This window comes from Ceratotherium simum, chromosome 24 (assembly GCF_057802395.1).
Source record: "Ceratotherium simum simum isolate JZ-2026a chromosome 24, ASM5780239v1, whole genome shotgun sequence".
Classification (NCBI taxonomy): Eukaryota; Metazoa; Chordata; class Mammalia; order Perissodactyla; family Rhinocerotidae; genus Ceratotherium; species Ceratotherium simum.
The window spans coordinates 4,119,055-4,399,891 of NC_141923.1; the positions used below are offsets into that span (position 1 = coordinate 4,119,055).

The following is a 280,837-nucleotide window of genomic DNA, read 5'->3' on the forward strand; positions in this document are numbered from 1 at the left end:
GAAACGCGGACTGGATCCCGTCCTTCCCAGCTTTCAACTCCCCAGGGCCTTCCTGCTGCCCTGAGGATAAAAATCAGAGCCCAGCCAAAGCTGGCTCCAGCCCTCTGGGATGGGGCCCACCTCTCTCCCTTACCTCCGCTCCCGGCCTCTCCCTCACCTCCTGCCTCCGAGACTTTGCATGGGCTGTTCCTCGCCTAGATCACCTTTCCCCTGATCTTCACAAGCTGCCTCCACCTTATTCAGATGTCACCTCCTCAAGGAGCCTTCCCAACCACCCCACCTCCAGCACGCCCCCCGTGGCCTCCTCCCTGCTGCGCCCCATTTTCAGCCTTATCTCAATGACAGTTATGGCACCCTACGTTCTTGTCTGTTATCGCTCCCTCACTGGCCTCCACCCTGGCACTGGCCCTGCCGTTTGTCTGTCCTGCTCATGGAGTGCTCCACCCTGGGCCGGTGCCTGGCCTAGAGAAGAGGACATCTCAGTGTCCTCCTTGCAGTGCCCACGTTGGGGGGCTGCTGGGGGTGACACAGGTGAAGGTGAGGCCTGGTGAAGGCCTCTCTGGCTGCTTGTGCAGGAAGGACTGTCATGGCCCAAGCCACAGGGCTCAGCCGAAGGCCCTCCTCAGCCCTCCGGCTATCTCGCTGGCCTCCCTCCCTTACGGCCCTGGCATCTGACTTGCTGACATCTGTCCCCCACTGGCCTAGCACACAGTGGGCTTTGGTAAAGGTTTGGGGTTCTTGATTGGTGGACCAGGAAGGAGGCATCCTTTTAGGTGGGGGGACAACACGAATAACGTCGGGGCCCTTTTACCAAATGCACGACATTTTCAGAGCAGATGGAGGAATCAGACAGACCTGGGCAGCCTGCTCCATCTCCTGGGTGTGGCCCTCTGCCTGCTCAGGCCTCTCTGCCCTGCTCCCCCTCTGAGGAGGGGGTAAGGCCTGTCCCAAAGCGCTGCTTTGGAAATCTCAGAAATTCTTAGAAGGAACAGAAAGATGGAGGGTGGAGTCCATTCATTTACCTTCGGTCCTGCCCCAAGCCCCACCAAAATGAAAACAGAGGGACTAAGACAACAGAAGGACGGACAACAGCAACAAAACCTTGGAAGCCGAAAGTCAGATGGGTGAGTGGTTGCTGACTTTGCCAACCAGCACAGCTGGCTCCGAATCCGGCAGCGGGGAAAGCAGAGAAGTGATCCCTGACTGCACGGACCCCCAAAGTACTCAGGAATCCCTGCTCACTGTTCCTGGTCACATGGCGGGCACCAGCCCTGCCCCCTCGGCCCAGTGAGAAGTGGACTCACCACTTCCTGGTGTATTAGGCGTCCTCGTGACAACTCGATGAAGTAGGGTGGGAGACTGTGCAACTGGAGGTCACAGAGCTGGCCACGAAGGGAGGAACCAAGCCATAGACAGGAATGAACTATGTAAGGACACGTGCTGCCACGTGGATGAACCTTGAAAACATGCTGAGTGAAAGAAACCAGCCACAAAAGGTCACATAGCGTATGTTTTCATGTATACAAAATGTCCGGAATAGGCAAGTCCTTAGAGACAGAAAGTAGATTTGTGGTTATCAGGCACTGGGGGAGGGGAGAATAGGAGAGACTGTTTGATAGGTACGGGGTTTCCTGTTGAGTTGACGAAAAAGTTCTACAACTAGGTAGTCAAGATGGTTGCACAACACTGAATGTACTTAATGCCACTGAATTGTACATTTCAAAATGGTTAAAATGATAAATTTATGTTATACGTATTTTACCACACGCACACACACAAAAGAATTGAGGGACCAAAGTTGGAGCCCAGCCTTCAAATTCAAGGCCAGGGCCCACCTACAGGGCCAGAGGGGACAGCGGGGCAGGTGATAGGCTGCTTAGGGTGACCCTGCGTCTAGACAGAGCTGCACGCCCTGCACTCGGTCCCTCGGCATCCCGACCCCAGCTCTTGTCTGAAAGACAAGCCCAGGACCCTCGGGCTGTGACCCAAGGTCCCAGAGGAGAAAATGGACAGTGATGGAGAGGCCTGAGCGTCGGACATGACAGTTATAATAATAGTGAGATGAACACCCACAGGTGCCAGGCCCTGCGCTCAGGCACCTCGGCTGCCCTGCGAGGGAGACGCTGCTATTATTGTCTCAGCCCTGGGCCTCTTCTCTCGCTCACCGCTTGCTGAGCTCAGGCAGGCTCATAGCTTTAAATAACCCCTCTACTCCAATGGCTCCCGAATCTGTGTCTCCAGCTGGAACTCGCTGCTCAGCTCCAGCCACCTGCTCCAGTCTGCCCGGGGTTGTCCACTAGGCACCACACATGTCACAACCTCGAGGACATGTCACCTCTTCTCCCATGTGCTCATGTCAAAACCTTGGAGACACCTTGACTCCTCTCCTCCTCAAACTCCACATCCAACATCTGCTGTGCCCCCAGATACATGCAGAATCAACCCTGGTGCGGCCCATCACCTCTTGCCTGGATTGTTGCGACTGGCGTCTCTGCTTCTGCCACTGACCCATGGGCACCAGAGGAATACGTTTAAAACAGAAACCAGATCATGTCATTCCCCTGCTGTAAACCCACCAATGGCTCCCACTTTACTCAGAATGAAAACAAAGGCTTTCCTGTGGTTTACAAGGCCCTACACAAGCAGGCCCCCAGTGACCTCTTGGACCCTGTCTTGTCATCTTGCCCTCTTGCCTTCTCTGTGTCACCACTCAGCTCTAGCCCCACTGGCCTTCCTGCTGATCCTTGAACAAACTAAGCATGCCCAGACCTCAGGGCCTTTGCATCTGCTGTTCTGTGTGCCAAGAATGCTCTTCCCCAGAGATCCCCTTGGCTCACTCCTCACCTCCTTCAGATCCTGACTCAGCTCTCACCTTCTCAGTGAGCTATCCCTGACCACCCTCTTGAAAAGGCCACCCCACACACACCCAACGTGCTTTATCTTCTCCTTTGCACATGTCACCCGCTAGCACACTTTATTGATTGGTGCTGTCTGGCTTCCCTGTAGGATGGCACCCCCTTGAGTGCAGGGATTCCTGTCTGTCTTGTTCACAGACAGAGCCTAGAGCAGTGCATGGCGCACAGTGGGCTTCCATAATACCTGAGAACTGAATGAGCCATTTCAGGGTAGGGTACCGAGGCGCTGAGGGGCAGAGTGGTGGGGCTGTGGCCAGCAGCACTGGGGTTTCCTCCAGGGCTCTCTCCCAAGCTCCCAGATCCTTCCAGCTCACAGTGCTTGTTATTTTTGTTAGTATCCACTTGTATGGAAGACAGAGTGTTCTCACAGCATCTTCTTGCTGAGAAGGCAAATATTCAAAAATACTTTGACAATGACATTCTCCAATTCCCCGAGGCTGTGTGAGATGCCAAAAATGACGTGACTAATTAGCGGCACCAACTCCCCACACATCCTGGCATCTGTGTCTCCTGGGGAGAGGGCACGGCGACCGAGACTCTCCGGGCGCTGCCGGGGAGTGTCCAGGTGGAACCCCCAGGGGAGAGGGCAGTGGAGCCCTGAGCCTGGGCCAGGACTGGCTCAGCCTCTGGCTGCTGAGAGCCCCTGAGGCTGTCCCTAGACCTCTCTGGTCTCAGTTTCTCCATTTGTAAAGTGAGAGGGCTTCCGGCTCACATTCAGGTCCAGATGTTATCTGCCGCAGGAAGCTTCAACGCCCAGGTCCTAGAGGATGGGGGCGACGCAGCATGTGCGGGTGCTGCTGGGGTCAAGGTGGTTCTTTAGGAACCATCTGAGAGACCTGAGCCACTTGCATTCAGACCCCTCTCAGGCCTCCTCCGTTCTTCACGTCAGCTCCACATGCCTCGCGTGCCCACGTTGCACCAGGTGCTGGGGGCACGGCCACAGGATTTTGCATCAAGGTCGCTCTCTGCTTGTCACAGTCCCTTTGAGACCAGGCTTTATTTGACCCTCAGAGCAACCCCAGGCGGCCTCCAGCACAAGAGTTATTGCTCTCATTTGACAGATGTGGAAATTGAGGCCCCAAGAGGGGAAGTGACTTGTTCAAGATCCTGCAGGAAGTTGGATGGGCAGAACCAGAACTCAAACCTGGACCTTCTGACTGCTGGTTCAGGACTCTCATCTGGACACCTCTGAGAAGTGCCAGGATGGGGCCTCGACAGCTGGGAAGGGCCCTCTATTTTCTCATAGACCCCACCGGTCTAAGGGTCAGTGGAGAAGGGCTGGAAGGGCTGGACCTGACCAGGACAGAGGTGGGAGCTATGTCCCTGCAAGGGACCTCACCCCAAACATCAAACTCATTAAGCCACTCCTCTACTCAAGACCCCCCCCATGGCTCCTTACTGCTGAACTGCACCAAGTCTCCCTTCCCTAGCATCACCCTAAAACTCGACGTGTGTCTCATGTCACCCTGCCGTTCAGACCCCTCTGCAACCCAGCTGCAGCAGGCTGGTCTCCAGCTCCCTCCAGCATTCCAAAGTCATCCCCACCTTGGCACCATCGCCCAGGTGGGGTCCCCCTGTGAAGCACCCCTCTGACCTAGGCCCGTTTCCTGCACTCTTCAGCGGCCTTCCTCCATGCCAGGTCTCCCTCCCTTGGGCTTGGAGATCAGAAGTCAGGAGGACAAAGTCCCCATCCTCCAGAAGCTCGTGGCCTAGTTGAGGAAAGACAAATACATCGATAAAAAATCAGAATACAACGAAGCAAGGGCACCTTTGGAGTGAAGGAGCCAACAGTGATAGAAGCTTCTCATTCTACCCAGGTCAAGAGAGGCCTCAGGTTCCCAAACTGAGAAGAGCTGGAAGGACATCCCCAGCAGGAGGAACAGCCTGTGCAAAGGCCCCGGGGACTGAAAGAATGTGGTTTGTTCCTGGAAAACCATCCACCATGGCCCGAGCCCGGGTTCTGTGTGGAGATGTGGTGACAGATGAGGCTCAGGAACATGAAGGAGCTTGAGTGCCAGGTGAAGGGGTCAGGGCTTTATCCTCTAGGATAAGGATGAGCAAGCTACTGCCCAGCAGCCAAATCTGGCCCACCACCAGTTTTTGTACAGCCCGTGAACTAAGAATGGTGTTACATTTTTTTTTTTAATAGAATTTTTTTTTGAGGAAGATTGGCCCTGCTCTAATGCCTGTTGCCAATTTTTCCACTTTTTTTCTTTTTTCTCCCCAAAGCCCCAGTACATAGTGTGTATCATAGTTGTAGAGTTGTAGGTCTTCTGTGTGGGACGCTGCCTCAGCATGGCTTGATGAGCAGTGAGTAGGTCCGCGCCCAGGATTCCAACCAGCGAACCCCAGGCTGCCGAAGCAGAACGTGCGAACTTAACTGCTGCGTCACCAGGCCGGCCCCAGTGTTACATTTTTAAATGTTGAAAAAAATCAAAAGAAGAAGACTATTTTGTGACACAGGAAAACTATATGGAATTCAAGTTTCAGTGTCTATTGTTGACATGTTACGTGTGGCTGCTTTTGCGCTACAGCAGCAGAAGTGAGTAGTTGGTTCTTATGGCTTGAAAAGCCTATAATATTTACTATCTGGCATTTTCCAAAAAGTTTGCCCACCTCTGCTCCAGGAAGTGGCCACCAGCCAAGGCAGTGGTTCCCAGAGGGGATTCCAGGGACACTCACCCTGTGATATGCTCTAGGAGAAAAGGACTCCTCGGTCAGGTAAGTCTGGGCTGCTCTGCCTGCTGCATCCCTCTCCCTCCAGAGAGGGACAGTAGACGACAGTGCAGTAAAGGCACTGAGAAGTCCTGCAGGAAGGAACCTTATTTAACTCCTGTGAGTCATTAAGAGTGTCACAAATAGTCACATCCTCTCCTTCCAGGCACATGGGAGGACTGCATGTCTCCTTGGAGTTAGGCAAGGCTGGTGACTCACTTTGCCCCTGAAATGTGAGTGGATGTGACATGTATTATCTCTGGGTGAAGCTGTAAGAGCCAGCAGGTGACTTAACACTTCTTCTTCCTCTTCTCCCACCATGGCGACCAGTGAAGCTCCATCAGCCTGGGTCCTGGAGTGAGGACACTTGGAGCAGAGCCCCTGCCGGCCCATGAAGCAACAGCAAGAAAATGACCCTTGTTGTGTTGTGCCATTAAAGAAATGGACGGGGCTGGGAGATATGGGAAATCTCTACCTTTCACTCAATTTTGTTGTGAACCTAAAAGATAAAGTCTACCTTTTAAAAAATAGGCAGAGGATCTGAATAGACATTTCTCCAAAGAAGATATGTAAATGGCCAATCAACACATCAAAAGATGCTTACCATCATTAGTCATGAGGGAAATGCAAATCAAAACCACAGGGAGAAGGGGCCCCTGTGGGCGGTGCAAGCAGTTAAGTGCGCACGCTAGGATTTGGAGGCCTGGGGTTCGCTGGTTCAGATCCCAGGCGTGCACCGACACACCACTTGTCACGCCATGCTGTGGCGGCGAACCATATAAAGTAGAGAAAGATGGGCACAGATCTTAGCTCAGGGCCAATCTTCCTCAGCAAAAAAAGAGGAGGATCAGCATCGGATGTTAGCTCAGGGCTGATCTTCCTCACAAAAAAAACCCACAGGGAGATACCACTTCACACCCAGTAGGATAGGATGGCTATTATCAAAAAGACAGATAATAACAAGCATTGGTAAGGATGCAGAGAAACGGGAACCCTCATATACTGCTGGTGGGAATGTAAAATGGTACAGCCATTTTGAAAAGCATCTGGCAGTTCCTCAAAAAGTTAAACATGGAGTCACCATAAGACCCAGAAGTCCCACTTCTAGGTGTACACCAAGAGAAATGAAAACGTGTCCACACAAAAACCTGTACACAAATGATCATAACAGCATTATTCATAATAGCTAAAAAGAAGAAACAACTTAATGCCCATCAACCGATGAATGAATAAACAAAATGTGGTCTATCCATATGATGGAATATTATTCAACCATAAAAAGCGATGAAGTATAATGTGGATGAACCTTGAAAACATTATGCTCAGTGAAAGAAATTAGTCACAAAAGGCCACGTATTATGATTCCATTTAGATGAAATATCCAGGATAGACAAATCTATAGAGACAGAAAGATTAGTGGTTTCCAGTGGCTGAGGGGCGTGGGGAAACAGTGATTTCTAATGGGTAAAATGTTTCTTTTTGGGGTGATGAAAATGTTCTAAAACTGCCATGGTTGCACAACTTTGTGAATATACTAACAATCACTGAATCGTACATTCTAAATGGGTGAATTTTACAGTGTGTAAATTATATCTCAATAAAGCTATTATATAAAAAAAATCTGAAGCAATAAAAAAAAAAGATTCTGGGGTTGTTTGTTACCATCACATACCCTAGCCCGTCCTGTATGATACAACCCAGAAAGAGGAAGTGACTTGCCCCGACCTCACAGCCCACGGCAGCAGGGCTGGCCACCCACCCTGGCCTCAGTCCCCCACTCCCGGGAGTGGGGACTCTGACCATCGTGGGTCCCGGGCCCTGGGCCACCCAGTGGTCTGAGAGGTCCTGAGTGAGTGCAGGGGCGGCCCCCCCTGCTCCACCTGTCCCGCCCAGGAGGACAGCTGAGGCTTCCCCGAGAGACTGCCTGGTCGCTGCTGTGCAGGGGCAGCTGAGTCCCCAAATATAATTGCGGCCATGACATGACAGAACTTCGGTGATTTCCCAGTTCGGCCAAGGACACAGCTCCACCCTTCCCCCAGGCTCCACCTGGGGCTGAGGGAATCATGGCCATGGGCAGAGCCCATCCCAAGGCAGTTTCTCCAGGGCTGCAGCGCACACAGCACAGGTGGGCCCACCACTTGGGTGGCTCCATCCCAGGACATGTCTCATCCATCCATTCATTCCTTCATTCATTCATCAAGGCCTGCTCTGTGCAGTCCTGAGCCAGGTGCTGGGGCCAGCCCGACGCCCACCCTCGCCCCGGAGGCCACTGCACCGCTTGCTCAGCCTCCACTAGACCCTCCAGTCCAGCTCCCAAGTTATGTGACCACGGCCCTTCCCAGCTCCACACCTTCAACCATTCCCAGCCACTTCCAGGCGAAAGGCAAGCTCCTCAGCCTGGCATTGGAGGCCCTTTGTGGTCTGGTCCTGGCCGGCCACTCCTACCACGTGCGTGCCTGGGGCTCCTGAAGAAGGAACCTGACCCCTACTTGTTCCCAGAACGTCTCCAAACGGTCCCTGCACGATCCCATCCCTCCTCTGCTTCACTGCGTTCCCTCACTGGGAATGCCTTCTCCAACTTGTCTAGTTGGTCCCAGTCCCTGCTGCTGGACCACAGACAGGAGAGGAGGGAGGGGGGCAGAGAGGCCCCTGGCTCTGCCTCTGGCTGCGGGAGGGGGTGAGGTCAAGGAGGCAGTAACCAAAGCTGTACTAGTCAGAGTTAACCCAGCTGAGCACTTGCCAAGTGCTTCCATGGATTGACCCGTTGACTCCCAGGGAGCCATCATCCCGTCATTGTCCCCTTTGTGCACAGGAGTAATCTGAAGTCCAGAGGGAGAAGTGACACGCTCAGGACCACAAGGTGAGAAAGTGCAGAGCAGGGACTCGAACCCAAGGAGGCAGACCCTAGAGCTGCCCTCTAAACCTCAGTGCCACTTTCCCACCCAAGGGAACTACTCTGGCTGCAGGCCCAGCTCTGGCTTCACGGGCAGCCTCGGGCCCCATCATTTACCATCGCAGGGCCGCAGTTTCCCCATCTGCACGATGGGGATGATGAACCTAAGGCTTTTTCCTACTCAGAGAGGACACTCTCTATTAGACTGTTCTGCAAACACGCCAGGCCCAGCTCACTCAGTGCCAGCCCAACCTGATTGGGACCTAGAGGGACAGAGACACTGTCCCCACCCTAGGAGTGTCCTTTTACGGGGCTGTCAGGGGAGACAGACCAGTAAAGGGACAGTACCAACTGGATGCAGCAAGGATGCCGTCAGGGTCAACACATGGGCTGGAGGAGGAGATCTGTGAACTGAGAGGTAAAGAACAATGAGACGTTTGCCGGGCAGACAAGGGTGGGCAGGGCATTCCAGGCACTGGGAAGAGCATGTGCAAAGGCCCAAGAGGGCCCAGGCTGCGCACAGCCTCTGCCCTCAGACCCCCTGCAGTGTGGAGAGGCAAGCCCACTCCTGCTCCTCCAGGGGCCGACTTGGGAAGCAGGGGCGGGGGTGCCATGTGAGCCAGCGTGTGGCTCCAGGGCAGCATTCCTGCTGACCTGCCGTGGGGGTCTTGAGCGCCTGATACCCGGAACAGCAGAGGTGGGGTAGCCTTGGCCCAGGGTCCACAGAGGACAAAACACCCTGGGACCACACAGCAGTTGGGACTCCAAATGTGCCTGCCCAGCTCACAGCTGTTTCTGGTCTGTTCCCAGAGGCCCTCCCATGGAAAACATCTGCTGTCCGAGGTTTGGGGTATAAGTTTATTGGAGAGCTGCTTTCTGGGAATAAGTATGGGTCTCCTAACTGCCTGATATGCTCCCCTTGATCAAATCATGAGGTTCCTTCAGCCCATTCTCATTCCCTTTATGCCTTGCCTGCCAGGAAACTCATAGCTACATTTGATTCTCAGTTACCCATTATTAATGCCCTGGAATTGGGTAAATGCATGTCTCCTCACGTTCCTGATTGTTCAACATTATCTATTCCTATTGTTATGAGTTGATTGTTTCTGACTTTCTGTAGTCTGTTGCTAATTCTTTCTGGAAGACTGAATCACAAATTATACACAAGGAAAACCCAGCATATACATTTGACCCCTATGAACAAATTCTGGGACTGGATGGCTGAGCAGGCAGGAGGGGCTGCTTGAGACCCCCATTCCCACCACCGTCCTGTGGACTGGAGGCTGTCCTGCAGCCTCGGCCCTGACTCTACCCAACTTGAAGTCTCTGTTTCAGGCAGGCCCATCTCTCTGCTGCTGCCAACAGGTCAGGGCACCTTTGCTCAGGCTGTACCCCCTGCCTGAATGCCCTTCCTGCTCCTTCTAACGTATCTCAGTCTAGGCTTCAGGCTCAGTCGGAGGGCACTGTCAGCCACAGAGCCCACCTTGACCATGCAGGCCTGGGTGACCCAGGTTGCTCTCTCCATTCCAGCATGAATAAGGTAGGCAGGGCCACATCGTGGGTATTTCCTGAGTCTCCATAGAAGCGATGCGACGGTGAGATCTTCCTCTTCGCAGTTGGGACCAGAGCGCTTGGAGATATTATGCTCAGGGAGGCTGGCCTTAGTGGTGGAGTGGGGAATGGGGGCCCAGGGCTGCCCCCGATGTGGGGAGGGGTTGGCTGGAGGACAGGGCAGGGCCCTCCCATCCTCCCATCATCTGTGTGGCCCTCCCTGCCTCCCCACACTCACCCCGTGCGCTGGGTGATGCTGCAGCTTGTTGATTGGCTGACCAGTCCATGGCAGGGCTGCCCCCCAAAGCCCCTTCAAAGACTCCTGCCCCTGGGGTGGGCAGGGGCTGCTAGGGCCCACAGGGGCCCCCATGATATCACAGGCAGCTCCTAGACACTCCAAGCAGGGTTCAGGGGGCCAGAGTGTGAAGGGAAAAGGAGCCCGCCAGCCTAGGAACCGGGATCCAGGGAGCCTGAGGGCTGTGGTGGGTGGGGGGAATTGCAGGGCAGAGGACACTCGCTGTCTGACGCTGTTTATCTACACCACGGGCTGCTACAGTCGGCCAGATCCTGCTTCCTAGTGAGAGAACATGGGCAGGACCTGCCTCAGGCCACCTGCAGGGATGAGGTCACACCTGGCAGAGGGTCCTGGTGCCCTCAGTGGGCCCATCTGTCCTGTGGGTGGGCTGGACCAGCAGGCTGGCTGGGCCTCTTTGATGCCCCCCCAGAGTGACCTGTCACTCTTCCCTGCCCCATTAGGAATGCCCTCTCCACTCCATCCTCATCCCCACTGGTCAGAATCACCCCCGGGGTGTCAGGTGAGGAAATCAAGCCCAGAGCCCCACAGGCGGGGAGCTTGTTGACACCGAACCTTGCCTTCTCTGCCTGTCCTGGCTCCATGGGCTCTGGGGGGCTGGGACCAGGCCCCACCCTCACTGATCTGTCCTCTGACTTAGAGTCTAGCGCAAGCAGGCTGGGATTGGAAGGAGACCACCAGCTACCTGCAGACACTCCTCAGGTGCCCAGGGTGGCACACAGGCCCAGAGAGGCCCAGGGCCCTCTGCACCTCAGACCAGCCGACGGTGACTGGAACAAGACCCTGGAGATCCTAGGCATGTGAGAGGCTGGAGTCTAAAACTCTGCTCACCCCCTTTTACAGATGGGGAAACTGAGGCCGAGCTTGGGGCAAAGGAGATGACCAGTGTCCCCCAGCATGACTGCAGACTAACAGGGCTCTTGGGAAGGAGCCAGGGGGCCCAGCAGAGGGTCTTGCCTACTCACCAGAAGGGCACACGTGTGCCCTCAGAAGTGGGGTGACTTGGGCCTCTGCCAGCAGGCAACAGTGCCTAGTCCTGTCGGGCCCCTTGGGTGGTGGCAGGTGCTGAGGCAGGGCCAGGCCAAGAGAGAAGGATCACCCGTGTCACTCCCCCTGCCCCCACAGCCTGGCCCCGAGCTGGGAGGGGCTGCCTTGGGCCTCAACAGGTGCCCGGTGACGCTCCCGTCCCCCTGCCAGGCCTCAGTCTCCTCCTCTTACGGTGGAGGGAGGAGGCTGGGCCGCTCAGAACTCAGCACACTCTCCCCAGCCTTCCCTTAGGAGCACCTTCCAGACTGATTTATTTTTGCCGAGAAAGAGGCGAAAGGAAAGAAAAGAACAGCCAAACCCAGCGAGAAGCCGGAGGAGCCGCTGGGACCCCGCCCCCGTTGTCCAGACAAGGAAACTGAGGCCCAGAGAGAGCGAGACAGGCCCAGGGCCACCCGAAGGCCAGGGCTCACCGCGGCCGGGCCACGAGGCCTCCACGGGGGTCTCCGCTAGGCCTCGGGGGTCTCCTCCCGCCGCCCCCACCGCCGCGCCGCCGGGTCTTTGTCTCTCGCGGTCACCATGACTACGCGTCCCGGCTGTCCGGGCCCTCCTCCTCCTCCGGCCGCCGGCGGGATTTCTCCTCCGCGTGGGCAGCGAGGACCCAGCCGGGGGTGGGCGGCAGGTGGGAAGCGGCCCGACGGTGGCCTGGGCGCCGCCATCGGAGTGCAGGAGGCCGGCGAGAGGCCGCGGCTGGTCCGGGGCCACACAGCGCGGGACCGGCGAGCGGGGCGCGGCCCGGGCAGGCTGCCCGTCCCGACCCGGGGGGCGCCCGCGGGCCCCGGCGCTCCGGGGGCTCAGACTCGCCCTGTCACCCAGGCCGGGCCTCAGTCTCCCCACCAGGCAAATGGGCGCACTGGAGAGGAAAAGCCCTGCCAGCGCCCCTGAAGGCGGAGACTCTGGGGGGGGTGAGGGCGGCCCCCGAAAGCCCCGCAGGCCTCCAGCCCGTGCCCATGGCTCCTGCGGGTCCCCGCGTGCCCGCTGGCAGGTGTCCGCGGGCTTGTGCCTCGCCTTTCTGCGCCCCTTCCCGCCCTTGTCACATGGGTGCGACTCCTCGTGTTTGCAGAAAGGCCACAGGAGCCTTGGGATGCAGCAGGTGCCGACTACTTGGTGGCGACTGTCATTATTCTGAATAAAACGTGGTGACTTGAGTTGAGTTGACTCAGTCATCTAAAGCCCAAGGAGCCGCTGTATGGGCAGACCGCGGCTGGTGCTGGGCTGCGCAGGACATGACTGAGTGGCCCCACCCAAGCTGAGCAGCCTACATTGACTACCGCGTTCCGGATTAAGTAGGGCTTAGCCGGGAGCTGAAAATGTGGGAAACTGCTGGGAAGGGCATTTCGTGCTGAAGGAACAGCATAGACAAAGTCCCAGAGGCCAGAAGTCTGGGGCCCTTCAGCAATCTGAAAGAAAGTCCCTCACAGGAGGACCCCAGAAGAGCAGCTTCAGAGGAGGACGGGGCCTAGGGCCTGGGGGAAGGCCTGCTGCTTGGGCTGGGACCTGTGATTCCAAGGGGTCCTTCACCCAGAAGAGAACCACGTTTAGTTTAATGCTCTGCTGTTGTCATCTTGAAATTCTTAATTTTTGAACAAGGGGCTCCACGGTTTCATTTTACACTGGGCTCCTCAAATTATGTGGCTAGTCCTGCTGTGGGGGCAATGCAGAGCCAAGGGACCCCTTGTTGTTTGATTATTTTTTTTAATTGTGGTAAAAATAATACATAAAATTTACCTTTTTGTGTGTGTGTGAGGAAGATCAGCCCTGAGCTAACATCCATGCTAATCCTCCTCTTCTCGCTGAGGAAGACTGGCCCTGAGCTAACATCTGTTGCCAATCCTCCTCCTTTTTTTCCCCTTTTTTTCCCCAAAGCCACAGTAGATAGTTGTATGTCATAGTTGCACGTCCTTCTAGTTGCTGTATGTGGGACGCGGCCTCAGCATGGCCAGAGAAGTGGTGCATCAGTGCGCGCCTGGGATCTGAACCTGGGCCGCCAGTAGCGGAGCACGGGCACTTAACCGCTAAGCCACGGGCCGGCCCTAAAATTTACCATTTTAAAGTGTGCAGTTCAGTGGCATTAAGTAATACATATTGTTGTGTAACCATCACCACCACCCATCCACAGAACTCTTTCATCTTGCAAAACTAAACTCGATACCCATAAACAATAACTTCCATTCTCCCCTTCCTCAGCCCCTGGTAACCACCATTCCACTTTCTGTCTCTAAGAATTTAACTACTCTAGGTACCTCACATAAGAAGGATCATAGAGGCTTTGTCCTTTCGTGACTGGTTTATTTCTCTTAGCATACCCATGTTGTAGCATCAGTCAGAATTTCCTTCCTTTTTAAGGCTGAATATATTCCATCGTATGAATATACCACGTTGTTTATCCATTCTTCTGTCAATGAACATTTGGGTTTTTTCCACCTTTTGGTTGTTGTGAACAATGCTGCTGTGAAAATGGGTGTGCAAATACCTGTTCGTGTCCCTGCTTTCAACTCTTTTGGGTGTATGTCTAGAAGTGGAATTGCTGAATCACACGGTATTTCTAACCAAGGGAGCGTTTCCAACAGAGAGTGTTGTGGTCAGATGGGGCCGTCAAGACACTCATTGGCTGGGTGGCAAATGGACAGTAGGAGGCTGACAGCCCAGTGGTTGGAGCAGGGACTGGGGACTGGACTCTAGGTGTGAATTCAGCCCTGCCACAGGTTGGCTCTCGACTGAGGAGTCGTCACTCCCTACTCCATGTCCTCACGTGTAAACAGGGATGACTGTACTAAAACCTGCTGTTTTAGGGGATAAATGAGTTCCGTGTGTCCAAACTTGGAGCAGTGCATGGCAGGCACAATGGTCGCTATTGTTATTCCTGGAGAGGGGCCTTTGGGAGAGAAGCTGCAGGCTTGCGGAGCTGGGGAAACAGGGAAAGAAGCAGCTGCTGGGTGGGTCCTCCCCTGAGAGGGGGCTGGGCATGGTGGCAGCTCTCCACACGGCAGGAGGGTGGAGGTCCCCCCCCAGGCTCACCTGGTGCAGTGTGGGGAGCTCTCTCCCTGGCCTACATGGGCACCCAGTGTTCATAACTGGGGATACCTGAGAGCAACCCCCACCCTGGGGCCAGATTCGGGAGTGAAAAGCTGTTAGGGACATGGCTGATGCAAAAGCAGGTGGCAGATGGAGGGTACAGCATGGGCCCATTTTGCAGAACCAGAAAGCAAAGCTGTGGGTGCAGAGTAACAGGTCTGGGGAGCGGATGGGTGCTGTGCAGGCAGCAGTGGCTGCTAAAAGCTGGGCTGGTGAGTTTTCTTTGCTTCACTCTGCTTTCTGCATATGGAGGACCTCACAGCTTTTTACCATGTCCACTCCACTTAAGGTGGGAAGCAGCAGGAGAAGGCAGCTGCCCAGGTCGGGGTTGGAGTGACCCTGGCTCCAGGGTGCGTGTGTCTTCCCCGAATTAATCAGGAACCAGATCTCAGCCAATCAATGTGAGGCATTTCTGAGCACAGTGATTGGATCAGGAGGAGCACGTGACTTCCCAGAGCTCTTCCAGTGCAGCTGGGGTCCTGCCAGGCTCGCTGAGGAGCCGGTTCCCAGCGCTCTGGGAGTAACGCCAGTGGACTCCCCATGGCCTCAAGCCCCTCACAGTCTTGGCTGCCCAGCCCCAGCCTCGCCTGACACTACCCTCCCTTATTCTCAGCGCTCGCTATTCTCTCATTCATTCATTCACTGAAAGTCTACTACGTGTCATGCACTGGGGGTCCATCACAGAACAGAATCGACAGAGACCCCGCCCCAGAGGCACCTGGGCCACAAGGGCCCCCAGTCCCACCTCAGGGTCTTCCTCCTGCAACTCCCCTGCCTGCACCCATCTCTCCCCTCACCTCTTTTGATTAACTTCTCTCATGCTCCCCCCAAACTTCATTTCCCAAAGCAATCTCTCCATGTTGCCAGTATAGTCAGGTCCCCTTCATGCACATCTGTGTTTTCCTGCCCCTCTTCTCTACAGGTGTCAGCACAGTCCAAATGGTGGGCCACTGATTCGTGAGTTGGTCATGAAATCAATTTATGGAACAACCAGCATTTTCTTCCTTTTATGAAAAATTGTCATCCAGTGCAATGCACCCATTTTTAGTATCTGATTCTATAAGCTTTGACCCATGTACCCATCAATCATGATACAGGACATTTCCATCACCTCCAAATGTTCCTTAGTGCCCCTTCCGCATCAACCCTCCTGCCCCAGGCAACCACTGATCCGCTTCCTGTCACCACAGATTCACTTTGCCTGTCCTAGAACTTCACATAAATGGAATCATACAGTGTGTACCCGTTGTATGAGGATTCTTTGACTCACCGTAACGTCTGTGAAATTCACCCATGGTGTTGTATGTATTTGTGGTTTGTTCATTTTCACTGCAAAGCAGGATTCCTTTTTACAAATAGACCGCATTTGTTTATCCATTCACCAGTTGACAGATAATTGGGTTGTTTCCAGTTTGGAGCAATTATGAATAAAGAAACCAGCATTTAAAAAAAATGAAATAAGATAGACTAGACCACAGTATTTTGTAAGGGTAAGCTCTGTTCCATAAGCTTTGTTTCACTTCTGTAATTGAAGATGTGCATGCAGGGTGGTGGATAGAATATAATCCTCCCCGCAGCTGTGGTGGAACAGCTGGCTCAGGAACATATGCTCCTGGAGGCCACGAGCACCCTGTGCCCCTGGTCCAGGGCTAGTGGGGCTCTGAGTTAGAATGCAGCAGGCCTTGCTCTGGGCAAGGGTAGGAGCAGGGAGGGTGGTCCGTGCCTAGAAAGAGATATCCACCTTGCCCTCGAGACCTGGGACCTCCCAAAGGTCCCTGGGTGGGTGTCTGTGCTGTCACTGCTCCCAGGCCCCCACACTCCCTCTGACCCTGCCCTCCTTCTAGGGCCGGGGAGAGCCTGGTGGCCAGCCCGGCCTTTGCTGTTCAGCAGCCCTTCCTCCAGGACCCCTGGCCCCATGGTCAGAAATTCCTCCCCTGCTAGGTCCCAAGCAGTGACTGGGGGAGGCCAGTGGGCTCCAGGAAGGAGCCAAGACACCCCCCAAGGCCTTGGACTTGGTGACACTCCTTGTCTCTGGAAATACACCTGTGCCAAAATCAGGCTCCCCAACAGAACAGGAAGTGGGACTTGGCTAAACCGTCCCCAGGAAGAGGAGAGGGCAACTTGGCTTGGCCCATCCCAGGGCAGGGGCTCATGAGTGTGCTGGGGAGGGGGAGGGGGGCAGGGAGTTGAGTCAAGTTATTAGTTCACAACTGTGTCCCTCCAAGGCGGGGGCTGCCATGCCCATTATTTGGTTGAGGAAACTGAGGCTTGGAGGCCAGGTGTGCCGGCCCCACCACAGGAGGGCCTGGAGCCGCAGGGGCAGGCAGTTCAGACCAAGATTCTGACACACATCCCCTTCCAGTTCAATTCATGTGGACTTTCAATTCTAGTTACCCCTCCTCCGGGAGGGCCCCCACTTCCTCTCTCTGCCCTCCTCAGATGTCTCCTGCCTCCCCTCCTATGAGGAAACTGAGGCCTAGAGAGGGTAAGCAAGTTGCCTGAGGCCACTTTAAAGTACACGTGGGGAGTAACTGGTAAAGCCAGAGTTGCCCTAGGACCACCATGCTCTGTGCAGAAAGTGTCTCAGCCAGTGCCCAGCCCCATGGTGGCAGCTGGGCAGCCCCAGATGTGGCCCTGTGCCCTTACTGGTTTCCAGGCACTGAGGCAGCCCCAGAAATTCCTTTCTCCCCCAACCCCTCACTACCATTCCTCTCCCCCAACCTCCTTTCCACCAAACCCTCCTCAAATGTTCAGGCCACACTGCTCCTGGGCCTGGGACTCTGGCCTGCGACAAGTGTTCCTGGCCAGACCTCAACTCCAGGGCGGGTTTCTCCCCCAGAGGGGGCAAAAGGAGGCCTGGCAGGGTGTGCAGAGATGTTGCCTCGGCAGCTGAGTCAGTGAGAGCAAAATCCTTCTCCCAACCTGAACACCCACCACTGGGGACTGGGCGCACAAGTGGGGGTCTCCCGGCTCAGGGGCCTGGAAAAGGAGTAGGACCCCTCTCTCTGGGGGTGTGGACACGGAAAGAGCACCTAGACAGGTGGCTAAGTGAGCAGAGCAGGGTGCGGACCGTATTGCGGGGTGACAGACCATTGTGTGTGAGGGAGAGAGAGACTGACATCAGTAGGAACTGGAAGGACATTTGGGACACCAGACAGCCTAACAGAGGTTGCCACTGTCAGGCGGTGCTTTTCCAAAACATCTTGTGCCTTCTCAATGTTTTAACCAGAAACATTTATTACTTAGACAAAAATAAGTTATACAAAATCTACTGAATTTCAAAACAAAACCAAACCTCATGGGAGCCTTCAGAATCTTCCCAAGAAATGTCTATGGAGAAGGGACTCTCCGGGGTGGGGGGGCATCTGGCGCTGGGTCTGTGGTTCCTCCCCCTTCCTATGGGAGGGACCCTGATCTGTCCCCCATCTTCCCAAATCCTCCCAGACCTTCACTCTGGGCTTCCCAGTCCCCAGGCAGTTACCGTATTCTCCCTGTGGAAGCTCTGGTTACCATATTCTCTCGTATATGTCAGTCGAGTGTCCCAGAGCACCCCTCCTCCCCTGGATCCTCAGGGCCCCTCCCCCCAGGGTAAGAAGAAGCTGTGATGGTTCAGGATCACTGGGGACTTCCCTGTTCACTCCTGGGGGTGTTTCTCCTCCCCTTACCTCTTTCTCTATTAATTAATGTGTATTTTTATCCAAGTACTACAATAGTCTAAAGTATATGCACACGATATGCACAGAATTTAGAAAGATAAGTAGGCCTCTAACAAAAGGCAGTGGCCCCTCCCCAACTGCCCCACCCCCCTCCACCCAGAAACAGCCACATTCAACTCTTTTGGCCTCTTCTTCTGGATTTTATCTCCATGTTTATAAATAACATGCTTGTGCTGCTGTTACTTGATTTACCAATTGGAGCCATTCTCTATTGACTTCCTGTCCCGGAAAATGAGGGTTTAGCTTTCTCACCCCCCTCCCGCAGCACACCCACACAACACACTCTCTCTGTGTCACCGCTCGTTACCAATGCGTAACAATTTTTGGTTAAACCAATATTCAGTTGTTTCATCATAATGATTCTATAAACACTGTTTGCTACTGAGCCAAGTAATGCACTATGGTTATATTTCCTTTTGGGTTTAATTTTTAGTTTTTCATGAAGTTAATAATTGGCTTTGTTTATGCTGCTGTAAAAATGGCTCCCAAAGATCCCCACCCCCTTTTGTAGGGTGTTCACCCCCTTTTGTAGCCCCTCCCTTCTAGTGCTGGCATGACCTGCAACTGGCTCTAACCAATAGAACCTGGCACAGGATCTACATGATTCTGGTTACAAGATGGCAGTGCCCATATTGCTGGAGTCTCTTGCTCCCCCATTGGCTTTGAAGAAGCAAGGTGCCGTGTTAACAGTTTTCCTCTGTTGAGAGGCCCACATGGCAAGGAACTACTGGCGCACCTAGGAGCTGAGGGCAGCCGCTGGTCAGCAGTCAGCAAGAAAGCGAAGCCCTCAGTCCTGCACATCAAGGACCTGAATTTCAGCCACAACTTCAGTGAGCTTGGAAGTGGATCCTTCCCCAGCCGAGCCTCAGATGAGATGGCATTCCCACAGGCACCTTGAGTGCAGCTTTGTGAGATCCCAAGCAGAGGACTCAGCTAAGTCATGCCCAGACTCCTAACCCATAGGGACTGTAAGATATATTTGCAGCAATTTGTTATGCAACAGTAGATAACTCATAGCTTAGCTAAGTCCTCCCAAGGTTCCAACAATCTCTCAGTACTGTTTCCTACTCATCACAGAGTCTGTCCTCACCACTGTCCTGCAACTTCCCTCCCAGAGCCCCGTCCTGCCATCATCCACGCGGCTGCTCTCTGGGCCTGCAGCACGGCTACTGTTGCCCTGGGTTCCGCTTTGCCTCTCACTCGGGTTGGATCCCTGCTTCCTGGATCCCAAGTCTTCCTCTTTCTTGGTTTCCTCCCTCATTTTGCTAGAAAACATCCTCCAGCATCTTCCTGAGAAAAGGTGCACAGGAGATAATGACTATAATCCTTGCACATCTCATGCTTGATGATTGCTCTGCTAGGGATAGAATTTCAAGTTGAAAACCATTTTCACTAGCATTTTGAAGGCATTTCTCGATTGCCTTCTAGCGCATTCCAGTGCCACTGTGGAGAAGCCCACAGCCTTTCTGACCCTCAATCCATATATGAGACGTGCTTTTCCTCTCTGGAAGTGTTTAGGATCTTTGATTTATCCCTGGTGCTCTGGAAAAGGCTCCATCAAAGCGCAATGCTGTGCCTGAGGTGGGTCTTTCTGAGACTGCTGTGCCCGGCACAGCGGGCCCCTACACCCTGGGGATTCACGTCCTTCAGGCCTCTCCCAGGACTCCTGGACTTGGACTTGAGCATTCCTGTGCTCATCCTCTAATTTTGTTGTTATTTCCTTTCCTATTTTCTATTTCTTTGTCATTTAGGTCTACTCTTTAGGAGATTTCCCTAACTTTTTCTCCTATCCTTTATTTTGACTATCATCTTTTAAACTTCTACAAGCTCTTTGCTCCATTAAAACAAATAATATCATTCTGGTTTAATGTCCTTGCTGAGGAATTGGGATTTGTTTTGACATTTTCTTCCACTCCCTGAATCATCTCTTTTCATCCCAGTTCCTTTTCTCTCTTTGTTTTGGCCTCTGTCCTTCTTATTGGAGGATTATCTCTAACGTCTGGCGAGCCTTGGCTGCCACGCACACTAGAGTGGAGTACAGACAAGCCAGTTGGAATCTCTGTGTGTGGAAGAATTCCTTGTTGGGTGACCAGGCATCAAGACAGCTTTTCTGTTGGGTGTATTGGTCAGCTTTGCTAGGTTATGCTGCAGTAACAAACAGCCCCCAAATCTTGGGCATACAACAGCAAAGGTTTATTTCTCACTCATGGTACATGGTTTCTGCAGGTCACTGCTGCTCTGCTCCGTGTGTCCTTTTCATTGCAGGACCTAGGCTCCATGTAGGACATGTTCTTCTGTGGCAGAGGGAAGAGAGCAATGGTGGGACGATGGGATGACTCTTCAAGCTTTCACTCAGAAAATGCAACATGTCACTTCCACTCTGTTTCATTCACCAAAGCAATCACATGGCCTTTACAGCAAGGGGCAGTGAGTAATCAGGAAACTCCCAGGGGTGGTGCTATGGGGTCTCCACAGAGGACCCCTCCAGTCTTCTGCCCAGGGATACATTCTTGGTTCCTGATGTTCCAGGAGAAAGGCAGGGAAGGGTTGGGAAGCTGCCGTCACTCAAGCACCTTTTTCAGCCCCGCACCCATCCCTGCCTCTGCCATGTCTGATGCCTGTGATTGTGGAATCTCTCTCCAGAGATTATGCATCTTGTCTCCTGCAGGGGGTGGGTGGAAACAGGGAAGTAGATAAACCAGCTGAGGGAGGACTTGGGAGTATATTAGTTTTCTGTGCTGTGTAGCAAATTACCGCAGACTTAGCAGCTTAAAACAACACACATTTATTAGTTCCCAGTTCCCAGGGCTTAGAAGTCTGGCTGAGCTCAGGGTCTCATGTGGCTGCAATCAAGGTGTTGCCTGCTATGTGCTCATCTGGAGGGTCAGGTGGGGAAAACATCTGCTTCCAAGCTCGTTTAGTTGCTGGCAGGATTTGTGTCCTTGTGGCTGCGTGACCGAGGGCCCTGGCTTCTTGCTGGCTGCCCCCTGAAGGCTGCTTGAAATCCCTTGCCACATGGGCTTCCTCAAGATGGCTGCTTACTTCATCCACCCTGCGGGGAGAATCTCTCCCTCCAGTCTGCTTAGTTGAGGCGTGACAGCCCATCCTCTGTGCTGTATTCTATCAGCTAGAAGCAAGTCACAGGTCCCGCCTGCACTCAAGGGGCAAGATTATGTGGTGTGTGAACATCAGGGGCAGGAGATCACCAAGGTCACCTTAGGGTCTATCCACCACAGGGGCTGTCATCTGACCCCACCCCTGTCTCCCACAGTGCCCCAGCCCCACTAGTTTCTGCTGGTACATGGGTGCTTTTCTTGGGCACCCCAGGGAGGCACAACTGCAGCTGCTCCCTCTTCTCTGCTGAGTCTCGTCAGTTGCTCTCTTCCCAAAATATGGTGGACCCCTCATCCATGGTCGTCTCCTCTCTTGTGTTTATGCCTTTTTTAATTCTTTGCCATTATTTTTTATGAAGTTTACAGAGGAAGCAGATATCAGCACAAGGTTTATTCTCCATTTTTAACCTCTCCGCCTCTGTCCACCAGCAAACCCTCCCCCATCTGACAGCCACATCTTTGATGTGGTCTTCCCTGCCCCCTCCCCTGCCACCCTCCACCACCCACCTCCTGCAACCACCAAGGTCACCAAACAAGGGGCCTCTCTCTGCTCCTTGCCTGCACCTTAGCAGCCTCAGCAAGAGACACTGACAGATAGGCAGACAGACTCCAAATTGTACACTCCAGTTCTGATTCAAGAGTTTTCTGGCCACATTGTGTTCTTTCCTGCCTCTGTGCCTTTGCACGTGCTGTTCCCTCTCTCTGGAACTCCTCCTCCCACTCCTCCCACCCCCTTCCCTCCTCCCCTCCTCCCAGCTCCTGGCTTATCTCCCTGTGATTCCTGCTCATCTGCAGCCTGGGGGCCCTCTCCTGGGAAGCCATCTCTAAGTGGTACAGGCAGAATTGGTGCTCTTTGTCCTGTCCAACCCATCACAGCCAGGATCCTACTGCAGTCTTACAGACACCTGCAAAACGGGCATCTCCCTCGTCTCCCTCGTCCTCCCACTAAGCCACACCAGGGTGAGGGGGCATCCGTGCAGTGTTGCATGATGAAGCAAGGAATTCTTTTCTTTACAAGCTGGCAGACCAGGGAAGGCACTGAGGCCAGGGGGATCCACTAAAATCCTAATGGCCGCACTACACCCCTGCTTAAAACCCGTCCCTGGCTCCTCAGTGCTGCTGGGCTACAATCCAAAGGGGTGCATGTGGCCCACAATGCTCCGCGGGGCCCAGTGTCTGCTCCACACACTCCACTCCCCGCCACCACCTCATTGTTCTTTGAAGGGAGCCCAGCAGTCCTTTCCAGTCTCAGGACCAAGTGCTTTCTTTCCCTCCCCCTCCAGCCCCTTTGCTAGTCCTGTGCAAACTCACCTGCAGGTCTCTCATGCCTCCTCCTCAGGGAGTCTCCAGGTCCCCGCCCTGTGCCATACCTCATCCCCATAGTCCTGGGGCACAGGTCACCCTTGTAACGCACTCACTTGGGTGTGTCCCCAGGTGTAAGCCCCTTGGGCAGGGCTGTGTCTGGGTCATTCAGGACATGCCCCCAGGCTAGCTCAGAGAGTAGGTGGTGAATGAATGAAGGGATATGGAACACAGGACAGCAATACCCACTTTGCCATTTAGAGTAAACAGAAAAACCGGGTCCAGAGGGTAGTCAGAGTCAGGTGGGGACTTGAAGACTCTAAGCTAAAAGCCAGCCAGCCCAGTGTGGACCCAGCCTCAGACCCAGCTGAGCCCAGGGCTCTGTGACACCAGGACTGTGCTCTTTGCCTCTTGTCCTTGCTTTTCCTCCCCCTTGGAAGAGTCCTCGCCTGAGGTGACCCTGGCAGCACCAGGTCACCGGCCCCCCTCCCCACCTGCTGGGCTGAGTGCCCATCTCCACATCAGTGGGGAAATATGCCGATTGCCAGGCTCAGAGCTGGGAGGGTGGGGATCCCCCCAGAAAACCAGGGTCTCTTATCTGAAGAAGGAGGGGGTAGAAGCCAAGCAGAGGACCCCTCAGGGTGAACCCAGAGGACTGGGAACAGCCCTCAGGCCCCAGGAGATCCAGCCCCAGAGAGCTCTCGGGGGTCACTGAGCCCAGCACCTTGTGTGCAAGTGGGGAAATTGGGGCAGCAGGATGGCCTTGCTCCAGGCGCCATGGTGGTCCGGCCCAGGCAGCGAAGCTGGGGAGTTGCAGAAGGCAGCAGTCACGTGTGTGCCCTCCCCAGCGGGGGCCCAGGGCATAGAACAAAGGACCCACTCCCGGCTGGGTGGTGAGTCACTAAGTGGAGAGAAGGCTTCCAGGATAAGGTGGGCCTCCGGAGCGGCTACTCCAAGGGAGGGGTGTCCACACGCACAGGAAAGAGCACTGGAAGAGTCAGGCACCTGGTCACGGCACTGCCTGACCCCATTTGCCGCCTGTAAAATGGGTCAACAATCCACCTCCCCACAGGGCCAGGGGAGCGGTTGGAGGGAAGAGATGGAGACCAGCCCGAGAGGGGGGATGGGTAGTGCGGCTGCGGGGGCAGTTTGCAAGGAGAAGCCAGGATTTGAAAAGCAATCGGATTAATTCTCCCTGATCAGGGCTCGGGGACAGGGTTCAAAGTTCCCACTTAATCTCCTCGGGTGGGAAGAGGAGGGGCGCACGCGCAGTGGGCTGGGGGGGCCGCTCCCCCGCCGGTCCCCAGAGGCGCGGAGCCTCAGGTTCACAGCATGCGCGCCCACAGACGACACCCCCGCCCACACGCTCTGGAGGAGTCGAAACCCGCTGCTCGGTCCCCGAGCTGTGCAGTGGCACGCAGTGTTGTCCCCCAGCCCGACCTGGGGCAGGTGGCGCGTCCTTACCGAGGAACATGGCACAGACCTTGATGGGGCGGGGGCTGAACGACCGTCAGGTCTGGGTTTCAATCTCGACTACTCCCCACCCTCTTGAGATCTTGGAGGCCACTGAGCCCCTCTGTGCCTCCCTTTCCTCACCTGACCGTGGGATAATAATAATAATAATAATAATACCTGCCTCGCGAGGTCGCGGGGAAGATTACACGCCCCGCGCCCAGCCCCGCGCTCTCCAACAGGCTCCGGGCAGCAGCAAGGCCATCTCTGGAGGTGGAGTCCAGAAATCTTTTTTTTTTTTTTTTTGGAATTTTCTGAGTTTTTTCCAGTGACTGTGCGTTAGTTAGTCCTGGACAATAAAGCGCCCTCCAGGAAGCCCTCAGTACCGGCAGGGCTTGGAGGCGGCGCCATCACCCCATTTTACAGACGCGGAAGCCGAGGCGGGGGCGGGGGCGGGTCTTCCCCGGGGCCAGATGCCGTGGGGCCACGGACCGCAGGGGCTAAGAGGTGGAAACAGTCACCCCCAGCCAGCCCCGGCACAGGCTATGCTCCCCTCTTCCCCGCGTGCCCACTGGGGAGTGGGGCGGGGGGAGCCCCGGGCCTCTCGGATTTCACCCCGCCCCCTGTTCCCAGCAGCTCCGCACAGATGTTCTCCCGCGGGGCCTCCCAGGCCGCGTTTCAGGGGCCCTTGGCTGGTTCCGAGGGAGCAGGAATGGGCCGCCCGCGGCGCCGTCGGCACCTGGCAAAGCTTAGGCAGCACCTGGCCAGGATGAGGAGCACAGTGGGCTGGGAGCGCCGCGAGGCTCGGGGGGGGGGGGGGCCCTCCTGTGTGCCCGGCGTCCTACAGGCCGAGGCTTCTTCCCTCCTCCCAGCTCCTCCCGTTACAGCCGGGGAAACTGAGGCCCAGAGAGGTTAGGTCGCTTTTTCAAACTCAGCAAGCAGGCTTTGAGCTGAGCCTTGAAGGCTAGGAAAGATCCGGACATTTGGAGAAGGGAGGGTTGCATGTTAGGCAGGGGAACAGCTTGGGCAAAGGCGTGGAGGTGGGCCAGGAGGCAGGGGGCTACAAAGGGAAGTGGAGGCCTGCAGCGAGCAAGCGCGGGCCAGATGGCGAGGGCTCAGCACACCGGATTCTGTCTGCTCGAGGGTCAGTGGAGGCTTAGCTGGCATTTGGGGAGCTGCGTAGTCAGGTGGAATCAAGGGGAGCAGCGAGGAGGTTGTCCGTTGTTTGCTGGAGGACTTTAAGGCTGGTCAGGAGGGGCTGGGAATGCCACTGGGGAGGAGGATAGGCCTTGCAGGGCTTGTGGCGCCTGGTGAATGCCGGGAAGCTGGTTCTGGGGAGAAACCAAATATCCGCATTTGTTGGGGGCAGGCGGTTTGGAGTCTTGCAACTCACTCTGCACAAATCCCTAATCTGCACCCTCAAAAGGTCTGGGAATGGTTAGGAGGCGTGGTGGGCTCCCTGGAGGAGGGGGCATCTGGCAGCGTGACAGCCGGATCTGAGCGGGGGGGGGGGGGGGGGACGACATGCTGTCCCGTGAAAGCCAGGAGCTCCCAGGGCAGCAGGGGCAGCGGCGGTGAGGGCAGAGGACAGTCAGCAGGGCGTTGGGCAAGCGGGTTGGACCGGCTGGGGAGGGGGCACAGCCTCTGGGTGGGGCACCCGTGACAAGCTCCTGACTCGCAGCCTCGGGTTTGGTGACCTGGGAGGCCACATCCGGGCGTCAGCCTGGGCGGGGTCTGGGGCAGCACCAGCCCGCTGAAACGACAGAGGGTGTGGCCACAGCCAGGACCCGGCCCCCCCCTTCCCCCTCCCCCGCGCAAACAGAAACCTTAACCCCCTCCCCAGCCCTCTTCCCCACACCCCCTCAACTGTCCTGTCCTCTGTGCCTCTCCACAGACAGGCTGCTCCTTGGAGATGTCCCCCCTCCCCACTGCAGCCTCCCTTGGTGGCCTCCCTCGCCCTTACTCTGCCTTGTGCACCCTCCCCCGCCCCCCACTGCTCCAATGAGGCAGAGGCCACGGCGGCCACCTCCTCAGCCTTCCTGGGCCGCCCTTGGACAATTTTCTGCCGGTCTGCACCCACTTTTCCTGAGGGTGAGCGCCCCTCCCTGGGATTCATCACTCCCCACCCCCGGCTGAGGGCGCCCACACTGCCGGTTCCTACCCCGCCTCTTCCTGAACTTCAGACCCAAATATCGGCACCCCCGGGGAGGGGCGTGGGAATGATCGCCCCCGTCTTGCAGGCTCCCCGGACACACCATGCCCAACCCAACTTCCTCCTTGGGCTCAAACTCGTGAGGATTCGAATCCAGCCAGCTCCAGCTCTAGCTCTTAGAGGCTGTGAGATTTGAGAACAGGCTGCTTCCCTCTCTGTGCCCAGTAAATGGGGATAATGATAGTGCCAGCCTCACAGGGTGGGAGTGAGGGGTCAACGTAAAGTTCTTGGGACAGCGCCTGGCACAGAGTAAGTGTTCAGTTAGGAGTGGCTTTGGTTCTAAGAAGACTCCTTTTCCCACTCGGTTGGGAGTCATGGGAGATGGTGGCAGGCAGCCTCCAGGAAGGCCCCCAGGAGGCGGTGTTCTCACGGGGGTAATCCCCACCCCTCGAGTGTGGAGTAGGGGCGGGAAGTAATGACTGCTTCTAGTGAATAGAAAGGGGCAGAAGTGACGGGACTGTCACTTCTGAGATTAGGTTATAAAAAGACTGACTTCTGTTTGGGGCTGCTCTCCCTCTCTCGCCCTCTCGCGGGCGTGGGGGTTGGGGGGTGCAGCTGCAGCGCCCTGAGCAGCGGTGGAGAGGCCACGCGGCAGGACCTGAGGCACCAGGGCCAGGAGGGTGAGCTTGGAAGCAGACCTATGCTCAGGATCCTTCTAGGATTTACATTTCGCCTGGTCTTTACAATGGTCTCCTCTATACCTAATTCAAGAGCAGTTTTTAAAATTAAGTTACTTTTAACGAGTCTTTCCACATCATCGACTTAGTGTTCACAGACACTGACAGTCTTAGTGACACACAGTCACAGACACAGTGACTGTCTTTTTGCACTTATATTTGGGCAGTTTGTGTACTATTCAGTTGAAGCACACATTCATGTTTGATGGGTATGAAGACTTTGGAGAAGAAGACTGTGACTCTCAGTGCGTGGGGCAGCCCCTCTCAGAAGTTCCTAACTTAGGGTGGGTTGGGAGGATGGGCTTAAAGTTTCCAGGAGCTCCTTGAACACGTACCCATTTTATTGGCATGGATGGGTATGTATGGGTTTTGGAAAGGGTCAGTAGCATCCGTCAGCTTTTTACCCATGTGCTTTACAAAGGGTGTGGGGTGGCTCAGTGCAATGAGCTGGTTAAATGCAACTGGGTTAAGAAAGCTTCTGCTGCATTGTTGTTGTTTGATTACCTACAGGTGCTGTGGTCTTTCTAGCTTCTGGGGCCTCTAAAGGCTTAAATCTAGGGAACATCTCTGTCAACCCCTCCATTTACCTCCATATCTCATCAGTCACCACATCTCAGTGGTTATGCCTCCCAGATATCTCCTGGGCCCCCTTTTCTCCCTCCCAGTGACTCTCCCCCACACCCCTCAGTTCAGCTCCTTCCAGAAGGCTGCAGTGGTCTCTTCCTGCTCCCTCCCCTGCTTACACCATCCTTCCACTCCCCTTCATCTACCCCGCCCCTCACTGCTCCCCCCTGCCCTTTGAACTCCAACCTTCCCTCCTCACCTGAGGCTTCCCCCTCCAGGTATGTTTCCAAGGCCTGCTCCCCCAGACTGCAGACAGAGGATGAGCAAGGACCTGGGGCTCTGGTCCTCCCAGCTGAGATCACTTGTTGTCCTCTGTGTCCTAGTTGTCCCTGCTGTAAAAGAGGGATAACAATGGCTGTCCTTGCCCTTCCCTGCGTTGTTGGGGGATCAGATAACAGAGATGAAAGGGCTCGAAAAGTGTCAAGGGCTTTGTGAAGGACTATCATCATCATTATTATGTTGTTGTTATAAGAAATCAGAGACAAGACTTCAAAGCCATAGGATGGCTATTAAGAAATGCCTAAAATCAGCAAAAATTCGCCTGGCCCTTCCCTAGAGTGGCAGGCGGGGGCGGGGGGTGTGTGTGTGTATGTGTGATGGGAGAAGACTTGAGTTCAAGGCCTAGTTAGCCAGCTTCCAATGGGAGGAGCCTGCTGGGCAGACTCCCTCCTCAGACACAGGGGCCACAATGCCTGGGGCCACCATACTTTGAGGGACCCTTGAAATGTTTCAATTTCTTTAAAATCAGAAAGAAAAAACAAACTTTTAGGGTGAAGAAGATGTTTTCATATATTTTATGAATATATTCATCTTTATACCAATGCAGTCATAAAACAGAGCTTCCATATTTTTTATGGGGGAAGGAACGAGGATGGTGCGGTGCCACGGGTGCATGAAAGTCCAGTGGGGCCCTGGCCTGGGTTCTCGCCTCGTGAGCCTCAGTTTCCTCCCCTCCAGAGTGGGCGTGGTTATATGAGCCACGTGAGAACGAGGGAGCCACACAGGCCGGGTGCTGGGCTTGGGCCTCTCCGTCACCCAACCGCCGGGACCTCTGATTGCTGGTCTGGCACTTGGGACACAGCTTCGGGGAGGCAGACAAGGTCCAGGCCTGAGGCAGTTTAAAGGGATTGAGTAAGAAGGCACAAAAGGAAAGAGAAGAGAGAACAGAAGGAACCATATACAAGGAAACCTTTGGAGAGGACAAACTGGCTGAAGAAACTCTTCCCCTCTTCCTCTAGCTGCTGAAACAGAGGCACGGGGAGCTGGCGCTGGCTGGACAGACCTCCACTGTCCCCTGCTGGGGAGGGCACCTGACCGGGCACAGGTGCCTGAGAGCTGGGGGCTCACCTCTCGAGGAAGGAGCAGAGCAGGGTGAGATAGGAGCCTCCCCAAATCATATTGACAGCCCCAGCGTCCTGGGGCCGCCAGCTGAGGCTCTCCACACATCAGCTGCACTGCATCCCTGTGCGGTGGAGCAGAGAACTCACTGCCTTACAGGTGAGAAGCTGCTACTCAGAGAAGCGCAGCGGAGAACATGGGGCTCTGTCCAGGGAGCTGTTTCCAGGCAGGGCCCCTCCATCTTAGGGAATGCATTGCTCTACCCAGAAGATGCTCAAATGGAGGAATTTCAGACAAGCTGGTGGAGGGGCAGGGGGATGTTTGGGACAGGAAGTCTGCCCTGGATATCCCAATAACCAACACAGATTTATCTCCTGGGGGAACATCCCCAGCCCACACCCCCACCACATACACACAAATACGCCCCTATGCAATCATCACTTAACACACTCAGCCCACGTGCAGCTGTACACTTAGACATTGTCGGTGACACACACACACGACCTGTGGGCAAATCCATAGCAGGCGGGACAAAATGCTCCAGCCCTCTCAATTTTGGGCTCCTTCCTTCTGAATTCAGACACCGCCCTGCAGAGCTCCCTGGGACGAAGCCGCAGGGAGGTGCTTACCCTTCCTGAGAGGCACAGCTTGGCCGGCTGCCCCCAGCCCTGAGGCCCTTTGGGACCCTCCCCCAGTGCAGTCTGGGCGTGTGTGCGGTGGAGAGGGCCTCCTAAGGGCCCCAGGGCCCCTCCTGGCCTGCTGGGAAGCCTGCTGAGAGAACGCTGGGTGTGGATGGGGAGGCTGAGGAGTGGGTGAGGGGGCATCGGGAGGGAGCACCAAGAGGGGCCCTGGTCTCTCTCCCAGCTGGGCCTCCTGCTGGGATCCCTGCCAACTCCCCCTTCCACCCCCCACCCCATGGCTCCAGGCCTGGCAGCCTCCCCTTCACCACTCTCACGGTTGAAAAGAAGGTGGGGGCGGGGGGACCCTGCTGAAGCACAGCCTCCAAAGTATGTCTGGAAACTCCGGCAGGCCCTCAGGGGCCTGGGAGGTGCCCTGAATCCCCCTGGGCCTCAGTTTCTCTCCAGAAGACAGGCCCAGAACCAAGAGGAACCTTTGAGGTTGGGGGTGGGGTCAGGCATGTGCGGGCTCCCCTACCCTGCCTGGCAGGCTGTGGGCGTTCTTGGCAGGAGCCAGCCAGTCCGGGCTCCAGAGGAGGAGACCGGATGGGGGTGGGAAGCAGTGAGCTCTGGGGGAAGGCGCAGAACAGCCTCCGGCTCCCCAGGAAGGGCCTCCATCCTCCCCACCCAGAGAGGCTGGACCCAAAGGGCAGTGGCCTCCTAGGAGGAGCAGACTCGCCTCTGATGGAGGGGGGGTTGTCTTGGGTCATGGGTGGTCGTCCCCCCAAGCCCCCTGGCCCAAAGGAGCTCTGGAACAGATCCCTGGCCACCCCAAAGGTCTGGGCCTCAGTCTCCACTTCTGAGAACTGAGGGGCGTCTGACTCCCACCTGCCGGCTGCCTGGGCAGGCTCGGGGCTCTGAGCGCTGGGGTCCACTGGATTCGGAGGCTCTCCCTCTGCCCCACCACTTTTACCCCCTTCCCAGGTTGTCACCCCAGACACTAGAAGCCAGGCCCTCAAAACCCAGTTCCTGGGATCCCGGACTTCAGAACCCCAGAGCAGGGAACCCTGGACCAAGACTGTTCACCAGCGCTTGGGCTCTTGGGGGTCATGTGAGATCTGTCAGTGTTTGACCTTCAGCCTAGACGCTTTGCATTGTCTCCCAGCACGTGGCCCGAGAAGCAAGGTTGGGGGGCGTGGAGCATCTTCACGCAGAACCTTGGGCTCCTTCCCCGGAATCTGCCAGTCTCCAGCTCTGGGTGAGTGAACCTGCCGCCTGTGGGGGCGGAACCCCATCCTGGAGGCTCCTTTCATTGCCCTGCGGGGTCACCGGGAGGGAGCAATGTCCCCATTTATGGATGAGGAAACTGGGGCCACCCGGAGCTCACCCACCACCCACCCAGCCTTTTCAGACCGGGCTGCCATCTCCTTGGGGATGCCTTGCTGGCCCTGGCCCAAGAGTCTGCTCAGGGCGGGCGGGACCCTGGCGACCTGGAGGCGGGGCCTCTGGAGCCAGGGTATGTCTGCCATTCCCAGTTTGCTCTCCACTCCAGGCCTCTCAGGCTCAGCGGCTGCCGAGGGCTGATGCAATGAGACACGGGGCTGTGTGAGAAGCCAGGCCAGGAGGCCCGGACACCCCTGCTTGGGCAGCCGGGCTGGAGGCTGGCGTTTAACATCTGGAACCTTCTACAAAATTCAGGTCCACTGTGGGGGCGGGTGTTTGGGAGTCAGATGCCCCTCCCACCCCCAGTCTTGGAAGGCCCAGGGGATGTGGAGGTGGGTGGGTAGGGGTGCAGTGCCGGCAACTGGAGGGCGGTGGCTGGATTCAAGTGCAGATTCTGCCTGTGGCCTGTTTATATGTATCCCCAGGGGCGGCGCCCTGGCCTGGGTGGCCCTCAGGTCTCCCTCACCCACCTGACCACAGCTCATCCCTGCGGATGGCACCTCCCTCCATGCCCAGGCTCCTCCTGTCTCCCCCACTGTCCTGCATACTGCGTGGTCACCCTGGTGCCTGCCGGCCCTGTTCACACCTCACGCTCCGTTCATGCTGTGCCCTCTGCCAGCCAGGCTCTTCCTTCCTCCCCCGTCTGTCCATCCCTCAGATATTCTTCCCGTACCTCCTCGGTTAGAATAACTTCCCCTCTCCCACAGCATCATAGCTCCTGGAATTTATATCAGCCAGGGCTGTGGGCCCTGCCTGCCTGTATACCTGCTGTCTCCTCCACTGAAGCAGTCACCCCAGAGGGCAGGGCCCTGCATCTCCCTCTCTGGGAGCCAAGGACGTGGTATAGAGGGCTGCCTAGCAAGTGCTTGTGGAAAGGAGGAAAGTCTGAATGGACAGAAACATAAAAGCAACACATGCCATTCACAGCCTCACAAGAATCTCATATTATTTCCATTTTACCAATGAAGTGGGCTCAGAGAGGTTAAGTGACTTGCCTGAACCCACTCAGCCTGGAAGTGGCAGAGCTGATTTGAAGCCAGGTCAGTGGGCCTTGAGCACCGGGCCTCTCCCTGGGCCTCTTGGGGCCCTGACGGGACACAGGTGAAGACTGTGGCCCTCACAGCCAGGCTGACAGATACAGGAACAGAGAGACTCCAGGTCTTCCCTGGGAGGAGGAGGAGCTGGTCCTGCTTTCTCCTGCCTGAGGAAGGAAGTTGTCCACATCAGAGACCCATGGAGAGAGAGGCTCAGCTGCCAAGAGAGCGGGTTCATCCTGGGCCTGGGACCCCTGAGGCCATGGAGCCCCTGAGGGCCTCAGTCAGGGGGCCTGGGTGGGGACAGGATGAGGCTCCTGGTTCCAGGCCTTGCAGCCCCAAGGGGACGACTATGTGGAGCATCCCTGATGCTCATGCCCCAACCAGCACCCTGGGTGCCCATTGAGGTCACCTCTCCACAGCAGTGAGGTTCGCGGGATCAAGGGACCCCAGAAGCCCTCCGAGTTTCTGTGTGGGAACTGCCCAGGAGCTTGTCACAATGGAGAGTGTAGGTGGGGTGCAGGCGCAGGAAGGCTGGCGTTTGCCTTTTCAACAAGCCTCCCCTGCACACCATCTCCTGTCTCTGACTTGCCTGGAGAAGCAGGCGGGCCAGTATGCACTTGGCTTATCTGCAAGGTGTGCTGTGGCTAGTGCTCTCTGCTCTTGTCAGGGCCAGGTCAGCGGCCATATAAAAATCCCTGACATGTCCTATCATTGTCGCTGACCATGCTCAGTGCTGATCATTCTAATAGCTTTTGCTAAGCACTTACTTAGGCTGCTCTGAGGACAGTTATAGAGCATCTCAACCTCACAACTCCTGATTTTGCAAATGAGGAAAGCGAGGCACAGAGAGGTTATGTAACTTGTCTGGGGTCACACAGCTGGTGTGTGTAGGACTCAGGATTTGAATCCAGGTAGTCTGGCCCAGAATCCTTCCTCTTTTTTTTTTTTTTTTTTTGTGAGGAAGATCAGCCCTGAGCTAACATCCATGCCAATCCTCCTCTTTTTTGCTGAGGAAGACCGGCCCTGAGCTAACATCTATTGCCAATCCTCCTCCCTTTTTTCCCTTGTTCTCCCCAAAGCCCCAGTAGATAGTTGTATGTCATAGTTGCACATCCTTCTAGTTGCTGTATGTGGGACGTGGCCTCAGCATGGCCGGAGAAGTGGTGCGTCGGTGCGCGCCCGGAGTCCAAACCCGGGCCGCCAGTAGTGGAGCGTGTGCACTTAACCGCTAAGCCACGGGGCCGGCCCCCATAGAACCCTTGCTCTTAACCACCAAGGTTATATGTCTTTTGTATTAAACAGCTTGAGTCTCCATCTCGAAACAGGAAGAATGTTCTTCTTGCCTCCCTGGGCCCCTCACCCCATCCTACAGTAAGTCCAGGCCCTCCTGGGGCTTGCTCAGGCCTGGAGAAAGACTAGGAAATTGGCCCTGTCACAGGGACATGCTTTCCTGCTGCCTGACTGCTGGGGCCACCCCACAGAGGTGGGGGCTAAGGGGACAGGAGGGGAGGAGGGAGGAGCCACTCCCAGTGCCTGGCTGCCAGGTGTCACCTTCCGGTTACACATACCTCGCGTGCCACCACTCCAGGCCTGGGTCATAGCCAGACCCCTATAGTTCCGGAGGGCCCCTGCCCCTTCCTGCCAGCACATCAGTCTCCCCTTCCAGCTCCTCAGCCGCCTGAGAACAGCAAGTGGCGTCTCCAGGCGCCCGGCTCTGTTCACTCCCCACGGGCAGCCTGGCCTCCTGATCCCAGCAGGCCAGACAACTTTTCATGACTTCAGGTTTCAGAGCTCTCTACTATCTGTAATGCGTGGGATGAGGTTTGGAAAAGAGAAAGCCATAGAAGGGCTTCTGAAGAAAAGCGTCCCCTGCCCTGTCCCCAGAGAGCCCTCTCGGCTGCTGATGGTGACCTCCCCTCCCTGCCCATGGTCCCTCTTCCCCAGGCCCCCGGGGCCCTCCCCCTGGCATTCATCCCCAGTTTTGGTCCTCTCTCCCTGCGGCCTCTGTGACCCTAAGAGAGATACTCAGCCGTCGCGTCTGTCCTGTCAGCTCCCTCCTCCCTCCTGTCTCCACAGGACCTAGGCCGCCCCCCCAGCCCCCTCCCACCCCCTCCTCCTACCCCCCAATCTGTCTCCAGGACTGTGGCTCTTCCTTGTTGGTTAGATTCCAGACACATTCCAGCTTGCCCCCCTAACGGTCTTCCAGGCTGCATTAATCAGTTTGCAGGTTGAAAATCAATCATCAAGTTGTATGCTTTTGCGAATCTGTAAACCTGGGAATAGGCAACTTTTAAACAAGAGCAGTTTCTATCCTTGGTTTCACCTCCCTGGCCTCCCTGCTGCAGGGTCACGAAATGTCAGGGCAGGGAGAGGCCTTGGAGACAGTCTTCCTACAGCCCCATTTCACAGAGACAGACAGGAGCTCAGAGAGGTGAAGGGACTTGCCCAAGGGCACACAGCTTGTCAGTGGTTGGGGCAGAGACCACTCACCGTCATTCAGGTTCCTGTCCTCACCCCCACCACCTCCAGTGGTCCAAGGGAATAGAACCCCTGACAGTTTATTTGAGCATTTGCTGCCTGGAAGTAAGATGCTTCCCAGCCTCCTTTACACTTAGGTGTGGCCATGTGACTAAGTGTTGGTCTAGATGTAAATAGAGTGTTTAATTTCAGGAAGCGTCCTTAAAGGGCAAAGCATACCCTACTTCCCTTTCTCCTTCCTACTTCCTGAATGCAGATATAATGGCAGGAGCTTCAGCAGCCATCTTGGACTACAAGGTGATCTTGGAAATATAAACTGTGCATGGCAGGAACCCAGGTTCCTGTGCAGAGCAGGCCCTGGGGTTCATAACTTGATGCCTCATGGGGCCCCAAATATTTGTTAGTAGCTTAACCTCTTTTCACTGGAAGTCTTACTCAGAAGCCCAACAACAGCAGCAACAACAAAATCCCTTCTTAAAGTAGAGAAGCTCCAGTTGAAAGGAAGCGAGTGGGAACCCCACCTGCTCAGCCTCCCCTCACGGGTCCCTAAGCCCCTGAGCACACAGAGCATCTGCCAGGGCTACGTTCTCAGAAGCACCTTCCTGCCCACCTTGCCCCAGAGTGGCCGGGTGCAGGCCCCTGGGTGTCAGACAGACAGACTGATGGAAGGCTGCAGCGACTCAGCCTGGGAGGCCAAACAACCATTCCCCCCGGGGCCAGGGTGGTGGCTCTGTCACCCCCTGGGTATCCCAGGCTCCAGGGACTCAGGGTGTAGCTGCCCCCCTTCCTGAGCCCTCCTTACCCCGCAGGGGCAGGTGATAGAAGCAGCAGGTCCCACCTCTCTCCAAGACGCTGCCTGGCAATGGCTGGGCTGCTGGAGTCAAGGTCAAGCCCAGAGGGGCACGAGGGGCTGGGGCCACGGTCCCCTGCCAGACACCTCCCCCACCTTTCCACCCCTCCTCCTGGGCTGTACGAGCCCCTGGCCTCTCTGGGCTAAGGTTCTTCTGTCAGGCAGGCACAGGGCGCCCTGCCCTGTCTGCCTCCCTCCCACACTGCTCTGTGACTCAGATGTAACCAATGAACAGGACCCTGGGGCAGGGGGCTGGCATTCATGTTGCCAGCCTGGGGGGCTGGGTGGCAGCCACAAACGACACCCCTGCTGACCCTTTCCAGGGGACCCATCCTTCCTTCGGTGGTGAGTCATCACCAAGCATGTCGTGAGACAGGGTGTGCTTTCTCCCCAAAGCAGCAGATGAAACACAACCTTCTTGAACTTTTCCACCAACGTGTCTTTAATTGTGGAGGCCAGTGAACTTGGAGGACGGACCTGCTGCTGGCACAAAATCCCTTGGTTTATCGAAAAATCCATGTGGGTGTTGTGCTCTGCCCCTTTAATAGGGGACTGCTTGAGTAACACAAAAGTTGGGTTTTATGCATTACTCAATTCCCCACCTCCCAGCCCAAATGTCTGAGTAAACCTGATGCTCTAGAAGCTGACCGTGTGGATCCTGAGGCTCTCCCCAACCCCCGCCCTGCCACCCTCCCCTCCACCCCACTTATACGCACACTCACACTCCTAGTCGAGAAGCAGAGTTTTAGGAGAGCCTGAGTTTTGGGAGACTGGAAAAGCAGAGTGACCGAGGCCAGCGTGAGCAGGGCCATCCTCCACTCACTGCTCCCAGGAAGAGGAGCTCAGTGAGGCTGCTGGGGGGGTTCTCTGCCCTGCTGTGAGGCTTCTCTCCGGGGGGCTATGGGGAGTTCCTTTTCCCCATCATTCAGGTCCTTTCCACACCTCCTGTTGCCCTGACTTCCAGGCCCCTAAGGCCCCCCACTTCGGGCTGATGGGGCCCAGCAGGAGAGCCTGCCCAGCACTCGGATCCTGGGTTTTCCCACTGGCCACTATGACGTCTCCTCGAAGGTGAGTGGAGGGCCCAGATTGCAGTCAGCAGTCTCCAGGCCTGGCTAGGTGAGGCCATTCTGACTGGGTACCTCTGCCCCGGCCGGTCCACGGCCGGCCCGCCCAGGAGACGAGTGCGTGTTGCGCAGCACAGAGGCCCTCCAGGTTGGCTGGGTATGTGGATCCCAGGGCAGGATGAGTTCTTGTGTGTGTGGAGGAATTTCATTTTTTTAAATTGTGGTGAAATACACATAACATAAAATTTACCATCTTAGCCATTTCTAAGTGTACAATTCAGTGGTATTAAACACATTCACATTGTTGTGAAATCATCACCATCCTCATCTCCAGAACTTTTTTCATCTTGCAAAACTGAAACTCTGTCCCCATTAAACAACAGCTTCCCTCTCTCCCTCCCTCCAGCCCCTGGACCACCATTCTGCTCTCTGTCTCTATGAATTTGACTACTCTTGGTACCTCAAATAAGTCGAATCATACAGTATTTGGCCTTTTGTGGCTGGCTTATTTCATTTAGCATAATGTCCTCAAGGTCCATCCATGTTGTAGCGTATGACAGAATTTCCTTTCTTTTCAAGGCTGAATAACACTCCATTGTATGGCTATACCACATGTTGTCTATCTATTCATCCATCCGTGGACACTGGGGTTGTTTGCACCTTTGTGAATAAGGCTACTGTGAATAATGCTGCTGTGAACGTGGGTGAGCAAACAAGGAACATGATTTTAACGGTGGGGAATTCACTTTAACACATATTGGAGCAAAGAACAAGTGCACCACATGTCACAGACACGAATGCTCAGCGCACGCTGAAGCGATATGGGTGATATAACCACAAACTTTCAGGACTGACAGTGGTGGGGTGTGCAGATGGGGTGAAAGTCACCACGGGCTGAGGGTACGACTTGGGTTTGAGAAAGTGTGAGCTGGTTAAGCGGAGGTGAGCCCAGGCCTCTCTTCCTGAGTCTCCCTTTCTGAGGCCCTCAGCCTCCGACCCTGCTTGCTCTCCTCACCTTAGCCCGGACCTAGGGCAGCCAGAGGCCACACAAGGCCCCACGTGTCCCTCTGCGCTATTTTGGCTCCAGGTCCCAGAGAGGCATCTGACTGGCTCTGCTCTCACCAGGCTACCTCTGATGGGTCACTGGCTAGCCTGTGGATGGGCTCTCCTTGGTCAGGTGTCCATCCCTGGTCCAATCAGCATGGAGAGAGCAGGCTCACGTGGGGCCGCCAGGGGGCCTGCAGTTCTCCCAGTGGTCCACACTGCCTTCAGATTCCTGGCTCCTGTGGCTCTTCCAGGGTGGGACGTGGGCATCTGGTCTGAGGGGGGGTTGCGGGGAAGGGGGCTGGAGGACCGTAGGCAGGCTGGAGGGTGAAGGTCCAGGTCTGAGCTGACTGCCCTCTGAACCCCAAGCTTGAGGATAACCAAAGGCAGGGGGCAGGGTCGGGGAGCAGTCCTGCCCCCAGGCTGAGACCCACGAGCACCCCTTCTCTTAACGAGGCACCTGGGTTTTAGTGTTTGGGGAGTTGGTTGGTACAGGGTGTGTGTGTGGGGGGGTCCCAGGAGCCCCCCGGACGCTGCTCTTCTCTCCTGCGCAGCCTGTGCCCTCCTGCCAGCGCCCCTTTCTCACTCAGGGAGCCCTGACAGTGAGGACTCCAGCTCCCGTACTTCTTCTGACCTCGCCTCAAGTCCTAGGGTGTCCTGTTGGGAATCTGGGACCCTCTGCACCGGCTCTTCAGTGAGTCTCTGAGCACGGGGCTCTGCGGGCACCCCTGCCCTTTGGCTCCAGGCTCAGGTCAGTGCAGCTGTCCCCACCAGGTGTGGGGGGCAAGGGGTGGTGTGCGCCGCTCTTCCCGCCAGGCACACACTCCGTCGACTCCCAATGGAGCTGCCCTCCCTGAAACGTCTGCCAGGGCGCCAGGCCCCCGCCCCAACAGAGGAGCGCCCCTAATTGCCCTGAACTAATTGCCTGCCTCACCTGTGCAGCTGGGCGGGACCACCACCACCACCACCCCCGCCCCGGGCCCGGAGCGTGTTATTGGAAGGAAACTGATTTCCCCCGTTTGGGAGAATTCAGACTTGAGGGTTGAACTTCTCGTGGTTTGGAGCATTTATCATTCAAAATAGGCTTCATTCCCTCACGGAGGGTTTTGGTAAACAACTCAGAAGTCACCCCACATGCCCCGGGGTGCCAGGCGGGGCACCGAAACACCACAGAGGCCCCAAGGGTTTGGGGTCTGAAACCGGGAAGGCTCAGGCTACCCCGCCCCGGCCCTCGCTCCTTTCTTTTTCTTTTTAAGAGTTTTATTGATGTATAATTTATATGCCATAAAATTCCCCTAGTTGTCAGGGCACAACTCAATGATTTTTAGAAAATGTACAGAGTTGTGCAACCATCACCACAATCCAGTTGTAGATCATTTTCATCGCTCCTCCCTCAGAATTCCTTGTGCCTCTGTGCAGTCATCGCAGCTCCCACCCTCAGCCCCCGGCAACCACCGACCTGCTCTCCTCATCTCTAGATTTGCCTTTTCTATACACATCATGTAAATGGAATAGCACAATCTGTAGTCTTTTGTGTTCGGTCTCTTTCTTTTACTTAAATTTTATTGTGATAAGAACACTTATCATGAGATCTACCGTTTTAACACAATTTTAACTGTACAATACATTCTTGTTGATTGTAGGTGTGTTTGGTTTCTTTCACTTAGCATCATCTTTTTGAGGTTCCTCCATGTTGTGGCATGTATCAGTAATTCATTCCTTTTTAGTGCTGAATAATTTTCCATTGTATGGGCATACCACAATTTATTGATCTATTGACCAGTTAAATGGAGATGTGGACTTGTGTTTCCATTTTTACGCTATTATGAATAATGCTGCTATGAACGCTCACGGACAGGTCTTTGTGTGGACATGTTTTCATTTCTCTTGGGTACATACCTAGGAGTGCAATTGCTGGGTCATACAGTAAGTGCAAGAGACTGCCCAACTCTTCTCCAAAGTGGCCACACCATTTTACATTCCCACCCGCCACGTATGAGAGTTCCAGTTGCTCCACATCCTTGTCAACAGTTGGCATGGTCAGACTTTTTAATTTTAGACATTCTAATAGGTGTGTAGTGGTATTTCATTGTGGCTTTAATTTGCATTTCCCTAATGACTAATGATGTTAAACATCTTTTCATGTGCTTATTGGCCATCTGTATATCGTCTTTGGTGAAGTGTCTGTTCAAATCTTTTGCCTCTTTTAAAAATTGGGTTGTGTGTCTTTATTATTAAGTTCTAAGAATTCTTGATATAGTCTGGATATATGATTTGCAAACATTTTATCTCAGTCTGTGGCTTATCTTTTCATTTTATTACTGGTATCTTTTTTTTTTTTTTTGTGAGGAAGATCAGCCCTGAGCTAACATCCATGCTAATCCTCCTCTTTTTGCTGAGGAAGACTGGCTCTGAGCTAACATCTATTGCCAATCCTCCTCCTTTTTTTTCCCCCAAAGCCCCAGTAGATAGTTGTATGTCACAGTTGCACATCCTTCTAGTTGCTGTATGTGGGACGTGGCCTCAGCATGGCCGGAGAAGTGGTGCGTCGGTGTGCGCCCGGGATCCGAACCCGGGCCGCCAGTAGCAGAGTGCGTGCACTTAACCGCTAAGCCACGGGGCCAGCCCCACTGGTATCTTTTGAAGTGCAAATGTTTTTAATTTTGACAAAGTTCAATTTATCAGTTCTTCCAGTATAGATATTTTGCCTAACCCAAGATCATGAAGATTATCTCCCAGGCCAATTCTTGAATTTACCTTCTTTTTCCTCACCCCCTACTTCCTAGGCCTGACAGTTCCACCTCCTCAGTTTTTTCTCCTCCCACTCAGGCACCCCACTTTTGTCCCCTTTCAGCAATGTTGTTTTTTGGTTTTTGTTTTTTAATTCCTAAATCAGATCACACCCAACGAGGGCAGGGATGTCTCTCTGTTTTGTTCACTGATGAGTCCCAAGTGTCTAGAACACTGCCTGGCATACAGTTGATGCTCAGTAGATATACGCTGGATTCAGTCATATTGTTCCTCAGGTGGCGCTGCATTGCACTTGGAGAAAAGTCCAACTTCACTGTCCAGGCCCACAAGACCCAACATGATCTGGCCCTGCCCAACCTGCCCCCTTGTCAATGCCTCTCCTGCCACCCTGGTCTTCTCTCCAATCCTCAAAAGTGCCAAGCCCATTCCCATCTCAGGGCCTTTGCTTTAGCTGTTCCCTCTGCCTGGAATTAACTCCCCCCTGCACTCCTCAAGCCCAACTCCTTCTCTGGATCAGAGCTCAGCCTAAATGTCACCTCCTCTGAGAAGCCTTCCATGATCACCTCATCTAAAGCAACTGCCCCATCCCCCTTATCACATCACACTATCACATCACCCTGTTTTCATTGTCCACAGGGCAATTATCTCCAATCAGATGTTGTCCCAGTCTATTACTTCGTAGTTGGTTATCTTCCTGCCTCCACAGGCCCCAGGACGGGAGCAGGGAGAACAGAGCTCCTGGGCCCACTTCGGCCAAGCCCTTCCTCCTGCAGGATCTGTCCGTGGTTCTTCTGGCCCCCGAAGGTCTACTGTCCCCTGTGGTAAGCTGTAACGCTGGTGGCCCCCAATGAACCAGGCTTCCTGGTATTCATGCCCTCGTGAGGTGTCAATCTACACTGACTCTGGGCTTGGCTGTGTCACTTGTTCTGGCCAATGAAATATTAGCAGGGGTAGTGGAAACAGAGGTTTGATAAGCTCTAGCTGCTATTTTGTGAGGAAGCCCGTTAGCCATGTGGAGAGGTCAACGAGAGGAGACCAAAGTCCCTGGAGTGACAGCCCAAGCTGGCAGCCAGCTGAGCTCCAGCTGACAGCTAACACCAACCACAGCCGCGAGGGTGAAGCCGCCTTGGATGTTTTGCCCCAGTGGAGCCTCCAACTAACTGCAGCTGTATGAATGATCTCAGCTGACACAACACGAAGTGGAATTCAATCCAGAGAGTTGTGAGAAATAAAAACTCACTGCTGTTTCAAGCCACTCTTGCAGGATTGTTTGTTACACAGCAGTAGATAGCTGATATACCTGTGAAGTCTGGTTTGTCTCAGGGTTCATTGGCATAATAACTACCGGCCATCTACCCTTCCACCCTCCTTCCCCACTTCCTGTCCATTGCTCTCGGAGGTGGGCAGTTCTCCCAAATCATCCCCCTCCTTGCAGCCAGGAAGCCCCTCCTCACTGACCTGTCTCCTCACCAGTCCAGTCCTGTGCTCCCTCCACAGTGGGCATCAAGGAAAGCTTAGGACTTTAGCGACACCTGGCAGGGCCCTCCCGGCCCCTCCAGGGCCTCAGCGCCCTATTGGATGAGGGGTGGCAGAGTGAGGAGTGGCTCCTGGGGATCCCTGATCCCCCATCCAGTCAGCACTGGACCCTCAGTGGCTCTGCCAGCAGTGTCCTGGGGGCGGGGGGGCATCCCTGGAGTGGGAGCAGAGGACAGGCTTGGGACCCAGTGACACTGAAGGGTGGCCCAGCAGTGGGTCATAATGGACCGATAGGTTCCCATTCGGCCACCTCCCAGCTGGGTGTCCTGTGTCTGGCTCCTCAGACCACTCTGGTCTCAGTGTCTGCATCTGTGAAATGGGCTGCAGTACATTGAACCCTCTGCCCCGCAGGCGCTTGGGAGCCTCAGCAATGTGCACCTGGGGAGGCTGAGGGAAGGGACCGGCGACAGCGGTCATGGAAGCCACTGGGGAGGTGCAATTAAGCCACTTACATGAGCAGGCTCGGCGGGGTGGACTGCATTCCAGGCGGAGGGAACAGCTAGTGTGGAGGTCTGTTCCCGGGGGGAGAGGTGGGGCTGTGCAGAGGGCTCTGGCAGTGCGGGTCGCTGGACACCACTGTGGCCTGCAGGCCACCGCAGGCCCGTGGCGGGGCAGAGGCGGCGTTAGGGGCCTTGGGGCAGTCTCCAGATGGGGGCAGGGGGGCAGCCATCGTCCCCTCTTCGAAGAACGGGAAACTGAAGCGTCTCTCGCCTCTTCCGCTCTGGGAGAGCTGCCCTTCCCACCCTGCGCCCGGTCCGGATTCGGGGACTCCCGAGAGAGGGAGGCGCGGGGAGGGGAGTGGAACCCAGCGCGGGGCCCGACCGCGCGCTTCTCACGCCCTCGCTGTCCGGCAATCCGCCCCGCCCTGCCGCGCCCCGGGACTTCTGATTGGCCAATCGGGGCCGCGGCTGGCCCGGGTCCCGCCCACGAGAGAAGGGGTCGCTAACACTGAGGGGGCAGGGTGTGGGGGCGGAAAGCCGGGTGCTAGCAGCTTGAGGGGGAGGCCAAGTGGCCGCAGGCGTGGGGTAGGCAGGATTGTGGCTATTTCACGGCGGAGATGAGACCCAGAGTGGGAAGGGGTATGCGGAGGCCACACGGCGAGTGGCGAGCCGGGCGGGATGTTCGGGGTGGAGACCCAAGCCCGCGGACCCCGCCGCCGGGGCAAGGGCACTCAGACGTCCCCTGGCCCCTGGCGACCTGGGCTTTCTCACCCCGCACCCTCGCTGGGATCCGTGACTGGCTGCGGGCTGCGATGGCGCGCGCGGCCGCCAGGGGGCGGTGTCGGCTCGCGCTGGGCGGTGGGGGTACCGGTCCCGGCCGGACGGGACACCACTTCCCGCTCTGGTTCCCTGCGCGGGTGGGGAAACTGACGCCGGGCCCACGCTGGCTCCAGCCAGTGCCTCTCGCCTCCTCCCCAGGGCCGCGCGGTGGGGTCAGAGAAGGGGACCCCTCTCCCCCTCCGAGCCCTGAGCCCGGCAGACCCAATAAGCCGAGTCCACGTCCCCGCCCCTCCCTACCCCTGCTCAGGGCCTTAGCCAAGTGCCTCCGCCTCCTCTAACCTCAGTTTCCCCTAGTGTCACCCAAGAGAAAGTGATTGTGAGGACGCAGGGATCCAGGCCCCTTGGGCTAGAGGGTCTTGGGAAGGGGGAGTGTTTCTGTGCGCGGCTGGCACACAGGGGCTGCTGTTATTATTAGGACTCGTCTGAGCTGTGTGACCTGGGCCAGGCCCGGCTCTCCAGCCTCAGTTTCCCGTTCTGACTCACTTCACTGCAAACCACAACTATTTTTTTTTAAAGATTTTTATTTATTTATTTATTTTTCCCCCAAAGCTCCAGTAGATAGTTGTATGTCATAGTTCACATCCTTCTAGTTGCTGTATGTGGGACGCGGCCTCAGATGGCCGGAGAAGCGGTGCGTCGGTGCGCGCCCAGGATCCGAACCTGGGCCGTCAGCAGCGGAGCGCGCACGGCCGGCCCAACCACAACTATTTACTGAAGGGGACAGTGGAAATTAAGTGGGAGGCGCAGACGAAGTAGGGGCTGCCCTTGGCCCGCCCACCTGGGCTGTGCATATCCCTCTTGCCCTGGGTGTTCGTCGTCCAGGGCGGGGTTCCTGCCGCTTCCCAGGGCAGCCCAGAGGCCTGAGCGCAGAGGGGCTCGTGCCTGGCTCAGGGCGGCTCAGCCAGGCTCCAAAAGTTGTTCCTGACCCTGAGGGGGCAGCTACACGCTCAAGGCAGGAATGCAGCCCGAATGTGCTAGGAGGGTCAGGGAGAGGGCAAGCTGGATCTTCCTCACCCTGCTCCCTGCTCCTGCCAACTTCCCTTCCCACCGCCCCGGCCCCAGGCGGCCAGAGCTGGCTCCACCGGGAGGAGCCAGGTCAGTGTCCCGCAGGCTCCTGCGCTGCTGCCGGCCGGGACCTGGGTTGGGCCTCCACTGAGTCTCTGCGTTGTGCTCAGGGCTCCCTAGTGGCTGGGACCGTGGTGCAGCTGGGATGAATCATGTGCTTCCTGCTCCCAGTCCTCCCTGCCATCAGGGCCAGTCCACACTCCCCATGGGCTGACCAGGCCTGCCAGGCTCCCACCCCTGCCTGCTCCCCCACCCCCAGCAGGCCCTGACCCCACCCACCCAGCCTGATTAACTCCTTCTCCACTTAGTCATCAGCATTTATGGGGCCCCTACTATCCTCCCACAGGGACTGGCTGGCCCCACCCTTTGGGCTGACAGAGGTGAGACCCCCAGAAGTGCAGGCCTCTGTGTTAGGGGCCCAGTGTGGCTGGTGAGCTCCTTTAGCCAGGTGACACCTGAAATAAGGCCATGCAGACTTCTGGAGACTGGAGGTCCAGGCAGAGGGAACAGCATGTGCAAGGGCCCTGAGGCCCTGAGGGCTGAAGGCCAAGGTTTCCAGTGGATGGAAGGGGTCTGGCCTTGAGGCAGAGCAGGGGTTTTAGTCTGAGATGGGCAGACTGGGAGGGCTCTGAGCAGAAGAGGGGCCGAGCTGACTTGGTTTTGACAGGATCCCTCAGGCTGCGGGAGGCTGGGGCTGAGGCTGAAGCTGGAGCTAGGAGAGTCCAGGGCAGTCTGGACCCGGGAGGTGGGATGGAATAGTGGCGGGGTGGGAGTGGGGGGTCAAGGTGTTTGAATACAGAGCCCTCGGGACTTGACTGATGGTGTAGGGGTGCAGGTGACCCCTCTTCCTCCAGGAAGTCTCTCCTGCCCACTGGTCTTCAGAACAGGCTCCAAGGGCCTGTTTGTTGAGTAAAGTAATGAGAGAGGCTGACTACCTGACTCCCCTGGCCAGGGATGGAGGGGACCCAGCCCACCATCCCAAACTCCATGTGAGGCCCCCTCATCTTGTGAGTGGGAAAGACTTCTAGGAGGAGGGACCACAGCTTCTACCAGCTTTCTCAAATCTGACACCCCAAGGTGTCAAGACAAGCCAAGGGGCTTAGGAACTCATGAATCCAGAGCTTTCCCTTCTTGGGACAGGATGAAACTTATAGGTTCCACCTATGCGGGCAAAGCCCTGTCCCTTCTCTGAGCCTCAGTTTCTCTACCTGTAAAGTGGGCTGACAATCCAACCTACCTTACTGGGCAAGTCAGTGAGATAATGGCCGTGAGACAGCATTTTACCAATGGGACCTGCCTCTTTAAAAACTTACCTTCATGACACAACATTTGAGCAAATGCCCCTTGTGAAAGATTCAAACCACACAGACCGTACAGAGAAAAAAAACGAAAGAGTTCCCTCCCCTTTCTTGCTGATTGTCTCCCTGGGGGGCACCGCAGTTCACAGATCAGTGTGTGGCTTCCAGGGTTTTTAAAACAATACCTATGATTTTTCTTTTAACATTTTATATCGAAATATTTAAAAATTCATCCTAGCAGCTCAGTTATTGAGGCTGGCTCTGTGCCAGGAACGGCTGTGTCCTGCGAGCACTCAGTCACCTCTCCAGATGGCTCCCTGTGTGCTTGGCTCATTCTCATCTTCACTTGTCGGAGGAAACTCAGGCTTTTTGTTCTCGCCTGTGGCTGCACAGTACCTGGTGTGGGCATTAGTCATACAACAGGCATATGAGTTATCTTCTACACCAGGGCCTGTCGAGGGTGAAGGGGACGCTAGTATAATGAGGCTGGGATGACAGGGACTGTCCCAGGCAAAATCACACATTACGACTCCTTCAGGAGTTCCCTTTTGGATGGTCACCTAGGTGGTTTCCAGTTCTTCATTATTAAAAATGCTACAGTGACCCAGCCTCCTTGGTCCTTGGTAATCACCTGTATTCTCTTCAAAGGTTTAATTATGAAACAATTAGAAATAAAATATAAAATTCAGGCTGAATTCTTTTATAAAAGTTTAAAGAATTAAGTGAACAAAAACCACATCAGTGAGCATCATACATGAAACTTGGCACGTGGGCAAGTATTCATCTGGGATAAGATGCCTACAGAGGAAATTGCTGGACCCAAGGGCATGAGTGTTTTCCTTGCTGGTGGGGCCTTCCGAGGTGCCCTCCCCTCCTCTGCGGGAGAGTGAGGGCCTGGTTCCCAACCTCGCCAGCACAGGCTGTTAGGGATCTCCTTGGTTTTTGCTAAAAGTCAATACAAGAGGTTGCACATTTGCTGATTTCCTACGAAGCTGAATATCTTCCTGTGTTTATTGGCCAGCGTGTGTCTTGCCTGTTCATACCCTTCCCCATTTTCCTTCTGGGTTAATCTTTCTAATTCGGTTGCAGGAGCTCTTTACACATTCTGAATGCCATTCCTTTGCTATGTCCAACATACATACATACATCCTTTGGCTCCCAGGATGTCACTTGTCTTCACCTAGTTTTATCCTGTCTTCGGTCTGTACTGGCATCTCAAGCTGAGCCTTGAAGCACCAGTTGGATGGGATGGAGAGTTTGGTGGGAGAACTTGGGCCCAAGTGCAGGTGGGGACGAGCACAGCCCCCAGGAGGGGAAGCTAGAGGAGCAGAGGAGCAAGCGCCCGTGGTGCAGACCCTTGAAGGCCAGGTGGGCTTGGCCCGGTCCAGTCAGGTGGTGGAAGGGCAGGAGCCAGGTGAGCTGGGGGTAGGTGGTGGATGTCCCCACCCTCTCTCCTGGTCCTGGCCATTTCCCATACTGACTCTGCTCAATCCTGCCCTTGGAACAGCTTCCGTTCAAGATCTGAAAATCTGCCTGACTCATTTCACAGATAAGAGACTGCAGCTCAGGCAGGTGGAGTCAGCCTAAGTTCCACAGCTGCTGAGGAGCTGATTAGAACCCAGCAGGTCTGACACCAGCCTCCTCCCCCAGGAAGCTCCCCACCCTCCTCCCTCTACCTGTAGTGCACACCCTGAACTGTGCTCCCAGGCCCAGGCCATCTGCCAGCCCCGCTGCTCTGATGACAGGCTCTGCAGGCCTTGCTGGGGACAGCTGGGGCTCAGGCCAGGAAGGATGTCCATGTGGTGAGTCAACACACACAGTGCACAGATGCACACACATGTGCCTGCGTGCACACACTCTCGCATGTGCACACACACGTGTTATTCCCATCCCTTCATCCTTGAACCCACCTGCCCTCCAGCTCCCCCTTTCCGCTGCTCAGGACCCTCTCCCCACTCGCTCCTGCGCCCTCTCCAAATAGGCTGCTCCTGCCACTCATGGCCTTTTGTAAAGGCCCTGTGACCTACAAGTAGCCATGTCCTCTTGACCTGCTGGTGGCACTTGTCCCAGCTGACTACGCCCTCCTCCTTGGGACACCTGGGCTTCCAGGAACCTGGTGTCTGTCTGACTTCCCAGGGCCTCTCCCCTCCTCCTTGCCCCACCCCCTTCCCCACCCCTACGTGCAGGAAGTCCTGGCTCTGGCCTTTGCGCCTCCATTTCTCTGTTTCCCTGGTATCTTCTCTCCACCGTGACCCCCAGTTGTTTATCACCAGCCAGGGCCTCTCCCCCAACCTCCAGTTGCCATGGACGCCCCAACGCAGCTGACAGGTGTATTCCTGAATGCCCCCCCGCCCCCCGCTCCTCCCCATCCTTCCAGGTGCTCAGCCTAACCTGGGAGGCATTCTGGACTGTTCTCTCCCTCACACCCACCCTAGTCGGTCAGAATCCACATAGAATTCGACTGCTTCTTCTCTCCAGAGACCTCCATGCCACCCCTTGGCCCCACCACCCCCTCTCAGAACAGTTGGCTACTGGTGGGCTTCCACCCTCTCCCCCTGCGGCACGTTCTCAGCAGCAAGAAGGAGCCTGAGAAGACCTAAGCCAGCCCATGTGGCTCCTCTGCTCAGAGCCCTCCCTCCCCAGAGTCCTCCCACTGACCGGCAGCATCTTTCTATATCTGCTGCCCCCCATCTCTCTGACCTCACTGGCTGCACCTCCCTACTGGGCACACACACACAGATGCCTGCCCTGCTGGGACAAGCTCTCCCAGGAGGGGAGTATGTCTTCAGTTGGGTCCCAGAGGGAGCATGACAGGGTCAAAGGTCAAACGCATACCTAGAAGGCTGTGCTGGTGAGCAGCCCCTGCCCATGCGGGCCTCAGGGGCCCCCTGCAGGCCTCCTTACTTTTTCTGGGAATTGAGCCACCCTCTCCATCCTCTGCCCAGTCCCTCCCTGCCCTACAACCCTTCACCTCCCCCCCAGGTCCATCCCCCTCCCTGAGGGGAGCTGCCCCTTCCCTCCCTGTTCACACTGTCCCCTGAGCAGCCTCAGACAGCAGCAACCTGGCATATGAAGTGGCTGTGGAGGAGTACGCCCTGCCTGGGCACTGCACAGACTCCACCACGGCCCTCAGGGGACAGGGATGTCACAGCAGCACTGGGAGACCACACGTGCCGGGCACAGGGGAAGACTCCTCAGTGGAGACGACCCGTGACCTAGAGCAGCACGTACCCAGGGGATGAGTCTAAAAGTGACCTTGGGAGGAAAAGGCCGCCTGCTGAGAGTGCCAGCCCACTGGTGCCATGATGGAGAATGTTACAATGTCAGCCGCCACCGTGGGAAAGGCCCAGGGCTGGGTTGGGGGGCAGGACAGACACAGGCCTTCAGATTTTTCCACGTGTTATTTCAACTGGACGGTGGGCTCCCAGGAGTTCACGATTATTATTATTCTTTTGTATGCCTGAAATACAGTAATTCACTAACTTCCAAACCCCCTCCGCCTCTACCTCCAGGTCCTCAGGCCAAACCCAAGGTTCTTGCCTCAGCATTCAAAGCCCTAGGTGACCCGGCCCTTCCCGACTGACCTCTGCAGCCTCCCTCTGCTACTTCCAGACCTTTGCTCCAGCTGTGCCCCAGCCAGGAATGCCTTTCCCCTGCCCCACCTGGTCTTTCTGGCTATGTCCATGTCCACAGGAAGCTTCTAAGCAGTGGAGAAACGATTTGACTTTTAGAAAGAGGCCTTTGGGAAATCCAGCGAGGAGGGAGGAGGGCAAGTGAAGGGGGGGGCAAGGAAGGCATCAAGGGGTAGGGAGAGACCTGCCCACCCTGGCATCTACAGCCGATGCCCTTTCACCCTCATTCCACTGGTAGCCATGGAGACGGCGTGAGGTTGCACTTCCAGCCCTTGAAGAGTAGAAGGGGACAAGAGAGCAGAGTGGCTAGAGCCTTGAGCCACAGGTGGTTCACCTGGGGCACCACCTCCCTAGGATGTCACCCAGAGTCTGGGGGCTCCCAAAGGCCAAATGTCAACACTAGGACCTCCATTCAGTTGGCCCCCCATCATACCCAGAGACATCCAGAACGGGAAAGCTGGGAGAAACTGTGGGGAAACTGAGGCCTAGAGAGGGGAGGAGAGGAAAGCTGAGGTGGGGCAGAGGCAGAGCCTGGATCCCCAGCACAGTGCTCCCTGTACCCCCACCCTGGGGTACCGAGTTGCTGTAAATTTGCCGGTCTCCAGCAGTCCCCCGAGAGGTGTGGTATGGACCTGCAAGGCCACCCTGCACTGACGAGGGGTCTCAGCGTGACCTCTGGAGCTTGCATGTGTGGTGCCCCAAACTTTGGACCCCTTGTGGGGAGGCTGGGGAGACTGGGGCCCAATCCACCACAAATGTCTGAAGAAAAGCAGCAGAAGCACCTGGCCTCCCTCCTGGCTCCTCCGCATTTGGAGGCCACCTCCCTGCGATTTCCCCTCCCGGCGGCCTCCTCATTGGAGACCCCAATTTCCTGGACGGCGAATTGGGGGTCATAATTCCCAGCACTTCGGGTTGAGAAAGTGAAGTGACATCAAGTATGTTTAGCAAAGAGATTGGCACACAGTAGGTGATCATAGATAGCTGTCTGCATCCGTTCATCTATTCCCCGGGAAAGGCAGCCTAGAACAAACACCCCGACCCTGGCCGGGCAGAACGCGGTCGGGATCCGTAGGGGTCACAGGTCATACCCCTTGACCCCACCATGTACAGAAGGGAAAAAGTCCCGGAGGTCTTTCCCAAGGTCACAGACAGTCAGTGCAAAGGGGACCTGAAATACGACGCGTGGGGTGACGACGAAAGTCACGCTCGGCGGGGCCCAGACTCACTGAGCGGCGGCACCGCAGGCGGGGCCCAGACCCCGCTTCCCGGCCCAGGACCCCCGCCGCCCGCCGCCCGGAGGCGGGAGCCTGTCCTCGCCGGCGGCTCAGGTTTCCGGGAGCCCCGCCCCCCGCGCGCCCTCAAGTTTCTCCCAACTTTTCCGCGGGTCCCGCTGGGCGCCCCGCCCGCCGGCGGGTGACGTAACAATGGTGCAGCGCGGCAGCCAATGGGCGGCGGCGGGGGCCGGCAGCGCGGGCCAATGGCGGCGGCGGACGCTCCCGCTGTCCTGCCCGGCCCGGGCCGCACTGCGCCGCCCGCCGCCCGCCCGCCCGCCGCCGGCGCCGGCACCGCCGCCCAGCGACCCGGCCGCGGCGGCTCAGAGCGCGGCTGCGGCGGGCGCGGGCGGCGGCGGCTCCCTCCCGTTCGTCCGCTTTGGGACCTTCGCCTGCGCGCCTACCCGCGGGGGACAGCGCGCGCTCCGGCCTGCAGCGGGGGCGGGGACACCAGGCCCGCGGCCCCGCCGCCCCCCACGGTGAGTCCTCCTTCCTCGGCCGGCCCCGCGCGCAGTCCCCGCCCCAGGCGCTGCCCTCCTGGCTGCCGGGCCCCCTGGGCACACGCACAGGCAGGTGCAGCCCTCGCTGCGCCGGCCACCGGCCCGCAGACACCCTGGCCGCGCCTCCCGTGACCCGCGGCCGCCCATGATCCGGCCGTGCCGCCGGAGGAGAGGAGGGAGCTGGCGGGCGGCCCCGGGCGCGCGGCCCTGCCCTCGGTGGTCCAACCCCGTTCACGGAGCCGCGGCCGTGACTCGTTGCCCAGTGACGTGGGGCGGCCCAACTTTACGTAACCCGCCCGGCGCCCCACGGTGTTCACACAGGGTACACCTGGGGCGCGGAGGCCCAGGCGTGGGGGGTTGCTCCAGCCATGCTGTCCCCCCAAAAGGGCGCTGTGGCTGCAGCCCACCCCTGCCGCGCCCATCTCTGTAACTTAGTTACCCAGTGTGTGTGGACGCAGCCTGTGACCAAGGGCTTACCCTTGCGAGAAAGCTGTGGGGAGCTTGGGCCGGGGCCAGGGGTCAGAGGCCAGGGCTCAGGTTGGGGCTGGGGGCTCAGAGGGCAAAGTCAGGGCTCAAGATGGGCTCCCCGTGGGTTGGGGGTCCACTCACGTCTGGAATGAGCCCCAAATGCGAGGCAGGAGATCTGGGTTCTGGGCCTGGCTCTACCATGACTCGCTGACTGACCTTGGACAAGCTTGTCCCTTGCTGAAAAATGGGATGACAGTACCTACTTCCTCTAATAGTTGGGAAGATCAAGAGAGGTAGCAGACCTGAGGGGATCGGCAGACTGTAAAGTGTTGTCAACACCAGTCTCTAGGTTGACTTTGCCCTCCTGCCTCGTCCCCGGAGCTAGGGATGCTGACATCCAGCAAACGCCATGTGTGGGTGCAAGGCTAGAGCCCCACCCCCAGACTCGCCCTGCTGAGGTCATAGCCTGCATCCCCCGCCCTTTCTTACAGATGAGGAAGCCGAGGCACAGAGAAGGAAAGTGATACACCTCTTTCCTCAGAACCGCGGGATCGCGGTGCAGGAACCAGGTAGGTCTGAGTCTAGAGCTCTGGCCGGCCTGGGGGGAGGCTCTAGGGGCCCCCATGCGAGGTCGGGGGTCAGAGGACAGGATCAAGGTTAGGTGGGGCTGGGGACAGGGAGCTTGAGCTACAGAGAGGATTGAGATGTGGGCCACAGCTTTCCAACCCCACTACCTGGCCTCTTCTCTATTTGGGGTTCGATGCACTTACCGCAGGTGGGAGCAGGAACTCTTCAGGGGTCCCCGGGCTGGAGGGGGTAGAGGGTGGGGTTTCAGTGTGGCCTTGCCAGTGGGTGGAGCTGTGAGGGCAGGGGCAGGGAAGGGCATCTCTAACAGAGGTCTCAGAACAAGACAGTTTCAGGGTGGGAGATCAGGTCCAGCTAGATCAAGGATGTGGGAGGTGTTTCAGGGCCTAGGACAGAAGTGAGCCGTGAGGAGTGACTGGAAGGGCCAGTCGGAGACTGGAGGCAGGTACGAGAATCCTGGACGGGTGGGGCTGGGTGAGGGAGGACGGGAGTCCCCTCTCAGAGCCTCCGTTTCCCAGGTAGAGCCCGGCGAGGGGCGGGGCCGAGGCCTCACTGGGATCCCCTCTGTCCGCAGGTGGTTGGCCACCAGGCCCATGCCCTGAGCCGGGGAGGCGCCCCTCCGCCAGCATGCCGTGGGGCCTTGGGCGGCCGAAGCGGCGCGCGGGTGGAGTCGAGCGCTGGCGCCCGGCGCCAGTGAGCGCAGAAGCAGTGCCGCAAGTCGTCGTTCGCCTTCTACCAGGCGGTGCGGGACCTGCTGCCCGTGTGGCTGCTCGAGGACATGCGCGCCAGCGAGGCCTTCCACTGGGACGAGCGCGGGCGCGCCGCCGCCTACTCGCCGTCCGAGGCGCTGCTCTACGCGCTCGTGCACGATCACCAGGCGTACGCGCACTACCTGCTGGCCACGTTCCCGCGGCGCGCGCTCGCGCCGCCCAGCGCCGGCTTCCGCTGCTGCGCGGCGCCTGGGCGCCGCGTGGCGCTGGCCGTGCGCTACAACCGCGTGGGCATCCTGCGCCGCATCCTGCGCACCGGCGCGACTTCCGGCTGAGGAGCGCGCGTGCTGGACGGCGCGGCTGCAGCCGCGTGGAGGAGGCGGCGGCACGTCGCTGCACGTGGCCTGCGAGCTGGCGCGCCCGAGTGCCTCTTCCTGCTGCTCGGCCACGGCGCCTCGCCCGGCCTGCGCGACGGCGGCGGCGGCCTCACGCCGCTCGAGCTGCTGCTGCGCCAGCTGGGCCGCGACGCCGCGCGGCCCCGCCACCACACCGCTGTCGCTGCCGCTGGGCGCCCGTGGAGCAGCGCCAGCGCCGCCTGCTGCTGCTCGACCTGCTGGCGCTGTACACGCCCGCGGGCGCCGCCGGCCCGGCCCGCCGCGAGCTGCTGGGTGACCGGCCGCGCTGGCAGCGGCTGCTGGGCGAGGACAAGTTCCAGTGGCTGGCGGGCCTGGCGCCGCCCTCGCTCTTCGCGCGCGCCATGCAGGTGCTGGTCACCGCCATCTCGCCTGGCCGCTTCCCCGAGGCCCTGGACGAGCTGCCGCTGCCTCCCTTCCTGCAGCCGCTGGACCTCACGGGCAAGGGCTAGACCACGGGGACACCCTGGGCGCTGGATTTTTGGAGAATACTATTTTTCAGGGCGTTGTACTCAGCACTTTACATATATTGGTCTCTCTACAGCAGAATGTGCCTTGTCTGTCGCCTGCATTGGGGGCTGCAGCAGGGCGGGCATGCGGGCTCCACGCTGCAGGTTTTCTGGGACCGGCTGTGTCGCCTGCATTGGGTGCTGCAGCAGGGCGGGCATGCGGGCTCCACGCTGCAGGTTTTCTGGGACCGGCTGGGCTCAGCGCCCCACCTTCGTGCACCCGAGTGGGGTTCACGGTCAAGCGACTCCTGAGAGCCGGGCCCTGCCCTCAGCTCACTGCCTAGCCCCTGAGAGGAGTGACGACCGGCCTCCCACCTTGATCTAGAGCCTCGGGGAAGGGGTCCCAGAGCACGTGACAGTTAAGCAGGAGTTGGGCCGGTGCAGGGGGTGTGGACTGTCGTGTTCAAGCAGAGGAAGGGCATGTGCAAAGGCTCAGAGGCCAAGAGAAGGCGCCGTGAGGTTCTAGGAGGAGTTCCTCTGCACAGTCAGCATGTAGGCTGGTGTCAGCTCCCCTGTGGGGTTTGGACTGGATCCTGAGGGCCGAGGAGGGCAGGAAGGCCTGCTGTGCTGGATGACCCAGGCTGTGTCTCCTCGCCCGTCCTCCCCTGTCCTCTGCCATCCCAAACTGGCCAGCTGCCCCTCCTTATGTATCACTGTGACTGCCCCCACCAAAGCTAGTCTGGACTTGTCCCTGTGCCCCTTTTGCTCCCCCGCGACGATTAGCAGGCCCATGGTCGGCAGCTCCTACTTCTCTCACCTCTGCCATTGCAGCTGCTGCTGCCTCAGGTCCCTGGCCCCCAGCACTGTTTCCTCCTTGGGTGGGGTTAGATGCACCTTCCTCCAGACCTGCTCTCTGTGCAGCCCCAGGCCTGGGCTCCTCCGTGTGCCTTGGCCTAGCCCCCAGTGGGTGTTAGGTGGTGCCCATGGTGATGGGGCAGCTGCGTCACCCCGTAGGCAAGCCTTCTTGCCCCAGTCAGTAGAGCTGGTTTCGGCAGGAAGGTTCTGAAGGTGGAGGCTTGTTAACAGATGCACCATGGCCCTTCAGGACAAGGGGAGCCTGGCTGACAAGCTGGGTTAGTGCCCTGAGGAGCCTTGGGACCAGGGAGGACTGCCAGGCTGCCCCGCCTGGGAATTCTGCAAGGCCGTGAAATTGAACCCTCGCAGACATGGGCAGCAGGGCTACGATGTACTGCCAGGAGCAGAGGGCTAAAGGTCTGCCCAATGAAGAGTGACTTGCCTGGGTGGCGGCACCCGCTGCCCACCTTGCCCCCAGCGTCCCTGAGGGGAGCATGCCTGGGGGCCAAAGAGGCTTTGGGTGGGGACAGCAGAGTCAGGGGTGGTGGGCCACAGCAGGGGGAGTGGGGGAGGGGCTAGGCAGCAGAAGGTCTTGCCTGGGGGTCCTGGTTCTGGTCTTCACCTGCCACCCACTCTCGGAGTGACTTGGACAAACCCCTGACTTGGGCTTCAGTGTCCCCATCTGTTTTGAAGGGATTTGGGACCATTTCTGAGCTCCCTACCTGCCCTGAAAAGAATGTGACCCCTGTTCCTGGAAAGTGTGGGGTGGGTGGACACAGCCCTGGTGGGGAGGAGGGGAGAATGGAGGGGTGCCCAGTGACTGATCCTAGATTCCAGGCAGAAGTGAGGGCTGCACTTTTCTCCTGCTGTGTCCTTGGCCAGTTAAATAGCCTGTTTGAATCTTGACCCCTGGAGGTGATGGATACTAACATCTCTCCCAGCTCAAAACTTGGGGCATCAGGAGCCCCTGGGTCCTCTAGGAGGTCCCAGGTCCTCATACCAGGGATGCCATTGTGGGGAGAGGGCACATCTCCTTTGGAGGAGATGAAAAGTAGAGACTAGCGTGGCCCCCAGAGCAGCAGGTCGCCGTGGCTCCTGAGAATTGGGCTGGGGAGGTGTCAGGGAACTCTTGGGGCTCAGGTGCCCCCGCAGCTTCTGCCTGGAAAGCCCGGGCACGTAATGGGGGACCTGGGCATGCGGTTCCCTTCATTTCTCCCCAGCCCCAGCTCTGTCCTCCCTGTGGGGTTAGCCCTCCTGGCACAAGGCCCCCTTCACTTCCCCTCTAGACCTACAGCTGCCTCTGGTGACAGAAGCACCTTTGAGCCCCCTGGGCTGGGGATGGGGTGATGCAGGGGTGAGGGAGCTGTCCTGCTTCGGGGCTCCCTGGCAGGCCTTGGAAGGGGGACCCCAAAGAAGTCATTGTCAGACAAGCAGGAGGGTCCAGCCTGGGCACAGGTTCAGGGGAAGGTCTGGGGCCCAAGTGGGTGGCTTGTTTCGGGGGAGAACTAGGAAGCTGCTCTCGGTGGGACTGAACCAAAGCTGTAAGGACTACTATATCATTCACTGGGTGACTTTGGGGCTCATCTGGAGGCCCCCTCGGCCCCTCTGCCTTAGAGGGGTGGGAGGGCAGGAGGAGGGTGGCCAGGGCATTAGCCCCTGATGTCCTCGCTGTGGGTGGGTGGGAGGGGGTCAGGGAGGGTAATGGAGTTCACACTGCTTGGAGCTGCAGGGAAGGCTGAGGAAGCTGAGGCCAGCGTCAGCCCGGTGGGGGCAGAGTGGGGCCTGATTCCTGTCACATCTCCCACTAAGTCTCTGGGTCAGGGCACCCTAGGCGTCAGTGAGGCAGAGGACCTACAGAACCTGTGCAGGGCAGATAAGCAGATCCTCCGTGTTATCTGGTGGCCACTGCCGGCCAGAGTGAGGGTGGGGCCCAGCATTTGTCTTATCGTCTTCTGGGCCCTTCAGCCCCAGGAAGGGCAGTGAGGGCGTGGGGCTGCCCCATTACCATCGTCAGCCTGGCAATGAGCACGGAGGACTGGGGAGGGCTGGAGCCACCAGCCCAGCCTGGGCATCCCCATCCCTTTGCAGACAGCGACTCAGCTCTCGGCCATGGGCAGATGGCCTTGATGGCTTCTCAAAGGCAGCTGTTCTCAAAGGCCTGCCCGGAGGAAGGCCCACTTTTCTCTGGGGTGAACTATGTTGGTTCATTTGTTCAGTTCATTCATTCCACCAATCTAAGGAAACCCTGACTCCGGCCAGTACAGCCCCCCACGCCCACGCAGGGGCTCAGTGAACCCCAACCTGTTAGAGCTTGGGGGCCAGAATCTCTGTAGCCCCGACACCTGTTGGGGACAGTGAGGGATGGGCCACACCTCCCCAAGGTATTGTGACCTCATGCCCAGAGCCTGAGAGGGACACTATAGGACAGCACTTGCTGTCGGGTGGCCTGGGAAAGGTGGCCATGAGGGCAGGGGAGCAAGGGCCCCACTCTGCCCCTCCTCTGGCCATGGTGACATGACCCTGAGCTGGCCTCGCTGGCCTCCTCAAGTGCTAACCTCATCCCAGTGGTACCTCAATTTCCCTGCTCTGATTTTCCCCGTCCTCCTGATTGCTTTACCAACTTTAAAATACTGTATTGGGAGCAGTTTCCTAAGTTACCCCAAATCCTGTTCAGAGCAAGGATGCTTCCTGGAAGTGGGGAAGGAAGGAAACCAGCGTAGTCAGGAAGGCTGTGCAGTATTTGAGCCTCTGCTTCCGGAGATGTGAGTGGCAACAGAGCCCGGCCCCCAAGGTGCCTGGTTTGGGCCTGCCGCATTTGGCACTTGAGGCATAACCGACACACAGTAAATGCACAGGCTGTAAGTGTGTAGTTTGAAGAGTTATGACAAATGTCTACACATGTGTAACCACCACCTCAATCAAGAGAGAAGTGAAAACAGAGATTTCTGTCTTCCATGATTTTTAGAAAGAATTTCTGTGTATAGAATTCATGCCTGTGGGAGAACCCTCGGATTGTGCAGGGAAAGCCAGGGCAGGGTGGGCAGGCCCTGCCACGGACACACTAACCATCCTGCTCGTCCCCCACTTGCGGCTCCCACATAAAGGGGCCAGCTACCTGCCGTCACCCCACCACCCAGACAACCACTGTGAGCATTTTGGTGTATTTTTTTTCCAGTTTTTTCTATGCACATAATATGTATTAATTTTTTTTTCTATGCACATTTCTTACATACATGAAATCAAATCACACAATTTAGTATTTTTAAACTTACTGTAGTGAAACATTTTCCTACATTGTAAAACCCTTTGTAAGTATGATTTCTAAGCAGTCTTTGGCATTTATTTTGTGAGCTTTGATTCAGCTAGTGTTGATACCATAAAGAGTTAACGTTAGAGAGGACTGAATTTTTAAAATGTGAATTTTATTTATTTTTGGAATAAATAGTACATTTACGTGGCTCAAAATTCAGAAGCTACAAAAAGGTATATACTACAGGGAACCACTGACGCGCTGCTTGTGTAGTGAACTTGTTTCTTTCTGCCCCTCCTGTGCCCCCTGGAATTAGGAAAAATTTCAAACCCACCAAAAGGTAGACGAGTACAATGAATACATTTGCATTACCTTCCTCTCCCTCTCTCTCCCATATACGATCTGCTACCAAACCACATTAACAATATCACACACACCCAGGAAATTTCACACTGACACAGTAAGATGATGTGACAGACTGCCCAGAGCACATTTCCTCCAGGAGTACACATGCTTTTTGACAGCTGCATACTATTTTATCCGAGAATGTCCCCAAATGCCAGTTGTTTTTAGTGTTTCACAATTACAAACGAGGTTTTTCCCTCATTTAGGATTTGTTCTTGAGGACAGGTCTCTGGAAGTGGATGCTGGGTTTGAAGGCTTTAGGGCTGCTGCTGGACTGCCAGAGGCTTTCCCAGAGGGGCTGTGCCAACAGGAGGCTCCCCCTGCTGCCTCAGCACCCCTGCCCTGGGTACTGGGGTGTTCATTACGTGGTGCCCTTCCACGTCCTCTGTCCATACACGTGTCTTAGCTGTTCCTCCTACTGGGGTGCACATGTTCTAAGGTATATATTCAACATCAGCATCACATTTGTTGCAATTATTTCCCCCTTTTAATTTTATGTGGGGTTTTTAATTTACAGCATTTTTACATTTTGAAGAAATCAAATCTATATACTTATTCTCCTCTGTGGCTTTTCTCATCGCTTTTAAATTTAGAAACCCCTTGCCATCCAGAAATCAGTTTTCCCACCCAGTTTTAAGATTCTTCAATCCATTTAATATTTATTTTGCCCAAATAACTAAGCAGTTGTGCACGTCAGTTGTGAAATCACCCTGCGACGCCTTCCTCACGCTACCTCCTCGTGGGCCTTGTTGGGCTGCTCGACGTCACTGGCCCTTCCACCCACGCCATACTTCCTTCGCTGGCCGTCATCACTCTTGGCGCTTCTCATCTGTTTCTCCTTACCGGGACAGTGAGGCGGCATCAGACAGCGCAGGTCTGGAGTTCCAAAGAGCTGAGTTCCAGTCCTAGCGCTCCCTGTGTGACCTTGAGCAAGTTACTTAACATCTCTGAGTCTCCCCAGGGGCTAACAGTACTCACCTCGAGGGGCGCTAACGAGGATGTGAAGCTGTACGTGTGTGACCCTAGGAGCACGTCTGGCACAGTCAAGGGGCGTTCGTGGGCACGAACATTGTTTTGTGAATTCCTCCCTGCCTCCCCCCAACAAAAAAAATCCCAGTGGGGATTCTGACAAACTGAGTTAAACCCATCAATTCCTTTGGGAAGGACCGGTGTCTCTGCATGATGTATTTAGTCTTCCATCAGGAATGTCGAACCTGTCTTCCCTGATTCCAACGTTCTCTGCTGTCTTCTGTAAAGCTCGGCCATTTCTTGCTCAGGCCGCTTCCTGGTACATGACATGTCCCACTGCTGTGAGGAACGTGGTCTCTTCCCACGTGTTGGTTTCAGTAGCACAATTCCGGTGTCTGGTTTTGTTTCTTGGACGGAGACTTAGACGCAGGGGTTTGAACCCATCCAGAGCCGGGCCTCCATAAGGAGACAGCCCTCCCTGCGCTCCGCCTGACATTAGGGTGTCCTTCCCAGGGGCTACCGGGAGGTCCGTCTACCTCTGGAGTGACCATTCCCCCAGGACGGCCACCCTGGGCAACCTGGTGCAGATTTACACAGTGACCAGGTCACAGGTCACGTCCGCCTGCACGCTCCTAGCAGTAGGCTGGGTTGGTGAACACCGTCAGCAGTTTTCTAGCACAGGCAGGAACACTGGCCTCCACAAGTGCCCCCTAAGGGCACCTTCTCACGTCAAACATCAGACTCCACGAGGTTTGGAAAAGTCTAGTTTATTGCACTGTCTCAAAGCACAACTAAAAATGAAACCAGAAAGTAAACTGTACAAAGCACTGAAGCTAAAAGTCATTTAAAAGTATCAAACTAGACTTGGGTTTAATTGCACTAAAGTCCCATGGGATTAGGAGAGCTTTGCCATCGAGGGGGGCCGGGCAAGGCACAACAGACGAGGGAGAGGAGCCACGGCCAGCCTGGGGCGGCCTCTGCTGTCACCAAACTTTTAAAAAAAGGATTCTATAAAAGTGAAGTGTGAAGTAAGATCCGGGATTTCAGCATCTCGTCCTCATTTAGACCTGGAAAACCTCCATCTTCATGGCTGGCTGGGTCCTATCAGAGAACATATTTTATCGCTCTTCACCTGTAGCCTGGGGGCTCCCGGACACTCACTCAGTAGAAAACAGGCCTCCAGTACCGGGCCCAGGGCCAAAAGCAGGCTAAAAAAAGCATCGGGGCTGGAGTCCTGCCTCGTGCAGCCCCCAGGAGGGAGGGGCGGGCTCAGGGTGGGATGCGTGGCTGGGCTGCTGAGTCCTAGAGCTCAGATGCCAGCGAGCAGAGTGGGCACTGCAGGCTGACCCCAAGGGCTGACATCTGATGTGGCCACAGCAACTGACCACAGCAGGCACCAGGTCCAACCTTCTGGGGGTATCAACCCAAACACCCCACTGACAGTGCCGGGCTCTGTCTTGGAGCCAGCCGGCAGTTCCCATGACTGCCCTGCACGTCGAGGACATGCAGGGGGCTGCCCGCCCTCTCTGAAGCTGCAGCCGAGGACAGTGCAGGCTCAGGATGAACCATGCAAGGAGTGTAAGGCCTTCCACTGATTTCAGAAAATACACTTCTCTTTTAAATTTGTAAGATTCGATTTCAAATGAGGTATCTTATGCAGGTTTATAATACAACAAACAAAAAAGGCAATAATTAGTAGATTCATCCTCTGAGGATGCTTCTGGTTTTTCTGATGTCCACCAGCATGAGTTAATATCCCTCTAAAGACACATCTCAGCTGGCTAACGCGGCTACGCTCCCCCACATCTGACCGCGCCTTCCTGTGCCGTCCTGGCCTCGATACACGCGCACACTTCCATAGCCTTTCATCCACTGGCCTTTATTATTTGGGCTGACGTGTGCCAGCGAGCGTGCCCCGGCCTATGAGTGGGCAGGGAGGGCACAGTGTGGCCTGTGTGTTGTATGCGTGTGTGTTCTCTGTCCTGGCACAGCCCAGTGCCTCACCTCTTAAACACGGCCTCGGTTTCCCATCTGGGCTGTCTAGCATGGAATGTGTGCTGGAACCTGCGTCTCTGAGAGAGGGGGTGGAGAGACGCTGTGATGGAGATGAAGCCATCATGGAAGACGTTCAGTGGTTGGAAGGCACTGACCTTCAGCTCCATTTGGCCTTGGGGCTACTAACGGGGCTGCCTGCGGGAGCTCACAGGCATGTCCCCGACCTGGCTGTGACTCGTCCTGCCCACAGGAGGCTCCCCGCGTCATCCTCCACAACAGGACCTGGAGGGGTCAGTGATGAGAACATGAGCACAGCACAGGGGTAACTGTAGTGCATGCAACTGGCAGCAGCCACTGTCCCCACTTGGAGATGACCTCATAAGAGTTCAGAGGCACTGCTGCTACAGCAACGGATCACTCGGTAAGGCTGTGAGTTCGGGAATGAGACGGAAACAAATATGGATTAAAGCAAGTGTGGGTGTCCAACCTGGCCAGACGTGTCTGGACAAGAGTTGATGAGGCATGTCTAGGAGCGAGCGACTCAGAAACCGACTGTGTCCACCACATAAGTCTCCGCTTCCTCCTTCCTGGGCGACTCCACCCAAGAGCTCTTTCAGATGACCTCCCACTCATCCTCCAGGTCCTCGGGGTGGGGGGTGGTGGCGTGGCCGCTTTGGGCACCGTGCGAGTGGCTGAAAGTCCTTGTCAGCCGCTGGAGGAGGTAGCCGGGGGGGCCCACGGCCCACAGCTCATCTGACGAGGTCACTGCAGGGACAACAGCCAGCCACACTTGTTAATCACCCAGCTCAGGGTGGGGCACAGGTGGAGTCAGGAGCCTGGGTCCACATCTGGATGAGCACTTTCTAGCTGTGGGGCCCTGGACACACCACCCCCACTCTGTGCCTGTTTCCTCTGCTTTAAAGTGGGCTCCCCAGCACCCTGTCTTCTTCCTGGGAGCTGAGTTCCCTCCCTCAGGTGTGACCCTGGGATGGGCTCCTCCAGGGAGGGCCTTGCCCTCGCTCTCATTTGGGAGAGGGAGCCCAGTGGGAGCAGCCTCATGTGAGAGCCCCTTTAACGTGGTCCTCGGGAGCCCTGAGAACCCCAAGGAGAGCCACGCAGCCTCGAGCTGCGGCACCTGCCTGTGAAACACGTCACGTTTCCGGGAATTTTCTTCCAGTAGTCTCCGGCGGGGTTTTTGTCAGTGACGCCATACCGTCGGGCGAGATCACCGTTGGGGCAGCGGGCCCATATGGTCCTGGTGCTCAGTGCCAGCTGGCAGGCCTGCAACCCTGCAGGCAAACAGGGCGTCCATCTGTCCTCAGACCCCAGCTGTAGACAGGACAGACTACCCCTTCCTACAAGCCTGCTCTCTCCTGACACTGCCCGTCAACCAGAGCGTCCCTGCAGTGACAGTGCCCTGCACTGGCTGGGCTTGGAGTGGGAGCTGAGGGAAGAGATGCCCCATTGGCAGGGCTGACAGAGACGCCAAGAGCCCAAGGCCAAAGAACAGGAGGGTCCGGGCAGCATGGAAACAATCATCCCACAAAACCCCAAGGACAGGGGCTGGCTGTCATTATACAATCCTGGGTCCCTCAGACAAGGATTGCTTAGTTAGACACTTGCTTGTCACCTCCCTCATAGAGCAGCAGACAGAAGACAGCCCTGGGTGGGACAGCCGTGGCTGCTGTGTGGAAGACACGCTGCTTGGCAGACAGTGCCCCTGTGATCACGGCGCCCGGCCAGCCCGTGGGAGTGGACGGCCACGATGTGCTTGCTCATCTCTACCTGGCACGTGCTCCCAGTCGGTCCCCACTGGCATCTCCTCAGTGATTCCAGTTCGGACGTGCACATTCCACCTGCTGTCGAGCGCCCACAGCATCTGGTCGTTGGGGCTGGAATGGACGCTGACCAAGGTGACCCCGGCAGGCTGGAAGCAGGAAGGGACTTTCCTCAGGGAAGGAGGTGGGGGGGCCGTTATTTTTGGAGAGGAAGGACGGGAGGTTTGGAGAACTGAGGACGTGTCAGCTACCACGCACAGCAGCCCACAGCAGCCTGACGTGGGACGGGAGGCACAGCAGGTGCGGGGGGCCCAGGGGGAAGCGGAGGGGACCCTCCTGCCCTCCAAGCACAGTCTCACAGGGAGAAGGACGCCAGTCAGACCATCCTGCAGCATCAGGCAAACCCACACTGAGCAACCTCCCACCACACAAGGAGCCCCGACTAGACTCTTCGGCGGCCGCACGTCCTGAGGGACAGAGGCGGAGATGGGTCAGATTACAGGAGGAGGAAGGGATGGGAGAAGCACATGGGATCCAGGGCTGGGACGGGCGCACTGCTGTAAAGGGCAATAACAGAGGAGTGTCATGTCACCGTCCATGTCCCCCCGACGGCAGCAGCTCAGGAAGGGAAGGCCGGCTCTGGGGCAACACTGGCTGAAGGATCCAGGGCGGAGGGTCTGGCCTCTGAGGGTCTCAGAAGTACGAACACAGGCATGTGCTCACAGCAGGTGAATCTGGGTGAAGGGTCTGCAGGAGGTTATTGAAATATGCCTGCAAGTTTTCTGTTAGTCTCAAGTTTTTTCTAATAAAAAGCTTAATTTTGAAAATTACAGAAATAAAAATTGTTGTTGCTGTTGTGAGTGTTGTGACAGAGGGTGAGGGGGGAGAAGGCATGTCGACTGGCTACGAGCTCAGTCAGAGGAGGGTGGGTGGCAGAGGCCTATTCAAAGGCCCAGGGAGAGGGCGAGGCGAGAGTCAGGGGAGGTCACTCTGCTGCTCTAAGACAGGAGGATGACTCCCTTCTTTCTGGGTCCCTCAACAGTCACACTAGATCCTACGGCCAATAAACAGGCAGAAGCCTGGCCCTCAGTGGCCTCATGACCAACAACAGCTCTGAGAACAAGGGCAACATTTAACTCCTGCGATGTCCTTGTCCCTCTGTAGGCCCCGTGCCCGTGAGGGGAACATCCAGAGGCACCCACCTGGACTGGCCCAGGCCCACCCCTGGGCCCTGACACCCAGTGGGAGGACTCCTGCTCAAGCGGTCCTCCTGTCTGTCCCCTTGGGCAGGTGATGGCCCCTGCTGAGTCAGTCTCCTGCCCCCGGGTGGGGCTAACACTGGCTGCCCAGGCCATGTGAGAATCAAATGAAACCCAGGCCGGAGCAGCCTCGCGGGGGTGGGCACAATGCTGGCTCGCCCTGCCCTACTCCTTGGTCAGCCCTTGTCCACACTTGACGTTTCCTGGTCCCCTGTCCACTTTTCATAGGACAAGAGTAAGCCCCTTCAATGTCCTATATGCCATCCACTAACCAGCTCTGGTTTGTCCCAAGTCTGCTGCCCCTCAGCCAGACGAGGCCTCCGTGCCTGCAGGGGCAGAGCTGGCTGGAGGGTCTGAGCCTCTGGTCACTGACAGTGCTGAGGAGCGACCAAAACCCTAGCGTCTGGCTGTCCGCTCCCTATGGACCGATGCTGCCCATTTTTCTGAACCTCACAGTGGTCCCTTTTATATTTCTGGGTCTCCGGGCCCTGCCTTCTTGGTCTGCCTCAACTGGACCCGATGTCAGTCACCCAGTGGACACTGGGTGGCTCCCTCACAGCCGACATGCCTCTCTTGCTCTGTGCTTCCCTCTTCTTGGCTGTGGTGAACGCGGTCACATTAGATGCCTCACACCCAGGCCGCATCCACATGGTGAGCTTCCTGGTACGATGCTGACCTCACACACCTGTGGGGACCAGCTACCAGGCACTCTTGGGGCACCTCGGGCAGAGGGGGCTCACCTTGCTCCCCCTGCCCCATCGAGGTGGTCGGGAACTCCAGACCTTCATGAGCACTCACCACCCCGCCCACACTTCTCATTCACCAGCAGCTCTGGGCAGGGGCTTCCTAACTGTTGGCTGAATTAATGAATGGATAAAAGACCCTCCTGGGAGGGAGGGGGCACCAAGGCCCCAGCACCACAGCTGGAGGTCAATCAATCAGATGCTCTTGGCTGAAGGGAGGGCAGGGGACACAGAGGATAGCAAGGAGGAAGGGCAGCAGCCACCCTTGAGAGCATGGTCACCGGCTAGTTATCACCGCTGGGAGACCCAGACCAGCGTCTGCCTCGTCTAAACAATTTCCAGTGTTTTCAGAGCTGGAGAAACCTAAGACCACTGCTGGCATGCTTCCAGGGATGGGAACTTACTGTCTCCCCTCCAAACCTGGGCCTTACTCTGGCTGCTAGAAATTTCTCCTTACACTGAGCTTACAGTGCAATTTGAGCAGCCACATGCTCTTGGCCTTGCAGCAGGGGCCGTCTGTCCATTTGTAATGTTTCAAGAGAGATACAGAGAACAAGCGTCCCTCAAAGGTCCTGTTAGCAGCAAAGGGCTCTTTCCTCAGCTGCATGTGAGAGGGAACCCTGCTCTGCTCATCAGGCCTGCAGTCACCCATCCAGATGCCAGGCACGGGGGAATCTTGGGGAGCTGGGCAGACGAGGCCTGACTCCTGCAGTACTGCTGAAGGATAATTTCAGATAATCACAGGTGCTATCAAGAAATAAGACAATGTTCATCACAGCATTATTCACAATAGCCAAGACTTGGAAGCAACCTATGTGCCCAGGGACAGATGAAGGGATAAAGAAGATGTGGTATATATGTAAAATGGAATACTACTCAGCCATAAAAAAGAGAAAATCATGCCATTTGTGACAACATGGATGGACCTTGAGGGTATTATGCTAAGCGCAATAAGTCAGATGGAGAAAGAAAATACTGTATGACTTCACTCATATGTAGAAGATTAACAAACAAACAAACACACAATATGCAGAACAGATTGGTGGTTACCAGAGGGGAATGGGGTTGGGGGAGAGCAAAAGGGGTAAAGGGACTCATGTGTACAGTGACAGATGGCCACAAAAGTAGACTTTTGGTGGTGAACACGATGCAGCCTATACAGAAGTCAAAATATAATGATGTACACCAGAAATTTATACAATGTTATAAACCAATGTTACTTCAATAAAAAATACATATATATTTTAAAAAATAATAAATAAGATGAGCAACCATGATGGGGGAGGTGGGTGGTGAGGTGGCTAGTGACAGCGGACGGCCAGGTGAGGAGACGGCACTAGGGCTGAGGCCTGAAGGACACAGGGCAGCTGAGGGGTGAGGGGCCAGGCATGCGTGAGGCTCAGCAGGAAGTGAGTGTGCTGGGGACTGGGGAGGATTTATTCTACGAGCTGTTAGTGGCCATGCTACCAAATCAGCCCCAGTGGAGGGCCAGGCGGCCAAGATGCCAGGCTTGGCAGAAGCCCGGACAACGGTCACAGGCATAAATCATAGCAGCATTTGAAACCCCGAGTCACCTCCAAGAGTCAACCACCAGACGTGCAGGTGAGCTCAGAGGGAGCACTGCAGCCCTACCCATTCCACATCGTCTGGGTGGCCGGGTGGGCGGCTGCAGGGCTATGGGCGGGGAGTGCACTCAGGAGGGACCACACATAGAGCCACAGAGGGTGTCTGGGCCTCCCCCGTGTTTGGGGATTTATATTTACCTCATTCCCCTCTGGGCAATAAACACACCTGTTTAGTTTTAATCCAAACTTATTTGGCACAGAACCTCCTTTACATGTATTACACCTATTTCCATCCCATGGGCCAGGGGTTCCAAGGTGCACATTTTGGCAAGTGCTGCTTTAGGCCAAGCAGAGAGCACAGGGCTGTGTCCTCAAAGCACTGGGAGAGGCCCCTCATGCCCCCATGCATGCCTGAGCCCCACTGTGTGTCGGCACCATGCCCGGGACGCCGCGGTGCGTGTCTGAGAGAGATGCAGCCAGAACTCACAGGCTCTCTCAACTAAGGAGCATCCTAAATCCTTCTCAAGTAATAAGATAAATACCAAAAGTGTCCTTTGCTTACAAATGACTCGTGTGACTGCGAATTCTTCAGCCTCATTGAGACACGGGGTCTGTGGCCTTCCCCTGGAGTCTGGCCTGTGACTTCTTTGACCAATAGAACATGGCAGAAGCAAATGGTTGGCAGGGCCGAGCCTGGTCTTCAGAGCAGGGCAGTACCGGCTCCTGCTCTCAGAGCCTGAGCCGTGTGAAAAGTCTGCAGATGTGCAGGCCACATGGAGGGGAGAGGCGTGCACAGGCCCGCCGAGGCCCCAGACATGGTGGAGCAGAGAGGTGCCGTCCATGCTGGACTCTGTCCGCATTCCTAACCCACAGTCCTGAGATGTAACAATAACGAACTGCTGTTTGAAGCCACTAACTTTGGGGCAGTGTGTTGTGAACAAGCAGAACAACGGAAAAACAGAGAAAGCTGTAATGGGGCTGGAGGATGGAGAAGAAAGAAGTGGAGAACATGACGCAGAGAGAGCGAGAGACGGTGGATGGAGGAACCCTTGGAGGAAGGGGCGGGCAGCAGAGGAGGGCAAGGAGGAAGAGAATGGCCTCCCACGGCCAGGGCAGGAGACAGGTGCTGTGCCCCTTCTCTCTCCTCTCCATCCTTGGGCTTCTATGATCTCCTAGATGTCTCTGAACTTAGGAAACCCTCGGCTCCCCTGCCCCACTGCCTGGTTTGGGCACGTCCCAGCCTGCCGACATCGCCCTCCCCTAGTCTCCAACCTTGCCGTGTCCACCTCCTCATCAGCCCTTCTCAGGATGAGGTGGGACCCACCTTCCTGCCTGCAGCACTCCCACGTCTCCCTCCTGCCAACAGAATACGTGGAAATTCCTCAGTGTGGCCCAGCTCAGCCCCAGGGTCCATGTCTCCTCTGTGCCTTGGTCCACCATTCTCTTCCTAGCATGCACTCCTTCGTTCACCTGGCCAGCTTTGACTCAGCCTGCATGACCCCAGTCAGGTCACCTCCTCACAAAGCTCCCGGCCCGGTGAGGGCCCCGATGCCCGGGGACACCTGCTTGGTCTGAGTTCCCTGAAGGCAGAGGCCATGTCTGTTCATTTCTGGGGATGCTAAGAAGCGCTGGATGAACACATGGCTCCTGCTTCCCTCTGAAATGTCGCCCTAGCCCAGCTCTTCACTTGCTCTCGTCCAATAAAAGGAGAACTTTTTATTGAAGGATCACATATATTCAAAAAGGTACACAAATCCTAAGTGTACAGCTGGCTGGGTCTTTGTAATCTGAGCACACCTGTGAACTGCACCCAGAGCAGGAAACAGACCATGGGCAGCAGCCCAGGCCCTCCTGTGCACCCCCTTACCACACTCCCTGCTCTCCAGACCCCACACTAGAGACTGCAATATCCGGACTTGAACCTCACTTGGACGGAGCACACGGCACAGAGGCTTCATTCTGAAAGAGGAAATGGCACTCCCCACCTGGAGCCCTCCCAGAGGCTAGAGGCCTGCCTGCAGGGCAGCCCAGGGAAGGCCACGGGGAGAAAAGGACGAAAGCCAGCTCTCAAAGGACAGAAGAGCAGAAGTGGCCAGAATAAAAGCATACAGGGATACTGATAACTGCACATCCTTATACACATATCTTACAAAGTATATCATCTTGCCACATTTCCCAGACTGGGTTACTTGGAACACTATGCTACCCCCACTGGCAGTGTTCATGCCGAGCTCTCTGATCAGCTGTCTCCTGAACACCTCCATCTGGAGCCTCAAAATCATTTGTTCCACAAACACTGAGCACCTTCCATCCCCCAGGCCCGGTGCTGGGCGCGGGGGAAACCTCCACTGCAAACAAACCACACATCTACACCCTCAGGAGCATCCATTCCACTGGGAGGGCTGGGCTGGGTACAAACACACCAATGCTGTATTGTGTAACAGGGAGAGGGGCTAGGAGAACACTGGGGGGCGGCGAGAGGGATGGGGGGCTGGGCCGGTTCCCTGACCCTGACACCCAGGGAAGGCACACCAGGCAGGTCCAGCAAGTGCAGAGCTGGAGGCTGGCGCAGGTTTGGGAGCAGCAGGGAGGCAGGGGAGGCGGCAGCCCAGTGAGCAGGCGGGGAGAGGTCAGAGGGCTGCAGGGCCATAGTGTCGCTGCAGGCTGAGGTTAGAAGTGGGATTTCATGCTGAGTGAGTTGGGAAGCCATTAGAAGACTTTGCAAACAGGAATGACACGAACTGACACTGGCTGCTGTGCGGACAGACCTCAGGAAGGCCTGGGCAGAACAGGAGCCCCATTCTGGAGGCTGGTGCAGTAATCCAGGTGAGAGACGGTGGGGGTGGGGTGGGGGGTGAAGGACCTAAGAGGAGGTTTGGAACGTGGAGCCCACGGGATCCGCGGAAGGATGGGCAAAGTCAGGCCGGGGCAGGGCTGCTCTGCTTGACTCTGGATCCCTTCACGGGGGCGCCAGGCCTCCGGGAGTGCTCAGCACACTGTGGTTGATAAACAGAAACACGAGCACAAGGAACAGCTGAACCAGAGACAGGAAAGACAGGGATATGCCTTGGGTGAAATAAACTGCTGTTCTCTTCAAGAGAACAACAAATGCTTGAAAAGCTAGCAAAATGGGGGGTTGCACTGCTAACTGCCCTCTTGGCTGAGTGGGTGGGTAATGAGGAGGCCTGGTCTGCCGCCAGCCTGGCCTGCCAGGGCCCTGGGCACGCCACGTGAGGGTCATGAGAGATGCCTGCAGGGACGGACAGACCAGGCAGGGCTGGACATCTGCCAGCAATTATCTTTTGTTAGGTCAGAAACAACGAAAATCACTGAAACTAAAAGCAAATGACTTCATCATCTTTCTCTAGAGAAGACGGCTTATTACAGGTCTCAGGGTAATTCCCAGCGGGAAGCAGTACAGGATCCTGGGGGCAGGGAATTCCGCTCTGCGTGTTTACTTAAAATAAGCAGTACCAGGTCCTGCTGTGCGTAACCCACGGCAAGGCTGCGCTCCGTCTTGTCACTGTGACTCGACTGATTAGCAGACTCAGCAGACCTGTGCCATATTTATTTATGAATTCAGGGTTTTTTGTAACCGTCACCTTAGGATTACTTTTTTGTTCAGTGACTACCATTTATTGTTTTGAAAATCACTGATGTAAGTAGAGATGCCGCCACTAAAACAGACTGCATTCCTCTCGGGCCTTCTTCTGAAGGCGAAGGAGAGCTTCTGCCCGAGCCCCGGGCCATGTAAGAGGGGCTCACTCATCTCCCTGTCGGCACCAGGAGTCGGGGGCTGAGCGTGCCCTCATTAAATGACAAACCCCAGCCTGCCAGAGGCTTTCAGACAGAGCGGGCGTTGCTTGGGTCCTAGCAACCTGATGGTGAACAAACAAGCTCCCACCCAAAATGCCCTATCTTTCCACAGGCTCGTCAGGGAAACGGGAAACAAAACAACTAAGAAGGAACTGTAAAAAGCGATTTTAAGGGCACTTACTGTTAATACTTTTATTTATTTCTACCTTGCTTCCAATATAAACTTCTTTACTTAAAAAACATCTGGCTTATATCATTTTGTGCTCTGCTCAGTTCACAACATCCAAGGCCTGTCACCACCCGTCACAGCTGTGATTCCCACACGGGTTGCTCACGCCACCACCCAGAGGGCTTTGCAAAACAAAGCCCCGGGCCTGCATCAGGTGTTCTCATGAGGGCCCAGGCCTCAGCAGCTGAAATGCCCTGTCGGTCAATCTGATGTACAGTCATGGCTGGGTCGGGTAGGGGGGGTGGGAGGGGGGCAGTTTGAAAACATCTAACTGATCGGGTAATAGAGAAGTGGTAAGCAGGATGGATGGACAGTGGTATCAAATGTTACCCAGAGGTCAGGAGGAATACAAAATGAGGTCATTAGCACCCCCTGGAGACCTGGGGAGGGGAGAGGCAGCCGGGGCCAGGGAAACCAGACTGCAAAGGGCTAAGAGGTGAGAAGAGAACAAAGCTGCTATGGGTCTATGGGTCTGCTCTGACAAGTCCGCAGGCTCCGGGAGAGGGACAGGATGGCACAGGAGGAAGTAGAAGGCCAGGGGCAAGGGTTGTTAAGTCTCCAAGAGAGCAAGAGGGACAAGTGATGCCCTGGTGCCACTGGGGAGAGGGCAGGGAGGGGAGCGGAGGCCTCGGGGCCTGGGCCCAGCTCCACCTAAAGGAGTAGAGGGCTTTTTCTTTAGAGACAGTCTTGTCACAGGAAGGGGAGGAGACAGCACAGAAGAGTTGTAGGCACCCCCTCCCCACGAGCCCCACATGCTCCCACCATCCTCTGGGACACTGGAGTCATGGCCCTGAGGATAGCACTGTGTCTTCCCCAGGTGTCTTAGTCACCTTTGTTTCCTGAAGGACAATCAAACAGGAGGCCCCGAAGAATGTTTGTGAGGTGGGAAAGGAAGTTTCAGAAACTCTCACTGACTGGTACTTGCCAACCTGCCACTCAGCTGCCTACCCATTCATTCATCCATCATCCACCTACCATCACTCATCCCAGCCACCCGTCACCTCCTCATCACCCATCCACACACCATCCACCCACCTACCCACTCACACCTCCACCATCCTCCTATCAACCACCGACCCACCATCCATCCACCCACCCAACAGATATTTACTTGAGCATCCACCAGATGCCAGACGCTGTACCAGGTGCTAGGAATCAATTTTGCTGGCTCCTGGATTTTAAAGTGGTGAGAGATACGATGTTAATAAAACAGTCACACAAAGAAATGTAAGACTCAGCAGGTAAGAGCTACAAAGGTGAAGAACAAGGTGCTCTGAGAGCGTATAACCAGGAGATCACACCACAAGGTCAGGGAAGGCTGCCTTAGGAACTGACGGCTAAACCGAGACCAAAGAATGGACAAGAACGAACCAGGAGAAGACGACAGGGAAGAGTGTGCCAGATGGAGTAAGAGCACACGCAAAGGAGGGAGCATGGTGGCACGAGGGGATGACAGGACACCAGGCGGCTGGAGTGGGAAGGGCAGGGCAGTGCTACACAAGGTTTGTCTCCCCAGGAAATTGCAGGAAGGTCTGCTGGGGTCCAGGGCTCTGAGATGGAAGGTGTTCAGAGAGAGAGGTTTGGAAAGCTACTCAATGGAAGATGGTAAGAAACAAAATGCAGTGTACAAAAGGCTCCCCAGCCGAACTGAGGACTTGGTAGAGGTCAGACAGGCACACCATGCTGGCCTCTGGGAGGAAAGGGGTTAAGTTGGAGGCAGTGTGGAAAAGACAGGCACCTGCCTAGGATGATAAGGCAGCAAAGGGCTCCACAGGTGTCACCCACTCTCTGCCACCCACCCCAAGAGCTCCTGAACATGGCCCAAGCAACACTGCTTTACAAATGTCAACTGGAACAAGTCCCAATGACCTTACTGCCAGCGGCAAGCAGGGCCAAAATGCCAAGAGGGGGGAAAACAGGAAGAGGTCTGTGAAGATGCTCCACACGTGCACAGGCCATTTTCAAACTAGGAAACCTGCTCTTGCTGAATCCAGATCCCTCCAGAGGGAAGGTGAGTAAGACCAGGTCCCGCGGTTCTTAAACCTTAGAGTCCCCAGGGCTCATGATGTGGAAGACTTGTTAAAATAGAATGTTCCTGAGCTCAGGGCCAGCCCTTCTGCATCAGACTTTGAGGCTGGGGCCCAGAAATGACATTTTAAACAAGCACCCCAGGGCCGGCCCCATGGCTTAGCGGTTAAGTGCACACGCTCCACTGCTGGCGGCCCGGGTTTGGATCCCGGGCGCGCACCAACGCACCACTTCTCCGGCCATGCTGAGGCCGCGTCCCACATTCAGCAACTAGAAGGATGTGCAACTATGACATACAACTATCTACTGGGGCTTTGGGGGAAAAAATAAATAAAATTAAAAAAAAAAAAAAAATGAACAAGCACCCCAGGTGATTCTGATTCAGGAGGTCTGTGGGCTACCTTTTGAGAAACAATGGCCTACCCTTCGGCCAAGAAGTAAGCAAGGCAATACCACTCAAAGGGGCCTACAGATTTCAGTGCAATCTCTATCAAAATTCCAGCTGGTCTTTTTGTGGAAATGAAAAAGCTGATCCTAAACTCACATGGAATTGCAAGGGACCCTGAATGGCCAAAACAATCTTGAAAAAGAACAAATTTGGAAGACCTACACTTCCTGATTTCAAAACCACTACGAAGCTACAGTGTGATACTGGCATAAGGACAGACATATAAATCAGTGGAATAGAATTGAGGGTCCAGAAATAAATCCATACAGTCAAGTGATTTTTCAACAAGGCTGCCAAGATCATTCAATGAGAAAAGAACAGTCTTTTCAACAAATGGTGCTGGAAAAACTCAACAGCACACATGCAAAACAATGAAGTTGGACCCTTACCTTATACCATATACAAAATTAACTCGAAATGGATCAAAAATAAATGTAAGAGCTAAATCTGGCAATGGTTTCTTAGGTATGACACCAAAGGCACAAGCAACAAAAAGAGAAAATATAAATTGGATTTCATAAAAATTAAAAACTTTTGCACATAAAAGGACACTATAAAGAAAATAAAAAGACAACCCACAGAATGGGAGAAAATATTTGCAAATCACATATCTGATAAGGGTCTACTATCCAGAATAAATAAAGAACTCTTACCAGAATAAATAAAGAACTCTTACAACTCAACAACAAAAGGACAAACAACCCAATTAAAAAATGGGCAAAGGACTTGAACAGACATTTCTCCAAAGAAGATATACAAATGGCCAGCAAGCATATGGAAAGATGTTCAATATCAATAGTTATTAGGGAAGTGCAAATCAAAACCACAATGCAATACCACTTCACTAGGATGACGACAAAAAAGAAAATGGAAAATAACAAGTCATTGGAGAGGATGTAGAGAAATAGGAACTTGCCTACATTGCTGACAGGAATGTAAAATGGTGCAGCCTCTGTGGAAAACAGTTTGGCAGTTTCCCAAAAGGTTAAATACAGAATTACGGTATGACTCAGAAATCCCACTCCTAGATATACACCAAAAGAAATGGAAAAGATTTTCAAACAAAACTACACGAATGTTCATAGCAACACTCTTCACAATACACAAAAGGTGGAAACAACCCAAATGTCCATCAACTGAGGAATGGATAAACAAAATGTGGTAAAGAATATCACTCAGAATAAAAAGGAAAGAAGTACTGATACTGAAACAATATGGAGGAACCTTGAAAACATGATGCTGAGTGAAAGAAGCCAGTCACAAAAGGCCACATATTGTATGAGTCCATTCATGTGAAGTGTCCAGAAGAGGACAATTCCTATAGAGAGAAAGCAGACTAGAGGCTGCCAGGGACTGGGGGAGGGAGCAATGGAGAGTGACTGCTCCCGGGTACAGCGTTTCCCTAAAACCTGATGAAAATGTTCTGGAACTAGACAGTGATGAAGGTCGCACAACACTATGAATGTACTAAATGCCACTAACGGTAAATTTTATGTTATGTGTATTTTACCACAATTTTTTTAAAAAGAAAAAATTGACAAGCCTTGGTTGTGACAATGTACAGTTGTTTTGCAAGATGTTATCATTGGGGGAAATTGGGTAAAGGGTACAGAGGATCTCTATTATTTCTTACAAATGCATGTGAATCTGCAATTATCTCAATAAAAATTTCAATTAAAAAAAAGAAGTAGACAGCCTAAAAATTTGGCTTATCCTATTTAAAACTATAAAAATGAAAAAAAAGAATGAAGGTTGCAACTGTAAAATGGAGTAAATAAGGAATTTAAGATTTAAAAATCATTTGGAAATACTAAAAAATTATGTATAGTCTTGGTGTGCCTCCAAAGATCGTGAGTGTGTGTGTGCGCGCACACGCGTGTGCCTGCTCCTGCTTATTTTTAAGCGTCCTTTAAAGTTGAGTTACAAGGTGAGTTATGGGAAGGAAGCCACACCCCCTTTCTGGAAGCACCCAGTGATTTAATTACAGCCATCAACATGCTTTGATATTTACAAATCAAAGGGGCTGCTCAGGGCTGTTAAGTTTCCCTTAAACAAGACCTCACGGGGTGGGGGTGGTGCTGGGGGGAATCAAGCTGCTATCCCATGTTCTCAAAAGTCAAACACTCATTACCAATTATTATGAACAAGTTAAGACCACATTTTATTTATTCTAAGCCACCCATATTATAGAATAAACCATTACTCTTTCTCATTAATCAAGAGATTCTCCAGACAGAATTTATTTTATGCACTGAGATCTTGACTAGACATAAAGTTCAAGCTAAGGAGTGAAGTTTTCACGTGATGGACTAGTCCCAAACTGCCATTCAAAGGCCCTGCTGCTGGGTCCAGTGCCCACCCGGGGCCACAATGACTGTCCTCAGGTTAGGGATTCACCTTAGTTGTCAGGTGTACTGAAAAGACTGCTTAGCTTAGATAACATGAGCCAGAAACGGGACAGGTTCTGGGTTTCCTGGAATCCAGACAAGCTTGTTTTTTGAGTTATATACAGTACTTGTTAACTCTGGCTCCAATTTTCTCATCTAGTACATTCCCCCAAGAAGTTGGACTACAGCCACTAGGTGAGTTGTGGTAGGACCACACACTCCTAGGAGAAATGATTCTGGTAACTACAAACAACGGAGAGCCTGCCGCAGGTGGTTCCCGCTGCCCGTTACCCACACGTCCAGTGGTGAAAGCCACAGGCAGAGAAAAGTGTGCCACCCAGAAGTTGTCCACCCCTCACCCAGCGATTTTCACTGGAGTCTGTTTTTGATCTGGTTTTACAAGACTGCACACTCCACGAGGGCAGGACTCTGCCTGCCTCGTCCAGTGCCTCGCACGGCCCCTGATACACAGTAGGTTCTTTATGTCTAGTCATTCAGTGTGCAAAGACATGAATGTCAGGACTCAGCCACTTGGGGTGTGCTGCCTAGACCACTTCAGGGGCCTCCTAATTGGTCTCCCCATGGCAAACCATCCTACCGGGGGCTGCAGAATAATCTGTGCTGGACATGTGACTGCCTTGCACCACTGGCCGCGGTCCCCACTATCTGCAGGGTAACTCCCGTTCCTGTGGCACTCCACCCTCCACCAGCGGGCGTCACCCCCCACTTTCTGGCCTCATGGTTGGCTCGGTCCCACAGCACTGGGCTTGGGCTCTAAGCAAACAGGGCTTCTCACCTTCCCAGCTTATTTACATTACTCTGCCTGGACACCCCCTTGTGAGACTGCTGACGACACCCTCCCTGCTCTGCAAAGCCCAGCTCATGAACTGCCTGCTTCCTCAGTTTTCTGAAGGACCCCTGTCCCCATCTACCAGTCCAAAGGAGCCCCTATTCAGGATCATCCCACTGGGCCTTCTCCAGTGCACCCTCCTCACCTCACTCCCTTCTAGCCCAGGCAGACTTGGAGGGAATCGGAAATGCTTTTCATTTTCACAACCCGTTGAGCTCCAAGGGTGGCGGGGTTTCACAGAGCCCTTGCTCAAGAAATGTCCATGAAATTGGCATTCCAGGGGACAGCAAGGCCCAGGTAAGTCCGAACAATAATTTGGAGAGGGAGGGCAGTACAACTAACTCCAGGCTCAAGAGAAAACAGTGCCTCCTACTAACAAAAACGCTGGCTTTTCTGTTTCAAGAGCTCTCCAAAAACGATTTGGGGCTGAAAGGGATCCTGGAGACCAGCTAAACCCAACTCCCTCATATTCTGGGTGAGCAAACCGACACCGAGAAGTGAGGGGACCTGCCCATGGCAGAGCTGAGTCTAGAACTGAGGTGTCCGGGGGCTCAGACCAGAGTTCTCCAAGCCTCCTTCCAGCAAGCTGAGCCTTTACCTAAGGAACGAACACACACACAGATACACACACACACACACACACCCCTCAGCCAGAATGTGAATAAATCCAGTCTATAAGAAAAAAAATTTGAAAATTTTACAGCCAATGGACATGTTTATCTAGACAGATCATTTTGGAATGGACCTTATGTGAACCTGGATGAAATTCAGCAGGAACATTTCAGGAACACCGAGGTGGATTAATCAGAGAGCCTGCAAAGCAGCACAAATCACACTGGAAAGACACCTTCTGGAAACAAGCCCTAACCCAAAGGCGCTGTGGTCATCAAAGTGGCCAGCTGCGCTTTCTACATGCCTTTGCTTCCCCTCCAGGTTGTCTCCCTCTCTGTTTTAATTAACCTTTAATCCACCTAACATTTGTGAGACATTGCAAACTTTATTTTCCCTCGAGGATTTGCAGTGTGCACCGAGTACCCCAATGTTGTAGTAAAGCTCGCAGGGGCCACTGAGGCACGGCGTTGTTTGGTCCTTTGTCACACAGCCCCCACAGTTGTTGTACTCTCTGACTGGTGTTTGGTTTTTTGAGTTCTTCTGTGTTTTCCCCTGTAGCAGATCCTCTTGCTGCTTCTATTCCTTCTACTTTTAGATAAGTTTGTAAACCAGACACTGATGTTAACAGGCCTGTATTTAAAGTACCAGTAGGCTCTCAGGCGAGCAAGGGCCAAGGAGCTGGGAGGCCTGGACACTGCCGTCTTTTCCTCCGACTCAGTGTGTGACCCGGAGCAGATCCCCTCCCCCTGGGCTCTGTGTCCTCAGCAAGAGGGTGAGCCAGATGACCTCGAGGCTCCCCTGACTGGGTTTTCACGCTCTGACTCTGAGGCATGGCGGCCCCAGGGCCTGCTGTGCCAAGTCCTTGGTCCTCATTGCCCCACAGACCAGCAGTCCACCATCTGAGGCCCAAGGAGCTCTGGCTCTACAAGCTGCCCTAGGATCCCTGTGGAAGGCACCTGGGCAGTTTCACAGGAGCAGCTCTCCTGTTATTTGTTCAACACATTTGGCATAAGTGCAAGATTTTATTGGAAGAATGAGTTCTACTGCTAAAATTGTTTGAAAACTGCCGACCTAGCTGAGTGAAGCTACTGGATGCTGGGTTCTGGACAACAGGACAGTTCCTCTGCTTCTTTCTTCTTCTAGTCAGCAAAGACGACTGGACGACTGTGCCCAGCTGTGGTCAGTGTGGCAGTGACACGGGAAGACTGCAGAAACCTTTTCCCAGCTGCACTGGCCCCTAGTGTCTCCGACAGCTTATCATACACAGCAGCTGCTCAGACAGATGCCCTGGCGCCGAGGCCCTGCGCACCGGCTGCTGCACAGGCCAGCTCTGGGACTGGCCCACTGGAGGAGTGACGCCCAGACAGCAAATGTCCCCCGACATGACCTTTTGGCTTGTTCCTCTGAGATCACATGCAGACCCTTCCTGGTGCTCACATTTTTTTCGGGGCACACGCATGTCAGCTGGGACAGGGTGCCTGGATCTTTGTTTAAAACACGGGGTCATCCAGATGTTAGAGACTGACGAGCCTGCTGCTGGGCTTGAGCAGCCCATCTGTACCCTGGAGGTCCTTCCTTCACAGCCTTCCAGAGCAAGAGGTTAGAGTCAAACATCCCAGAGAAGGGAAATATTTCTTAGGAACAGGATTTGAGGAGAAGATAGCTCAAAAACATCAGGTGTTCAAATGGAGCGACAGGAAAAAAGGCAACATGGGAAAAAAATCAAGGAAGTGGCAAAAACAATTTAATTTTCCTCAAAATGGGGCTGTTACGTCCAACAAGAGCATTAGACACCATTTTTGGAGTCTTACCCCTTCACTTGTGGGCAGCACCGCTGTGTTCACCAAACACCTCAGTGTAATGGGGAGCCCCAACAACACCTCACACCACTCAGAGACGTTCTGAGAGGCAAGGGACGCGGACATCCTCTGAGGAGCGATAACACCAGAAGTGTGAGTCGGAAGGGATGACCGACACCCACGGTCCTCAGCATTAGGAATGTCAGGACCACTCGTGGAACTCTGACCCAGAGCCTCCTGAGCAATGACAACAGAACTCACACACACATCTACCTCTCACTCCCTTCTGAAGCAACGCTCCAGTGAGAGAGAGAGAGTTAAAAATAAGGTTCAAATCTCACAAGGATAGGGAGAATGAGAGTAGAAAACAGCCACACAACTCTGGAAGCTGGAAAGTGGCGGGCGAGTGGTAAATGCCTTGGAGGGCCTGGAAGGCCAAAAGCAACTGACCCCAGGGACTCCCCAGCAAACAGCCAACAGCCAACAGCCAAGCAGACTGTCGTGCAGAGAGCCCAGGCAACAAGCTCCATGGATGCTCTCAGGGCTTCCAATCAGCCTTCTGTGCCGCACACTTATGACCATGATCACCAACATCTTAGGAAAGCCTCTGCCGTGGAGAAGTCAAGAGAGAGACAGAAACAGACAACTCAGGGATGTGGAGACCGCGCAGGAAAAGAAACTTCCAACATCCTTGAGGACAAGAGACGATTTGACAACCGTGAAACAGCAACAGGAACTTCCAGAAATTAAAACATGATCACAAAATAATCCAACAGAAGGTCTGTAGGCTAACGTTTAAAACGTCTTCTAGAAAGTAGGATAAAAGTTTCAAGAGATAGAAAACAGAAGAGAAAAGGTGAGAAAAGTGGAGGGCAGTTTAGGAAGTCCCTGGTACATAAGCAGGACCCTTGGAAGGAGCAAAGAGAGAAACAGGAGGGACAGACGCAGGAGGGGACGGCCAGCAGGATAACAGGATGCCTCCCAGAACAAAGGTCACGAGCTCCAGGCTGAAAGGGCTCGCTACACAAACAACAACCAGGCCCTCCCCCGGGCACATCACTGTCTATCTGTTCTCAGGACACTGGGAACAAAGAGATCTTACAAACTGCTAGAGAGAAAACAGGTCAAATATCAAGGATCAGGCATCAGAATGGCTTCAGATTCTCAATAGCAATACTGGACGCCAGGAGATGGAGGAAAATCTTCAAAATTCTAAAGGAAAATTATTTCCAACTTAGACTGCTGTACCCAACCAAGGTCAAGGGTGAACATGGGCAGAAAACTCTTTAGACATGCAATGTCTCCAAAAGTTACTCATCATGAACCCTTCTCAGGAACCAACTGGAGGATAAACTCCACCAGAAACAAGAAAGAAGACACGGGGTCCAGGAGGGGGATCTAACAAACGAGGGAGGCAAAGGGCGATCCCAGGTCGACAGGGTGACCAGGCCAGACTGGAGATGGCCAAAGCATTCAGGAGAGATCTCTCCACGAGGATGAACTGGATAGAGCCTGATGTGTCCAAGTGTATGGAGAGGAAACTGAAACAACTGGCAGAGTTTGGGGTTGAATGTGTAAAACCATATAGAAAACTAGATGGAAAAACAAGACAATTATCAAGTCAAGGGAAAACAGAGAGTCGTACAGATAAGAAAATGAAGCATAGCGTACTCCCTGGCCCAGTTGTGAAGAGCATGTACCCCGTCACGGCACTGCAGAAGAGCATGTACCCCGTCACGGCACTGCAGAAGAGCATGTACCCCGTCACGGCACTGCAGAAGAGCATGTACCCCGTCGTGGCACTGCAGAAGAGCATGAACCTCGTCACAGTACTGCAGAAGAGCATGAACCCCGTCACGGCACTGCAGAAGAGCATGTACCCCGTCACGGCACTGCAAATGCCGAGCAGAGCTGTGGCTATGGGAGGATGGAGGCAGGAAGGCAGGATGCATGGCTGGGGGGACAAGGTGACGAAGGAGCTCTGCATCCTTCTCTTCCAGCGGGAAGTCAACTGAAAACACCTAGAGCTAAAAGAACCGAGAAATATCTCCTGTTAAAAAAGAAACAAGAAGCCCAAAATGGAGTCACTTGTGCTAAGCCTCATGTTAGCAAACCAAGACTTAATACCTAACCTAACTGCAGTGTCAGCCTCTCCCAGGAATGTGATCTTTAACCAGTCCATCTGGAATTACCTGATCAGCACTAGTGAGGTCATCTGCCCAACAGACCTCCACCTTCCCCCAGAGTAAAGTGACCTTGCCCGAAACAATCCTTTCTTTTGTTTATGACTTCTTTGTCCCATCCCCTTTCTGCCTTTAAAAATCTTCCATTTTGTACAGCTCCTCAGAGCTCCTTTCTATTTGCTAGATGGATGCTGCCCAATTCATGAATCGTTAATAAAGCCAACTAGACCTCCAAATTTACTCAGTTGAATTTTGTTTTTTAACACTCCCTAAGCACTTATTCAGGGATATGAAGCTAAAAGAAAGTAGTTCTCTAGAGAGGGGAAAATGGGTGGGGAGACTTGTTTCTTGTAGCACAACTTGTAGAACTAGCTGACACATTAACCTAGTTACTTATGTATGTGACTTTGATTAAAATAAAAACCAACCAACCAATATGTCCAAGCCCCACTCCAGACCTGCTGAGTTTACCTAAAGGGGAGGGACCCAGGCCTGGATATTTTGAACAAAGCCTCAGATGGTCCTCCGGTGGATCGGATTCTTCACTTTAACGGTCAGGAAATGAAGGGCCAGTGAGTTTGGGTAGGTTTCCCAACATCACTTGGTCTCATATGGAAAAAAAGTACTAGTTCAGGTTCTTCTGACTTCAAGTAACAGACTCTGCCACTGGTGGGGACAGTCTTGGGTGGCAGGGCTCCAATATGCTGTTGTCTCCCTGAGCACTGTACCCTACTGTGGCGAGGAGAGGCTCTCACAGGCCTCCTGGGTGAACGCCAACATGCCGACTTCCTGCTGAGATTTCAGAGGGGGGAGAAACATGATTGTGCCCAACTAAATGGGGTCCCACAAGTCCCTGATCTTGGAGGTAAGTTTTCCCTTCATTTCATATGTACAGAAAAGTTTTTTTTGTTTTTGTGAGGAAGATTAGCCCTGAGCTAACATCTGTTGCCAATCCTCCTCTTTTTGCTGAGGAAGATTGGCCCTGAGCTAACATCTGTGCCCATCTTCCTCTACCTTATATGGGACATCACCACAGCATGGCTTGATAAGCAGTGTGTCAGTCTGCGCCTGGGATCCGAACCCGCACACCCCGGGCCACCGAAGCGGAGCGTGCGAACTTAACCACTACGCCACTGGGCCAGCCCCATGGACAGCAAGTATTTTTGAAGGAGTATTTTAGGTATTTTTTGCTATCTTGAATCTGTTGGAAAGTAGAAGAGGTGAATTAACATTTACTATGAGTTTTCTTTGTGCCAGGTACTTTATATACATTATTGAATTTCCCCTCCAAATTTTATTATGAAAAATTTGAAACAGACAAAAATGTTGAAAGAATTTTACAGGGAACACCCATATACCCACTACCAATAACGTTTTACTACACTTGCTTTTTATATATCTATCCATCTGTCCATCCACCCATCAATCCATCTTATTTTTGGATGCACCTCAAAGTAAGCTAGACATCAGTACAGTTTCCCCTAAATACTTCAACACGCTCCACAACTGTGCAGGGGCCGGTGGTGCAGGGCAATCCCATCCAGGGAATGCTCATGGCTACTGTAGCGACACACACACAAACCAGTGACTCTTAGAAAGCAGAAATTCTGGCCCCGCGCTTATAGAGCTGTGGGAGCAAGTGCCGCCAGGGTCTCAAGGTGGTCAGAGGGCTCTCACAGAGGCAGTGTTGGTGCAAGAATGGAAAAGCAAGCAGCAACATGGCAGGCAGACAGGACGGAAGGGTGTCTCAAGTCGAGGGAGCTGTGACGCATGAGCAATGACCAGAAAGGCATCATTGTGCCAGAGCACGGGGGGCTTATGGGTAGGCTGGGCCAGGGCAGCCTGTCACCAATGCAGGGCCACTGCAAAGCTTGAAGCTGGGCCGAGTGGCCTGGTCAGACTGTTTTAGGAAGGAGCCTGCTTGAAGGCTGTGACATAATTCCCTAATTATAAAAAAGATTTCCAACCAATTACAGGAAAATATGAAAAATAGAGATGAATATTATAATCACTCATAATTCCTTGATCAAAAATAGTAATCTTTGTTGTAGCTTCTTCTAGGTATTTAGTGGGATTATACTGTTTTTTGTTTTTGTTTTTTACAAAAGTGGAACCACACCATATACAGCACGTCAGAGTACACTGTAGCACAATAAGAACAGACACTGTTTACCGATTGCGTGCGAGGGGCCCCAGGCGTTGCACACACATCGTCCTTCATCCTGGCGGCAGCCGGGAGAGACAGATGGCCCTCAGGCCCCAAACAGGAGCCCCTGCACAGGAGGCCGGGTAACATTTCCAGGAAGTGGTAAAGGCCAACTCCAAAGCCACTAAAGCCACTCCACTCGGAACATTTCTCCTTATCAATACTCGCCAGCACACGATTTTTAAATGGCCTTTCAAAGTACCTCCTCAATTATTTATAACAACTGTCATGGTAGTAACTCACTAAGTGGACTCTCCACCACAAGGGTGGTGCCATGTCTGCCCCATTCCCCTCACAACTTCACCGCATGAACAGAACATAGTCAAGTTTTCACTACTATAAATGTATTGTGAGCATTTCTCCACGGGAATATAAATTCTTCTGGGAGGCAAGGTGTAAGAGTCGTAGCGGGTTTCACTGTATGAATACGTCACAATTTAACTCAGCCCCTTCACGGCAAATCCTTGGTAACATCTCCCTTAAGGAGTGGAGACCTCCTCGACACTATGTAATTAGCAATGTTTTTTTTTTCTCTTATTAGAAAACAGGGACTCTCCAATGCAACTCTGTCTACCCTCTGGCACGCTGTGCACCCCGTCCCAGAAGACGGCCATGCCCACCGCACAGGAAGGATGTGCTGTGCTGGTCCCGTCCAGCAATGAGGGGACTTGCTGTGGAGTGCTATCTATTAGGACGAGGAGAAGGATTTAACCCATGGTGTCCCAAATGAGGAGAGAGGGATCTGGTTTAATCATCCCCAGGGATAACTGCATTTTTATTTCAGCAGGGATACGAATCGTCAGAACACCCCAAAACTCTTAGAAGCAGGCACTCGGTTGTAGCCACAGAGCTTGGCTTTGGGGTGTGAGTGCCCCCCTCCTGCTGCCACCGCTCTCCCCTGGTGTGGGTGACCTAAGCCAGGTCACTGGGTGACATCAGAGGGTGGAAGGAGTAAAAGTGTCATCGAAGATTGCTTAGCACAGCCTTAGGTCGGGAGTAAAGAGAATAAAAACTCCTTTCACTGCTCTCTGTTCCGGTGTCCTGAAACAATGTTCCATTCTGATGAGTCAGTGGAAGCCCCAGTTCAGGCAGGTCTTCTGCATTACTAACACTTCTCTAACGAAAGCCTTCCTGTTGGTAGGTGTGAACTTTTCTACAGATCTTGATGTGTAAGTTACATCAAGTTGTATGTCCATCGGCAGCATGTGTGAGCACGCATTCTCACAGGTATTATCTATAATCACGTTTGTATTTTTTTTGTTCATATAGTTAAAAATACCTAAAACAGCTGAATTTATTTATTTATTTTAACAGCTTTATAGATATTTAACTCAAATACCATACAACTTACCCATTTAAAGTGTACAATTCAATGGTTTTCAGTATATTCAGAGTAGCACAACCATTACCACAGTCTATTTTAGAACATTTTCATCACTCCATAAAGAAAGCAGTCACATCCCATTCCTCCCTCCTCTCTGCCCCTGATAACCACTAATCTACTTTCTGTCTCTTTAGATTTTATTCTGGACAGTTCATATAAATGGAGTCATAAAATATGTGGTCCTTTGTGACTGGCTCCTTTCACTGAGCAAGTTTTCAGGGTTCATCCATGTTGCAGTATGTACCAGTCCTTCATTCCTTTTAATTGTCAAGTAATATATCATTGTATGGATATACCATATTTTATTTATCCATTTGTTACTTGATGGAGATTTGGGTTGTTTTCACTTTTTGACTATTATGAATAATGCTGCTATGAACATTCGTGTACAAGATTTTGTGTGGATATAGTTTTCATTTCTTTTGGGTATGTAACTAGGAGTGGAATTGCTGGGTCATACGGTAACTCTATGTTTAGCCCTTTTTTTTTTTGTGAGGAAGATCAGCCCTGAGCTAACATTTGATGCCAATCCTCCTCTTTTTGCTGAGGAAGACTGGCCCTGGGCTAACATCTGTGCCCATCCTCCTCTACTTTATATGGGACGCCGCCACAGCATGGCTTGACAAGCGGTGCATGAGTGTGTGCCTGGGATCCGAACCTGCGAACCCTCGGGCTGCTGAAGGGGAGTGCGCACACTTAACGACTACGCCACCAGGCTGGCCCCTCTCTCTTTAGCCTTTTGTGGTACTGCCTGACTGTTGTCCAAAGCAACTACCATTTTACATTCCCCCCAGCAGTGTATGAGGGTTCCAATTTCTTCACATCTTTGCCAACACTTATTATCATCTGTCTTTCTTATTACATAAAGCAGCTAAATTTAAAACAATTTTTAACATGTGAGTTTGGCCATTTGCCAGTCATGTTCATCTTGGTTTTCCAGGCAAAGCTGTAATCTAGGTAGAGCGAATGATGGGGAACCGATGGAGCCAGCCCACGTAGGAAGAGTCGCCTAGGGCTTCCCACCACGCGAAGCAAGGGCATGGGGGCTTAGGAAAGAGCGGAGTCTGCTCAGGAGGCGCAGTGGAGTGTATGCGGCGGCAGAGAAGATCTGTGTGAAAGAAGAGGTGAGGCCAAGCTGGGGTGGAGCAGCCGGACCACCCTCACCTTTCTCTCGGCACACGGCGCCCACCACGCCGTGAAACAGCACATCCTCAACTGTGCTTGCTTAGAGCCACTCTCACCCGGACAGAAAATTCTGTAACTGAAGCAGCAAACTCCAAAAAACAAGATGCTAAACACAACTATAAATATTTTCTCCAAATCTTTCCAAATGTTAGCAAGTCTGAAAACTGAGTCATTTGTTTTGAGTACTTTGTTAAAACTTCACCCCAAAACTAGAGGGAGGTTTTACCAGAGAAGAGAACGGGAAACAGAAATAGAGAAACTGTTGTTCATTTTAAAAGGTTTCTGTTGCTTCACTTCACCGTGCCCTGTAGCATTTATTCCCTGCTTCCATTTGTTTCAACTGCAAACACATCCTACACGCAGACCAAGGAGCTCAAGTTGAAGAATAAAGAAAAGGAAGTAGAAAGAAGTCTATGATCAAAACATGTAAACCCTATTTACATTCTAATACTTGGAATCAACCAAATTGTCCTGACTTTCTAAATCCTGTTAATGAAGCCTCATCTCCCCTCCCACTGCCGAACTCATCTTCACAGGACCCTCTGCAATTCTAAGATCTGGGTAGGCTTTGTCCTAAAACACCACGTGTGAGGTCACTGCGCCTGTGGCACGCCACCACGACACAGTGCTCCATCACGGCTCCTGCAGTCAGTGTCCTGGCCCACGCCCTGGTCCTCAGCGCCAAGTTGGGGTGACACACACCTGGATTCCAGCTCTGCCACCTGTTAGCTATGAGGCCTCCGGCAACTTTCTGATCCTCCCTGAGCTGGGGTTTTCTCAAAAGGGGACAGGAATAATCACGTACCGGGATGTTTAAGGACTGGATGGAAAGATGTGCAAAAGTACCTAGCTTGGCACAAGGCAAGTGCCCAGCAATAGCACCTGTGGTCACTTCTGATCTCAGCAACTGAGCAGTCAGTCCCAGCTGCCCAGGAGAAGCAGGCCCCCCTCGCAGACCATGCTAAGATGGCGGGCCTGGGTCCCAGTCTAGGCCCGGTCACTCACTAGGGCTGTGGTGCCGGACAGTCACTCAACTGTCCTGAGTAACATGTTTCCTCTGTCAAGTGGGGAGAACCACTCCCGACTCCACCTCCCGGGGTAAACACAGGGTAGGGCAGTGCTCGGAAAAGCATAGTATAAATGGCCCGTGCAAATGTAAAGCTGGACTTTTTTCCCACAGGAACCAATTTGAAAAGCATTTTGTATCTACAAATTCCACAGCAAAGTGCATTTCTTCCACAGCACGCTAAAGCTAACTGAATAAGAAAATGGGGTTCTATTCAGCGGAGCTACTCGAAATGGTTACTGTTTAACAGCCCATTTAGCAATCGCTACTTTATTCAGAGCACAGCTTTGAGGCCCTTTCATGTGAATTTGTTCTATTTTGGCCATTTTCCCGGGCAAAGCCGTTGATCACTACAATCAACAGAGCACTCCAAGTAAAGCTTTCTTCCTCCAATTTTAGCTTTGCTTCCTAGAGGTTATTCTAGAATCTAAATGGAGAAAGGAAGAAGAATTTGTGGTTTCACGCAGTCCTCGATGTAGCTCTGGCTAAGCTGCAACTCAGCCAGGTGCCTGAGAGGCCCCACAGCTGCAGAGAGGCGCACAAGCAGAGCCAAGGCTGCCTGCTGCCCACGGCTCACTGCCCAGCCCCACTCCTGCATCCTGGCCTCTGGCTCGGGAAAAGGCTGAGGCCAAGCACACACTCCAACCCACTCAACAACATCCTTCGCCATCACCCATCCTGCAGACCTTCGACCCAGCAGCCCTTTACTGACCCTGGTACAGCTCTGTGCTGGGACCCTACACACCTTTACAGTCCAAGATTCCTCTAGGTCTCCCACAGGTGCATGATAAATGTGACAAATACCGCTTGGAACTATCAGAGGAATATCACTAGCAAGCAGAGCACCGTGCACAAGATAGTGTGGAAGAATAAAAATTAGAGTGGAAATAGATGAACTAGAGAATAGAAAAATAGAGAAAAATTAACAAAACCAAAAGACAGTTTTTGAAAAGATCAACAAAATTGACAAACCTTTAGCGAGATTAACTAAGAAAAAAAGAGAGAAGACTCAAATTACTAAAATCAGAAACGAAAGAAGGGACACAACCACCAACCTTATAGAAGTAAAAAGGTTTCTAAGGGAATACTATTCAACAAGTGGATGCCGATAAACTAGATAACATAGATGAAATGAATAAATTCATAGAAAGACATCAACTACTCAAATTGAATCAAGAAGAAACAGAAAATTCTGAATAGACCAATAACAAGTAGAGACTGAATTAGTAATCAAAGAATACCCCAGAAAGAAAAACCCAGGCCTACACTGTGGAATTCTAACAAATGCTTAAGAATAATTAACACCAGTCTCTCAGAAACTCTTCCAAAAAATATAAGAGAAGGAAACACTTCCTAACTCATCTAAAAGGCCAGCATTACCCTGATACCAAAACAGACACAAGATAACAAAACCAAAGACCAATCTCCCTCATGAATATGGACACAAAAATCCTCAACAAAATACTAGCAAACCAAACCTAGCAACACATACAAAGGATTATACATCATGACCAGGTAGGATTTATCTCAGAAATAAAAGATGATTCAACATACAAGTCAATCAATATAATACATCATATTAACAAAGGAGAAAACCCACATCATCATCTCAATAGATGTAAAAAAAGCACTTGACAAAATCCAACACTCTTTCATGATAAAAACACTCAACAAACTAGGAATAGAAGGGAATTTCGTCCATCTGAAAAAGGGCATCTACAAAAAACACACAGCTAACATCATTATTTAATGGTGAAAGGCTGGATGCTTTCTCCTAAGGTGAGGAACAAGACAAGGATAGCCACTCTCTCCACTTCTATTCAACACTGTACAGGAGATTCTAGCCAGGGCAATCAGGCAAGACAATGAAATAAAAGACACCCAGATAGGAAAGGAAGAAGTAAAACTATCTCTATTTGTAGACGATATGATCTTGTATAAATCCTAAAGAATCTACAAAAAAAGTTACTAGAATAAACAGTTTACCAAGGTTTCCAGATACAAGATCAATATACAAAAACTTATACTAGCAATGAACAATCTGAAAATGGAATTAAGAAAACAATTTCATTTATAATAGCATCAAAAAGAATAAAAGACAGGAATAAATTTAACAAAAGTAGTATAAAACATAGACTCTGAAAACCATAAAACTGTCTAAAGAAATTAAAGAATATCTGAATAAACGCAAAGACATCCCATGTTCGTGCACTGGAAGATTTAATACTGTTAAGATGGCAATATTTCCCCAATCGCTCTACAGATTCAACACAATCCCTATCAAAATCCCAGTTGACTTTTTTTTGCAGAAATTGACAAACCAATCCTAAAATTCATATAAATATGTGAAGGAGACAGAGCAGCCAAAGCAATCTTATAAAAGAAAAATCATTTCCTGATTTCAAAATTTACGACAAAGCTACATAATCAGCACTGTGCAAAACTGGCATAATGATAGATATACAGATCACTGGAACAGAGCTAAGAGTCAGGTAATAAATCCTTACACTATGATCAATTGATTTTGACAAGGCTGTTAAGACAATTTAACAGGGAAAGAATAGTCTTTTCAATAAATGGTGCTGGCATAATTGGATATCCACATATAAAAGAATGAATTTGGATACCTTCCTCACACCATATACAAAAATTAACTCAAAAGAAATCAAACACCTAAATGTAAGAATTAGAACTATAAAACTTCTAGAAGAAAACATAGGTCTAAATCTTCGTGACCTTGGATCAGGCAATGGTTCTTAGATAGGACACCAAAAGCACAAGCAACTAAAGAAAAACATGGACAAATTGGACTTCAGCAAAATAAAAAACTTTCGTGCATCAAAGGACACCATAAAGAAAGCGAAAAGACAACCCAGAGAATGGGAGAAATATTTGTAAATCATATATCTGGTAAGGGTCTAGTATCCAGAATACATAAAGAAGTCTTACAACTCAACAATAAAAAGACAAATAACCCAATTAAAATATGAACAAAGCATTTGAAAATATAGTTCTCCAAAGAAGATATACAAATGACAATAAACACATGAAAAGAGGCTCAATATAATTAGTCATTGGGGAAATGCAAATCAAAACCACAATGACATGGGGATGTAATATATAGCATGGTGACTATAATTAATAATATTATATTGCATATTTGAAAGTTGCCATGAGGGTAGATCTTAAAAGTTCTCATCACAAGAAAAAAATTTGTAATTAAGTATCATGACAGATGTTAACTAGACATATTGTGGTGATCATTTCGCAATATACACAAATATCGAATCATTACGTTGTACACCTGAAACTAATATAATGTTTATATGTCAATTACATCTCAATTAAAAAAAAAATTGAATTACAACAAAAAGTGCCAATTTGGATCAGATCAGCTTTCCTTTCTTTACAGAAATGCTCAAATATAAATTGGAACTTTCAGTAACCCGCACAATGTACAAAGTAATCTTTCCTGTTTCAATAAAATTTTTACCCTGTAAGAAAAAAAAATACAATGAGATACCACTTTACACCTACTAGGATGGCTAGAATAAAAAAATTGGTCAAGAAAAATTTTTTGGTGAGGATATGGAGAAATTAGAACCCTTATACATTGCTGGTGGGAATGTAAAATGATGTAGCCACTGTGGAAAACAGTTTGGCACTTCCTTAAAAAGTTAAACATATAATCATCATATGACCCTGCAATTCCACTTAAAGTTATATACCCAATAGAATTGAAAACGTATGTCCACACAAAGACTCGTACACAAATGTTCATAGACACATTATTCATAGCAGCCAAAAAGTAGGAACAGCCCAAATGTCCATCAACTGAAGAATAGACAGACAAAATGTGGTCTATCCAAACAATGGAATATTATACAGTCACAAAAAGGAATGAAGTACTAATATAGGCCACAACATGGATGAACTTTGAAAACATGATGCTAAGTGAAAGACGGCAGACAAAAAAAGGCCACATATTGTATTATCCCATTTATATGAAATAGGCAAATCCAGAATAGGCAAATGCATAGAAATAGAAAGTAGATTAGTGGCTGCCAGAGGTTAAGGCGGGTGGGGGTTCCAGGAGAAAAGGGAGTGACTACTAATGGGAACAGGTTTCTTTCTGGGGTGGTGAAAAAGTTCCAGAATTGGACAATAATAATTGTTGCATAACTGTGTGAATATACTAAAAACCACTGAGTTGCATACTGTAAAAGGGTGAACTATAACTCTTTAAAGAAATATACAGCTGTTAGAATAAAAAAAAAAAGGACAGTGTTGACAATGACACACCAAAGCAGTCAGGCAACAAGGAGGTGCCCTGTTGACGGAGAATTTAGGAACAGCAGTGGAACTGACTGTAAGTCGGCCTGCCCTCCACTGTCCTCATGCACTAGCAGTGCTCAACAATGCCCGCGAGGCAACAGTCCTCTCTGCCGGGTGGACCGCTCCCCCCGTGCTGCTGTCAGCGCACCACCGTGAGCAGAGGAAAAGCGAGCACGTGTTATCATTCATCACGAGTAACCTCATGTTTGCACAGGGCTTTCTAACTCACCAAGTGTCGGCACAGACATCGTTCTACTCACTTCCCCATGACCCTGTGAAGAAGGAAGAGCCATATGGAGCCTCCCTGGGGCCATGACCGCTAACCAGTGGCCTTAAAGAACCCTGGACCTGACTCCTGTTCAACTCCAGGGTCTCCCAGCACACGCCCCATGTCTGAGGGGCAGGACTGGTGGTCCTCATGATCAGCCCTGCACCTTACCCCTTCACTTCTGCCACCCCATCCCTGGGGGTTCGTGATGCCCAAAATGTAGACAGTTGTGAACACAGGCATTTACCCAAACCCTTGGTTCCCTTCCTGTCTCCATTTAAGTATTTTTTGTTCAAGGACTATCCTATCCACTCTTGCCTCGCTGTTGCCTCTGCATATGGCAACTTCATGTTTTTTCCAACAAAGTCACAAAATGGGGACTAGCAGGAGTTGGAGCAAATAACTCTCACTGAATCACAGGCCCTAATTACACATTTTAACAGAAATATACTTAGCATAGCAAGCAGGCCCATTAAATACTTAAGGGTAACTGAATAGTGCACTAGAATCAGACTTCTGATTTGAGTGGTGGAACAGTCAAGAGAAAAAGAAAAACACTCAGAATATACTATAGACTGAAATACGGCAGAGGTGGGGGCCGGGGGTGGGGCAGACAGGAAATAGAATTTCTTCAGGAAAGGCACTCACAAAATGCTGATAATACATTATCTCCATGACAAGATTTTAAGTGACTTTTACTTTCTTTTCTACACTTTTGGGTATTGGTTGATTTTTTTTTTTTAAATAATGCTCATTTTGCAAAAAGTTATAAACAAAATATTTTTGAGAAAAGAAAAAACTTCATGTTGGCTCAGATAATCTTTAAGAATCTGTTCAGCTCTAAACTCCACAAATATCAAACTCCATGACTGGGATGCCAATGAACGAGCGTATGTTGATACAGGGGCACGCCCTGTTCCCTGGGCACATGCCTCTGCCCTCATTGGCTAGGAGGCCTACATAAGCAGGCGTGGTTCTTTGCCCATCAACAGCCTCCTAACAGCTTCTGTCCTACTGAGGAGCAAGTTGGTATCACTTAATTTTCGCTTACCTGGACAGGTGGCTCAATCATTATCCAGGCTGGAAGCATCAGACTGGGATTCAGAGGCTGGGTTCCTACGCGGAAGTAAACTCCACCCCTAGAATCACAGGCCCAGATGTGCTGATTTCCACATGCCAAGCTCATCAGTTTTATAGCTCCTGTAGATAAAGAAAAGCGCACACACTAATTACTTTTGTAAAATGACTGGTCTTTATTTAATCTATGAACTTTGATTTTATACTTCAAAGGAAGCGATGAGGGTGTATTTGCAGTTGAACTCTGTGGCCTGGGGACAACATAGCACAGGAGAGTCACCGAGGCCTCCGGCCGCCCTGCCGCCTGCCAGGCGCCACACCGCAGTCCTTCTATGCCACAAGTCAAGATGCGTCGGCACGCACCCTGAGTCACCGAGCACGGGGATTATTTCTCAATGTGCATCTCCCCCCGCGCCCCATCGTTAGCTTCAGCAGATACGTGACTATTACCAGCAAATTCTGGATTTGAGGGGAGGACATTTATCTCTAAAGGTAACTTGATCCTAATTAGAACTAAGATTAACTAACCATGCCTCCCAGAATCTTCTTTTTCTTTTTTTCATTTCTTCTTGTTGATTAAACCGATTTTAAGGGGAAAGGAAATGGGAGGAGCCGTTAAAGAGAAATTACATTTGATTAATAGTCTATCTGGCAAAAAGAGCAACAGCCAGGGGTTACTGAACAGCTGCTGCAGGAGAGGCTCTCAGCTAAGTCTTTTATATCCTCATTTCAAACCTCGCAACAACAATGCACGGTTATTATTTTCCCAGTTCACACAAGAGGCCATCAGGACTCAGAAACGAAGAGATTTGCCCAAGATCCCATGGTGAGAATGTGGCTAAGCCAGGAGGCACAGGGTGGACTAAGGTTTGAACACAGGCCAGCCTGACTCCTCCATATCAGCTACCTCTGACCTCTGACCAGTGAGTACACAGATCTTACGTGTTCAATCAGTTTTGACAAATGAATATACCCAGGTAACCCACCTCCTTATCAAGTTACGGAACACTTTCATCACCCCAGAAAGCTCCCTCAGGCCCCTTCCAGTCAATCTCCTCTGCCCCACAGCAACCACTCTTGTGGCTTCTATCACCAGAGACAGCTGTTCACTGTGGTCTAGATGTTCATACAGCCAGAATCACACGTATGCACTCTCTGGGGTCTGGCTTCTCTCACTCAGTGTAACGTGGGTGAGATTCATCAGTGTCTCTTCTTTTCATTGCTGAGTATTATTCCATCACATGCAAACCCCACAGTTAGTTTATCCAGTCACCTGCTGATGGACATTTGGGCCATTTCCACTTTGTGCTGTTAGGAGTAAAGCTGCTGTAATCATTCTCATAGTTTTTTTTTGTTAACATGTGTTGTTTTCCTTGAATAATACCTAGGTGTGGGAACTGTGGGGCTATATGGTAGATGTATGTTTAACTTTTAAATAAACTGCCAGTTTCCCCCTTGTACCATTTTATAAGCCCACCAGCAGTTTCTGCTGGTTGCCCACACCCCCCCTCCCAGCATTCCGTTCTGGCACCTTTTCCATGTTGGCCATTCTAGAGGGTGTGAAGTGGTATCCTGTCATGATTTTAATTTGCATTTCCCTGATAACTATTGATGTCGAGAATCTTTTAACGTGCTTATGGGGCATCTGTACATCTTCTTTTGTAAAGTGTCCAAGTCTTCTGCCCATTTTTCAAGTTGAATGGTTTGCCTTCTGATGACTAAGTAAGAGGAAGGGTCATTTTGACTTTAAAGCAGGGAAAAAGGTGGTGCAGCCACATTTGCTGGTGGTGCTGCTCTCGGCCACCTCACACAGTTGTCAGTGGCATCAGATGACAGCCCATGTGTCTGCAACAGAACACACAGGCACAGATCCTGCTGCGTGGAAATCTTGCCACGTGCCTTTAGTATGACACCAACTTAAAAGTATTAACTCACCACTACAGAAAAAAATTCTCAGTATTCCTTTGTACATTTCCTAAAAATGATGATTTCTCTTATACTGAAATTAACTGTATTTTTTCCTTTCTTAATCTTTTATAGGATGTCTTACCAGAGAGTTCAAACTCCCTAAATTTCTAATATTACATATTAAAAGATTTATATCAACCAAAATAAAGTAATTGTACCAGTAAATTCCAAAAACAGCCGAGAAACAAACGCTCATTTTAAAATGCTAATTAAAAATTAATTTTATGTTGGAGTCTTCAACCTGCCCTAATAGGAACTACAGGCAGTAGCAGATCATAAGAACAGAGTCAGTTGGTGACAAAAACACACTGGGCCAGCATCTCAGAGTTAGCAGTGAATTAACACCACTGCCAACAGAACATGGAGTTCATATTACAAGGAGAACACTCCTTTAGAACAAACATAAAAGGCTGCTGCAATATATACTTCAGTGTATAAACAAATTTATTCTGAAGTGAAGAGACAGGTCAAAAATGAAAACATTTAATCGAGGGCTTTTGTGCAGTTTCCTACCTTACAGAGGGTCTCCCAGGCCGCCTGAACCTAGGTTTATGAGTCTGTTCCACAGAGAAGACAGTCAAGACAGGTGGCAGAGACTACTGCCCTCCCTAAACACTCCATGGCTCCCTCGAAGTCCCTTAGAGTTGGGCGGGGCCTCATTAGTAGTGCTGGACAGTGGGCTGTGAGCAGCAGTGATCTGTCACTTCTTAATTGAAGCAAAAAAGAGCTGGCAAGGGACCTTTCAACTGTCCCCTGCTGCAGTGACCAAGATGGTGGAGCCACAGAGCACTGCAGCAGGATCAGTAAGCTGACAGCCAGGTGACAATGACCCTGAAAGACTGATAGGTCGAGAGCCAACTTCGTGGGAGCAGGAAAGCAACATTCATGGTGTTAAGTCACTGATATCTGGGGCTTCTTACTGCAGCACCACCAGCCTGACTACCACAAATACACTGCCATTCTCCTGCCTCTCCTTGTTTTGTTTTTCCCTCCCATTTAAAAAAAGTTTTAATTAGTTTATTCAACAGAGCAGACATTTTCCCTTTAGCATTACTTTTTAAACATATATTTTAGAACAAAAAGCAGCATTTATTTCGTGTTTTACTATTTATAAAACACTTTTCTGCATAAATTACTGCATAATATAACCCTATTTGTTACCTAAAGGCATGAACTGACACTGAATATTTCTTCATTAAATGCTGTGACCAGATGAATTACATCACAAATTGCATTAGTTTGCTAAATATTCCAACGCCTGACATACACATATCTATGTGTACCGGAAAATGAAAAGTTATGAGCATCTTATATATCTGTTAAATGATGCAAATTTTCTTCCAAAAACTAGGATTGTAATAAATCACAAAATTCCATATTATCTCTATAACTGGGTTCAATAGCCAGACATTTAATTTAAGAATTCCCTCAATTTAATCTCAGAGCAGCAATTGATTTGGTAATTTGTATATGGGCAGAAAAGAGAGGGACGCTAAGTCTTAAAGATAAAATTAAAGGTAGAAATCATGTTCATGACTTGAAACTTTGCTAAAGTCATCCTTGAAATTGAAATTTCTGCTTGCAATGTGAAAAAGACTGGTGACAGTCCAGGCTTTACAATGACCTGGTGCTGCCCAAGGTCAAGGCTGGCACGAGGCAGTCCAGGTCACGTTGTCAGCACCAGAGATGGGCTTTCACTGTTCACACTTTCAGTGTGAGAACACTTATAAAGAAAAGGCCAGGACGAAGAGAAGAACTCAGGTAAACCAGATCTCTGAGCAGCTTTTATAAGCCCAACATCTCCTGCCTCAGGCCCTGGGCAGGCTGATGGCAATGTGGAGCTGGATGAATGAATTATGTGTGATGACATCTTGTACCTGCATGTCAGGCAGGTTTCTTTCTGATTATCAGTAACAAGGAGTCAAAACTCACATCTCAGAATTACCTAGAAATGGGGTTACAAATAATAACAACTTTCCCTGACAGTTTAATTTCCTGCTGGGTCTGGATGTGGTCAAGCATGTGGACACTGCCCGCAGAGGCCCCCACTCTCTGTGTGTAAACACCTCATGAGTCAGACTGGAATGACCGCTGGGACAGAGCAGGAGCAGATGCTCAGGGAACACAGTGGGGAAGGCGTCACGTGGAGATACTGACTGAAGAAAGTTGAGGGGACGGCACGATCTCAGCTGAGGTCTGAAGGAAGAAGAGCTGAAGAAAAGAGCAGGGAGGACACTCTAGGCCATGGGAAGAGACGCCAACACCAGACATGGAAGGCGCGGGCATACCGGGAAGAGCAATGACTGGTGGCTGAGCCCCCACTGCAGGGGGCCTGTGACAGGCAGGCTGGGTCAGGCTTCGAGGGCCCTGGTGCCACCCTGAAGACTGGAACTTGACTCCAGGGGCAACGTGGAGCCATTTAGCACTGAGGGCACAGCCCCGGAGCTGAGTTTTAGGAAGACAGCTCTGGCAACCACGGGGGTAGGTGGGCACACCTGGCACCCCGGGGCAGCAGTGCAGGTGCATGGGGGCTCTAACCCTGGCAGCAGCGGGAGGAAGCAGAGGTAACACAGCCAAGGAGGCCTTTTGGGTTAGATGGAAGAGACACCGCTGACCCCACTGGCCAGTAGAGAAGCACAAACAGCCAGAGAGGGTTCTGCCCTTCCCAGCAGAATTGAGTGGAAGCAGAGGAGTGAAGTCAGGAAAAAGAGTACGTTTGGGAAAGAGAAGTTTGATACTGAACAAAATCCTCACATGCAGCGTCTCAGTCCTGAAGAAGCTGTACTTCTTTTCATTGCTGTGAGCGCCCGCCATGGCCAACTTTAAAAGAACAATGGAGTCTCTCCGTTAATCCAGGTAAGTAATGCAAAGCAGCATTAATGTTACCTAGATTACTACACTCTCTATTCACTGCTGTTTGGTGTGTGCAGCCTGACGGCAGCCTGCCATGGACACTCACGTGGGTTCTGGGCAGGTAGCACACACCTGAACTCAAAATCTACATTTCCTAACTTAAATAATAATTTAAAAAACCCCTTGATTCACCTGTTTCTCCCACAGGCTACACAGACCAGACCTGGAGAGAGCTGAATGACAGAACATCTGGTGGCCCTGGCCTGCCTTTTGCTGCCCCCTACCCTGGCACAGCGGAAGGCCAGCATCCCTCTCATTGCACCCTGCCCACCTCCCCTGCCCGAACACAAATCCTACCAACTCTAGACTTGCTGCACTCTCCCAGGAAGTTCAAAAAATGGCAAAAGGAGCCTTTATCCATCATTTCAGTATCAGCTAGTAACCCGGGCAAATAAACAAAATCTAGAGCTTAGAGCAAGATAAAGACTAAGAAAGGCAGTGCTTCCTGTAACCACCCCACATCGTGCACACGGTTAAACCCAAGTGAGCACTCCCCCACCAGCCTGAGGTCATGCAGCTAATGACGGCTTGAGAGTGACCCCAAGCAGGATGTGTCACAGCTTCTAGGATGTCACATTTTCCTGAGACAGCTTATATGTATACAGGATGCCTTGCATCATCTCTCTTGGGTGAGGACTGCTGTTCCCATTAGAAAGGTAAGAAATAGAGGTTTAAAGGTAACCCAGCAGCTTGCCCAGCATCCTAGAGCCTGCTTAGGGCCCAGTTCTGTCAATTCCACCAAAGCTGAGTTTCTCCCTAGAAAGAATGGCCACCACCCCAGTGAAGCCCAAATGGGCACCTCGGAGACCTGCAACACTAGCCAGCTAGCCAGTGCCAGGAGGACCAGACTGAACTGGAAGGGAGGCATGAGCTGTGGGCTGGAGCCTAGAGGCAGAGCTGGCTCCAGCAGTGTGGAGCCTGGCACAACAGCCATTCACTCTGTACCCAGTGCAGTGCAATGGCTTCCTCTGAGGGACTGGGAGCGGGTGGCGCCAGGGAAACAGCTCTGCTTCGGACCCAGATCTCGCAAATGAGCATCGCCTCCCACAGCTCTCAAGATTTAGGAGCGGGTAGGACACAAGCCATGCCCCGGCCTTTTTACCTCTGGAAGAACTAGTGGCATCTTCCACACTGGTCTGGCTGGGGCTGTTGGAGAAAGGTTCAGGCCAGCAGGATCTCTGAACAAATGAAAGGCTTCCTGGGGGCAGGCAGGAGGGCCACCCAGCACCAGCATCCAAGGCCACCACCAGCCGTAGCCTCGTCTGGTCAGTCACTGTCAGTAATGGCGGCTGGCAAAAGCTCTCAAAAGCTCAAAGGTGACCAGCTCTGGTGCTGGGAGTAGGTTCAAAAGACAAGCTATGAGGTCAAAAGCATAAATAATCAAAACGACCCTGGAAAACTCCTAGCTTTGGAACAGAGCTTGCTTCTTTAGTTGAGAACCACCCTGCTTCTCTAGTTAAGCTGGATTATGTTTGGGGCCTTGTTGGACAAAAGAATGACAGTATCTCTGCACAGCACCCTGCAGGAGCCACACGAGCTGAGACCAGCTGTGTGGGATGGCGAGAGGCCCCTGCCAGTTGGAGATGCTGCCAGAGGCTGCCAGGGAGGGAGGCAGACTATGAGTCCTCCCTCTCTTTTTTCTTGCTTTCTTTCTCCTTCTTTTTTTTTTTTTTTTAATGAGTACATGTGGTTGAATTCTCAAACATTAAATGCCTGTACGACTCAATTCTCACACCTAACAAACAAAATACTGGTTGTCAGTTTACCAAAATGGGAAACTGTACGGCAGGGGAGTATTCCTAAGGCTCACATGGACCCTCTGGAGGTGCCTGGCGCAGCCTCCACCTTCAGACAAGTCTCCGCCTTCAGACAAGCCCCACCTAAGCTGCCGCACACAAGAATTTGCCCAGAGAATAACCTAATGCTGTGGGCTCATTCTATTATCCTATTTCTTGGATACAAATAAATTATTTATAAATGGCATCATGCTCCTTGGCCTGCTCTGGAACCCCTGGGGGGAGATTCGGAGAAGAGCAGCAGTTAGGAAATGTACATCTTCCTTCAGTGTGGTCGAGCAAGAATCCACACCAGCTTGTTGAGCAGCTGTTCTGTGCTGGGCGCTATTCTAGCTGTGGGGGAGACAGGTAAATGTGCCACTGATCCTGGTGTGGGGCACTCACATTCTTCCAGACTTAGAGGGCAGAAGGCAATGTGCCATATTCAGACAGAATGGCAGAGGCAGCTGCATGGGTGGTATTATTTCAAGCAGTTCTTAGTGGCAACTTTCTCTGACTTTACGCTCTACCTGGGTTCTAGGTTCTGCAAATCTCGCAAACCTCCTTACCTGCTTAGGGCCCAGTTCTTTCTGGGCCTTACAAAATTAAGCGGCCCATTTAGTCTGCAAGAGTACCTACTCAATCTCCTGAAATCCAGCAACTTACAAAATGTCATATAAAAACTCACACAAGTTGAACACGGGCCCTAGAACTTTTGTCAGATGTCACATTCTGATGCAGCTTTAAAGCAGAGTCATGGCGCTAGGGAGCGTACTCACGAGACGGCCATACCTAGCTGGGAAAGGTCCAGCCTCGTCCAGTGCATGCCCGTGGGGCAGCTCTTGGAGAGCGTCCTGATAAACACCTGGCCGAGGCTGTCTAGGGCCCACAGAGCATCTTGGCAGGCGGCGTATGCCCTCATCTCGGCATCGGGAGGCAGCTGCACGGTGGACGGGCGCGACTGGGCGTTCTGGGCGCTGACACTATACAGGTCCTTGCTGCTCTGGCACAGCCACAAGGAGCTTCCTGTGGAAAAGGTTCACGTTCGTCACTGATGAATTGCACAAGGCAGCCTTTGCCTTCAGGCAGCTGGCACCTGATGGCTCCTGCTCCCACACTCCTCACTCACTACTGCACGGCAGGAGCGCTCAATGTGCTTTAAGTTAGAAGTCAGAAGAACACACCAGGACCAGCCAATTATGAGCTGGAAATGAGCCCGAGTATTCTAAAGAAATGAAAGAAAGTAGGGTTTATGACATTTTATGAAGGCTAGCGTTGGCTTAGTGGCTCTGACCTTGGACATTTTTTAACGGGCTGGGAAGTCTTTAACTTGGCGTATTTAATCAGTGCTCCAGAGGGAGTAAGGTTGGCAAATCCTCAGAAGGACGATACCAAGGTACTTCCCTGTTCTCCTGGTCATGGGCTTGGGGGGTGCTGGCAGGGTGGGGAGGATGCTAGAGAAGGGTCGGAAAGCTGGAAAGCCTTCTCTTCTCATCCTCACCTCAAAATGATATCTTTTCATTCCCTCTACCATTTTTAGGTGTTTTTTTTTTTTTAATAATTTTTATTTATTTATTTTTCCCCCAAAGCCCCAGTAGATAGTTGTATGTCATAGCTGCACATCCTTCTAGTTGCTGTATGTGGGACGTGGCCTCGGCATGGCCGGAGAAGCGGTGCGTCAGTGCACGCCCGGGATCCGAACCCGGGCCGCCAGCAGCGGAGTGCGAGCACTTAACCGATAAGCCATAGGGCCGGCCCCCATTTTTAGGTTTAATAGATCCAGTCTAAAATGCAAATAACCCTTGGGGAAATTAAAACCTCGGTCACAATACATTATCTAAAGTATTACCTAAAACTTGTGGCCCGATATATTTTGGAGCTCAAAATTTTTTTGGATTTTGAAAACCTAAGGTAACGGGTATGCCACATATTTAAGTGACAGACCCGGGAAGCCAGGCGGCACCCCCTACTGAAGTCCAATAACGTTCCTACAACAAAATGTGTGCATAGTCACAATCCACAGGATAAATAAAGACTGTAAGTAGCCTCACATCAGTTCAGGCCAGCAAAAAATCTAGAGTTTTCAGAGCTTACTGATTTCAGAATTGTGGTCAGAACAATCTGGAGAGGAAGCATTTTATTGTACTGACCAAGTAATCCACATCCTAGCGGGACTAATGGCTTTAACTAACCAACTGCATCGTCTGAACTATCGACTTCATGGCATCCTCTCATTTGACCCTCTGCAATCCGGGGAGAAGGCTTCAGCGACTTCCCGGAGGACTCACCTAACTGCCCAGGCTCCCAGCTCACTGGGTAGCTGCAATGCCTCTCTTGGCTCCAAACCTCACACTCCAGAAAGGGCTGTGAATTCTGACCAGAGTCCAGAGGAAGTCTGCCTCTGCAGGGAAGGTCTGCCTTAACAGGGGCACAGCTGTGGGACTCAGGCTAGCCAGAGGCTGTAAACCAGACAGAAACAGGCTGCTAGGAGGTGACAGAAGAATTCACAAGGGGAAATGAGAAGGCGCCCAAAGAAGCCTAGCGCCTACTGGCCACTGTGCTACAGCCCTGTGACATGTCACTGGAAGTCACTGGCTGCTGGCCCTAATGGCCACAGTGTACGCTCCCCTCCTTCGGAAGGATGCTTTGCCTGTAGACTCACTGAGCTCATGACACTAGATCCTTCTCTCCTAGTCAGGCCTATCCAGCTTCAGGGTCCCTCAGCTCAGCCAACAGGAGCTACTCGCCTGTGACACCAGCACATTTCGTCTCTCAGGTCTACACAGCTGCACTCCCATGCCAACCAGGTCTAACCAACCTGCTAACCCGTGCACTACATTTCTCAACCAACCTTCCTTTGTGGGGGCAGTAGAAGCCAATACAAAGGCCCATTTTGTTGCAGAAGCTGTCCCACGGGGAACAACATTATTCCAGTAAGTGCCTAGAAAGAATAAATAGGAAGAGTGTGTTAAAGAAAGAAGAAGAAAAGAAAAACTTCAGAGCTTCAGTTCTAGACTACAACTGGTCTTCAAAATCTCTAACGGCTAATTCTAGAATGTCCTTAAATCAGGAGGTCCAAGCCAGCGCTACGAGAGCCAGCCACTGGTTTCTCTCTGAACACCAACACGCAGAGCCACGATCTTGCCCAGGGTCAGAGGGAGGCCACCCAGAGGAAAGAGAGCTGGGGAAAATTCACCAAGCAGGGGTTCACTCACAGAAACGAAGCTCTGGTCGGTACATGAAGATTTAAACCTACATTTACAGATCTGGCCAGAGCCTTGTGTTTTCAACAGTGCAATAATTTTCCCTCTAGGAGATGGACTATTCTCTCTTACTAGGCTCTTAGGTTTGGGTGGATTTTTTTCATTTAAATGTGAAATAATTAACATGAAAATGAGCTCCATTTGCTCTTCTTCTATCATAATAGATTCCCAGTGGACACTGATCACACACCACCCAGACACCGGTATCCAAGCTGCGGGAATGACAGATTAAAAAAAGGAAGCTGATACAAAGCATAAAGAACACCTCCATTACACACACTTCATACCACTGGCACTGATTTATCTTCTCAAGTTGAGATCTTAAAGCTTTTCTCTAAATGCTGGCTTTCAAGTGAAGCTGCCTATCAAGCTAATGTGAAAATAAAGTAATTCACCCACCGACGAGACTTCCTTTAGCGACATGGAATTCATTCTTCCCCGAGGAGATCCAGACGCCACTGTTGTTGACCCCTAGGAGGCTCGGCTGGCACTGAAGCTGCTGAGACCAAAACGCCATGCGCAGTTTATCTGCCACCTTTTCGACGGGGACTTGAGCTGCTGTGGCCACTGAGTGTGTGGCGTGGATGATGGTCTGGAATAAGCTGCACTGGTCGAACACCACGTAGTCTGTGATGCTCACCTGGAGTGGGAGACGGGCAGACACCCTGCTCTCAGTGCAGTTACAAGCGCCTTCTGTATGCTCACTGCCTGAGAGATAGGTTCTGGCCCCTGTCCTCAAATACCCACACAAACATGTGCAAATGCGTGTTTTTCTAATGACCAAAAAAAAGTCTAGCAGGACATTACCACCAAACTGCTAACTATAATTACTTCTGGGGGTTGGATTTAGGGGAATGAAAGAAAATGTTCACCTTTTATTTTATACACTTTTGTATGACATGGATCTGTTACAAAAGCATGTATTATTTTTGTGATCAAATATCACCCTCTCACACCTTAGAACACTTTTATTCTAGTCAGCAAGAAAGGATAATTTAGTTTTTATAATTTTATTTATTTATTTATTTTCCCCCCAAAGCCCCAGTAGATAGTTGTATGTCATAGCTGCACATCCTTCTAGTTGCTGCATGTGGGACGCAGCCTCAGCATGGCCGGAGAAGCAGTGTGTCAGTGCGCACCCGGGATCCGAACCCGGGCCGCCAGCAGTGGAACGCGTGCACTTAACCACTAAGCCACGGGGCCAGCCCCGATAATTTAGTTTTTAAATTTAGGTATTTCCAGGGCCGGCTCCGTGGCTTAGCGGTTAAGTGCGCGCGCTCTGATGCTGGCGGCCCGGGTTCGGATCCCGGGAGCGCCCCGAGGCACCACTTCTCCGTCCAACGTGAGGCCGAGTCCCACGTACAGCAACTAGAAAGATGTGAACCTGTGACATACAACTATCTACTGGGGCTTTGGGGGGAAAAAACTGAATAAATAAATTTAGGTATTTCCAATGGACAACAGCGTACAATATTTAGAATCATAATATGGGTTAAAAAGGTATTCTAAGTAGGGTGTTGAAGTAATTTATGATCTAAACCGGAACTGTTACTAATTGTGCCAGGCCAATAGCAAAAGCAAGACTGCCCTGGACATGCAGAATGCACCCTGGCTCGATGCACGAACCACTTCTCTAACACTCCTGAAAGAGACTTTTCTCCAGGATGCCTCCCTCGAGGAAAACCTCTCCCTTGTTGGGCAGCTCTGGTTGTTAGAAAGTGCTCTCTCAGATGGGTCAGAACCTGATCCCGCAGACTTTCACGCATACTTCTGCCCTGTTGGGTGTGGTTACAGAGAACATCACTGCCCTACACCTAGGCTAGCTTCCTGCACGCCATGTTCCCGGGCCATGCACAATGAAATGCCGAGTGAAAGTGACATCATTTATTATAGGGAACTTAATTTATAAGAAACAAAAAGAAAACTATGGTAAAAATCAGTATTTTATCATGTGTACAAATACTGCCCTTTCTTCTCCATGAAAGGACTTGCACTGACTGTGAGCTGCTGCCCAACCTGCAGCGTAAGCGAATGGTTTTACCACGTCAGGACCCCGAGGCCCTGCTGTGGAGCCCAGAGCCCGTCTCTCAGGCTCAGTGAGCGCTCCACCAGCCTGGCTGGGTGTCTCTATCAGAGCCCACAGAGCGCTGGGCAGGGAGCTCCGGGAACTCACACGCAGGCTGCGGTATGCTGGCTCAGGGAGCTCTGCCCTTCCTCGGGGTGTGCACAACACCAAGGCCACACAGAAAGTCTATGACAGACTCAGACCCAGCACCCAAGATTTGCAGATAAGCAGGATGCAAATTAAAAAAAGAAAAAAAAAGGTTTAGCAGCCAAACACAATGCTGGCTCTAGCACTACAAAGAAATCAGTGTTACAGTAATTAAAATAACTCTGCTTCCAAATACCTCAATGATGATTCTGTCAAATTAAACTTCTCTAGAGATAATGTTCTGAATATTATGATAAAATGATAACTAGTTTTCCTTAGGCTACTTAAAAACAGAATTTAGTACATATACATACATGAATGTGTGGATGTATATAAAACCAAAGAATATGGCTAAAAGAACAGAGAAGGTACTCTAAAATCATCTGTATAACTGCTCTTTTTTTTGGTGAGGAAGATTGGCCCTGAGCTAACATCCTGCCAATCTTCCTCTATTTTGTTTGTGGGACAACGCCATAGCATGGCTTGATGAGCGGTGTGTAGGTCCATGCCCAGGATCCAAACCTGCGAACCACGGGCCACTGAAGTGGAGTGTGTGAACTTAACCACTACTCCACCAAGCTGGCCCCTAAAAGCATCTTTACAACTTTTCAAATAGCATCTGGCATATCAAATTAGAGGCATGTGTACACACATACATATTCATCAAAGAACAAACGCAACTTAGTTTTCCACATTCTCATCTGAAAGACCTAAGAGCAGCCAATGGAAGACCCGCCTTCAACAAGGCAAGCCTGAGGCAACAATAAAACCTGAACCAAAGGAGACGTGATCCTGAAGGGATGCCATCTATTCACAGCCGCTGAGTGTCTACAACCTCACCACCACAGTGAGGGACTGTGGGAGCTACATTCACATTGAACAGTACCAAAGAGGGGGAAGTAGACACCCCTTTGAAAACACATTCTAGGCCATACTGGGACCAAGTCACGAATAATTAGCTTGATGGTACCCTCCTATATCTCAAAGTGTTTCCTTTTCTGGGAGCATGGGGAAAATCCTCCTTTCTTTGTTGAAATACCATTTACTGAGAGGCCTCTGGAACAAGCAGAGAGGGATGAATTTTAATTGTAGGTTGGGTTTTTCAAACGTATTGTCTAGTCTCTTTTCTTAGCACATTTGTTCAGAATTAAACGTCATTATTACCTAGGTCTTCAAACGGATATCACTGGGTTTATTTAGCATATAATGATAAATTTCTAAATAACACCAAAATAAAAAAAAATAAAATAAACAGAGCCTGCATATTTAAGCAGAGAGAGTTTTACAAGTTACTTCCTATGATGAAAAGCCCTTGATGTTTCTAATGTACTCAAATATAGTGAAGTCTAATTTATCAAACAGTACAAGTGAATACTGTTAATTTAATCCAATCTCCCCAATCTCTCTTTTTCATTTTCCTTCATTTTATTTATTTATTTTTTTGCTGAGGAAGATTCACCCTGCACTAACATCTCTTGCCAATCTTCCTGTTTTTTTTTTTTTACTTGAGGAAGGTTAGCTATGAGCTAACATCTGTGCCAATCTTCCTCTTTTTTTTTTTGTGGGATGCTACCATAGCATGGCTCGTGAGTGATGTAGGTCCATGCCCAGGATCCAAACCTGCGAACCCGGGCCACCAAAGCAGAGTGCATGGAACTTGAACCACTCGGCCACAGGGCTGGCCCCTCCCTAATCTCTTTAAGGAAGACAGAAGGGCTATAAAGGGGGAGCACAACCCCAGCTCAGGGAGACCCCCTGGCACGCAGCCCTGGAGCTGAACACCTACTTGCCACCAATGGTCATCATCTCCTTGGGGCTTCTTGGAAACGATGCCAGTTCTGAACCACAGGTTTCCTCGGATGTCCAGGGCCCACAGGGTCTGCTGGTCCCCGAGAGTTATACAGACAGGTTCTAAAGCTTGCCTTTCACTGAAAACAAGGAAGAGAACATGGGAGTCAGCACTCAATCAAAGCACCCAGCGTGTCTAAGATTGCCAGGATCAAGTGTCTCCTGGGTGGGTTTGGCCTGGGAGAAGAGACGACACACACTACGCACAAGTTCCAGAGAAAGAAGCTTGAGTTTTGAGTTAAATTACTGTGCAATATATATTGTTCAAACGTGTGGTAGCTTCTGAAAGACATATTGAAGACACAGAATTATAGAGAAAGAAAAAAGTGAGTAGGCACATATGGAATTCAAGGCCCTGAGTACCTACCTCCCTCTCCCCTCTTCGTCCTTCACCCACTGAGCAATGGAAATGGCCTCCATGTGCCAGACTGTGTTGGGCAGCTGCAGCTGGGCAGACGCTGTGCTCTCTGTGGGCAATGCCCTTCTCCCTCCCACCTGTCTGGTGAAGTCCTTGTCAGCTTCAAGGCTCAGCTATGGGTCCACTCTGCATGGCGCCTTCCTGACCTCTGTAGGTGGCGCTGAGGGGCCCTCAGTGCTGCGTGCTCCACTCTCTGGTTTAGGGCCATCTACACTAACTGGCCTTGGCCAGTTTACGTGGCTCCACCAGACCGGGAGCTCTGTGAGGGCAGGGCTGTGGCTCAGTCATCTTTGCACACCCAGCCCAGCTCAGTTCTAGCTCACAATAGGTACTTGCTCAAGTTTACTGGGCTGCTAAATTCAAACCAAGAATATCCTAATCTAATTTTCCTAAGGACTATTAATAATTTCACATTAGCAAAATGATTTGATAGTAACTCTGTAATTAAAATTTTGAATAGTAGAAAAGTAACCCAAATAAATTACAATTCAGAGATCAATTTCAATTGACTAGGATGATAATAAAGAAAAATATTTGGCCCTAAACCATCTGAGATTCTAAACAGAAACTACCTGACACTGGGCAGTTCTGAATAGAGACTGTTATGAGAGACTCGTGATCGTATAATGCTCGAGGTTACACAAGAGGGCAGCAGCATTTTTAATAACTGAGCTCTAAGCCAACGTCCAGTCTGCTGGTCACAGGTAGGCTAGGGCATCTCCACGGTCAGGCTGTGAAACTGGCTCTGACAATTCCAGAGAACACTATTACCATGGGAACCCTCAGGGGACCAGCTCTGCCCAGGAAAGGCTCACAAGGGTGCCTTAACCGGAGTCAAGGTGACAAAGAATGGAGGGTGGGACAAACAAGATGCCAAAGATGTCTCTGCTCCTCCCTGCTGGTACCTGACGATGTCACATTTCCACTGCTCCCCTTCCGGACAGAAGCTGCTCACGCCCTCCCGGTACAGGAGGGCTCTCTGTTCCGTCAGGGCCCACACCACGCTGTTTCGGGCTGTGACCTGGGACAGTGGGTAAGGACAGTCAACTTTCACAGCTCTGGCACAGGGGCGATCCACGCTGAGACCTGCCAGGGAGACAGACAGGAAGCCCCCAAAGACACACAATCAGGATTTCACACCTCATTTTTATTCTGTTGTTTGCTTATTTTTCTTTTTTGCTATTTTGCTATATTCTTTTGTAATATGTGCTTTTTCTTTTTAAGTTTTAGTCAACATAAAACGGTTAAATTGTGCTTAAATATAACATCTATCTGAAGTGTTTTCAGATACTCTTTGAAAACTGAAGGAATAAGAATTCAGAATTCTCTGGTGTCCCAAAGAAGCTTGAGACGTTCTGAAAGCCCAGAGCAGGAGAGCAACCAGACCCTTAGCCAAGAGGGCCCAGGCCAAGCGCAGCCAGAGATGCCCTTCCGTGCTGTATGGCTGTGCCCCTCAGAGCCTGCTAGTGAGCAGAGGGGGGCTCAGCAGCCACTGGGGCCGGCAGGGATCTGAGGCGTCCAGCCATCCTCTGCAGAGGAGCTGCAACAAAGCAGCTCCCCTCTCCTGGCTTTTACCTGGTAGTGGGGTGGGTTCCACCACTAAAATGAAAATTCTGAATCTCCTAGATGAAAGGTGAGGTCCAGGTCTCACCGAGATGAAAGGTGAGGTCCAGCAAGGCTGTTCCAAACTCCCTGTCCAGGGCTCTTTCCCTGCTTGCAGCCTCTGTCTAATGAACTTGAAGGCCACTCCCAGGGGAGCTGGCAGAACAGCTGTTAGCTAAAACCCCACATTCAGCAGCCTCAGACTACAATTAGGTCTCATACTCAAATGTGCTCCCCGGCTAATCACAAAAATCACCCTACGGTAGCACAGTCCGTGGGTTGTATTTTCTTGCACTCAATTAGGTGGGAACCATCTGTGTGACTTCTTACATGACAAACCCTCAGGCCAACCCCAGACCCTCTAAGGAGGTCTAGGAGGGATCAGGCTCATCTGAAACCACTGCCCTGGTGATTCCTAAGGCACTAGGGGTCAAGAGCTCACCCACTATTCACCCCCAGGTCAGGAACCCTGTTTCCCCACCAGGAACAAGACTCCAATGCCCCTGGAAGATGGGTGTGCAGACACCTTTCCAGGGCTATTTTCACTTGAAGGGAGACACAGGAACTGGGCTGGAGAGACCAGAGCTGGCACATGACCCAGAAGCTGGCAAGGCTGCCCCCCAGGGCCCAGGCAGGAGCTTCCAGGATGTGCCAGCTCTCCCACATCTGAGAGAGAGCCAGATGTGCATGGGCTTTCAATCTCAGAGAACCATCCCTGGTGGACAGTTCATAAGAGAGATTAAAACATTCTCTTGGAATCAGCAATATTAAATGGTTAGAAGATTGATCTTTACATAAATCCAATACGGCCTCTTGACAACCAAAAAAGAGCTCCTGCCCAATGATCCTTCCAGATACTGATAAATCACATTGCTTTTGGAAACTCATATTCCATTTTGCTGACAGTACATAAACAGTGACTCTCATTACAGTTTATTTTTAATAAACAAGTCCCACTGTGTCTCTTCCAGCAGCTAAAGGTTCCCCTCAGGACAGTTTCCTAGGACAAGGCGAACTGCTATTTAGAGCAAATTATTTCTCGTTGTTTTTTACTGACCCACATGTAAATAAGTGTACAGAGGCAGGGCTTTGACCTGGCTGAAAAAATCCAGCCATAAGCCAAAGGGAAAAATGATTCTAATGCCATTTCTCTGTTATTCTTTCCTCTTGAGATCTGATATTGCAGGATAAATGATGTGCAATGTTAGCCATAAGGAGACTAAGATTCTGTATCTCACTAAATAATCCTATTAATTCTTGCCCTAAATTTGTCCTGGCTTGATTTTGAGTCAGTAGCAGGAAACTGCTAATATGTTCCAAAGGCAAATATTCTCTTTCCCGAAGTGTTTTAATTTAAATTGATTTTTACCCTCTTACTCATTATGATTGTTCTAAGAGTGTCACTAACAAAGCAAGGGACAGTGAGAAGCAATTATATGAGAACCGGCGGCACCTGAGCACCACCTTCAGTTACCTGTCTGCAGGTACAGGTCTCCATTTGTCCTGATGATCCAGGCCGTGTCATCGCTCAGGGCCACAAACACTGCCTGCGGCAGAGCTTCGTACCAGTGCCGCCTCCCCTTGATGGTCACTTTTCCACACGCGAAAGCTCGGTTAGATTTCTGTTCAATCTTCCAGAGGAGGGCTCCTGTGGAAATAAATTCTATTCACTGTCTAACAAATATTGAGAATTAGTTACACAAAAAACTTCATTCTGGGTGCTGTGGGGAAGAGAGATTTCTAAAGCACCCTCAACCTTTGCTTCTAACCCAACTGGGGAAAGAGCCTGCAGCAGTGAGGTCTGAACCCTCGGCCACCACCGACCAGCTGTGTGGCTGCAGGCGTCATGTCACTTAACATCTCCAAGCCTCCTTTCCTCATCCATGAAATGGGGACCATCTCTACCTTACAGGGCTGTTAGAGAGACTGGAAGTGAGGACACAGCACTCAGAGCTGGACACATCACAGGCGCTCATTACAGGGAATAGTAGTGCCGACTCTGTTAGGTCTGCCGAGATGAGCACCCAAATTAACATCATGAGGCACAATTAGTGTCCTAAGAGAGGCTGAAAAGTCCTACAGTGACTCAAAGGGAGGGGTCCCTTCTGGACCAGCTAAATGGATAAGATGCATGAAAAGGAAGCATTTGATCTAGGCTGTCCTTTTTTCACTGAGCAAGGGATTCTGATAAATAGAGATGAAGAAGGGGAGGGAAGGAGGAAGGGTGACAGGAAGGCACTCTATGCAGATGGAGGGTGTGGCACAGGCCAGGCAGCCAAGTGTAAGAAACCACCAGAGAATCACCTAGAGCACAGATGGGCTGGACTAGGGTGTCTGCATGAGGAGCTGAAGTCAGAAAGGAAAAGCAAGATGGACAGCTAAGCCGAGGCCCACCCTGAATGCCCCGGGGCACAAGGGCTCTGGCGCCCGCTGAACACGCGGGCCCTGAAGGACATCTCAGCCGAGAACACCAATCTGGTGGAGTCAGAGTTCTATCAGAGCAACAAGGGACTGACTGGTTGGGAAACACAAAGGAATTAATATAATCAGGAAAGAATCAAAGTTTCTAAATGGCCGGGGAGATGAACCCAAAGGTAAATGGCAGAAAATAAGAACTAAAATGCACAATTATACAATGTCAGCTAATGAAAGAGATTATCTCAGTCAGCTGCTAAGGAAAAATATTTTTCAAACAAGCAAAGAGATAAAACAAAGCACCTCTGAACAAACTAGTGTTTTAAATAGTGACGAAGACCAGGGAGAGCTGAGGGAAAGCCACCTCAAAGCACAGCAGCCACAGAGGACCAGGCTGAGGTCACAGATGCAGTTTTGTCTGATTTCTATTCCGGTGTCCTAACAACAAACCAGTTACTACAAGGCAAAAACACATAAATTCTTCCGTTCTACCTACCCACGCCTCCCAATAGGAGAAGTGGCCAAGAGTATGACAAAACAGACAAGCAAATGATCCCGTGCAGATAAAGGAGGTATTTCAGCCTAGCAGAACCTCATTAAAGAAACATCTCCTCCAATTCACTAAAAATGGCCTAATCATGGCATGAAAGAATGAATGCATTTTCTTTTTACAGTCAGGGAGTAGATTATTCACCCAAAGCATATACATAGCTCATTAAAAAATAATTTCTAAAAAGGAACCAAATAATCTGAACATATCCATCATATCCATGGGCCTTTGTTAACTCAGTTGCTTTAAAGCAACACTAAGAAATATAGAAACACATTTTAGGGGCCGGGCGGGTGGCACAAGCGGTTAAGTGCGCGTGCTCCGCTGCAGCGGCCCGGGGTTCGCCAGTTCGGATCCCGGGCGCGCACTGATGCACTGCTTGGCAAGCCATGCTGTGGCGGCGTCCCATATAAAGTGGAGGAAGACGGGCATGGATGTTAGCCCAGGGCCAGTCTTCCTCGGCAAAAAAAAAGAGGAGGATTGGCAGATGTTAGCTCAGGGCTGATCTCCTCACAAAAAACAAAAAGAAACACATTTTATTTTATAAGGATAACTTATAACGTTATGTTATATATAATATATATGTTATGTTATATATATAATATGTATATATAATGTACGTTAATATCTCAAAAACAAAAACCCTCAAAATTCAAGCTATTTGTATAGCTTACAAAAATATCTTCATGTGTTACCACTGTAATTAATAAAAAACCAAAAACTCAAACTGAACATCCATTTACACTATTTATTAATTGATGTCAACTGAAGTAATTCAAGTTCTTTGCCTCTCAAACCTGCCAGAAATGGCAAGTCTGTTGAACAGACTGGAGTTGTTGCAGGGTTGCTGTGCGCTAAACCGTCTACACCTCAGGGCAGGAAGCAGGGAGCCGGGGAGGCGAACCTGAAGGCGAGACTGCCACCTGCTGGACGGCATCTTCAAACTTCTGCCAGCGCAGGCCAGCGCCGGGCAGCGCACTGCAGAACAGGCCACCTTTGTAGTCCAGGCACCAAATGTACTTCTCGGAGACCGCCAGGCTGAGTATGCCATAGCCGGGGCCAGAGTAGCCCATCCAGCTTTCTGCAAACTAACAAGGACAGAGCCTGGTGAGTTCGGTGGCAGGGGACACAGCTGCATTTGTCGTACTGCTGTCAACAAGAAGAGGGTGCAGGAGATCATTAATATCATAGAGCTGAAAGGATCTCGGAGAAGCCACACAGAAACCGGCCTCCACTATCTCTGGACATGCTTCAATAGAAGCATTCTGAAATGGAAGCTGTTCTACAAAAACCCCATAACAGCGCTGGATAACACCTGGTCATATTACAACATCCTTCCTAACAAAGTGCTTACGTTAACAGGATCTGGTTTTATTCCACAGGTATACCTCACTTTACACAAAGAGGTGTGTTCCTGAACACGTGCATGCAAATCGACGTTTTGCACATCTAAGCATTAGAGATTAGGAAGCAGCACTACCACTATCGTTTTTTCACAGATTTTTTCAAGCTCTTTTCCAATCATCGGACACGTGGCACATCATGTGGCTGATGGAAATGTGGCCAAGATGCTCTGCCTGACTGAACTTTGTAGACTAAGGTTGAGTTGCTAGGATTCTTTAAAAAAAAAAATCAAAGCTAAATAAAGTCTTTGTACTTTAACAGTTTTCTAAAACTGCAAAAGCAATCAATGTATTTGCACAATTACCCACATATGGAGCGAAGTGCTTCAAAGAGAATGGGGCCCACCCCTTCTTAATCTTGCCCTGTTCACCATGACAAGCCTTATCAACCCCCTGAAAACCCCACCAAATTTCTTGGTTTTCTAGCTATCTGGAGGGGGATGAGGGGGGAACGTGAAGGTGGGGAGAGGCCCTCAAAGTGCCGGGTTCCGTCTCACCTGGCGCAGGGCTCCTCTAAAGCTCTGGCCTAGAATCCCAATAGCCCACTCCAGACGCGGCTTGCCCAGCTGATGCCGTCACCAGGCGGGCACCCTGCTGTGGCTCCTACAGTCCTGCACTTTGCTCATCACCATCGCCAGAGTCTCACTCAACCGAGATGATCTCACACGTGTCTGGCTGCCCCGAGACTCTAAGATCCACGACTGGCTGTCACGTGCACTGTGGTATCCCCAGCACCAAACACAGAGCCTGGCAGCCGAAGGTACTCAAGAAAGGATGGATGCAGCAAAGACCGAGTGAAGGGTCTAAGCTTTTGGCATTTTGTCTCAAAACAAGTAAGGAGTACATTTCACTTTTGAGGCAGGACAGCACAGAGGTCGTGGGGAGGGTCCTGGGGCCAGCCTTGCCCTTCACTTGCTATGTGACCTGTGCAAGCCATTTAACTGTCTGAGTCTCAATCTCCTCCTCTGTAAAACGGAGACCCCAACAGGACCTTTTTCATGGCTTGTTTTCTTTTTAGAGAAGTACATGAGTTAAACTTGTAAAGTGCTTAGCACGGTGCCTGGCACACGGGGAGACCTGCCCAAATGTCACCCATTATTAGCACTGAGACAACTCAGTGGTACACTTGGGGAAAGCACACGTGGCTGTAAGTTCACATTCACAATCCCCACCTCACATCTACTTAGTAGGAAAAGTTACAATACACGGTTAGTCTTGAAACCAATATATCTAATAATTACTTGCTAAGGAAAGCAAATACTTTTTAAAAATCACTTTATAGAAAATGACCAAGAACAGTTAATAACCATCTCAATTGCACGGGCTGGGTGGACCCACAGGACACTGAACACCCCAAACCTGGTTTCTACACAGCCTAGAGGGGAGCCTGGGTGCCGCTGTTTGGAGCCAAGGAGACAGCAGTCTGGAAACGGCCAGTTTCTTGCTGCCAGTTCCTCAGAGATGCCTGTCTGAGGAGGAGGGTAGGAGAGTCCCTAAGTCCCACCAGCTCAGAGCCTTCTCCTCTCCATGAGTGGACGGTCCTCTGCCCACTGGTTTTCTGAATGGTCCCCAGACCAATTCAGCCCTTCTCTGAGACGACTAACACTAACTGCCTGTGCTGGGCCGGCCTTGCTAGGTCAGAATAAACAGCGAGATGCTACTTTTGTTGGTAAAGTGGGTTACTGAGCAGGGGATGACAGGTCAGCAGGAGTCCAAGCCATTCAAGGTCCCTGTGCCAGAAATCACCCCCAAACCCAGACTTCAAAACATATGGCCTACAGGTTTCACAGTAGGAACGTAATTTCTTTCCATAAAAAGCAAAATAATCAGTTTGCCAATGATTTCCCTCAAGAAAGAAGCCGCATACCTGATCTGACTTTAGTAACCCGGTGTCATCTGTGCCTGGCTGGCTCAGGTCCTGCAGGGAGCGACTACCTCCGAGCTCTGTCACGCTCGTCTCCGAGCATGAAGAGGGCAGCCCATGCGCATAGATGTCCTCATCGTCACTGGACGTCAGCACCTGGTCCCGGGAGGGCTGCTCGAGGGGATGCTCGTGGGTGCTGGCCGCCAGGGTAGAGACAGGGGGAGTCGGTCGTCCCCCCACATCCCCCAAGTCACATTCGGAAGTGGCCATGGCTTTCTGGCCTGTGTCATCATCAGTGACAGCATGCCAGAGATTTGAGCCGAGGTGGTCAGGGGCGTCCGTGTGCGTTAGGAAGCCCTGCTCTTTGCTGAGCTCCTCAGGGCTGCCTTCATCAGCTCTGGTTCCCAGCAGCCACTGCTCAGCACTGGGGGCCCAGCTGAGGCTGGAAGGCACTGGGAGTGAGTCTAAGAAGGGGGCTTCAGAGAAAGTGCTTTGGGGGTCATCAGGCTCCATGCCTCCCACCTCCTGGGCCTCAGCAGAGCTGGCCTGTTCTTGGCAGGGTGACTGTCTGCTATTCAGTCCATCATCCACAGGACAAGGATCCTCTTCGAGTTCTATGACATCACTACCTTCCACGTCTTCCCTCGCTTGCAAGGGTGAACTCAACACTCCATTGTGCAACTTCGTCTTGCTTGCTTGGTTACACTGTGGGATTTCAGTTCTACTGTCGTTTTCTTTATTCAGTAAGTCAGGGACTGGTTCAGGCACCTCCAGGACACTAAATGCTTCAGGGTCATTATTTCCCTGCAGGACACCATTCACCTCTCCAATGAGGTTGCTCTCGTGGTCGGGAGACTCTGTGCTTAACCGATCCACGATGCTGCCCAAACTTGAGGTCATGGACAGCAGGTCTGTGTTCAAGGACTGGGGACTGTCACCAGGAAACTCACAGCAGGGAGTCGACTCAAGGGAACTGTGGCAGGCGCTCCTGCTTCCACCTTCTAATTTAAAATAAGAATGTTTAAAATGAGATATGAGTCTACATAAAGAGGAAGACATTAATTAAAAAACAAAATTTTGGCTTAAAAAATACATGTTAAATGAAGGATTTTTAATTAGTGAAGAATAAATAAATCTCTTAAGTACAAATTATCCCAATGCAGGGATGTTTTTAATGGATGCAAATCCACATACACACCGAACGGCTCTGAGGCCTCACTCAAGAAATGTTAACTAAGAAAAACAAGGTAACAAATGGATCACAGACGAATTTTTTAAAACTATTAAAAAGCTTAGGAATCTGATAACATTCTTTCAATATTGCAGTGATCTTTAGCTAGAGAAGCTTAATAGGCACCAAGGAGTAAAAAGTTAAAAAAATCAATGTTAAATCTCATGATCCATCTAGATACCAGTGTAAATCTATTTCTATGACTTTCCATCCAGGTTTATAAAATCTGGTATGGAAAATAAATGGTATACACGAATAAACCCAAATTATTATTTATATACTGAAAGGTATAAAACCCAGATCCATTAAGCAGGGCAGTAAGTACACAAGTGTATGTTATATTATTATTTAAACCCTACAAAGATGCTTTACATGTGCATGTATAACGTATAAAATATTTCACAGTAAAACTCCCCTGCAGAAGGAATACATTCGCTTTCTGAAGACCTTCTCTGCTTTTCAATGAACGGGCAAGCGGTCATTTAGTGAGAAGCAGCATTCCCAAAGAGTTTGGTAAAACTGCCCCAACGTGAGCAGAAGGAATCAGTGGTGCTTTGCTGTAGATGGTACCTGTCTTCTTCTTCCTCCTCTTCTTTTTCACTTTGAGAGGCTTCACAATGAGCTCCTGGTCAAAGTCTTCCGAGCTGATCACACTGAATCTCTGCGAGGTGGGCTGGCTGCCCTTGCTCAGCTCCGGGGCTGCCTGGAGCCCAGAGCTGCTGTCGGTGGAGTTGAGCGAGCTGCTCCTGCTCCTCGGTTCGCTGGCCATGGAACTGGCCACGGAAGAGCCTCTGAGCCTCGTCTCAGAAACGGTGGCCCCCAATGGCTTCTCCACATACTGCACACGGACTTGCTCTGTACATCCTGACATCTCCAGAGTGTGTCGCACTGAGAAAGAAGAGCTCAGTTTTACTACCGGTTATCCAAGAGAACGTGGATGTGCTCTTGTTCAGGTCTGCTGGCCCTAAATACCAGCCTGCTAAATTCAGAGAAACTAGCAGAATTAAGAGAAACGCACAAAAGAGTCCAACAAATGGTTTTTCTTCTCCAGGAAGCTCAGTAAAATAATTCACCACAGCTGCCTTTTGTAAATAACTCAACAGTAAGGGAATAACACTAAGTACAGAGCATTTCTCACTTCAATTCACAAATTGAAAATTTATAAAGGAGAGATGCCTGTCTATTAAAAAAGGGCTTAGTGACATCTCATATTTATCCTATGCCTTGAATATACTTTAATATTACTCATAGAGCATTTGAAAAATGTTTGTGTTCCTATAATTAAATTTTTCGAAGTTCAAGGAAGCAAAGGTAATTTTCCACTAGAACAAACTCCAGACAGAGAAGTTCATCAAAGTAGTCAGCATCCGATGCAAGTAGAGAGCAGAGTGAGGATCGGGCAGGGGAATGTCGAGTGCCTTGCTCTGTCCCCACCTCTGTGGGCTCGTCCTTCTCTCAATATGACACCAGAAGGTCACCAGGGCCAGAATGGTTCTAGCCACAGTACCATCAACACAGGACTATGGACCATTTTGATTCATTTGGCCATCCTTTTGTTACTGAGTACCTACTGTGTGCCAGACACTGCTCTAGGTGCTGAGACATGGCCATCAACCAGATAGACGGGAATTCCTGCTCTCTACCACGGGTGGTCAGGTGCAGACTGTAGGCTCCGGAGCGCACACTGGGCACTACAAGAGTGAAGCCCAGGGGAAGGAAGTGACTTGAAGATTACAGAAGCTAATAGCAGATCTTGGTCTAGAGCTGTGCTGTGCAATACTGTAGCCACTAACCATGTAGCTATTTAAATTCAAATTAATTGAAATGAAACAAAATTTAAAATTCAGTTCCTCAGTTGCACTCGCCACATTTCAAGTACTCAGCAGCCACGTGTGGACAGTGGCCACCTCCCGGACAGCATAGATACAGAGCACTTTCATCACTGCAGAAAGTTCTACCGAACAGCAGTGGTCTGGAGCTGAGCCTCGTGGCTCCACGTCACTTCTCTTCTGTAAGCTGCACTACCCCTTGATTACACTGGTAAGGTCCCCAGCTCATAAAGTGAGGAGTCCGAGCTTATTCCCTTTCTATAAAAATTATGATTCTGGAACGATATTCATCCCAACTTGCTCTCTGTGACTTAAGAGATAATTCACCCCTTTTCTCTCCATCTCTTAAGAGATTATAAATTTAGGATCAAGATAGCTTGATTACATTTTTATCTTTTCAAGTGCTAAAAATCCGGGTAATGTGAGACTTTTTATATTTTCCTATTAGCTACACCTTGTATTCTAACATTACAAAAAGACAAAAAGCTATAGTTCTGTCTCGTGCAGCCGCGTCTGCGCATCAGCACGAGTGTCCGGCAGCTGCCTGTGCTCCAGGGCAGGGCACTCCATTTCCTCTGCAGGCCCTGAGGTTTGCATCCCTGTCCAGGACCCCCGCTCCCTCTCTTGCATTTACTCAGACATTAGATAATGCTGATCAGAGTAGAAATAACAGTGAAGATGCCCCTGTGGCCAGGAGACCCCAGGGAACCAGCAGCGGGCCCACAGCTACGGCAAAGGGTCCCCCAGTGACTAACTTAGTGAGGCAGGAGAGGTATCGGCTGAAGCAGAAATCTGAACGGTGATTTGGGGCTTGTCACTCACTATGCCATCCTCAGTTTTCTAATCTGTAAAACGGGGATGCCACTGATTAACAAACACGTACTGAGGGTCCTCTACATACCATGTGCTGTTAGGGCCAAAAAGGTGAGTCACAAGATCCTCGCAACCAAAACAATGGATTCTTCTGTGAGGGTAAGGTAAATGGTAAGTAAATGACTCTGAAGTCAGAACAGCAGTAGGAAAAAAGGTCCCCAGGAACTCAGCGAGGAGAAGGAGAGACTGACTTAACTCAGGCACTCGGGAAAAGTATCAAAAATGCAGGGACACCTGAACTGGATCTTAATGACGAGTGGGAGGGTGCAGAGGAGGGGAGAGGCATGGGGGGGAGAGGGCACCGCCCCAACAAAGGCAGGCTATGTTTGGGAGCAGCCATACGTGTAGTGTCTGGACTCCTCTAGTGCGCTGGGGGAGTGGGTGGTAGTGGGAGCCGAGACGGGGGAGCCAGCAGCAGTGGACTGGAGGTGCCCTGCACACCACCCCATTAATGGTGGCAAGAAGAGCACAGCGAGCAAGGAAGGGACGAGGCCATTCCAACCCCGGGGAGGAAGATGGCCTGGATGGGGAAACGCGGTGGCAGGGAGACCCACAGGTCACGTTTGCCACAGGTTTGTCACGAGAGTCAAACCGGATGCCTGTGAAACTGCTCTGTGAACTTAAGAGGCCAGACAAATGCAGGGACTCTGGGGCCAGACAGCTGCCCCAGGTGTGCTGCTCATGCATTGCAGCAGTGGTGTCTGTGGGCGAGTCACTGCACCGTGCCAAGCCTCAGTTTCCTCACCTAGAGGATCAGCACCTTCCATATGGGGTTGTTCTGAGGATTTTATAAGAACACGAATGTTGGGGACGGCCCGGTGGCACAAGCGGTTAAGTGCGCATGCTCTGCTGCAGTGGCCTGGGGCTTGCCGGTTCAGATCCCGGGCACGCACTGACACACCACTTGGCAAGCCATGCTGTGGCGGCGTCCCATATAAAGTAGAGGAAGATGCGCACGGATGTTAGCCCAGGGCCAGTCTTCCTCAGCAAAAAGAGAGGAGTATTGGCAGATGTTAGCTCAGGGCCAATCTTCCTCACCAAAAAGAAAAGAAAGAACACGAATGTTAAGTGCTCAGCCCAGTCTCTGGAACATAGTGAGGAGGGGGAGAAGGAGGGTGGGAGGGGCCCGTACTGCTGTTGTCGTCACCGTAAGGAACAAGTTCACTGATGAGCCTCAAATATATAAAGTACGTGGGTACGTACACGAGAATACATATGAAGAGTCTTTGCTCATTAGAATTGGGACTTATACGAATTACAAAAAAAAGTCCAAAGCACAAAGAATAATCAATACCACAAGGAAGAACTGTGTTAAGGGTAAAAGACATGTCCCAGATGACAGATTTAAATGTTCTAAAATCTTATGCAAATGTATGTCTTTTGGAGCATTAATCCCACATGCTGTCTCAGTGTCAGAGATCAGTCAAGTGGGTGCTGAGTTCTCCCTCCTACTCACCCAACCTCTGCATCTTCCAGACCCAGGGAAGCAACTCTACCAAATGTGAGACCCTGTCTGACGTAAGCCTTAAAGTAGGCAACCTTCAAGAAAAGTACTGTAAATAGCATTTTAAGAACCATAGGAAACTCTCCATATATCTTCTTGTTTAAATAAAGCTACAATCATTTAACTAGCAAAATAATGATAAGTTTTATAAATTATAAACTGCAATTACATACACACAGGACATTTATAACAGATACAAACCTATTGACCCTAGTCCTTCGGGCCTGCTTGAAATTCTTATAATGTTTCTGTCTCCCTTTAAGAAAAATATTTCATTTTCTGTGCAGGAAACAGACACGATATCACCTGATCCTTCCAAACCAGCAATTGTGGCCTGTCCAAAAAAAAAAAAAAAAAAATCACAAAACCAGGCAATAGTAATAGTTCAAAGTATACACACATGTGTAGGAATCCAAAGGAGTCAAATGATGACTGTGCTGTTATGACAACTTTCTGAAACTTTTTAGAGTAATTCAACCTCAAGTTAGGTAATATCTGACAGATATGTGACTGGGAGTCGTGTAAGCTGCCAGTAAATTTACATGACTGAGCGAACAGTTCCCCCACAACCCAGGCCCCTCTCTGCACTGTCCCGGCGCCTTGCTCCCCCCTCCCTATAAGAGCTCATCCTCCCTGCAGGACCTGCCCATCAGCCTCACACAACTGCCCTCCTCCCTACTTCAGGTGCATCCAACAACCAGTCCAAACCCCAGCCCTTCTCCTCCAGAACGTCATGCCCTCTGCTCGAATTCTTTTCCTGTCCCTCGCTCGCTGGGAGAGTTCCAACTCAATTCGGATGCCACCTCCTTGGGAAGTGTCCCCTGACGAGCTTGCCCTCCTTGGCAATGCCCACGCCTCCTCATAGCTCACAGCACTTTATACAAACCCGTGTGGCACGTCACTCCTGGGCTGGAATAATGTGCTTACAGGTCTAGATCCCCTACTGTGTGTACTCCTGTGGGAGAGACTAGCATGCACTGCAATTCATGGTTCTGAGTGAACAAATGAAGGGACCAAGGATTCCCTTCATGTCACGCGAAAGCAGATGGCAAATAAAACACAGGACATCCCGAGTCGACGCTGATTTTAAAAATTCTTGCTTTTCAGGCAACAGTGCAAATAAAAATCCAGTTCATTGTAGAAGAGAAGAAAGGTCTAAGTTCTTTCTTAATTCTTAAATAATCCTGATGAACAGCTAGAAACATGACATTCATTTGAAAGCTGCCAATCATGTTGCCATGTTCAGACTTTGATGGCAGCCACATCTGCTCGTGGGCAGTCCCTTTGTCTCCATTTCTCCACCTATAAAATGAAGTTAATTATACCTATTGGACAAAGTCCTGGGTAAGTGCTCAGAAGAGAGGGACTGATGCACAATTACAAAGTATCTTGACCCTGCTAATTAATAACTGCACATTAGGTTCAAAGACTACAGAGGAAAAGGAAAAGTTAAGTTCTCTATAATTGGGGAAGAATACAAAAGTTTCTTTCAAAATGTTCCTTAAGAAACAAACTGAAGGCTGAAAGGTACCTTGGTGACCCCCCCAACCCAACCCACTCCCTCCCCATGTTCCAGGTGAGGAGGCCAAGCCAGGCAACGAGAAGCTCCTGGCCAGAAGCAGAACCAGGTGAGAATCTTCCAGGAAAAGGAGGTCTACCCTGGCTCTGCCTTCTCGGGTCAGTTTTCTTTCTACCAAACCAGTATTACCAGGCATGGCTGATAATAATAATTAAAAAGGCTTCAATGAGGTGCAGACAAATTTCATTTTCTGGTGACACACACCAAATCAGAAAACCTTTAACTTCTGTAGTGAAACTCTGCTTAGGAAAGAAAAAGGTGTCTGTCAGAGGCCTGCTGGCTTCCAGGAGGAGAAACGTGAGCAGGGTTGGGGTGGGAATGGGAAGTCAGGAGGTTATTCACCAAAGAGCAAAAGCTCTGCTCCTAAGACAGGGAGAAACTGAAAACTGTATCCAACTCCCACGGTAATAGTCTGTATCATCCTGATTTAAACAGAAATTGCTTCCTACAATGACTTAATGATCCTGGAAAGTTGGCCAAGATACATCGAGCGGAAAAAAACAAACGGCAACATAACGTGGCTCCACTCGGGTGGCGGAAACCAGGGTAAAAGAACAGGGCAGAATGAAAGCTGGAGAAAGAGACTCCTGTCCTGTGTAGCGCAGTCCTGGGACAGCCTCAGGGAGGGATTGTGTCACAGTTTCTGTCACGTTCAAGTTTTCATTTATTACGCTCACACTAATTTGGTCAGAAAAAACATCCAAACAGACTATAAAAAGCAAGTTTGGGGGCCGGCCCCGTGGCTTAGCAGTTAAGTGCGCACGCTCCGCTGCTGGCGGCCCGGGTTCGGATCCCAGGCGCGCACCGACACACCGCTTATCTGGCCATGTTGAGGCCGCGTCCCACATGCAGCAACTAGAAGGATGTGCAATTATGACATACAACTATCTACTGGGGCTTTGGGGAGAAAAAGGGAAAAAAAAAAAGGAGGAGGATTGGCAATAGATGTTAGCTCAGGGCCGGTCTTCCTCAGCAAAAAGAGGAGGATTAGCACGGATGTTAGCTCAGGGCTGATCTTCCTCACAAAAAAAAAAGAACAAGTTTACTTTTGTGCTTAAATACAAAAAAACACACATAATTTATTGGCAGGGGACAGGACTATGAGTATCTAAACTAAATATTTTTTCAAATCTACAAAACTACCAAACCTCCATTTGATTTCCTTGAGTGGCCCAATGGAAAAAGGGAAGCATTAGAATCGATACTGTTCCTTCTATCCTGAGAGAACTGAAGCAGAAGAGTCCGTAAATATGCTCTTCATTTTAGAAACCAAGGATGCGGTGCAATCACTTCACTCACCTGATTGATGGTGTCTAGAAGGTAGATACTGTATTCATTCCAACTCAACACCCAGCCTTCTTGAAAGAAACATGAAACAAGCCCCAGGTGTTTCTCGGGTAAGCTGCAACTTCCCCTGTCAGAGGACTCCAGGCGCGGGTACAGTTCGAAAGGCTTGACTCCTCCAGCAAAGACATCCTTTAAGATAAATGTGGCTTGAACAGTCCCATGGACGTCAGCCTTCCACAGCCGGAGCCCAGGCCGTGATGCGTACAGGGTTAGATCGCTTTGCTTACAAAGTCCTGGTATAAAACAAGCCCCAAATTTCCCAGTGCTGAAATTAGAATAAAAAAAGAAAGAAAAAGAAAAAACCAGGCATGGACTGATTTAAAATGATACAGTTGTCAAGTTCTGATATTAACTATAACAAGAATTTTTTGGCTGAGCCTAAACGAGATTGATTTTTTTTTCAAACCCTCTTCTATAGTTTGTTTTTTTGCTAACTGTGAATTGAACCACACTATCATCCCTGTGCCCACAGAGGACAAGGGCACTGTCTTAACACTTCCTACAACATGCTCATAAGTGTGCACATGTTCCGATTTCACAGCAACCATTTACTGCGTAATCACTGCGGCTCGAGCTGCACCCAGCACTTTATCTTCACTCTCGTTTCATCCTCACAACTCTGTGAGGCAAATATTAGAAATCCTGTTTTAGAGAAGAGGAAAGAAGGTGAGGCAGAAGGTGATAAACCTAGGTCTGACCATCCTCTCCCTACTCTGAAATTCTGTTGTTCCTAGTGCCTGATTGCCATGCTCACTCCATCATCCCAGTGAATGAGGCTTTACGTCTAGAATTGATGCAGCCCTTTCAGAATTTCTCTGAACTCATCAGAGGCACCAATTTCCCTTCTGGTCCTCAGGCTTGGTAATAATGAAATGTACACCCAGGAACCCATCCTTCAACTTAGAATAAATCACTAGCAACATCGCTGATGCTCTCTCATGCTCCTAAACATTCCTGTCCCCTCCGGTCCCCAGGTGTGACCACTAGACTGAATTTTGTGTTTATCATTCCCTTGCTTTTATGGATAGTTTGACCACACATCTATGCATCCCTAAAGACGACAAACTTTAGTATTGTCTTTCATTTGTATAAAAAAACAGTATGATGCTATTTGTATACTTTTGCAACTTGGTTTTAACATTATATTTCTGAAGCTAGCCCAGTGGCGTAGCAGTTAAGTTTGTGTGCTCCGCTGCAGCGGCCCAGGGTTCGTTTGCAGGTTTGGATCCTGGGCGCGGACCAATGCACTGCTTGTCAAGCCATGCTGTGGTGGCGTCCCATATAAAGTACAGGAAGATGGGTGCAGATGTTAGCCCAGGGCCAGTCTTCCTCAGCAAAAAAAGAGGAGGATTGGCAACGGATGTTAGCTCAGGGCTAATCTTTCTCACAGACACAAAAAAAATTACATTTCTAAGATTTATTCTTATTGATAAAAAAGAAGCTGTAGCTCATTCATTTTCACTGTTAAAGTGTATTCCACAATTTATTAATTCACTCTCTTGTTGATGGTTTGAATTAGTACCACTTTTTTTTTTTTTTTTTTTTACTATAGTCATGTGTCACTTAACAATGGGGCTACATTCTGAGAAATGCATCGTTAGGCAATTTCGTCGTTGTGCAAACATCATAGAGTATACTTATACACAAACCTAGATGGTACAGCCTACTACACACCTGACTATATGGTACTAATCTTACGGGACCACCCCCATACATATGGTCTGTTGTTAACCAAAAGGTCATTATGCAGCACATGACTGTATTTTTTTCTTTTATAATGAAGAAATATTTATTGTGTACAGAATGCAGTATTGGTTTTTTGTTTGGTTTTCATTTATTCATTTATTTTATTTTTTTTTCCCAGTAATTTTATTGAGAATCATAACGGTTTACAACATTGTGTAATTTTGGGTGTACATTATTGTTTATCAGTTTCTGCACAGACTTCACTGTGCTCACCCCCAGTAGTCTAATTATCGTCTGTCACCATACATATGTGTCCCTTTACCCCTTTCACCCACCCCCAACCCCCTTCCCTCCAGGAACTACTAATCTGTTTCCTTCATCCCACATGACTATATTTTGAACAACAGTGTTATGAAGTTACGCATAACCTCCTAGCACACAAGTGTAAGAATTTGTCAAGAATACTTCAAGATGGGCCGGCCCTGTGGCTTGGTGGTTAAGTGCGCGCGCTGCGATGCTGGTGGCCCGGGTTCGGATCCCGGGTGCGCATCGAGGCACCACTTCTCTGTCCAGCCTGAGGCCGAGTCCCACATACAGCAACTAGAAGGGTGTGCAGCTGTGACATACAACTATCTACTGGGGCTTTGGGGGCAAAAAATAAATAAAATCTTTAAAAAAAAAAAAAAAAAAAGAATACTTCAAGAGTGAAACTGTTGGGTTGTTGGGTAATTGCTGGGTTGTTGAGTAAGAGCATATTCAAGTTTGGAAGACAATTTCAAACTTTTTTCCATATCATCACACCAATCTCTGCTGTCATCAGCAATTCATGCATTCTCATGGTTCCATTCTCATGGTTCTTTGCCAACTCGCTGACTTCTACCAGAGTTCAAATTTTAACAGTTTCAGTTCAACCCTAAGTCCTGCTGATTCTCTCTCCAAAATATTCCTCTGATCATGAACAGTAGAAAGAGTACTGGCTTTAGATCAAGACTTTGGCTCAATTTTCAGCTCTGACATTTAATAGCTATGTGATGTGTAACCTTTCTGGATCTCAGTTTCCTAATTTGTAAACCAGGGATAGTAATTCCCACCTCAAAGGCTGAAGTGAGGATTAAATGAGGTCATCTATGAAGGCACAAAAGGCAATGCTTGTGACACTGAAAGTCCCCACAAATGCCTAACTGCCATGCAGGAGGCTACAGGTGCTCACAGCTGGGAGCTGCCTCTAATTCTGCCCGTGTCACCATCGCGTGTTCATCATGTGTGCTACGCCTCCCTCCTCACCCTCACTGCACATAGCAGCACACCCAACCCCTGAGGGGCTGTCCCCACGGCCCAGCCCACACAGTGATGCAGATAAAGGTGTTTGGACGTTCCTCTGCACGTCAGTTATCTGACTAGGTCCCTCTGGTTCCTCAGTAACTAAATCCCTCTGGATAGGGTCCAAGGAGGATATTGTATATCAGATTCAGCTTTGAAACAAGGATTGTTAGACTAACCAAGAATGCTCTGACACACATACTTTAGATCGTTCATGGACAACTCTGTAATCAGCATCGTGTCTGATTACTGCCTTTGGGGGATTTTTTTCTGGAAAGGTTCTCTACATAGACAGACCCAAAGAAACTCTCGCAGGGCAGCCCATAACCGCTTCCTCCTACCTTTCCTGTCGATCAGTTTCTATTTGGTGATCCAATTTTTATGTCTGTTTTCTTTCTATTTATAGAGCCTCTTACAAAACTCTTGTCACTTCCATTTTTTTTTTATTAAAGTCGTCTTTTTTTGAGGAAGATTGGCCCTGAGCTAACATCTGTTGCTAACCTTCCTCCTTTTTCATTTTCTATCCCCAAAGCCCCAGTAGATAGTTGTACGTCATAGCTATACATCCTTCTAGTTGCTCTATGTGGGATGCTGCCTCCGCATGGCTTGATGAGTGGTGCGTAGGTCCACGCCCAGGATCCAAACCGGCAAACCCCGGGCCGCTGAAGTGGAATGCAAGAACTTAACCACTACACCACCAGGCCGGCCCGTCACTTCCATTTTGATTTGCTCACCTTAGGTAACTAAAGCAGTCACTGTAATGAACATTTCGGGAGTTCCTACATTGTGGAAGACACTATTTGGTGCTGTGGCAACATAAACAATAAACCCTGGCCCTGTCTTATAACACACTGCAGACAACATTGCATGGACAATCACACAGCATCTAGGAGGTGCTGTATCTGAGGCTCACAGAGCTGCTCGAGGACTACAGACCAAGGGGACACATTTTGACTGGGCATAGAAGGCTAGAACTTGGACATTGAATGGATTACTACCGGGTTGAGAAAAGGGGAACAGGCATTCTGGGGAAAGGAACGTGCTGAGCAGGGTCCTGGTGGGCGGCTCCAAGGAACTGCTGAAACCTGTGGCTCCTGGGTCAGGAGAAGGCAGTTACACCGGGAGAACTAGCTAGAGCCAAGTGTAAGTTGTCCTAAAACCCTGACTTGGCCACAGAGCTGAAATGCTGGGCGCTGACAGGGAGCCCAAAACGGGAAAATGAAAGTCCAAGATGAATGTGGGGAATGAGCCAAAGAAGCCCGGACAATAATGTCAACAGCCAAATGCCTCAGGCCATCAAACAGGCGTGACAGGGACACAGTTCCTGATGGTGCTGGCTCTGACGGGTGCGGGCCCCACACCTCCACACCCAGCACGGACTGCAACTTGCAGGTGCTGCTGACACAGGACGTCCCTGACGACGGGACTGCAGGAGACGTGGCGAGAGGAATGGGGAGGGTTCTGACACGTACAATAATACAACATAAACACAGAGGAGAACAAAGATATAACACAACTTTGGGGATGCTGGGGTCTGAGATTTTCTGGGAGTACCATATATATTGTTTTGTCAATCTTAAGAGGTTCCCAGACTTGATCAGAAGAGGACTACCTCATCTTCTACCACCGAGTCTACCCACCTGCCTGCACCTGCACCCGCACTCTCCTTCCCCACGGAGAGAACATCCCTGGCCTTATTCAGGACAACCTGTCTTCTGATGTCGCCCGCTAGAGGGCTCCATGGATGCAACGACCTGCACCACTATTTTGTTCTCTCCACTGGCCCACGCCATCCACCCAGTGTGCTGCCACACTGTCCATCTTTAGAAAACTCACCAGACCACACATCCACTCTAGGCAGCCCCTAGTTCTGTGTTCCCTTTTACAAAAAAGTCCTCCAAAAAGTTGTCTACACTCATTGTCCACTCCTTCTCCTTTAGCCCCTCCAATCCCTTGGTTCTGTTCTCATGAGGGAGGTCACACGTGGCCCCCATGTTGCCAAATCCAAAGGTCCATCTCAGCCCATCTCTCGGGGCCCATCAGCAGCTCTGAGACAGCTGATGGCCCCCCGAGACATCTGCTCCACGTGGCCTCCAACTCCTCACTCCCCTGAGCCTCCTCCAACTCCCCGTCTCTTCTGATGTTTCTTCCTCTTCCTGACAGGTAAACAATGGAATGCCTAGAAGATGAGGCTCCCTCTTCTCTAATTACACTCATTCCCTTTGTGAGCTTGTCTGTCCCAGAGCTTTAAATACTGTCTAAAGGCTAACGGCTCCCAAATGCACAGCCCCAGCCCCAATCACTTCCCTGAGATGCACACTCGCCCTCCACCTGCCACTCCAGCTCTCCACCTGGAGGAAGAGGATGCTACCTGTCCCCATCAGACTGTTTTATCTCCTCCCCTAGGCTTCTCTATGTCAATAAATGGCATCCCCACTTACCCAACTACTCAGGATGCAAATCTCTGACTAATATTTCTCTCACACCCCAGAGCCAATGTGGCAGCAAACCTGTCAGCTCTGCCTTCAAAGCATTCCCACCACCCCACTCTGGTGTGAGCTCCACTACCTCTCACCTGGATCACCTGGGAACCCCTGGCTGGCGTCCTCAAGCTGCCACTCTTAACTCCCTCTAAACAGCAGCAAGAGTGATTCCCCGGTCAAAGCTTCTCATGACTGTTGATGGCACTAGAATAAAGCAGCCCCCTGAGCAGGGCTCACAAAGCCTACAAGATGGGGGCCTCCCTTGACCTCCTCCTCTCCTCCACACACATCTGGCCTTGCTGCTCCTCAAACCCTCAATCTCTCGGCATATGTGGTGCCTCTGCCTTGAGGTCTTCTCTCCAAGGTCTTCTCATGGCTCCTTCCCTCCCTCCTTTAGGAATATGCTCAGGTCCCCACCTCAGAGGAGCCTTCCCTAAAACAGACCCCATGTCCCATGCTCCCTTCTTGCTAGCTCCGTACTGATTTATTACTACTGAACAATCTAGAATATATGTATTTAACGTGTCTCCCCCACAGGAATGTGAGCCCCCTAAGATTAGAGATCTGTTTTCCCTTGTTCACAGCTGTCTCTCCAGATTGACAAGGGTACCTGACACATAGCAGAGACTTGGTAAGGATTTTTCAAAGTTGAATGACTAACACTCTCCCTTGGTGAACTCATCCAGTGTCAGGGGTCTCAATGTCACCTGCATCTGATGACCTAACATTCATTGCTGGCCGAGACCTCTTTTCTGGGTTCCAGACCTGTACACATTACTCCTCAGTGTGATTCCCACTTGGCCACCTAACAGGTGTCAAACTCAGTATGCTCAAAACAGAACTCCTGATGTCTAGACCTCAAACCTCGTCTTCCTGTCTTAGTTAAACGGCTTCCTGTCTTAGTTAAACGCCTATCCAGTTGCTGTAGCCAAGAGCACAGAAATCTGTTTTTATTCCTTTCTTCCCCGTCTCCTATAGCCAATCCATTATCCAGCCTGTCCTTTCTGTCTCCAAATTACGTCTCCCTCCACCTCCCCTTCTCTTCTTCATGACGACCACCCAGGTGCCAGCCTCCATGCCCGTTCCTGGGACTTGTGCAGTAGCCTCCACACTGGTCCCCTCCTGCTTGTCTCCAATTAAGTCTACACAGAGAACCCGAGTGAGCTCTGAAACATTGCTCAGACTGTTATTCTCCTGCCTAGAGCCCTTCCATGGTTTCCCTGACACCTAGAATAACTTGGGCGACAGCATGCCCCACCCCCTGGGCTGGCTCAGGCCTTCCTTTCCGACCTCATTTCAAAACAGTGCACCCCACCCAGTTCCCCACAGCCACCTCGGCCACCTTCCAGCTCCTTGAATGTTCCAAAGCCCAGCCTGACCCTGGGCCTTGGTGTTTGCTGTTCCCTGAGACCAAAACGCTCTTCCACCAGCTCTTCTCACACTTTAGGCTTCAACTCAAACATCACTTCCCACAGAGGGGAAAGGCGAGACGTTCATTTGTGTCTGCGTCCTGGAACAGCGCCTGGCACAGAGTACACTTTTAATCAACATTGCCAAAAAACTGACTACACAAAAGCACCAGGAGAGGTTCACAGAAAGTTGCTTAGGTTTCCACACAAGAGGTCAGAAGGCAAGATTTTAAGAGAGACTGTTGGGTATGTGGTCCCCGTGAAAGGTAATTGGGTTTTTTTGTGTGTGTGTGAGATCAGCCCTGAGCTAACATTTGCCAATCCTCCTCTTTTTGCTCAGGAAGACTGGTGCTGGGCTCACATCTGTGCCCGTCTTCCTCTACTTTATAGGGGACGCTGCCACAGCATGACCTGACAAGCAGTGTGTCGGCGCGCACCTGGGATCCGAGCCAGCGAACCCTGGGCCGCCGCAGCAGAGCACGCGCCCTTAACCGCTTGCGCCACCGGGCCGGCCCCCAGTAATTGGTTTTTAAATCTCTCTCTTTAGAGTCCACCTTCCTTCCAAAAAGACACAATGCGGTAAGACACTGAGACAAACCAGGACAAAAGGTCAGGCAGAAGAGTGGGATACTGCAGAGGGAAAGTCAAGACCAAGTCCTGCAGAACCACTAAGCCCAAGCTACAAATTCGCTGAGTTTTCCAGGGGCCAATAGGGAGATTACTGTTATAAAAAGGCCAAATTGTTGATGGAATTAAGTGAGTGTTCAGCATGGAAAATAGAAGCTGAAGGGGAGGCACGACAGTGTCTTTTACTAGCTAAGGGCTGCCACGCAGAAAAGAGAATAAACTTCTACTGTGTTGCTGCAGAGCACAGGACACAGAATAATGGATGCTGTCATGACCAGAGGCTGGCTCCTCCCATCTGACCTCACCCGACCTCCTCCCATGACCCGGCACCGCCAGCCTCAGCAGGCCCTCATCAAGGCCTGCCAATCCCACGACGTTTCCACACTGCCTGCTCTCCACTCTTCACAACGCCACCCAAACCCTCTCCGAGTTTCTCAAGCCCATCTGCCACCCTGCCCTTCTAATGCTCTGTAGGCAACTGGGAACTCCGGCCACCCAATCCACAACCTGCCTGCACCGATGCCCATCCTCTCCTCCTCCCCCTTCTTGGCTGCCTGTGCCCCTCCTTCTCTTCTCAGGATAAGGGTTAACTCCCCCACTCTACCTCCCCCTCCCTCCTCACTTACCCCACCCCCACAGAAATGGGCTGCAGAGTTCTTTCTACCAGCAGCTTTCCAGGCGGGGCAGGGACTATGAATTGTACGTCAACCACGGGCTCCTGCTGCCTTTGTCCACATGGCTGGTAGGTGAGTGGACTTGGCCTACCTTTCACTGTTTTTCTTCCAGGTATCAGGTCAAAAGAGGGACAATCTCTCAGCCTAGAACCCTTCATGCCTTCCAGGCCCTCCTCTCCCCTCCTCTTGGCTACTTCCACTCCTCCCTCCGGCCCCAATCCTTCAGCAAGTCTTCCCTCACTCCCAGGCTGGCTTAGAAGCCTGTTTAAACTCTGACAGCACACTGCTCCATAGCAGGTAACACAATGGTAACAACTTTTCTGCTGAGTTTATGAAGTTTCCATGACACAGGCTCACCTGTGCCTTGTGGTTACCCTAAGCCTACCACAGCCTACACAGTGCACAGAGGGCAGAGGCGCTTGGCAAACACTGGTTGATCAAGGAGTGAGCTCCACGCCCTTGACCCCTCACTAGGGCTGTGGTGGAGGGGTGCCCGTACAAGGAGTGGACACGGAACAGACCACCCCAGAGGCGTCTCTAGACCTTGGCACTCAAGGCAGAGTGGCCGCACATGCAGAGGGATGCATTCTTTCTCTATCTGATGCTGGGATGAGGCGTCCTGGGCAGGCTGGGGACCCACCAGGAACCCCAGGCTTAGAGCTGCTATGGGCTTGCACATGGCAAACAGGAAACCTACGAAGACTTAAAGCCCCTTCGGTAGCCACCCACCTGGAACACTTGGGAAGCTCACCTTTTCCTTGGTTGTGTTCCAATTTGCCTCACAGACTTTTCTTCAGTGTAAAAAAGCAGACTTCTTTGTAAAGTAGAGACAAGTAGCACTTTCTGGCTATAATCCAGCTGCACAATTGAAGACGGCTCTTCTAACACCAAATGGGAGTTACAGACGCCCTGTTAGAGAGTCCAGTTAAACCCAACTCAACGTGGAGTTACAGTAACCTGACTTCCTGACTGGGAAGCATCCTTCCTGTTATTTGCACTTAAGTCAATTTACACCTTAAAATGTATGTGTTAATTCTCATCAGATTCAGTATCAACCCACTGCAATGAAATTATTTGGAAAAGCCCTCACTAATGAGAAAATAGTCAGTGTTAACAACTATCTCAGGCTACATCAAGTTCGACAAGAAACACTTTAAAATTTTGTATAATTTATTTTAAAATGTTCTCAGTATATACTTGAAAGAAGAATCCATAAAGATCTAAGCAGAACTATGTTGCACCGTGCATATATTTATTCTAATAGAACACAATGGAACTTTCTATAAAATTATTGTGACAACAATCAAAGTTCATATTACACTCTTCCCCCACAAAGAGGTCAAAGCAATTTGGGGGACATTATATCCTTGCCATCCAAAAGGGTCAGAGGAAACAGGTTAGAAAGAAATGAAAATGGTATTAAATATATTAAAGAACAAAATAAAATTCTAGAAGGCATTTTCCTGCTAACAAACTAAATTTCTTTGTGTCAAAAACCTGCTTCTATAAATACAGTCACTCGTCTCCTGAACTAATTTCTTCAATTATTTAAGAAATATTGATGTAACATCATAGACCTTTTTTGGGGGGAAAGAGGGAACAGCAATCAGATTTATTGGTAAAATTTATATATTGTAAAATTCACCCTTTTTAGATATACAATTCTACGAATTTTGACAAATGCATACAACCAATGCATCAAGATAGAGAAATTCCCATTGCCTCCAAAACATCAAGGACTTTTAAGGCAGATTTTCCTCCCACATTTGCAGTTATGCAGATTGTAGCTTTGCAGTTTTTGACTTAGCTTGTAACGGAATTAAATTTATTGTACTGTATTTTGCAAAAAGAAGCAACCTCCTATGTCTTTTTTTGCAAATCTCACGAAACACTTGCATCTTTTAAAAAAATTATCGGAACCTCAATAAAGCTGTGGGGAAAAAGCGATCAGAGTGCTAACTAAGGACAATGTTTTCTGCATGTGCTTTTCTCTCCATTTCCTGAGCTGGTGCATGACGAGTGTTCTCCCTGTGCTGCCCGGGGGGAGGGGGAGCAGGGAAGTATAAATACAGGGGTCCCTTAACAGAACACTTCCTGCAGAGCAGCGGTTGTCAAAGTGTGATCCACAGTCCCTGAGGGTCACTAAGACCCTTTTCAAGGGGTCTGTGAGGTCAAAACCATTTTCATTATAATACTAGGTTATCTGCCATTTTTCACTGAGCTGACATTTGTACTGATGGTACAAAAGCCGTGCTGGGTAGAGCCAATGGAACCGCGAGTCGCCTGAATTGAGCAGGGTACCAACTCCACTAGTCACAGTACCCTTCGCCAACGCACACTCGCAGGAAAAACCTGTTTCACTTCAGAATGTCTTTGATGCATAAAAATTATAATTTCATTAAATCTTGACCCTAGGGTAGACATATCTTTGTATTCTGTGTGACAAAATGGGGCGTGCACACACAGCCCTTCGGCCGCATACTGAAGTACTCTGGTTCTCTCAAGGAAAAGCACTTGTGTGATTGTTAGAGCTGTGAGCTGAACCACCTGCTTTTTTTCACAGAACACCATTTTTACTTGAAATACTATAATTATTCAAACTTGGGTACTTGGAAGACATTTTCTCAGAAAGAACAAAGTAAGCCTGTCACTTCAAGGAAAACAAGTGATAGTATTTGTTGCTGATAATAAAATTTCAAGTTTTCAGGTGAAGATTACAATTTGAAAACTTGCATCTGCGCTCGTGAATGCGACAGATTCCCAATAGCTAGACTTTCCTGATCAGAAGGATGGTGATGTTAACAAAGGTGGGTTTTTTTGGTATTATATAATTAAATCTGTCAACATGTGGAAGATCTGCATCACTCAGTGGATCAGTATTTTCCAAGTGACCAATGCACGATGTTAACAAAATCACGCAGGAGTCAAAGAGCCATTCAACATGCAAGAGAGGCCAATGGGTTTCACTGTAACAGGGCACACACATTTCACCCATATGGTTTCAGATTCCACGTTGTAACTAACCTTTAAAAAAACTACCATTAGTCAATTTGGGGATATGATTAAAAAAGAATGTCCACAATTCTCTGAATAGCCAATTAAAATACTCCTCCCATTTCCAACTACACGTCTGTGTGAGGCCAGATTTTCTTTATATACTCCAACCAAAATAATGTATTGCAACAGAGTGCAGAATCCAGCTGTCTTCTATTAAGCCAGGCAGTAAAGAGATTTACAAAAATGTAAAGCAATGCTACTCTTCTCAATTGTTTTGAAAATAGTTATTTTCACAAAAATGTTATTTATGTTAACATAGAATGGGTTTATTATTATTTCAAAATGAAATTAATAAATATTTCTAAATTTCTCAGTTTTAATTTCCAACACAGTGCACTCAGTAGACACAACCCATATAAACAAAAGCTCTTTGCGGTCCTCTTTCCAAAGTGTAAAGGGGTCCTGAGACCAAAAAGTTTGAGAATTACTGACCGAGAATATTTGTAATAGGCCAGTCTTGGATCAGAGAGACTAAAATGCACTCGGCTAGTAACTGCTGAATTCCTACGATGCACCAGGAATGAAGGCTACAAACAAGAAAACGAAAGGATTGTGCCACCAAGGAGTTCAGTCTAGCTGGGCAGAAAAAGATAAAGCTCAGGCAGGCACAGAGGCACACGGGCAGTGGAAAGGGTGTGGGCCTTGGAGCAGAACCTTGGTTTGAAGTTGAGCTCTGCCAGATATTAGCTTGCGACCCTAGGCTAGGGACTGGATCTCTCGAAGCCTCGGTTTCTTCATCTATTGATCAGGAGAGAGAACACATAGCTCAGAGCACTGTTGTGAGGATTCTATAAAATAACGAATGTGAGGGTGAGGGCTGGGCACTGTGCTGCCACCAAACCTCCTCCTCTGCCCCTCTCCCACACAAGGTCATCTCTCACAGGCAAGGTGTCGCTAGGGGCCAGTTCTCCACCCACTGAAAGCACTGACCTCTGTCCATAGTTATCATTATGAGATGCTTCACATCACCCCTACAAAGGAATCACCCTTCAAAGAATTAGGAATGACAGTGGCTTCTTTTCTAAGTAGTAGCAATAGACAACAGTGGAATGAAAAAAGTGAATGTTCCAGTAGAAACAAGGGCCAACTCTTTAGTCACAGAAGTAGAGGCTTATAAACACTAGAAAAGTCCTTGAGAGAAAATGTTACAAGTAACAATTGAGATTATAAAGGAACAATGATCGAGAAGCTGACTAAAAATACAATTATGAATAAATTTCTCCAAATATAAGAAGGCCTACAATTTCTGAAAATAATTTTACCTGGTCTAGATCCAGAGAAGAATATACAATTTTCCCTTTGTCATCTCCAGAGAACAATTTCATTCCATTGGGGCTCCAAGCCAGAGCTGTTATGCTATTTTTGTGAATACCAGTGACATCAAATCTCCGAAGCTATGAATAAACGACAAAAATACACACAGAAAAAAGAAATGAGAAACACTGAGAGATGGGCTATGTGGACCAGGTGTACACAATCCCTCCTATTTATGGAGGAGCTGGTTTCCCAACCTTGTGTTCCATGCAGAATCCTGCACAAGGTTCCATCTGTCTATTTACCTTCAAAACACACGCAGCACAGCCAGAGAATATGAAGGAAAATCTAAATTACTCACCTGTGCTTTTTGCCAAGCGTCCTACCAGGAACAAAACTGTTATCTGATTATGAAGAGCACAGTGTTCAGCTTTTCTGAGCGTATATTTTCTAGGCAGATGAGGATTTCTCATTTTAAGACCCACAAGGAATTTGCCAAGAAGTTAAGAAATGCTAAAGCGGTTAGCACGTACCTGCTTATTTCTCCCTGGCAATGAAGAGACAAGTTGAAAGACTGCCACCCTCCCAGAGGCTGTGCCAGCAGCCACGAGGTCATCAAAGCAGCTCAGCAGCTTCACCACCGTGATGGCTTCTGCCTTCCCCTAAAAGAGGCAAGATTCAAAAACAAACTGACCTGACTGGCCTGTGGCCAGGCCCGCGTTTACAATGTAAAACGAGGAAGGCAGTACCGTTGGAGTGAAAAACTTCAACGGGCTGCAGCCTATACATACTCCCGATTGGAAATGTGTACAACTCGGAAAGATACATAAATCTGTTAAAAACCCTCCTTTTCCTTTCTAGGTTTTTAATCTTTGAAACGACGAAATAAAAACCCTCATTTCTGATGAAGGCAATGCTGATGGATCAAGTATAAATATACTGAGCTTCTGTCAAAAGAGTACTAAGGAGCTTGGACAAGAGAGGTATTTCCCCCCAAAGTCAGGAGCCTGAAGTAAGAAGAGCTATCCCAGACCCAAGCTCTGCTTTCTTCTCTCTCAAGGCAGACAAGTCATTCAACCACTGCAGTCGATGGCCTACACAGGCCATCACACAGGCTTGATGCAGGGATCAAATACACCTGGAAGTGCTTTATAAACTGATTCCTGGCGTGTTTTGGTTCTTAGATCAATAATCATACTATATAACATTAACTCAAGCTTAATACATTGGTTTATTAAAAAGACATGTACAAGCACTGCATAAAGATATTCAGGCTTCCAGCCCATCTGAGTGATCACTTTTTATTTTGAAACCATTCATTCAGAAAAATTAAAACCGTTTTGACCTTGCTAAGATATATGCCAAGATCTCCAATAACCCATTTTGTTCTCTGATGTAGTAACTTAGATGGTAATCAATCTGTCAAATATGTAAGAATACCTTCCACCCTCAGGGTACCGAGAGAGCTGCTATAGCAATATAAACTCAAGTAGGTTGCACGCCTGCCCTCTTAAAGCTGAGCTGTAGCAATGAGACAGCACATGAAAAGCTGCCCACGGCCAGTGGAGGTGGTAACGACGGAGCTCACTTTCATCTGGTACTTTTTTACAGCTTTCAGGGTATTCTCATGGGCTATAAATGCATCTGGTGCCAGATCGTGATATAGGGTAAGGGATTTGGATCTTAAGCTGTAGGAAAGAAAAGGAGAGCCCCTGAAGATTCCTGATTTTGCCAGTGTATCAGTCAAAGGTGTTTCTGATAACCCCAATTAGGAGCAGGAAGGGGCGGGGCCAAGCAGGACGACCAGCTGGGAGCCTATTGCAATAATTCAGCCCAGAGGTAGTACGGGCCTAGTCCAGAGAATTGGCAAACAGAACGGGCACGAAGGCAGTAAACACTGTTGAAGAAAGAAGATTCTATTAAGACCTGGTTAGAACGATGACAGCAGCAACGAAAGCACAGCAGCTCTCCTTTATTGAGCCTTTCCCTGCACCAAGCAAGTTGTTAAGCACTTTACGTGCATTATCTCCTTGAATTCTCAAACGACCATGAAGGCAGGTGCGCAGCTGCCCTCATTTTACAAAGGTTAGGTGATTGTGTAAGGTTGCATAGCTAGAGAGTCAAGAGTTCGGATTCACACTCAAGTGTGCCTCTCTCCAGAGGCCCCGCTCTGCCTCGCTGCCCTGTGCTTCCTCTTGTGAGTGAACCACAGGCCTTGCAGATGGAAGGCTTGCTAAGCCTGTGGAGAGGAAGAAACACGAAAGTGATGGTTCCATTAGCAGAATCCATGGGCGCTGCTTTGAGGAAAGAGAGTGATATCACATGTTTTAGATATGTATAATCTTGACGTGGCAGCAGGATGTTGAAAAAAGAATATTTTCCCTGGGAAATTGTAATTATAAAAACCACCACCACATCAGGAATCAAAATCATTTCTTGGAGATCTTGCCATTTCACAGCACAAATTTAAAATGGCTACGTAGGGCTGGCCCCGTGGCTTAGCGGTTAAGTGCACGCGCTCTGCTACTGGTGGCCTGGGTTCAGATCCCAGGCGCGCACCGACACACCACTTGTCCAGCCATGCTGAGGCCGCGTCCCACGTACAGCAACTAGAAGGATGTACGACTATGACATACAACTATCTACTGGGGATTTGGGGAGAAAAAGGGAAAAAAAGGAGGAGGATTGGCAATAGATGTTAGCTCAGGACCGGTCCTCCTCAGCAAAAAGCGGAGGATTGGCATGGATGTTAGCTCAGGGCTGATCTTCCTCACAAAAAATAAAAAATAAAAAAAAATAAAATGGCTATATAATTTTTCTGAATGAATGGCTTCAAAACAAAAATCATCACTCAGATGGGCTGGAAGTCTGAACATCAGTATACAGTGCTTGTACCCACGCCTTTTAATAAACCAATGTATTAAGCTTGAGTTATGTTATGTAACATCATTATTAATAAGTTTTATGTTTCTTGACTTAAGAACCAAAATATCCCAAGAATCAGATTATCAACACTTAACTAGACTTCAGATAGAAACAAAATACGAGGCTTCAACTACCAACAGTATAATAGTCTAGCTAGTCTGAAAAACCTTCCTCTCTAAACACCTAAAAATGCTAAGATACATAAAACATCCTTTTAAATGCATAGCTGATATCTAGAAAGTAAAGAAAATCTACAGGAGCCAAAAACAAAAAGAATATTGCCAAACTAGAATAGAAGCCAGCCCTGGAGCTATAGGCTACCTTGGGACTATCTGACCAACACCTAGAACCTTGGTTTTTGAGCTGAGCAGAGTTAACAAGGATAAGGCTTCAAGCCAGATGAGGTGGGAGGCTGGAACTGATACCCCCTGCAAAAGCCAGAACCCCTGAAGACCTAACCCTCAGCAAAAGTGTAAACTAGGGAAAAATCGATTTGCTGGCAAATGGAACTGACAAGGAACTGTGTCTGATCTCAGGCATTGATTGGAGTGAATAAAAAGGAAGAACCTTTCCTAAGAATCTGTAATCACAAGCCTGCCCTCTTCAGCATGAGAGTTTGAATTTATTCTCTCTTTCCACTCAAAGGAAGCTCCATGCCAGGCAGTTTATCTGAAGTGCTTCCATGTTAGCAGCACTCCAGGCCCCACCTGTGGAACACAGTCTCACCCAGATCCCTCAGCATTCACACATATTAGGATCAGCACATAGCTCATAAGTAGAAATTACAGGAAAATAGGTCCCATGAAGAAGAAATAACTAAAAAAAAGCACTAATAGAATTGGATGATCCCTCACTCACACCCAAGTATTTCATTTAGATTGAACAGACCCAGAACATAAAAGAAATATGCTTAAAATTTTTTAAGAAATATAAAAGGAAATTGAAACATAAGAGTAAGCTACCATCAGAAACAGTCAGATAGAAATGAAAAAGAATCAAAAGAATTTCAAATATCAGTGGGTGGATTAAATAGCAGATTAGTCACAGCTGAAAGAAAATTATTGAACTAGATGACAGATCTGTGCAACAAAGAGAGATGAAAAGATAAAAAATATGAAAGAGAAGTTAAGAGTCACAAAGGATAGAATATGAATGTCCAACCTACATCTAATTGGGATTCCAGAAGGAAAAAAAAGAGAGGGTATGGGAAGGCAATATCTCCAGAGGTAAGGGCTAAAAATCATGCAAAATTGATGAAAGACCTGTATCCTCAACACAAGCTTTGAACAAGATTAATGAAAAGAAATATACACCTTGTAGTGAAACAGTAAAACCTCAAAGACAGTAAGAAGAGATTAATAAGTCAGAGAAGAAACACAAATAACTAAATACGAATAATTATTAAAAAACAGACTCAACAGCAACAATGGAGTCCAGAAGACAGTGAAACATCATCTTCAAAGTGCTAAGAGAAAAAAACTGTTAGCCTTGAATAGTATGCCTGTCTAAACAATTCAAAGACAGAGAGACATTCAAACAAAAAATAGAGAGTACTTACCACCAAAAGACCTCAACACAAGAACTAGTCAAGGATGTACTCCAGAAAGAAGGAAAATGGTGGCAAAGGGAAGAACTGAGATGTAACAACGTATGGTGGGTAAAGAAGTTGGTAAAAATGTGAGGAACTCTAAACAATGACTATAAAATACTATAATATAATGTCCAATTTGAGTAGTTAAAAGTGGAACTAAAATACTAGACAGTTACATGTGTGATGAGAAAGGCCAGGCAGAGACATCATAAGAAAACTACAGATCAATATCCTTCATGAACACAGACACAAAAAATCTTAAGAAAATATTATTAAAATGAATACAGCAAGATTTAAAAAAAGGATAAATATCATGACAAAATGGGTTTATAAGAGTAATGCACAGTTGGATTAATAACCAAAACTCAATGCATATGATAACATAACATATTCATAGAATAAAGGAGAAAAATCATATCATCTCAACAGATTCAGAAAAAGTATTAGACAAACTTCAATACTCATTCAAGATAAAAACTCTGAGAAAACCAGGAATAGAAATATGTAGAAATAAAAAGCATCTATGAGGAATCTACAGCTAATGTAATGGTGAAAGACTAAATGCTAAGGCAAAGATGTCCTCTCTCACTGTGAGCACTATGCTGGGGGTCCTAGCCTATGCAGTAAGTTAGGAAAAAAAAATTAAAGGCATAAAGATTGGAAAAGATGAAGTAAAACTCTTTCTTCCAGGCAGACATGATCATCCATGTAGAAAACCATAAGAAATCTACAAAATAGGACATAAGTGAAATATACAAAAATCAACTATATTTTTACCTACTGGCAACAAAAAAATCTCAAAGTGAAATAAAACTGTTGTACAGTTCTTAATATTATCTGTGAAGTGATGTAATATTACTTGAGGGTAGACTGATGTAAAGGAAAAACTCAGCTTTCCACCTGTGAATCTTTCTTTACTCTCACACAGAACACTTCACTTGCGACACTTCTGGATGTGCAGGGGGTTTTCCTCACAACAACAAGCAAGTCTCTGACACCAGCTGTGTAGCCTACAATTTAACTCAATTCTGACACTATCTACCTGAAGATAATGTCAGATCCCACAGGTAAGGGCTCAGTCCCACAAGTCTGCGCCCCCCCCCCCCACTCCCACTTCAGATACCAGTGGCAAGCCCAGGTTATCACTTGTGCTTCTGATCACCTGGCTATAGATCAGAGCTTCCAATGACCCCCTCCTCAGGTTCAATTAATTTGTTAGAGTGGCTCATGGAACTCAGGGAAACACTGACTTGTGCTGACAAGTTTATTAAGGGACATGATAAAGGATATAGATGAACAGCCAGACGGAGGAGATACATATGGTGAGATCTGAGAGAGTCCCGAGAGCAGGAGCTTCTGTCCCTATGGAGTTGGGGTACATCACCCTCCAGTGTGGATGTGTTCACCAACCTGGAAGCTCCCCAAACCCTGTACTACTGGGATTTTATGGAGGCTTCCTCACGTAGGCATAATCAATTATTAACTCTATTTCCAGCCCCTCTCCCCTCTCCGAAGAAGTTGGGAAGGGGGGCTAAAAATTCCAAGCTTCTAATCATGACTTGGTCTTTCTAGTGAACAACCCCCATCCAGAAGCCCACCCAGAGTCACCTCATTAGAACAAAAGATGCTCCTAATGCTCTTATCACTTAGGGTTTCAGGAGTCCTGTGTCAGGGACGGGTCAAAGGCAAATATTAGAATGAGAGATGCTCCTAGTATTATCACTTAGGAAATTATAAGGGTTTTAGGAGCTCTATGCTGGGAACTGGGGGCAGAAATCAATATATATATTTCTTATTATTTCACAACTGAGATAAGTTAAAGGACACATACTGTAAACCCTAAAAAACTACCAAAAAGATAAAATAGGCAGAGCCTAATTAGCCATAGTCCACATAAAATAGAAAGATGAAAAAATAATTAATCTAAAAGGCAGTAGGAAAAGAAATAAAAATAACAAGGTGTATATAGGCTGGATTAAGTAGAAAACAATGACCAAGTTGGTAGACTTAACCAATGGTTCCTAACTGGGGGCAATTTTGCCCCCCCACCCCCTATGGGACACTTGGCAATGTCTGGAGGTTGCTACAACTGGGGAGATACTACTCTCATCTAGTAGGTACAAGCCAGGGATGCTGCTAAACATCCTACAATACACAGGACAGCAGCCCCAGACCAAAATGTCAATTGCATCAAGGTTGAGAAACCTTGACTTAAACCCAGCCATGTTAATAATTACATTAAATATAAATGGTCTAAATATACCAATTGGAAGGTAGAGATAGTCATACTAGATAAAAAAGTAAGACAACTTCAGGCTATTTTAGATACAATGAAATGTACTTTAGGTGTAAAGGCATAGATAAACTAAAGGTAAGAATGGAGAAAGATATACCATGCAAATTCTAATTATAAGAAAGCAGGAGTAGCTATATTAATACCAGAAAAAGGTATATTACCAGAGATAAAAAGAGACACTTTATAGTGATAAAAAGATCAATTCAATAAGAAGACATAACAATCCTAAATGTAAAGGTATCTGCTAACAGAGCTTTAAAATATATGAAGCAAGACAACAGTGTGAATGTACTTAATGCCACTGAACTATACACTTAAAAATGGTTAAAACAGTAAATTTTATGTTATGTATATTTTACCACAATAAAAAAATAATACATGAAGCAAAAACTGACAGAATTGAAATGAGAAAAATAAATGCAGAATTTCAGTTGGAGACTTCAACACTCCTCTCACAGTAATTGACAGAACAAGCAGATAAAAAAAATCAGTAAGGCTATAGAAGCCTTAAAAGATTGAACTATACTATTGCATTACTAGCTTTTTCACTGAAAAGCAAGCCCTAAAGATGGAATTAGACACGTGAGGCATTTATTTGGGGAAACACCTGTGAAGGAAAAGGAGAAGCAGTTAGAAGAGGCAGGAAGAATTGTCAGATCACAATGCAGGTTTGCAACGTGGGAAGGAGAGAGGGAAGAAGTAGGGTTGGTGAAGTAAATCTCAGACTGCAATGCAGATTAGGAAAGTTTTGGCCAAGCCAACAAGGACACTCCAAGCCAAAGTCACCTGTCAGAGGAGTCACCTATTTCACAGGAATGAGCCTGCCTGAGTGTCCCAGCTGTGCACAGTCACTGGCTGGAAGCAGCCAGTAGGAAGCATGGCCTTGGAACAAACATAGTGGTGGATTCAGAGTGCTCATCAATTATGCTCCCCACAGCAGGAGAGAGTAATTGAGATCAGGTTATTAGTAAGTGACATACAGAGTAAAAGACATTGACAAAAATTCCATTTTATTTAAAGAGACAAAATATTTGAGGGTTATTTTTTTTTGACTCAGGATACAGAAAACCTCTTGTAGGATACCCAAACACTCAAGGCTCAAATCCACCATTAATATATTTTTAAGCAGTATTTGTTTTTTCTCTGGTGAGGAAGATTAGCCCTGAGCTAACATCTATTGCCAACTTTCCTCTTTTTGGCTGAGGAAGATTGGCCCTGGGCTAACATCTGTGCCCATCTTCCTCCACTTTATATGGGATGCCGCACAGCACGGCTTGACAAGCAGTGCGTTGGTGCGCATCCGGGATCCAAACCTGCGAACCCCAGACCACCGCAGCAGAGCGTGTGCACTTAACCGCTACGCCACCAGGCTGGCCCCTAAGCGGTATTTCTATTTCATAAAACCAATCCTTCATTTAACACATTATTTAAAAATGAGATTTTTACTGCACTAACTTCATTGAAACACCAATCTAGTACTGTTTTTCATACAAGTCTACAAATAGAGACAGACCTTAACAACATCAAACAGCCTGCTCAAAAGAATTGCTAGTTTCAAACGAGATGGACATGGAAGAAGGGTTAAGCAGTTAAGTGCTGACTGATGGCTGCACTATGCTTGTTGTGGGGGACATAAACAAGGCTGCTGCTTTCAGGGTCTCACAGTCTAGGAAAAGGAGTAAGGCCCATCAACAAATTTAGGAACAAGCATTGTCGGCACTGCACACACACACAGGTGGGTCATGGGAAGGACCAAGTCAGCTCTGACAGGTGCACAAGAGGGGAGGGCAGGCAAGGTTGCTGCCTTCAGGATGCCAGTCAGCTGACTACTAAGTGCCTCATCGTATGGTATTCTCTGTTTTCATTTTTTAAAATAACGAAATAAGATCACATATACACGACTATATACAACAGCTTAAAGAGTTATTATAAAATGAGCATTCACGGAGTCCCCATCTAGCTTGGGAAAAGGAACATCAAGAGCACCTTTGAAGCCCTGTGAAATTGGGATTAATTACTCCCTTGCTTTTATCCATAGCTTTACCACATGTGCATGACCTTATACACTAAAAAGTGTAGTTGTGCCTAACACACAGATTCGCATTGTTGAATAAGCACACGAAGGGCGTGGCCCTCAACCTAGGCCTTCCTGACCTAGATACTCAAATCTTTTTGGTATCTTGTTGCTCAGCCCAGGGAGGTTGTCTCATGGTCATCTAACGCACGAGAAGTGGAAGTTTAAGCCAAAAAGCCAATTTATTATTTTACAACAAATTAACGATTATACAAACCAGAACGCTCATGTAGCTACAACCAGTATATTCTCCCTCCACTGGCCACTGTACACGGACAGCAAGTTTTAGTCCAAAAGCCGCCTGGCAAGCATGGAGCAATTTCTGATCAAACCACGGTAAGCATTAGAGCCAGCCACACCAAGGGAGGGCATCACAGTTCTCAAAGGATCCCCCCAACCCCAGCTGCACAGGTAATTCAGCCTGATTTTTAGTTTTCCCAAGTTACACAGCAGACTATAATGCTCTTCCTTCTGTCACATTCTCTTTTCTTTTGATATGGGAACAGTTCAGTCTTATTCTGGCTTGGGAGCCACTTCTGTCTCTTTAAGGAGACTTTGTCCATCTCAGATCTCATCTATTGTGCGTTTACCTCTTTTATTTCCCTGATTTCCAACTTCCTAGGGGGCACTTCTTGTTGCCTTGTTGTGGCAACTTAACTTCCTTAAACAGAAATCCAGTAATCAAGAAACTTAAGGAAAAAAAGTTTGATTTGAAAGATGCCAGCAACGGTTTTCTGGACAAACACTTCATCATTAGGACAGCATTCAGCAACCTTCTTAGGCTCCTTGGCAGGCAGCTTTCCCTTCATACACAAGACAAAACTGCACCAGGGGAACAGTGCTCTTTCTGAGCAGGTTCATGGGAACTGTGCAGTCTGACAAGGCGTTTTTTATGAGCTTCTTTTTTATGAACCTTCAGTAGAAACTGCTAGCATATCAAATAACCAATAGATCTGAAATATTTAGAAATATTTAAGACTCAAATAAGTTAGGAATTCATTCAATTCTTAAGAATTGTTTCACTATTTCCTTCTTTTACTACCAAAGAACCACCAATTAAAGTTTGAATGTTTATACAGCTTTTTAAAGATCTAAAAGTTAAACAAAGGCATCTGCTTTTCTGGAATAATCTCAACTCCAGAGGGCAGACTGGAGTAGGGTCTGTCCACTGGACTTGAAGGAAGTCCCTAAGGCCTGGAACTCTATCACTAGAGAAGATGGTAAAGAGAGAGATTAAGCATGTTATCTATAAAGGAAAACAATTAGACAACCAGCAGAAGTCTCAGCAGTCAAGAGACAACGGTAAAATACCTTTATTTATTTTTTTTTTTTAAGATTTTATTTATTCAGTTTTTTCCCCCCAAAGCCCCAGCAGACAGTTGTACGTCATAGGTTCACATCCTTCTAGTTGCTGTACGTGGGACCCGGCCTCGCGCTGGACGGAGAAGTGGTGCCTTGGGGCGCTCCCGGGATCCGAACCCGGGCCGCCAGCATCAGAGCGCGCGCACCTAACCGCCAAGCCACGGGGCCGGCCCAACAACGGTAAAATACCTTTAAAGTGCTGAGACAAAATAACCATATGAAGTGAGGTAGGGATCAAGTTCCATTTTTTTCTCCATATGCATATCCAACTGTCCCACACCACTTACTGGAAAAGCTCTGTAGTGCCACCTTTGCAATAAACTAAAGTGTTCATATACTTGTGGGTTTTCTGACTTCTCTATTCTGTTCCAATGATCTATTGATCTATTCTTATGCTAATACCACACTGCCTTAATTACTGAAGCTTTATAGCGTCTTGTTACCCAGTAGAGCATCTTCTCCCATCTTCTTCCATTCGTATCTTGACTATTCTTGACCCATTACCATTTCGTAAACATTTTAAAATCAGCCTGTCAATTGCCATTAAAAAAACTGTCGAGGGCCGGCCTGGTGGCACAAGTGGTTAAGTGCGCGTGCTCCTCTGCGGTGGCCCAGGGGTTCGCCAGATCGGATCCCGGGCGTGCACCGATGCACCGCTTGGCAAGCCATGCTGTGGCGGCGTCCCATATAAAGTGGAGGAAGATAGGCACGGATGTTAGCCCAGGGCCAGTCTTCCTCAGCAAAAAGAGGAGGATTGGCAGATGTTAGCTCAGGGCTGATCTTACTCACAAAAAAAAAAAAAAAAAAAAAACCTGTCGAAATTAAATTGAACTTAGGTCAATTTAGGGAGAATGAACATCTAATAAATTTTTTTTTTTTTTTTTTTTACTATGAATCAGTGTAAAAAAAATTTGAAAGCTAAATTCCCAGCAACTAATGAATTAAAGCAATCCATACTAAGGTCACCAGCGAAACCCTATATTGTAATGCTACTGACACACCAGAATTTAGATCACAGGATCCTAATCAACTGATCAAAGGGTTACTTCCACAGGGAAAGACAAGTAAAGTCATTAAGCAAACACACCTTTGGCTGATATGGTAAGACAAAAGCTCTCAGTTCTCCATCACTTTTAAAAATATACCAGGTAAAAGTCAACGAAACATTTGTAACATTCTGAAGCAGGAATTTTCTAACTGGAAAACATCCCAGAATGTCCCCATGCTCTGGCCTCTCCTTCCTTCCCCTGGAATACTCTATCCAGATACATCAGCATGGCATGCTGTCCACTCTCTTTAGGTCTTTGTTCAATTGTCACCTGCTCAGTCAGGTCCTCCCTGAACTTCCTGTTGAAAAGTGTAACCACCCCTGCTGGCACTCCTCACCCCCTCTCTGGGTTACCTTCCCCTCACACTTCTCCCCATTGGAGTATGTGTGCACTTCTCTTATTCATTTTCCTGGCTCTCCCAGTAGACTCTAAGCTCCCTGAGGGCAGGGATTTCGCCTGCTGTGTTCTCTACTGCATCTCCAGGACCTATAATGGGCCTGGCACATAGTAAGCACTCAATAAATACTTATTGAATGAGTTCACTGGGAGAGCAAGTGTGGAAAGGTTGCTGAAATGAGAACTAGCATTGCTGCTGCTGGTGCAAAGACAAATCCATGACATTTCAACAACGTGCTGAATGCTAAGAAGAGAGAGATCATATACTTAATTTCAAAACAGAAAATTAGAAACTTAGATCAAGTTATCTTTCTGGTCTATTCTTATGTATGTCACACCCATATATTTAACAAGTTTATAACATTTTTGTTCTGTTATCAGCTCCTCACATTTTCTTAGTGTTTTTGGCACTAGCTAGGGAGATTTTCTTGTGTCTCCCTCTGCCCTCTCCTACTAACTTGTGCAGAAATGAAGGTTTCCAAAAGCATTATTCTTGAAAACACATGCCAGGCTATATTTACCACATAAAAGGTCTGCTTTAACTTCTTTAGAAACATAATTTAATTAAAAAACATGATCTTTCATCCATGTCATACATGGATTTATTAGAGAGTAAACTAACTTTTATTTTTATTTACTTTCCCATAAAATCTTAGATTTTCCCTAAATTAAACTAGTTAATGCATCTTTCAATTTTTACTTGGAAATTCCAAAGAGGTCCTGAATCTGGTTTCTATTGTCCTCTAAATCCAGACTCTTGTGGAAGCTCTGCCTTCTCTCATAGGAAATGAGCACAATGGTTAGGCAACCAGCTTTGTGGCCTAGAGTGGGAATCTTACTGTTTCTTATCTATAAAACATGGGGATTGCACCAAACAATTCTAAGACCCAGCCAGCTCTAAAGGTGAAAATGACAATAAAAACAACATAAATATTTTATTCGTCTCTGGAATCACAAAGCTAATGACTGACAGCCAAAGCTCAAAACAAATCTTTGTGTTGTGTTTATATAAGTAATATATGAATACATTCTTACTAGCAAAAAATTCTAATAATTCCACAGTATTTAAAGTGAAAAACAAAAAACAGAAAAAAACCCCACAACTTCCCCTTCATACCCTTCCCCTTACCCTATCCCATTCTCGACCCCTACCTAGAGTTAAGTAAGCATGATGAATAGTTTGTGGGTATTCCTCCAGATCTTCTCCTACGTGTTTTACATACAGATATTTAGCTTTGCTTTCAAACCTTAACATTCTAACTCCAAATTCTGTGTTCATTCCAAAACAGAATTTTTCTTTTCTACTTCCTTTGTGATACTCTACAATTATGTTTGTATTCTATACCAAATGGGTACTCAAAATTGCTTTTGATACTCAGTGCTGCCAAGTGTGGATTTTGGCCCCAGTAAAATACATTTTTTTACAGTCTCTCAGTAAGGGAAAACCAGCTAGAAATGTACACATGAGATTTTTCAGAGTCTCTTTCTAGTCTGCTGGGCCCAGTTATTTGTACTAGATTCCCCCTAACTCTGGTTGTTCCTGTGGAGGCTGTCTTAGCATATCACGTTTCTTCCAAGCTCATAGGACTCACCATATAATAAACAGAAAACTAATTCTGGGTGAAACTATAAAACTGGCAGTTGGGTATAATTTGTAGTTTCATTCTGGGGAGCACTAAACTCTTGTTTTTTTAAGTTTTTTTGAGTTTAGTAGCTGAAATTTTAAAAATAGTTATATAGCTTCAAAGAAAAAGGACAATAAAATGGTGATCAATGAAACATATGCATTTTATAAAAGAGAACTGGGCTGCAATTGCAACCTGAGTGAGGGGTCCAAATTCCACTAATGCACGCTAAACCTTAATGCCAAAGGTTATCCAAGAGTGAATTAAAACCCAAGGGGATAGCAAAATGACTCTGTAGTGTTAGAAGTCAGAAGAGGAAGTCCCTTGGGGAGGAGTACTGATTGGGAGGCGGCACAAGGGAGTCTACTGGGCTGCTGGAAATGTTCTATATCTTGATCTGGGTGATTACACGGATGTATACACACATACAAATTCATCAACTTGTACCCTTGAGATCTGTGCACTTTAGGTAAATTATACTTCAATTAAAAAGTGAAAAAAAACAAAAAAAAAAAAAGTGAAAAAAACAAAACCAAGTAAAGCACAAGGGCCTGGAAAGCCTGGTCTAATTTAAATTTGTTATGGTGTGTTCTATGACCCAGAATATGGTCTATCTTAGTGAATGTTCCACGTACACTTGTGAAGAATGTGTATTCAGCTGTTGCTGGGTAGAATGCTCTGTAAACATCAATTAGACAGCAGAGGTTGATAGTGCTGCTCAGTTCTTGTGTAGCCTTGTTGATTTTCTGTCTACTACTTCTATTACTGAGAGAGGGCTGTTGAAGTTTCCATCTATAGTTGTGGACTTGTCTATTTCTTCTTTCAGTTACGTCAGTTTTTGCTTCATGTATTGTGAAGCTCTCTTGTTACGGTGCATACAGATTTAGGACTGCATGTCTTCTTGGTGAGACGATCCTTTTATCATTATGTAATGTCTGTCTTTATCCCTGGTTATTTCTTTCCTCAGAAGACTACTTTGCTATCAAAAATAGCCACTCTAACTTACTTACTTTTTTTTTTGTGAGGAGATCAGCCCTGTGCTAACATCTGCCAATCCTCCTCTTTTTTTGCTGAGGAAGACCGGCTCTGAGCTAACATCTATTGCCAATCCTCCTCCTTTTTTTTCCCCCCAAAGCCCCAGTAGATAGTTGTATGTCATAGTTGCATATCCTTCCAGTTGCTGTATGTGGGACGTGGCCTCAGCATGGCCGGAGAAGCGGTGCGTCGGTGCGTGCCTGGGATCTGAACCCGGGCTGCCAGTAGCGGAGCGCGCGCACTTAACCGCTAAGCCACGGAGCCGGCCTACCATTTTTGTTATTTTAAATTGAGCACAGAGGCATAAGAAAAAGTAATTTTTAAATTAAAAATTTAATAAGTTGATAATGATTAAAATACAGATATTCATAAACATTTCTCTTAAACACAAAAGCCTTGTCTTAGTCTGTAAAAGCCCACTAACCACAGAGTAGAGCTCCACGAGGCCATGAGGTAGAAGCCACAACTCAGTCACCCTTGAGTCTCTCACAAAAGCCATGTACTTAACAAACCACAGACACTGAATAAATTGGTGAATTCAAAGATGGTCCATCAATACTTGGTGCCTACCAACATCTACAACACACAGACATGCCGAAGTCAACCAACACAGAACAGAGGTCGGTCAGGATCCCAATGGCAGTGTTCTCCAAAAGTGATCTTATTTAAGAGGTACATGTTCTGGCAGCGAGCCAATAATGATACTAATCTTTTTTTGCACAATAATTTCAACAGAATAACTAGAGATTATTCAAGTAAGTCGGTCAAGGTACTTTGAGAAACATGACATTTAAAAAAAACACCTACTTCCAACGTTTTCTATTAAGTGTTAAACAGTAAAATGTTCTTTAAAGTGATGCTAGATTTTTGGAGGCAGGAAAAAAAGTTAAAAACATCAACTTTTCTAGTTATATTACACCTCACTTAAAGATGGTTTTAAAGTATTGTATGGGTGAGGTACTACGGCCATATTCTAGCAAATCAGAAGTAAACTATCCCACCCTAGAACTCACAGCCATGTTAAAAATGAGCCACGGCTCATGCACGCTAAGGCGTAAAGAAGAGCAAGACTCACCTCAAAGTTGTATTTTTTCATCTGGTTGAAGTGCCGGCAGTACAGATAGAGCATGCCGATGCTGCTGCCCACGGCAATGTAGTCCCCATTGGTATCGAGGGCTGTGAGGTAGACCACGATAGAGCGGAAACCCTTCTGGATCTTTGTGGGAATGGCATTGAGGAGATAATACAAAGGGCAGAACTCTCTGAAGGTAACAGGCTCTGATATGGATGCCATGGCCAAGGTTTCCACAGATGATCTTCAGGCAGGAAACTGAAATGTTTACTTGGCATCAAGGAAACCTGGGGGCTAAGGAACAAAACACTTATAATTCTTTCAGTGCCTAGCTATGCCAACGAGAAGTCATGTTTAATAGTGGGAACAAGGAACTTCCAGGAAAAATTATAGCTGGAGATTAATTAAACAGAGAAAGTAAACCAGATATCATTAAGATCACTTTTGAGCATTTTAAGTCAAAGTGTACTTCAATATGCACTGGCCCCTGTAATTTATTTTGTGATAAATACTATGGAGGAGTGGAAAGAATATTAAAAACAGTTCTTACTCCAAGTAGCTTATGATCTAGCCAGGGAGGCAAAAGAAACAGTGAAGAGACACAAAATCACATGTGATTAGGTGCTAATCTGTGGGTCTCAATGAGAAGAGGGAGAGAGCGGAGTGGATTAGAGTGTGGAAAAGGTGTCACTGGAAACATCCTGACCAAGGAAGCCCGCCAGGATGGATGGAATGTGAAACAGTAAAGACACTCTTTAGCAGGACAACAGTGAACCAGTCCCAGACACAGAAACACACTCACTGTGTGGAGAAACAGATCCACAGCTGGATGCCCCCAGCCTCCTCAGCCTCCCCAGCACTCAGAGCCACAGCTATACAGCCCCTCTCATCTGTACCACACTCAGACCCATACTGCTTGGCACTTTGGAGTCAAAGCTTCCCTCGATAAAAATACTCAATCCTCACACAGCACGTTATAATCTGTGAAGTGCTCACTCACTCATTTAAAGATAGGTGACATCATCCCCAACTTTTAGATGAAGGTACTGAGGGCCACAGGTCACAAGACTTGCCCAAGATCACACAGGTGAGACTTGACTCTGGGTCTTCTCTCTCCAGTCCTGGGCCCTTTCCATTATCACGGTTACATCTCTGACAGACAATCGACAGCTGCAGGTGGATGCTCTGTACCTGATTAGACCTGGAGGGATATTTTAGCCCTTTAGGTCTATGGAGACTTTCAAAGCTCCAGAGAAGAAACTTCTTGGGATGCCGGATTTACAGTATTTTTGAACCGTGGGTTTCCAATGTCTAGAGTTGGCTGACTGACCTCTAAGCCCTCTTCTATGGAAATATACCCAACTCCTCCTCACCCAGGGGCTCGGCATTGGCTGCTCCTTCTGCCTGGAATGCTCATTCTCCAGATGTCACTCAGCTTTTGATTCTTCTCAACATGTAGGTCCCTGCTAAAATGTCCCCTCCTCAAAAGGCCTTACCTGCCCACTCCCTAAAGTGGCCTCCCTGCCCCCACTGAGCACTCTCTCACATCCCCTCCCTCTGCTTTACTTTCTCCACACATCCTCTTTCTTTTTTGTTGACTGGCCATCTCTGCCTGACCCCCTCCAACACCACTGGTCTGCGAGCTCCACAAGACCAGAGCCCACATCTGCCCCGCTCACCTCTCTAGCCCCCGGCACCTGGAAAAGGGTCAGGCACAACAGAGGTGCTCAGTAAGTATTTACTGAATGAATGAATGAGTTATGAAAAAGAAAAATTTGCAAGGAAGGAATGAGTGACAAGAATGGAAGAGCAGCAAAATATCGTCTTTTCTCCAATACAGCCCCAATTCAATGCTGGAATAATAACTCCGAGATCAGTACAACATATCCAGTTTTCCAAGCATTTTCTTTTTTTTTGGTGACGAAGATCAGCCCTGAGCCAACATCCATGCTAATCCTCCTCCTTTTGCTGAGGAAGACCTGCTCTGAGCTAATATCCATTGCCAATCCTCCTCCTTTTTTTTCCCCCCAAAGCCCCAGTAGATAGTTGTGTGTCATAGCTGCACATCCTTCTAGTTGCTGTATGTGGGACGCGGCCTCAGCATGGCCGGAGAAGCGGCGCGTCGGTGCGCACCCGGGATCCGAACCCGGGCTGCCAGTAGCAGAGCACGCGCACTTAACCGCTAATCCATGGGGACGGCCCTCCAAGCATTTTCTGATTCCTATTTCATTTGATAGTCACAACAGCCAATACAGTGAAGTAAGCAGGGTAAAACTTATGAGAATTTTCCTAAAATTAAGCAAATAATAATAATCATATCCCTCTGTGATGGTTAAGAACACTAATATACTTTCTTTTAGCAGAAGTTGAAGCTCTGGAAGGTTCAGAAGTTTGCCCAAGGTCACACAGTTTTAAATGCCTAGTGCAACAGAAATCTGGATGGTGAACACTGGTCCTGTCCATACAGCAGCACAGTTCATAAATTTACAACTTTTTAAGGGCAAGACGGCCTGGGCTAAGAGATATCCACGCTCCCCAATCCTTGCTTTGTGCAAGTACTCCAGAGAGGTGGGCAAGACACATGACCCAGAAATCAAATGAGAATGAAATCGCCATGAGGCAAGCTCAAGAGAGAACGGCCACTGGCAGACACCTTGGGCAACCATGTAGATCATTTTAAGGACATGGGACACAAAAGCCAAAACAACAACAACAATAATGGTAACAGCTAACACTGTTACTTAATAGAAACCATTCTTAGCACACTAACTCAATAACTACTCACAAAAAAACTATGAGGTAGGCACTATTGTTCTCTCCATTTTATAGATGAGGAAACTGTTCCCATTTCAACAATCTCCTTTCCATCTTCAAGCCTAAGGGCAGCACAGGAGCAGTAAAGGATTTGTTTCTTTGATGAGTGTGCACGCGAACACACTGATGCTCCATAATTTATGTCGTTTTTAAAATTAAATTTTCTTTTTACAACAGTTATAAATGTTCAGTATCAAAAATTTGGAAATATAGAAAAGTACAAAGAAGTAAATAAAAGCCACTCATGATCCTATCATACAGAGATATACTGTATATACAGATAGCTACAGATACATGGTGTGGACATACACAGTTTTTCACTTAATAAATAATGAGCATTTGCCATGTCATTAAATATTCCCTAGAACATGATTTTTAATGACTATATAGGAAACCTGTAGAGAACACACTGTATGCATTAACCAAAATTTTCTCAGCCAAAATGTTTTAATTTCTGCTTTTAGCTGACGAGATCGTCTAGGAAGCAAGTGAAAGTACAAAGCACTTCACAAATGTCAGCTAGTATTATTTCCTCCTTTAAAAATCTTTTTCCTCAAAGTAGATGTCAAATTATGACATTTAGATTTCAAAAATTCATTCACTTGACTTGATACTCTTCAGTGACAGCTCCACAATCTCTATACAGGAGGGGCTTTGAGACTGCAGTCTGGTTAGAAGTGGGTCAGAGGAAGTGCAGAGCAGGCGCACTATTCTAACTTAGATTATATGTTTATGTGAGGTGACTTAGGAGGTATTAATTGATATTACAGAAGGTCAGAGTCCCTGGAACTATCTCCTCAGCACAATTAATGATACTACTACCAAAAGCAACTTCAAAATGAGTAAGAAGGGAGTGTAGGGCTCACTTACCAGGCTCTAGCAGGGATTAAAAATTATCACAATTCTGCAGCAGGTAACAGACAGCATAATCAAATTTTGATTCAAAATTGTTTAAGCTGAAACCCTAGCATTCATCCCTGATTTCTCCCTCTCCCTCACCCCTAACAACATCCCTCACCTTGTTCCATCAGCTCTATCTCCTCACTATCTCACACCTGACTCCTTCTCACCAACTCTGTGGCCATGCCTGGGATGAAGCCATCACACCTCTCCCCTGGACCAGTGCAATGTTCTTCTAACAACTGCTCTCCTGCTTCCACACCTGCCCACTAGAATCCATGCTCATAAACAGCAGTCAGAATGAGCTCTTCGACTTCATCAAAACTAAAAACTTTTGTGCTCCAAAGGACACCATCAAGAAAGTGAAAAGACAAGCCAAGGAGAAAATGTTTGCTAATCATATGTCTAACAAAGGACTTGTACCTAGAATATATAAAGAACTCTTAAAATTCAATAATAAAAAGACAATTTTTAAATGGGCAAAGGATCTGAATTGACATTTTTCCAAAGCACACATACAAATGGCCAATAAACACATGAAAAGATGCTCACCATCATTAATCATCAGGGAAACGCAAAACAAAACCACAGTGAGATATCGCTTCACACTCACTAGGATGGCTATAATCAAAAAGACAGGTGAGAGTTAAGGAGGATGTGGAAAAACTGAAACCCTCATACACTGCTGGTAGAAAACAAAATGATGTAGCCACTGTGGAAAAGTCTTGCAGTTCCTAAAAAGGTTAAACATAGAGTTATCACATCACCCAGCAATTCTACTCATAGGCATATATCCAAGAGAAATGAAAACATATGTCTACACAAAAACTTGTAGACAAATGTTCATATTACTATTCATAATAGCCAAAAAGTAAAAACAACCCAACTGTCCATCAATTGATGAATGGATAAACAAAATACAGTATATCCTTACAATGGAATATTATTCAGCAATAAATAGGAATGAAAGGGCCGGCCCCACGGCGTAGCGGTTAAGTGCGTGCACTCCGCTGCTGGTGGCCTGAGTTCGGATCCTGGGTGCACACTGATGCACCACTTGTCAGGCCATGCTGTGGCGGCATCCCATATAAAGTACAGGAAGATGGGCATGGACGTTAGCCCAGGGCCAATCTTCCTCAGCCAAAAAAAAAGAGGAGGATTAGCATCGGATGTTAGCCCAGGGCTGATCTTCCTCACAAAAAAAAAAAAAGGAATATCTACAAAAACCCAACAGTTGAGGCTGGCCCGGTGGCATAGTGGTTAAGTTTGCACACTCTGCTTCGGCGGCCCAGGAGTCACAGGTTCGGATGCCCAGCACAGACCTACACACCGTTTATCAAGCCATGCTGTGGCAGGCGTCCCACGTATAAAGTAGAGGAAGATGGGCACGGATGTTACCCCAGGGCCAATCTTCCTCAGTAAAAAGAGGATTGGCAACAGATGTTAGCTCAGGGCTAATCTTCCTCACCAAAAAACAAAAACAAAAACAAAAAAAAACCAACAGCTAACATCACACTTAATGGTGAAAAACTGAATGCTTCTCCCACTAAGATGAGGTACAAGGCAAGGATGTTCCCTCTCACCATTCCTTTTCAACATCATAGTGGAAGTTCTAGCTAATGCAATAAGACAAGAAAAGGAAATAAAAAGTATACAGATTGGGAAGGAAGAAATAAAACAATCTTTGTTTGCAGATGACATGACCATCTATGTAGAAAATCCAAAAGAATCAACAAAAACTCCTGAAACTGGGGCCAGCTCTGTGCATAGTGGTTAAGTTTGGCACGCTCTGCTTCAGAAGCCTGGGTTCATGGGTTTGGATCCTGGGTGCAGACCTACACCCCTCGTTAGCCATGCTGTGGTGGCGACCCACATACAAAATGGAGGAAAATTCACCAGATCAGTTAACAGAGGTTAACTCAGGGCTAATCTTCCTCAAGCAAAAACAAGAGGAGGAATGGCAATGGATGTTAGCTTAGGGCAAAGCTTCCTCAGCAAAAAAAAAAAAAAAGACTCCTGAAACTAACAAGCAATTATAGCAAGGTTGCAGGATACAAGGTTAATATACAAAAGTCAACTGCATTCCTAAATGCCAGCTATGAACAAGTGGAATTTGAAATTAAAAACACAACACCATTTACATTAGCATCCCCCAAAATGAAACACTTAGGTATAAATATAACAAAATATGTACAAGATCTATATGAGGAAAGCTACAAAACTCTTATGAACAAAATCAAAGAACTAAATAAATGGAGAGATATCCCATGTTCATAGACAGGAAGATACAACACTGTCAAAATGTCAATTCTTCCCAACTTGATCTACAGATTCAATGGAATTCCAATCAAAACTCCAGCAAGTTACTTTATGGATATCAACAAAATGATTCTAAAGTTTATATATAGAGGCAAAAGACCCAGAATAGCCAACACAATATTGAAGGAGAAGAACAAAGTCAGAGGACTGATACTACCCAACTGCAAAACTTACTATAAAGCTACAGTAATCAAGACAGTGTGGTATTGGCAAAAGACCAAACAAATATATCAATAGCACAAAATAGAGAGCCCAGAAATAGACCCACATAAATATAGTCAACTGATCTTTGACAAAGGAGCAAAGGCAATACAAGGGAGCAAAGACAGTCTTTTCAACAAATGGTGCTAGAACTACTGGACGGCCACATGTAAAAAAAAAAATGAATCTAGACACAGACTTTACACCCTTCACAAAAATAAACTCAAAATGGATCACAGACCTAAATGTACAATGCAATACTATAAAACTCCTATAAGATAATATAGGAGAAAACCTAGATGACCTTGTAATGACATTTTAGATACAACACCAAAGACATGATCCATGAAAGAAATAATTGATAAGCTATACTTCATTAAAATTAAAAACTTCTGCTCTGCAAAGGACAATATCAGGAAATAAGAAGACAAGCCACAGACTGAGAAAAAATATTTGCAAAACACATATCTGCTAAAAGGCTATTATCCAAAACGTACAAAGAACTCTTAAAACTCAACAATAAGAAAACAAACAACCCAATTAAAAAACGTGCCAAAGACCTTAATAGATACCTCACCAAAGAAGATATACAGATGGCAAATAAGTATATGAAAAGATGCTCCACATCATCTGTCATCAGGGAAACGCAAATTAAAACAATGAGAATCGCCTATTAGAATGGCCAAAATCTGGAACACTGACACCAAATGTTGACAAGGGTGTGGAGCAACAGAAACTCTCATTCATTGCTGGTGGGGATGCAAAATGGTACAGTCACTTTGCAAGACAATTTGGTGGTTTCATACAAAACTAAACATAATCTTACCATATGATCCTGCAATTGCGCTCCTTGGTATTTACCTGAAAAAGTTGAAAACTTATGTCCACAAAAAAACCTTCACCTGGATGTTTATAGCAGCTTTATTCATAATTGCCAAAACTTGGAAAGCAACTAAGGTGTCCTTTAGTAGGTATAAACTGTGGTACATCCAGATGATGGAATATTATTCATCACTAAAAAGAAATGGGCTATTAAGCCATGAAAAGACATGGAAGAACCTTAAATGCACATCACTAAGTGAAAGAAGTCACTCTGAAAAAGCTATATACTGTATACTTCCAACTATGTAACAGTCTGGAAAAGGCAAAACCATAGAGACAGTAAAAAGTTCAGTGGTTGCCAGGGTTTGGGGACTTTTAGGGCAGTGAAAATAGTCGGATACCATAATGATAGATACATGTCATTATATATTTGTCCAAACCCATAGAATATATAACACCAAAAGTGAACCCCAAGGAAAACTATAGACTATGGGTGATAATGATATGTCGACGCAGGTTCATCAATTGTAAAAAAAGTTCCACTCCAGTGGGGGATGCTGATATTGGCGGAGGCTATGGAAGTGTGGGGAAGAGGGGAAATGGGAAATCTCTGCACCTTCCCCTCAATTTTCCTATGAACCTAAAAACTGCTCTGCAAAAAGAGTCTTAGAAAAAAAAGAGCTCTTCAAAAGAGAAATGGGTGGGTCTCATATCACCCTCCCTATTCAAAATTCTTCAGTGGCTCCCCAGCGCTCTGAGAATAACCACATGCCTGTCTGTGGTTATTCCCCCATCACATCTCTACCCCTCTCCACTTGTCCTCCAAGCTCTAGCTCCACTGACCCACTCCTCCCTCCTCAAGCTTCATAACTAATATTCTCTCTATTCCAAACAATCTTTCATCTCACTCCATATATCTGGCTTCTTCTCCCCCTAGGGTCTCAGCTTCAATATTACCACCACAGAAAGGCCTTCCCTGACCAGATCACTTACAGCATCCATCAGTCCTCTCCTCCCTCCACCATATCACCTTCATAATTCCCATCACAACCTTTAATTATTTTATTTGCTAAACAGTTTAATGATCATCTCTCATGAGAATGTAAGCAACACAAATTCTCTCTTGCTCACCAGTGTAAACCCTAGTACCTAACAGTACTTTTGACACAGAGTAGATATTCAATAAAGATTTACTGAAAGAATAAATAAAATGTTAACTTCAGGTCTCATTGAAAAAGAATATTCTCAATCCAGCCTTTAAAATCAATAACGCTTCCTTTAATTCTGTTAAAAATACAAACCACCACTCCGCAACAGTCTTCTTTAAGTCAGGATGCTTCCCTCCCCCATTAGTACCACAACCCCATACATCTGGAAGGTGGCAGCTGACCTTCATGCTGATTGATGGCACCGAAACGCCTAACGGGTAGTTTTTCAAAACTGGACTAATAACATAGAGTCTAAATCATCCACTTAGAGTGCTGTGGCAACTTAAGATCATCATACTGCTGACAACTCTAATGGTTTAAGGATTCTCTCTAAAATCTCTAGGAAGTGACAATTAGTAACCCTGTTGTACAATCTATTTCTAAAGTCTGGCTACAATATCTATCATTCTTGTTAAGTGTTAAAATCTTATGACTAAACATAATGAGACTGAGACAGTCATTTATCTTCCAGATGAAATTTTGTCACTTCCCTGGATGCCACGCCTGCCAGCTAGCCAGTGCACAAAGGCTCAAATCAGATGAAAGCATGGAAGTTGAACATTTCAACAAACTGGTCTGTGTCTAGCTTCATCTCAGGCCACTGTTCCCTCCCCACCCTCTACGATGCAGCCACAGTGAGCTTTCCACCACAGTCCCTGAACACACCATGACCTGTATGTCTCTGCGATGCCCCCTTCCTCCCTTCTGCATTCCCTCATACACATCTTGTAAGACCTAGTTCTTCACTAGGAAGCCTTCACAGACTCCCTCTGACACTTAGTTGGTCTTTCTCTGCTTTAACAGAATGCTCTGAAGGCAGTTATCACACAGCACCATCATTATTCATTTTCTATCTCCTTCAATGGATTCTTTCCAGTCTTTGCCTACGTCCTTCTAGCCTATATACCTTGTGGTGCTTCAAAAGACCAATCGAGAGTGTGGTACAATCAACGGCTGACATATATTTGTTGAATTAATCTCTCTCAAAACACTGTGCCAAGATTCTCAAAGTATACTAGCTCAAAATATAAGACCACTCTACCTCAGTTACATCCATCATTACGCAAAAATTCACTGGTCTCGTGTCCAGGTCCAAAGAATACATTCATTTAAAATTGAACACACACTTTGAACAATAGCTAACTTCTACCTCAGCAGTTCACAGAACCACCACCTACTCCCTCCTGATTCTACCAAGCTCCTTGTACTCCACTATATCTAGAAATCTCTCCATGCTTGACACCAAAGCTTGTTTTCATTATGTGTGTAACTGTTTCCTGATCCGTTCTTCACTTTTCCAAGTCAACCAACTGCTCTGCCTGATGCCTGTTTCCTTCCTTTTTCCCCACTAAGTTCCAGTAGCCATTTTGTCCAACTACACAGACACTAGTATGAAATGAGACCTTCCTCAGACTTGAAGTCTAACTTCTCTAAGAGAACACAAAACAAATCCAGTAGGAGCCAATCTTCTATTGAAAAAGACAATGTGGCTACAAAATAACTTAAACCTAACAAAAGCTACTTACTAGTCACTCCTTCAGAGGAGGACAATCCCTATCCCATCCTCCCCATCACTAGTCTTACGGTCAGTCCTGAAAACTCAGGTGGAGCATCCCCTATACCTGCACTGCTGGTTCTCCAGTTAAAAAGCTCCCTGAGGGCAGGGACTGGGTCTGTCTGGCCCACCACAGCATCCCTAGAGCCTGGTAAGTCGCCCGGCATACAATGAACTGCAAATAACTGTCTGCTGAATTAATGAACACGGGATGGAAGTCAGGTTATCCAAAAAAAGCAAGGTCACAGGCTTATCAAGGTGCATTGCAGCTGAGTGTGAGAAAATACAAAAAGCCTTGCAGCTTAGGAGACCAGGAGTCACTGGTGACCAGAAGGGGCCACAATGGCTTTATTCCCAGATTCTGCCCACTCTGGGATCTGGGTTAGGGGATTTCTCAGAACTCCTTTCCTTAAAGTTTTTAAGACCAGGAGGAAGTCAACCCCAAGCGCAACTGATCACTCTAGCACATAAGGCAAGTGTGCGCTCAGGCTGGTGCCCCACATTCTGCCAAGAGATGGAACAGAAGCAACAGAACAGAATAAAATTCCTGAATCTCAGCGAGGAAGTGAGGAAGAACAAACAGCAGGGAAGAGAAATAGAAGCAGAACATGTAGGTAAGACAGTAGAGCCTATCCCTTACGGAAATGTACCGCTTTCCAGGTGCTTAGCACTTTACATGCACTGACCCATTTAATCGTCCCACCAAGACTATTATCATCTCCATTTTACTGATGATGAAACAAGCATAGTGAGATATGACTTGCCCAGAGCACACAGCTAAGAAGGGGCAGCGCTGTGACTCCGGTCTGACTCCAGGGTACCCCCATTCTTTAACCTGCACTAATTATTCTGCCTCCCACGCCTGAAAATAGGACTGAGAGAGGAGTCGTTCATTCATCCATTTAAGGAACACTTATTGAGCACCTACTGAGCACGTGCCAAGGCCTGGTGCGAGGCACTGGTGGGCGGATGAAGGGACGGAGACTGACGGTGTCAAGGGACAGAACGCAACGTCAATCATAAGACTACGGAGCTCGGAACCACCCGACCAGCGGCGGAAGGGATGCAAGGGTGCGGCAGAGGGAGGGAAGGACCCGAATGGGAGGAGCGAGGGGAGCCTGAGGGCCCGAGCATGTTTTCGGCGGGCCAGCGCAGCCCAGAAGGGGTGGGCGACAACCGCTTCCCTCGGCGGACCGTCGGCTTCTGCGCTTCATGTGTGATGGCATTCAGCCTCGGCCACCCCGCGCGGGCGGGCCGGGGGCCGGGAAAGGGGGGCGAAACGGGCGGCTGAGGCGAGGGGAGGGTGGCCCGGGGAAGGCGTGAGCGCCAGCGGGGAGGGGCGCGGGGCCGAGCGGCGGGGGCGGCGAGGCCTCCAGCGGCGTCGCCGGACTCACCTCCCGCAGCAGCCCCTCCGGACTCGTCGGCCCCGCCGGGCCGGCGTAGGCGGGGACGGACTCCGGGCCGCAGGGGCTGCCGGGAGCCCGTTCCCTGGGCAACGGGGCCGGCAGGGACAAGCGACAGCCGGCTCCTCCCGGGGATAGAGCGGCAGAGCCACCAGGGGCGGTGGCGGGGCGGGAAGGAAGTGACGTACACGCTTCCGGCGGGTGTAGGCGGGGCTTCGGGTCTCTTTGCCGGGATACCTGTGGACCGCATGGAAGGTGCGTGAGAAGGGCTAATGTCCCGGGATAGAGAGGATGTGGATGTTACGGCTTGGACTGCGGGGTGGGTCAGAGGCTCGGAGCTTTCACAATGAATGGAGGTCGGTGCCTTGCCCCAGTCCAGCTCGCTGGCCGCGCGCAGGCTCTGCAGTCGGCCTGGGTGTCACTCAGTTCTGCCGATCCTCAGTTTTTTCGCGGGTAGAACGAGATGATATACCCAAAGGAGCGTCAGCAGATCCTGACACTCAAATTGTAATTGTCATTATGAGTTAGTGGAGCACTTTCCCTGAACTCCCCTCAGTCAGAATTACCGACCACAGAGCTTTCTGCTGGTACTAAAAGTTACTCTTCAGCGAGTGCTCACTATGTGCCAAGTAGTGTTCTAAGTACGTGGATCAGCTCGTTTGAGCCTCACAGCGATCCGGTGAAGTAACGTCAACAGATGGGGCGCCAAGGCTCAGAGGGTATAAGAAAAGTAGCCACTATCCTTTACCTTACTCTGCCCTTTCCTGTGACTCTGATTACTGGTCTGTCTGTCCCTACTGGCCTGTGAGTTTCTTGAAGTCAGAACTATGTTTTTGGTTCTTAAGTATATGCTGGGAATAGGGCAGACAGACGAGGAAGCAGATGTGGTCCTTGCCCTCAAGGAGCCCCTAGTGGAGGAGAGAAACCCTTGGAAGATTTTAGTACAGGTGGTAAGAGCTATTTCTCCATTTAACACATTTTATTCAGCACCTCCTATTTTCTGAGTTTATGAGAAGAAACAAGACATAGTCCTTACTCTGGTGGAACTTGCAGTCTGGCAGGGAATATGGACGTTAAACAAGGGAATATGCTACACTGTTGAGTGTCATGATAGCTGAAGTATAGGGTGTTCCAGATATCAAGTGCAGTGAGGCCTAACCCAACCCCGGGGGATATAGGAAGACTTCTTTGTGGAAGTGATTTTCTAAAAACCTAAATCAGATCGTGTCACTTCTTCCTTACTCAAAGCTCATTGCTCACTTTCCATTGACTTGGAATAAATCCAAATTTCTTATGTTCGCTCATAAGGTTCTAGTTGCCTGCCTCCTCACCTACTACTCGCCCTCTCTCCATTTCATTCTAGCCACACTGGCTTTTTCTTTTTTTCAAAATCACTAAGCTCATTCTCACATCAGGGCACATGCTGTTGACTTCTCATCATTCAGGTTTCTGCCTAAATGACCTTCTCAGGGGTTCACTCTATTAAAAAAAAATTCAACTGAGTAAATTGGAAGATCTAATCAGCTTAATTAAATGGACAGCATCTCATCTGGCCAGCAGAGCAATACTCCCAGAGGGTTACACAACATAGAAGGCTTTTATAGTATGGAGGGCGGGACAAGGAAAGGAAGTCATCAGCAAGGAAAAATGAAAAGAGCCAACATTTACTTTGAGGCAAGTAAAAGTTCAGGAGACGTGGGCTTCTCATTGTCTGAGCTGTAGCGTTTTCCATTGGCTGGGCTTGTTGCTCAGCAAGAAGGAAGTCTTCCTCCTGCTGGAGTGTAAAGTAGTTGCACTTCCTGTTTGAGAGTGCCAGGTAAGTCTCTTCCTGTTGGGGTCTGTAACTGACGCTGTAATTGACCTCTTCCTGTTTGGGGTAATTGACCGGGAGTGGTCCCGCGTGAGAGCCCCCTCTATAGGCCTTCCTGACTCCGATTTTAGTTGAGATTTCTTTTTTTTTTAATTAATTTTCACAACTCTAACACAAGATCCCGTTTTATTTTCTACGTGGCACTTATTATGATCTAAACTGATCATGACCATCTAATTGTCTATTATCCACCTCCGCTTTGGGGAGTAAGTTCCATGAAAATGGTCCTGGTTATGTCTGTTCAATCACTTCATCCCACATGCCTGGCATATGGTAGGCACTCAGCTAATATTGGTTAGTTGTATAAGTAAAGAATGAATGAAAAATCAATATCATATTTAAAAGCAGAGCCCTAAAAGATACTAGGAGTTAACTAGGTGAGTGGGGACACACGCTGACAGGAAATATATTCCAGGTCAATGTCAGAACTTGTACAGAGCCAGCGCTGAGGCATAGAGAGCGACTGGGAGAGGCTGGAGAAGTGATGGACAGGATTTAGGTAACAGAAGCTGTGATATTGTGGTTTATAATAAGAAATGAATATTTGGTCTTTGCCTTTTTCCTGGCGCAGAGCTCCTAATACCCTTGGGATTTCCTCAGCAAGAGCGATAAAGGTCTTTTGTTATGTTAATGAGGTGACTTTTGTGTCGCCCCTAGGTAACCTAAGGATGGAGGCTGGTGGTCAAAGGAACCAGTCTTGTGATTAGAGGGTTGGAACTTTCAGTCTCACCCACCCCCACCTCGGGGAAGGGGAGAAGGGCTGGAGGTTGAGTCAATGGCCAATGATTTATTTTTTTATAATTTTATTTATTTATTTTTTCCCCCAAAGCCCCAGTAGATAGTTGTATGCCATAGCTGCACATCCTTCCAGTCGCTGTACGTGGGACGCGGCCTTAGCATGGCTGTAGAAGCCGCGCATCAGTGCGCGCCCGGGATCCGAACCCGAGCCGCCAGCAGCGGAGGGCGCGCACTTAACCACTAAGCCACGGGCCGGCCCTAATGGCCAATGATTTAACCAGTCATGCCTAAGTAATAAAGCCTTCATAAAAACACAAAAGCAAAAAGACAGGGTTCAGAGAGCTTCCAGGTTGGTGAAGATTCCAGGAGAGTGGTGAGCTCAGAGAGGGCATGGAAGCTCCGCACTCTTTCCTCATACCTTGCCCTATGCATCTCTCCATCTGGCTGTTCCTGAGTAATATCCTTTTATAATAAACAGGTACTCTAGTAAGTAAAATGTTTTCCTAAGTTCTGTGAGCTGCTCTAGCAAATTAATCAAACCCAAAGGAGGGGATCTTTGGAACCTCCAATCTATAGCCAGTCAGTCAGAAGCACAGGTGACAACCTAGACTTGGGATTGGCATCTGAAATGTGTGTGTAGAGGGGAGAGGGGCAGTCTTGTGGGACTGAGCTCTTAACCTCTGGGATCTGATGCTATCTCCAGGTAGAAAGTGTCAGAATTCAGTTTATTGCTTGGTGGTGGTGGAAAAAAACACACATTGGAGAGGCCTCTGTGATAACAGATACTATGTTGGATTTGTAGGGGAGAAAGAACTATTCCTCTGCCTTCTCAGTTTTTCGGGGTGGTCTAAGAATTAAAGTGACATGAGACAGAATAACAGGAGAAAATCAAACAAATTCAATAACATGTATACATGGGAGAAACCCAGGAAAACTGAGTAACTCTCCAAAATGGCTGAAGCCACCACCTTCAATACCACCTTCAGCTAAAGACAAAGGAGGATGTTGGGGGTAGTGGTTTGGGACTTAGAAGGGGAGGCAGGCAGTTCACACGGAGATCGAAAAGCAAATGTTTGGTAAACAAATGTTTGCCATGCCTTGCAGAGACAATGAGACATGGGGAGGAGTTTGATTAAACGGGTGTTGCTAAGTTCCTCCTGTCTACCATTAATAGTCATCTACGCTGATAGCTCCTTCCTGGAACAGGCCTTCTATCTTAAATTCTTTTAGGCTGTTAGGGGGAAGGTCGAAGTCCCCCCCCCCCCGCCCCAAGTCTTTTGTTTTTAAAAATAAGCCAAAGAGACACATTTTGGGGTAGCAAATTCTGATCCCTCACAGATACTTGCCATGTGCCAAGCCCTCACAGCTTTACATATGTTATCTAATCTTCACGTCAACTCTATGGAGTAGATATATTTTATCCCCATTTTACAGATGAGAACATTGAGGCTCTGAGATGTTAACTAACTTGTCCAAGATCCCACAGCTAGTACTGGTAGAGCTGGGATTCAAACCCAGTCAGTATGGTCTTCAGAGTCTAAACTCCAAACTATACCATACTTGTGTGTCCTGGGTTTCTTAAGGGGCCTCTCACAGAATTTGGACTTTATCTTGTGGGCCATGAGAAAACTATGAAGGTTCTAAGTAGGGAAGGGAGAACCCAAGCAGCCGAGTTGGCTTTTGGTGGTCTGGAGCTTGCATCCCACAGGATCTGGGATCTGGGTGAGTCTTGGAGTACAGGCAGCATTAGCCTGAGGGAGGAAAGAGCTTTCCAGCAGAGAGAACTGCGTGTGCCAAGGCCTGCAGGTGACTCAACTTCTCGAGAGCTGCCAGTAGTTCATTTTAGCTAGAGATTGAGGGGGGTTCAACGTGGGGGTTGAGGTAAGTGTTGAGGTGGAGAGAGAGGGAGCCAGGTTCTGACAGAGTCTGGACTTCCTCCTGCATCCTAAGCAAGGCCGTGGCAGCATGGAGACATCTCTGCATCTCTGGGGTCCTGCCTTCTCAGTGTCTTGGAATGACGAGCACTTGTGAACCACAAAGCTCTGAACAAATGTGGGGTATCAAAATGCCCGAGACTAGATAGTGGGGTACTAAGGCATAGGGGCAATGGAGAGTTTTAGCAGAAAGTGACAACTTTACCTTATTTCCAACCTTTGAAAGTGGTCAGAGTGCTTAAGGTAAAAACTTTGTGGAGCCAGTAAGCTGGGAAAGACTCATCTGATGAGTCTTAAACTATAAAAACAATTGTTTTGTCCAGGAACTTCCACATCCATCTAGACTCCTTAGTTTCCACAACATTTATTTGTCCAGTTGATGTAGTGTGTCAGATAGTTCTGTTGAAAGTTATAAGTACATTTGCTCTCCAACTAAGATCATAAATTTTATAATTATATTTCTTTACTCTCTCAGCAAAGACTCTTGGAGGTGCAACACCCAGAAAACCTGTCTTATCTGTCAGTGCAAGAAAAATTAAGGACAATGCAGCTGATTGGCATAATTTAATCCTGAAATGGGAAACCCTCAATGATGCAGGTTTTGCTACTGCAAATAATATTGCCAACCTGAAAATCAGTTTATTGTAAGTAAATACAGAGTTCCTCATGCTCTGAGCTCTTCACCCTTAATGACTGGGCAAAAGTTTCCCGGGAGTCTTTTACAGGGGGAAGGGTAATGTCTATTTGTCAAGATGGGTAAATTAAATTATAAAATATTAAGCAAAAAAGCAAGTGGTAAAATGATATATGCCAGTTATGAACTGTACCTGTACATTTTAAATACAAAATTATACTACATATTGTTTCTTGTTACCTCTGTATATAAAATTATAAAAATGGATTGGAAGGTACATGCTTAGTTCATGATACTGCTATCTTCTAAGAAGAATAAGTATTGAGGTGGTAAATGTTGCATTTTCATTTTTTTTGTGTGTGTGTGAGGAAGATCAGCCCTGAGCTAACATCTGATGCCAATCCTCCTCTTTTTTTGCTGAGGAAGATCGGCCCTGGGCTAGCATCCGTGCCCATCTTCCTCTACTTTATATGGGACGCTGCCACAGCATGGCTTGACAAGTGGTGCGTTGGTGCACGCCCAGGATCCGAACCTGCGAACCCTGGGCGGAAGCGGAGCATGGGCACTTAACCGTTGAGCCACCGGTCTGGCCCCTTGCATTTTATTTCTGTGCTCTTGTGATTTATAATAAGAAATATATGTTTAGTCTTTGTCCCTGTTGCTGGCACACAGCTCCTAAAACCCTTATAATTTCCTAACTCATAAGAGCACTGGGAGAATCTTTTGTTATAATATTTGGTCTTTTGTCTGACAGTTCCTGAAATAGCTCCAGAGTGATAAAGGTGAAAGCCCCTTTCAACCACACTTGAGTTTACCTTAATGAGGTAACTTTTGGAAAACCCTTAAGGATGGAGGCTGGTTGCCAGGGGAACCAACCACAAGATTAGAAGGTTGGAACTTTCAGTGCCACACCCTCACCCTCCTACCTCTCAAGAAGGTGAGAGGAGCTAGAGGTTGAATTAGTCACCAGCAGCCAATGATTTAATCAATCCTGGGTTCATAATGAAGCCTCTATAAAAACCCAAAAGGATGGGTTTTGGAGAGCTTCTGGGTTGGTAAACAAGAATGCATCCATGTGCCGGAAGGGTGGTGCACCCTAAATTCCATGGGGACAGAAGCTCCTGTGCTTGGGACCCTTCTAGACCTTGCCCTGTGTACCTCTTCATCTGGCTGTTCTTTCGTATTCTTTATTATCCTTTGTAGTAAACCTGTAATCTAATAAGTAAACTAAGTTCTTTGATACCTTAAATTTCCTGAATTCCATGAGCCGATCTAGCAAGTTAATCTATCCCCAGGAGGAGGTCGTGGGAACCTCCATTTATAGTGGCGTCTAAAGGGGGTGGGGGCAGACTTGTGGGACTGAGCCCTGAACCTGTGGGATCTGATGCTATCTCCAGGTAGATAGTGTCAGAAATGAGTTAAATTGTAGGACACCCAGCAGGTGTCTGGAGAATCTAAGAATTGCTTGGTGTGGAGAAACCCCCTCCCCCCACCTGTGGTGACCAAGTGTCAGGAGTGAAGTGGGGTACTGAGAATAGAGGAGACACCTTGTTTTTAGCAATTTCTTTAAAAAAAACAAAGGAATGATGGAAAAAACTTAGTTGCCAATTCTGATTGGAAGATTTGCTTTATTCTTTGCACTTTCCTGTATATATATATTTTTTAATTTCTCCAAGCTATAGTTATATATACATATATCTTTGTCTACAGGCCAGAGTCTAGAGTGTTAACTTCCTGGCCTATCCCCTGGCTCTGGCCATCCTGCTTCCGTGTGAAGTTCCCTCAGACACCTCAGGTACTTTGGTCCTCCGCTGCGTTTTGCTGGTGGAATCCTGCCCAGCAAGTTCCATCAAACACTTCTTCCCCTTACTGCATAAAATGCTCTCTGATAGTTTCTATTCTATTTTCATGTTTAAGTTTTCCTTAAGTGTTGATTGTGACCCCACTAGATTAATTTCATGCCCCATGGGTCACAGCTTTCAGTTTACAAAACACATTCCTAGATTGTGAACTCTGGGGAAGTGATCCATGTCTTGTTCATCTTTGTAAGCCTAGCACTATACCCTATGCCAAGGATGCCACAGGGCTGAAATTTTTTTTTTTTTTTGAGGAAGATTAGCCCTGAGCTAACATCTGTTCCCAATCCTCCTCTTTTTGCTGAGGAAGATTGGCCCTGGGCTAACACCCGTGCCCATCTTCGTCTACTTTGTGTGGGACGCCACCACAGCATGGCTTGATAAGCAGTGCGTAGGTCTGCACCCGGGATCCAAACCTATGAACCCCGGGCTGCTGAAGCTGAGCACACAAACTTAACTGCTACGCCACCGGGCTGGCCCCTCACAGGGCTGAATTTAATCAATTTATTCTAGTGCAAAATTGAGTAACTGAGGGACATAGTCATTGTATATGTAAATAATAAGTAAACATATGTTATAATGACATGAAACAATGTCTGTGCAAAATATCTGACATAATTACGTGGATAATGAGTTTTATAGGGTTTATCATAACGAAATGAGGTGAACTTACAGAGTACATTTTGTTCTCATTATTTCCCATTTTGTCCAGGAGTAAAGACAAGATAGAGGTAGAGAGCAGCAGCCTGGCTTCCAATGAAAATGCAGAGGAGAAGCACCCGGAGTATAGTAAGGAACTGGAGATGCTGTGTGAGGAGCTGCAGGCCACCTTAGATGGTTTGGTAAGATCCAGAGATCCAGCCACCTGTGCTCACTGTCACTGAATCCCAGGGGTGTGTTGGGGGTTTGCTTGGGCTCAGCGGCATTCGACGCTGTGGGCGGTGCTTTCCTTCTCCAAACATTTGTTTTTCTCTCCTCAGCCTTCCCTGTTGGTCTCTCTTCTCTTCGTGTTTCGTAAGTCTAGATGTTCCCCAAGATGCTGTCCTAGACCCTTGTTTTTTTGTGCATGTATTGTCCGGGGCAATTTCACCCACTTCCAGGGCTCCACATGGTAAATATTTTAGGCTTTGTGGGCCCTCCAGTCTCTCTTGTCACTGCTCAACCCTGCTGGGGAGCACTAAAGCAGCGAGAGACAGTACATCGGTGAATGGACATGGCTGTGTTCTAATAAAACTTTATTTATGAACACTGAAATGTGGATTTCATATAATTTTCATGTGTCATAAAATCTTCTTCTTTTGATTTTTTTCCCAACCATTTGAAAATGTAAAACCCATTCTTAGCTCACAGGCTGTACATAAATGGGCTATGGGCCAGATTTGGTCTGTGGGCCCTGATCTAGCATGTAAGACATTCTTAAGTGATTGTTTAATGAACTAATGAGCAAATTTCAGTATCCACCATACTAGCAACCAAATGTGGATGTAACCCCTCATCTCTTTGCCAGGCACAGGAATAAGGTTTTATATATATTTGAACTTAGACAACTAAAGCTTACCCACAAACATATAAAATCTTTATATTATAACCTTTTTTTTTTTTGGCTGAGGAAAGTTTCTCTGAGCTAACATCTGTTGCCAGTCTTCCTCTTTTTGTATGTGAGCCGCTGCCACAGCATGGCCACTGATAGACAAGTGGTGTAGGTCCATGCCTGGTAACAGAACCCGGGCCACTGAGGCTGGCCTATTTTAACCTTTTTTGATGAAAGTGTTTCTAATGCTTTATGTGCTTCCTTGCCTTTTTAAACAGAATATGTCAAATATAATTGTATTTCTTCAAGATAACCACTTATTCAAATTTAGGATTCTACCTATTATAAGACAGACTATAGGTGTTCAGGAAAGAAACATTACCCTTTTTTGTTTGTTTGTTTCTACAAATTATTTTTTTTATTGTGAAATTTTTGTTGTACATTATTGTTTATCAGTCACCATATAAGTGCATCCCTCCACCCCTTGTGCCCACCCCTCACCCCCTAGCCCCTGGTAACCACCAAACAGTTCTATCTGTCCATGTGTTGGTTTGTCTTCCACATTTGAGTGAAATCATGCAGTGTTTGTCTTTCTCTTTCTGGCTTATTTCACTTAACATAATGTCCTCCAGGTCCATCCATGTTGTTGCAAATGGGACGATTTTGTCTTTTTATGGCTGAGTAGTATTCCATCGTATATATATACCACTTCTTCTTCATCCAGTCATCAGTCGAGGGACACTTGGGTTGCTTCCATGTCTTGGCTATAGTGAATAATGCTGCAATGAACATAGGGGTGCATAAGCCTCTTTGGATTGTTGATTTCAGGTTTATTGGGTAGATACCCAGTAGTGGGATAGCTGGATCATAAGGTATTTCTACTTTTAATTTTTTGAGGAATCTCCATACTGTTTTCCATAGAGGCTGCACCAGTTTGCATTCCCACCAGCAATGGATTCGGGTTCCCATTTCTTCACAGCCTCTCCAGCATTTGTTGCTTTTTGTCTTGGTGATTATAGCCATTCTAACGGGTGTAAGGTGATATCTTAGTGTGGTTTTGATTTGCATTTCCCTGATGATTAGTGATGTTGAGCATCTTTTCACGTGCCTATTAGCCATCTGTATATCTTCTTTGGAGAAGTGTCTGTTCATTTCCTCTGCCCATTTTTTGATTGGGTTATTTTTTTATTATTCAGTTGTGTGAGTTCTTTATATATAATGGAGATTAATCCCTTGTCAGATATATGGTTTGCAAATATTTTTTCCCAGCTGGTGGGTTCCCTATTCATTTCGATCCTGGTTTCATTTGCGTTGTAGAAGCTCTTTAAACTGATGAAGTCCCACTTGTTTATTTTTTCTTTTGAAACACTACCCCTTTAAATATCACATCAATTGTAAGATGCGTAATGGTTTCCAAAACACTGAAATGAGAAAATAAAATGGTGCATTGAGGACATTTTGGTACTTTAGCCTTTTCTGTATGATTGAAATGTAACACTGTCTTCTGAATATTTTGACATTTATGAGGCTATTTGTCTCCTCTAAATAAACGATCATGTTTTTGTAATTATCCTGCCTGTTCTATGATTCTGCCTTTCACTTTGCCTTGGGGTTCTGCTATGATAAGAAACACTTGCCCCAGTGCCCAGCTCCCTCCACTTGGTACTCAAGCCAGTAACGAGGCAGACGAGTGTCATCAGTGACTTCATGTTAAGCCCCACTCACAGGAAGCGGGAGGATAAAGTGTGTGTGCTTTGTGATATCTGTTTTCTTTGTTTTGTCTCCATATATGTGACTGTGTCTCCAATGGGTTCTGGACAGAGGACTTCTTGACCAGCGGGAAATTAACACGGGCAGAATAATCTATTGAAATTTACACAGTAATAAGCTGTTGAAAACTGGCCACTTGTATTGTTTTTGTTTGTTTTTTCCCAAATTGGCCCATTTGATTATGGCAAGTATTTTTATTTGGACAAAAAAGCAGGTGCACATATTGTTCCTGAAAGAGAAGAAACTGGGTGGCTAAGTTCCTGTACTGAAATAAGTTAAACAGCCACAAAGCTAAATCCACATGGTTTGGCGGTCAGTCACCCTCAAGCGCTGATTGCCTTTGTTGTTTTGATGTGTCACCAGCTCCCACCAGAACCTCTTCATCCTTGACCTCCTGTGTTCCTTCCTGGTATAAAACATTGCGTAGAATCCCAAAACTGTATTAGAATGAGAAACACTTGACACATACTAATGTGACTTTATAAAATGCAAAACACCCTGGAAAGGATTTTGTTTTTAAATGCCGTGTAGCTTTTTTTAGGTCACACGTTCTCATTTATGACTCTACATATGCACACCACATTAGGAAAGTGTTTAAAGGGGGAGGCCATAGGGCGGGGGAGGTGTGCCTTCCATTTCGGGCATGTCAGCAGTGATCGGTTGGTTGTCTTTGCTTGTGCATCCTTTGATCTCCCCATTCTTAAGTGGCAGTCAGGTACCATGGGACTCCTTCCTCAGCGCCACTGACCCATGCTGAGGAGGGCCAGCCTGGGAGGGTGTTAAGACGTAGAGTCAAGGTTCAGAAAACCCAGCTGGCAGGCTCGATGGATGGAGCAGTAGCAAATGAAGTGTGGGACACCTGCCCTTGGTCCCTGCAGCCCACAATACAGGTCCAGGGGGAGAGAGGCGTGGCCTAGCAGGCCAGCTGAAAGTGGCTGCTGGCTTTTAGGGGCTGCACGCTCCTGGTGAGCTGAGTTCCCAATATCTCACATAAAACCTGGGCTTTGTCGATGAGAGCCAAGGAAGTGATGGGCCCACCCATCATCATGGACAGAGACAGCGTGGGCACATATGCAGAGGGGGCTGAGGGGGGCAGGCCATGTCAGAGAGAAGTAATTGGAGGAACTGGGGTTTTAGCCCAGAAAAGGGGGAACCAGTAGACAAAACAGCTGCCATCACAGCCAAAAGGGGCTGTCGAGAAAAGGACCTTGTACACTGGTGTTATGAAGCCTCAGAGGGGACAGGGGAGACCCCTGGAGCCCGCAGAAGCTTTAGCTCCTACCTGAGAACAGTGATAAGTCCTGTCCAGAGCTGGAATGGGCTGCCTCGGAGCGTGATGTGTCCCATCATTGGAAATGTGCCCCCAAAAGGCTGGACGGTCACTCGGTGGGTTTGTTACAAAGATCATTGAGGAATTAACTCCTGGAACTAGTTCCATTGGAACTAGGTCTGTGTTCACACATTTCCTCCATTCTCATACCTGTCTCACACTTTGTATCATATCCTGTACTCATTTATTTTTTTTTTATTTTTTTTATTTTTTTAAGATTTTATTTATTTATTTTTCCCCCCAAAGCCCCAGTAGATAGTTGTGTGTCATAGCTGCACATCCTTCTAGTTGCTGTATGTGGGACGCGGCCTCAGCATGGCCGGAGAAGCAGCGCGTCGGTGCGCACCCGGGATCAGAACCCGGGTCGCCAGCAGTGGAGCGCACGCACTTAACCACCAAGCCACGGGGCCGGCCCTGTACTCATTTATTTACTCAACATTTTTCTATAAAACAATTAAAACTACGTTATAAAAATATTAGCTGAATCCTGCTTCCCTGTCAAAGTTTTTGAGCCTGAGGCTTACTCCCTCTTTCCTAAAAGGGAAGTATTGCTTCTTAAAAAGGCAAGTATTAGTGAGATGGGGAGGCATATGGTAACCAGAAGAATTGGAAGATAACAAACAAGGCAGGAAGCAGTGTCTCCGCCTGCGGCTCAGGGTTATTAGTGCTGCTGCCGAGTGCCACCTAACCACGCTCCCAGCGCAGCCCACACTTTGGGAAAGGGGGGCCGCGTGGTCTCTCTAACCCATTGGTTCCTGCTCCAGTGAATTTATTATATATATTTTTTAAATTAGCACTTTATTAGATGTACAGAAAAGATAGTACGGAGAGTTCCCATAAACTATCCCCACCACACACCCAGTTTCACCTATTAGCATATTCATACATTAGTATGGCACCTACTGTTACAATTAATGGACCAATGTTGATGCATTGTTGTTAACTACAGGCTGTAGTCTATTCAGATTTCTTCTATTATCCCCTAATGTCCTCTTTCTGTCCCAGGAGCCTATCAAGGACAGCACCGTAAATTTAGTGTCATGTCTTTTTTTTTTTTTGCAAGGAAATCAGCCCTGTGCTAACATTTGCCAATCCTCGTCTTTTTTTGCTGAGGAAGACTGGCCTTGGGCTAACATCTGTGCCCATCTTCCTCTACTTTATATGGGACGCGGCCACAGCATGGCTTGCCAAGAGGTGTGTCGGTGTGCGCCTGGGATCCAAACCGGCGAACCCCGGGCCGCCGCAGCAGAGCGCGTGCACTTAACCGCTTGCGCCACTGCCGGCCCTAGGGTCATGTCTTCTTAGGCTCCTCTTGGCTGTGACAGTTTCTCACAAGTGACTGTACTTGTTCTTTTATAATGTTGACAGTTTTGAGGAGGACTGGTCAGGTATTTTGTAGATTGTCCCTCAGTTGGGATTCATCTGATGTTTTTCTCATGACTTGACTGGGGTTGTGGGTTTTTGGAGGAAGACCACCGAGGTGAAGTGCTCTTCTCATCACATCATATGGAGAGTGCCTGATATGAACATGACGTACCACTGGATGTTCACCTTGATGCCCTGGTGCCGGTGTGTTTATCAGGTTTCTCCACTGTAAAGTGGCTCTTTTCCTCTTTCCACACTGTCTTCTTTGGAAGGAAGTTACTATGTGCAGCCCACACTTAAAGAGTAGGAAGTTTTGCCCCACCTCCTTGAGGGTGGAGTGTCTACGTAAATTATTTGGAATTCTGCACAGATTTGTCTCTTCTCTCCCATCTATTAATTATTCAATCATGTATTTGTCTCTTCTCCCCTGTCTGTTAATTATTCAATCATTTATTTGTCTCTTTTTCCTCATCTATTATTTATTCAGTCATTTATTTCTAGTAGTATGGACTCATGGTTATTTATTTTATACTTTGGGTTATAATCCAGTACTGCTTTATTTTGTCCCTCAAATTGTTCCTGCTTTGGCCATTAGGAGTTCAGTGGGCTTCCATGTTCTTTTGACATACTCCTATCATTGTAAGTTTTGCGTTTTGGTTTTTTGAACACTTCCTTACTTTCTGGCATTACAAGATGCTCTAGGCTCATCTTGTGTATTTCCTGCCTCAGTCCTAGAATCAGCCATCTCTTCAAGGAGCCCGGGTTCCTTTTACTGGAGAAGGGTATTAGAAACCAAGATCTGGGTGCTAGCTGTCAGGCACTGAAGTTCTCCGCTGCAGTGAATTTATTCTATTTTAAAGGGCTTTGGAAATAAGTTCTCATTCTATGTTCAAAACTAAGAGTTGATGATATAAAGATATTAATATGATTTTTCCTATGGTCCTCCAGCTTTTAGAGAGAATGGTTTCCTAGACTCGACTTTAAATGTCTTTAATGAAGTTGACCTTGGTGGGGGGTTTGAGGCACCCCTTTCCTGAAGCAGTGTGGTCTGTTAGCTGGGAGAGGAGACGTACCTGTGTTGAGCTGTGAGTGTGGGCCGCTGTTCACACGCTGTCCGTTCAGGGCTGTGCACGTGTGCGTGACTTTAGTCTCTTTATTGATGCCCGAGCTCCAGAATTAAGTGAGGCACCTCTGGCCTAGCATTAGGCCTCCAGGATTTTTCTTGCTTTCCTGATCTTTATAAGCTTTTCTTAGAATTAGGTGGCATTAGGGAGCTGCTGCAGGATGCAGAGGAGAGAGCATAGGATTGGGTGTCAAGAGACTTGGAGTCAGAAAGTGTGGTATCAAGTCTTGGCCTTGTCCTTCTCTAACTCAGCGACCTTGAGAATTTTCCCAGCTGTAATACAGAAAGGATGAGTCCTACCTCTGGGGTTGGGCCAAGGGAAATATCGAACCTAAAAAGATTTGGGAAAGGAGTATAGTCCTTTAAAAATTAATATTAGCTAAATTTTATGTGTGCCACTTCAAACATAATTGAAGAGTGGTTGAAGGACCACGTGCAAAGAATTAAGATTTCAACGATTTATCTATCTTTTCTTATTTCCCCATGTACATAAAGTTAACTACACTTGGGAGTTAGAAATGTGGTCTTAGAAGACCTATGCTACTTAAATCTGAAAGCTTAGTTACTTCACCCATTTATTTTATTTAACAAGCCCTTAAATAGCTCCAACTAGGTACTTCACAAGTACTAACTCAGTCCTCCTAACCACCCTATGAAAGTAGGCACTTTGTCAGACCCATCTATGCTGGCCCGTCATGCATCGGGGATGGTATTCGAATTCACGGCGATGGCCGTGCAGATGTTGCAGTTACCCGGCTTTGTACGGAGCCTGGTGGACCTTGAGGCACTGTCAGTGTCAGGTTCTCATTGTTTTCGTTCCTGTGTGAAATGTATCGGGCTCCATTTCGTTATTACCATTTTATAAACAAGGAAACGGAGCCTCAGAGAGGCTTCAGTAAACTCAAAGGCAGTTAGTAAGAGTCAGAAATGAGCTCATTTAATGCCTTTTCTCCTATCTTTCATTCCATAAAAACAAGACCCTATCTTGCGATTCCTCCAGGTCGTTGGTGCTAAAAAATTCATGCTGTTTGGAAATCTTAATGAAGTGGGACTCAGCAAGCTTTCTCTTCTCCAGGACTGCAAATCTGGGGTTTATTACTGAAGTAATCCAAAGTAATGAAATCATGGCAACTGTCTGCCTCCATCTCCCTGGAAATTTGCTGCACGTGGAGTAATGGTGTTAAGTTATTGGACTTTTAGTCTCAACAGACTTATATTTCTTAGCTTTGAAATCTTGTAGTTACTGAATCTGAGACTAGAGTAGATTGAAAATAATATTCTCATATTCCAAATTAATATCTTTTCAGACCAAAATACAGGTGAAAATGGAAAAGCTGTCCTCAACTACCAAGGGAATCTGTGAACTAGAAAATTACCATTATGGGGAGGAGAGAAAACGGCCCCTCCTGTTTCACACATGGCCCACAGCCCATTTTTGTAAGTAGTTTTTTCTGCATTGCTTTTCCAGGGTAGATTATGAGAGCATTTGGGATCATTTAGATCTAGTACTCTAAGAAGCCGACAGGCTTGAAATTCAATTCAAGAGGATCCAATGGGAGGGAAGGAGATGGGGGCATCTTAAAATGAGCATTTCTTCTTGACTTTAATTACCTAATAATCAGCAAAGAATTAGAGACTCATGAAACAAGTTGCCATTAGTAGCCCTTTAAAACCAACGGGTAGAATGAGTTCTACCTCCTGCAGAGGCAGAAATCTTTTTGTTTTTTTTTTTTTGGAAGAAAGGTGGGTTTTTTTGCTTTTTGTTTTGTTTTAATTAAAAAATAAATTGAGGTCACTCCAGCCAACCCCATGGAAGAAGACTACTGGGAAAATGGAATGCATTACTTAAATAAGCTCTATGAGATAAGGGTTCTTTTTACTTACTTCAAAGGAAGGGCTAAGCTATTTGTTGTAGAGACCTCACTTTTAAATAAGGGAGAAAAGGGTAAAACCACCTAATGTAATGTGTTTATTGAAATATTGTCTGTTTGAGGTGAATCTGCTATTTATAATCATTGCAATTACTTAAGAGTTGAGTAGAAAAGGTTATAGCTACTTTCTCATTTTCGTGACACCATGTTATCTCATTCTACTAATCTGCGCCAGCTCCAGTGATCAATACCCATCTGGTCCTTCTCTGTCTCGGTGCTGCTGCTGATTCTGGTTTTTAACAAGGAGCTTTTCAAAGTGGCAGGTCACCCCAGTCAGGAGTACTTCCTTGAATGACTGCTATTAAAGGGAGACTTACATTTATTTCAGATGAGGTTTCCCACAAGCTCTCTGACATGTACAGGAAGGAACTCCTCCTGAAGCGCACCATTGTTGAAGAGCTGGCACACACCGCAGACCACGACCTCACCCTGAGCTACTTGTCAATGTGGCTGCACCAGCCCTACGTGGAGAGTGACAGCAAGGTGCTTCTGGAAAGCATGCTGCTCGAAACAGGGCACCGAGCACTGTGACCTCCCACCACAGCTTCATGCATGAGCCTCCAGGCTCTGTACCACTGGCTTCCTTAGCTCCCAAGGTGGACAGTCTTTCATGTAGGACCCAGTGCTGTACCCTAGGGTCATACCCTGTGTTCTGGCGTGGCCACGCACTGGCCTTCTTAGGGGCTTCCAGACTGGATCATTTCACCAGCTCCCTGCGGCCTCTCTAGACACACATTATTTACTGCTGTGTGCCATCTGCCACTCAGTGTCGTCGGCACATATTGTGAATATGTCCCCCAAGAAGACTTCTGCGTGAAATAAATGAGTTCCTCAGAATGATTGAGTGATCTTGTTTTTGTAACTTAGGTGTATCTTACACAGATTACATTTATGTAGAAAATCCCTGGTTTCATATTTTTACTTTATAACTATCTGTATTGTTTAAATTATTATGAGACTATGTTAGTTTTGTAATTACAGATAATGTTTAAAGTACCATAGAGTTAACTGAGTAAAGACTGGCATCATGGGAATGAAAATAACCTACAAAAAAAATTGCCTTGGGGCTGGCCCAGTGGCATAGTGGTTAAGTGCGCGCGCTCCGCTGCTGTGGCCGGGGTTCACAGGTTCGGATCCCGGGCACGGACCAACACACTGCTTGTTGGGCCATGCTGTGGCGGCATCCCATATAAAGTAGAGGAAGATGGGCACGGATGTTAGCCCAGGGCCAGTCTTCTTCAGCAAAAAGAGGAGGATTGACAACAGATGTTAGCTCAGGGCTGGTCTTCCTCACAAAAAAAAAAAAAATTGCCTCTATTTGCATGCTGAGGATGTGACAGGCCAAGTGAAGTATCTTCCATGTCATTGTTCTAGCATAAATCCTATAGTTTGGCAATATTTGCAACCAAATATTGGGGGGGATCAGTTCTGCCATTGGTCCCTAGAAACAGAATCTAAGAAACTGCATGTTCTGTGATACGGGATGTAGCCTCATGAAACTGAAGTTCTAGCGTCCCAGAAACAAGTACTTTCCAGAGAAAGAAAGAAAATATTCCAAAAATAAAAGACTTTATATATGACAGGAATGTATTTTGAGAGAATGTTAGGATATCGCACTGTGCAAGTTGACGTCAAAAGCATTTACAAGCAACATTTCTTAGAATTTCTCTTTCCTCCGCCTTTTCAGTATTTATTAAAATCTAACCATCATAAAAGTAGCCCATCAGATGTCTTGCAGTCTGGAAACCGCCTGGTTAGCATTTGGCAGAAATGTTGTCCTGCTACATGCTCCCTGCTTGTTTAGGAAGCAGACTGTCGTCATGAGCTGCAGAGGCAGATGGGCAAGATAGGGCCCCCAGAGGCATGAGGCCCATCGGCAGTCAGTTTTATGTTTGGGGGGTACTAAAAGAATAAATGCTCTTCAGAGGAGACACTGAAGGGTTTCTAGGCCTTTCTAGGACATTTCATGTGTTCTTGATGCCCCATCCCCTGGGCACCCACGTTGCCCAGGAGAACTAATGGAAAGAATCCATACTGCCCAGGACAAACAGAAGAAAAAGAGCTAAGTCATGAACAAGGTATCCAGTGGCATTAGCCCAGAGATCTCTCATAGAACAGAAGAGGTATCAAATCAGTGGAAGAGATCTCTTCCATTCTATCTGGAACTTAGATATTTCTAAATTTCTATCTGAATAGGCACAATGAAGTCGTCAGAGAACTGATATCGGATTTCTAAAGATAGTGGATTGATCACATAATTATCTCCTCTGCCTCCAAAAATCTTGCCAGATAGACAGTAAAGGAATATAAAAGATAGAAATCCACAAAAACAGAACGGAATTATAGAAAGGTTTCACGATGAATCATGATTAGTACATTTAATGAAAATATCTGTATATAATTCCAGGAAACACAAAAGCTTATACAAAAGCATGAAAGTAATCACCATGTACCACACACAGCTCAGCTGTGAACAATATTTGCATGTCATAAAAAATGTGACCCAACAGTTGATTAGCCATTCATGCTATTCACCAAATATTCTTGGAGTCCTGCCTTCCTGGCCCATGGAAAGCCTGCACTTCGGGTTCCCTTGTTGAGTGAGACCACGTGGCTAGTTCCAGCCACTGAAGTACATTTCATTGTGGGTTTGACCTCTTCCGGAGTTCTCTCCCTCTGGCATGGCCACCAGCAGTGTTTGAGATGTGGCTGCCCCCGCTGGGTCCCCCACCTGGCCATGAGGAGACCGAGCCCTCCCACCAACCTATGAGTGACATGTGTGAGCAAGAAACACATACACCGTTGTTGTTTTAAGCTGCTGAGGTTTTTGATTACCACCGCTTCTCCAGACTGACCCACAACAATTTTAACCATTCTGGGAGAAGGGGTTTGGCAGAGACCACTGGTTGTCCTTCAGTATCGATTCTTTGCTTCATTTAAGTTTCTTTTTTTGGTGAGGAAGATTGGCCCTGAGCTAACATCTGTTGCCACTTTTCTTTTTGCTTGAGGAAGATTGTCGCTGAGCTAACATCTGTGCAAATCTTCCTCTATTTAATATGTGGGATGCTGCCACAGCACGGCCTGACAAGCAGTGTGTAGGTCCATGCCTGGGATTCGAACCCGTGAACCCTGGGCAACCCAAGCAGAGCACACGAACTTAACCACTATGCCACCAGGCCAGCCCCTTCATTTAAGTTTTAGTTAGCACGTGGCTACTAGTTTAGGTTTCAGAACCTTCTCTGCAGCTAGGTGTGGCCACACAACAAATGAGACATGAGCAGAGGCCATGTGTGCAACTTCCAGATCATGGCCCTTAAAAGTTGTGTGTGTTCTTCCTGCTCCTTACCTCCTAGGGAATGGAGCAGACACATGAGGGTGGTGAGCCTTCTAAGGCCTCTGGGAAGAGGGCCACGCTAGGGGTGAGGAAGCAACCTGAGTCTAAACCACTTCTGGAGCCAAGTCACTCAACTTCCTGAATGCCTACCAGCTCACATTTTTACTTGAGAGATGCCATGGTCTGAGTATGTCCCCCCCAAATTCATATGTTGAAATCCTAAGTCCCAAAGGTGATGGTGTTAGGGGCTTTGGGAGTGCTACAATCATGAATATGGAGCCCCCGTGAATGGGGTTAGTGTCTTATAAAAGAGGCTCTGGAAAGATCCCTAGCCCCTTCCACTATGTGAAGACATAGCGAGAAGGTGCCGGCTATGAACCAGAAAGAGAGCCCTCACCCAACCATGCTGGCACCGTCATCTCTGACTTCCAGCCTCCAGAACCGTGAGTAATAAATTCCTGTTGTTTATGAGATACCCAGTCTATGGTATTTTATTATAGCAGCCTGAATGGACTAAGACAAGAGAGAAATAAAATTCCATCTTGTTTAACTCATGGTCAACCCTGCTCTCTCTATTGAAGCAGCCAGCGGATAGCCTAGTAAATGGAAGGTTGGGAAGTGTGCGGTGAGCAGCAGTGATGGCAGTGGGGGTGGCATAGGATGTGTTCATCTTCCACGAGTCAGTAAATAATGCCTAAACTGAAACATCAAGAAGTGACAGTAGAAGCTTGTCATTTAGTGATGTAGACTGAAATGCCAAGAGAGACAGCTAAAAGACCTGAAGGCGGTCACCTCAAGAAGAAGATGGGGAGAAAAGAAATGGTAATTATGTGCTATGATGGAGGTGTTAGCTAACACTATGTGGCAATCATATGGCAATATGTAAGTGTATCAAATCAACAAAAAAAAAGAGGAAGAGGAGGGGCTTCTTTCTTTTTTAAAAAATAAGTCTTAGAGAACTGACACTTTATATGCACATATAATTCTGTTGAAAATAAAAACCAAATAGCAAAAAAGAAAGAAAACTGCTAAGCAAATGAAAAAACCAAGGCAATTATCTCTAGGGAAAAAAAAAGCTTACAAGAAAGAAAATGTCATCATAGTACACCACAAGGCTCAGCAATGACAAATTTACACTTCAGTGTAAGCATTGAACACGGACTTAATACCACCTGGAGATAGAAGGACACGAGAAGTGGGGAGCGGGGAGGCATATGAGCCATGTCTCACAATAGTTGGTCCATGGATAACATCTAATATGAAGAAGTTAAGAAAGTAGCAAGATGGACATGATTCAGACACATGGAGCTAAATAACTAAAAAGGAGAAAGTGATGGCCTCAGCTGAGGGGAGCTGAGGGCTGAGGTCGGGCCTGCTATTGCTCATCAGAGGCCCTTCAGTAGCATTTGACATTCTTAACTATGTGCATATTATTCCCTAGATGAAAATAAAAATTTATCTTAAAAATGTGTGGGGGCCAGCCCCATGGCGTAGCCATTAAGTTTGGCGTGCTCCACTTTGGTGGCCCGGGTTCGCGGGTTCCCAGGCACAGACCTACACCACGCATCAGCCATGCTGTGGTGGTGACCCACATACAAAATAGAGGAAGACTGGCACAGATGTTAGCTCAGGGCGAATCTTCCCCAGAAAAGGAAATAAAATAAATAAGGCAGACAAGGATGAACCCGGTGCCTCGGGAGCCTGACAAGGGATGCAGTGCAGGGCCCCTTGTGCTCTCCAGGGAACACAGGAAAAAGGGAGTTAACAATGGCTGAACATGGACTAGGTGCCTGGTACGGTGATAAATGCTGCAAGCACATGTCCTCGCTCAAGGCCTACCCTGGCCATCCTGTGGGAGTCACTCGGGTGGCATTTGTCCCCAGGTCTGTGCTGATGCCTCTTCACTCCTGCTCTTAATCTGAGTATCACAAATACTATGTATCCAAAAGAAAGTTCTTGATGAGAAAAGGAAATTGCCATTTGTTTTTTATGTAATAAGGTTATGCCTGTCAATGTACTGCTGTGATATAGAAGCTGTGCTATAAATCTGTCTCTATTTGGGGATCCTGTGAACACTGTCTTGGTAGATACAGCACAGGCTCCCCAAGCACAGGCGGTCAGTCCTGACTGCTGCTGTCAATTCCATGCCTGGCACCCAGCAGGCCCTTAACAAGCACGTGTCGAAGTAATGCGTGTACTGCTATCAGAGCCCCCTGTGTTTTCAACCATGTACAGTAGATGAGGGTACATCTTTATTCCATCAGTTAAATTCACTATCCATTTACAGTAGGACATACACAGTGGTGAAATTAAGATATGTTGGGATATTCAAAAGAGTAATGTCCTATAAACAGAAAATAAATGCATATTTAACAGGGCCTCAGTCTAGACTGTGGTCAGATTTGACCCAGCTTGTTGTGTTAGTTGCCCAATGGGGGTTATGAACGATCCTCAGACAGGAAGCTCTGTCCACACTCCAGGATTCAAGAATGGGACTCACTCTGAACTCCCGAGAAGTGCCCCTGAGTCCACAGGATGCACCACACCATGACCCTCGAACCCAACTCTCCTAGAAGCTGTGGCTTGCTCAGTGCTGGCCGTTCCGTCCTGCTAGGACACCTGCCCTTCTGTTCCTATTGAACCTGCTTTGAGATCAAGTGAGAGGATAGGAAAATGCCTCCAGTCACTGAAAGGGCTATACGAAATGCTGGTCCCCGAGAATAAAGCCCACCCCTCCACAGCAAGCCCCAGAAGGAGCACAGCACCACAGTGGGGGGCAGCCCACGATCCCAGCTCTGCATGCTCAGGGTCTCTCCTGACAGTCTCTGCCAGTGCAGGGAGAGGAGAGCTACACCCTTCTGATGTTCTCACCTGAGTGTAGACAAATGGTTCTCCCTCTCCTTCCTTATAACAGAGCCAAGGAAAACATTCAAAAGAAGAGAACTTGATAAGTGACCTTATAAGTGGGCCATCAAAGGACTGGGGCTCTAACCTCGCCAAGGACCTATTCATGCCTCATTTCCCTCATCCAAAAAATGCATGTAGAAACCATTTTCTTTCCTACTTCCCAACAAAGTGCTGCCCAGAATGGCTAGCATATCTGTCTATCTATCTATTTATTTATTTTATTGAACCCAGATATGGTGAAAAAGCAGCATATCACCGAGGAGAGAAGGGGGCATAGTTTTGGGGAGCAGGGCAGACAATCAGATAATGGTATAGTGGTATTAACTGTGATGGTCATCAAAAGCTTCTAAGGGTTAGCTGTATCAGAGGAATTCATTATCAGGTAACATATCTGCCATTATTACCAAGACTAAGATATAGAAAAAGGTAGACAGTGAGGTAGAAAGACATTATTCTTTATAAATAAAATGTTCATTTGTGTCAGTATTCACATTAGAAAAATATACATTACTTGAAATAGACCTTCTCTGGATAAAATACATACAACTCTAGGACTGTGGTTTTGACTCCACTTCACTGTGATGGCTCTGCCTCCACGGTTTCTAAAGGAACCCCTTCCAGTGGGCCTGTCTGCAGTGCAGGCCCCTCTGCATCAGTCACTATGACAATGTTCTCCACCCCAGACACTATGGAACCTGAATGAGACAAAATAAGTCCATCAGGAGTCTGAATAAATATCTGCTCCTGTTCCTGAGGCAACAACTCATGGCACCCGTTGGTAATTTCAAAAGCCACGGCTTCACCGACGGCAACAACGCTCTCCAGTTCTCTCCAGTCAGCGTGCACCTTCGTCCCGCAGGGGAACTGATCCAAGGCCCCCACATGGCTTCTGAGACCCCCTACAGTAGACAGCGATCCGTCCTGGCTGGCCTGAGTCCCCAGCTCGGATACAGTGCTGTAGGCACAGTCTACTGGCACAATGTCCATGGACAAAACTTTCTCCAGTGGAGGGGCTGCAACTTCTGTAAGCAGGACCTCACCAGGGCTGGACCGTTGGCTCTTCAGGTGGGAGTCATGCATCTCACAGAGGTTTCCCACCTCTGCTTTTCCAGATCTGGTGGGCAGCAGGGGTTCCCCTCCTCCAGCGGATATTAAGGTGCTGCAGCAACCCTGACTCCTCAGGCTGTCCCCAGCGTCCTGGTCTAAAGAGTGTTCCTGAACATTCTCTTCGGGGAATGCTGCCACCTGTTCCTGGGTCAGCATCCTGCGCTCTCCTAACTGAGTATAAAGACCCGGCGCACTGACATCCCGACACAAGAGAGCAGGGTCTGCAGACCCACTCCTGGCTTCTAAGTCAGCAAATGCTTTCAGCTGCTGGCCTGCATGGGCTATGCTTCCATGGTTGTTAGAAACCGGCATCACATGGCTGTCTTCAGAACGGTGCAAGGCATTCCCATTTACTTGAGGGGCAAAACCTAAACAGTTTGGAAGAACGGGTAGTCATACGTGTGCTGTGTTATGGCCTTTCACTGTACTCACTATCCAAAACAAGATAGTCCAATTAATTTTATTGCCAAAAAAAACTGAAAAAAACTCCTTGCTACTTGGTACCTTCCAAGTAGGGATAAAGCTAAAAGAGGAAATACAGACTAGTTAGGCGAGGGGAGCTGTGTTCCAAACAATGCCAGAGAGTTTTCCTTGTTCTCAATGTCTAAATCTGCCTCCCCCTATAGCAGAATTAAAGATTTTATTTATTTTTTCCCCCCAAAGCCCCAGTAGATAGTTGTGTGTCATAGCTGCACATCCTTCTAGTTGCTGTATGTGGGACGCGGCCTCAGCATGGCCGGAGAAGCGGTGCGTCGGTGCGCACCCGGGATCAGAACCCGGGTCGCCAGCAGTGGAGCGCACGCACTTAACCACCAAGCCACGGGGCCGGCCCTCCTATAGCAGAATTAAGTAATATGTTCTAAAATGGAGAATGCCTCCTTAAACTGGAGACTTTATGATTAGGCAGGGTATCAGGTGGCCCTGATAAGATTTGAGAAAGTTGTGTAATTATTCTCGGTATGTCACATGTTCAGTGTCTAGGTGACAGGTTCCTGCTAGAGCCAGAATAAAAGCCAGAATATGTCTTGTTTTCAAATCTTGTATCTCAGCTGGCACTTAGAGCCAAGTCTCATGAAAGCCAAGCCATAGACATGGTGTATTCTTGGGACCTGTCCCTGCTCTCAGATCTGCTCGACTTCTGGGGACCGTCCTGGGAGCAATCCATTCACCAGCACGAAGCTCTTCATTTCAATAAGGGACCCGAGAAAACCTCAAAGACCTCAAGACTCAAAGGGAATAAACATGGAATGATAGAACATTGGGAGGTTGGGATAAAAATCTTGAGAAACCAGAGGGTTCTCTTAAATGTGGCCACAGGGACACCCAACCCTGAAAAGCAGGCCTCTGAGCCACAGGGCACACACCACGAAGAACTTTTTACCCTCACTGGCAGCTGGAGCACACAAGACTGGCTTCTGCTGGCCTCTGCTGTCGGCAAAGTACTCACTGGTGTCCTGGGGCAGAGATTCTCTTCTGGTCCTTTTCACTGAGGCTGGCCCCTCTTCTGCGCTCTACGAAGAGAAGACCCAATCAGCTAAGACTAGGAAGAAATAGGCAAACGTGTACCTCTTCTTCCTGGAGAACAGTGTTGTGAGTTGAAGAAGTCAAACCACAATAATTCAACATTCAACAGACAGTAACCTGGCACCTGCTTCAAACCATGCCCACCTCATTTTCCCTCTTCTGTTGGCTAGCTTCCTCTAGCTCCTCCCCTTCTCTCTCTCGGCTGATGCACTTGGCTGGAATGCAATCTGTGCGTTTTTCTTTTTTCTTCAGGAATTCTTCTGTGATTCCTAATGACTCAGCAACCTGAGGAGAAAGGGGCCAATAGAGAGAAGCTTCACTCAAAACACACACATGGGGCCGGCCCCGTGGCTTAGCGGTTGAGTGTGCGCGCTCAGCTACTGGCGGCCCCAGGTTCGGATCCCAGGCGTGCACCGACGCACCGCTTGTCCAGCCATGCTGAGGCCACGTCCCACATACAGCAACTAGAAGGATGTGCAACTATGACATACAACTACCTACTGGGGCTTTGGGGAAAAAACAAAGGAGGAGGATTGGCAATAGATGTTAGCTCAGGGCTGATCTTCCTCACAAAAAAAAAAAATGAAAAAAAAACACACACATGAGTAGAAGCATGTCAACACATAAGAATTAAAGGACTTGGGGCCAGCCCGATGGCGTAATGGTTAAGTTTGTGCACTCTGCTTCGGGGCTGGGGCTCATGGGTTCAGATCCCAGGTGCGGACCTATGTACCGCTCATCATGCCATGCTGCAGCAGCATCCCATATATAAAGTAGAAGAGTGGCCTAGATGTTAGCTCAGGGACAATCTTCCTCAGCAAAAAGAGGAGGATTGGCAACAGATATTAGCTCAGGGCTAATCTTCCTCACCAAAAAAAATCTTAAAAAAAAAAAAAATTAAAGGACTGAATGAATCTATGAAATCCCTTTGTACAGTGAGGGGCCATCTAAACAATGAGGAAAATGAAGATAAGTACTTGCATAAAGTTAGATGGAATAGCTGACGATAAAATGGATTATTATCAGAACCAGAATATTCTCTGTTAGCACAGTTTAGAAGAAGACATTAAAAAGGTTTTTAAAAAAAGTTTATAACACTCTCTTTAGTGCCATCACACACTTACTATTGTTAGACTGATACCAAGGTAACTTTCTTGCCTATCATTCCTCCTTTTTTGAATTTTCACTGGTACCTTCAGGAAAATAATCCTGCCTATTCCAGAACCAGATCACCTTTCCCAGTTGGTGGAAAGGGTGTGGGTTTGGGAGGCTGAGAGCCAGTGGGACCCCGGCTTCTCTGCTCATGGCCTGGGTGACCTTGGCAGCCATCTGTCTCCCGAGCCTCAGCTTCCTTATCATGTAAGGGAGACCACAGCTGCCTTGAAGGGATTTTGTGAAGATCAGATTAGATTTCATATGCAAGGCCTGTGTAAAGCACCAGACGTACAAGTCATAACTGACAGCTGTCACCATTTATACAGGACATCATGAAGAGCATGAGGGCGGGGGGCAAGGAAGGAAGGGCAGCAGAGCGAGGGTAGAGTAGAGAACGGGGGTAGGCAAGTTTGGTGCCTACCAACCTGACAGTGTCTCTTGCAAACTGAGCCACTGTCCTTGCTCTTAAGAGGCTGCGGCACAGCCTGAGCTGCCTACAAAGATGGGTGCCAATGGGCGTGCAGTGTTCGTGTGAGTCCAGTCTGCTTCGTGACACGATGATACCCACACTTGTTTAATTTACAGTTTAAAAAACGTACAGATGCCTACTGCCAACCGGGGCATCTATATGAGCTCAGCAAAAAATCCATTATATTTATATATATATATATAATTTAAGAAAATAAAATATAAAAGTTTATTAGGTTATATTAAATATTGAATTTGGATAAAACTAATGATGATGACCAAAAAAACCCCCAAAAAACAAGAACAAAAAATCCCATGTATTATATTACAGGGTAGATCAAGACTTCTTGCTACAGAAGTAACATACTCTATAAAATGCTAATCCTTCTAATAACAGATAGCCAGATCCATCATCACTTTAATAAAATGTTAAGAGCAGTCAAAGGCAACATGGCCTAAGTATTCGTCATTGTTGTATGAGTAATTTTCTTAATAAACAAGGCACTATTTAAAACCATGGCATTGTGGGAGCCAGAGAGGACCATTAATTCAGTGCTCCCCTTTCACAGAGGAGGTGGCTGAGACCCAGGGAGTGCAGGGACTTGGCCAGAGTCAATAAGGTGCTCACCCACAGGCAGTGGGGATGAGGAGCCAAGGCTCTGGGCTGGGCACAGTGCGAGGCCCCTGAATGATCTGACCATATGGTGTACGCTATGCCCAGCAAAGGGTTTTATCCAAAACAAGTAAAACCACATCAGCTCAAAACATATTTTTATCAAGAACCCAATATAGCTACTAAAGGCAATTTGATGATGACAATGACATTGAAATGAGAATTCTGTCAAAACAACCACAAACAATAACTACTGATCCCTGTGTAACCCATCCCCAAAAACTTGCAATAAGAAAACAACACACCATATTAACTGTGGGATTAACTGTGATCATCAGTGAATGGGAGGATTTTGGTGGGTTTTTTGTGTGTGTGTGTGTGAGGAAGATCAGCCCTGAGCTAACATCCATGCCAATCCTCCTCTTTTTGCTGAGGAAGACTGGCCCTGGGCTAACATCCGTGCTGATCTTCCTCCACTTTATGTGGGACGCCGCCACAGCACGGTCTGACAAGCAGTGCATTGGTGCGCGCCCGGGATCTGAACCCGGGCCCCCAGCAGCAGAGCGAGTGCACTTAACTGCTACACCACGGGGCCGGCCCTGATTTTGATGTTTTTAATGTTCTTTTAGCTTACCTATATTTCTGAGTTTCCTGAAACAAGCATTTATCGCTTTTATATTAAGAAAAACATTTTTCACTTGATGAGAAAAAGAGGTAAAAAGAAGTTGACTATGAAGATGTCACTACTAAAAACATTCTCCTTTTTAAATGGACCTCCTCCTTTTTGCTAACTCTAAGAGCAAAACTTTTTCCCATGTGAGATTGTTACCTTATCATTGTTTATTTCCAGGGGCTCCTGAGAACATGGACCAGAACTACGGAGGTAATCTTGACACATTTTCTTAACCATTTTATGCAACTCTTCAAATTCCTTATAGACGGCTGGGAAAAAAGGCTTTGCTAGATGACCTGTGTCAACCTGAGTAAAGATAAAGATGACAAAAATGTCTGAACCTGAGGCAATAATATAGAAAACACAGAAAGATACTTAAAGGAGGGAAGGATACAAGTTCCTCCAGCCCACAGCAGCCTGTCAATGGCAGGTGTTTTCTTCTCTCCCCAGTTAGAGCCTACGTGTGCCCAGAAAACAAACCACCCCCAGGGTGACAGCCATCAGAGGACGGGAGAGCAGGTCGGGAAGGCAGAAAGGCCCTGAGGACGGGCGTGTTTTCAGACCTGCAGGCGGGAGGAGGGCCAGGCCTTCACTCTTCCGGGCAGTCATGCTGGTACCTCCTGGAAGTGTGGGCACAGGCGGCCCAGGCTGCATCGTCAGACGGGCTCATCAGGGAGCAGAGCCCAGAGTGGAGGAGGACAGGTGGGTGCCGGGGAGAAAGGCGACGAGGGCTGTGGGCTGGCTGCAGTTTGCTGTTACGACTTTTGAGCCTCCCACACAAAGTTAAATTAAAACATTCAAGGGAGTCCCTGAGCAGCCTGCCTGAGAGCCCTGGCCATGCAGGCATCGTCCCCTCTGCCAGGCACCCCGGCAGGACCAGCAGGCTCCGTGTACTGGAGGAGTGAAACGACCTGACTCTCTAAAATAACTATGAAGGATGCCTTTCTAAATAACTTCAGATCACCCCTTGCTGGTTTAGAAACACTAAGACAACTCACCTTCATCAGAAGAAATTCATACACGGTCACAACCTGAGCCAGCTGAGGCAACGCCAACTCCACTAGATCCTCCCGGTCACACTGGTGGAGAAACTACCAGAAGAAAGCATTTGACATCTTTGAAAGCCCCACAAGAATTTCCCAGTAGCCAAGTTGATGCAAAAAAGAACATAAAAGATAGAAAGTTCCAAAAATCCAAGTGATTAAGCAGCTCTAAGCTATACATGTTTTGCTGTATTAAATCTCTCTTGTTCACCCACTAGCAAAGTACTATGAGCAATTCCAGATTCTCAGTTTGACTCCCTCGTGACAGCACTGAGTGCATGGTGGGTACCAGGCCCTGGATAAGGACACAGCAATGGGGAAATGCGTTCCCTACTCTCCAGGGCTCACCAACTAGTACCAGAGACGAAAATGTAGACAAATCCGAGTCAGCCTGTAGTCAGGAGACTACCGCCAAAGTACAGGCAGGAGAAGACAGACGAGCACCCAAGTACAACAGGGATGGGTGGGTGTGTGGAGAGGGAGAGATGCAGGGAGGGCACAGTCCTCAACACGGGGAGGGGTGAGTGAAGGGGAAAGAGGAGTCATGGGTACCTCTGGGTTCCCAGCTGAGCAGCCAGGCAGACCCTTGACAAGGTAGGGGTGGGACCGGAAGCCAGCTTGTGGGCTCTGCTAGGACATGGAAGCCAAGGGGTTTACAGGACACCCAGGTGGGGATGTTTGAAGTCAGAGCTCTGAACTCAGCAGAGGTCTGAACAGGAAGTACAGACATGGGCGTCAGTAGAGTAAGGTGGTTTGAGAAGCCAGAAGGATGGTTGAGGTCACCCAGGGAGGCAATTAACGTGAGGGGGAAGCTGAGAAGGCTCAGAAACAGCAAGTCTTATGAGGTCAGGGAGAAGATGGTGGCTCAGAGAGGTCATGAGCTCAGGGCTTTGGAAGAGCAATCAATTAGGAGCTGCAAAAGACTGGAAGGGGGTTCAGAGGAGAGCCGCAGACGGTCATAAAACAGTCAGAAAAGAAAAAGGGAAACCTTCTCATTTGCAAGAAAAAAAAGTTTAATTATGATTTTCAAAAGCCCTCAGAGAAAAAGGGAGGAGACATGGGAGGCTGGACTGTGGGGTATCATCTCACACGACCTGGCCTAAGTTCTGGACGTGCCTCACAACAGCAGGCAGGGCATCCCTCAGTTCTCGGCTTCACACTCATGCCCGCCTGGCAGTTCTGTTGCCAACTGGTTTGGCTGTCATCTTCCCCCAAAGCAGGGGCCACGTCTATCACGTGCACACTGTCCCCTCCACACCCAGGACAGGGCCTGATACTTGATGGGCATCCAGTTAATGTGTAAATTAATGCCCATTTCTGGGAGGATTCTCATGTCTAAGAGTAGAGTAGTCCTCAATTCCGTTTGTGACAGATGTGGCACTGTACATCAAGGTGATGGTATCATCATGTTAGAGTCGCCGACGCAAAGAGCCGACTGGGCCTCACTGATCTTAGACACCCTATTACATGCTCCTACTTATTAAACACCAAACATCCTAAATTCGAATTCTGGATCTGCCACCTGTCTGTGGTGGAGTGACCTTGTGCAAGTTATATATCCTCTCTGAGTTTCAGGTTCCTCATCTATTAAGTTGAGATAATAATTATTATGGAATCAATGAAATGAGGAATACCCGGAACTTAGCACAAAGGCACAGGGGTTAGTGTGGCTGAGTTGCCATGCAGAAAGTGCTCAATAGATGGTGGCTATTTTGAATGTTAATGAATGAATCAAGTCAAGGACTACCTTACCTCCTACACCTAAAAACTAGTCATCCAGGATTAATTAATAAGCCCCAATGGGAGTAAAGCTAATTCATATCAAGGTTTAAATTTCCTGCTAGAAGATGTAACCCCACGAAGCTTTCTAGGAAACTGACCTCCTCTCTGAAAACCACTCCTTCCCCTTGTGTGTGTAGGAGTTTGGAGGCCGTGGGCCCCCTGACGGCCACTCTTTCTGGGACCAGTTCTCACTAACTTCTTGTGCTGTCTCTTGCTATTTTCCATTTCTTTTCTTTAAGTTATTCATCCGGCTATTACCAGGAAAATAAATACATCCTAGCCAAAGATAATTTGGGTAAGTTTAGGATTCCATTTTTCTAAGTCAATCCCATGAAATTTACTATGCCTATTTTCAATGACTGGAAAGGAGACTCCAGGGTTCAAAACCTGAAACATGCTTTTGTATCTTGAAACTTTTTACAAAAAAATAGAAAACCATTTCTGTTGTTTTCTAAACTGCTTCCATGAAAACACACGTTATAATTATTCCAAAGCTTATGAAGGCAAGCAGCTCTGCTATATTTAAGGCCCTCTGGTCATTTCAAACAGGTAAACCTAGGAATTATTTCAGATAATACTATCCTTGAATTTATTATATACTTCAGCCCATTTCATTTCAGGTGAACTGTTCAGTTCATCTGGGTATTTTATTTTTAGGTTCAGAAACCTAATAGTGAATTGCCACATCCCAGGCCAAAGAAACAGGTTTCAAGAACAGGGTTCTAAGAGCAACGCACCTCCTTAAGCCTGGCTCTGCTGCTTGCTGTGCTGGGCGCACCTGCTGCACCAGTGCCTGCGTGCAGGTGAGCTGCTCTGCTCTGCTTGGCGACAGCTGCGCTGGACTCCGCAGGGGTGATGCAGCAGCCACTTTTTCTAGGTCCTGGATGTCTCTCTGATCCCGAAAGGGCTGAATAACTTCCATTTTCTAGTTCAGACACCAACGCTTCTTCAACTTCTACAGACTGACCATTCCAGATAGAGTTGCATACCCAAAATGCAAATAAAATAATTATGCTTTATACATCCTAATGAAAACCCTAAGGCAGAAAAATTTCAAGTCAAAAGCAAGGAACTTGCTAAATTATTCTTCTTTGCATAATCAAGACACATTAGCCATAATCAATGCATCTTAAATTTTCCCAACAAAGTACCCCTTTAAGACACCAGATGAATAATAGCTAGTAAATCTGGGCTGACAAACCATAACCCTGGGGTGCTGCCCAAAATGAAACAAGAAATTTCTCTGACATGACTCTCATACTAAAAATTGAACTGAATTTTGTTAATTCATAACTTTCCCATGACTTCTGAAAAGTTTTATTATTTTTTTATTGGATATATTTCAAATACCATAAAATTCACTCTTTGAAAATATACAATTCAGTAGATTTTAGTAGTATATTCACAAAGTTGTGTAACCATCACCACTATCTAATTCCAGAACATTTTCATCACCCCAAAAAGAAACCCCGCACCCATTAGCATCACTCATTCCTCCCTCCCACCAGACCCTAGAAGCCACTAACCTACTTTCTGTCTCCATGTATTTGCATGGCTTTTTTGTGTGTGTGAGGAAGATCGGCCCTGAGCTAAAGTCTGTTGCCAACCCTCCTCTTTTTGCTGAGGAAGACTGGCCCTGGGCTAACATCCGAGCCCATCTTCCTCCACTTTATATGGGACGCCGCCACAGCATGGCTTGACCAGCGGCGCATCAGTCTGCGCTCGGGATCCAACCCTAGGCCGCCGAAGCAGAGAGTGCAAACTTCACCACCAGGCCACCTAGCCGGCCCTGCGTGGCTTTTTTAAGAGAATTCTGGATCTGGCACTGTCTAGCTATTTCCTCATTCCCTGCCAATTCCCTCCTCTGAAAAGAGGAATGATAATAATAAAATAGGAATAATAATAATAAAACAATAATAACAATCTCCCAGGACTGTTGGAAGGTTAAATGAACTAATACAAGGAAAACTAGCACAAAGTATGTCCTCTTAATTCTTAAAGAACTTTCCCTCCAAATCTTCATTACAATGGAAGCTTCAAGAGGAATGCCAGGTCTGTCTGTGGCTTTAAGTACCACATGGCCCTCCAAAGCAGACTCGGGACAGGAGGGGAGAGACACAGATCTGCATGTTCCTCTCTACCCCTGCAGCTGGAGGGAGCCAGCTCCAGGAACCCATGGCCTCACAGGCAATCTGGACAGCGACCACTCCCAAGGCCAGGTGCCTGTATTCAGGAAGTCAAATATCTAGAAGTCGCCTTTGCTGTGATGTAGGATTTCATTATTGAAGGAAGTAGAAAGTGCCAGTTAGCCTGGTCATCCTGAGACAGTCCCAAGTGTGCCTGTTGTCCCTTGGAATTATTAATAATGCCCCTTTCACTCTCAAAATGTCCTGGTTTGGATGATAAACTACATGTCACCCCGGTCCTACTACAACTTAAGTAGAGAGGTTTCTCAAAAGTTGGGGTTTTACCAGCCATGAGAGGCATAGAACCTCGTAAAAGAGGTCTAGAGTGTGGGCTTTGAAGTCAGAAGACCTGGGTCTAATTCCCACCCTGGACAGAGTCCTAGATGGGCCTCGACAGGGATGCTCATCATCCTTTCTGAGCCCCACGTGCCTCATCTCAAGCAGAAACTCTTGCACCTGCTTTTCAGGGCTCTCATAAGATTGAGAAAATTTATGTGAGGCTCCTGCCCAAAGCATGCATGCAATAAACGGTGTTACTGCTATTATTATTGAAGCTAATGCTACAGGGCAAGATATTTTTGAAACCTAACACAGAGCTGTCCCACGGTTCTACCACTAGCCCTCGGTACAGATCTCCTGGGCCCAGACAGTGTCTGTTCAGGTCCCAAGGAGCAGATCTGTAAGCCGAAGCAGCTGCCAGCCTCACCCCGCCTTCAGCAACCCCTGTCCCACTGCAGGGAATGAGGCGGCCAGAGCAGACACTCATTTTCAACACCTTCCAAGTCACTAAAGTCACACACTCCCATCAGATAGTCACATGGATTCCAATGCTGGTTTCTCTATTTAACATTTGAAAAACTACAAATTAATATAAATATAATTACCTAGTCGGAAGCACAGACACAAATAACAGCCAACGCAAGTTAAAGGAGAAGGAAGAAGGGAGGCTGAAGCAAAGTGCGACAAGGGTGACCACGAGGCCTGCATTGGTTAAAGTCATCTAGCTGCTGTTCTTAAAACAACTGACTATTGTACACGGCACACAAATGCACACCACACATTCTGTAACTTGAAATTTCAGTAAATAAATTTTGACATGGTGATGCAAACTCACAGTGACTTATATCTGCTTTGTCTGATTGCAAGCTTTGGAAGGGGCAAACGGGGAGAGAACATGCCAAGCAGTCTGTTACAGGTGACACTCCAGGAAGCACCCCTGTGGACTGCTGCCCCCAGTTTAGACTCTTATCAAGACCCGCTGTTACGGCAGCGTCAGCCAAGTGCTCTGCGATTAGTTTTACTGACCAGACCTAAAGAACTGGCGGCTACCACTGAACACGCTCAGTAAAGCATTCCACACCAGACAGAAGACACACATCTCCTGGCTCATCTGGCAGTGATGCAGACCACGGGGGTGTGGGAGGCTCGGATCCCCCACTATGATGATTTTGGTTCTGCCTGAGCCTTCGCCTGAACCCCCATCAGACACCTATTAATTAAGGATTAATTTAAGGATGATGGGCAGGAATAAGGACACCGTCACCAGACAGAAACGTTACCTGCAGGCCACCCCGTGCTGACCAGGCCCCTTCCTCACTTAGAAGAGCTGGCGTGGACAGCTCCGGGGATGGCAGGCCAACAGCCCTGCTCTCCTCGCGGCCGCGGATCATGCTCCCATTGGCTTTCTCAGACAGCAACATCTCAGGTTCCAGCTGGCGGTGGCCAGGATTGAGTTTAAAATGCCGGGCTAGTCCTCCCTTTCCAATGTATGACTTTTCACAAGACTGACACTTAAAAGTTTTGGGCCTCAGAGAGCAGCTCGACAAGTCAAAGAGCACCTGCTTTTCCCTCTGGTCTTCATCCTCTTCCACGCTCAGTTCTGAATAATCGTCAGAATCTGATGGGTGACCGTCAGCCAAATCCTCTGTTTTTATGAATTTATAATCTTTAGCTTTATACTTGGGAGGTCGAGATATCCGTCCAGAACGTGTTTTCACTTTTAAAGATTTTTTTAGTTTCTCAGTGTGTTTTGTATGCAAGTTGGAAATAAATAAGTCTGCTGAACTGGTGGAAACAGACGCTATTGCCGGTAGGTCAGAGGCTGACAAAGGCGCCAACGTGGTGCCCTGTCTACTCGGAGCCTCGGGGGCTGTGACTCTCTTCGCAGGGACTGGTCGGAGGGTGGGCAGTGGTCTCTGTACAAACACCTGAAGAGGAGGCTGAGGTGAGTGACTCAGGAAACACGGCTGTGGCCCGGTGCTCAGGAGGGGCTGTGCCCTGAGCAGCTGAGGGCTGGCGACGCTGAGCCCCAACATGCTGGAGTGCCTCCTGGGCGGCTGGCTCAGCCTGGCTGCCTTAGGCTGGATAGTGGCCAGTGGGGGCATAGGCCTTTCCTGACCTTTTGTGTCTCCAGATATTACCTTGACACAAATGGCTTCCAATTGCTTAAATACAGAAAGAGAAAAGAAGTATTATGCTTATTAACACTTCTGCAATTTCACTCTCATCATTTTTTTTTTTTTTTGGTGGGGAAGATCAGCCCTGAGCTAACATCCATGCTAATCCTCCTCTTTTTGCTGAGGAAGACGGGCTCTGAGCTAACATCTATTGCCAATCCTCCTCCTTTTTTTTTTCCCCCAAAGCCCCAGTAGATAGTTGTATGTCATAGTTGCACATCTTTCTAGTTGCTGTATGTGGGACGTGGCCTCAGCATGGCCGGAGAAGCAGTGCGTTGGTGCGCGCCCGGAATCCGAACCCAGGCCGCCAGTAGCAGCTCACGCTCTTAACCACTAAGCCACGGGGCTGGCCCTCACTCTCATCTTAAATCCACTATCGAAATTCTTTTTCTGATTTATAAAATACATCTTACATATAAAAAAGTCAATATAAGGTTCTGTACTGTTTACAGTGGTGTTTCTCAACCTTTCTGACCAGACCACAGTGATATATTTTACATCACATCCATATGTGCGTGTGGAAATACCTGCATATATAAATAAAATAAAAAGTTCATGAAACTACTTACCATTCATTCCTACATAAAAACCTTCTGGTAATATCTCTTCTATACCGCTTTTGAAAAAATACTAGTCATAATCCACTAAATTGATCTCATGACCCATTAAGAAATATCCTTCTTTGGGGCTGGCCTGGTGACGTAGTGGTTAAGTGTGCGTGCTCTGCTTTGGCGGCCCATGGTTCGCAGGTTCAGATCCTGGGTGTGGACCAACGCACCGCTTGTCAAGCCATGCTGTGGCAGCGTCCCATATAAAGTAGAGGAAGATGGGCACGGATGTTAGCCCAGGGCCAATCCTCCTTAGCAAAAAGAGGACTGGCAACAGATGTTAGCTCAGGGATAATCTTCCTCACAAAAAAAAATAAAAAGAAGAAATATCCTTCCTTATAGTTTTTACCACATATATATTTACTTGGGAGTTCCTAGTACTCTAAATTAGACTCAATTCAATATGTGGACCCATTTTTAAAAAAGTTTTTAATGAAATTCTGGAAACCAAAAAAGCCATAAAGAACAAGGTAACCTAGGTCCCTACCACCCACCTTAAGACAAGCGCTACCAGTCCAGGTGAAGCCCTCAGCTTTCTCCCAATCTATATGCACTTTTCTTCACCCTATCCTGAATGTGCTGTTTATCGTTCTCTTGCATTTTTTATATTACATACGTAGATATCCCTAAAAATATGTAGTGTGGTTTTGATATGTTTTTAACCTTTATGTGAGTGCATATCATCCCCTGCAACTTGGTGGGGCTTTTTCGGGTTTCTTGACTCCCTATCTTGCTTGTGACATTCATCCATTTTGAGGTGTGTAGCTCTCGGGGGTTCATTTTCTCTGCAGTATGAGAACAACATTCTCCTGTTGATGGACAGGTGGAAGTCTCCAACCCTATGCTCTTATGGTCTGCTCTGAACCTGCGTGGATGTGTGTGTATACATGTGTTTCTCCAGGGCACATATCTAAAGGCTGCACATCTTCAACAACCTTTTTTTTTAACATCTAACAAAATTTTAAATGCCTGTGCTTTTTGACCTAGCAATTCCACTTCTTGGATTCCATAAGAAATATGGGCATAGGCACCAAGATGTACGTCTAGGAGGTTCAAAGACCATCTGTAGCAGCAAAGCACCTATCAAACAGGAGGGCTGCTGTCAACAAAGTTCCACAAATAGCTACTGAGCAGTGACCATGTGCCAGAGACAATGTCATAGGCATCAGGGATACAGCTGTCATGGGCTCAGGGGACGGACAAGGTTCTTGTCCTCACAGAGCAGAAATAACGAGCATCTTTCTCCAAAGAAAAAAGAGACAAACTTCATCATCCAGAGCAGGCTTTCTCAACCTCAGCACAAGTGACATTTCAGATTAGCAATTCTTCATTGTGGCAGCTGTCATGTGCACTGTAGGATGCTGAGCAGCATCCCTGTGTCTACCCACCAGATGCCAGCAGCACCCCCCAAGTTGTGACAATCAAAAATGTCTCCAGACATTGCCAAAATCGCCCCTAGTTGAGAACCACTGACTTGGGGCCACCAACAGGCTGTCTTTGGACTCAACCGTCTACCAAGTGGCAGGTCAATAAAAATGTCACCCAGGACAGAATGCAAACCCTCACTGAAATCAAGCTGGAGTCTGTACGTATGTGTATGGAGTCTGTAGGTATGTTATACACCCTCCACAAACAGCAGAGACAATTCAACACATTGGTTTATGAGGAAGTGTACAGGGCTGGTGCCAGTGTCCCACAAGTTGCCAATTCCTGGGCTACTTGTGAATCAAATGACAACTAGATATATTTGCATATGTTTTAAGAATTGTATTCGTTTCATTTTACTACCAGTCACTTAGAATGGTTCTCTAGGGCCGACCCCGTGGCTTAGCGGTTAAGTGCGCGCGCTCCGCTACTGGCGGGCCAGGTTGGGATCCGGGCGCGCACCGACGCACCGCTTCTCCAGCCATGCTGAGGCCGCGTCCCACATACAGCAACTAGAAGGATGTGCAACTATGACATACAACTGTCTACTGGGGCTTTGGGGAAAAAAAAAAAACAAAGGAGGAGGATTGGTAATAGATGTTAGCTCAGAGCCCGTCTTCCTCAGCAAAAAAAAGGAGGATTAGCATGGATGTTAGCTCAGGGCTGATCTTCCTCACAAAAGAAAAAAAAAAGAATGTTTCTCTAAGCTCTTAGGATATTTCCAGATAATGCTATTACACACACACACATACACACCAAATCCTATTGTTCTAGGATTACCACAGCGGCAATACTGGTCTAATTTCTATTTTTTTCCTGAGGAAGATTCACCCTGAGCTAACATCTGTTGACAATCTTCCTCTATTCTGTATGTGAGCCACCACCACAGCATGGCCACTGACGAGTAGCATAGATCCGCGCCTGGGAACCGAACCTGGGCCGCTGAAGCACAGCACTCAGAACTTAACCACTGGGCCACTGGGGTTGGCCCTGGTCTAATTTTTCAATCTGCTATCCAGACTAGTTTACCATGTAAGCACTATACTCGATACTTTCTTATATGTTTTTTTCACTCAGCGAACTTTTACTAAGTATCTCCAGGTGCCAGTGCATAAATGTAAGCAAAGTCCTAGCCTCAGCCCTCAGGAGGAGGGAGGTTTCCCCTGCCATGCCTCAGTCACCTGCAGACCTGCTGAATCAGGATCTCCTGCCCCCAAATCTATACTTTCAAAAGCTCCGCTGATGATTCTGAAGGCAGACCAGGTTCCCTAAGGAATGCAGACAGGAAAACAATGACATCATGGTGCAACAGGTGCAATAAGAGAGGCAGGAAGCACAGGCAGCCCAAGGGTGGCAGGCTTCCTAGAAGAGGTGACCTCTGTGGGGGGCCTTGAAAGCTGAGTAGAATTTTTGCCAGGTGGAAAAGGTATACGAGGTTTAAGGAAAACACGTGTGAATACACGGATGCATGAAAAAGGGCAAGGCATGTTGGAAGAGACTGGAAATGTTTCTTTGGGGCAGGAGCAGGGAGGATAGGGAGAAACAGGAGCCAAAATTTGACCCATGGGAGAGTGTGACCACTTGGTCTGTGTCTTCTGATCCACACCACTCCTCACAGAGAACCAGGCCTGGGTTCTCCAAATGCACACCCCACCCCTCCCCAAAACTGCCTCCCTTCTTCTGTATTTTCAACTCTGACCCACCCTTCCAAATCTAGTTCAGATGCCACATCTTTCACAAAGTCGTTTCTGATCCCCTCAGCCAGAAATAACCTCTCCCTTTCTCTAAATGCATTTAGCTCTTTATTTGTATCGCTAGCTTTCTGACCTTGATTAGAAGTTATCTGAGTCATGTTTTACCTCCTTGGTTAGATCATAACCTCCTTAGGAGCAAGATACCCATCTGGTTTACCTCTATGGCCTCCATGGCACAGCTGGGGTTCAAAAAGTATTAGCTGAAGAGACTGCAAAATTACATTATTGTGAATGCAGGCAGAATTTATATCATCTCAATTAGATTAGCTACAGAATACAATCATGCTGCCTAACTCTGATTAAGTTTGGGAAAATGTTATTTTTGGACTCTCCTAAGTTGCCACACCAAACCCAAAAAGCTGGGGCAACATTCAACAGGCCCTGGAGTGCAACCACACCTGGAGGACCCTGGGGGAAATGACTCAACCTTACCACGCTTGCTCCTCATCTGTAAAATGCTGACACAAACACTTTCGTGTGGCTGCTGAGAACTGAGCAGCCCAGCACAACGCTGGGCATGGAGTAGAGGCTCAGCAAACAGCAGCTACCACCACTCTCCCGACTTCACAGACTTGTGAGGTGCACGGTTGTGCACGGCTTATGTGGGAGGCATTTGTTTCTTCAGCAGAGTATGAGCCAGAAAGCTCATCCAACAAGCCATTCCTCCTGCAAACAAGGAAACCAAAGCCCAGAGAGGTTGAGTTACCCAAGGTCACATCTCTAGGAAGTATGGTGTTTGGGCAGAATCATACTCGTCTTCTCAAACTTTAGCAAGACAACTCTCCAGTCTTGATGACCAACTGGGTGCAACTCTAAGCAGCCAAAATCACTGAGTTAAAAAAACAAAAACAAAAACACACTGAAGATTGTTGATTCTATTCTCTACCTATTTCTTCTAATGGAAGAAGCATCTCTATGGCAATTTTGGAGAAGCATGTCATTTACAGCCCCAGCGCTGAAATGGGATGTGATTTTACAGGTGATGTGAAGGACCTCTGGCTTCAGGTCTGGACCCTCTGGGCTTGGACGACCATGTTCTAGTTCCAACTTCCCTAGCAGCCAAGCACTGTGTGACCTGGGAGATAACGCCACTGAGAAAGGATGTTTTGTAGTATACAAAGTGCTTTCACATATTTCATTCATTGAGTGTGTGTCAGGCACTGTGCTGGGCACTGGGGTTACCAATACAGGCACCACCACTCAGGGTGGTAAATTCAGCCTCAAACTACTATAATGTACTTAATTCTGTCCCGAGTCTGGGCCGTTGCGCTTGCAGCACCTTCCACCTGAAAAGTTCTCTATGCCAGGTCCTTTTAATCCATTCAGGTTTCAGCTCCAGTGTCAAGCCTAAGGACTACTCACTCTAAAGGGGCCCCCTAGTCACTCGCAGAACCTGCCTTAGGTTCTTCTTCATCGACTGTGTTCAAGGTTGCACCTCCTGCACCTAAGGCAGTGCCTGGAATACTGTAAGTACCTAATAAATGCGGAATGAACGGACAAGGGAATGTAAGGGGAGCTAGGCGGCATGGAGGAGCGCTGAGCAGGCCTGTGAAAGCAGAGAAGGCATGAGGGCGTCCCAGGCAGAGGGCCCAGCGTGGGAAAGGCTCCTAAAGCGCGGCGTGTTGGAGGAGCTGAAAACGCCGGGGCGGTGACAGGCGGGGGTGCCCGGCCGTCCCTATGGAGCTAAGTGTGGGGACGCCCTGAGTTTTAAACGCGGGTGGATCCTGGCCTCTCCCGCCAGGCAGCTCTAAGGCCGAAGAGGTGAAGCGGGGCGTGGCCCCGGCCTGCCCGCAGCGAGGCCTCGGCCCCCTCGGGGTCTCGGTTTCCCCACGCCCCTCCCGGCGCCTCACCTGGGGCGGCAGCAGGCGCGGCGGGCGCGGGAGCTCGGCGCCGGGGCCCCGTTGCAGGGCGGCCTGCTGGGCCGCGTCCCGCAGCCGCCGCGCCGCGTCCTGCAGCACGAAGGGCGGCGGCGGCTCGGCGGGCGGCTGCGCCTTCGTCACCTGCTCCAGGACCCGCCGCAGCTGCTCGGGGCCCAGCGGGGTCACGCGCGCGGCGCTGCCGATTTGGCCCGGGGGAGCCCGGCCGCCGCCACCGCCCTCGCTGCCGTCCTCAGCCTCCGGCTCCGCGTCCGCCATGGCGGCCGAAGCGGGGACTCGAACCCGGGCCGCCGAGCGACGGCGGCTCGAATGTGCGTCACCTGGGAAGGGGGCGGCTACGAGTGCCCCGCAGGCCAAGACACCTCGGAAAGCGACCGCACCTGACGGAGCAGGTCGGTGGGCGGGGCCTGGAGTGGCCCCACCCGCCGCCACTTCGCCCGGGACAGAATCCGCCAGCCGGGAGAACCGGCCTTTTTTTCTTGTTGCTTGTCATGGACGTGTTTAACTTTGAGGTGTCACCTCCTCCAGGAGCTGTCCAGGATCTCCCAGGCGGAGGTCTTGGGGTTTCCAGAGCCCCTAACCTGACATCACACTATCCAAATGTTCTCAACGTCACGTGCATCAGAGTCCCCTGAGGATCCTTTCAGGACGTAGATTCCTGGGCCCCACCTCCAGACCTTCAGATTTAATAGACCTGGGAGGGGATTCACAGGGTGCATTTTTAACAAGTGTGCTCCCCAACCCCCAAATTGCTCCCAGGTCGACCCCCCCTCCCTACCCACTCACCCGGACTGGGCTCACCTTGAGAGGCGAGATGAAATTTTACACATGCAGTGCTCAGGACAGGCCCCAGCGCAGAGTGCACGCCAGAGGGGAGATCAGATCTGTGGAATTTGTTTCAATTGCTTAATCCTTTCTTTTCTTTTTCTTTCTTTCCTTTTTTTTTTTTTTTTTTTTTTTGGTTAAGCTTTTGCAAGAGAGCCCTTCTCATCCTCCCATCCTCAGATATCAGAAAGGTCTTCTCTGATCCCTAAGCCAAGAACTGTCCTCCTCACCTAGAACACCATCTTATCATCTTTTTGAGCCTGTCAGGGAAGAAAAACTTTTCCTCTACTCTCTTATGTTCAGTCTTTGGCGCCTGCAAATTAAACTGACAAAAGACAGATTAACAAGAGAAAAGACAAAATTTAATCATATATTTTTATTAACGTACCTACAAGAGTTCACAGAAAAATGTGACTCAAAGAGGTGGTTAGAATGTGGGGTTTATATACTATCTTAATAGGGGAAGGGAAGGAGAGAAGGGCACTTAGAAAACAAATGATTTTTAGGAAAGATAAACAGGCCCTTACCTGTAGTAGATGGGAGATACAATAGTTTTTATGACAATGCCTGTTTAGGTGTGGTGCCAACTTTTCTCTAGTGATAAGAGTCAATCTTCCCTGATTGCTCCCCAGGGGGAATTATGAATTGGATTCTTATGAGTCTTTTTGCAAGGCTCTGCTTTTAGGCAGATAAAACTTTTCAGGAACTCAAATGCCTTCTGCTCAAAATAATTTGTATGCCACAGAGGCATATTCTGGACCCCTTCAACCCCTTGTTCAGGAAAGTGTGCACTCTGAGGGCAGCAATCTCAGCGGGCTCCTCCTCTGCTGGTTCCCTGCATCTAACAAGGTACCCGACACATACATCCAAGGTGTGACACATGACAAGAGATTTTCACATATTGAGGTACAGGGGGTAACTATTTTGGTTCAAAATGGATTAGGCTTGAACTAAAGAAGCCTGACTTAATGGCCTATCGAACATTCATTGTACATCTGCTTTAACCATTAAAGTAAAGAATGTGTTAAACATTATCTCAAAGTAAAGAATACACTCTCTTAAGATAGGAATGCATACTTCCCCTCCTACACCAAAATCTGTAACATCCTACAGGTAACGCCCCTATTAGTCCCTTTCCCAACACCAGGGTCATATTGACCTGCTAATTTGCAACTGAATACCTCTTTGAATGAATATGTATCCTGGGTATGTTTAATGTATGTTCTTTGTTCTAAAATGGTATAAGAATATACTGAGGGGCCGGCCAGGTGGTGTAGTGGTTAAATTATTGCGCTCAGCTTTGGTGGCCCAGGTTCTCGGGTTCAGATCCCCGGCGCAGACCTACCCTGCTCATCAAGCCATGCTGTGGCTGCAACCCACATACAAAATAGAGGAGGATGGGCACAGATGTTAGCTGAGGGCCAATCTTCCTCACCAAAAAAAAAAGAATATACTGAAAACCACATTCCTCCTGAACACTTTCTTCCTTTGTGGAAACTGCCTTCCTGGGTTATAATCCTCACCCTGGCTCAGATAAACTCACCTTATCTATAGAATAGTTATTGGTTATTTTGCGTGGACAAATGCAACACATGTACAGATGTCTATTCTAGGTGTCCACAGCCCCAGGTTCTAACTTACTGTTCATAGTAACAACGGTCCCATGGCCGGCATTTAGTGAGTGAGCACTTTTACTACACGCTCACACTTGCGAAGGGCTTTACCCCTGTGGTCTGTGGACTCCAGATGTAACTTATTTAAGTCAGAGCTTAACACATATTTGAGAAAAGAATGAATGGTTTAGTAGATGTTCTCGTTGGAGATTTTTCAAACATGGCTGAAGCCCTGGCTGGATCCTGACATAAAATGTCATGGACCCTAAAAAGCTGACTTTTGTTAAACTAAACATGCCTGATCACAACTAGAGACTAGAACCATGAGTGAAAAATTCATTCAGCTGCCCTTTGGCTGCAAACTGCAGAACCAAGAGGAAAAAAATGTGAAGCCTAAGATCTCTCTGAAAAGCAAAAAGTAGCGAGAGAAGCTTTCCAGATGCTTCCATAACCAGAATGCCTCACTGAAAAACGTGGCAGTCATTGGCTGGTCATTGTCTTCATGCAGGTTGGAATTTGTGTCTCTCATTTACTGTTTGGCTCCCTGCCTAGATGGTGCCGGGCATGCAGTAGGCTCTCCATAAATATTCGTGGAATGAATTAATTCCAAGCCTGCATTTTCAACTCCAAGAACTCCATGAAAACTGGGATCTCCAGCGAGGGCCCTCAGAAGCTCTGCATTATAAAACAACCGAGAGCATCCTGAAAACACTACAGGCGGCAGCGCACGGAGACTTGAGGTAACGAATCACCGTCCGCACCCGCTTGGGATCCTGCCCCCTTTCCCCACCTGCGACAACTTCGGGGCCGAGTCCGGAATGATTCTGTGAGTCTCTCTTGTCTGCACGGGGCTTACTGACCTCGAAAGGCCGCTTTTTCAAAATAGGAACAGGAACCGGAGAAGAAAACACACTTTTAGTTGTGGCCCGTACGGGGATCGAACCCGCGACCTTGGCGTTATTAGCACCACGCTCTAACCAACTGAGCTAACCGGCCACTCGGGCGGGAGTGGCCGCCGCTGCACTCACGAGGTTTCTACGCCTGCGCTGGGCTGCTAGTGGGCCAAGTGCCTCCAGGCTGAGTCGGCGGCGTAGGAATGCAAATTGCGCGCTGGAGGCTCAGCTCGGGAGAACGGTTTTCAAATATTGCAACTCAATGCTATTTTTATTTATCTCAGAGAATCCTTGCAGCGTGGAAACTTCGTGTATCAAGAGCTTTTGATATGGCTAAATAAAGCTTAGAAAATATCAAACCACCGAATTCCCCACCGCCCGATAACAACGGCCGGTGGCGTCTTGGTATACTTCTTGTCAATTTTTTTTCACTGTACAGGTGTATTTAAAAATATATATTTGGGATTCGATGCAACCTTGTTAAAAAGAATATAATTTATCTTGCTTTTTGTACTTAATATTCTTTCATAAGCATATCCCTAAGTAATTGCACGTCATTTTAAATGGTTCCTTGGTGTTTCATTAAGTGGATAAGCCAGAGTTTTCTCCCTCTCCCCCTTTTTAAATGTCTGGAAAATGTCTTCATTTTGCCCTCTCTTGTTAACTAACACATGAATAAATCATGAAATAACTGCTGGGTGGGAAATTGACAGTACCTACTCCAAAGGGATAGGGTCTGTATGCAAAAAAGGAGAAAAAAAATGCTGGGAAGACAAAACTCAAACATGTTTGTTCGCCTGTATGTCCCAGGGGCCTCTTGGTCTCTGAGAGGCTCTGGCCACCTGCGCTGCTGTGGCAGGTGCTCCAGGAGCACAAGGAAGGAGCACCAGCTTTTCACATTGTCCACTCTTCTGGTCCGACTAGTCCAAAAAACTGCTCCCTGCAAGCAACAGAAGCCAAGTCTGGCTAATCTTTCTGTGTGTGTGTGTGAGGAAGATCATCAGCCCTGAGCTAACATCCATGCCAATCCTCCTCTTTTTGCTGAGGAAGACTGGCCCTGAGCTAACATCTATTGCCAATCCTCCTCCTCTTTTTTTCCCCCTTTTTATCCCCAAAGCCCCAGTAGATAGTTGTGTGTCATAGTTGCACATCCTTCTAGTTGCTGTATGTGGGACACTGCCTCAGCATGGCCGGACAAGCGGTGCGACGGTGCGCACCCAGATCCGAACCCCTGCCGTCAGTAGCGGAGCGCACACACTTAGCCGCTAAGTAGCTAATCTTAACAGAGTATATTTAATTGAAAGGATGTTAGGTAGCTCACCCCACCACCAGGAAGCCTGGAGAATCAGGTTTAGACAAACGGCCAGTCAAAACATATTAATCAGGGAATCAGCTGTGAGTCAAACAGATCTAATCCTATCCTCCACCGGGCTCACAGTTTTGCAAAGACAAGTGTTAGAACAAGTGAGAGGCTCAGGTGCTGTGCACAGTGTATCTAAACCATGCTGGTGGAGGAGGGTCGGGCAGGTTCCTGGACACGGGGACACTTGACTGTGCACTGAAGAACAAGGGCGGATAAGTGTAGGCCAAAGGAGGTAGAGCCCTCTGGGCGGAGTGAACTGCCCATGATGTCACGCATCCTGTCCATTTTGCTTACAGCTGAATGCCCAGAGCCTAGCACACTGTCTGAATAGTATGTGTTTAATAAATAGGAGTCAGATGGATGAACAAGCTAATTCCAAAATCATCTTACATTTCAGAACAAAGTCAGATAAAGTCATTACTCTGTTCAAACTCTCCCCTTCTGGCCCAGCCCTGATAGGGTTACCAGATTTAGCAAATAATTTAGAACAAGTATGTCCGATGCAATATTTGGGACATACTTATACTAAACCAGTATTAGTTGTTTATCTGAAATTGAACTTTAACTGGGTGTCCTGTACTGTGTCTGGCAACACTACAGCCAGAGTAAGAGCTGTTTGAAAGACCCCACCTAACCTGCTCCTCTCCCCCACTCTCCCAGCCACCTCCCCACGACCCTCCTTCCTGGTCCTTGCTCACCAGGCCATGCTCCTGCCTTGAGGCTTCTGTTCCCTCTTCCTGGCCCCCTTGCTCCAGACACTGCTAAGGCGCCCTCTCTCATCTCCTCTAGGTCTTAAATTGCTTAATTGTCACTTATTCAGAGCGGCTTCCTTGACCGCCCTACTTAACAATCGCAAAGCGCGCCCAGACTCGCTGCCTTTCCCGGCCTTATTTCCTCCATACTTGCTTATTCCGTTTGTCTGTCTCCCATCACTAGAACGTGAACTCCAGAAGGGCAATAATCGCTATTTTGCATTACCAGCACGTAGAACAGTGACTGGCACATACTAGGTGGTCGGTCAAGGTTTGTCGAAGGAAGCTAAATTGACTGATCATCCCTTAGGAATCTAGCACAGGCCAGGTGTTGAAGCCACGTTTCCTGAGTGGGCGGGCGCGCCAAACCAAGGCTGGGCGAAGGCGGGGACCCGCGCCGGGGGAGACGCAGTGACTGAACATAGACGGTAGGGGGCACCCGAGACCTACGTAGTCCGCTCCTCACCTGGACGCCGGGGCTCCTCGGAATCGGTGCTGATGGAGCGCGGGGTCTTGCAGAGGATTGTTCTCCTAACGCCTGTAAACTTCTCCCGCAGATTCTCACTACCTTGGATTTTAAATAATCCATTTGCTTTAAACTCAATTTACAAAATTTGTCATTGTTTATAAATTGGAACCTTTGGTATGAAAATAAAGACATACTGTATTCGTTTCCTAGGGCTGCCATAATAAAGTATCACAAACTGGGTGACTTAACAAAAATTTATTCTCTCACAGTTTTGGAGGCTCCAAGTATGAGATCAAGGTGTCCTCATGGTTGGTTCCTTCTGTAAGTTCTGAGGAAGAATCTGTTCCATGCCTCCTTCCCAGCTTCTGGCGGTTTGCTGGCAATCTTTGTGTTCCTTGGCTCTTTTTTTGTGTGTGTGAGGAAGATCAGCCCTGAGCTAACATCCATGCCAATCCTCCTCTTTTTGCTGAGGAAGACTGGCCCTGGGCTAACATCTGTGCCCATCTTCCTCTACTTTATATGGGACACTGTCACAGCATGGGCTGACAAGCGGTGCCTCAGTGCGGGCCCGGGATCTGAACCCAGGCCACCAGCAGTGGAGCATGCGCACTTAAACACTGCACCACCGGGCCGGCCCCATGTGTTCCTTGGCTTGCAGAAGGATCACTCCGATCTCTGCTTCACACTCATGGATCCCAAGTTCCCAGAACAGCGCCTGGCACATAGTAGGTGTTCAATAAATATTTGTTGAATGAATGTTAAATTCATTGTGTTGGCCATCCTGTGGGCCTTTGCAATTCAGAAACATGCCCTTTTGGTCTGGTAATGTTTCTGATGAAGCATGTTTCTGAGGAGATTTGATACTCTTCACTCCATATTCTCCTTTCCTTTCCTGAAACACCATCCTTCAGAGGTCAGACCTGCTGGGTTGATTCTCCAATTTTCTTCTCTCTTCTATGGTCCAGGCCTCAATCTTTTGTCTAGCTCCTGCACAATTTCTTTAAACATTTTTCCAACCCTCTTTTTACATTTTTTATTTTGATTCAGGGCCCTGGTGCACACATACAAGAGCAGAGCAACACACTTTCAATATTGAAGCTGAATTCTTGCCAGTTGATTCTGGAAAAAAAGGAAAGAAAGCAGGGAGAAACCAGAAATGAAATGCTTCACTGTACATTATGTACTATGTCAAAGCTGTTAGACAAAACAAAAGAAAAATAGACAAACAGAAGGATTTTTCAGATGTTGCTTCTAATTTGCTACAAGAAATCAGTAAATTCCAGGAAGTTTTTAAAAATGTCCTTCTTAAAGCATGTATGTTAATTGCAAAGCTTTTACAAAGGTCTCTTTTAGACGGAAGAGAGGGCTGTTGAAGGACAGGGAGCTGCAGACTCCGGTGCGAGCCCAGGGTGGCCACCAGCGAGTGACAAAGCCCGTCACCTCTCTGGGTCTCCAACAGCAGGTCACACGGCTTCTACAACCTGTCAGTCTGCCTGTTTAATTCCTCCCCATCAAGGGTTAAGGTTTGTCCTAGATGCTCAATAATCATTGAAAATCAGGCCCTTGTCAGAAAGGAATGACAGCAGGTGACAGTTGATGATGCTTCTTGATTAGTCAACAACGTTTACTGAGTATCTGCTCCATGCCAGGCCTGTGTTAGACTGTGGGCGAAAATCCACTAATGTTTGTATAGTGCACTATGGACATCTCATTACATCTTCACTGAGACCCTTTGAAGTGGGTGCTTTTATCCCATTTTACAGAAATGAGAAAACAGTGGTCCTGTGACTTGGCTGGGGTCACTGGCGTCATTCTCTCTCCCCCACCACTTTGAGCACTGAATTTTAATCTTTTCTAGTCTCCTTTTAGGAAAACTTTTCTTACACTTTTTAAAGAATCTATTGTTCTGAGTGCCTTTTTCTCAGAGATGTGCATGACATCTCTCTAGCCTGAAGTTTTCTTATTTTTGCAACAATAGACATGATCTCATTTATAATGCTTGGTTAATTACCATTCTTCATGTTAATTCGAATGGCTAATGTTCTTTCTCCTCCTTATTTCATGTCCCTTTTCAAGCTTAGTTTCCTCTGAGATATGTTTATCATTTTCTAAAATGAATCTAATTTCTAATATCTTTAGATAGATTTGCATTTTACCCACCTTACCAATGTTAACATGTTTGAAATTTCTGTCATCTCTGATTTTTCTTTCTAACTTCTGCCTATTTCCTGGTTTGAACATTAATTAAGATGCTCAGAAGGAAACTGATTGTGTGCTAAACATAGCTTCATGGCTGAATCTCTTGACTTTAGAAAATAGGGAAAAGCTAATGCCAGGATACAGGATGAACTGTCAGAGGAACAGGTTTGGAATGAGTCAAAAAATTCAAGTGGCTATAATTAGGTAGTATTCATGTGGAGATTTAAAAGTGGAGCTCTAAGATGCTCTAAGCTGCGTCCATTTCACAAGCATCTTTTGGGTATGTAATATACACCTGGCTGCCGGCCCTGGGTGTGCTGGGCAGGCAAGGGGCTCAGGGTGAGGCCCTTCCCTGGAGGAGTTCACAGCCTATTATTTCTCATCTGTCAATTCTTCTTCTTGTTCTTTAGGGCATGAGTGGTCCAGGGGAGCAGGTGACCAGGCCACACAACCATAACCCAAGAAGGCTGACCCCTCTGTGTGGTGTTTGAGAGTGTCAACTATAGGGAGAGAGCTTCCCCAGCAATTGCTTTTTCTTTTTGAAGTAGCATTTCCTAGTCTATTTAGAATTAAAGAAAGAATAAGGAATTATTTAAGTCAGTGGTTCTCAAAACATGGTCACTGGTGCAGCAGCATCACCTGGGATCATGTTAGAGATGCAAATTCTCGAGCTCCACCCCAGAATTACAGACTCAGAAACTTTTGGGGTGGGGCCCTGCCATCTGGGTTTAACAAGCCAGAATCACCTGAAGGCAGGTGATTTCCATGGATGCTCAAGTTTGAGAACCACTGCTCTAGGCAAAATCTCTCACAAATTCCCTTTTTGTCTTCCTGCTAAGGTGCCTTGTTAGCATCCTTTTATCTTCCATTCTGGAGGCCCTTCCCCTCCCCCTGTCCCAGGTTGTGCACCAGCATGCAGGGCCAGAGGGCAGGTGAGGGCTTACAGCCCCTGCTCACCTGGGTAAGCACACCAAGGCTGTGTCCACCCCCCGGGGGTGCCTTGCTCTAACTCCTCTGCAGGATCTGGACCTACCTGGTCTCCTTTAGGATTTCACTACCAAGAACCACTTGTCCACCGTGAAGATGAGCAGAAAGTCCATCAGCACATGGCGATCAGAAACAATGAGGCCGGGGCTCACCTGCTAAGTGCATTCAACTGTTCATCTACTTAACAGGTACTCCACGAATATCCTAACACACTCTTCCTCCAGGGAAGATAAAAGACAAGTGGGTGGCCCAAAGAGCTTAGAAGCTACCTGAGTAGATGAAAGGAAAATGGAAGAGACAGAGAAAGATAAATGTGACATAGAGACAAGTCCCAAAATAAGGGGAAAGACCACAAGGAGTTAAGAAGGGAGAGATCAAATCTCAGTGGTCTGGAGAGATTAGATGTGGCTTTTCAGAGCCAACAAAGACAGCACCATCAACAATAATAATACCAGCAATAACCAAACTTTGTTTTTATTCAATTTATTTTGGGATAAAATTCACATAACATACCATTCTAACCGTTTAATACATATAATTCAGTGGTTTCTAGTAGACTTACAAAGTTGTGCAACCATCACAACTATCTAATTCCAGAACATTCTTAACACCACAAAAAGACACCTTGTACCTGTTAGCAATCACCCCCTATTCCCCCAGCCCCTGACAAATAATCTACTTTCTGCCTCTATGGATTTGCTTATTCTGGACATTTCCTATAAATGGAATCATACAATATGCTGCCTTTAGTGTCTGGTTTCTTTCACTCAGCATCATGTTTTTGAGATTGCTTAATGGGTATGGGGTTTCCTTTTGGGGTGATGAAAATATCTGGGGGGGCTGGCCGGGTGGCATAGTGGTTAAGTTCACAGGCTCTGCTTTGGCAGCCTGGGGTTCACGAGTTTGGATCCCAGGTGCAGACCTACCCACCACTCATCAAGCCATGCTGTGGCAGTGTCCCATATACAAAATAAAGGAAGACCGGCACAGATGTTAACTCAGGGCTAATCTTCCTCAAGGAAAAAGAGGAAGATTGGCAACAGGTGTTAGCTCAGGGCTACTCTTCCTCAGCAAAAGAAAGAAAAATATTTTGGAACTAGATAGAAGTGATGGTTGCACAACATTGTGAATGTATCAGATGTCACACTTTAAAATGGTTAATTCTATGTTATGTAAATTTTTACTCATTTTTTAAAAAAGAAGTAAAAAATATCAAAGTAGATACCCTTTGATTCAGCAGCTCCACTTTAGGAATTTCTCCCCAGGGTACATGTGAACATATAGGAGATGATGTATTTACAGGGTTGGTCATTGCAGCAATGTTTGAAAGATCCAACTCTTAGAAACAACCTAGAAGTCCATCAGTAGGGGACCAGTGAAATAAGGGATGGTATGACTATGAAATAGAACAGCCATCAAATAAGACAAAGCAGCTCTTCATGTACGGGTAAGGGAAAATCTCCAAGATAAAGCGTTAAGTGAAAACTGCAAAATGCAGGACACAGTCATACTATGCTATCATTTGAGTAAGAAAAAGGAAAAAAAATAAAAGATCTCTTACAATATAGGTTGCCTACCCTATGGGGAAAGGAACTGGGGGGAGGGGGGTGGCAGAGAGGATCTTTGCTGTATTCTGTTTTTATTATTTTTGAATCTTGAATCATGTGAATAATATATATATCTGTATATAGATATTTAAAACGATATTTGAGAAGGAAAAAATAACCTTCTAAACCAAAACCAGTTTGGGCACAAAGGTGTGATAGGAGGGGAAGGCAGGAAGATGGGGTGAGTGAAGGGTTAGGGCCTGAAGATTTCAGGTGGAGGGAGATTGTATATGGGGCGAGAAATCTGGATTAGTCCTGTAAACGACAGGCACCTGTGGAGACTTGGTCCCCAAGGGGCTAGAAGGTGGAGGCTGGGACCAGCTGGAGGTGAGGTGGGTAGAAAAAAGGAGGAGGAGTGTGCAGGAAACTGAGGGGTCTGCTGGTGGGGGGTGAGGAGGAAGGAAGTGTCAGGGGTGGAATGCACCCAGGCAGATGGTTTTGCCTTTGGCTGGGATGGGATTCAAGGACGGTAGTCTGGGTGAAAGATGGCGAGGCCAGCTTTGGAAATGTTAAGAGCTTATTCGTAGGGAAGAGGTCTGTGCTGGTCTTAGAAAGGAGGAAGCTTACAGTGAGAGGAGGAGTGATGAATCGTGTCCTGGAGGGAGGACAAGAGAGGGAGCTGAGAACCATAATGGAATTAAAAATTTCATGTTGTTATATTTCAGTCTTTTCCTGAATGGTTTCTTAATCTTAGTAGATAATATCCTGTGTCCACACAAGTGTGAGGAGAAGAGAATCAGATACAAATATAGATCTCTATGTATCGGTACAGTGTTTTTGGAGTGATTTAATATCAGTCCACATTCAAATTGTAGATGTCTTTTAACTTATCCATTCCTACAGAAACAGTTTCATGTGTGCTCAAAGATATGCACAAGGGTATTTTCTGAAGTATTGTTTGTAATAGCAAAAATAGGAAACGTTAATAGGGAAATGGTTAAAAAATGAGAGTATATCCATACCATGGAACATTATGCAGCAGTTAAAAAGCATAGGTGCTAATATTATGTGCTAATATTAAAACATGACTATGATTTATTAAGTGAAAAAAAGCAAATTATGGAAGAATATCTGATTTTCAATTATGGGGAAAATCTGTCCAAATTCATACACAGAAATTCGGAAAAGATGCTGCCAAATTGTGGCCAGAGGTTAATTCTGGCCAGGATGAGGAGTGAGAAAGATGGAAATGCTTAGAAAGGATTATTTCAAATTTTACTCTATATACTTCTGTGCTTTGATATTTTTTCCCCCTGAGGAAGATTTACCCTGAAGTAACATCCGTGCCAGTCTTCCTCTATTTTGTATGTGGGTCGCTGCCCCAGCATGGCCACCAATGAGTGGTGTATGTCCTCACCTGGGAACTAAACCCCAGCTGGCGAAGCCGAGTGGGCTAAACTTAACCACTAGGCCACGGTGCCGGCCCTTGATTTCTTCTTTTAATAGACACATTTTCCTTCTTTAATTTCAAAAATTAATAGGAAAAAACCTTATGGAGTTGTGGGCATGAAATAAGCAAATAAATGACAATGAACTTCGTAAAATGCTATGCCAACATATAGATGGTTGTTATTCTGCAACAGTGCCTGGAGCTCAATAAATGTTTGTTAAATTAAAAAGAAAAGCTTACAAAAGTAGATACCTACTAAACTAGTTAGTAGATGCTCAATTGTAGGATGAGACTGCAAAGAACAGGTATCAATTGACAATTATTTAGTGCATCCCCACCTTAGTTAAAGCTCAAGGACGTCGTCCAGGCTTTAGGTCCCATATCGCTAAGTTCATAGCACGACTGGGAATAGCGATCCAGGCGAAGGTTGCCTACGCTCAAAGACCACGAATTGGTAGCTTAAAGCGACGAGCGAGGTTGCTTAGCAACCAGACTGAGGAGGCGGGACGCACTGCGCACGCACACACGGCAGGCTGGCGGACGCGGGCGGGGCGTTTTGCGCACGCGCACACGCAACGGCGGCCTCGGGGCGTTCAGGGCCTGACGGTTGCTTAGGTGACAGGGATACAATATGGCGGCCGGATCTTAACGCTCTCCGCCGAGGGACCACCGCGGAGGTCCTAGTTGGGCACCCTGCCTCAGAGGAGTGGAGGCCAGGGGGCCACTCTTCCTGCCCCCTTCTTTTCCGTCCAGTGTCGGCAAGGAGTTGTCTCCGCATCCAGGATGAAGAGTGAGTGGGGACGGGGAGGGGCGGGGACGCGAGGGCGAGTGGCGGGGCCCAGAGGGGCTAGGGTCGGGGGGTGGTCGGAGGGGCCGGGAGGGCCTTGAGAGACTGGGTCTCGTCGCCCTTCTGCGGCCACTCGGCGGGCCTGGGGAGGCGCCGCGGGTGGAGACCCCAAACCTTCCTGGGCTGTCGGAAACCGGCGCCTCCGGGGCAGCTCGAGGGGCTCCAGGCTGCTGTGGGGGCAGCGGGGTCTCACAGCGTCGAGCGACTCCTGGCGAGGCACATTTTAGTGCGAGGTTGTGTTAGAGTTTTGGGAGTTGAGTGAGATTTTTTTTTTTTTTTGAGTGCTAAAATGAACCTGAGATTCTTTTCTTGAACATTCGGCAGTAATGTAGTGAGCGATTACAGTGTGGCTTCCTGCCTTTTAGTGACATCGGTTTAGTGAAAAATTGAGAGGAAAGCTGGGCTGTGTATTTTATTTTATTTTATTTGCATCATGCGGTAGTGTTTTTATCGGAACTATCTGTATAGGAATTTTGAAACAACCTTTTAGTGAAATGAGAGTGTTATTGAGAAGTTGGGAAATGAGGTAGTCATCCTAGAAAATGTAACCGGTAAAACATTTACCTGTGCTTGGATGTGTGGATTATGGACAGTCCAAGTGCAACCAAATAGAATGGGCTTTTTTTTTACATTACTGTACAGATATAATTGTCATTTGTGGTTGTGAGCCAGAGTTGCAGAAAAATACTGACCTCCTTTGCTGTGAAAAGGTTAAATTAGATGTAGTAATAATGTTAAATTTGCATTGTATCCTAATTGTCAATTGGTAATTGTATGTGGCATAAATTGTGTAACAAAGATATTTAAAATAATTAATTCATCTCATCCACCCTTTACAAGGCATTCTTATTTTCTTTTGTTGGATGCCGTTGACATGTTTCTCTTTTAATTTAATGCACCCAAAGCTGTAGTTAGAATATGGGGTCTACAAAAGCCTTTCCACTTTTACTTATAGTGTGGACTAAATACACATTTTTTTACTATATTCTTTTGTTCCTTCCCAACTATTTATTTTCAAATTTTTTGAATCTACAGAAAAGTTGCAAGACGATTTCATTGAAGATTTATGAACCCCTCACCTAGATGTACCATTTTCCCTTTTGTTTGGGTGCTTGCTCACTTGCGCTCTGGCGTTTTGTCTCTCGCTCTAAATTGTGTATTTATTCTCCCTGAACCTTTTGAGAGTTAGTTGTAGACATCATGACATTTTACCACTAATAATTCAGCAGTATTCACTAAGAATGAGGACGTTCTCCTACCTAATCACAGTACAAATAATGTGTTGATACAATACTGTGATCCGATACGCAGTCTGTATTTCACATTTTCCCAGTTATCTCAATAATGTCCTTATAGGTGTTTTGTTTTTTCCAGGATCCAGTCAAAACTCACAGGTTTCATTTTTGTTGTCAACATGACAACATTTTTCAAGAATCCAGGCCACGTGTTTTGCAGAATGTCCCTCAATTTAGATTTGTGATTGTTTCCTCATGATTAGGTTTAGCTTAAATATTTTTGTTAGGGATATATCAGAGGTGATGTTGTGTCCCTGTCTGTGTGTCCCATCCAGAGTGCCCGATGTCAGCATGTCTCAGTTTTGGTGAAGTTAGGTTTGATCAGTTGATCATTCCATTTATTCACCTTTGCCTCTTAGACCCTTGAGCCCCTCTCCTAGAGGCAACCAGTGTTACCAGTTGCCTGTGTGTCTCTATATATGGATGTATGTAGAAGCGTGTATCTATACATTTATATATATGTGTATATAAATATGTATCTATCCCTCCTTTTTAAACACTAATGTTAGCATTATATGTATATAAACATTTATATATATAAACATTTGCACTTTACTATTTATATCTTTTAAACATTTTTTTTAATATAGTAGGTATTATTTGATATGTTCTTTTAGTTGGCCATTTTGGTAGTTTTCAATTACTTGGTTTGGTTGTACATCTTCATTCTCCCTTCTACCTTAAAATCCAGTTTGAGAACTGGTGTAACCTATTGTTCCCCAGGTTTAAGTTCTGATCATTAATTAAATACTTAACAAATATTTAACATTGAGAGAATGTTCCCAAACAGGCAGTCACAGAGACAGAGTCATGGAAGTAGAATGAACAGGAAAAGTGAGTAATGGTGAAATTGGACTCATAGCTTGGGGTCAAAGAGTGGGGCTGGAATGCTAGGTTATCGTGTTGGTCTTTATTTTAGGGTTTTCTAGATGTATTTTCTTATTTGTTTTCTATGCAGTGCTCAAGTGTTTAGGGATGTATTGATTATTCTGTGGGTCGTTCCTGACCTTCTCCTTTTCGTTTTGCATCATTTGCAGTAGTAGGGAGCAAGATGTAAGACAGTGTAGTTGTTAAGAGCATGAGCTTTGGAGCCATGTAGACATGGCAGCCTGTGGCTGATCTTTCTGTTCTTATGCTGGTTTTCTTCATCATTCTGGTTCTCTATTGCTGTGTAATAAATCACCCCAATTTAGTGGCTTAAAATAACAACAATCATTTTACTCTCTCGTGGTGCTGTGGGTTGCCTAGACTCAACTAGGTGGGTCTCGCTTGGAGCCTCTTGTGCAGTTGCAGTGAGGTGGTGGCTGGAGCTGGAGTCATCTCAGAAGTTTCCTCACTCACGGGTCTGGCAATTGATGCTGGCTGTCCACGGGGACCTTAGCTTGGGCTAGCAGCCAGAACACTACACCTAGTTTCCACGTGGCTTGGGCTTCCTCACAGCATGGCAGTTGGGTTCTGAGGGTGAACATCCAAAGAGCGGGAGGCAGAAGCAGCATTACCTTCTCTGATCTAGCCTCAGAAATGTAGTGTCACTTCCACATCCCTCAGGTTTGAGGAGAGAGAACATAGATCCCACTTCTTGATGGAGGAATGGCAAAGACACATAGTAAGATGAGCATGTGGGGTGGGATATATAGGGGCTACTATCTTTAGAAAATAAAATCTTCCACACTTATCTTTAAACAGGCATATAATACCTATTTTATAGGCTTGTTTCAAAGATTAAATGAGATAATCTATGTCAAGCTCATAGCATAGTGTCTGGTACTTGGTAAATTGTGAGTTATTATTTGCTGTCCCAGTGGATGGAAGGCAGGGATGTAAAAGAGGAAAGAATGACAAACATCAGTTAGATCCTTACTTTGAAAAATTTTACCCTTATCAAATTTAGTGGGAGTACCAATTTTTTTTTCCTGTCTGAACTTTTTAATGGGTTATTCAAAACATACCTATAGGGGCCAGCCCAGTGGCGCAAGCGGTTAAGTGTGCACGCTCTGCTGCGGCAGCCCGGGGTTCGCCGGTTCGGATCCCGGTCGCGCACAGACGCACTGCTTGTCGGGCCATGCTGTGGCGGCATCCCATATAAAGTGGAGGAAGATGGGCACAGATGTTAGCCTAGGGCCAGTCTTCCTCAGCAAAAAAGGGGAGGATTGGTAGATGTTAGCACAGATGTTAGCCTAAGGCCAGTCTTCCTCAGCAAAAAAGGGGAGGATTGGTAGATGTTAGCTCAGTGCTGATCTTCCTCACCAAAAAAAAAAAAAAAACACCTATAAAAAAAGAAAAAACTTGCATATTCTTAAGGCAGTCATATTTTGCTGTTATATCACAGGGAGTATTTTTTAAATTATCTGTTGTAATTGCAGTGAGGTTTAAGCTTTCTGTCCCTCATAAATCTGAGTATTTTTATAGAATCAAAGTTGAAAGTTACCCCAAATAATCTTGTTCCATTCTCTCCTTCCTAGTGTGCATATTCACCTTCTGTTTTCATAAATAGATGCATCCACTAGGAACTTTGTCTCTTTAAATTAAAATAAAATTAAGTAAATTAATATTGGCTTTGTGATAAAATCACAGGGTTTTAAGTTAGTGAAAGGGTGGGCCGGCCCCATGGCTTAGCAGTTAAGTGCGCGCGCTCCACTGCTGGCGGCCCGGGTTTGGATCCCGGGCGCGCACCGACGCACTGGACGCACTGCTTCTCCGGCCATGCTGAGGCCGCATCCCACATACAGCAACTAGAAGGATGTGCAGCTATGACACACAACTATCTACTGGGGCTTCGGGGGAAAATAAATAAATAAATAAAATCTTTAAGTTAGTGAAAGGTTTTTAAGTTAGTCTCAGGACCCTCCCCTACTTGGCAGAGTCAATCCTTGTGAACATTTTCTTATATGTACTTCCATAAATTTCTGTGCATATTTTCTCTGTGTGTGTACGTATGTGTATTATATATATATGTATGTATGAATATGTATTTGTTCCTTAAACAAATACCCCAAACTAAATGGGATTATATTAAATATGTTGTACTGTAACTTGCTAGGATGATGCTTCAATGAAGATGTTTGAACATAGATATTTGAGTCATTTTTCATGTTTATCAGTGGTATACATTCCTAGCAGTGGACTTACTGGGTTAAAGAGTGCAATTTAAATTAAAATTTTTTTGAGTTTATGAATAATTTTATGTTCTTTTGTGTTTTTGTGATGTTTTGGTAGTTCAGGCCGCAATTTTCCTCACTACACTAAATAATTAATTGGGTACAGCTCTCTTCATTGAAGGTTCCTATCCTTGTTTTAGTAATTTGGTTTGAATTTCTTAATCTCTTGAACAGAGTGGAAATTAGAAGCCGAATCCTCCTCTTTCCAACTCTAGTCCTTGAGAGTTGTATTAGGTAATTAACCTCCCCCAATTCTTTTCATCCCTAGACTAAGCCCCATAGCTCTGATGCATATCACCTGTTTTGATAAAGATCTTTAGAAGCAATGCTTGAATACAAATGTTTGGACTAGGGCATGAAAGTTTCCCTTTTCACAAAAAGTGAATTTGACTTCCGCTTTCACGAGTTTAATAAGGCTTAAATTCCACTTAAACAAATAAGCCTTGATTTAATAAAAGTCAATAGAATCTTAATACGAACAATCTCATTTATCTTCCTTTTTCCACCCTTTTCATGCAGCTATATTATTTTAATTCCTCTTTGTCCTTGAGCCTTGGTGGGTTTTATTTTCTTGTGACTGTTTATTATATCTATTCCTATTCATGTGGGGCAGGATTTCTTTTTTTTTTTTTGCTAGCACAGCTCTGTAGCCTTCATAGCTTTGTGTTGTGCTTTGTGTGCATCTTAATATTTCTCATCTAACTTTAAAGGCCTGTGAAAATATGCCAGATCCTGTTGGAGAGAATAAGAAGATGCTTTTCCTAGGTGTTTTTTCATAGGAGTGTTTCTCTTTTTCTCTCCCCTGCCTTTCATCCTTGTTTTATACCCAGACCTTCTGTCTATTGAAAGAGCTATGGGGGAAACAAGTGACCCTTTATCCATCACAGACACTTCCATGGCAGTGGGTTCCATTTATTGCTTGCTGGTCATGATGGTCTGGAGCCAACCTGGAATGTTGGCATACCGTTGGAGTTTGTACTTGAACCACTTTAAAGTGCACAGTTTTTTGTTTTTTTGTTTTTTTTAAAGCCAGTCAGCTTAATTTATCTTCGATGAAACACAAATTGGAATTTGTTGTATAAAATTTTGCCTTCCTCCCTTCTTAAATCTGAATTCCTTAGTCTGCAGCCTGACTTTCAGTTCCTGGCCTTCTTCCCTCCCATGGGCTTTATGTCTTTCTCCCTAGACTGCTACTGTAATGTTAAGATGGTTCATTTTAAGCTTATGTTTCTGTTGGCAGTTAGCCAACAGGTTCATGGACTTCTTAAAGTTCTTGGGAATACCCATGCTCACACACATTTAAAGTAATATGTATTCATTGTGAACATCGAAAAATATAGAAAAGTATAATGAAGAAAATTAAAATCACCATCAATCCCACCCAGTCATAGATACTTTAAAAAATTTTACATATTTACATCCAGTCTTTTCCTATGCATGTATGTGTATGATCGTTACCATCCTTTTTTCACTTAACATTAAATTATGGCTGAACGTTTTCCTATATATATTGTTAAATATTATTTGAAAGCATCATTTTTAATGGCTACATAATATTTCAGCTTATGGCTATTCCATAATTATTAGATCATTTTCTTGATATTGGATATTTAAGTTTTTAGCATTCTTGGTGTTCTGGTACTGTGATGAACATCTTTGTCTATAAATTTTGTTTGTATCTGTTGGTATCCTTGGGATAGAAACCTGGAAGTGTAATTGCTGAGCCAAAGGATATGGACTCTTTTCTTTCTAATATCTTTTTTCCTACTTAAACAAGTAATTCATGTTTATTATAGAATATTTTCAGAAAACAGAAATGATTAAGCAGAAAGTGAGAGTCTACCATACCTGCCTTTCCCCAGGAAGTGCATTATCACCAGGGAGGGTAGTGGATGTTTTTGGTGGTCCTGCCATGCACCACCACATTGGTTTCCCCATTGGTTGTACCACAGCCCAAGGCCACTGCCTCACTTTGTTCCTATGTGAAATACATATGTTGCAAACCTTTGCCAGTTTGATGGATGGAACAATCTCTTATTTAAAAAAAAAAAGTGCAACTCTTTTAACTTTGTATTCTTTTGACTATTAGTGGTTTTCTTATTGGCTATTTTTATCTCTTAAGTGAATCATCTTATGTCCTTTTGTCCATTTTTTCTTTGAGAGATACTGGTATTTATTTATTTGTAAGTGGTCTTTATAGTTAAATACATTAGCTGTTCTCATATTTGTTGCAAATATTTTCTCAAATTGTAGTTTGCCTTTACATTTTTTTGGTGAAGTTTTTTATGTAAACACCTTAAAACGTGTGGCTAGGCTCACCTCTGGATCTTCCTTTTTTTTTTTTTAAATAAATTTTTATTTATTTTCCCCCAAAGCACCAGTAGATAGTTGTATGTCATAGCTGCACAGCCTTCTAGTTGCTGTATGTGGGACGCGGCCTCAGCATGGCCGGAGAAGCGGTGCGTCGGTGCGTGCCCGGGATCCGAACCCGGGCCACCAGCAGCGGAGCGCGTGCACTTAACCACTAAGCCATGGGGCCGGCCCTGGATCTTCCTTCTTTATAACTTCATTGAACTTATGCCTTAAAAGGCCATCCCCGGGCCGGCCCCGTGGCTTAGCGGTTAAGTGCGTGCTCTCCGCTGCCGGCGGCCCGGGTTCGGATCCCGGGTGCGCACCGAGGCACCACTCCTCCAGCCATGCTGAGGCCGCATCCCACATACAGCAACTACAAGGATGTGCAGCTATGACAGACAACTATGTACTGGGGCTTTGGGGGAAAAATAAATAAATAAAATCTTTAAAAAAAAAAAAAAAAAGGCCATCCCCTTCTGATGGGCTGGTAAATATATGAATGCATTTTCTTTTAGTTTGACTTTTACATTCAAACTTTTACCAGTATTTACCAATATTTAAGTGTATTGTGGAGTAAGGCTCTAACTTGAATTTTTTTTTTTTTTTGTGAGGAAAATCAGGCCTGAGCTAACATCCGTGCCAATCCTCCTCTTTTTGCTGAGGAAGACCGGCCCTGAGCTAACAGCTATTGCCAATCTTCCTCCTTTTTTTCCCTTTTTCTCCCCAAAGCCCCAGTAGATAGTTGTATGTTGTAGTTGCACCTCCTGCTAGTTGCTGTATGTGGGATGCCACCTCAGCATGGCCGGACAAGCGGTGTGTCGGTGCGCACCCAGGATCCAAACCCGGGCTGCCGGTAGTGGAGTGCGCACACTTCACTGCTAAGCCACGGGGCCGGCCCCTCTAACTTGAATTTTTTAATGTGAAATCTCCCAATTTTAACAGCTTTAATGAGGAATAATTTGCACACAATAACATTCGCCTGTTTTAGGTGTATAGTTTTATGAGTTTTGGCAAATGTAGACAGTAGTGTCTCCACTTCCACAATCAAAATATAGAACCCTTCCATCACCCCAAAAGTTCCCTTATGCCCCTTTGCAGTCAGTCTCCTCCCCCTATTCCTGGCTCCAAGGATCATTGGTATGCTTTCTATTGCTAAAATGTTGCCTTTTCTAGAATTTCATATAAATGAAATGTGGTACTGTATATATATATGTATGTGGTCTTTTGAATCCGGCTTCTTTCATTTAGCATGATGTTTTTGAGGTTCATGCATGTAGTGCCATGTGTCAGTAGTTTGGTCCTTTTTTTTTTTTTTTTTTTTGTGAGGAAGATCAGCCCTGAGCTAACATCCATGCCACTCCTCCTCTTTTAGCTGAAGAAGACTGGCCCTGGGCTAACATCTGTGCCTATCTTCCTCCACTTTATATGGGACGCCACCACAGCATGGCCTGACAAGCAGTGCCTCGGTGCGTGCCCGGGATCTGAACCCCGAGCCACCGGCAGCAGAGTGCGAACGCTTAACCGCTACACCATGGGGCCAGCCCAGTAGTTTGGTCCGTTTTATTGCTGAGTGGTATTCCATTGTATGAATATACCACAATTTGTTTATCCATTTACCAATTAGTGAACACTTGGATTGTTTCCATTTTTTGGCTATTGTGAATACTGCTGCTGTGAGCATTAATGTGCAAGTCTTTGTGTGGACATATGTTTTCATTTCTCTAGGGTAGATTTCCTAGGAGTGGAATTGCTGGATTGTATGGTAAGTGTATATTTAACTTTATAAGAAACTTCCCAGGCCGGCCCCGTGGCTTAGCGGTTAAGTGTGCGCGTGCTCTGCTACTGGCGGCCCAGGTTCGGATCCGGGTGCGCACCAACGCACCGCTTGTCCGGCCATGCTGAGGCCACGTCCCACATACAGCAACTAGAAGGATGTGCAACTATAATACAACTATCTACTGGGGCTTTGGGGAAAAAAAAAGGAGAAGGATTGGCAATAGATGTTAGCTCAGAGTCGGTCTTCCTCAGCAAAAAGAGGAGGATTAGCACGGATGTTAGTTCAGGGCTGATCTTCCTCATAAAAAAAAAAAAAGAAACTTCCCAACTGTTTTCTAAAGTGGCTATACCATTTTTCATTCCCATTATCCATATACAAGAGATCCATTTACTCCACATCTTCGTCAACTCTTGATATTTTCAGTCTTTTTAACTTTAGCCATTCTAGTGAATGTGCTTTAACGTGAGTTTTAGGAGCCAGTCGTTTCCAGTTTTTTTGTTAAACGACTGTCTAATGTTGTAAAAGGCACCAGGTTGCAGCTCGGTATAGCCATCGTCAAGGAGTGTTGAGTGACTGGATTGCCTGATGGACTGACTGTATCAGAAGGTTTGAAAGTTACCATATAAGGAGAGACCAAGCAGGACTCCAGTGATTATTCATGAGGGTTATGCCACTCACAATTGGAGTTCATGCTTTCACTGTCCCTTGTACCAAAGAAGGTGGCCCTGTATCACTGGCAATGCAGTTCCCAAATTTTGCTTTTCTCATGGACCTTGTCAGCTGAGCTAGTTATTTTGGAAATTATCTGTTGCCAAGGTAAGTGCTCTTATAGGTATGCTTGTGTGACTTCATCTGCGTCCCCTTGGTGGTGTTCTGCTCATAGCAGACAGCAATGGCAATGTGGTCAGGAAATGACTTCTGGAGTCAGACTCCTTGGGTTTAAAGCCCTGCCCTGCCACTTATTGATGTGGCCTTGGGCAAGCTACTTAGCCTCTCTGTGCCTTAGTTCCTCATTTGTAAGATAGGGCTAATGGGTATGATACCTATTGCATGGGTTTGTTGAGATGATTAAGTGAAAAATGGTGCCTGACGCCTAGTGCTCAGATCTTGGTGTTTAATAAATACCATTCTCTAATAAAAAGAACCAGGGCTCCTTGGAGAAATGGCTGATCCTAGGACTGAGACAGGAAATATACAAGATTTTGTACTTCCAGAAAGTAAGAAAGTACTCAAAACCAAACAAAACTCTTATTATGGGGGCATGTCAAAGGTGAACCAACTGAAAGAGCTCGCAACGGTCAAAGCTGGAACAGTTTGAGCCACAAAATAAAGTAGTATTGGATTATCCCAAAGTATAAAATAAATATCCATGAGTCCCTACTAATATGGATGACTGAATAAATATAATGTAAATATAAATGATTGAACAAATAAATGGAGAGAGTAGACAAACTTCCCTTGTAGAAGAATTTCACATTCTGCCCTCAAGGAGGGGGACATTAGTCCCCATTGTTTAAGTGTGGGATATGTGTAGTGACTTCTTCCAAAGAGTACAGCATCGAAAGCGGGGGAAGAAAGAGTCACTTTATGGTGGAGAAACCTGACAGACACTACCGCAGCCTGGTGATCAAGGTCAACATCAGCTATCAAGTCACGTTGATAGTATGTGCCCTTGAGACAATGTGATGAAATGGCACTGTGGGGCCGGCCCCGTGGCTTGGCGGTTGAGTGCGCGCACTCCGCTGCTGGCGGCCCGGGTTCGGATCCCAGGCACGCACCGGTGCACCCCTTCTCCGGCCATGCTAGGGCTGCGTCCCACATACAGCAACTAGAAGGATGTGCAGCTATGGTATACAACTATCTACTGGGGCTTTGGGGGGAAAAATAAATAAATAAATAAAATCTTAAAAAAAAAAAAAAAAGAAATGGCACTGTGGTCTTCTTCCCCAAAACCCATAATCTGAGTCTAATTATGAGGAAAATAGCAGACAAATGCCAGTAGAAGGACATCTTACAAAATACCTGACCAGTGCTCATCAAAACTGTCAATGTTACCCAAACAAGGAAAGTCTGAGAAACTGTTATAGCCAAGAGGAGCCTAAGAAGATCTGATGACAAGTTGTAATGTGGTGCCCTTGAAAGAGGATATTAGGTAAAAACTAAGGAAATCTGAATAAAGTATGGACTTTAGTTAATAATAATGTATCAGTATGGGTTCATTAATTGTGACAAATGTACCATACTATTTAAGAGGTTAATAATAAGGGAAGCTAGGTGTGGAGTATATGGGAATTCTCCATACTATCTTCACAGATTTTTCTGTGAATCTAAAACTATTTTAAAATTAAAAGTTTGTTTTAAAAAATGATGCCTGACATGTGGTAAGTGCACAACAATGTTAGCTATGATCACCTACTTGGTTTTGTTTTTCGTTTCCTGGGACCTGGTCATGGTTAAGGCTGAATTCACTTTGATCATAATTTCTTGGCATGTAGTTAGGAAAAACATGTCCTAAAAGATAGTTTGATTGGAGGGATATGAAACTTTTAGGAGGTAATTTAAGGAGCATCCTTCTGGCTACTTTATCCTCTTATCCTTTTAATTCACTTTTGCATTTATATGGATGGTCTGACCTGGGAAAGGAGGTAACCTAAGGGACAAGAGATCTCTCTCAGTGTGATTGGAAATACCCAACATTTAAAAATGGAGATGACGGGCCGGCCCCGTGGCTTGGTGGTTGGGTGCGTGCGCTCCGCTGCTGGCGACCCGGGTTCGGATCCCGGGCGCGCACCGACGCACTGCTTCTCCACCCATGCTGAGGCCACGTCCCACGTACAGCAACTAGAAGGATGTGCAGCTATGACATACAACCATATACTGGGGCTTTGGGGGAAAAAAATAAAAAAATAAATAAAGATGGAGATGAATGAAAAAGGCTTGGTTGGCAATTAGTCAATAGTAGTAATTTTGTGATTCAGCTGTCAGTGAAGATCCCTCTGCAGTGTGTGTCCAGGGGACTATAGGAATATTAGATTATGAGGCATGTGACTTGGTATTTCCTCTTTGAATCATTTGTTGAGTATGTACAGGGCACAAAAGAGAACAGATTGTAGACCTGCCTTTAAGGGACTGACTTATGGCATTGGGGGGAGGGGGTGCAAAGTGGAACGTGAGCAATTCTGTAACAGAGGACAGAGTTGCATCAGAAGAAGGAAAGACATCTGCTTTAAGGCCTACCAGGTCGGTCCTGGGAGTTTAGAATCTGAAGCACCATGTACTCAATATTGTACAGCATGTACTCATTAATTTAGCCTTTAATATCATCTAAACACGAATGCGGCTCTCCTTCCCTCTCTTTTATAGGTAGAGGACCTAAAATTAGGGGCATGGGAACATACTCTAAGTTCTCAAGGCAAGGAGTTATGTTTTATTGATCTTTGTTTCTGCAGTGTGTGGCACCATACCTGATGCATAGCTGGTGGTAATAAATCTTTATTGACATCCACAATGATTTTGTCATACTACCAGAGATGTTTAATTAATTTAGGCTGAAGTGTAGCATAAATTGGATTGGGGGAGTGTCCCAAGACCACCCCTAGGTTCCACGATTTGCTAGGAGGACTCTTGACTCAGGATGTAGTTGTACTCATGGCTATGATTTCCTACAGTGAGAAAATACAGAGAAAAATCAGCAAAGGAAAAAGGAACCTGGGCCAAAGTCTAGAGGAAACAAGGTACAAGCTTCCAAGAGTCCTCTCCCAGTGGAGTCACACAGGACTCGCTTAATTCCTCCAGCAACAAATTGTGACAACACATGTGAAATGTTTTCTATCAGGGAAGCTCATTAGAGACTCAGTGCCCAGGGTTTTTATTGGGAGCTGATAATGTAGGCACCCTTTGCCCAGCATGTACAGAAATTCCAGACTCCCAGAAGGAAAGCAGATTCACCATAAACCGCATTGCTTGCACAAACAGTTTAGGCACAATGAGCCACTCTTATCATTTAGGGAAGGTGGGAGGTCTCCTGAAATTCAAGTTCCCAGATGGCAGCCAAGGGCCAACCTTGCAAGCAGACCTTTCTAAGGATAACAGTCTTAGACTTGCCATGTGAACTCTTTTCTGTACAGTAATAGACTATGTCCTTGTAGGGAAATTTCTGGGCGTTCTAGTCTGGTCCGTCCAGCAGAGGGGAAAGATTTGGTGTTGTGTTAGCAAGCAGCAGCTATTCCTTGACTGTTCTGGACGAGTAACAGTCAGGTTAGGTAGGTCAGGATGGGGTCTTCCTGAGAGTGGAAGGATGTATTGCTCAGTAAAAGGATCAGGCTGGTTGCATTTTCCCATAAAGCTTCAAGTTTGAAGGCTTCTCCAGAAATTTGTCAAAACTGTTTTATAAGGTTCCAAACTGGACAAATTAGTGGTGAATTGCTGGGTCTGTATTTTGGTCAGTTTGTTTTGAAGACGCTTCTTGGGAGATACACCCAAGAATCTTGTCTGGTTCCAGGACTTAATGGACAGGTTCCCTGTGTTAGAGAGGCTGTGGGATTTAGTTAAGCTGTGGTTGTCAAACATGTTATGGCTTCCGTTTTTGTCAGAAGGGATCTGACACCTCTGTCCTGTAGACGCCGTTGGGGCTGCCCCTGTCTTACTTCAGCCAGCTTCTCTTAGAAGGCAAGTGGGAAGAACTGTAAAACTGGCAGAATAGTTTTGAAACCATGCCTTGTTGGGAGCTAGAAGGATTTTTTTTTTTTTTTATGAGGAAGATCAGCCCTGAACTAACATCCATGCCAATCCTCTTCTTTTTTGCTGAGGAAGACTGGCCCTGGGCTAACATCTGTGCCCATCTTCCTCTACTTTATATGGGACGCCGCCACAGCATGGCTTGACAAGCGGTGCGTCAGTGCGCACCTGGGATCTGAACCCGGGCCACCGGTAGCAGAGCGCGCGCATTTAACTGCTACGCCACAGAGCTGGCCCTAGAACGATTTTTAAAAATTGCTTTTTATTCAGTAAACACTTGGGTAAGAGGCATTCTAATAGCTTAGTTTAAAGATCTTCACTTTGGGGATCTAGAGAAGCCCTGGGGATGTTAACTGGTAATCTTCAGAGACATGTCTAGTTATACACCGCACACCCCGCCTGTATGCTCCTCTCTGCCCTGGAGACTTGCCACATGTTCAGGGAAGGGCACTGAGGAATTCTGCCGTCAAACACATTTCTCTGTATTTAACCCTGAATTTCCTCAATTTTTGCTCACGGAACTCTCTTTTGTGGAATACCCATCAGGTTTGGGGCATACAAGTGTTTTGTGGAATTCAGTTTGGAAAATGGTCTAGAGATTGAGCACCCTTGGGTAGTTTTCCTTGCTGATCATAGGCAGAAAAGCCCTTCCTGGTATAATAGCCTACCCTTTTCTCACTCATAACACAGGCCAGTCTCGAGACTTGGCTTCTGTCACGGTCTTTGCTGCAGACTGGCTTTTAGTATGCAGATTTCCTTAAGTATGAATGGAATGGTCTTAATACTAAAGTAATAATATCCCATTGCCCCAAACATTCTTCGTTTTTGCTGTTGTTCTCTGTTTCTTTCTTTCTCTGTCTTGGTGTAATGTGTTTTATCTCCAACTCTTGTAAGTTGCCAGGACCAAGTAATATTAGTGTTGGGGCTGGCAGTGCTTCCCAGAGGGTTTTCATTTGGGATAAAGGAGCCACCTGAAAAATAGGATGGAGACCTGTTTCAGGGAACTGAAAGAGGCTCTCTGGAGCTAACCACGGGAAAAGACATCTAATCTCCCTGTTAGGGGGACTGTTAAGGAATATAAGTGACCGCTAAACTTTGGTTCTCATTCAAAAGAATTGTTTTAGTCTGTTTCAGTTGTAAGGACCAGTAAGTCTCATTACACTTCACAAGTTGGAGGTATACTATAAGAATCAATTAAGGATGAACTTAAGAACAGGAAACTCCAGAACAGGAAGAAGGGGGCCTCTTAGGAACCAGAACCATATTGAAAGCAGTTCTTTTGGACCTCAGCAGTAGGAATTTGTGGACATGAATTTTCTGCCATTAATATGATTTCTCAGTCTGTTTTTGTTTGTGCCTTTCCCTGAGTATACTATTTACTGTATATCTTTTCTGTCCCTCATATTTTCTGCTTATACTAACTATAGCTTACTTTTTTTCCAACTTTTTATTTAAAGATTTTATTTATTCAGTTTTTCCCCCCAAAGCCCCAGTAGATAGTTGTATGTCATAGGTTCACATCCTTCTAGTTGCTGTACGTGGGACTCGGCCTCGCGTTGGACGGAGAAGTGGTGCCTCGGGGCGCTCCCGGGATCCGAACCTGGGCCGCCAGCATCAGAGCGCGCGCACTTAACCGCTAAGCCACGGAGCCGGCCCTCCAACTTTTTAAAATTGGAGTATAACATATATACATAAAACTGCACAAATTGTAAGTGTACAAGTTGGTGAATTTTCATAAAGTGAACATGCCCATGTAACCTGCTCTCAGATCAAGAAACAGAGCAGTACTGGTATCCTAGACGTCCTCTTGGGCCCATTCCAGTCATCCCATCGCCCGAGGGTAACTGCTGTTCTAACTTCTAACACAACAGATTTGTTTGTCCATTTTAATAGCTTTATTGAGATATAATTTACATACTGTAAAGTTCACCCATTTAAAGTATACAGTTCAGTGATTTCAAGTATTTTTACTTTTTGCAACCATTATCATCATCTGTTAAAACACTTCATCATCCCAAGAAGAAACCTGTACCATTAGCAGTAATTCCCCGTTTCACCCACACCCCACCAACCCTAGACTGATCTACTTTCTGTGTCTGTGGATTTGCCTATTTTGGGTGTTTCATATAAATGGCCTTTTGTGCCTGGCTTCTTTTACTTAGCATAATGTTTTCAAGGTTCATCCATGTGTAGCTTGTGTCAGAATGTCATTCATTTCTATGTCTGAATAATATTCCATTGTATGGATATATCATATTTTTTTTATCCGTTCATTACCTGATGGACATTTGGATTGTTTCCACCTATGGCTATTATGAATAATACTTCTATGAACATTTGTGTACAGGTTTTTTTTGTTTGGACATATGTTTTTATTTCTCTTGGGTATACACCTAGGAGTGGAATTGCTGGGTCATAAGGTAACTCTGTTTAATATCTTGAAGAACTGCTAAACTGTTTTCCACAGTGGCTGCACCACTTTACATTTCTGCCAGTGATGTATAAGGAAGGGTTCCAGTTTCTCCGCATCCTCACCAACACTTGTTATCTATCTTTTTGATTCTAGCCATTCTAGTGGGTGTGAAGTGGTATCTTATATTTTTGTTATTTTTAATTTTCTTGTAAATTGTTTTTATTTCCTAGATTGCCATTCGCTTTCAGATGATATTATAGGGGCCGGCCTGATGGCGCAGCGGTTAAGTGTGCAAGCTCCGCTCCAGTGGCCCGGGATTCGCAGGTTCGGATCCCGGGCATGCACCGACACCCCGCTTGTCAAGCCATGCTGTGGCAGCATCCCATATAAAGTAGAGGAAGATGGGCATGGATGTTAGCCCAGGGCCAATCTTCCTCAGCAAAAAAGAGGAGGACGGGCATTGGATGTGTCTTCCTTACACAGACACAAAAAAGATGATATTATATAAAAATAAATACTTAGTTTTTAATTTCATAGTCCATTTTCCTTAAAGGAACCATGAGGAAAATATCCCTCACCTCTTAAATTGTTTTTAGTTAATTACTTTAAAAAGTAAATAATACATATACAAAATGTAACCAAAAAAAACACAGATGGAGGCCGACCCAGTGGCGTAGTGGTTAACTTTGTGTGCTCCACTTCAGCGGCCCAGGGTTTGCAGGTTCAGATCCTGGGCACCGACTTACACACTGCTCATCAAGCCATGCTGTGGTGGTGTCCCGTATACAAAATAGAGGAAGATTGGCATGGATGTTAGCTCAAGGACAATCTTTCTCACCAAAAAAAAAAAAAAAAGATAAAAAGCACAGATGGATATATAGTAAAAAATTAGTCTGCCTTCTATCCTGTTCCCTACCCATCTATATCCCCTCTCCTGAGGTAACAACTGTTGGCACTTTCTTGTGTTTCTTCTACTTCCTTCTTTGTATATGTGAGCATAAATGTGTGAATGTATGTAGTAGTTTTTTGTTTTTTGTTTTTTTGTGAGGAAGATCAGCCCTGAGCTAACATCCAATGCCAATCCTCCTCTTTTTTGCTGAGGAAGATTGGCCCTGGGCTAACATCTGTACTCATCTTCCTCTACTTTATATGGGATGCCGCCACAGCATGGCCTGACAGTGGTGCGTCGGTGCACACCTGGGATCTGAACCTGAGAACCCTGGGCCGCCGAAGCGGAGCACACGCACTTAACCACCGTGCCACTGGGCCAACCCCGTGTATTAGTTTTTTATTGCTGCTGTAACAAATTATGACTAACTCAGTGGCTTACAACAACTACAATTTCTTATCTTAGAGTTCTGGAGGTCAGAAGTTTGAAGTGAGTCTCGCTGGGCTAAAATTAAGTTGCTGTCAGGGCTGCATTCCTTCTGGAGGCTCTAGGGGAGAATTTGTTTCTCTGCCTTTTCCAGCATATAGAGGCCACCCGAATTCCTTGACTCATAGCATTCCTTGACTTGTAGCTGCTTCTTCCATCTTGAAAGCCAGCAGCGTCATTTTCCAGTATCCCCCTGACTCTGTCTTCTCTGTTTCCCTCTACCACTTAGAAGAACCCTGTGACTGCATTGGCCTCACTTGATAAGTCCAGGATCATCTCCTTATTTTAAGGTTGCTTATGAGTAACCTTAGCAATTCCTTCTGCAGTCTTAATTCCCTCTTGCCATGCAGCCTAACATAGTCACAGGTTCCAGGGATTAGTACATGGACATTGTTTGGCAGCAGGGGTGGAGGGGCATTATGCTGCCTGACACTGTGTGTATACTTTTTTTTCCCTACAAATGTTATTAACATAGTTTACACACTGTTCTTTAATTTGTGTTTTTCATTTAATAGTATATCTGGAAAGGTTATTCCCTGTCAGAAGCTAAGATCTTCCTTATTCTTTTTTATCTGCTATATAATATTCCTTTGTATGGCTTTTTCATAATTTAGTTAACCATTTTTTAGGGTATTTCTTGAGGTGCTAGAGTTTTAAGTTTTTATGTAGTCAAATATATCAATCTTTTCTGATTGACGACGACTATATTGTGATGCTTAAAAAGCCTTTTTCTTTTAATGAAAAAAATTAGTGAATGTTTTCCTTAGATTAAAAAAAAATTAGTTACATTATGTGTTAGTTTCCTAGGGCTCCTGCAACAAGTTACCACAAATTTGGTGGCTTAATACAACAGAAATTTATTCTTTAACAGTGCTGGAGTCCAGAAGTCTGAAATCAAGGTGTCAGCAGGACTGTGCTCCCTCTGAAGGCTCTAGGGGAGGATCCTTCCTGCCTCTTCCAGCTTCTAGTGGCTTCAGGCATTCCTTGACTTATGGCTGCATCACTCCAATGTCTGTCTCTGTCTTCACGTGGCCTCTTCTTCTATGTCCGTGTGTATGTCTTTTTTTTTTTATTGTGGTAAAAAACACATGACATGAGACCTACCCTCTTTTTAAAATTTTAAGTGTACAGTATTGTTAACTGTGTGCACATTGTTGTACAGCAGATTTCTAGAATTTTTTCATCTTTTTTTTTTTTTTTTTTTTTTTTTTTTTGGTCTCATAGGCTTATTTATTTACACCACGCATGTATCCACAGGTTTGCAGATTAAAAAAAAAAACAAAACAGATTGGGATTGTGGCAGACATTGCAAGTTCTCCCTTTAGGAAAGGACTGGCTGCCCAGATGTGTAGTTAGCTGGCCAGTGCCAGCTGTTAACTTCAGGTCCCCCTCATCTTTTGAGCTGAGCACCCCCTCTTTTCAGAGCGGCCCCAGCCAATGACTAAGTGATATTAAATTTCTTTAAAGTGAAGTCTAGAAGCTAAAACATGCAAGAGTAGAACTCAAGGCTCAAAATCCTATAGATTTTTACCATTTTTCCAATCTTTACAGTTGCCTCACCCACACGTACTTCAACAGCAATTTTATAATTCATTCATCATTATTGTTCCAAAGCATTTAACTTAATTTTCTTAAAAACAACTTTCTCTTTTCATCTCTTTTCACACTCTTATTTAGCCTTATTTGATACTTAGTTAAATTACGGAATTACAAAAGCAAGAGCAACTGATATCAAATGATTTGGGAGCAGATATTTGTTAAGCAGGTGTACTTGTCATAGTGCTTCTTAAACTTGAACGTGTTTACAAATCACCTGAGGATAGTCAAAACGCAGAATCCTATTCAGCAGGTCTGGGTTCGAGACCCAAAAATCCACATTTCTAACAAGATTGATGATGCTGGGTGATCACCCAGGTGATGCCAATGCTGTTGGTTCTCGACTACACCTTCTTGAATAGCTTCTGGGCCTCAGCATTCAGCATGCCATGGGCATCCACAAGAATGCTTGACAGAGGGAAGGAAGAACATGGCTTCATGTGGAAAATCAGGAGAGTTTCTTTTATAATGATAAATGAGGTTTTACTTTGGTCACATGCTTGCGTGACGGAAGCGCTGTACCTATTGAATAACAACTCGCCATTTCTCCTTCCCTCCAGCCCCTGGCTACCACCATTCTACTTTCTCTGTCTGTCTCTGATAAGGACACTTGTCATTGGATTTAGGGTCCCCTGGATAATCCAGGATGTTCTCATTTCAAGATCCTTATCTTTTTTTTTTTTTTAAGATTTTATTTATTTATTTTTCCCCCAAAGCCCCAGTAGATAGTTGTCTGTCATAGCTGCACATCCTTCTAGTTGCTGTATGTGGGACGCGGCCTCAGCATGGCCGGAGGAGCGGTGCGTCGGTGCGCACCCAGGATCCGAACTCGGGCCGCCGGCAGCGGAGCACGCACACTTAACCACTAAGCCACGGGGCCGGCCCTCAAGATCCTTATCTTAATTACACCTGCAAAGACCTTATTTCCAAATAAGGTCACATTTACAGGTTCTGGGGGTTAGGATAAGGACATATCTTTCGGGGGGGGGCCACCATTCAACCCACTACACATTCTCAGTGCTTTTTATCTTCCTCCACAGAAATCATCTTTGGAAAATAAATTTGTGTGAGAAGCTTTAACAATTATTTTTTCAATCATTCTCTTCAGGAATTGTTGAGCATCTACATTATGCATGGCAGTTATAGGTTCTTATTTCCTCCTGTGGCAATTACTACAGTGTGGTAGTGGTATATGGTATTTGGAAGGGTAACAGCATGGTTAAATGCTGTTTGGGGGAAAAGCGTTTTTTCCAGTTTCTACAAATATGTGATTACAAATAAGATTTTCTCATTTTGCATGGCCTGAAGCTAAGATTCTTGAAAATGTACACTGAAATGGATTATTTTGAGTAAGATTGAAAAGTGGTATTAAAATTGATATTACCTATATATGAATATTTATAAGTAAGAATAATACCATACCAAATACCCTATATTAGTAAAACTGGTTAATATATTAACACTGTAATGAACTGTTGGGAGAGGCAGTTTGCCATGGGCCCTGAGTTTCCCTGCATGTTCTTGCTGAGTGTGCCAGGTGGCAAGGCTTTATCCATCTTGTTGGCTGCTTATTCAAAAAGTGCTAGGCCGTTGGCCCTGAGTTCTTCTCCTGTAGAGCAGTCCATTGTGTGTGCAGGTGTCATCTGGGCCTGTCCTGTCACCCCCGTGGCACTTTGGGGCAAGGGGAACAAATGCATATATGCTGATGCCCATGCACCTTGCTGTACCATGAGTAATCAAGTCTTTTATCTCTGGCCCAAGAGGCTGTCTTCTGCCAGCATCCATGAAACAGTAGCAGGCTACTTTAGTAACTTACAAGTAGGATAAAATTTCAGACAAATATAAAGATGTTAAGAAAAATTCTGTGTAAATTGAATTTTTGTAACTAAAGTCACAATATTTATTGAATAGCTGATTTTTTATGTGACGTCTTGCAAATACAAATTCTCAAAAGTCTATCGTTGTATTTGTTTTATAAATTATGGTATTTATATATCAAGTATAGTAATTAGGCTGATGCGTGCTAGGTGCCGTAATGGCTAAACCCCTAAATCTCAGGGGCTTTACCCAAGAAAGGTATTTTTCTTGTTCATGTAAAGTCCTATGTGGGTGTTCCTGGTTGGGAGTCTTTCTGCAGTGGGTTTCTACCGTCTTTATCTCATGGCTCCCAAGGTCTAGGGGTCATTTCTATTCTGGCTATTCTTAATGGGGGGTGTGAATATGGAGGATCATGCTTAGGAGGTTTTGTTTTTCGCTTTTTTTATTTTAAATTTTTATTATGGAAAATTTCAAGCGTGTCAGGAGTAGAGAAAATAATATAGTGAACCCTCAGGTATCCATCACCTAGTTTCATCAGTGGTAAACATTTTGCCATTTTTTCCCACTATTTTTTTTTTTCTGGAGTCTTTAGTTTTGATTGTTGCTTTTTAATAAAATAGTGCTCTCATTATGGAAAATATCTAACTTGGAAAAAGAGACACCTGTAACCTATCCCTCAGAGGGAGCCACTAATTGTGTGTGTGTGTGTGTATTGTCTTTAATGAGATTATTTTTAAGGATCTGTCTATCTGTGTCATTCTTTTAAATATATTCAACATATTCCATTATATGGATAAACCATACTTAATTTATCCAGTTCCCTATTGGGGGGCATTTGGGTTATTAGTTTTTCCCTATTAAATAATGTTGCGCTAACATTCTCATGTCATATATACTTAAGCAAGTATTTTTTACAGGATAATTTCTAGAATTGGAATTGCTGGGTGAAAGTGTATGCATGTCTTAAAGATTTAATAGATAGTGTCAAATTGCCCTCCAAAATGACTGTGCCAGTTTATACTTTCAGCAGTAGTGAATGAGAATTACAGGAGTATTTTAAAGCAAATCCCAAACATTGTATTGTTTCACCTGTAAATACTTCAGTATTTCTTGCTAACAGATAAGGACTTTTTTCATTTTTAAACTTATCATTTCTAAAAAACGTTGTCACTTCTAAAAACATAGTGCCTTTTTAGCTATTAATGTTTTAGCGTAGTAGCTGCCTTCCTATGATCTTGGTGCAAGGCTGAGCCATTTCTTTTTCTCGGAAGTCTCACAGACTGCTTTCTGTCGAGGTTTTCTTACAGTCTTATTCTCTTATTATTTGTGCTGCAGAAGCTTTTCCAACCCAGTGAGACTTTTGCTTTCTGAATTTTTCTCATTCCTTCCATTTCTGCTTAAAAAGTGGCACTTCTCTCCCAAGCTCATTTTTGTCTTGAAATATCTTGCTAAGGCATCAGTAGTAGTCAGCACACTCCATCGTTCTGACTCTTGCCACCACCTTCCCTGGGCCAACAGGCTCAGCAGACACTTGGTCTGTGAAAAGTAGCAGTTACTGCAGGCAGCCTTTCATCATAGGCAGTCTTTTGTCATGATACACCAGGCTTTGCAGCCTGTCACCTGACTGCATTTTTTAGGTTTTTGTTACCAGCAACACCCCCCTTCAAGATACTCATTTCTGTATCTGTCGTGATTGGGTCAGGAAAACAGAAACTACTCTAGGTATTTCAAGCAGGAGAGGATTTAACATAGTGAATTAGAGGCTTATGAAACCATTATCTGTGCTGGGGGAGATGGTGGTGGTGGCGGCAAAGACAGGAAAAGCTGCTGTCAGCTTTCAGGTAATCCAGAAATGCAAGAACTGCAGGAAACTGCTGCAGGTCAGCTGGGCCTTCCATAGGACCACAGAGGGTGATTTTCAGGAGAATCTTCCGAGGCTGCTGGTGCAACATCACAGCTGCCGATGTGACCAAGGGCCAAAGCCCGTACTAGTGCTGCTCCTGCTGGAGCAGTCCCAGCTGGCCTCCATTGCTCTTCTGCTTCCCAAATCTTGTGGGGTAGCTGAGCCTCGCATCCCGGCCAAGATTCGGGTCATGTGGTTCCCTGCTATGTGAGGGTGAGCATAGCCTGGAAGGAAATGGTGCTTGTTGCCAACACACAACCCCACTTCTCTTAAAATGAGGGGAACACTGAGCCTTAGAAAAAAAGGAGAAACAATCCTTAATATATTCCTGTTGGATTGTTTTACAGATAAAAAAGTTTGCTGTCTGGAAGTGAGTACAAAATATATGTATTAAAAAAGTGAGTACAAAATATATTTATAAATAAAATTTTATTTTTATAATTGTTTTTATTTATAGACTATAAAGCAATTGGCAAAATAGGAGAGGGAACGTTTTCTGAAGTTATGAAGATGCAGAGCCTGAGAGATGGAAACTACTATGCGTGTAAACAAATGAAACAGCACTTTGAAAGGTAGGCAATCAGAGACATATTTAAGAGTAAATACAGTACAGGTTTAAATCAATAAGGGCAACTTAATATTAGTGGGAAAATTGTATTCATGTAATAATATGTAAGATGTTTGGGGGCAGTGAGGATTATGGGCTAATTTTATGTTTATCATACTGGTTTTTATTCATGTCCAAGTTTACTGTAATATCAATGATTAATGGTCACAAAAAAGTTAAATTGTGAAAGTATACCTCACTATTTAAACAGTCTGTATGTTCCTAAAAGTTGTGTGTATGTTGGACTTTTATAAATGAAACGTTAGTCTGAATATATTAAAGGTCTTTGTGATTTAATTAATTGTGAATCAATTAATGTATTGAAAAATAATTTCCAAATAGGGTTGGAGAAAGTTATTCCCTGGGAGTGATCAGTTGCCGTTTGTGGAGAGGGGAATTCTCTAGTTCTGGATTAGTTCCTTGGAGGACTGCTGTGGCTTTTTCTCTCAGAGCAGCCTCTTAAAGTCTTGGAGTTTGCAGCTTCTTAACATATATCACACTAAAGAGTCGAAAACCAACTGTGATTAGGAAACTCTATCAGAATAATGAAGTAAATGCTGGCTTTATTACGACTGTTAAACTTTTCAATAAAGAGCTTTGAAGCTTAGCTTTTTTTTTTTTTAATATCAAAGAATTGAAGTCTCTAAATATCTAAAGCAAATTTTTTAAAAATGAAATTCCCCTACACACACATTGATGCAGAGCCTTCTGAAGTGTTTTGGGATCCAAACCTTGATTTCAAACTCTTAGTGTGAAAAAATTGTTTCTCAGATCAGAAGGGAGTATACGACAGTTAATTGTGTCAAAGAGTATGGAGAACAGTAATTTCATCCTCATGACATCCCCACAGGATAACTGTAATCATTCCTCTTTTGCACATGAGGACAGGTGCTTAGAGATGTGAAATAACTTGACAGTTGCCACTCGAGGCCACTAGGTGGGCAGAGCAAGATTTGAATCCAGTTTTTCTTTTTTTTCCTCCCCGTGAGGAAGATTGGCCCTGAGCTAACATCTGTGCCCATCCTCTATTTTGTATGTGGGATGCTACCACAGCATGGCTTGATGAGTAGTGCACAGGTCTGTGCCCAGGATTCGAACCTGCGAATCCTGGGCTGCCAAAGCGGAGTGTGCTAATAACTTAACCACTACACCACCGGCCTGGCCCCTGAATCCAGATTTCACTGAACCAGAAGCCTTGTTCTTCATCACTGAAAGCATACGATCACTTACCTGCTGCTGCCAAGACTCTGAAGTTACTGGGTCTTCTGCTCTTCCTCTGTTCTGTCCCTTCTTCCTCTGTGTATTCTGTATTCTCTGTGTTTATCTTTTCCCCCCACTCCATCTTTACCTTTAAACTACTCAATGATAGAGAATTTGCTGCACAGTGTACTGATTATCCCATAGCTAAAGAGCAGACGTCCTTAACCAGCCACCTTTGAGAAATCCACCAGAAACCCAGAGTAGCTGAGAAAGGACTTTGAGCAGCAGGATGTGATGCATTTGCACCTTAGGAGAGGGCCAGAATCCCTTTCAGGTCCCACACTCAGGTTCAGGGGTAGATGTACTTATAGACACCAGGACTTGCCAGCTGTTGTTTTGGGGAAGAGCTGAACATAAAAAGTGGATTGGACAAATAGCCTTCAGACTTCAGGCACTTCCGCGATCGTTGCTGTGTGAGAATAATGCACAGGCACTGTCACTCTGATGAGCAGCCATCAAGGATAGATCACATTTGGTCACAGATGTGCCTTCAGGAAGGTAGAGATATCTGTAACACATTTTTAGAAACATTTCCATCAGAGAAGATTAGAATGCTTTAAAGGGCAATCCTTTGAGGGTCAAGGAACACTCACTTTATCTGGAGAAGTACCTTTGTGTAACCTCAGTCCCTCAGGAGAATGTAGCATTATCTAAGGGACGTGGTTTCCTAGTGGTGACATGCATCCGGAATCCACCATCTACCAGGTCCCCAGTACACTGAAAGTGCACACCTCATGCACCCGAACCTTGGCTTCTTTGTTGTGAGGTGCTTGAGGACTAAACGAGGGGATGAATAAAAAGTAGCTAGCAAGGAAGGGCGCATGGTAAATGTTCAATAGATGGTAGCCTTCATTACTGTATGTGTAATCATTTGTTGTATTTCAGAAACAATTCATGCTCTTTGCCTTAACTTTAAAAGTGGTTTGGGCCGGCCCCGTGGCTTAGTGGTTAAGTGCGCGCGCTCCGCTGCTGGCGGCCCATGTTCGGATCCCGGGCGCGCACCGATGCACCACTTCTCCGGCCATGCTGAGGCCGCGTCCCACATACAGCAACTAGAAGGATGTGCAACTATGACATACAACTATCTACTGGGGCCTTGGGGAAAAAAAAAAAGGAGGAGGATTGACAATAGATGTTAGTTCAGAGCCGGTGTTCCTCAACAAAAAGAGGAGAATTAGCATGGATGTTAGCTCAGGGCTGATCTTCCTCACAAAAAAATAAATAAAAAAAACAAAAGTGGTTAATTAGGGCCAGCCCTGGTGGTGTAGTGGTTAAGTTCGTCATGCCCTGCTTCGGCAGCCCCAGTTCGGTTCCCTGGGCGCAGACCTATACCACTCGTGGCTATGCTGTGGCAGCGACGCACATACAAAATAGAGGAAGATTGGCAACAGATGTTAGCTCAGGGCGAATCTTCTTCCACAAAAAAAAAAAAAAAGTGGTTAATTAGAACATATTTTTCTTTTCTTTTTTTTTTTAATAATTTTATTTATTTATTTTTCCTCCAAAGCCCCAGTAGATAGTTATATGTCATAGCTGCACATCCTTCTAGTTGCTGCATGTGGGATGCAGCCCCAGCATGTCCAGAGAAGCAGTGTGTTGGTGCTCGCCCAGGATCCGAACCCGGGCTGCCAGTAGCGGAGCGTGCGCACTTAACCGCCAAGCCACGGGGCTGGCCAGAACATATTTTTCTTTTAAAAATTCATAGTAAGCAAAATAAAATAAACCACTGGATCAGTATTGCTTTACCTTTTTTTTTTTTTAACATATATATATTTTTTTATTGTGAAATTTTTGTTGGACATTATTGTTTATCAGTCACCATATAAGTGCGTCCCTCCACCCCTTGTACCCACCCCCACCCCCCTAGCTCCTGGTAACCACCAAACAGTTCTATCTGTGTGTGTGTTGGTTTATCTTCCACGTATGAGTGAAATCATGCCCTGTTTGTCTTTCTCTTTCTGGCTTATTTCACTTAACATAATACCCTCCAGGTCCATCATGTTGTTGCAAATGGGATGATTTTGTCTTTCTTTATGGCTGAGTAGTAGTCCATGGTATATATATACCGCATCTTCTTTATCCGTTCATCAGTCGAGGGACACTTGGGTTGCTTCCATGTCTTGGCTATAGTGAATAATATCTGTAAGTTGATTTTGTACCCTGCCACTTGGCTGTAGTTGTTGATTATTTCTAATAGTTTTCCAATGGATTCTTTAGGGTTTTCTATATATAAGATCATGTCATCTGCAAACAGCGAGAGTTTCACTTCTTCCTTGCCTATTTGGATTCCTTTTATTCCTTTTTCTTGCCTAATTGCTCTGGCCAGAACCTCCAGTACTGTGTTGAATAAGAGTGGGGAGAGTGGACACCCTTGTCTAGTCCCTGTTTTCAGAGGGATGGCTTTCAGTTTTTCCCCGTTGATTATGATGTCGGCTGTGGGTTTGTCATATATGGCCTTTATTATGTTAAGGTACTTTCCTTCTATACCCATTTTGTTGATAGTTTTTATCATAAATGGATGTTGGATCTTGTCAAAAGCCTTGTCTGCATCTATTGAGATGATCATATAGTTTTTATTCCTTGTTTTGTTAATATGGTGTATCACATTGATTGATTTGCGGATGTTGAACCATTCCTGTGTCCCTGGTATAAATCCCACTTGATCATGGTGTATGATCTTTTTAATGTATTGCTGTATTGTTTGCCAATATTTTGTTGAGGATTTTTGCATCTATGTTCATCAGGGATATTGGTCTGTAGTTTTCCTTCTTAGTATTGTCTTTGCCTGGCTTTGGTATCAGGGTGATGTTGGCCTCGTAGAATGTGTTGGGAAGTGTTCCATCTTCCTCTATTTTTTGGAATAGTTTGAGAAGGATAGGTATTAAGTCTTCTTTGAATATTTGGTAAAATTTTCCAGAGAAGCCATCTGGTCCTGGACTTTTATTTTTTGGGAAGGTTTTGATTACTGTTTCAATCTCTTTACTTGTGATTGGTCTATTCAGGTTCTCTATTTCTTGTTGATTCAGTTTTGGGAGGTTGTATGAGTCTAGGAATTTATCCATTTCTTCTAGATTGTCCAATTTGTTGGCATATAGTTTTTCATAGTATTCTCTTATAATCTTTTGTATTTCTCTGGTATCTGTTGTAATTTCTCCTTGTTCATTTCTAATTTTATTTATTTGATCCTTCTCTCTTTTTTCCTTGGTGAGTCTGGCTAAGGGTTTGTCAATTTTGTTTATCTTCTCAAAGAATCAGCTCTTTGTTTCATTGATCCTTTATACTGTTTTTTTAATTTCAATTTCATTTATTTCTGCTCTGATTTTTATTATTTCCCTCCTTCTGCTGACTTAGGCTTTGTTTGTTCCTCTTTTTCCAATTCTGTTAGCCATAGTTTGAAGTTGCTTATTTGGGCTTTTTCTTGTTTGTTAAGGTGGGCCTGTATTGCTATGAGTTTCCCTCTCAGGACCGCTTTTGCTGCATCCCATATGAGTTGGTACGGTGTATTTTCATTTTCATTTATCTCCAGATATGCTTTGATTTCTCCTTTAATTTCATCAATGATCCATTGGTGGTTTAGTAGCATGTTGTTGAGTCTCCACAGCTTTGTCACTTTCGCGGTTTTTTCCTTGTAGTTGATTTCTAACTTCATGGCATTATGGTCTGAAAAGATGCTTGTTATGATTTCAGTCTTCTTAAATTTATATAAGCATGCCTTGTTTCCCAACATATGGTCTATTATTGAGACTGTTCCATGCGCACTTGAGAAGAATGTATAATCTGCTGTGTTTGGATGGAGTTCTCTGTATATGTCTATTAAGTCCATCTCATCTAATTTTTCATTTAGTTCTATTATTTCCTTATTTATTTTCTGTCTGGATGATCTATCCATTGATGAGAGTGGGGTGTTAAGATCCCCTACTATTATTGTGTTGTTGTTAATATCTCCTTTTAGGTTTGTTAATAGTTGCTTTATGTACCTTGGTGCTCCTGTATTGCGTGAATATATATTTAAAAGTGATATATCTTCTTGGTGGAGTGTCCCTTTTATCATTATATAATGCCCCTCTTTGTCTCTCATTACCTGTTTTATCTTGAAGTCAACTTTGTCTGCTATAAGTATGGCAACACCTGCTTTCTTTTGTTTGTCATTAGCTTGGAGTATTGTCTTCCATCCTTTCACTCTGAGCCTGTGTTTGTCTTTAGAGCTGAGATGTGTTTCCTGGAGGCACCATATTGTTGGGTCTTGTTTTTTAATCCATCCCACCACTCTGTGTCTTTTGATTGGAGAGTTCAGTCCATTTACATTTGGGGTAATTATTGATATATGGGGCTTGTTGTTGTCACTCTTTTTCTGGTTCTTTTGCATTTCTTTTCTTTCTTGTTCCATGTGTTTCGGACTACCAGTGCAGTTTCATAGTTCTGTATGGGGGTTCTCTTAGTTTTCTCTTTCTTTATCGTGTATGATTCTGTTCTGATTATTTGGTTAGTGGTTACCATGAGGTTTGTATAAAAAATCTCGTGGATGTGATAGTCCATTTTTTGATGGCCTCTTATTCCTTTAGACTAAGTCGATTTAATCCCTTTCCTCTTCCCCTTCTATGTTATTGTTGTCACATCTTGTTCCTTCTTGTGTTGTGAGTTCATGTTTAACATGATGAGGTTATATTTATGTTTGGTGCTTACCCTCCCTTGATCTTTGGTTTTATAATTAAGTGTTTGCTAATCTATTTTGATAGAGGACTGCAATTTTTATGGTTTTGTCGACTTATTTTCCTCCTCGTTCAAAACTTTGAATCCCCTCTCTCTTTTTTTCCTCAGGGATGAGGGCCTTCTTGAGCACTTCTTGTAGTGGAGGGCTTGTGGCAATGAACTCCCTTAGCTTTTGTTTATCTGGGATAGTTATTATTTCTCCATCATATCTGAAGGATATTTTTGCTGGATAGAGTATTCTTGGCTGAAAGTTTTTGTCCTTTAGAATTTTGAATATATTGTTCCACTCTCTCCTAGCCTCTAAAGTTTCTGTCGAGAAATCGGCTGAGAGCCTGATAGGAACTCCTTTGTATGTTATTTTGTTTTGTCTAGCTGCTCTCAATATTTTTTCTTTGCTGTTGACTTTTGCCAGCTTTACTACTGTATGCCTTGGAGAGGGTCTTTTCGTGTTGATATGTTTAGGAGATCTGTTGATTTCATTCACTGGTATTTCCAGCTCCTTCCCCAGGTTTGGGAAGTTCTCAGATATTATTTCTTTGAACAACTTCTCTACTCCTTTTTCCTTCTCTTCTCCCTCTGAAATATCTATAATCCTTATGTTGGATTTCCTAATTGAGTCGGATATTTCTCGGAGAGTTTCTTCATTTCTTTTTAGTCTTAGTTCTCTTTCCTCCTCCATCTGGAGCACTTCTGCATTGCTGTCCTCAATATTGCTAATTCTTTCCTCCATATTGTCAGCTCTGGTGCTTAAGGCTTCCAGATTTGTCTTTATCTCCTCTATTGTGTTTTTCATCTCTAAGATTTCTGATTGGGTTTTTTTAATAGTTTCAATCTCTTTTGTGAAGAAACTCCTGATTTCACTGAATTGTCTGTGTTTTCTTGTATTTCATTAAGCTGTTTTATGATGGCTATTTTGAATTCTCTGTCGTTAAGGTTATACATTTCTGTGCTTTCCGGGTTGACTTCTGGATGCTTGTCATTTTCCTTTTGGTCTGGAGATTTAATATATTTTTGCATGCTGCCTGTTGGTGTTGGATTACCTTTCCTCATAGTGAAACTATATGGTTGCAGTTTCCTCTTGATGCTGCTGGGTGGGGGTCAAGGGCTGTGTATTCTGGCCTGCCTCAATCCGTGGGCACTCTTGTTCGCCCCTGGCTGATCTGCGGTGTGGCTGAGTGGAGGCTGCTGGTGGGGAAGCATGGAAACAGCTGGAGCTGGAGCACAGCTAGGCCAAAGCAGCTGGGGCTCGGGTGCGAGTGGGTTGGAGCAGCTGCAGCTGAAGTGCTGCTGGGCCAAAGAAGCTGGAACTGGAGTGCGCTGGGCCGAAGAAGGAAGAGCTGGAGCGCTGCTGGGCCAAAGAAGCTGGAGCTGGAGCGCCGCTGGGCCAAAGAAGCTGGAACTGGAGTGCACTGGGCCGAAGAAGGAGGAGCTAGAGCGCCGCTTGGCTGAAGAAGCTGGAACTGGAGTGCGCTGGGCCAAAGAAGGGAGAGCTGGAGCGCCGCTGGGCCAAAGAAGCCGGAACTGGAGTGCACTGGGCCAAAGAAGCTGGAACTGGTGTGTGCTGGGCCAAAGAAGCTCTAACTGGAGTGCGCTGGGCCAAAGACGCTGGAACTGGAGTGTGCTGGGCCGAAGAAGGAGGAACTGGAGCACCGCTGGGCCAAAGAAGCTGGGACTGGAGTGCGGTGGGCCAAAGAAGCTGGGACTGGAGTGCGGTGGGCCAAAGAAGCTGGAACTGGAGTGCGGTGGGCCAAAGAAGCTGGAACTAGAGTGCGGTGGGCCAAAGTTGCTGGCACCAAGTCAGCTGGAGCCTCCTTTCACTTACTCTGGAGATTCTAGCACCTCAGTCCTTGGGTGTACGGCTGCCTGGGTGCCTCAGACGTCCCCTGTGTTGTGTGAATAGCTTCTGTTGGAATATGAATGTCCTTTTTATTGTGTCTTGGAGGGGGAGAGTTCAGTGGGGGAAGTTCACTCCGCCATGATGCTGATGTCACTCCCAGTATTGCTTTACCTTTTTTTTTTAGAGTTTGTGGGTGGGATTACGAACAGGATTTCATTTCTGTTGTGTAAATCACAATTTCACATGTTGGCTTTATTTCACAGGAAGTCCACTTACTCTGGGCTAGTGGTATTTTGTGACTGTTTGATGTATGGAGTCACCGATAGAGTCTTGAGCTTAATTTTGACAGGTATCTGCTAGGCTATGTAATCCAAACCAAAGGGGAATTGGACTTTGGGTTTATTCTTGTGAGTTCTTATTTGCTCTTGATACATATATTCAAAACTATAGGAGATTATAATCCCATACTGTCATTACTTGTTTAATAATGGGTCCAGCTCTGGCCATGGGAGCTCTTTCAGGTTGGCTCTATGTTCTTTTAACATGCCTCATTTTTTCTTTTTTAAACACTTCTTTACATGTTGGCACTACAAGATTCTCTAGGGTCATCTTGTATTTTTCCTGCCCCTAGAATCTTCCATTCTCTAAGGAGTGGTTCCTTTTATTGGAGAGAGTATTTAGAAAACAAGATCTTGGCACCACGTGTGCTCATTGCTCCTGGAATGTCAATGCCTCTAGGCCGTCTTAGCAGACAGAGCTTGTGTGTTTATATACTAACCCCATATATACTACACATCTCTTTCTATCTATCTCTGGTCAAATAACCATGAGTGCATCCTGATATAAATAAATGAATGAATAAATAAATTGGGATGAGTGGACAATTTTTCCCTATAGAAGAATTCCAATTAATAAATATAGAAGGAATGAGGGAAATAGAAAATCATCATCAGAATATCACAGTAATTTCTTTAGGCAAGATAAACTAATGAATGCTAGAATTAGTAGGTGAAACTTAAAAGAGAACAGGAGTTCTCCACAGCCTCAAATGATCTCCCCGCGAATATTTATTAGTTACTGTGGTGGTTTTAACTTATGTCCACAAATTTTTTGATATTCCTTCCTCCAGGAGGTGGGGCTTAATTTCCTTCCCTTTGAGTGTGGGCTGGACTTAGTGACTTGCTTCTAAATAATAGAAAGTAGAAAAGGAAAGATAATAACTTTACAGTGAGAAACCTGGAAGATACCACCTTAACTAAATGATTAAGATTAGACCATCAGTAATAAGACGTATTGATATCATGTACTCTTTGATATAGTGGGATGGGAAGGGCATGTCACCTCTGTGGTATTCTTTCCCAAAGATCCATAATCTCGGTTTAATTATGAGAATACATCAGACGAGCCCAAATTGAGGGGCATTCTACAAAATACCTACCCAGTACTCCTCAAAACCATCAAGGTAGTGAAAAACAAAGAAAGACTGTGGAATTGTCAGAGTGGAGGTGACTAAGGGGACATGACAACTTAATTGCAATGTGTTATTTTGGATCCTGAGAAAGAAAAAGACATAAGTGGAAAAACTGCGGAAATCCAAATAGTGTCTAGTTTAGTTAATAGAGTTGTACCAATGTTAATTTTTAGTTTGATAAATGTTATGTAAGATATTAACATTAGGGGAAGCTGAGTGAAGGGGACTATAAGATATTAACATAGGGGAAGCTGAGTAAAGGGGACTTTTTGTACTATCCTCGAAACTCTTCTGTTAGTTTAAAATAATTTCAAAATAAAAAGTAAAAAACAAATCAAGGGGCTGGCCCAGTGGTGCAAGTGGTTAAGTGCGCACGCTCTGCTGTGGTGGCCCGGGGTCCGCCGGTTTGGATCCCGGGCGCGCACCGACGCACCGCTTGGCAAGCCATGCTGTGGCAGCGTCCCATATACAGTGGAGGAAGATGGGCACGGATGTTAGCCCAGGGCCAGTCTTCCTCAGCAAAAAGAGGAGGATTGGCAGATGTAGCTCAGGGCTGATCTTCCTCTCACACACACACAAAAAACAAATTGAAACAGAAAACAGCCGTAGGAGATCTGGAATGACTCATATTGCTCATAAGCTTCTTCCGATAAAGGTATTGCTATTATTTCTGATCTATAGGAAGAAATGACTTTCTAGTTTCTTCTAGAAAGAAAGCTGCTTTTGCTGTCATCTCTAGGGATCAGGTTGCTAATTTGTTGGATGTTTAGTCACTGATGCTTGATCCACAAGTTTAATGCTGTTCTTTGGTTTTGTTTTTGTTTTTTAACTGTGAACATATTTCTAGCTTTTAGAGTTCTGGAGTATCATCATTTTTAAACAATTTAATCTTATTCACTTGAAGAATAATTTTAGGTTCCTTTAAAAATCCATTTCTGCTCTACTTATCATTGTCTAAGTGAATCCTCAGAGTCACCTTGCACAGTTGTGTGGGTGGGAGGAGAAACGAGAAGCGGAAACAGGAGAATCACACTGAGTCATGCAGGCAGAAAGAGGTTGGTATTTGGAGCCTCTGACCCTTACCTCCTCCAAGTTTTACTTCCGCTTCTTTCCTTCTGCTCTTACTGAAATAGAAATTGATAGCTTTTGCAATCATCTTTGCTAATATGAAGTCTAGGTAAGGTAAAATAAACCAATTCATTAGTACTGTATCAGGAAAGGTACTTTCAGCTCCTGAGGATTGTTTTCCTCCAGAGTCCGCTCAAAGCCTTAGTTTGGGAATAATGAAGTTAGTCACTTGCCCACGGCCTGCACATGACCAAGTCCTTTTGATATCTTTCTTGGTATATCTTCAGAATGTCCTCCCACTTACACTCACCAGAAGTACATGATTAATAAGAGGCTGTTTTTTTGCTATGAATGTATTCTGTATTCTTCTTATAGAAATAGTTATAAAGAAATGGAATCAGTCTCTTTAAAAAAAAAAAGTCTTTAGTCTTAATACTTGTAGAATCTCTCTTTGTGTCCTGAAGCAATAAGAAAACACACATGTGCTAATTTTAGTCAGTATAGAGTTACTAGCTCAGACTCTGAAGGTAGAACTAATAACTCTTCAACTTTTAGTTATGTGACCTTGGACAATTCCTTAATTGCTCTGTGCCTCCGTTTCTTTATTCATACAATGGGGATAACCACAGTATCTACCTCATAGGATGGTTGTGAGGGTTAAATTAAATACTGCAGGTAAAGCACTTAGCACAGTGCTGGCACATAGTAATAGATGAACTTACCAATAGCAGATAGTGCAAGTTAATAGGGTTTGAAGACTATTTTGAAAATTAAAGTGAGATAATAGCAGTAATAATAATGAAGATTTTAGTAGTTGTTCAGTAGGCATCTGGTACCATGCCCAGTACCAGATGAATTATGTACATGTATCGTTTAATCCTCATTGCAACCCTAGGAGAAGGATGCTGTCGTTACCTTCTTTCAGCTTGGGGAACCGCGGTTTAGAGAAATGAGTTCCCTAACCTGCCCAGTGTCACCAGGCTGGCAAGTGATAGAGCTGAGTGTGGTACCCAAGTCTGTGAAGATCCAGAGCCTGTGTTCTTTCCAGCGTTCTTCACTGCTGCAGAATGTAATGCAGCCGTCTTGACTTAGTACACAATTTTTCTCAAGTTATATCACTAAATGATCCTCAAATTACTTTGCCAAAATAAGAAGTCTTCCCTGAAAGGTTATAAATAAAAACAAATGCAAGAAATTCATGAGTCACTCTAGAAGCTCTTTTACTTAAAAAGAATATAATTATAGGAGATTTCAAACATGTACAAAGTAAACAGAACAGCATAATGAGCCCCAGGTACCCAGCAGCCACAATAAACAACCCTGTGGTTTTTATTTAATCTATACCTCCACCCAGTCTCTTTCCCCACTTGGTTATTATTATACAATTCTTTCTTTTTAAGACAAAATTTGCATACATTGAAATACACATTTCTTGACTGTATAATTTTGGCAAATAGATATTCCCATGTAATCAAGATACAGAACATTTTTGGGCAGGCCCCGTGGCTTAGCGGTTAAGTGCATGCGCTCCGCTACTGGTGGCCCAGGTTCGGATCCCGGGCGCGCACCAATGCACTGCTTCTCCGGCCATGCTGAGGCTGCGTCCCACATACAGCAACTAGAAGGATGTGCAGCTATGACATACAACTATCTACTGGGGCTTTGGGGGAAAAATTAATTAATTAATTAATTAATTAATTAAAAAAAAAAGATACAGAACATTTCTCTCACCCTAGAAAGTTCCTTCATTTCCCTTTTCAGTCAATTCTCCACCCCCATCCCAGGCAGCCAATATTCTGGGTTTTTTTTTTTTCCCTTTATCCTCTTCCAGAAATTCCTAAATGAAATCTCACAGTATGTGCTCTTGTGTCCAGCTCCTTTAGCTCAGCATAAAGTCTTTGGGATTCATCCGTGCTGTTGGACCAGTAGTTTATACCTTTTTACTACTGAGTAGTATTCATTCCAATCTATGACTACAACACAATCTGTTTATCTGTTCTCCTGTTGATGGACTTTTGGGTTGTTTCCCCTTTGGGGCTGTCATGAATAAAGCTGCTATAAAACTCTTGTACAAGACTTCTTGTGGATATATGTTTTCATTTTTCTTAGGTAGTTACCTAGAAATAGAATCGTTAGGTCAAGAGTAGGTATATGTTTAACTTTATAAGAATAAACTGCCAAGCTTTTTTCCAAAATGATTGTACCTTTTTATATTCCCACCAGCAAAGAATGAAAGTTCCAGTTGCTCCATATCCTCACCAACATTTGGTGGTGTTAGTCTTAAATTGTAGCCATTCTGGTGAGTGTGTAGTGTTATCTCATTGTGGTTTCAGTGTCCACTTCCCTGATGACTGATGATGATTAATACTTATTCGTGTGCTTATTGGCCATTCATGTATCTTCTTTTGTGAAATGTGTTAAGAGTATTTCTCTCTTAAATGTTTGAAATAATTCACCGATGAAATCATCTGGGCCTAGAAGTTTTCTTTGTGGGAAGGGTTCACACCTCCACACATACATGAGGTTTATTTCAGATATCATTCATAGTGGTAAAAAGCTGGAAAAAAAACAAAGGGGTGGAATGGGTGATAACATCATGGTAAATCCGTGTCATGGAATATTAAACAATCCCTTAGAACTATGCCAAATAATTTGGATTTTTCTGTGATTTTTTAAAGCTTTATTGAGATATAATTTACATATCATAAAATCTACCCATTGTAAGTGAGTTTTAGATTTATACAGTTGTGCAGCCATCACCATAACCCCATTTTAGAACACTTCCATGACCTGCGAGGAGGCTTTTGATCACAAATTCAGTTTCTTTGATAAACATAGGGCTGTTTTGATTTTCAGTTTTATTTTTTGTCAGATTTGATAATTATGTTTTTCAAGGAATTTGTTTAATCTAAATTGTCATATTTATTGGCATGCAATTGTTCATAAAATTCCCTTATTGTCTTTTTAGTATGTACCTATAGTGATATCCCCTCTTTCATTCCTGATATTGGTTGGGGATATTAGTGTTTTCTGTCTCTTTTGTTTTCCATTGGTCTTACTAGGGGTTTATTTGTTTTATTAATCTTTTCAAAGAACGAACTTTGGGCTTTGTTAATTTTCTCTATTCTTTGTCTGTTTTCTATTTCATTGATTTCTGCTCTTTATTATTGCTTTTCTTCTACTTGCTTTGGATTTAATTTACTCTTCTTATTCTGCCTTCTTAAGGTAAAAACTTAGACAATTGATTTTAACCATTTCTTTCTTTCTTTCTTTTTTTTTTTGTGAGGAAGATCAGCCCTGTGCTAACATCTGCCAATCCTCCGTTTTTTTTTGCTGAGGAAGACTGGCCCTGGGCTAACATGCATGCCCATCTTCCTCCACTTTATATGGGGTGCCATCACAGCATGGATTGCCAAGTGGTGCGTTGGTGTGTGCCCGGAATCTGAACCTGGGACCCCCGGGCTGCTGCAGCAGAGCGCGTGCACTTAACCGCTTGCGCCACAGGGCTGGCCCCTGATTTTAACCATTTCTTTGGTTAGAGGGTTAAATATCCTTTTAAGCACTATTTTACCTGCATCCTGTAAATTTTGAAATATTGTGCTTGCTTTATTACTTGGTTTGAAATGTTTTCTAATTTCCTTTGTGATTTTTTCTTTACGCCTGGGTTATATTCAGATGTGTTGTTTAATTTGCAAATATTTGGGGCTTTTCTAGATAGCTTACTATTAGTGATTTCTAATTTAAGTCCATTGTGGTCATAGAACATGTTCTGTAAGTCTTCAGTATTTTGAAATTTATTGAGACTTATCTTTGGGTCCAGCACGTTGTTCATCTGAGTGAAAATCCTTATTTTGAAATCTGTTTTGTCTAATATTAATATAACCACTTCTTTTTCCCCTTCACCTTAAGGACTTTCTTCCTATAGATTGGATTGGTTAGATAAACTTATTTTCCATAAAATCCTTCCAATAAAATGAAATGCTGAAATTTCATAATTAATCTTTTTTTTTTATTTTTTAAAGACTTAGTCCTGGTAATTATAATTTTTTCCAATTGTAGGTAAAAATCCATTTATGGTAGATAGCGTCTGGTTCTTTTTGAAGCAGAGGCTGCCTACATTCCTCTATGTTCAGTTCCATATTTTCTGTTTCTAGCAGAACAGTAAAAAAATAAATTGAATGTCACCTAACCACAAAATTAAAGCAACTCCAAGGCAAAGAAAAGTGGTTACTTCCAGATTTTTAGATTTTTTTTTTCATGAATTTTAAAAGAAGGAACAGAGTTGATTTGAATTTTTGTAAGCACTGTTATTTGAACAATGGCTAGCCATACCCAGAGAAATGCGCCTTTCTAGTGTTTGCATTAGTTCATTATTTCTGAGTGAATGCCCGTGGAGACGTAAAATAATTCTATCTGCAATAATCAAAATATGTTTCAGAGTATGATAACTAGTTTTCATATTGAAGATGAGACAAGTGAATATTTGTTTGTCTAAATGATGTGGCTGTTTGACTATCCAGTTCTAAAAACTAAGTTTTTTCAGATAGGGTGTTCAAAAATTAGAATTGCTAGCTCCAATTGGTTTCTTGCTCTTTGCACCTAAAGCAGCGTTTCTCAACCTTGGCTCTATTGACATGTGGGCCCAGATTATTCTTTGTTGTAGGGCCTGTCCTGTGCATTATAGGGTATTTAAAACATCATCCCTGGCTGCTACCACTGGAAGCCAGCATCACCCCCTCCTCAACTTGTGACAACTAAAAATGTCTCCAGGCATTGTGAAATGTCCCCTGGGGAGCAAAGTCCCCTGGTTGAGAACCACTGACCTATGGCATGCCACGGGGAAAGGCATGACAGGCACCAGGTGGAGGTGAGGGTTCTTCAGCAGCCTGATGCTGAGTTAGGGACCTCTCATGGTGTGGGACCATGAAGAAGAATCTTGTTGGCCTCTTCCAATGCAGATCCCAGGGAAGAGAGTTGAAAGATGCTCTATAATCCGTTACATAAGTGCCCCCAAAAGAATGTTTTACTTGCTCTTTTTTTCTTCTTTTTGTCTTATCAGTGTCTTTATTCATCTCCCCTCTCCTAAGTAAAAAAACTATTTCTATTATGTCACTCAAAGGGTGGTCTGGAGTGGTGTATTCTCTGGAGCCCTAGTACTAAGTGATGGTGATTCAGTAGTATGTAAGAAAGGATCCTGGGGCCAAAAAGTTTGGGAAATTTTGGTTTAAATAAAGGTAAACTGTTCTCTTTATTTTGTAGGGATTTTGAAATCTTTTAATATCACCTGTAAATTGTGGCTCTCCAAAAGGAAATAGAGTGGGCCTATCTCAAGCTTTTTGAACATGAAATTCCCCATAAAGCATTTTCCAGAGAACTGATGTTCTGTGGCACATATTTTGGGAAGCACTGTTCTAGAGGCATGTAGGGGAAGCCCTGATGCTGCGGTCTAGGGTGCTGATAAGGAGCAGGTGGTGGGGTGGGTACTAAGCCAACGTAATGAATAGACAGTGTTGTGATCTGGTCCTTGTACGCACCAGCATGGCCATCCGTGATGGTTATAAGAATAGTGAGGGCCAGCCCCGTGGCTTAGCGGTTAAGTGCGCGCACTCTGATGCTGGTGGCCCGGGCTCGGATCCTAGGCGTGCACTAACACACCGCTTCTCCGGCCATGCTGTGGCCGAGTCCCACGTACAGCAACTAGAAGGATGTGCATCTATGACATACAACTATCTACTGGGGCTTTGGGGGGGGGGGAATAAATAAATAAATAAATAATTTAAAAAAAGAATAGTGAAAGACTCATATTCTGGGTGGTAAATAGCTGCTATCCTGAGCCTCTTGAGTGCTGCCCTCAACCTGCCACCCTGCACCTGGCCCCTTTTCCAGCACTCGCCAGACCTCTCCTCTTCCCAGCAACTAAAGCATTAGTGCCTGGTTCAACACAGGCCCCCTTTACGACCCTGCTCCAGCATTGTAGGCTGTGTCTTTTCTAGTTGATTGTTGACTATAGCACACAAGTTTCTAACAGTTTGAATATCATCCTGGGTGTGAGGGAGGAAATAGGGGATAGTAATGAAAAAGGGATCTAAAACTTTTAGTCAGAAATATCCTCACACTCAGACTATTCAGGCTCTTATATATCAGGCTCCTGTTTGTTGGCTTGCATGAGAGAGGCTTAAAATATTCGGCCACATTGATTTAAAACAATAATAATGTATTATTGGCTATCACTACTCTTTGAATGACCAAACAAAATGCTGAGCTTTACACCATATGTTAAAAGTTGGTGGAACAGAGTTTTGCCAATTCAAAGAAAGAAGAATATTCCCACAGTTAGTTCCTTTCAGAACCTCTAAGATGGAAGTGTCTGGTGAATCGGGTCGTTTGATTGGGTATGACTCCACAGGCCCATCCTTGGGGAGCTGTGTCTCTTGTATGACTCTGTCTGGAGGGCGGTGACAGTCTCAGGCCATCGGCCCCTGTGAAACTTGTACTGGTGTGATTTTGGATGTGAGCATGGTGTCAGGCAGAGCAGTCTTTGTAAAGAAAAGCCTGCAGTAAGACACACCTGCTGAGAGAACACCTTCACTAGGTGCATGAAATTGAAAAAATGTACAACCTGCATTAAAGATAAGAAGGAAGGATGGGTCTGTTCATGGAAATTTAAAATGCCTATTTTTGGGGCCAGCCCGGTGGTGCAGGCAGTTAAGTGCACGCGCTCTGCTGCGGCGGCCCAGGGTTCACCGGTTCGGATCCTGGGCGTGCACCGACACACCGCTTGTCAAGCCATGCTGTGGTGGCATCCCATATAAAGCAGAGGAAGATGGGCACAGATGTTAGCCCAGGGCCAGTCTTCCTCAGCAAAAAGAGGAGGATTGGCAGATGTTAGCTCAGGGCCGATCTTCCTCACACACAAAAAAAATAATAATAAATAAAATGCCTATTTTGGGGCCAGCCCTAGTGGCCTAGTGGTTACGTTTGGCATGCTCTGCTTTGGCGTCCTGGGTTCAGTTCCTGGGCGCAGACCTACACCACTCGTCCGTCAGTGGCCATGCTGTGGCAGTGGCTCACATAACAGAAAAAAAAAGAGGAAGATTGGCAACAGATGTTAGTTCAGGGCAAATATTTCTCTGCAAAACAAAACAAAAAATGCTTATTTTCAGATGGTATTTACATTGCTCAGTTGGTTAGTTCCCATAAACTGATTGATAGGAAATTTTGATATCTGTTTCTATGTTTATTAATTGTAAAAGAAACTACCAAATTATTCTTTCGGGAGGTTAGATGGGAAAATTTTGAATATATGTCCAAAGCTATAAAACCTTGATTTTTATAAGATAATGCAGAAACAAGGTATGCTTAACTTCAACTGCTAATGGAAGAAATAAAACCTGATTAACTTGCTTGACATATTTGTGAGTTTTTCAGTTGTGATCATGGATAATAAATAATGGTTTAATAACCCTAATTTTAAAGTTGACCTAAATTACAAATTAGTTATTTATTTTTACCTACACAATAGTATTGAGCAAGTGAACAATCTACGAGAGATACAAGCACTGAGGCGCCTGAATCCACACCCAAACATTCTTACGTTACATGAAGTGGTTTTGTAAGTATATTTGGGGCTTTAAAAATTATCTAAATTGATGATAATGATTAAATCTCTTTTTAAGAAAGAAGATCATAGTAGACATTTTAAATATTTGCTTTGTGGCTCAGAGAATAATAATTTTTATTTTATCTTAAGTCACATATTTATTTGGACAGATGTGTATCTGATTCCTGATGTGGAAATGTCTTCATTTAAGTGTATCCATATCATAAAAGCATACGTAATTCAAATGGCTCCTCTCCTTTAGCTCAGTTAGGCTTCTGTGTAGACGATGGTGGCTCTGGGCATTGGAGGCTTTGAGTGTGAATTATGATCTCCTGGCAACGTACTGCTCTCATATTTCAGGGATTGTATTTACTTTATCCCTGCCAGTTGCCATCTCTGCACAGTCTCATATAGCCTTTCTTACTGTAATTGATGTAATTTCAGGGGATTTTTTATTTCTCTTCTAATTATAGAATAGTTTCCTTAACGTTTACCTACTGATCAAGAAGGCAGAGCACACCTTGTCCCCAGGTGCTGGCAGCTCTGCACTACACTTCTGGACCCTGAGCCAGGGACTTGAGCCACGGGATTCTGGGAACTGCCTTTCTGTGGGCTAGAGTGGCACTGAGCTCTGAGAAGGTGCATGGCGGAGTGAAGCGTCGCTGTAGTGCTCCAGGGAGCCTGGCCTTTAAAACCAGCCAAGAAACAACAGTCTGACAAAGTGCGGTAGACTTTCATTAGAGGATTGAACAGCTTTAAACTCAAAATGAAATGTCTTGTTGTAGCTGTGTGGCCTCCCGGCCTGCAGTGTTCTGAGCCATCATTTTGGGCTGGGGCTAGAGACTGCAGTCTGCGTGGTATAGTCACAACACTGCCTGAGTGCAGTGGGCTTGGTGTGCACTTTACAGAGCACTTCTCTCCAGGATTGCAAATGGGCCTCCTCACAGCCCTGAGAGACAGAGAGGACCCCTTCCAGCCCCACCAGAGGCACCCCAAGCAGGATCTGGGGATGACATGGGCTCCCCTGCCTGGGGCTCAGGGATCCCTTTAAGGGCTGTTTGAGCTCAGGAGAAGCTGATGGCTTGGCCAGAGGCCTCTGTTCCCTCTCTGTACAAGGCCTAGACATGGCACAGGCCTGACCTGACTCGTCTTTCTCCCTTTGTCCCCAGGCTGGTTTTTGAATTTTGCTCCCCCGTTATATTGTATCTCAATTACATGGAAGTAATATAGGTAAATTAAAACTAAATTTGCAGTCACAGAGCATCAATTAAATTCTTCTTTCTTTGATTATTTTGCTTAGCCAACTCCCAACTTTATTTCTTCTTTTTGCTGATAGTTAATTTTATATTTTCAAGACATGTCTTTAAAAAATGGGGGCTTTTAGAATTTTTTCTTAAAGTAGGGTTTTACTATTATTTTAAATTAAATTTTACCTGAAATATTGATTTAAAATCAAAACTTGTACTGTTTTAAGTGTTATACTTTGGTCTTTGTCTGATGTGGGAGTGCTTTATGTTTACCAGAAATGTTTACAAATGAATTAAATGTTTGATTATATTTTCTGATTAAGACAAGAAAAAAACATTTTAAAAACTTGCTTTCTTCTTCAGTGACAGAAAATCTGGTTCTCTTGCACTAATATGTGAACTTATGGATATGAATATTTATGAGCTAATCCGAGGTATGTAGAATAATTTGAAAACTAATCTAAGATCTTCTTTTAAAGCTTGTATCTTACATATACTTTGTCTTAGTTCTCAAAATCATTAGTTACCAGAGTGCATATATAAATTAGTCACCATAGTTTTAATATATAAATATACAGTACTGAGCTAGTTCTCTCTTGGGAGCTGTTTTTCTGGCAATCTCATCTACTCAGAACACAGCTGCACATGAGAAGTAAAGCCACAAGGCCTTCAGGCTGGCTGGGTCATGTGGGTGAGGATGGCACAGAGGATGGTACAGAGGACAGCGGGGCCACTCAGTCCTCCCTCACTGTGGGTCCCTGTAGGAGAGCTGTGCACCCAGGCCTGTTCCCCTCTGAAGGTCACTCTTCTCCCGGGATCTGGTGTTGCTTGACATTCTATTCTATGCCTCAAAATAAGGCAGGGCTTTCCCCCCAAATAATTCCTCAGATGAGAGGGAACCTCCTTATATTTGGATCCTTACAAAGTCTCCTGTGTTACAGGGTGCTCATTCAGTTCCTCTCTTTTTTTTTTTTTTTTTTTTTTTTAAAGATTTTATTTATTCAGTTTTTTCCCCCCAAAGCCCCAGCAGACAGCTGCATGTCATAGGTTCACATCCTTCTAGTTGCTGTACGTGGGACCCGGCCTCGTGTTGGAGGGAGAAGTGGTGCCTCGGGGCGCTCCCGGGATCCGAACCCGGGTCGCCAGCATCAGAGCGCGCGCACTTAACCGCCAAGCCACAGAGCCGGCCCAGTTCCTCTCTTTTGAACAACAAAGCACTGTTGAGGAAAGCACATTCATCTGGGCCAACCTCATTCAGGGCTGGTTTTGGAGGCTTACAGAGGTCACCTGAGGGAAATAGAGAAAAGGAGGCGGATGGTTGGCCCACATTTAGCAAATATCCCTGGGGATCTGACCTCACTGTTGTGTTAGATGTCAGGACAAATGAGCCTTGTAAATATCACTGAGAAAGCAGCTCAAGAAGTGCTAATTTTACAGATCTCATTATGCCTATTGGACAAATGAAAAAAAAAAATGTCTCCTTAATGTCATGTGAGTGACTATGTATGGCTTGGAATAGAATTTTAGTTTCAGCATTATAGATGATTTAAAAACTGCTGTATTATCTCAAACAGTTTAGGCCAAACTGAAGATGATGTGCTATGGAAAACTGTTAGATCAAGAAGCTATTCTTGCAATGAAGGAGACACTGATATTGAAGATGCATGTGAAGAGTTCAAAGAAAATTGTTTTTATGAAGTGGGAGAGTAGAAAAAAGCATTATATCAAATTAATATATTTTATATGTGGTTTAAAATATGTATATTTTAGTAAATTACTGATAAAATAAATAGAACAAGTAGACGCATTTTTCTACATCCATAAAAGTTGATGTGAAACTTTTGGATCTTTTTGGGAAAATAGGAGATTGCTTTATATCTGGGGATATATAGCATTTCTTATAAGTTACAAACCTTGTGTATTTATTCATGAGTAAACCCCTCACTCAGGTATCTGTTTAATCTTGTTTTAAGTACAATTCTAACAAACTTAGTTATTTGGTTTCTTGGTCTAAAACCTATTCAAAATAGAGCAGTTAGAAGAAGCTTCTAGAACCTGGCACACCAGCAGTAAGAGAAAGTGATAGGTGACAATCTCTTAATGGAGGAGACTGAAAATGTAAAACATAGACATGAGAACAATAAAAAGCCAAATGAGAGCAGTCTAGGCAGATAGCCACAAGCCTCCAGATTCCCCAAGGTAGTTTAGAGAAAGCACAACCACATGATGGATTGTCATAACCATACCACTTCAGTAAACACTGATAGGAAAGGTAGGAAAGTGAATAAATGTTTTTAAGATTCCTGTTTAAAATTATTACAATAGAGAAGAGTTTTGTGTTCCATGAGTAAACCTTGTTTATCTGGAAATTTCACTTACTAAACATCAGCCTAGATAAATGAGGTGTTTCTTTATGATTACATTTTCAAATACTGTCTGACGTAGATTCTTCGCTTTGATCCTCCCTGTGTATATATATTTAACAGTATCAGGTTAGGGTATCAAATACAACCAAGAGAATCAACCACTAAACTTGATTAGTTCATTTACAATAATCTTTTTATCAGTAAGCCAACATTTTACTTTATAATGAACCTATGTAATTACTTCCTTTATTTACTAACAATTCTCTTGGTGTAAGATATATGTCTTATATTAGAATTCTGATTGTTTCTTGTGATATTTTAAAACTCAAGAGGAGGGGATAATTTTTGGCAAGTTCCTATGTGCTTAGACATTTGAGAAAGCTTTGTTTAGAAATAAATATCTTTATAATTTCCAGTAGTAGGGGAATTGTATTATTGGAGAAGTTGAATCCGTTTCTTTAAGTATCTGTCTACAGAGAGAGATTGTAGAAAACAGACTGTTATATTATAGATCAATGGACATTCATTACCTAAATATTGAGTGTCTTCCATAGGCCAGGGGCTGTGCTCAGTGCCCTGAATTTAAGATGCTATCCATGGTAAGGGGCATCTAGTTTCAGAGATGTTAAAACATGGGGAAAATGGCTGACAGTGATTGTAAGATACTAAATATTGGAATATGCATCCTGATATCAGAGTTGTTAAAATATGTGTGTGTGTGGGGAGGTCTGCCTTAGAATTGATGAAATACAGTGATAATGATAATAGCTAGCAGTTCATGAGTGCTAATCACATGCCAGGCACTGTTCTTAACACTTTATAAGAATTAACTCTTTTTACCCTCACAACAGCTCTAGCGGGTAGATATTGTTATCATCCCCATTTTAAAGATGAAGAAATCAAGGCACAGATAAATAACTTTTCCAAGGTTATGTACCTAGTTAGTGGTAGAACTGGGGTTTGAGTTTAGACAGCCTGGTTCCAGAGTGTGTGTTCTTAACCACCACACATACTGCCTCTAGACAGCACTATGTGGTTGGCCCTGTTATCATCATCTCCATTTTACCAATGAGGAAATTAAGACTTTAAGGATTAAGTAGTAACTCAAAGTTATTAATAAATAGCAGAGCCAGAACTTACAGTCAAGTCTGACTCTGAAACCCTGGTTAGCCATTACACTCTGTTGCTTCCCTGGATCTCTGTTCCTGGCCCTAGCTTGGTGCCTCAAATGAATAGGCACTTACTAATTATTGCTCTTGTTGATGATGATATTGACTTACTGAAAACTGAATCAATCGCTAAAGCTTTTGCTACTAGAATAACAAGTCATTTGACTTAAATTACTACTCTCTTGGATTATTACAATATTAAGTAGCACTATTAAATACTAAGAAATAAGAATGAAATGAGAGAATGATCACACAAGATTTATTGAGTTGTCTACTTATATGGACAGCAGTGTGCAAAGTCTAGTGAAGGTAGAGAAGCAGCATAGAAAATGCATTTTTTGATATTCAAAGAGTATATAGTCTATTGTAGAGATAAACTATATAAACGTGAAATCATTAGAGAAAATGATTTTCTCTTTGTCCAGTAAGTGTCAGATGAGGCAGAGAAGACTGGGCTAGGAAAGTAGAGGCTTACCTGGAAGAGTGGTGGAGTTAGACAGTGCAGGAGAAGCTGTCTCACTTCCTGTTACATGCCATGGGCTGTTTCTGAGGTGGGGACACAGTGGGACATGACAGAGTTCCCACCCATGCGGAGCTCACACTCTGAAGAGGAGAGAGAGAGAGAGTAAAAACAAGTAAAGAAATGATCAAGAGTTCCAGACAGGGGTAAATGTTATGAGTGACTGAAACAGTCCACTGTGTTAGAGAGTGCTGGGGACAGTATTCCAGACAGAGGGACAGCTAGTGCAAAGGCCTTGAGGCCACCATGAGGTAAGAGGCCAGTGTGGCTGGAGTGCACAGAGGAGAGTTGTAGGCAATGAGGTGGGCAGGGCCAGCGGGGCTGGGAGGGCCAGGGTAAGAACGGGTTATTCTAAGTTCAGGGGGAAGCCAGCAGTGGCTTTTAAAGCAGAGGAGAGACGTCTTTTGATTGGTGTTTGGACCAGTGTTTCTAAAACTATCTGTAGTAGAGACCAATTTTTCCCCCTAATCTGTTGTGGACCAGAACTTTTGTAAAATACAATAAAAATTAATTACCAGAAAAATGATTATGTGCTTGGATGTCACCAGAAATGTTGAATTGCCGTAAAAGCTTCCAAACAGTTACTCTTAATTTCTGTCATCTCCTCTTAGACCAGCGGTTTTATAAGGAAAAACTGGTTAAGATTATAACCTAACTATAGACGCGTGTACTATTTTGCTACGTTGTATCTGATTCTGCTCTCTTTTTTAACTGTTTCAAGTTAAATTAATTTGCTTTTGTGAATGGCGAGTTCGTTGTGCCCTCACCCTCGCCGGTGCCCACTTCGGCGCCTGGGAGCGGTCGCTCCTTCACCTCACGTTCCCGTTCTCTGGTACATCTCCCTTCTGTTTCTTTGTCTCATGCACAAGGCCTGACGTGTATCTGCTTCTTTATTGTTTGTCCGACTCTGTCCCCTAGAGTTGGCTCTGTCATCTGACAGCGGGGCCCTGTCGGCCCCGTCACTGGTGTCCTCTGAGTGCTCAGCACTGTCCCCTGTGTGGTACAGGTGTCAGTTGTCCGCCTGGATGATATTGATATCATCCAGATATCATCATAGATATTGAGCATCGTAGTTAGACTGTTTTCATTGCAAGGAGCACATGCTGTTCAGCTCGTTCACATACAAAGGAAGGATTTTGTTGGAAAACCACAGATCTCTTGCTGAAAGCTCAGTCAGGCCTCCCGGGAATGGAACCAGGGACGTTCTGGTTGCCAAGGCTGCCACTGATCACCTCAGAGACACATGGTCTCCTCCCTTGGCTCCTCTGCCTGTCACCCTCCTCCTCTCATGGCAGACTTGGCCACCAAGATCCTGAGACCCTCCATTGGCAGCAGATGGGCCAGGCCCAGAAATCCCACTCACTGGCTGCCTTCTAGAGCACGGGCTGTTCCAGGCCCAGTGGGCTGGCCTTGTCACCTTAGAAGCTGTGGGTGGGGCAGGCACCCTGAAATAAATCCTTGATATTGACGAGTGAACCAAGTAGGAAAAAGCAAAACAAGCTTGGTTTGACTGTAAACGTAGCTTTATAGGTCATTTCCATGAATAGCTTAGGCGGTATGCCTTATTACCATGCACCGTGATAACTGTTTTGCATAACATTACTCTGTCAGATTAATTCAGTTGTATTTTTATACTTCATCAGATCTAACCCACTGATTGTACGATGCACCATTTTTTACGTCCCAACAAAAAAGAAAACATTGCCAATTCAGCTCCGAGACATAGCTTTCTTATCACTTAGTAATTTTATTTTTTTTATTATTTTTTATTTTTTTATTTTTATTTTTTTTAAAGATTTTATTTATTTATTTTTTCCCCCAAAGCCCCAGCGGATAGTTGTATGTCATAGCTGCACATCCTTCTAGTTGCTGTATGTGGGACACGGCCTCAGCATGGCCAGAGAAGCGGTGCGTCGGTGCACGGCCGGGATCCGAACCCGGGCCGCCGGCAGCGGAGCGCGTGCACTTAACCGCTAAGCCACCGGGCCGGCCCCTCACTTAGTAATTTTAGTTCTATCCTTATTAAAAGAGCTCTTTTAGATCTATTTAGACAGTTTCCCCCCATGTCACTTTTGTGCATATATAAAAAGGAAAGTAGAAGTGAAATAAATCTGTTACGGCATTCCTAATACTTCCGTGGAACATTTTGATGTGGGATGGCCAATGTCTTTGCTTTCCTTACACTGTCGGTCTCTGTGCCATTCAGAGTGTGAGTGATGCAACATATTTGTCATTGGAATTTTTCTTCCAAGCCGATGACACCATCCTGTTAGTTGTAATGCTAGTGCTTCTGGGAAGCACGGTTCTAGTTTGCCTATGTCAACACAGCACAAATCTCCCATATCCTAGAACAACATGTTGTCTCAGAGTATGCACAGTGCCATGTGTTATCTAATGATGGTAGGTCCAGGTTAGGCTCTTTGAGCCTTAGTCCTTGTCTATAAAGTGGGGATAATCAGTGTCTAACTCTTAGAGTTGTTGAGAGGATTAAATAAAATAATATGTATAGTGTTTAGAGCAGCGCCTGGCTTGCATAGTCATCAATAAACACTGAGTACTACTACTACTACTACTACTACTACTACTACTATTATTATTACTTGACAGTTCATAGTATGCTTGCTCTGTATTACTGCATTTGGTCTTCCCAGTCCTGTGTGCTCAACTTCATTTCAGAGGTGAGGAAATTGAATTTCAAAAAAGTTACAGCACTTGCCTAAGATGAGCCAGCTTCAAAGAGCAGAACTGGGAGGACCCTGCCTCTGAATTTTGCCATGGTTGGTGGAAGAGGGGTGCCAGTGATGGCTCAGGCTCAATCTCACTGAGTCTAACATCCCACCTGCTACCCTCTGCAGGTCAAGATCTCTAACCTCTCTCAGAACAGTGTGCCATAATGCAAGGCTCTCCCTTGTAAAATACCAACAGCAAGTGTGTGCACGCATGGTACTGCAGGGCACGGTCAGACACAGGCCTGGGGACAGGAGTCCCTTGTGGGAAGGGGATGTGTTAGATATTCTGTTACAGTGTGGGCTACAGTGATAGCCATATTCCTTCAGTTAGTGCTGACAACCAGTGTCATAGTTTATTACTGTGTTCACTTAAAAATTTTTTACATTACTAGTACTGTATGTGACATTCTTTAGAATCTTCTTAATGAGACTATTTGGCAAAAATTAACTTGGAAAAATTAACTTGGTTGGGATAGCTAAAACAGACAAGGGAAATACTGTTTGAGGTTGGCTCGCATTCAGTAGGGACAGACGAGGAACTTATGAGTGGTTTATTAACTGTACTATATTTATCTATTGCAAAATGTTTGAAAAGAGTCTGGTGGGAACCAGATACAGTCTCAGGCCTGGAAAGTTTGTTTTAGAAAAACTGTTGTGGAGAGTGTATAGTCAGCCCCCTCCTTGTCAAGGATGTGGACTCCGGTTGTTCAGACCAGTGGTCCCACATGGTTCATGCAGGTACCCCACTCCACCGTAGCCCCCTCATGCAGGCAGGGCTTCTCACAGAGGGAGAGGGGAGAGAGCTGTGTCCTTACCCCCAGGACTACGAATGGGTGGGAGGACCAAGGAAGAAAGGAAGGGCGGGCACCCAAAAAGGGCTCTTACACTGGGGACTGAAGGCAGCCGAGAAGTGCAGACTCCTGGCCTGTCTGTCCGGATTTGTGATTCACTAAGGCTGGGTTTGGGCTTTGGAATCTACTTTTTTAAAAAACCCTAGGTGATTATGAAGTTTGGATGGATTAGATTTTTCCTAAAAGATTCTACCTTTCCTGAGTTCAAGTTCAATCTTATGCTATAAGTAAGATTTGGGTGTGTGGACATGGCTGGGAAGAGTTCTTCTAGGAACAGAACAGCGTAAATACAAGTATGAAGCAGGAGAGCTTTGGGGGCATATGCGGAAGCGTCTGCTAGTGAATTTGGCTGGAGCGTTCGATAAACGGAGGGATGTGGTGAGGTGCAGTTCTCAAAGTGAGGACCCAGGCCTGGCAGCCACTTCTGGGAACTTGTTAGAAAGGCTACTTGGGGGCCCCACCACAGACTTGCTGAACCAGAAATATCCCAGGGGTGAGAGAGGGGGAACATTCTGTGCGTTCACAAGCCCCCAGAGGATTTGGATGCTCCTGGAGCCTGAGAGCCTCTGTGGTGGGAGGGAATCTCCTGAAGGGGATCTTGAGTGCCAAGCTAATTCACTGGGCAGTGAGACCCATCTCAGGATGAGAGCTGAACTTCAGGAAGCTTCATCTAGCAGCATATGTGACGGAGAATGGAAATTTTGCTTTCTTTTCACTTTTATATAGATAGGAATGTAATACAATTAGAGAATTCCTCAAGTTAGGGAAAGCTGACAAAGTCTTAGTTTTAATTCTTTTAATTTAAATACTGGAAAACTGATGATAAATTTTGTGAAACAGAATAGAGATTATAGTATTGCATGGAAAAAGTTCATTGCACTTAGACATTTTATAATTTAAATTCCTTTCTAATATTAACATAAACATTCTTGTTTTGTTATTCGAGAAAAAGAATAAATTTGTCAACAGAAATTGCAAACTTAGGACCAAAAATGTCAAATGGGATATGTGGGAGGAGGAGAAAGTGGTTTTCTGAATTGTTAGGTGAGAATGGTTATTTTGCAGATTTAAAACTTAATAACTTAAAAAAACACACTTTTGAGATTAAAATCAAGTAAAATGTGACATCTTCTGAAACAACGATAGCTGTGATGCCGGAGTGTGTATTAACAGTGTTAGAACATCGTAAGAAGCCTCAGGAAGGAAGGTCTAGATGGCAGGGTGTGTGGACGGGCGCCAAGGGAGCTTGGGTACTGCTGCAGAGTGCTGCATCAGCATCAGCAGGTGCCAAATTATTGCTTCCTTTTGTCAGAGAAGAGAATATGGGCTGTGAAATTCAAAGCACTCATTGGCCTTCTTGGATTAAAAAAAGGTACTTCTGTTGAACTGTGATCTATCTCCCTTTAAAATAGAAATCTCCATCTAGACAGAAAGCCTAGGAAAACACTGGATTTACAAGTGACTCCTGACATAATCAACAGTTTGAAGGAGAGTATCATAGAAGGCCCACCCTGGGGCTCGTGTTGAGGTTTAGCAGGCCAAGCTACTCTTGTGATTATTACTCAATACTGTTCTCACTGCAGTCAGACTGCATGCGCTCTGTGGAATCGTGCAAGTATGTAAAATTTTAAATAGTATATTTTGTTAGGTACACTCTGTATTTCCTGAAGCTACTTCAGATTATTTTTCACAGAGGAAGTTAGATTTTCATATATCATTAAATAAAAATGGATTCTATTTCTGATTTCAAAAAAGGGGATATGTACCATTGGTAACCATATTTGGCTGTTTCCTTGATTGTGCAGGGAGAAGACATCCATTATCAGAAAAAAAAATTAGGTGCTATATGTACCAGTTATGTAAATCCCTTGATCATATACACAGGTATGCATTTGGAGACTTGGCAGCTCTCAAATTAATAAAATGTATTAACATTTATTAAAAATACAATGTAAAAGAATTTGAATGAATGAGACACAATTAATTCTGTCTTTCCTTTTATATTGAATGCAGAAATGGAATATTTCACAGAGATGTAAAACCAGAAAATATACTAATAAAGGTAAGAACTTTTATGTGAAAAATCGATATTAGAACAAAGGTAGAATATAAAAACTTTTCTCTGGCTATGATTTCAATCCCAGGTAGCTGAATACCATGTTTGTTATAATTTTTTTTCCTCCCAATTTGGAAAAAATGATTTATTTAATAAATGCCATCAACATACTTGTACATCTGGGAGAAAATAATCTTAGGTACCCTTCTCATACTATATGCAAAAATAAACTCCAATCAAATTATCATTCTGAACATTCTAAATATATGAAAGTGGCAGAGGTGGGATTTGAGCTCAGGTCTGTCTCGCTTCAAAGCCACTTTATACATATTTAAAGTGTAAAGCTTGGCGCTTAAGTGTGTGCGCTCCGCTGCGGCAGCCTGGGGTTCGCTGGTTTGGGTCCCGGGCGCGCACTGACGCACTGCTTGGCAAGCCATGCTGTGGCGGCATCCCATATAAAGTGGAGGAAGATGGGCATGGATGTTAGCCCAGGGCCAGTCTTCCTCAGCAAAAAAAAAAAAAAAAAAAAGAGGATTGGCAGATGTTAGCACAGGGCTGATCTCACAAAAAATAAAAAAATAAAGTGTAAAGCTTGGCAAATTTTGGCATATGTATATACCCATGAAGCCATCGTCACAATCAAGTTAACAAACAAATCTCCCCCCAAAAGTTTCCTCATGCTCTTTGGTAATCCCTCTCTCTCCATCCCTTGTCCCCAGGCAAAGACTGACTTTACATCATTAGAAATTCGTTTGCATTTTCTAGAATTTTCTATAGATGGAATTGTATAGTATGTACTCTTTTTTGCTCTGGCTTCTTTCACTTAGCATCATTTTGAGATTTGTCCCTGTTGTAGTATGTGCACCACATCTTTTGAAATTGTCCCACAGTTCTTAATGTTCTGTTTTTGCCATAGTTTTTTCTTTGCATTTCAGTTTGAGAAGTTCCTAGTGGTGTATCTTCCAGCTCGTTGATTCTTTCCTTGGCTGTGTTTAGTCTATTGATGAGCCTATGAAAGTCATTTTTTATTTCTGTTACAGTGTTTTTATTTCTAGTGTTTCCTTTTGATTCTTTGTTAGAATTTTCATCTCTCTATTTTCATTTCTCATCTGAACTTGCATGTTGTTTACTTTTTCCATTAGAGCCGTTAACAGATTAATCATAGTTATTTTAAATTCCCCATGTGATAATTCTAAAATTCTACAGTCTGTGCTGTATCTGATACTTGCTTTGTCTCTTCAAACTGTGTTTTCTTGCCTTTTAACATGCCTTATAATTTTTGTTGAAAGCCTGACGTGATGTATTAGGTAATGGGAACAGAGGTAAATGCATTTCAGTTTGAGAAGTTCCTAGTGGTGTATCTTCCAGCTCGTTGATTCTTTCCTTGGCTGTGTTTAGTCTATTGATGAGCCTATGAAAGTCATTTTTTATTTCTGTTACAGTGTTTTTATTTCTAGTGTTTCCTTTTGATTCTTTGTTAGAATTTTCATCTCTCTATTTTCATTTCTCATCTGAACTTGCATGTTGTTTACTTTTTCCCTTAGAGCCGTTAACAGATTAATCATAGTTATTTTAAATTCCCCATGTGATAATTCTAAAATTCTACAGTCTGTGCTGTATCTGATACTTGCTTTGTCTCTTCAAACTGTGTTTTCTTGCCTTTTAACATGCCTTATAATTTTTGTTGAAAGCCTGACGTGATGTATTAGGTAATGGGAACAGAGGTAAAAGGCCCTTCGAATGAAGTTTCTTGGTAATCTCGCTAAGAGATGTGCTGTGTTTAATGATCCTGTAGCTGTAGGTGCTCAAGGCTTCAAATTCATTAACAGCCTGTATTTTATTATGTGAATGTGAGGGTTAAAGAAAATGGAAGAAATATCTCAAAACCTGTTTCCCTGGTCTGTCTGACTTGTTCCAAAGAGCCCATGTGATGTGAGCCAGCCCTGAGCCGCCCCCGAGTAGAGAATGAAGCTGCAGCAGAGCTGGACGATGATGGGAGATGAGGCGTAATAGGGCATATGGCTACAGTGTCTAATTCATTTGTAGACTCGCACTGTGATGCAAAATTTCCAAAACCCGTAGACATTTGGAAATATTTGTAGAACATAGCCAGCATATTTGTAAACCTGCTCCATGAATACAAACACCACTTCCTCGTCTGTTAGAGGCACTTTCAGGTATTTTTAAAGCCAGTAATTTGTATTTTACAAGCTAGTTTAGATGCTAGTAATTTTCTTGTTAGTGCATAAATAAGTATTTGAAATAGTTCGTATTACAAGAGCTGTTTGATATGATGTTATTCGTCGCTGCTTTTCTGCCCCCTGCAGCAGGATGTCCTGAAATTAGGGGACTTCGGGTCCTGCCGGAGTGTCTATTCCAAACAGCCGTACACAGAATACATCTCTACCCGCTGGTACCGGGCCCCAGAGTGCCTCCTCACCGATGGGTTCTACACCTACAAAATGGACCTGTGGAGTGCTGGCTGCGTGTTCTATGAGATCACCAGGTAGAGCTGAGGCCAGCCTCATGTCTGAGAACTCCCCTTGGTACAAATGGACCTCTATGTAAATGTCCTAAGTACAATACAGATTTTACAGTCATTCTGGTGTTTGACTGTTTAACTTCACAGAAAATTTACTAGGCTTTCATTTTACTTTTGTGGAATACTTTTCCTTGTTTGCCTGTCATGGAGAACAGAACACTGTCAGCTACTTCTTTCCTACCGGCACACCCCAGCTCTGGCTTGATGGGCCTCTTTATTTGGCTTCATCAGTGAAATAATTGATTACCCAGTTCAGAAACACAGTAGAAATGTGCTTACTCCTACCTTGTGGGGCCTAACATGGGGAGGTGTGAGCAGGTGGTCCCCCAGGGCCTACACTGAGAGGTACACTCATACCAAGGAGGGTACTCTGGCCATAGGTGTGAGGATGAGTCACCTTCTGACACAGCTGGACTCTAGAAAGCCCCAATTCTAACCCTCCTCCTTGGCCTCCACCCTCCACCCTCCCACCTTTGGGCTTCACCGCTGGATGGAGCAGTGGCCCAGGAAGAAGGGAGGAGGGCTTGTCCCACTCAGAGGTGAGTAGAGTGTTGTGTTGAAGAAGCCCAAGGAGGGATTGGGGCAGCACCTTCCTGCTCGTAGTGGATGATTAAGGACAGGTAGGTGAATTTAATGTCTGGGTGATGGGCATCAGAACAGTACTGCCCAGCATACACAGGGACCCAGGTCTTTTGCTCCTGCCTGCTCAACTGACCACTTCATAAATACAGACATATGTGCACTTCAGGACTCACTTTGTTTTGATGCTAGATCATTCATATTGATAATTGACTTATTTTTGGAAAGCTGAGATTTCATTGAAGCTAAAAGAGCCAACAAACAATCCTTTCTCATGTGCTAAAATCCTTTGAATTAATTTAGAAGAGTGTTAAAAGACTTAAATGTTAAGAACATGATGGCTGGTGGCATCTAATCAGAATGCCGCAGCCCTCTGTGAATCCGCCATTAAACCCTGCTGTCTTTGCCGTCCCCGCCTCCCCCATGTCAGAGCTGTTTACCTACCTTTTCCTCTTCTCTCTTGTAGCCATAAGATTTTGCTATTTTCCTGAATAGAAACTAGTCTTACCATCAGTGCTATATTTTAAAACTCTTCCTCGTGGCTTGTAATATGAATTCAATTTATTTATATAGGTCTAAAATCTTTTATCTACAATTCCAAAATTCATAAAAGCTCCAAAAACGAGCATTTTTAGAACTCATTTGTTGACAAAACCTGCCCTGCCCTGCCCTGAATTTTTGCCAACAAAACTCACCTGGGCTGTCAGGAGACTTGTCATGGAGGTTATGGATGGCATTTGGTGTGAATGTTTACATTTCACTGCAGAGATCCCAGGGTGTTACAGATAGAGGAATGTGGCTCTGTCTCTTAGAAGGACACCTAGGGCCTGCTGGTGAAGTGGAAACAGAAAGGCCCAAGCAGAAGGGGGAATGGAAATCCATCAGCTTCGAGGATTACTCTGTGGGGGGAAGAATGGTTTCCTCGAGTTTCCCTGTGAGTGAGCCACCCAGCTGAGGGAGACCAGGCAGGATGAAGAGGGCCATGGCCTGTCCTAACCACACCCCTTGTCATGCCCTTCCAGTCTGCAACCCCTCTTTCCTGGAGCCAATGAGCTGGACCAGATCTCAAAAATCCATGAAGTCATCGGCACACCTGCTGAGAAGACCCTCACCAAGTTCAAACAGTAAGTGTGGTGTGCTCCCAGGAGTCCATGTGGACTTGCCTCCCTGCCAGGGCTGGCGGTGGGAGTGAGCTGAGGGTGTGGCTGGGCTGCGCCTCTGTCGCCCTTGCAGTCCACTTGGGTCCCTGCTGCCACTGAAGTGGCTGCATGTTCGTTGGGGCACTAGCACAGTGGCTACTCAGATAGAGCTGTCACTCCTGGGGTCTACCAAGGGGCGCTCTCCCTCAAGCATCACAGAAGACTTCTCACAGTCTTGCTGAGGGCCTGGCAGTCAGGTTTTGTGCCCTGAATATTTACTCAGGACTTAGAGGCCTCTGGGTGAGAAAGGTTCTCCAAGCACAGGCTCTGCGCAGCGAGGACTTTGTGCAGCCGTCACCCAGGATTGCTGACCCTACTGACACCCAGACCAGGACTCGTTAGGACTTGGTTTGGGCAGAGATGAAGCTGAGGCCAGGGAGTTGGGAGCTTCCGAGGGAGGGCCCCTGGGCTGAGGCAGGTGGGCAGCACCCAGCAGCTCCTAGACCCTAAGAAGATAAGGAGATGACAACTATTTTAGGATTTTTTCTTTTTTGTGTATGTGAGGAAGATTAACCCCCAGCTAACATCTGTTGCCAATCCTCCTCATTTTGCTGAGAAAGATTGGCCCTGAGCTAACATCCGTGCCCATCTTCCTCCACTTTATATGTGGGACACCACCACAGCATGGCTTGATGAGCAGTGCGTAGGTCCGTACCCAGGATCCGAACCTGCGAACCCCGGGCTGCTGAAGCAGAGCGCGTAAACTTAACCACTGCACCACTGGGCCGGCCCCTCTTTTTCTTTTTTTTTTAAACTTTATTTCATTCTTCTCAGGTGGGAATGTGTTATTAGTCTTTTCGAGGAAAAGTATTTTTCTTACATTTGTAGCATAACAGATTTCACCACCTCTTCCTCTTTTTTTAAAAGTGGACTATTTTTTAGAGCAGTTTTAGGTTTAGAGCAAAACAGAGTGGAAAGTACAGAGGTTTCCCATGTACTGCCTGGCCCCACACAGGCACAGCCTTCTCCACCATCAACCAGAGTGGCCCAACTGTTATGATCGATGAACCTACACTGACATGTCATTATCACAGTGTCTATGAGGGCCCACTCTTGTGTTGTACATTCCATGGGTTTGGACAACTGTAGAGTCATGAATGTGGACCAGCCAAGTGCTCTAAATAATGGCATGATTGTTTATTATCATTGGGCTTTTAATACAGGTCGAGAGCTATGAGTTTTGATTTTCCTTTTAAAAAGGGATCAGGAATACCTCTACTGACAGCCAACTTGTCCCCACAATGCCTCTCCCTCCTGCACGCAATGGTAGCCTATGATCCTGATGAGAGAATCACTGCCCACCAGGCTCTGCAGCATCCCTACTTCCAAGAGCAAAGGTAGGCTCTGCAGTGGATTTCTGTGTGGCGGGAGAAGCTGGCTACTGAGACTCGTGGAGCACGTGGTGGGGCACGTGGTGGCCGGGAACAGCTCCTTCTATCCTGAACAGTGCTGGTGCTTCTGGGAACCCACACCTTGCTCTTTTCTGGTATATCCTCCCAAAGGGAGGCTGTTAGCAGCTCCACAACAGGAGCTTTGTGGCTGCTTTGTGGCTGATGCCAGGGCTTCAGTTGTTAAGACCCGGAGAGGAGCCTGCATGCATCAGTGTAAATGGGGTGAACTCGCTGTAAGGTTTTTGTTTGTTTGTTTGTTTTTGGTGAGGAAGATTGTCGCTGAGCTAACATCTGTGCCAATCTTCCTCTACTTTATATATGGGACCCCGCCACAGCATGGCTTGATGAGCGGTTCGTAGGTCTGCACCTGGGATCTGAACCCGTAAACCCTGGGCTCCCGAAGCGGAACGTGCAAACTTAACCACTACACCACTGGGCCGGCCCCTCGCTGTAAGATTTGAGAGCGAGTTGGATGGTACCTGCCCTGAGGGCGTCTAATTCCACACCTCTGTCCACTCCTGCATATGTGACCATGGAGGTGACATCAGACCCAAACCTCGAGTCACTGGGCAGGGGTACGAGCCTGTGGCAGGGCGATGCCCACAGTTCACAGACCCCTCTCTGCTCCTGGCCCACAGACTGTCAGGCTGAGACAGAAAAGGAAAAATCCTCCTAATAGTTCATGTGGAAAAGAAGAGGCAGTGACAATGCACGTAATAGACAAATTTGGAGACAGAGAAAGCACACAAGCAGTTGTGCTGTGTGGGTTCTCAGTGGAGGCATTCCCCCCTCTCTTCCTTCCCCGTAGGGCAACTGAGAAGCAGGCTCTGGCCAACCACAGAAAAGCATTCTTTCCAGAGCACCCTGTGGCACCGGAACTACTCAGTAACAACTGGCAAATTTCAAAGGAGGGCAGAAAGCAGGTACTGAGTGAAATCAGTGAGCTGGAAGCAGGCCTGACACCACGTCAGATGATGTCTCCATGTGTTAGGACGTAGGGAGCCTGGCTCTGGTTGCTCCCGCCCTTTCTGCCCCACTAGCTAACGGTCGACGACACCATGCCATGTGAGCAGGCCTGAACGAGGGAGGTAGGATTCTTCTGTGTGCAGGGGCCAGGTTCTGTGCCAAAGCGCCTCGCAGGCGTCACCTCATTATGCTCTCAGACCAACCCTAGCGGGGGCACAGAGAAGCCATAAACACTGGTGCAGATGACCTGGCTAGCCAGCTACAAGCTCTGGGCAGCCCACGACCTCTCCACTCGGCCACCATCCCCCCTGAGCAGAGTAGGCCCCAGATGACTATCCATCTAGTCACAGAGATTGTTTCACACACTTTTTGGTTTAGAAACAATGGCTTCACTTTGCAACATCTTCACCTTTCTTCTCACATACTGTGTGGACCCCGTTTTCTCAGTGCCACCAGTTTCACAGTTCTGGGCTGGCCCCCGACTCTGTGATACTGCACCCGCCTGTCATTCATTTTTCATTCATCCCAACATTTGCGTGTCACCACGTGCTGGGAGCTTTGGATGCAGGTATATCTGCAACCAGGCTGCTTTCCAGAACCCATACACCTATGTCCACCACCTGTTGATGGCTCTACTTGGATGTTTAAAAGGCAAACTTGTTCGAAGCCAATCTCCTGATCTTCTCCCCAGACTTGCTTTTCTCCCCACACCTTCCCTCCAGGGATGCAGGCAGCTCCCTTTTAGCTGCTCAGGGCCTAAACTCTGGACATCCTGCTCCCGTGGCCTGAGCCTCCCTCATTTTGCCCCCTAATTGCTGTCCCTGCTCAGCCTCCCTTCCCCCTGGGTCAGATGTGTGTCTGACCGTCTCACTCCTGCTGACACCCACCAAAGGCCCCCTGCTGTCAGGGCGAGGCCCACACTATCTGTCACCATTTAGGCTTTGCGACACATAAAGTCTGTCGCAAGCCCACTCTTTTCTCGGTGGTGCCATGAACAATACGTAAACCAATGGTGGGGCTGTGTTTCAGTAAAACTGTGGACACTGAAATTAAATTTAATATAATTTTCATGTGCCATGAAGTTTTTTTCAACTATTAAAAAATGTAAAAACCATTCTTAGCTCACTAGCCACACAAAAGCAGGTGGTGGTCAGATTTGGCCTCAAGGTGTAGTTTGCCAACGGACTCCCTGGGGGTGAGAGCAGGAGGTGGCCTTGGCCTTGGTGAGCTGCACTCACTGTCACCGAGAGGCCTCCCCAGTGTCAGGCCAGGGGGGCTGCAGTGGCTGCACTGAGGGGCAAGACTCAGCACCATGACTGATGTGTGGAGGCTTTGCCTCCCACTGTGGGACTCTAGCGAGTGAGTGGCCACCTCGCTTTTGGGTGGCTGGGACACAGTGTGTGTTGTCTAGTCACCATATGGTCACACCTGACGGTCAAGAAATTGTAGTAGGCAAAAGAGCCTCTTTTGTTTTTCCTAATTTCCATAAAGGGGACAGCATCAGATGTTCAACTGACCTATGTTTTGTTTCAAGAAACAGTCCACGAGGCAAGAGGAGGACCATCCCAAGAGACAAGGACCAGCCTACCTGATGGAGCTGCCCAGGCTGAAACTTTCGGGAGTGACCAAACTGTCCTCGTACTCCAGCCCGGCGCTGCAGTCAGCATGCGGACCCAGAGCCAACGGGAGAGTCCCGGTGCTGAGGCCCCTGAAGTGTGTCGGCACAAACCAGAAGGTAGCCCATCTCCCTAGCTTCCCTTAGTGCGCTGCGCTCGCCCCCATCCTGGCTGCCACTGAATGTCTGTCATTTTCTTTAACAGACAGATCCACAGAAGGACATTAAGCCCAACCTGAGACAGTATCGCCTGCCCACGATAGAAAGGAAAGCTGGGGGGTACTGAGGAGCACATGCCTGTTTTGGAGCGTAAAACCAGGTGCGGCCAGCCTGGGCCCGGCTGATGGCCTCTGAGACACGGGAGGGCTCCAAGGAGAGACCTGGTGCTGCCTTCCTCGCGAGGCCTGGCTTCCCCAAGAGTGCTGCCCCGCAGACCAGCGGCCCCGCCTGGGCCTGGAGCCCGCCAGCCCGTGGGTATTTGCATCCCGAAAGCAGCTGTACTGTATGTTCCAATCTAATACATTTGTAAAACCACCTCATTCTAGGGTTTTATTTTATTTTCAGAACATAAGAATTTGGAGCAGGGAATATTTTGTAATTTTTATATGAATCAAAACAGAAATGATAATTTATATGATATATTAATTAGGCTTGGTTTCACCACGGGCTCTTTGTGTTGTGCCTTCTTGAGTACATCACTGCTAGCATTGTAGCACATTACAGCTGCTGGTCATGCTCTTGGAGACCCTGGATTTTTATTAAAGAATAAGCTATCATTACAGTATTTCGTTTTAATATTTTCTGAGTTAAACATGTGTCCCAACTATCCATTCCTGTATTTTAGCTTTTGTGAGCTTATTAGGGTAATTGATTTTGTTGGGAAGACTTTGGTGCAGCTTAATTTGGTTTCACTTGAAAAACCATTAAGGAATAAACCCAGGCTTGTGCTCGGTGCCCCCCAGGGAGCTGCAGCTGCTCGAGGCGGCGCCGAACACGAGGGCGGGTCAGAGCGCCAGGCTTCCAGGTAGCTGCTTCGTGTTGGCTCCTGAGATGCAGCCTTCTCCTGTGAGTAGAGCACACTGCTTCCTGACAGCCCGCCGGCGCCCTGAGCTTTGTTTCTGGGATACCCATGACAAGTTGGGCACAAAAAGAAGCCTGTTTCCCTGTGGGGTGGGATGGGAATGCTGAAAGAAGCAGTGGTGCTGGAGAGTGCAGTGCAGGGCAGGGCCAGGCCGCTGGGCAAAGGAAAGAAACCCTATTAAGCCCCTTTTTGTCTTGGAGTGTAGCCTAATATTTGAGTTTTCCTTCTTTTTCTCATCTTCTCAAACTTACAATGTTAAAAAACACATTTCCCAGGTTAGTTTTTTTTTTTTTTTTAGAGTTTTTATTTTATTTGTTTCTTTATTTTTTGTGAGGAAGACTGGCCCTGAGCTAACATCCGTGCCCATCTTCCTCCACTTTATGTGGGACGCCGCCACATCATGGCTTGGCAAGCAGTGGGTCAGTGGGCGCCCGGGATCTGAACCCAGGCTGCCAGCAGTGCAGTGCGCGCACTTAACCGCTACGCCAGGGGGTCGGCCCCCCCAGGTTAGTTTTTAGTCTTCTTGTTCCCTCTTTTAAGACAGATCTGTGATATCCTTCCACTCTCTGGTGGCCCCCACCTCCAGCCCACCCAACAGGTGGTGAAGCAGAACCAGGAGTGACAGGACAGCTGGGCTGTGGGAGGGTAGACGTGGCAGCCACAAGGAGGGGCAGGCTGGAGCCAGCGTTTTACAGGCCCCGGGGTAGAGGGAGAGGCTGTGAGCATGGAGGCAGCGTGGGGTGGAGAAGCTGTGGGTGTGGGCCACGTGGGAGCGGAGCCCAGAAAGGCAGGTTCGAGACCATAAATGAGGTTTAGGGTGACAGAGCTGGGTGCACACGGGGAGGGGTTGGAAAGAACTTCCTTTTAAACCCATTTGAGGCCCTAGCATGGTCTTCCAGGATGCCCCGTTGTGGCAGTGGTGTTGAGGGGCAGGAAGGGCACTCTTCTACCTCTGCAGACGACCTGAGGGGTCTCAGCCACGTGGGAGCTGAAAGTTTCTCAGACACAGGTGGTGCTGCAGCCCAGCAGCAAGACAGATGGCCAGAGGAGATGGGAGGGGGTGCATGAGCCTGAAGAGGGACCCGCAGGGCAGGTGAGCCCACACTCTGAGCCCAGCGCGGGGAAGCTGTTGGAGAAGCAAGCCGCAAAGAGGCGGTGGCTCAGAGGGCATGCTGCTGTCCTCGAGGACTGGCTCTAAGTTAGCGCGTTAGAGGACTGAGAAGTATTTGTTTATTTAGGAAAACTGTTACCCCCTTTATAAAATTTGAAGGGAAAATCTTTAAAGTTCTTCTGCATACCTTTCTGAGAAAGCAAACTGGTCCCTGCCTGTGGCAGGGCAGCAGGACTGAGGGCTCTCTTGGGTAGGCTGGGCCCTTGAGGGACATGACCTGTCCAGCAAATGAGGCCCTTTTGGTTTCACGTTGGTCTCTGGAATACAGTGCTCTGAAGCAGTGTTGGTCCTGGTACATCAAGCCCGGCCAGAGTGGGGCCTCTCAGCTGGGCAGCCAAGCCAAAGACCACAGCCCACCCCCCCGAGCCCCGCAGTGAGCAGAGCTGGTCCAATCACTGCACGCCTGTCTCCATGGAGGAGCAGTGTGGTTCTCTGGCCCACAGGGGGGCTTGCACAATCAGTTTCACGAGGACAAATCCACTTTCCTGCAGGTTTGGAGCAGGAAAACCCGTTGGCTACCCGCATTGCTAGGAGCTCCCCACCGCCTGCTCTGGGCAGGGGAGCCAGTTGTGGGGCAGCTGAAATTGCTCCTGACTCACTCTGTACCCTGCCTGTGGGCCCAGCAACAGGCAGGCGCTGGCCAGGGCGTGGAGGGCACAGGAGGCCGCCTTGGCCGGCTGCCAGAGCCCTGGTGGGGTCTCTGCCTACTCCAAATTGGAAAGATTGTGAAGAAAGGCAGCGAGGCCATTTAAGCCTTTCCCGGGCAGCGCTATAAAATGGTTCCTGAAGCACTTGAGTTGTGGCTACAGAACTCCAGAAGGGAAGTGGTGCCGAAGTCTCCCACCTCCTCCACCACCACCCAAATTCGCTCATTCCACGTTTGCTGAGCACCTGCCAAGTGCCCGGCGCCTGCTCTCCCAGCCACCGTGCCCTCCTGCGCTCAGCCAGAGAGAGGACGTCTGGGGCAGAAGCACAGGGAGCCCGACTGCTCCCCATGCTGAGATGGGGCCCGGGTGGTGATTTGGGCCGAGGCAGTAGGCAGATCTCTCAGTCGAAGAATTCCAACTCTGATGGCGTGTTAATGTTGGAAACCTGCTCACAAAATAGAAAAAGCAGAGGCAACGCCATCCAAGTGACCTGGGCTCTGCCGCCCCCCGGTGGTGAGGGCACCCCTGGGCGCACCGCGTGTTTTCTCTGGTCAGGCCACACTGCCAGCCTGCAAGCTCGCTGTAGGGGCCCAGAGCTGAGCTAGGCTCCACTTCCTGGATTGCCTACCTCCTCTTGGCTTCCCTCAGACCTGTCCCCACACGGGCAGTATGCATTCACCAACTACAAACATGTAAGAAAGCTCACAGCAAGAAGTAAAAGCAAACTCAAATTGTATCTGGTGAGCCGAGCCAACTTCCACCTCCTTCCACGGCTTCTGAGTGAGGGAGGCTGGCCTGGCTGCTGAGTGCTGCGTGTCCATGGTGGTGGCAGGGATGGGGGTGCAGTTACAAGGCAATTTGATTTTGGAAGCTATCTTGGACTACTGGGCCAGGGACTGATCTTAGGAATCGAGCTATAAAAAGAAAGATTTGTTCCTAGGACAGAAGCATCGACAGCAAACTGGGACATATCTGGCAGCTTTAGTGCAGTGATGGTCAACTGCAAACCACATTCCAGAGCCCGATGATGTCTGACCAACTGTGCTTGAATTTTAATACACACAATTGTTGTCCTGGTGCCAACCAGATTTCCACGTGCCACTTCTTACAAATACACAGGAAGTACACAGAAAAAGCAGACAACCCAGAAGGATAATAAAATTAAGAATTCTGGACTTGATTTTCAAAGGCGGCCCTTTCTGATCTCCAGAAATACTCGTGGCTTCCTTCTAGGTCTTTTGGACACCCCTGGGTTGGGTCTGTGTAACTTACAGCACCTAGAACAGTGCTTTGACTAAGATTACAGAAATACAAATATCAAACTATCTAAAATATGCTAATACTTTAACACAAAATTAAAATTTTGAAAGTCATTTTGAAAGTATCATAGATAAATTCTGATTGTTTCACATAAACAATCGAGTGTCTTAGTATTGAGCAGTATTCACCTTTCCAGAAGGCTCACACCGTAGTGCATGTCCCTGTGATCAAGAGGCTCTGCAGGCAGCTGGCGCTTCCGAGTGGAAAGGTGGGTACTCATCTTTTCCAGCCTAAAAGCACTTAGACGTGCCCCAGACTTAATGTGATCACTTAGAGAAATGTGTTTCAGACACTTCATAGTTTACAGCTCACCAAATAAAAGTGCCTTCAAAGGATCCAACTGTATATGATTTCCACTGTTGTGATTCTAGTAACCTGTAGTCTACAAGTAGGTGTGGGCATGACCTATGCTCAGAGTTGCTCACCAACTGGTTTCAAGCAAATAAAAACTCCATGTCATTTCATTAGCTATTTCACGTCACTGTGTGGTTAACAAAGCACTTTCAAACTCACCCTAGAGACCGGGTCATAGGCTTTCAATGACAAAAGGTGGACTTGTGGATTTGAAGCTGTAAGGAAAACACGATTGACTGAAACC

General features: G+C 47.2%; 5 protein-coding genes and 2 non-coding genes across 16 annotated transcripts; 4 read left to right on the plus strand and 3 right to left on the minus strand.

The window, feature by feature from the left end:
- The first annotated feature begins 50,635 nt into the window (after positions 1-50,635).
- On the plus strand, positions 50,636-52,509 carry LOC106802454 (uncharacterized). The gene is made up of 3 exons (XR_015556004.1): positions 50,636-50,785; positions 51,766-51,843; positions 52,434-52,509. It is a non-coding gene; the product is annotated as an uncharacterized LOC106802454 (transcript).
- Positions 52,510-52,556: 47 nt separating this feature from the next.
- Positions 52,557-53,531, plus strand: ANKRD9 (ankyrin repeat domain 9; the record flags this gene model as incomplete). The annotated part of the gene is given in 5 exon segments (XM_087448544.1): positions 52,557-52,884; positions 52,887-52,945; positions 52,948-52,984; positions 52,987-53,097; positions 53,100-53,531. Coding segments are annotated over 5 exon segments (870 nt in total), but the record flags the coding sequence as incomplete, so codon positions are not given.
- Positions 53,532-57,691: 4,160 nt separating this feature from the next.
- On the minus strand, positions 57,692-161,944 carry TECPR2 (tectonin beta-propeller repeat containing 2). 5 transcript variants are annotated; one of them, XM_004434274.3, is made up of 20 exons: positions 161,866-161,944; positions 150,656-150,946; positions 135,761-135,889; positions 135,236-135,367; positions 131,668-131,825; positions 122,670-122,982; positions 119,993-120,125; positions 116,156-116,473; positions 114,358-115,355; positions 111,992-112,175; positions 109,597-109,770; positions 107,426-107,606; positions 106,041-106,182; positions 102,442-102,682; positions 101,631-101,720; positions 99,572-99,805; positions 92,098-92,246; positions 62,691-62,832; positions 62,045-62,194; positions 57,692-61,670 (listed from the first exon to the last, which is right to left on the minus strand). In XM_004434274.3, exons 2-20 carry the CDS (start codon positions 150,872-150,874, stop codon positions 61,519-61,521), a joined length of 4,239 nt encoding a protein of 1,412 aa, XP_004434331.1. In that variant the 5' UTR covers positions 150,875-150,946; positions 161,866-161,944; the 3' UTR covers positions 57,692-61,518. The 5 variants fall into 5 exon arrangements, with proteins under 5 accessions (XP_004434331.1, XP_087304037.1, XP_087304035.1 ...); XM_087447911.1 differs by lacking the exon at positions 161,866-161,944 and adding an exon at positions 157,713-158,479; XM_087447909.1 differs by lacking the exon at positions 161,866-161,944 and adding an exon at positions 151,653-152,101.
- Positions 161,945-162,069: 125 nt separating this feature from the next.
- CINP (cyclin dependent kinase 2 interacting protein) lies at positions 162,070-178,859 on the plus strand. 2 transcript variants are annotated; one of them, XM_004434273.3, is made up of 5 exons: positions 162,070-162,129; positions 166,892-167,060; positions 169,619-169,748; positions 177,333-177,462; positions 178,285-178,859. In XM_004434273.3, exons 1-5 carry the CDS (start codon positions 162,123-162,125, stop codon positions 178,485-178,487), a joined length of 639 nt encoding a protein of 212 aa, XP_004434330.1. In that variant the 5' UTR covers positions 162,070-162,122; the 3' UTR covers positions 178,488-178,859. The 2 variants fall into 2 exon arrangements, with proteins under 2 accessions (XP_004434330.1, XP_087304044.1); XM_087447918.1 differs by lacking the exon at positions 162,070-162,129 and adding an exon at positions 162,206-162,230.
- Positions 178,860-183,529: 4,670 nt separating this feature from the next.
- ZNF839 (zinc finger protein 839) lies at positions 183,530-203,257 on the minus strand. Of its 4 annotated transcripts, none has more exons than XM_087447914.1 (8): positions 202,842-203,257; positions 196,308-197,192; positions 193,300-193,524; positions 190,736-190,828; positions 189,894-190,043; positions 186,973-187,113; positions 186,686-186,815; positions 183,530-185,672 (listed from the first exon to the last, which is right to left on the minus strand). In XM_087447914.1, the coding sequence occupies exons 1-8, from the start codon at positions 203,124-203,126 to the stop codon at positions 184,771-184,773; spliced, it is 2,811 nt and encodes a 936-aa protein (XP_087304040.1). In that variant the 5' UTR covers positions 203,127-203,257; the 3' UTR covers positions 183,530-184,770. The 4 variants fall into 4 exon arrangements, with proteins under 4 accessions (XP_087304040.1, XP_087304042.1, XP_087304041.1 ...); XM_087447916.1 differs by having other exon boundaries at positions 196,308-196,955; positions 202,842-203,255; XM_087447915.1 differs by having other exon boundaries at positions 186,752-186,815; positions 202,842-203,255.
- A 2,971-nt stretch (positions 203,258-206,228) lies between these two features.
- Positions 206,229-206,302, minus strand: TRNAI-AAU (transfer RNA isoleucine (anticodon AAU)). Its single transcript has one exon. It is a non-coding gene; the product is annotated as a tRNA-Ile (tRNA).
- A 9,299-nt stretch (positions 206,303-215,601) lies between these two features.
- On the plus strand, positions 215,602-276,804 carry MOK (MOK protein kinase). Of its 2 annotated transcripts, XM_014790554.2 has the most exons (12): positions 215,602-215,756; positions 238,695-238,809; positions 256,713-256,802; positions 258,401-258,471; positions 267,478-267,556; positions 267,686-267,734; positions 270,056-270,234; positions 271,872-271,973; positions 273,212-273,385; positions 274,248-274,362; positions 275,940-276,140; positions 276,226-276,804. In XM_014790554.2, exons 1-12 carry the CDS (start codon positions 215,750-215,752, stop codon positions 276,304-276,306), a joined length of 1,263 nt encoding a protein of 420 aa, XP_014646040.1. In that variant the 5' UTR covers positions 215,602-215,749; the 3' UTR covers positions 276,307-276,804. The 2 variants fall into 2 exon arrangements, with proteins under 2 accessions (XP_014646040.1, XP_087304048.1); XM_087447922.1 differs by lacking the exons at positions 256,713-256,802; positions 258,401-258,471; positions 267,478-267,556.
- The last annotated feature ends 4,033 nt before the right edge of the window (positions 276,805-280,837 follow it).

Bases quoted from the DNA above. Each gene is read 5' to 3' on its own strand.
- TECPR2 (XM_004434274.3), bottom strand. From the start codon at position 150,874: ATGGCATCCATATCAGAGCCTGTTACCTTCAGAGAGTTCTGCCCTTTG. The intron at 131,826-135,235 runs GTAAAATTATTT...ACTCTCTAACAG, and splicing joins CTTCTCTGGATCTAGACCAG to GGCGTCTGTAACTCCCATTT. The intron at 122,983-131,667 runs GTGAGCTTCCCA...TTCTAATTTCAG, and splicing joins GGAACACAACCAAGGAAAAG to CACTGGGAAATTTGGGGCTT.
- ZNF839 (XM_087447914.1), bottom strand. From the start codon at position 203,126: ATGGCGGACGCGGAGCCGGAGGCTGAGGACGGCAGCGAGGGCGGTGGC. The intron at 197,193-202,841 runs GTGAGGCGCCGG...TCTGTATTTAAG, and splicing joins CGCGCCTGCTGCCGCCCCAG to CAATTGGAAGCCATTTGTGT. The intron at 190,044-190,735 runs GTGAGTTGTCTT...ATCTTTACTCAG, and splicing joins ATGAATTTCTTCTGATGAAG to GTTGACACAGGTCATCTAGC.
- CINP (XM_087447918.1), top strand. The intron at 167,061-169,618 runs GTAAGTAAATAC...CATTTTGTCCAG, and splicing joins AACCTGAAAATCAGTTTATT to GAGTAAAGACAAGATAGAGG. The intron at 169,749-177,332 runs GTAAGATCCAGA...ATATCTTTTCAG, and splicing joins AGGCCACCTTAGATGGTTTG to ACCAAAATACAGGTGAAAAT.
- MOK (XM_014790554.2), top strand. The intron at 271,974-273,211 runs GTAAGTGTGGTG...CTTTTAATACAG, and splicing joins ACCCTCACCAAGTTCAAACA to GTCGAGAGCTATGAGTTTTG. The intron at 273,386-274,247 runs GTAGGCTCTGCA...CCTTCCCCGTAG, and splicing joins CCCTACTTCCAAGAGCAAAG to GGCAACTGAGAAGCAGGCTC.